Source organism: Acipenser ruthenus, chromosome 1, assembly GCF_902713425.1.
Source record: "Acipenser ruthenus chromosome 1, fAciRut3.2 maternal haplotype, whole genome shotgun sequence".
NCBI classification, from domain to species: Eukaryota; Metazoa; Chordata; class Actinopteri; order Acipenseriformes; family Acipenseridae; genus Acipenser; species Acipenser ruthenus.
Genome location: NC_081189.1, coordinates 42,879,505 through 43,156,826, shown reverse-complemented (window position 1 = coordinate 43,156,826; position 277,322 = coordinate 42,879,505). Strand labels below are relative to the sequence as shown.

General features: G+C 38.1%; 4 protein-coding genes, 1 long non-coding RNA gene and 1 pseudogene across 6 annotated transcripts; 5 read left to right on the top strand and 1 right to left on the bottom strand.

Annotated features, from left to right (window-relative positions):
• Positions 1-15,322: 15,322 nt before the first annotated feature.
• On the top strand, positions 15,323-17,173 carry foxb2 (forkhead box B2). The gene has a single exon (XM_034033809.3). The coding sequence runs from the start codon at positions 16,030-16,032 to the stop codon at positions 16,960-16,962; it is 933 nt and encodes a 310-aa protein (XP_033889700.1). The 5' UTR covers positions 15,323-16,029; the 3' UTR covers positions 16,963-17,173.
• A 1,581-nt stretch (positions 17,174-18,754) lies between these two features.
• LOC117421575 (U2 spliceosomal RNA) lies at positions 18,755-18,926 on the top strand (annotated as a pseudogene).
• Positions 18,927-38,766: 19,840 nt separating this feature from the next.
• LOC131737296 (uncharacterized) lies at positions 38,767-57,221 on the top strand. The gene is made up of 3 exons (XR_009328903.1): positions 38,767-38,971; positions 55,495-55,573; positions 56,216-57,221. It is a non-coding gene; the product is annotated as an uncharacterized LOC131737296 (long non-coding RNA).
• Positions 57,222-95,090: 37,869 nt separating this feature from the next.
• On the top strand, positions 95,091-99,221 carry LOC117420509 (C2 calcium-dependent domain-containing protein 4C-like). The gene is made up of 2 exons (XM_034033958.3): positions 95,091-95,154; positions 97,706-99,221. The coding sequence occupies exon 2, from the start codon at positions 97,757-97,759 to the stop codon at positions 99,095-99,097; it is 1,341 nt and encodes a 446-aa protein (XP_033889849.1). The 5' UTR covers positions 95,091-95,154; positions 97,706-97,756; the 3' UTR covers positions 99,098-99,221.
• A 10,716-nt stretch (positions 99,222-109,937) lies between these two features.
• Positions 109,938-214,429, top strand: vps13a (vacuolar protein sorting 13 homolog A). Of its 2 annotated transcripts, XM_034034577.3 has the most exons (72): positions 109,939-110,180; positions 126,187-126,230; positions 128,082-128,124; positions 130,747-130,842; positions 131,455-131,556; positions 132,072-132,181; positions 132,293-132,352; positions 135,656-135,715; positions 135,884-135,964; positions 140,820-140,877; positions 142,653-142,780; positions 143,296-143,402; positions 143,541-143,712; positions 144,002-144,064; positions 144,152-144,281; positions 144,553-144,647; positions 151,053-151,195; positions 151,392-151,593; positions 152,726-152,840; positions 154,951-155,087; positions 155,293-155,425; positions 155,579-155,696; positions 156,031-156,175; positions 156,757-156,847; positions 157,145-157,305; positions 157,586-157,742; positions 163,561-163,640; positions 166,335-166,394; positions 166,919-167,084; positions 167,270-167,386; positions 167,845-167,948; positions 168,055-168,222; positions 168,591-168,898; positions 169,551-169,698; positions 169,811-169,961; positions 170,191-170,315; positions 170,761-170,930; positions 171,440-171,663; positions 173,693-173,925; positions 175,052-175,144; positions 175,473-175,826; positions 176,091-176,192; positions 176,690-176,842; positions 179,965-180,226; positions 180,875-181,035; positions 181,732-181,835; positions 181,975-182,254; positions 182,754-183,149; positions 183,573-183,677; positions 184,066-184,212; positions 184,502-184,630; positions 185,628-185,758; positions 186,620-186,746; positions 186,907-187,139; positions 187,798-187,951; positions 188,062-188,208; positions 190,191-190,272; positions 191,096-191,165; positions 193,208-193,322; positions 193,518-193,631; positions 194,604-194,749; positions 195,259-195,340; positions 195,424-195,537; positions 197,531-197,606; positions 197,798-197,961; positions 200,014-200,059; positions 201,823-201,946; positions 202,168-202,282; positions 207,404-207,489; positions 207,669-207,792; positions 209,871-209,945; positions 210,648-214,429. In XM_034034577.3, the coding sequence occupies exons 1-72, from the start codon at positions 110,081-110,083 to the stop codon at positions 210,696-210,698; spliced, it is 9,567 nt and encodes a 3,188-aa protein (XP_033890468.3). In that variant the 5' UTR covers positions 109,939-110,080; the 3' UTR covers positions 210,699-214,429. The 2 variants fall into 2 exon arrangements, with proteins under 2 accessions (XP_058881432.1, XP_033890468.3); XM_059025449.1 differs by lacking the exons at positions 207,404-207,489; positions 207,669-207,792; positions 209,871-209,945; positions 210,648-214,429 and adding an exon at positions 202,902-205,184 and having other exon boundaries at positions 109,938-110,180.
• An 857-nt stretch (positions 214,430-215,286) lies between these two features.
• Positions 215,287-256,348, bottom strand: LOC117421425 (guanine nucleotide-binding protein subunit alpha-14). The gene is made up of 7 exons (XM_034035845.3): positions 255,770-256,348; positions 233,999-234,183; positions 223,416-223,570; positions 221,801-221,929; positions 221,027-221,156; positions 220,380-220,533; positions 215,287-218,798 (listed from the first exon to the last, which is right to left on the bottom strand). The coding sequence occupies exons 1-7, from the start codon at positions 255,888-255,890 to the stop codon at positions 218,608-218,610; spliced, it is 1,065 nt and encodes a 354-aa protein (XP_033891736.1). The 5' UTR covers positions 255,891-256,348; the 3' UTR covers positions 215,287-218,607.
• Between the last annotated feature and the right edge of the window lie 20,974 nt (positions 256,349-277,322).

Sequence of the window (277,322 nt, the reverse complement as noted above, 5' to 3'; positions counted from 1 at the left end):
AATTCAATATAGCATCAGCAGTTAATTTTAAACCTACCTATACTATAAATAGATGCATACTGCAAAATATTTGACAGTGGTGGAATGTAAATAGATCCATCATTATGATATCTGCAAAAGTTAAATGTAAAAAGTGGCTGGATAAGACTGAGAGTTGGATCATTTATGGTGTAATAATTTGTTTCACACAGATACTATATAAAAGCCACTGCCTGGTCAGGATATTTGGCATCAAAACATTAGTTCGTACAGAACACTGGACATCACACATTATTATTAGCACATCGATGGACTGAACTAATTTGGTTTTAGGTAAAACCATATCATTCACTGCACCATTTGTGCAGCCCCTTTTTATCCCTCGCTAGGAATGCATTTCCTCAGTAACAAGGAAATAGTATAGGCGTCTTCTTATATAATTGTGATAAACTTGGGAAGGTCATTATTTGGCACAGTTTATTGAGAGTATCAGAACTTGGCCGGGTTCCTGTCATACAAAACAGTTCTTCAGTGACTTTTGATAATACTGAAAAGGGCTTCCCATCCTTTAAAAGGATATATGGCTTGGATAGTGCTGAATTTTATTGGCTGGCTATTTTAGATGATTATTCCTATTTCATCAAAGAAATCTGAAGCTGCAGTTACAGTTCTTTGACAGTTAGGCTACAGGGCTTCCGTGACTGCTGGCTGTTGGAGCTCAATGCTAATTTGCTGGTAAGCCCACATTACTTCATATAAAAATGAACCAAATGATTCTATTCAAACACCTGATATGATCATCTATAGAAATAATTACTTAGGATAGATGGTGCAGTGAGTAATACACTCACTTTTCCTCCCAGATGTCTGGGTTACAATCAGACTGAGGTTTCTGGTAAAATAAGATTGGTGGCCTCAATTTAGCACCCAGTTTTAGTAAACAGTCATAAAATGGGAAGCCAGTCATTGGGTGGACTTGGATCCTGAATTGTTCCCTCACCCCTAGAAGGGTTTTTCTTTTTCGTGGCAAGTTTGAGGCTTGCCCATGTGTAGAATGTTTCTACATTGATAAAAGACAACTTCAGTTTTTTTGTGGGACAAAAAAACTGAAATTAAATGCCTTAAAATGGAGTGAGGCATGACTGAGGCCTGCCCCTGTAAAATAGGGTTTGGTGGGATTTGTTTGATTTCTAAATACAATTGTTTAATTTCTAAAAACTAAGTGTGACTAGATATGGCAGGGCTGGGAGATTAGACTTCCCTCCATACCCAATTGAAATGTCATGTGCAGCAGGTGGCCAGGTGGCAATTTAATAATTGATAATCAATTAACCTTGGTCACCTGCCTTTAAAATGCTGCTGGAAAGCCAGCTCTTTGTTCTTCATTTGTTTTCCATGTCCACTGTGCTTTGTTACCAGTGGAAAGGCTCATGACTGTGTGTTTGAACCAGGGTGAGTGAACCAGGGTGAGTGAGCCAAAGCGAGTGAACCAAAGCTGAGGACTACCGTGTGTGTTAAACAGGATCCTTGGAACCACCAGAACATCCACTGGGGTTCTAAAAAATGGAAATCCCTCATGACTGTGTGTAAAACCAGGGTGAGCTAATAGTTATCTGTGTGTAGACCGGAATAACTGCAACATTTAGGTAGGGATTAATTTTGAGGATTTTTAATCCTACCAAAGTTTATTTAGTTTCTGTTAGGAAGAAGGTTCCTGGTGCAGGACCTCCCTGTGCAGCAGAAGTAACGCACAGCCCGAGCTTGGCTACCTTTTATTTTCTAGCTGTTTTTGTACAGTGTTTTGTTTTGCATTTTTGTATTCATGTACATTGTACTCCTGCACTAGGGCTACCATTGCTAGTACCCTAGTGGCAGCCACCAATTACTGCAACTGCCTGTACTGTATGGTAATCAGCTTGATATTTTTTGATAATCCAAATGATTACCACCTGTAATTTCAGATTTTCATTACAGGAGAGTAGCAGTTATCTACTTCATGTTAATATTGGACTTGGCTTTCGCCAAGATAAAATGAGATAGTAGTGATGGGGACCAACCAGGACGTAGCTTTGCTTTAATATACGTGCCTTCATTGTTTTCCCTCCACCAGTTAACGTGGATTTCCTATTGGCCTGGTGTTGATAGCTGAAGTGTAATTCTACCTCCAAGGAACAGCTTATTTGCAGTCTCCCTTCTGCATTAGCACACACAACAGAGGCGATGTTGGCTCCAGGGATCAGCCAAAGTGCGGCCTCCTTAGTGCTTCAGCATGGCAACCATTTGCAATGGCAGAGTGGGGAACTTCACAGGGGTCATCGAGTGGGTACCGCCCATCTTTGGTGTTTCGTCAACTAGCCCACGACACCTCACGAAGGCTTGATAGTCCCAGAACCACTCCCCTCCATCCACCAACCAACCTAGCCCAGTTTACATACTTTAGTCATCCATTCCTTTTTATTGATGTTAACTTCCTCCATCACTTGCCTTAGCCATCCATTCCTTTTCAATGATGTTGACTTTATCCATCACCTCTCTTTTGAGGTTCCCAATCTGCCTCTTTCCTCCTCAAGTCTAGTCAATTGCTACTTCTCTCTGCATCCTTGGATAGAACCTTTACTATACGTCACAATTTCTATCCACTGAATCCAATATCCCTGAAAAGCCGGGTCATGGAGTGTGTGACGAATTCTCGACAACCCACCTATACCGGATAAACCCAGACTCTCCACCCGGCACAACAGTATATATAGATGCACATTTTACTCACTCGGGTTTGGGTGTTCGATGAGTAGTGAATGGGAGAAAGAGAGGAGGATAAATATAGTTAAAAGATTAACAATTGCTATTGTGTGCTGGTAGGACCAGCACGATACTTGTTTGTTTATTTTTACTCACCGTGTTTGTTTGTCTGTTAGTCCATCGTTTGTTTAAGTGTTTGTCCATTTTGTTTGTCTATTTATTTTGGCGTAAAGTGTCGTGTCTTGTCTTCTGTTTTGTTCAACCTTTTTATTTTCTGTGTGTTAATAAAACACTGAGCGCAGCAGCGTCTCAGATTCACCACCAAATACTGTCTGTCTGTGTTCTCCTTTCTGGTCTGACGTAACCACTAAAGCCAGCTTGTCACAGTGCCCATCTGATGTTATCTTCTAATTTGCCAAGTAACCAATTGGTGTAGGCTACCGTTGTAGTTATTGGAATAGTTTACATGTGTGTTTACTCTTACTTGAGACATTTCTGTCTGCATTTCCATCGGGGAGATATTTAAATTAGCCACGTGTAAGGCCCAGTTCGATACTCATGCAGTTTAGCAGGAAACTCCCAAAAATATTGTTTCCATATGTATAGAAGGTTACACAAGAGACTCTACAGAGGAAATTCATGTAACATCGTGTTTGATGTAAATGGTTAATTGTGACAGGGAGCGAATGAATCCTAGTCAACAATCTCCCTCCTGACCTGTGATGGTGCTGTATAACAGGAACAGTGTGACCCAGACTGGATGGTTTGACAGTTAATTCCAGGGTCAGTTGGAAGTCGGCCATCCAAAAAGGGGGCGGAGTCACAATACCAGCAGTCATCGTCTTAATGTTGTAGGCGATGTGTCAGTCATAGATTGGAGGATACATCATTGCACTCGCCACCAAAGGGCACGTGAGTGAGGGTATATTAGCTGATGTGGCTAAGCAATCTGTTCCTTTTTATGGTTACAAAAGGATCTGTAAAGAAGTACAGAGAGAATAGAACCTTGAGTGTTTTGTGTTGTTTAGTATTGTCTAATAACTGTTATGTTTGTCATTTGTAGAAGGCTAACTAATCCGGGAGCTGTCGCTAAAAGCCAACACCCACCCCAGACCACTCTACACCATTGTTGTTACCATTAACTGTATTGAATCACCACTTGCATTAGGAGCACCTACTATAGGACGTGTGAGCGTGTGTGTATAAAGTGTGTGTGGACAGGTACTATTATTTAAGGTTGCCAAACAAGCAACCCCACTGATTAAAGAGCTGTTTTGGACCGTGAACTGTATTAGTGTCTATCATTCCTGAGCACCGCAAACCACTTTGCCACATTAATTTGCTGATGGATCGTGCCTGCTTTTTTAATACTTTGTTTTAGAGTTGTCGCCCACACTGTTTTTCACACATCATCTGTGGGGGGGGGGGGGGGGTATATCTTTATTAATAATAAACTGGGCCAAATCCGAGTGGCGTCTGAGCTACTGAAAGGGAGGTGGAAGTGAACCACGAGTTTGTGTCACGATTGGGGTGACCAAGGGTAACAACAAGTAAATAAATGATTTGAATAGTACCAACTACGCCACCTTGAGTTTGAAAAGGGCAAGGACCTTTATGACCGAGTAGTAATAACCTTCCCGGAACTTTTTTTTTTTTTTTTTGATCCCCAGGGGTCCACCACACACACTAAGGGAAACCCAGGTAGGTTAAAACAAATGTTATTGTTTCTTAAAAGAGTAAAAAATGCTCTTTAAAATCCACACACAAACTTGCAACAAAACGAAACAGTTAAAAATGAGGGATAACCTAAAAAAATAAACTGAGGAATCCCCTCCTGTTGGTAAAAGTCTCTAAAAATATATAAAAATAATGTTCGAGCTCAGCTGCCACCCAAAGAGTCCAGTAAAAGTATTGGAAGTCCAATTAAGCTGCCCACTCATCCCGACGTCCACTATCCCACGTATCAAACCGCCAATGGACCTCACTGCAACGATACGCCGACGCACTGAAAAAGATGAAGATGGAAATCCCGAGAAACCTGAGAGGGGGAAGGGGGGGCAAAGAAGGAGGCCGTCAGAAATGTATACAACAGTAAGTAAAGCTTTCTCATACACTCCTGTATTCCAGCTGGTTACTTCCCATTAGCTTATCTCTGACTCTCGCGTATCTCCCTCTGTCTCCTCGGTTCTGGAACCCGACTATTGTACCCTGGACTGGACCACTCGGCTTCGACCCCCAACGGTGGACAAGTAACTATCTCTCTGGAATGGACCCCTGGACCTCGATCTCAGCCGTTGAACCGGTAAGTATCACCATGGTGGGCTTCAGATGTACCCTACAGAACACAGAGCCGACTCAGGGTGGATAAATATAAGTTAAGGATATACAGTTTGTAATATATCAGTCTCCAAAATAGAAGCAAATAATAATGAACGTCACTTCCCTTCTCTCTCTTCACCGGTCACAGGACTCCTGTCACCGTCTGCTCAAACCTGGACAGCCCCTGCAATGTAGCCCGGCCAAACACAATGTAGCACGACCGAAAAAAAATTAAAAAGATGTATACAGCTCTAAAAAACATCTTTCTAAAACCCGAATGTGTTTCGCAGTGTCTGGTAGCTTTCAATATGACCGGATATGAAAAGCAGTCACAAAAAGTTGGTGCGGTACAAAAAAATAAACAGAAAAATTGTAGCACAATCCTGAAACAACAAAAATCCCAAAACAGCAAAACAAAGGAATCCAAATCTGTTATTTACCCTACAGCTAGAATCCTTCTTTCAGGGTAGCCAAGACTCTCTTACTTTTTCCTTCTCTTCCGTCCATTTAACAATTCCAGCAACCAGTTTTCCTTCAGCAGCCTGTGGCAGGATGGCTTGGTGTGGTGAGGTGTGATGACATCACGGACCAGGAAGTAACTGAAACCAAAACAATGGATGGGCGGGTGAAGCTGAATGCTACTGCACTCAGCGTGTTTAATAAATCAAATCAAAAACAAAAGATTTAAACAATCAACCAAACACAAAACAAAAAGGCACAAGGGCCAAACGAATAAACAAATACTGTTTAGCAGTCGTTTTTAAATGTCGTTATTTCTCCTCTCTCTCTCCGCTCCCCGTACTCTCCTCTGTACACTCCACCCTCCAGCACGGACAGCTGCAGGTTCTTATACTCTGGCCGAGGGGTTAACTAGTTGTTAATTATCTTATTACCCCTCGGCCACAGTCTGCACGCATTTGGTAAGGATGCGTGACTGTCAGCTAGTTAAATTATCAGTAGCTGATCAGTCATGCATCCTCACAGGGTTTTTAAATATAAATAATAAAAAACGCGGCGCTTTTAACTGCGCCGCAAACAAAAATACAAATAATAATAAATAGGGGCGGGACACTCCACCACACAGCCACAACCAGACTGCTCCCCTCCTCCTTCCTGTCCTTCATCTTTTATATCCCCCTGGATACTCTCATTTGCTTGACTGGGTGTGGGGCAGGACATCCTACTAATGTAGGGAAAGTGCTCATGCAGATGGTAAAATAATGTGCACACAAAAATAAACAGTGATTTAAATGTGCAAATTCCAAAGTGCAACAACAAAAGAAAATAATAAAGAAAAACAAATCAGGTAAGGGTACTGAAGAACAGCTACCTCAGCCACCAGCAAGAATTGCACAACAGCGATATGAAGAGGGTCCTGCTATTAGAATTGCACGGCTATCTTTATTTTTGTAACCCGACAGTGTACTTTTATTTTTTTATCACATTTTTGTTTCATTAGCTTATTTTGTATCTTTTAAACCAAATATAGCATCCTCATGTGTGCTATACTTGTATGACTGCTTCTGCAAAATAAAGAATTGGAATATTGAGTAGTATTGTTGATTCCCAAGAAAAATTCCACACCACATTTTATTTTGAGAGTGGGTTAAACAATTTTCGTGTTGTGCATCAAGCTGCCTCATCATATCCTCTTCCCTTATTATGGATATTAACACCCGAGTCTCTTCATCGCTCCAACGGACGTAAGTAGAGGGTGGACACGGGTTTTGCTTAGACATAACTAGGAGAAATTGCATGGGAGTAAAGTTATACAAATTTAAACATAGTACTTGGTAATACTACAATAAAGTCATTGTTTGGAAAGCTATTTGCAAGTGTATTCTGAAGTTGTAACCACTTGAATTCACAAGCTCACGATGCAGTTTATCAAACATTTTTAGAAATAGTTTTAAACAGAAACTTGGTAATTATAATCTGTATGATACTTTACAAACACATTTAGATCCATGCATGATTAGCATTAAGCAAAGTTTTAGGGAAGATGGAGAAAAAAGTGAGGGTATTATCTGCAACATCAATCTGATAAGGGAAATACTGCAAACAAAAAATATACTTCCCTGCTGCCATCTTTGGATCATGGTAACTTACGTATTTCCATGTGACATTTATAGTGGCTTTAGCTAAGGCACTTGAACTAGCTAATGAACATTTTCATGAGAAACTTGTGTTTTCATATGTAAGTGGGCATTGATTTCATTGATTTTCGGGGCAGCAGTGTGGAGTAGTGGTTAGGGCTCTGGACTCTTGACCAGAGGGTTGTGGGTTCAATCCCCAGTGGGGGACACTGCTGTTGTACCCTTGAGCAAGGTACTTTACCTAGATTGCTCCAGTAAAAAACCCAACTGTATAAATGGGTAATTGTATGTAAAAATAATGTGATATCTGTATAATGTGAAATAATGTATAAAGTGATATCTTGTAACAATTGTAAGTCGCCCTGGATAAAGGCGTCTGCTAAGAAATAAATAATAATAATGAGAATTTCTTTGATTCGCATCGGTAAATGAGACTTTCCCGTTAGAGCACTTTCACAGGTTTTTTTCCCAACATGCATGCCTTCATGTGAAAAAACCACACATGTAAACTGGCCCATTGTGGCCATGTCATCCATGTATGCTCTTAAGTGGTGGCAGCCGCATGTCAGAAGCCAGCCTTTCTCCTCCCACTACCCATTTTGAGGCCTAGTAATGACGTCCATTGCCATGGTAAAGGCCAGTGAAGAAATAGTGCAACCATGCAATTCCTGTTCACAGAGGTATATTGACAGTATTTTACATTAGTTCAATTAATCTAAAGCATCGCCATGGTGCATTAAAGTTTGTGGAAGTAATATTTTATTCATGAAACCAGCCTCTTTTATCTACATGTTTAAACTAGAAAGACTATAATGTTGGGTGTTTCCCCTCTGCAAGCCTGTATTTCAGGTTTAGTCTTTAGGAATAACCTAGATGCAAAATGCAGTTGAATACTTCTTTATTTATGGCAGCTATTGGACCAACTATTGGAAATAGTTATACTATAGTTCTTACATGTTTTCATGACCAGTAGAGAGCCATTTATCCAATGGTGAGGAAACTTGCTAAGGGCTTTTTTTAGTGAGTTATTGTGGGTATCATAAAACTTTAACTCTAAAGAAATTTGATCTGGACATTTAGCTTTGAAGATATCAGAATCTAGGTGTATATAAAGTCATCCGTACGTCTGTCTGTTTGTCTGTCTGCACAATTTTGCATATGCAGCAGCATATCAGTCATGGTGATGCACTTATAGATGTCTCTAATTTGGAATTCACAGCCATGGTGGAGGATGATTGTATGCTTGGTATGCAGATATATTAACATCATTGCGCTGTTTATTGAATCATTAACCTTTTTAATTGTGCCACCCAATTGCCATCTAATAAATATATACATAATGCATTTATATGCTGTGCAATTTGCACAAATTAACCACATTTAGACATGTAGATCAAATCAATAAAGTAAAATACAGACACAAAAAATACAAAAAACATTTTTTTTATAATGTAAGTCAGCTGAAACGGTTAGAATATTGGAATATGGCATATTTTATTTTTCTGTTATACAAGTATAATGTAGCATTTACATTTATCAGTTAAGCTTAGATATATGCATACATCAGTCCCCTGTGGTGTAAGCACATACTGTATACAAAACACATTCAACATGTTGTGGCATCATGTTTGTGAGATGTCGGTAGGTCTCAGTAGGGGACATAATTCCTCTCTTCCATCAGAGCACTTCATAAATCTGTAAAAGTGGCATGTTTTGAATTTTGTGTGTTAAATTGTTGTTGCAATTCAATCTGTAAATATCCCCGAATAGATAATTGACCCATCTTCAAATTAATCTATTGTTTTTTTAACGATTTTATACCAGTGGTACCCCCTCATTAAAATATTTGTATTTGAAGATGGTTTTCTATTCAGGTATACTAAAATATTTAATGAGCAACAGCTATAAGTGGGGTAAATAGGCAACAAACGCATCACCCATAGGCAATCTGCATCGTTGTAGTTGTGGCAGGTGTTTATATCAATGATCATTCATTTACGTAGACATATATGTATATACAAATATCTTAGAAAATACCCAAACTAACATATGCTTGTTATTTTTACTATTGCACTCCAGATCCTATGGTTACCCATGTAAAAATGTCAAGAGCATTCTAAAAGATATGTACTTGCTCTATCCTTTTTCTATGGTAGTCAATTCCAGGTTCTCAATGCCAAGACTTTCCCTTCCCAATTATACATTATCATCTTGTTTGTTTTGATATGCCCTACTGAACATTTGTATATTCCTTTGTTGATTGTGACTGTCTGAAAGGAGGAATTTGGACAGACATCAAATCAGAGAGAATGGCTGAAGGCTCACTGTGGGGAAAAAAAATATATATAATGTGATATCTGTATAATGTGAAATAATGTATAATGTGATATCTTGTAACAATTGTAAGTCGCCCTGGATAAGGGCGTCTGCTAATAAATAAATAATTATATATATATATATATATATATATATATATATATATATATATATATATATATATATATATATATTAGCTCAAAGAGCCAGCTACCCAACGTTTCGATATGTTGTACATATCTTTCTCAAGGATATATATATAGTGTTTAATAAATACTGTAGGTGTGATCCCTATGGTCAGCATACTTGTAGTCTCAGACTTCCTGAACAAACAACCACTGTCCACAGGGAGTAGTATAATATAATCAATTCTTGCAAGAGAGAGAATTCCAGCCAAAAGAGAAGACATTGGGAGCCTGGCCAATCCATTAGTAATGAAATAATATGCAGTACAGAGACCACCTGCATATTGATATAGAGGTAGCCTTGCAGTTTCCATAAGTGCACAGAAATAATTAAAAAATAAGACAGAAGAGAATATGGAATTACTTTCAGGGTATTTACAGACTATATATTATAGAATGACTTGAACAAACTGAGTGATCTGATTGGCTGCAACTTGTAAAAATGGGCAAGTCCCACCCCAACCACACTTTCTGGATCTCCTGACACCTTTTCCATTTGTACTGGCTTTTTGGGCATTTGTGTAACAGTCTAGCAAGTACAAGTACATGACAAGATACGATTCAATAACGGAGCAGATAACAGTGTCAGTGATAGTTACATCAGGATATAATTAAATACAAAATACTACAGATTAAATGACACTTGTGACAGATTACAGTACTCTAAAGTACAGGATTAAATGCAGTAAAATAGGGGGCAGATAAGAGCAAGTAAAGCGCATTTAAGGAAGAGTGATAAATGTCCAGAGGGAAAAAAGAGGCGTTCTACAGGTGCTGTCTGAAGAGGTGTGTCTTGAGGAGGCGGTCAGGGACTGGGCAGTCCTGACATCTGTAGGAAGGTCATTCCACCAATTCTGTTGCTTCTAACCTTCTAATCTATGGACACTTTTATTTAAGACTGTGGATCATTTCACATTATTCTATTTCCCGTTTCCTATAATCATGTCAGATTTTGAAAACCTGTAATGCCTGTCAGAAGACAAGTTTATTCTCTGTAACACACTTCTCAAGAAAAGTCAACAGTGTTTGCTGCCCTCTAGTGTTCTCAGCACTACAGTATCTGCCTCTGAACAATACTGTTTGCCTTGTACTGTAGTTAAGAATGCATTTATTTATTTTTACTGATCATTTGAATTTTGTAGAATGTCGTGAAATGTTGAATTAAAATACTGTAACAAAATAATGAAAACTACATCACAGAACTGTCATAGTATTATCATTAAAATGTCACATTTCAAACGACACATTTATACAATCACGATTGTTAATATACCTTCTGTTGGACACCCAATACTTCTCCTAGTGAGTAGGCTGCAACAGTTATTTTACTTGTTATTTTTTAATAATTCCCAATGAGGGTAAGTGTGCTTTACGTAACCTCCTGTGATTTGATACAAACTGGTACAAACGTTACAAATCACTAGACCCACTCACTACTGTCAATAGGCAAAATGGTGCAGCAAGCCTATTGATATATGAATTGTTGTAGGTATGTATCTGTTTTATTATTTCTAACCATCATAAATGCTTTATAACCTACATGTGATACCATCATAGATTACTCAACTACACATGCCAAAACCCAGCTAAAAGTTAACAGTTTAGCCCAGGTGTTACATTATTCCTGCAAGGTAGGCTACAGCCTTATAGGATAAATAATAAAAAGGAATTTAGTGGATTAGAATTGACAGGTATTTCTATAAAAGTTGTGGGGTATTAAAAACAATTCGAAAATATAATTTGGGGCAGACAGAATAATTTAGTTGTAAGCACCCTGCTGTTTTAAGAAATAAACCACACTATTCAGTCAAGCATTTAATGCAGATGCTAAATCATTTATGATTACTACTGTCTTAGTGCTTTGTCATTGCCAAACCCTCATTTTCCATCAGAACAATTGTAATTGATTTAAATGGTCTGTTCAGCCTTGCTGCATGCATGATCACGTCGTAAGTGGTCTTTAGGACAATTATAATTGCCAGGATTGTTTATTTATTTATTTATTTATTTTGGTAAGAAAACCTCTTTGCCCAGAGCTGAACAAATTATTATTGCTATCTACAAACACACAAATAATGTTTCCCACCCTTTCTGAATGTTTGTTTCGCTAGCTTTTTTTTTTTTTTGGAATTTATGCAAAATTAATTGATATATCTTGTATAATTGATGTGCTGTACAATTAATGAGTAATTTATGTAATTGGTCAATTAAGGATAATTCAAGCATATGTTCAATATGCCCAGAAGGTGTACTTTACAAGTAGTTATTTGTCCAGGAGTCTGATGCTGAGAAAACTACCTAATTAATTTTTTATGCATATCAGCTCAGTATCTATTTAACAGCTCCCTTTGTGAGAGCAGATTTAATATTTATCTTTCTAACCTGGATGAGCCTCACGGTGCCTTAAACGGGGGGTGTGTGGTGAGGTGGAAAGTTTCTGCACAGACATTTATTGACTGTTTTTAAAGCCGGTAAGCCCGTTGAAAGGTTATAAATAGCCATCATTAGAAAAAATTTATGAGAGATATAAAGATCGTTCTTAGGACTCTCTTTAATATTCCTTTCTGAGCAACCGATGACCCTAAAAGTGTCTTTTGAAGGACTCAAGTGCTTAATGAGGTAGATCTGTTGGCTAATTAATTGACACGGTTTTGAATATTCATAACAAATATAGCCAGTTCGCTCTTAATTACATTGTTGGACTTCTCTCCAAGGATGCTAAATCACCAAAGACTTAATTAATGTAATGTATTCCAGAACTGGCTGGCTGAAGGGGAAGACAGTGGCTGTCAGGAGCTGTACCATGACACCTGGCTACCGATGAACACACTCTTCTTTTGTTACTCATTCTTAACAACCAGGAGATATTGAAAGTTTTTTTTTTTTTGTTATCCTTAAAGGAATCACTAGCTTTTAAACAGACAGCAGCTTGTCTGTAATTAGCCCTTTTCCAGCAATTAGTTTAACGAATTATGTGTGAAAAATAGCACAGCCAGCATAATAAGATTGTTTAAAACAATCACGTATAGCAAATCAATCCATAACCACAATAACTATGTTTTATTTATGATAGCCTATTAGAGAATCGATATATATTTTTTAAACTTTTTGTTCTTTTTTTAATATATATGGCAATGTAATTTTAGGCATTTTGTATGTGCATGGAATGGTATGCAGTTAAATAATATAAATTTTAGATTTTAAATACAAATATTATACTGATATCTTGTTATACCCAAACGTATCTCTCTAGACATACATGGAGTTTTTTTTTTTTTTTTCTTCGTAGCATTATACTGTGTATCACAGTGTGCTGCAGTTGCAAATATGTGTTTCGGGCAGTATAAGCAAATGTGGCCTGGTGTCCGCTGGTAACATTTGGACTGCAGCACTGCCTAATTAATTAAATCCATGATGATGCTAATGTAAAGTCAAAAGTTCAGCTTTATTTATCACAGTTTTAGATATTCAGAAAAAAAAAGTATTTACACTGTATATAAACTACTACTCAACAGATATTTAATTGTAAAAGGTACTGAAAACTATGTACTTTTTTAAACATAGAGAAATCACACATAGTAGGCTATACAGTATGTAGCCCATTGGCTTACAGGAAATTGTAAAGTTGTGTGAAATAATACGCTAGACTTCCATTGCGGAATAAAAAATGGGCAAAACATTTGGGCTATATTAGACACGGATAACAACCAATTCAACACAATAACCAAGATGATTATATTATTCACAAGGTACATTACAGTTTAGCATGCATATCCAAAAAAACCCTCTATATATATATATATATATATATATATATATATATATATATATATATATATATATATATATATATATATTAGTTAGCTATGAATATATGGCTTGAGGATGAGTAATGGAACGCAGGTTGTTTGGAAAATGTGGCAGGCATGTCTGTATAAACATTACCATTAGGCACAGTTTTTATTTTTAATTTTTTTTGTATTCTCAGTTAATTTTTTACTTAGTATTTCATGAGTTAATGTAAGCTGTTCTGTTATTTACTTTAAAAATGACACGCTAACTACTACGTAGGCTAGAAATTGCTGGCAAACTGAATATCCTACAATATATATCTATTGTGATACTAATAACAGACTGGTATTTATCGGGTAGGCCTATGTATTTCACGCTGTATTTGATTATTTCGTCGTTATGCTTATCATAAAATGAAACATGATTTAAATCTGGCAAACAGACTGTAATACAAAGACGTAGTGGTGGAAAGAATGTACACAGATTCCACAGCAATTGAGTACTCTTGAAAAATAAATACAAACCATGAATTACTTTGCGTGTGTTGAAAGTCGAATAAGTGTGCCTCCAAGCACATATCGAAAAATGTGGGCAAGGCATATCGACATTCAAATGCATTTTTTCAACAGGTAACTAATTGTTTTTCAAAAAGTATTACTTTCAAATAAAATAATACACTATTTATAACAAGAGCTCTGTAAACATTGTATGGAAACAATAGGCTAATGACACAGTTACTAGCTCGGCGCAGGGTTTCCTCACATATGCCTCTCTCTAAAGATTAAACAAAATCATTTTAATTTCAAATAGCAACTACAAAACGCACCAAAGTAAAGGTGTTTCAGGTCACGATAGATTAGTAGCGATCAAAACAGCTTTTAATTCAGTCTTTAATTGTTGCCTATGCAAGACTGTTATCCATATTTGATCTATTGCACATAATATTTCCCAAGAGCATAATAAATAAAAATTATGTTTCAACACGTGGATTTCAACAAAAACAACGAATACAATGACTGCAGGCAATACATGTTTAGCTGCATGCACATGTTGCATTTATTTATTTATTTATTTATTTATTTACCAGAACTAATCAAGCCAGAATTATACGGAACCCTACGCCAACTAGTATGTTGAAGTTATCATAAAATAAAATAAACGTATACTTTCATATACTCAGAACTAGTGTTTATTGCAAGTCATCAAACGTTGGATTTTTTTTTATCTGTTAAATGTCATGGTCCTAAAAATCACAAAACATTAACACCAGAAAGGTGAAACAACTTGGCCATTGGACGTAAACATTTTTTTTTTTCTTGGGGAATCAGATAAAACTATATTAACAATAGAGACATATCTAAAATAAATAAATAAATAAATAAATAAATAAATAAACATTGCACAACGTTTTTCAATAGTTATTTGTATTCGTTTCTATTTGTGTTTTTGTTTAAGAGCACATTTAAACTGGCAGCTGGTCTATGAAACGCATAAAAAAGTGTCTCATATAGGACAACACATTTCCAGAAGTCATTAAAGAATGAAAAGGGTTATTATATTCTGAAATGAAATATAAATCTAAAATAAAACACTCCGACCAAATTAAGTTGTTGAGTTAGGACATAGTTTTATACAAACTTACAAAAACCCTCATCTTTTTTTTATTATTATTTAATAGAGACAAGTAGATTACATTGTTAAAAGTAAACCATGTAATTACCTTGTATTCTTTATTTCATTAAATATAAATCTATACAAATAAATAATATTTCATAAATAAGTGTATGATATTATTTACACAACCGAACACACTTTTATAAAAACGCAAAGTGTAACAGACAGGAATAATAACTGTATTGTGATAAACTGCATACCTCCACATAACGTCCATCTATCGAAAATGATACCATTAGATCTGAGTGCGACCCCACACTGCGTTCAAAATCCCGTCTCATTTCCTATTGGTCTGCCTGTTTCCAAAGTAGATGTAAATGAAACCAGATTAGAGTCGTAGTCGTCCCCATTCTTTCTGGACTTGTCCCAAAGCGATTGTCATGTGATAATAAAGGGACCTGCATGGGGTCTCAGCATCTCTGAGATCATAACAAAACCAGGCTGGAGACGAGAGAGAGCGCGCACATGAAACACACACACAAGTACGAAACACTGCCGACCTTCTCCAGGCAAGCAGCAGCCAGTTAACCTGCGCCTTCCCTAAATAGATGATTTAAAATTAAATCAAGGGACACCTTTCTTCAGTACTGCACTTGGATTGTAGCTGCTTTCTGGGATTTTTTTAAATTTTTTTTAATTTTTTTATCTTCTCTGGGAGTCCTTTCTGTGAGCAGCAGTGGAACTTTACATTATCAGTTTGTTATTGCACATTTGACACGGACAATACACACGTGTACAGTACAGAATACGGGACATTCTTCTTTTTAAAGTGGGAGTATTGCTCAAAGATTTACTTTGATCGTGAATAGATTCGTTTATAGATCTGTACTTAAAAAAAACGTTCGTGTTTTTTCTAATGCTAAGACATTGTTTTTTTTTTTATAGACGCACGAATAAGTGATTATACTTGCTCTTTAACAAGTTAAAAAATGCCTCGACCGGGGAAAAATTCTTACAGTGACCAGAAACCTCCTTATTCTTACATATCCCTTACTGCCATGGCTATCCAAAGCTCCCAAGAAAAGATGCTACCGTTGAGTGACATTTATAAATTTATAATGGACAGGTTTCCTTATTACAGGGAAAATACGCAGAGATGGCAAAACTCCTTGAGGCACAACCTATCATTTAACGATTGTTTCATCAAGATCCCAAGAAGGCCAGATCAGCCCGGTAAGGGGAGTTTCTGGGCTCTGCACCCAGACTGCGGGGACATGTTTGAGAACGGCAGTTTCTTGAGAAGACGAAAGAGGTTCAAACTTCTCAGAGCTGAGCACCTGGCGTCCAAAAACTCTCAGATGCTCCACTATTTCCACCATCACCACCACCAGAACAAACTGGGCATCGGGCCACCTGAGGCTGCTGCAGGTGTTGGGAGACTGCCCCAGTTCCAAACTTACAGCATTAACGGAGGACAGTCGACTGGATTTAAACATCCCTTTGCTATTGAAAACATCATAGGAAGGGACTACAAAGGTATGATGGCTAGTGGACTTCCTATATCGTCAGTGATGCATCACCTTGGGTACCCAGTCCCCAGTCAAATAAGCAACATGGTGAATTCAATGTGGCCTCACGTTGGCATGCTAGAGTCTATGGCACCGATGCCAATCTCTCCAGATTATGGACCCTTTGGGGTACCCATGAAGACACTCTGCCACCCAGCCAGCCAAACGATGCCAGCTGTCCCGGTTCCAATAAAGCCGACCCCTTCTCTGGCAGCGGTCTCTGCAATATCTAATCTCGCTAGGAGTCCGACACAACTCTGCTCATCATCAACTTCTTCCCTGCTTGGTCAAACTCTTTCAGACTCCACAGAAGGAAAAAACAACTTTTTGCACCCAGCTGTCGTCCATTCTTAAGAACGAACTGGGGCTGATTCCAAATAGTATCACTTACAGACTAACACATTCAAAGTATATGCTTTTGGAACAGACAATTAAAAACGTTCAGTGTTGAAAGGTAAACTGCAGAGCTGCATAATTTTGTATCTCAAACTGCAGGTAAGGTATTTTGTTATGGCAGTGCGATGCTTAATTTGATGTAATTTAAAAACAATAACAAATGTATTGTCCCCAAATATAAATACATTTCTACTTTTAATTTATATATATATATATATATATATATATATATATATATATATATATATATATATATATATATATATATATATATGCTCATTTTGGGTTACCTTGTATCCAATATAGACGCTCTGTTGTATTATCTATTAACAATACAGGAAATGCGAAGTTGATTTTATGGCTATTTATTGGACTTAGAGCTGCCATATTCATGTTTATATCTATGTATTGTTTTCTAAGAGTTTTAAAATAAACAGTCTAGGTTACAGAAACATAATAAAGCACGTATTACTTCATATAAGGGAGTAGTTTCCGCATCTTACCAAGAAAGTTTAATTGTTTAGGATATTTATATTGGCGTTTAGTGGATTTTACATCATTAAATTGTACTTGAAATGTGTCACATTTTTGTAAATGTATTTTCGCCATAACTAATATACTTTGTAAAACTGCAATTTTATAACAAATGTGACAAGTTTTTTTTTTTTTTTTTATAAGATGTTTATTAAATTAAGATGTTTCGCTCTTAAGCAACTATTAAACATGAAGAAACTATTTTGTTGTTAGTACCTGAACGAAGGAAAATTAAATCCAAGTTGTATTATAATCGCCTAAATAAATAAGTTTACTATTGAGAGATTTAAAAAAAGCACTTTAATGTCATGCCAGTCTCAATTGTATTTTTTCAAAAAAAAAAAAAAAAAGGTATAATTACATTTTATGGCAAATGTTACTGATTGTTATAATTCAGCCGTGTTTGCTAAGGCCCACTATCTGTGAAAACAATTAAGCCTTTTGTGTGTATTATATTGGAAATCGGTACTTTTTATTAAAATGTACAAAATGTTGTACTGTTTTAAAGTGTGTCTATGTATTAAACAAATCCATGTCAAGTTTAGATGAACGTGATGCGCAATTATATGACGCTTTCAACACAGACATATATTGTGTTTCGCTTAAATTGTTCAAAGTTGATGTTTTATTTTCAGAAAATATCTAATTATGAATTATTCCGATTTAGTTTGTATTAGGCTAAACATCAAGGCTGCCAAATATTATTTAATTTAACGCAAACACTTGTTGCATTAGAAAAAAAAAAAACAACTTTCAAGCCTTGCTGAATTGTTGTAGCCTACAAATGTAATTTTCAATTTACGTTATACATATCAATTTACATACATTTCAAAGGTATGTAAGTCTATTACAAACATTTTCAGTATGTAAAAAATAAACGCATACATTTAGCGGACGACACTTTGAGGTCAACATTTTGCTAATGTGATTGTTGTTGCTCATAGTAAGTTGCGCATCGTGAGTCTTATTCTTTGTCAGTATAGGAGAGGATACCCACTTGTACCCTATACCTCTCTATTAAAACAAACAAACAATAAACCGATTACATTTTGCAGTTGTACAGTAAACTTATCTTGTATAACAATTGTTTTTGAGCAATATTAGTAGTAAAAGAAAAACGTTAAACGTTGTATTACGGTACATTTGTATTTAGATCAAAGGCATAATGACGATCGGGGCGCTGGTCGCGTAGGCTTATAATACTACGACTACTACGACTACTACCAAGTGTAGTATCTGTTCTTATCAGTTTAATATCTGATACGTCCCCTATCTGGGGACCATATATTAAATTGATTTTTGGAACTGGGAGATGGAAGAGGGGCTTGCTCCGTCCACTCCACGCATCGACCTGATATTGCAGTACCTCCAGGAACGGTGCACAAAACAAAACAAAACAAAACAAACCAAAAAAAAAAACTACTACGACTACTACTACTATTACTACTACTACTACTACTACTAATAATAATAATAATAATAATAATAATAATAATAATAATAATAATAATAATAATGAACACCCGACTAAGCACCTTTCATATGCACTATAAAACTAACATTGCTAAGGGGGCTAAACCAATTCCAAAATGTTTTACCATTATTATAACAGCAAGAGAACATTCAAAGAGGAGGTTAAATGTCTAAGAGACACAAATGGCAAAATAATAGACGAAGAAAAAAAATAGCAAATATATTAAATGATTACTTTTCACATGTTTTTACAAAGGAGGATATGGACAACATGCCCCACATGTCGACCTGTTCCTATCCAGTCTTAAATAACTTTAGCATATACAGAGGCAGAAGTGTTAAAGGGTCTAGGAGCTCTTAAAATAAACAAATCCCCTGGGCCAGATGAGATCCTCCCAATAGTACTCAAGGAAATGAAAGAAGTTATTTACAAACCGCTAACCAAGATCATGCAACAATCTCTTGACACAGGGGGTTGTAGAATTGCAAATGTAATACCAATCCACAAAAAGGAAGACAAAATAAAACCAGGTAACTACAGACCAATAAGCCTGACTTCTATTATATGTAAACTTATGGAAACTATAATAAGATTCAAAATGGAAAATTACCTATATGGAAACAGTATCCTGGGAGACAGTCAGCAAGATTTTAAGAAAGGGAGATCCTGTCTAATTAACCTGCTTGATTTTTTTGAGGATGCAATATCTACAATGGATAATTGCAAAGCATATGACATGGTTTATTTAGATTTCCAGAAAGCTTTTGACAAAGTCCCGCATAGAAGATTAATCCTCAAACTGAATGCAGTAGGGATTCAACTAAATGCATGCACATGGATTAGGGAGTGGTTAACATGTAGAAAACAGAAAGTACTGATTAGAGGAGAAACCTCAAAATGGAGCGAGGTAACCAGTGGTGTACCACAGGGATCAGTATTAGGTCCTCTGCTATTCCCAATCTACATTAATGATTTAGATTCTGGTATAGTAAGCAAACTTGTTAAATTTGCAATTGACACAAAAATAGGAGGAGTAGCAAACACTGTTGCAGCAGCAAAGGTCATTCAAAATGATCTAGACAGCATTCAGAACTGGGCAGACACATGGCAAATGACATTTAATGGAGAAAAGTGTAAGGTACTGCACGCAGGCATTAAAAATGTGCATTATAAATATCATATGGGAGATACTGAAATTGAAGAAGGAATCTATGAAAAAGACCTAGGAGTTTATGTTAACTCAGAAATGTCTTCATCTAGGCAATGTGAGGAAGCTATATAAAAAGGCCAACAAGATGCTCGGCTATATAGTGAAAAGTGTTGAATTTAAATCAAGGGAAGTAATGTTAAAACTTTACAATGCATATGTAAGACCATCTAGAATATTGTGTTCAGTTCTCATCACCTCGTTACAAAAAGGATATTGCTGCTCTAGAAAGAGTGCAAAGAAGAGCGACCAGACATGTTGTATGCAGACAGGCTAATAGAATTGAATCTATTCCGTCTTGAATAAAGAAGACTATGCGGTGATCTGATTCAAGCATTAGAATTCTAAAAGGTATTGACAATGTCGACCCAGGGGACTTTTTCGACCTAAAAAAAGAAACAAGGACAGGGGTCACAAATGGAGATTAGATAAAGGGGCATTCAGAACAGAAAAGCACTTTTTTACAGAGAGAATTGTGAGAGCCTGGAACCAACTCCCCAGTAATATTGTTGAAGCTGACACCCTAGGATCCTTCAGGAAGCTGCTTGATGAGATTCTGGGATCAATAAGCTACTATCAACCAAACGAGCAAGATGGGCCGAATGACCACCTCTCGTTTGTAAACTTTCTTATGTTCTTATGTTCTTATGTTTAGTTTAGTATATGGATCGCTATAGTTGATTTTTTCTTTTAAAATCCTATTTAGTAAGTATCAAATGAAGGGGGTTATAATACAGTTAGTACAATTATCAAACAGAAACTTGGCAGATTTAAAGACATGGATGTTTACTGGCATTACAGTCCTCATTTTGAGTTTATAGGTCATTATAGGAATGTGTAATAGCCTATTCATCAACCAGCTAAACACAAAACACCACTGACATAAACAATATTGTTGTTTTTATAATTTAATTTAAAATGTTTATCTCCAGGATAAATCTATGCAGTACAAGAGGTTGAAGTCAATTTTAATAATCCAAACCACAGCAAATGTTAATGCCACCATGTCTTTAACGCTATATAAATCCTGCTGGTTATGTATTGAATCCCAAAAGAAGGTTGATGAGTTTTTTGCATTATTCAGATCCACTAGGGGTTAGATCATTTACATAGGTTGTCCCATAGGCAGCATGTGTTTCAATAAAGTAGTATACAACCATTAATCGCCCTTTAAATAAACTAATTATGTCTCTAACAATTCTGTTTTCTATCCTAAAACCATAGGTACGTGATTTGTTCATAGTATGTAACATCAGTGTGATCCAGGTCAGTGGTAGACAGCCAGCACACTACCAGTCCTGGAGCTCGTTTCTGTATTGCGAGATCGTAAATTAAAGTACGACTGGTGTTTCGACCATTTATCACCTGCTAATTCGACCGGTTATCACCAGTTTCCATAATCCACTCGAATTGGTGTCGGTGTTGTGTTTCTCAGCGACAGGTCAGTTAGCAATGACGCATTATCTCCAAATTGCTTAATCACGCAGCACAACTATAGCATGTATTTTGAATGGTATAGAAAGTATGTTTTACTCATGTAAGATAAAAAAAAAAAAAAAAAAAACTACATTTTTAAATCTCCTACTACCACATTTTCCATGTACGCGGTGTTTAAGTAGGTTACTATCCCCGTGTACGTTACTATTACCTGTGTGACGGCACCAGAAAACAGTACTGCATTGCCGTGACTCATTTTTAATAATATAATTGTAATTATAACATTATCAGAACACATGCGACAGATTAGAAGTCACACTATAAAAACCACCATTAACAAGGGAAGTTGTGAGAATGGTTTCTCAAACAGTCAGCAAAAGAAAACATTGCAGCCGGGTTAGCTTATAGGTACTTCTAGAAGAAGTAGAAACTAATAAAGCTGTTTTATTTGCAAAATTAAATAACCGCATAGCAAATATATACAAAAAGAAGAAATGGACCGAAATCGCTAATAGAATGAGTTCTGTGAGTGAAGGAAGAACAATAACTTTGTTCCGGAAAAAAAAAAAAAAAAAAAAAAATAGTAATGTGCTGATTGTAGCAGTTTGACCCGTAAAAAATATCGGCAGTGGAAGCGTAACGGAGAGAGAACCGGCGGAGGCCAGTTACCCGCATACCCACTCTCCGCTGATGGAGAGGGCGATTAACTTATTGGGGACGTCTTTCACTTGGAGTGTTTTGGGGGGATGTGACACATTAATATCTCAAGCCCCAGCAGAAAGCAGCCCAGTGGAGGATATCGACAGGGATTCAGGTAAAATTATTAATATGCATTCATTAAAGTATGCAATGAGTGTATTTGGTGTTTCTATTTCAAATCTTGTGATGGACGAGATAATGTTTAAGAGTGTGTGTGTGTGTGTGTTTTCTTCCTGTCTGGTGTGTGCCTGTAAGAAATATATATTGCAACACAAAATAATTGTATTCAATGGTACATCTATTACAAAAAAAAATGTTCCTTTCTTACAGGAGAAGTGGATTCCCAACAACCCTGTACCTATCTGTTAATTCTGCACCCCCTGCCCCGCTTCCCCTCTAGACGTCAATTTGCATTCAACTGCAGTGCCAAAATAATTAACAGACAAAGCACGACTTGAACTAGAAAATAAATTAGGAATTATAGAACAGAGGCTGGTATTAAAAGGAGGAGCTACAAATTCAAAAGGAGAATTGCAGGTTTTAAAGAAAATCGCTAACACTGTTGAGAAACAAGTGTTAGCTACACAGACTCTAATGTTAATGCTCCTTAGCTCAAACCCTTCTCTGCCAGCAACTATGGGAGCTCTGCCTCTGCCCTCTGAACTAGCTGGTGAAAGTGAGTTTATAAATATATTTGTTTTAAATTATTTTAGACATAATGTATTGTTTCCCTTTTCTAATATATGCACATCTATGGAATTGTTTCCCAAATGTATTCTCTCAAGGTGAAGACAACTAATAACTGTGCACTACTTTCTTTCCTCATTTTTTGTTTAAAGTTTTTCCAAATGTGGGGAAAAAAAGTTACTTGGAAACAGCTTTTTTTTTTTTTTTTTGTGGGAGGGAGGGGGTTGTCCCTTACAAATATAACATATTTTGAAGCCATTTAAAAAGTGTAACGCTCCTTAATTAATCTATTACAAACTCGGCACCCTGCAGCACTTTGTGGCTCTTGTTCTGTGGCTGCAGGCTGGTCATCTTCAGGATGATCCTCTGCCACTTCAAATGGTGTAGTACCCTGCTGGGCAATATTATGAAGAACACATGCAGCTATTGCTATCTTCACACACTTTTCCTGGGAATATTGTAGAGCACCTCCAGAATTGTGTAGTGCATTTTGAGGCGACCTATGCACCATTCAATGACTTGCCTGGTTTTCCAGTGGTCAGTGTATTTCTCTTCTGCTGTAGAAGTAGATGTGATTACCGGTGTTATAATAATAATAATAATCTTTATGTAATAAAGCGCCTAAATGCACGCATCTCAGAGAACTGTACAAACACAAAAAAACAGAGAACCATATATACATATAGCATATTAAGAGTATACGTAATATAAAAAGAAATTACACAAATCAAAAACCAAATCATGATAAATGCCTGAACGTAAAAGTGTGTCTTTAACTGTTTTTTAAAAGCATCAACAGTCTTACCATCCCTGATAGATTGTGGAAAGTTGTTCCAAAGTTTGGGCGCATAGTGGCAAAAAGCCCTATTGTCCATGGAGTGAAGCTTAGTTTTGGGTATTGCCAATAAACCAGAGGATAAAGAAAGTAGATTACGTACGAGTGTGTAACGTGTAAGCAATTCAGCAATGTAACATGGGGCTAAACCGTTCAGAGTCTTGTAGGTTAACAACAGTATTTTAAAATCAATCCTACTCTAACTCGGCAACAAGTGCAAGGAAGCAAGAACCGGTATAACATGGGCACCCAGTTTAGTGCCAGTTAAAATGCGAGCAGCAGATTTCGAAATATATTGTAGCCTGCTAATAGCAGCCTTGGAGACACCTGCAAACAGCGCGTTGCAATAATCGAGCCAGGAAGAAACAAAGGCATGAACTAGCCTTTCTGCATCAGGCGTAGACGAGCAATGTTATGAAGGTGAAAAAAGGATACCTTTGTGACATTGTGGATATGTGACTCGAAAGTAAGGATATGGTCAAAGTCCACACCAAGATCCCTAACTACAGAGCTAGAATGACAAGCAATTAATTTAGAACAATTTGTGGATTTTATTTTTCACTTTGACATTATGGACTTTTTTGTGTTGATCAGTGGCAAAAACTCCTAATTAAATCCATTTTGATTCCATGTTGTAACACAATAAAATGTGGAAAAGTCCAAGGGGGGTGAATACTTTTGAGAGCCACTGTAGTTCAATGTGTGACATTAACACACACTGCATGCACTGGAAGCGCGTACTTTCAGTGGAATCTTTGAAACAGAACTCAATCAGAACACAATAAAACAAAATACGATTGTTTCTGGAAATGAGAAACAAAATATCTGGAGTATACCTTGATAATACTGTACTGGATCTTGAAAGTGGTTACAGTAAAAAAAAAAAAAGTGCAGCAGAGTAGTTCACTAGCCTGTTTGATAGTCTTACATTTGATCACATCACAAAACCAATACACATTTCAGAACACTTTGCATTTTAATCTTGAGAGACGTCCAGCACTGAATGGAAGATAGTGTTCACAGCTAAGGATTGTGGTGAGCCCTCGGAGCTCTGATCAAATCTCTGTACCCAGTGTTTTTTTTTTTTTTTTTTTTTACTACACCAGTACTACTGAATACTTTACCATAGATTGGATTTAAAAAAAAAAAAAGTTGTAGGTCATTCCTAAATTACAAGGGAGGAGCAATGCTAGTGTTTGGTTCGCAAATAGAATGTGGTAGTTGGCCAGACACCCCCCTCAAGCAGGTGAGGCCCACAGCGACTGAGCCCACAAAGCAGGATGGTGAGAGTTACCAGCCCCCAGAGAGAGAGTATTGTTGCTGTGGTGAAGAAGGAGATCAAGGAAACACAGACAATGTTTTGTTTTTTGGCACAGTAAAAAGTCAGTGGATCTAAATACCACAGTGCCTTTATCTCTATATGAATCTGTGACAGGCTAGCTGTAGGGATGACGTCAGGCCAGAAAGAATCACGCAGACAGACAGTACTGGGGTTGAAACTGAAAACGCAATGGCTGCGCTCAGTAGGTTTAATAAACAAGTTTTAAACAGAAAACAGGACACGGGCCAAAATAAATAGACAAACAAAACGGATTAACACTAAACAACAAGTGGACGGGCAGACAAACAAACACGGTGAGTCTAAACACTTATTATTATTTTAGTTTATTTTACCTCCTCTCCACACCCGTTCTCCACTCACCGAACACACAACCCCAAGTGAGTAAAACGTGCATCTATATATACACTGTTGTGCTGGGATTCAATTACTAATTAATTATTCACTTGAATCCCAGCATGTGAACTAATTATGTGCAACCCCGTGCTCACATTTTAAATACTTTAAATGCATGTGCAATCCCCGTGTCTAAATACAATTATACATTTTAAACACTCGTGCTCATTACCCACATTATATCCCGTGTACCAACTAAAATACACCAACATTTACACACTACATGCAACATATAACACACAAATGCACACAGGGGTGGGGCACATAATCCTACTGGGGATTAATTGGCTTCCAAATGAGCAGATTTATGATTTTGTTTTTGCATTATTCCGATACATCAGACCCCAATAGTTTCAAAGGGTGTCCCATAGGCACACGTGTCCCAATAAAATATTATATACTGGGCATCAAAATAAACATATCACTTATATTTGAGCATCAAAAGAAATATATTGCGTATATTTGAGTATCAAAAGAAACTCATCACTTATTTGGATAAAATTCACTAAATGTGATCGAAAAATGACAAACTGTTTTAGAGCAGGTGCAGTGACTTTTTATTGTGCTGATAACAATTGACATCATGAAGATGCTGCAGAATGATCTGTCGATCTTGGACAGGTGTTGTGACTCTTGGTCTTCCAGTTTGTGACCTGTCATTGACAGAGCGTGTCTGGTTATACCGTCTCACCAGGTTTGAAATTGCTGGCTGTGAGCACCCAAGGTGGTGATACACAGTACGCTGCCCTAGTCCAGCCTCCAACATGCCGATTGCAGGAAGGCGCTGCTCTCTTGACAGACGTGGCATATTGTTTGTTTTTTTTTTCTGTGATTTTCTTTATTGCTTTTAATCAAGCTTGCAATTCAAGAACTGAAATCACTCCATATCCAGTGTCCAATCAACTGCCTCACTAATTAGGTGATTAAGTGCATATGCTTCAGTCATAGTCACTCAAGCGTGTCATGGTCAAGGATGAATGAACGAGTGATTAAAAAGAAACCAAAAACATTTTGTCAATGTCCATCATTTATATACCTTATTTTGCTCGAAAATAAATGTGTTATATTACTGATAAGTTTCTTTTGATACTCAGTATATTACCATTAAAAATGCCTCCCTATTAAAATAATAGTATTCATTATAATCCTACTATTATCTTTACTATTGGGTCCCAAATATGAAGCATTGAAACCCCTGTGGGTAACCCCTACTGTCCACAAGAACCTTTTTTTCTAAGTTTCTTTAAATAGAATTATCTGCTTTGTGCGTGAGTTTGTTATATACAGATGTGCTCAAATTTGTTGGTACCCCTCCACAAAAAACAAAGAATGCACAGTTTTCTCTGAAATAACGTGAAACTGACAAAAGTAATTGGCATCCACCATTGTTTATTCCATATTTAATAGAAATCAGACTTTTGATTTTTTATTCAACATAATATTGTAAGCAATAAAACAAATGAAAATGGCGTGGACAAAAATGATGGGACCGCTAATCTAATATTTTGTTGCACAACCTTTAGAGGCAATCGCTGCAATCAAACGTTTTCTGTAGCTCTCAATGAGACTTCTGCACCTGTTAACAGGTAGTTTGGCCCACTCTTCCTGAGCAAACTGCTCCAGCTGTCTCAGGTTTGATGGGTGCCTTCTCCAGACTGCAAGTTTCAGCTCTTTCCATAGATGTTCGATAGGATTCAGATCAGGACTCATAGAAGGCCACTTCAGAATAGTCCAATGTTTTGTTCTTCTCCATTCTTGGGTGCTTTTAGCTGTGTGTTTTGGGTCATTATCCTGTTGGAGGACCCATGACCTGCAACTGAGGCAGAGCTTTCTGACACTGGGCAGTACGTTTTGCTCCAGAATGCCTTGATAGTCTTGAGATTTCATTGTGCCCTGCACAGATTCAAGGCACCCTGTGCCAGGCGCAGCAAAGCAGCCCCAAAACATAACCGAGCCTCCTCCATGTTTCACTGTAGGTATGGTGTTCTTTTCTTTGAAAGCTTCATTTTTTCGTCTGTGAACATAGAGCTGATGTGACTTGCCAAAAAGCTCCAGTTTTGACTCATCTGTCCAAAGGACATTCTCCCAGAAGGATTGTGGCTTGTCAATATGCATTTTAGCAAATTCCAGTCTGTTTTTTTATGTTTTTCTTTCAAAAGTGGAGTCCTCCTGGGTCTTCTTCCATGGAGCCCACTTTCGCTCAAAAACCACGTGCACTAAAGCCTGGACACTAGAGACTATGGCTTTACCCAACCATTACCTATGATGTAGCCAAGATATTTGGTCTCTTTCTTGCCAAATGCACACTTGCCTAAATTAGCCGTCAGCCTTGCTTCCGTCAAAGGCTGTAGGATGGCCGAAAGTCTAATTGTTAGAAAGTCTTTGATTTACGGTTAAATGCTGCCCTCTAGTGTTCATGAATGTTATATTGTTCTCTTTATACACGTCATCTTAGTGAGACAGTTTCCTTATGAGTCAGCTTAGAAAGTCGTTTTTTCTGTATTGTCATAGATGGCTGAGAGTCAGCAAGCCCTTTCTTACACGAATAATTCATCTATCTGTGCGTCAGTGCCGAAATGTAAGTAATAATCTTAGTTATAAGTATTTCATCATCATTTCTGTTTAAGTTGATATCAGTACTTATACGTAAGATTTAAGTTTAATGATTGTAAACATAGCATAGTAAGCTCATGCATATTCACTCTGCCAACCGCAATGTTTCCTTAGTTTACTTAATCCCTTGTTTATTGGAACAAGCAGGGTTTATAGAAATTGTTGTTTCTTGTTTATTACAGACCACAGATACTAGCATTACACAGATACTAGTATAACACAGATACTAGTATAACACGGATAATATTATCTCCTCATTGGTGATTATAAACACGGATTGTTTACTTGATGCACGTTCTGAATAAACCCACACGTTCTGGAATTACCTGTCTCCCCGTGTCTACTCATCTGACCGTGAGCCTATCCTTAGGCATCTGTTCAACTTCACCAAAAGAACTAGTCTAGCCTGAAGAGGTCCCTGTCCTCTGTTACATGGTCCTTCGAGCCGGAGCTTACTGAACAGACTGACCTAAGGATAAAATGGATAACAAGCAAAACGCTGATGGACCTAATCCTGTCACCCACGGCGCCAGTGCAGACAGCATGGATATCTCCAGTGCTGTGAACCCAGTTAACCCATTAACTACCAGCCTACCTTATCCTGCTGTTGCCACCACCACCGTAGTGGACACCCCGACTGTCTGTACAGTGACAATATCCCAACCACTGGGCCCAACCATCAGTACAGGCAGCCAACCATCAGTGCGTGCCCGTATCCACCGGGAGAGACAAATTCCGCAATACCTTTCAGACTATGACATGGGATACCACCCGTCACGGGCACCCTCCATCACACAACATGCCCAAGCACCACAGAGCGAGTAAAGCACCCAAAGCAGATCACGCTCATGCCAGAGCAGAAAGTTTGATATCGCATCTCAGCGAAGCAGCCGTATCACACAGCTCAGCTCACGCACCGCACGCAGCCATGCCTCAAGCACATCACTCAGGGATTCACAGTCAGCCATTCTCCGGGAAGAACAAAAACGAGCCGAACTGGAAGAGCTGAAACGTCAGATAGCTGAGGACAACAGGGCTGATGAACAATACAGACAACTAGATTATCAAGCCCGTGAGGCCCTCCGACAGAGAGAAATGATTACACAACAACTGTTGAGACAACGGCGCCTCAGGAAGGTAGAAAGACAACTAGAAGAAGCTCAGATGATTACATCATTCATCAAAGAAAATGAACAAAGTGAGGGCATCACGTCACTTTCAGGTGATGCCTGTGCAGAACAGCTTACCATTACTTCAGTGAGCAACACTGCAATGCCTCCTACAGGCCACCAGCAGACCAAGACTGGTTCTAATGCCCAACAGAGCACTCTGAATGCTGAGGCAACGCCTTACCCTCCAGCCAGTCAGCCCAAGGCTGTAGGCCTATCACTGCAATGGGACTGCACCACAGACAGTTCTGCGGTCGCCCAGCCTTCCCAACCTATCCAAAGTCCAATATGGCAAGCACCCACCACCACAGGGACTGACCCGGGCCACAATGTGCTACCTACGGGATCAGTACCTATTTACCTAGTCAATCAGGCTTCTCCAGCCAACTTACCACCTGCTGTCCATGACACAGTCTCATCGTTTATACCTGGAGCAGCTAACCTACAACAGCCTCACCCTGTCAATACGCCTCTTCACCCCTCAGTAGGAGAAACACCCTGTTCATCGGTAGCCTACCAGGCATTACCAGCAGCATCACCATACATGCAACCTATGTATCCACCTGGGGTACTTCCTGCACCAAACCTGATGGACCTGCTAATTGCCTCCTCACATGGTATACCAAAGCCTACCCTTCCCTACTTCGAGAATGGTAAAGAGAGTGACTTTGCCCTCCTCAAGATGGCACTAGACAGCCTTATGAACAACCATAGTCACCTCACCGAGCAGTACAAGTACCAAGTGCTGTTAGGTCGCCTAAAACTCCCCAGTGCATACAAGTTAGCCAAGGCTTATATGCACGACCCCAAGCCATACACTGCTGCACTCCAGGCCCTGAAGGATAAATATGGGCAGCCACGTCAACTTGTTCAGTGTGAGATAGGTACCATCATGAATGCTCCACCAATTAAGTTTGGAGACGCTGAAGACTTTGATGACTTCGCTCTAGCGGTGCACTACCTGGTTGGCATGCTGAAATCTCTTGAAGGAGAGAATGGATATGAACTAAAGTGCGGCTCACACGTCGACCGACTCATGAGCAAGCTACCTGCAAGCTACCGTGATGGATTCGTGGAGTACTGCATCAACCGTGGCATACTGAGAGCTGATGCAGACCAAACTTACACTCTCTGTGACTTGTCCGCCTGGCTGCAGACCAAGTCACGCGCTAAACGAATCTCTAACCGGGCAGCCGTCCTCTATAAGGGAGAGACCCAAAAGCCAGATAAGAAGGAGCAATGCTGTACATTCAAGAAGAAACAGCAACCAACATCAGTGTACTACAATACAGAGTCCATGCCAGCCATTCCAACGTCACGCTCCTCAACCAGTCCGATATCATCTACAAAGAGAAAAGACAAGCCGAAACAATACTGCCCCCGTTGCGATAATAGTGAACACTATCTCAATGCATGCGCAGAGTTCAAGAAACTCTCCACGGAACAGATTATCAAGTGGATTACAGAGAAAGAACGCTGTTGGAGATGTGGACGATCACACTCTCCAGAGTTTTGCACCCTCAAGAAGCCTTGCAACACATGTAAGGAGCTGCACCTTACTGTCCTGCATGATGCTGTTCAGAAAGGATGCAAGAACATTCTTATGACTGGCATCGAGCCTGAAACTATCTACTTCGACCGGCCAAACCGCCCTCACAATGTGATGCTGAAGGTGGTGAAAGTGCTTCTACACCATGCAGGCCAAACCGTCAAAACTTATGCTGTACAGGATGATGGATCCGAGAGGACAGTCGTCTTGACTCCAGCAGTCCAACAGCTCAAGTTAAAAAAAACAACCAGAAACGATGACACTCCGAACAGTGCGACAGGACATTGTACAAGTTCGTGGTGTTTCAGTCACGTTTGACATATCCCCTGCTGATGATCCCAGCACAAAGTACAAGATACATCATGCCTTCACAGCGGATACTCTCTGTCTTTCAGAGTATTCTTACCCAACTAATGTCCTACAGAAGCGCTACCCTCATCTTCGTGGGCTCCCATTACCCCAGATAGACAAGGCTCATCCGATGGTCCTAATTGGTTCAGACTTCCCACATCTGGTAATACCCATAAAGCCAGTGAATTTAGGCCCGCCTGGGGCTCCAGTTGCAGTTTGTACCAACCTAGGCTGGGCGCTACAGGGTCCTGCTAGTTTTCTCAAGCAACAAACCAGTGAACAGCAATGTTTGCTGACGGCTATTATGCCTTCAACATCTGATCTGCTGAAGAATGTTGAGAGACTCTGGCAGGTGGACACCCTACCATTCATTAATGAGAAACATGCAACCCGATCAAACCAAGATCAGCAGGCTATAGAACTACTGGAGGCAAAGACCGTCAGAGTGGACGAAAAAGGAGTACAGCGCTACGCCACACCATTACTTCGAGTCCAAGACAGCCCCCACTTCCAAGCAACGAAGGAGGCGGTACTCCCCAACCTTCGACGCACGGAGCGACGCCTTGCAAAGGATCCACAACTTGCTCAAGTTCATAACCAACTAATCCAACAGCTAGTAGATGCAGGGTATGTAAAGATACTGAGTCAAGAAGAAGTTGAAGCTTCAGAAGAATCTTGGTATTTCCCGCATCACGTAGTGCAGCACAATGGCAAGAACCGACTGGTGTTCAACTGCTCCTACCAACATGATGGTCTAGTGCTGAATAATCATCTGCTCCCGGGACCTACCCTCGGTCCATCCCTGCTAGGAGTACTACTCAGATTCAGACAACACAAAGTCGCAATCTGTGGTGACATAAAAGCTATGTTTCACCAGGTACGCCTCCTGCCTGCAGACAAGCCGCTGCTCAGATTCATTTGGAGAGGCATGGAACGGGACAAACCCCCAAATGTCTACGAATGGCAAGTCTTGCCCTTTGGCACTACCTGCAGCCCCTGCTGTGCCACTTTCGCCTTACGTAAGCACGCACATGACAACAGTGATGGAAATGAAGATGTCCTAGACTCCATCGACAAGGCCTTCTATGTCGACAACTGCTTACAAAGTTTGACTATGGCAGCTGCCGCTAAACAGCTCATCGACAAGATGCGCGATCAACTGTCATCCGGCGGCTTTGAAATCAGACAGTGGGCCAGCAACTTGCCCTCTGTAGTCGAACACCTACCTCCCGAAGCGAGATCTGAAAGCTGTGAATTGTGGCTCTCTCAGAGCAGTGGGGACCCCCAAGAACCTACTCTTGGGCTACGCTGGAACTGCAGTACAGATGAGATAGGCTATAAACACCGCCCAGTAGAGTACCCAGAGCCAACCATGAGGAATATTTATAAGGTTCTCGCCAGTCAATATGACCCCCTTGGTTATATCACTCCATATACAGCCAGAGCCAAGGTACTCGTCCAAGATCTATGGAAGACAGAAAGAGGTTGGGATGATCCTATCAAACCTCAGAGTCTGCTGGAGCGATGGCTTACCTGGGAGAGTGAGCTCAGTGACCTACCGAGAGTTACAATGCCAAGGTGCTACACCCCACCTTGTGCCAACGTATCAACCTCAAAGAGGGATCTTCATATCTTCTGTGATGCTGCTGAGCGCATATATGGCTCAGTCGCTTACCTTCGCACGGAAGACAATTATGGCCACATCCACGTCAGCTTCGTCATGGCTAGATCCCGTGTAGCTCCCAAACGCCAGCTTTCCATGCCACGCCTCGAACTCTGCACAGCGCTCACCGGAGCCCAGCTCGCCCAAATGCTCTGCACAGAACTGACTCTGCCTATCACACAGGTGCTTTTATGGAGCGACTCCACAACTGTCCTCACCTGGCTGAAATCCGACTCCTGCAGGTACAAGGTATTTGTAGGCACCCGAGTGTCAGAGATTCAGAATCTCAGCGATGTCAGAAAATGGCGTTACGTGGACACGGCCAATAATCTGGCAGACGACATAACACGAGGTAAATCCCTGCGAGAACTAGGTCAGCACAACTGCTGGAGACATGGTCCTCCCTTTCTGTCTCAGCCACCAGAGAAATGGCCGTCAATACCATCCGCGGAGTATGGAGAGGATCCCGCTGAATTGAAGAAAGCAGTGTTCTGTGGAAATGTCTCCATACAACAGTCTATCAACCTTCCCAATCCTAGTCAGTTCAGCACCTGGAATGACCTGATCGTAGCCACACAGCAGTCCCTTGATGGGGCGGCCAGCAGCGATACAAGTTCCACACAGACAGCTGAACGCCGGATGGCGGCCGAGATCCTCCTCTTACAGCAAGTTCAGGCAGATAGCTTTTCAGGGGAGTTGAATGCCCTTGAGACAGGCAAAGATATACCAGCAAATAGCCGTCTATGGACTCTTTCACCCGAGTATGACCAGTGCCTCAGACTCATTAGAGTAGGGGGTAGGCTACGCCGAGCTGAGGGCCTGGATCCAGATTCAATCCATCCCATTGTGTTGGACCCGAGCCATCCAATAACAAAGCTCCTCATACAAGACTACGATGAAAGGCTTCTCCATCCTGGACCAGAACGAGTCCTTGCTGAAATCAGGCGTAAGTATTGGATACTACGCGGCCGAGAGGCCATCCGCCGACACCAATACACCTGCCAACAATGCCGTAGGTGGCGCGCCAACCCTGAAGTGCCGAAGATGGCAGACTTGCCTCCTGCACGCTTACGCCTTTATAAGCCCCCTTTCTGGTCTACAGGAGTAGACTGCTTCGGTCCTTTCACCATCAAAATTGGTCGGAGAACAGAGAAACGCTGGGGCATTATATTCAAGTGCCTAACGACCCGTTGCGTCCACCTTGACCTCTTGGAGAACCTCGACACGGATGCCTTCCTGATGGCATTCCGACGCTTCGTCTCTCGACGGGGCAAGCCCTTTGAAATCCTTTCTGATCGAGGCACCAACTTTCGTGGTGGAGATAATGAACTACAAGAGGCTATCGCCAGCATGGAGCCTTCACTTAAACAGCAGCTTGCCGATCAGAAAGTGACCTTCCGATTCAACCCGCCAAACGCTCCGCACTTCGGTGGAACCTGGGAACGTGAGATTAAGTCGGTGAAGAATGCTCTGCGCGTGGTGCTTGGTGACCGTACTGTGACTGAGCCTGTTCTATGCACCGTCCTCATCGAAGTTGAAGGGATTCTGAATTCTAAGCCCCTTGGCTACGTGTCTTCAGATGTAGCTGATCCGGATCCAATTACTCTCAATGTGCTTCTAATGGGACGTCGGGACGCATCCCTTCCTCAGGTGATATACCCATCAAACGATCTGTTAGGCCGACGCCGTTGGCGCCACAGCCAGATTCTTGCAGACCACTTTTGGGCCAACTTTGTAAGACTTTATCTCCCAGATCTTCAGGTACGCCAGAAGTGGCACAAGGACTGCAAAGACTTGACAGTTGATCAGGTTGTCATGATCGTTGACCCCCAGCTACCTCGTGCTCTGTGGCCGACCGGCAAGGTTACAGAGACCCACCGAGGACCAGATGGTCGCATCCGAACAGCCAAAGTCCAGGTCCGGGACCGGGCCTACATCCGTCCAGTAGCCAGACTGATCCGGCTTCCCTTTCTCAAGGAAGAGGATGAGGATATCCAGACCAACTGAACAGCCAGAGACTTTCCTCCTGACTTGCAAATTTTCTATACAAATTTGGGGGCGGCTGTGTTAGAAAGTCTTTGATTTACGGTTAAATGCTGCCCTCTAGTGTTCATGAATGTTATATTGTTCTCTTTATACACGTCATCTTAGTGAGACAGTTTCCTTATGAGTCAGCTTAGAAAATCGTTTTTTCTGTATTGTCATAGATGGCTGAGAGTCAGCAAGCCCTTTCTTACACGAATAATTCATCTATCTGTGCGTCAGTGCCGAAATGTAAGTAATAATCTTAGTTATAAGTATTTCATCATCATTTCTGTTTGATTTCCATTACACGAGAGTAGATGTTAAAACTTCATGCTGATTTGAACTCGGCTCTCGCCAAGATAAGCACCAACTAAGACGTAGCTTTACAGTAAACTAATGTGATCCATATGCGTCTCCATCCATTTACGTTTCCTTCCATATGATGATGTAGATATCCTTCTGTCTGGTGTTAATGGCTGAAGTGTAATGCTGGCTCCAGGGATCAGCTTATTTTGCCTCCCTGGCGCATCAGCACACACAACGGCTGCGATGCTGGCTCTGGGGATCAACCAAAGTGCGGCCTCCCCAGCGCATCAGCATGACAACCGTCTGGATTGAGCTAAGTAGGGTACATCTCTGGGGTTTTCAAGTGGGCACCTTCCATCCTCAGTGTTTCGTCGACTAGCCCACGACACCTCAAGAGGGCTCGACGGTGATTCTGGCGTCCCAGCATCACCCCCCTCCGTCCCCCACTCAACTCAGCCCAGTTTACTTACCTGTCCCCAGCCAGAATCTTTCCGTCTCAACCACAGCCAGTTGCTGCTCCTCTCTGCTGCTTCAGATAAGTTCTTCACTGTGCGACGCAACTCTTGGCCACTGAATCCGACGTCTCTGAGAAACCGGGTTGTAGAGTGTGCCACAAATCCTCGACAACCCACTTCCACTGGGTAAACCCGAACTCTCCATCCTCGCTGTTCCGCTTCAGTGGCTAGTTGAGCATACCGCAGTTTCTTCCTCTCATACGCCTCATCTACAGCGTCCTCCCATGGCACTGTTAACTCTACCAGGTGAACAAGGCGTGCTGATCCAGACCACAAGACAATATCTGGTCGAAGGTTAGTGGTGGCAATCTCAGGTGGAAAAATAAGCCGTTGACCAACATCTGCCAGCATATTCCAGTCTCTAGCAGCTTCCAGTTGTCCTGGGCGAGGATTGGTTTAACACCTTTTCTTGGTGGTTGCTCTCCTGGGCGGAGGAATGTTGTCTTTTGTGTGTAATGTTTTGATGGAACAGGTGGCAACTTATTGGTCATGTTACGCTTGTCTTCCAATGCTAAGGCCAAACATCGCAGCACCTGGTCATGGCGCCAAGTAAACCGTCCTTTAAGTTGATATCAGTACTTATACGTAAGATTTAAGTTTAATGATTGTAAACATAGCATAGTAAGCTCATGCATATTCACTCTGCCAACCGCAATGTTTCCTTAGTTTACTTAATCCCTTGTTTATTGGAACAAGCAGGGTTTATAGAAACTGTTGTTTCTTGTTTATTACAGACCACGGATACTAGCATTACACAGATACTAGTATAACACAGATACTAGTATAACACGGATAATATTATCTCCTCATTGGTGATTATAAACACGGATTGTTTACTTGATGCACGTTCTGAATAAACCCACACGTTCTGGAATTACCTGTCTCCCCGTGTCTACTCATCTGACCGTGAGCCTATCCTTAGGCATCTGTTCAACTTCACCAAAAGAACTAGTCTAGCCTGAAGAGGTCCCTGTCCTCTGTTACACTAATACTATCATCTCTCTGGGTAGAGCTAAAAACCACCACATCATCAATATAGGTGACTTTATATGTCCGATGGGGGTATAAGACCTTGTCCATCAGTCTCTGGAAAGTCGCTGGGGCTCCATGCAGTCAAACGGCATGGTCTGTAAATGGAAGGCCATCTGGGGTAGAGAAAGCAGTTTTCTCTTGCAAGCTATGAGTCAGCTGGATCTGCCAGTATCCCTTCATCAGATCCAAAGTCGAGAAAAACCATGCCTTCCCCAGTCTATCAAGGAGTTCGTCCACTCGGGGCATAGGGTATGCATTGAACTTGGAGATCACATTCACCTTATGAAAATCCACACAGAAACCATCACTATTGGACTGCACCACTCGTTCTGGAAGGCTGAATGACTCCCAAATCAAGCATAGCACCCACCTCCTTTGCAGACTGCATCCCGGCGACTTTCTGAAATCAGGTAGGTCTCTCCCTGACCTTGACACCTAGTGGAGTAACAACAGCATGTTCAATAACATTAGTTCTACCAGGCACATCAGAAAAACATAACCAAACCTTTTCACCAACTCTTGTAGCTCCTGCTTCTGATCAAGAAGTAACTGTTCCCCATCGGAATGTTAATGATTTTAAGTGGATTGCCATCAGGACCAAAATTCTCTTTCATGTTGATATTAGCTATAAACAGGGCTCCCTTTCTTTCAAGGGTGTTAACAAGTTTGTTAGCGATCGGTGTGCATAAGATGTTGTATAGTACCAAGTGATGACCAGAGGAGTTTTTGTTGCACCAAGGTGGCTTTATTTTATTGTCCAAACAGAGGTGAGGAACACAGGAACAGAACTGAACTTTGTACAACTGTGGCCAAGACCACACCACAAACACAAGACCACACCACAAAATAAATACTTGACTGTAAAAGGAGGCAATATTCTGAAAATCAGCTCTTTACACAGCACCAACCTGTTTAGCAAACAAACCCATCTGAGTGTGGAGCTTGACACAGGCTATTTTTAACCAAACTTAGCCCCTCTCTTTGAAACATACCAAGTAAGTAAATATAATATGTATATGTTACTTTAAATTAGGCAATATGTAAAAATGACATCTCTTTTAACTAGTGTGACAGAGTCCAGGGAAAGATTATAGAGAGTAGAGATATAGGACCACAAATAACATGTAGCTTGTACCCTCTATGACAAGTACAGAGGAAAATATGTAGTCCTATGAGTTTTAAAGTAGGTAGCAGGACTACAGTCCCCAGAATGCCCAGAGGTTGGTAAACATGACTAACCAGAAAGAAACAGAGTTTCTTAATCAGGTGCACCTGTCAATAATTAAATACATAGTTGTATATAAATAGGGCAATGTGGCAGTTTTCTGTGGGAAGGTTATGTCCTGTGTATAGATGTATAGACCTGAGGAAACCCCAACTTTTTTGGACTTGTTTTGGTACACCTTTTTATAGATCGAGAAATGGCTTAGCCCCCCGATATTTAGTTAAAAAGAACAAAAGTTTAGTTAGCACTCCAAAGTGGAGTTAGGACTTTGTTGGTTTGTTTTGTTTTTTTGTGTTACTGCAGCGCTCCCCTGTTAAAAAAAAAAAAAAAAAAAAAAAAAAAAAAAAAAAGGATGCCATGACAATAAATATACAGGCACTGCCTCGTTTAAATACATTTATTATTGTGAGCTGTGTTTATTTACACCAGAAGACAGTGAAAAAGCTTAACCCACCTTATCACACTATTCATAAATACTTAAACCATTTTTCTTCCTTTTGATACTTTCCTCCCCATAGACTTGCATTATGCTTGTCCCCTATTATTTTCAAAAAGCACACCTCAATCATGCGTGCTCCCTTTGTACACACAGATAGACAGGCAACCACACATTCGTAAGTTTTACTTTCATCTTTCCAAAGTCTTAGTTAAATAAATTATGCTAACTTCCCGGTTAGAGCTTTCTTTATTATTTTAAGTGCAAATCCACTGTAAAACTCAGCTGGATTAAAGTTAGTATTAATTTATTTACTTTCTTAACAGAGACGCTGCAATTTCACTGAGCGTAGGCCTCCATTCAATGAACTCCGCCCCCTGCCGTTCAGATACAAAGAAGCTTTTTTTTTCTTTTCTTTCAGGAACCTGATCATCTCCTCCTCCCCCCAGACCCAGGATCCCAACACCCCACATTGGTAACTACACTCTCGTTTCACATTTTACCATTTAGTTTACAGTTATTAAACCGGCAGATAAAGAAAAATAATACAATGTTTACAGGAAGTTCTTATTGCGGTGCTTTCTATGTTATAAACAATGTCTTAAAGTTCCCATTCTTCAGTAATGGTGAATTCAGTCTGTTTATTATTATTATTATTATTTATTTCTTAGCAGACGCCCTTATCCAGGGCGACTTACAATTGTTACAAGATATTGCATTATTTTTACATACAATTACCCATTTATACAGTTGGGTTTTTACTGGAGCAATCTAGGTAAAGTACCTTGCTCAAGGGTACAGCAGCAGTGTCCCCAATCTGGGATTGAACCCACGACCCTCCGGTCAAGAGTCCAGAGCCCTAACCACTACTCCACACCTACCCAAATTTCAAACTTCAAATTTAATATGGTAAATTTGAAGTTCATTTCGATGACAGGTTTGTCTCATTTCATAGTTTACTTACCAATTGCCCGAGTCACCTCATAAGGTCCCTGCCACTTAGCAAACAATTTTGATTCCAATGTGGGAAGTAGCAACAGTACCTTGTCTCCAGGCCTAAAGGTCCCAATTCTTGCTTGTTTGTTGTACTGTTGCTAATTTGGTCTTCCCATCCTCTCTTATAAGATCAAGGATACCTCGGGGTCTCCCATACAGCAACTCAAAGGGAACCAACCCTGTTGATCTCTGCGGCACCTCTCTCACTGAAAGAATGAGTTAGGGAAGAAGTCTGACAGTATTTCTGCTCTTGGTTGACAAACTCAGCATCTGTTTCAAGGTCTGAGGATGAGGATGGAGGTCCTAATAGAATGGATCTTTAACAATTTGTACACTTCATTCAAACAATTAGACATTAATTTAGTTCCTTAATCAGTTTTTTGGGAGATCCCTACTCTCGACATTATCGGTACTAGGGAAAGGGTTTTAACCCCATCCCCACCGACTACACATTATTAGACCGGTTTTCCGACAGTCTCAAACAGTAAATAAGCCGGACGGCTTTGTCTGCCTGCACAAAAATACAATATAATAATAATACAAAACATATACATAAATAAATAAAGGGGTGGGCACTTTGCCACACATCTTGAATGTGGAAAATATGCAATAACAGACAATTCATTATATTACATTTATTTTAAACTGTCAGCACTAATTAGCACAAAATCCCACCTGAATTAAGTGCTCACCAATTTTCACAGCAGGTGATGTCACGGCAGAAGCAGGAAGGAAGAACTCTGACACCAGGCACTGCAGTTTAAAGTAAATGATGCGGCGCGCCATTTTATTTTCAAATAACAAAAATAAATCAAAGGTTTAAACAAAAAGACTGTGCTCACAGAGCAAAAATAAAGCAGTAAACAAAAATAATCATGAACACAAACTAAATATAAAACAACATAGGTCAGGCTGGGCAGATTGCCTTCACTGTTCCTATGTCTTTTAATTTTCGTTTCGTTTTGTTTCTCTCCACTCTCTACGCTCCTCTCGTACACCCACACCACGAGCTGGAGAGCTGCAGGCTTTTTATACCGTGGCCGAGGGGTTTAACTAGCTAGCAATTATTCTCTTACCCCTCGGCCACAATCTGCACAAGTTTATTAATTATTCCTGGTAGAGGACGAGCACCCACTCTCGCCTCTGCCAGAACACACTTTAAATAAAACAATAAACAAGCCCTGTGGCGCTTCGCCGTCATATTTACAATAAATAAATCATAAACAAATTCAAAATAACACAGGGGCAGAGGGGGAGACCCCATTCTAAAAATGTCTAAAACATTGTACAACATTGTACTGTACTAAATATTTTGACTGGATAATTTGTATATCATTAACCTAAAGTGCTGGTATTTTAGCTCCATTCATAGTCTATGAGGATCAGATTTGCTGAAGCTATGGTTCTGTAGGAAAACTTGTTTATTATATACGTACGTGTGTCACAGGCCGAAAGAATAAATATTATAATTATGTGACACCAATATAAAATTGTTTAACCTGGGATATACGAGGGCACTTGAACCACTGTAGCATAAACCCAACAGAGCAACACCAGACCAATAAATACAAAAAAAAGACATTTTACTTTTTCCATTCAAGCAACAAATACATTTAAAAAAGAAACTCCAATACTTTATACAACACATAAAATCTTCAGTTTACACAAGAAAAAAATCTGCAGAAGACATTAAAGCATCACTTCACAATCCAGTTTTCAAATCTACTTAATAAAATAAATAATCCCGGGTGGCTCCCGAGTGGTGCGCAGGATGCGCCCTATAGCCTGGAGATCACAGGTTTGAATCCAGGCTAGGGAGGGTTTAGGTTCGGCAGGGGAATCCACGGTTCACCACGCACCAGCAACCCCTGTGGCTGATAGGGCACCTGCGGTTTTGCAGTGTGGCCATTAGGTCAGGTCATGTTCAGATCGGCATAGGAACTGTAGTCTGTAGGCACAAACATCCGTTAACGCAGGCATATGCTCTCACACAGGGCTATACTCTCACACACAGGGCTATGCGTTCCAGAGCTCGCTCTTACACAGGGCTATGCGTTCCAGAGCTTGCTCTCACACAGGGCTATGCGTTCCAGAGCTCGCTCTCATACAGGGCTATGCGTTCCAGAGCTCGCTCTTACACAGGGCTACGCGTTCCAGAGCTTGCTCTCACACAGGACTCACTCTCACACAGGACTATGTTCCAGGGCTCAATCTCACACAGGGCTATGCGTTCCAGGGCTACGCTCTCACACAGGGCTACGCGTTCCAGAGCTCGCTCTCACACAGGGCTACGCGTTCCAGAGCTCGCTCTCACACAGGGCTACGCGTTCCAGAGCTCGCTCTCACACAGGGCTACGCGTTCCAGAGCTCGCTCTCACACAGGGCTACGCGTTCCAGAGCTCGCTCTCACACAGGGCTACGCGTTCCAGAGCTCGCTCTCACACAGGGCTACGCGTTCCAGAGCTCGCTCTCACACAGGGCTACGCGTTCCAGAGCTCGCTCTCACACAGGGCTACGCGTTCCAGAGCTTGCTCTCACACAGGGCTCACTCTCACACAGGGCTACGTGTTTCAGAGCTTGTTCTCACACAGGGCTATGCGTTCCAGGGCTACGCTCTCACACAGGACTATGTTCCAGGGCTACTCTCTCACACAGAGCTATGCGTTCCAGGGCTACGCTCTCACACAGGGCTATGCGTTCCAGGGCTACGCTCTCACACAGGGCTATGCGTTCCAGGGCTACTCTCTCACACAGAGCTATGCGTTCCAGGGCTACGCTCTCACACAGGACTCGCTCTTACACAGGGGTATGCGTTCCAGGGCTACGCTCTCACAAAAGGCTATGCGTTCCAGGGCTACGCTCTCACACAGGGCTATGCGTTCCAGGGCTACGCTCTCACACAGAGCTATGCGTTCCAGGGCTACGCTCTCACACAGGGCTATGCGTTCCAGGGCTACGCTCTCACACAGGACTATGTTCCAGGGCTACTCTCTCACACAGAGCTATGCGTTCCAGGGCTACGCTCTCACACAGGGCTATGCGTTCCAGGGCTACGCTCTCACACAGGGCTATGCGTTCCAGGGCTACTCTCTCACACAGAGCTATGCGTTCCAGGGCTACGCTCTCACACAGGACTCGCTCTTACACAGGGCTATGCGTTCCAGGGCTACGCTCTCACAAAAGGCTATGCGTTCCAGGGCTACGCTCTCACACAGGGCTATGCGTTCCAGGGCTACGCTCTCACACAGAGCTATGCGTTCCAGGGCTACGCTCTCACACAGGGCTATGCGTTCCAGGGCTACGCTCTCACACAGGGCTATGCGTTCCAGAGCTCGCTCTCACACAGGGCTATGCGTTCCAGGGCTACGCTCTCACACAGAGCTATGCGTTCCAGGGCTACGCTCTCACACAGGGTTATGCGTTCCAGGGCTACTCTCTCACACAGAGCTATGCGTTCCAGGGCTATGCTCTCACACAGGACTCGCTCTTACACAGGGCTATGCTTTCCAGGACTCGCTCTCACACAGGGCTCGCTCTCGCACAGGGCTACGCATTTCAGAGCTTGCTCTCACACACAGGGTTATGCATTTCAGAGCTCGCTTTCACACAGGGCTACACTCTCACACAGGGCTCGCTCTCACACAGGGCTACGCGTTCCAGAGCTCGCTCTCACACAGGGCTACACTCTCACACAGGGCTCGCTCTCACACAGGGCTATGCGTTCCAGAGCTCGCTACGCGTTCCAGAGCTCTCACACAGGGTTATGCATTCCAGGGCTACTCTCTCACACAGGGCTATGCGTTCCAGGGCTACGCTCTCACACAGAGCTATGCGTTCCAGGGCTACGCTCTCACACAGGGCTATGCGTTCCAGGGCTACTCTCTCACACAGGGTTATGCATTCCAGGGCTACTCTCTCACACAGAGCTATGCGTTCCAGGGCTACGCTCTCACACAGGGTTATGCATTCCAGGGCTACTCTCTCACACAGAGCTATGCGTTCCAGGGCTACGCTCTCACACAGGGTTATGTGTTCCAGGGCTACGCTCTCACACAGGACTCGCTCTTACACAGGGCTATGCTTTCCAGGACTCGCTCTCACACAGGGCTTGCTCTCGCACAGGGCTACGCATTTCAGAGCTTGCTCTCACACACAGGGTTATGCATTTCAGAGCTCGCTTTCACACAGGGCTACACTCTCACACAGGGCTCGCTCTCACACAGGGCTATGCGTTCCAGAGTTCCCTCTCACACAGGGCTACGCGTTCCAGAGCTCGCTCTCACACAGGGCTACACTCTCACACAGGGCTCGCTCTCACACAGGGCTATACGTTCCAGAGCTCGCTCTCACACAGGGCTACACTGTCACACAGGGCTCGGTGCCAAGAAGGTGTTCTTTTAAGTGAAGTTCCTGTTCCTTAAACTAGAGCATTTACAATGGAGAAAAATCTGTTTCGCCACAAGGGTGTTCTCGTAATGTATTCCTATACGCGGAGACTACTGTATTTCTTGGTATCACAATATTCATTCAGATAGTCTTACAGTAATCCACAATTTTAAATAATATACAGTAGTGCTGTATGCACCACTCAAGGAATAGTCCACATACTGTATGGTGCTAATTTAGCTTTTGTGCATCTTATCATATGTTCTATAAGTTTTTAAAATCCATACACCTGTCTCTCGATACATTTAGTATTGTAAACTTGAATTTGTAATGTTTTGGGGATTAGGGCTCACTGAAGCACAAGAGGGTGAACTGTTTTCCTCCATAACCTAGCAGGAGTGCAATGTTCAATGCAGTGTGATACTTTATATTAATTTATCTTATGATAATAAAAAAAAGTTTTTATCTATATTTTATGTTATAATCCATAGTTACAGTAGGACAGTTAGGGACTGTCAAGGGAGGAATTATTGCAGTACTTGCAAAGACATATTTAATGGAGTCATATTCAGTTCAGCCTTAACTCATACGTGTAGTGCTGTAGTATTCCATGACTGTGAGGTTTGGGATAGTAACTGTATGCTTCAAGTGCCTCACCAGAACACAGTAGTGAGTGTGGGTGAGTGCATGTATCTGTGTGTGAAAGGGAACTAGGATGGGGAACTCATTAATACCTTGTCCACTGGGAAAGCCTATTGTACCTTAATCGTTTTTCTGATTTCCATAGTCATTGCAGAACTAAGCATCCTATTAAGGAGAACAGCTTGCAATTGAAACAGTTTCTTTTTTAATATATTGATACCAAATCATTCTTAAGCAAAATGGTAGAAAACGTCAATAAAAGACCACTGTAGTACCTTCTTTCAAGTTACTCAGAATATGATTGTTTCCTAAGTCTATAAATCCAATGCCAATATCCTCCCAACACTTGGAACGCAGTGTACATTACTTGGACAAAAAAATATTGAAACCACCTGCATATTGTAGATGTACATTACATCACTCGATGTTAAGAGAGTACAAATGTGAGTATGCTGGATATTATGTCATAAGTGAAAACTACATTTGTGAGAGAATGCTAACCTATCAGAGTTTGGGTGTGTGAAAATTTGAGATTGTTATCCCTTACTCAGATGTATACCATTGATCACACAATTCTTCTTGATCGTCATGAGAAAACTATTGGTATTACTGGCACAGTATTCTCCTGGCTGCGGTCCTACTTAACCTTTCAACATCAATTTGAGTCCTTTGGAGGATCAGCATCGGCTAATTCTCTTGTTGTTTCTGGGGTTCACAGGGCTCTGTTCTTGGTCCTTTACTTTTTAATTTGTATATGCTACTGCTGGGCAATGTGATCAGACAACATGGTTTTAATTTCCACTCTTATGCCGACAACACTCAGATTTATTTTAAAATGAGTTCAGATGATGTAAACGTAAACTCCAGCTATCAACTTGCCTTGACAAAATAGGGGCTTGGATGTCATTTTTTTTGTTTTATTTTGCAGTTAAATGCAAATAAAGCTGAATTTCTTTTAATTGGCTCTAAAACAGCATTAAATAAACTCCCACAACCAATGACCTTTGGCAGCCCCCCCAATAGCTCTTTGCAAGCTGTGAAGTCTTGGAGTCTTATTTGATTCTACTCTTAGTTTTCAGCATCACATTTCAACTGTAGTGAAGTCTGCTTATTATCATTTGCAGAATATATCTCAAGTCCATTTGTATCTTGCAGAATCTGACACAGAAATTTTAATTCATGCGTTTGTTTCATCCCGTCTGGACTACTGTAACACCCTATTGGCTGGTCTACCTTGTAAACTTATCAATCGCTTACACCAGGTTCAGAATACAGCTGCACGAATTCTGACAGGTACAAAAAGATTTGAACATATTACACCTGTTCTTGCCCGCTTGCATTGGCTCCCAGTGAAGTAGAGTTATTTTTAAAATTTTATTAATGACATTTAAGGCTTTCTCTGGAAATGGCCCTGCTTACATTAATGATATGCTTTTACCTTGTGTCCCTGGACGCCAGATGAGATCTGCTGATGCTGGGCTTCTGGTGACTACAATGATAAAACATAGCTCTTGTGGTGGAAGAGCCTTTAGTCATTATGTTCCTGTATTATGGAACAATCTTCCCATTGAAATCCGTAAAGCTGACTCCAATAAATGCATTTAAATCAAAGTTTAAAACACATCTTTATGCAGAGGCCTTTTTGTAGATTGGGATGACCTATTTTAGAATTTTGTTAATATGTATTTTATTTATTTTATTTATTTTTTCCCATTTGTCTTTTGATGTTTTTTGTTATTTTATTGTATATTATATTATATTATTGTATAGTATATTTATTTGTAATGTGAAGCGCTTTGGGATGCCTTGGCATGAAAGGCGCTATACAAAATAAATTTGATTTGACTGATTGTATATGGTGGACATGCCTGTTATCTGTGTACTTTACTCTTGATTGCTTGAGCCAATGAAGCCTAGTTCATTGGGGGCAAGAATCAGCAATCCTTCCGTGTGATAGAGAGAGAAAGGATCGATGCTGTAAATCTCCCTCCAAATTAGAAAGGGCGCTGTGTAAGGGGGAAGGTAAGCTGCCTCCTAGATCTGCCACCTCGGTGGTAGGTGGAAACCGAAAGGTAACCATATTAGGAGGGGCGCGTAGCTGCAAGCAACTACATCCGAATTTCTGGATCATAGGATAGTTGACCGCGGAGATACGTCTGTCACCCTTAAATCCTGGGATCTCAGACTGCTTAAAAATCTTACACTAGCTGAATTAATTCTTGCGTTTTCTGTTTTGAGTACCCCAAAGCATTTTCTGCCAAAGCAGCATCCCGGCTCGCTTTAGATAACACCCTCATAGACTGGTCCCAACCTGATCCTGACCTCTTCAATAGGTTTTTCAGTGGCTTCTGTGCAACCGCCTGTGGTGTATGTACTTCCACTGCCCACTCCACTCCTCTCTGCCCCAAAGCCGCCTTCTCATGGGCTTCATCTCACCCCGCCCCTGCTCTCAACTCCCCTCCCTTCAGGAACCGCCTCCCAGCAGTTACACCTCTCCATTCTTCAGCCCTACCTAATTCCTCAGCTCTCAAATATTCACATGACAGACACATAAAATTCTCCAGTGGCAGACTGTTGTGCAACAATTTTAACTCTTCAATTTGCTCATCCAAACTGCCATTTTCTCCATATGTGCAGTCTCTGTGGCGACGCCCATTCCCTTTCCATCTGCCCACTTCACCGTAAATGACAATCAACCCTCCTCATGGCATCTACCCCCATCAGCATCCCTGTTTTATCTGAGACTCTCCAGAACCATCCTGACCAAAATTTTGTTAACTATCTTATTTTTTGGGCTTTGCAATGGATTCTCCCCTGGATTAAAATTCATCCCATCATTCTCCCTATATTCTAAAAACCTACAATCTGCACTAAAGGAACCCGAAGTCGTCGACTCTCTCTTTGCTTCAGAGACATCGAAAGGGTTCATGTAGGGCCCCTTTTCCAACCCCCCCCCCCAAAACTCATCTTTGACCTCTCTGCCCCTCATGGTTCTTCCAGCAGCAGCATCAATTCTCTCATTCCTTCGGACCAGTTTTTCTTTTCACTACATCATCATCTCTGACGCTATCTATTCTATTAAATCATCTGGATGGGGATCCTCGATAGCCAAAGCAAACATTTCCGATGCTTTCAAAGTTATGCATGTACTCCCTTCCCTCCATCATTTCTTCGGTGTCCATTGGCGGGGGCAGTTTAACTTCGCAACTCAACTAACTTTTGGATGTCGCAGGAGCCTCAAGATCTTTGATTCCAAAGCCCTCTGCTGGATTCTTCTCAACATTCATATCACATCTCTTATCTGCTGCACTTACTGGAAGATTTTCTCCTTATCTCCCCTCCCTCAGACCCCCAGCAGCACTCACGAAACTCAGGTCCCTCTTCTCCATAGCCGCCATCCCTCTGTCAGAGGAGAAAACCATCGGTCCAGTCCACTCCCATGAATTCCTCTGAAAAACTTTGGACACTCTCAATTTTGAAGCTCACCTTCCTCCCAACAAACTGGAACAAGTACTGCGCACTCTTTCTATCCTTCCAAATCGACCACACTATTTCAAAACGGGACCTTCTTTCGCTCCTGGGACATTTTAATTTCACCATTCGCATCATTCCTCAAGGCAGGACCTTCATATCCCATCTCCTTGCTCTCTCCACGACAGTACAAATCTCAACAGCCACATCAATATATCATGTAAAGCTTGAAAAGACATCAGGATGTGGTCCTCCCTCCTGCAGCATTGGAACAGCCTTTCCCTCTTTTACAACAACTTCATTTCTGCCCCCCATGACCTCTCGCTTCATCGGCTTTGGCAGCGTTTTTCTCAGTCAATAGTTCTCCCGTGCTTGGCCTCTGGAACTCCAATCTCTATCCCCTCAGAATAAATCCACAGCCCTCCTCGAACTATCTCTGTAGTCAGCGCAGCCTATCTTTGGGGTCCAATATGGCACAAAAAAGCCCTTATTCTTCTACGATAATCAATCTACCGTGCACATTATTAATAAAGGACGTTCTCCCCCCCAATTATGCAACTCCTGCGTCGCCTCGTCTGGATTTCAGTTACCAATAATTTCAATAATTAGTTATACAGTGCTCCCTCGCTATAAGGCTCCTGTTTATGACGCGCCTCAGATATAACGCTCCTACAGCATGTCCCCAAATTCCCTATACTAGTGATTCATGCAATATTTCTACAGTAAATACAATACCGGTGTTGTTCAATCTGTAAACAACTTCTCAGTTTAACTTCTGTTTCTGTCTCTCCCTTTTGATACAGTATCTGAACTGAAGAAAAGCTGCGCTGGTACTTTATAACACAGACATCTTATTCTGCATTTGTTTTATAACTAAATAAATATGAGTCCTATTATGTGGTTATCTTTCCTAAATTATTTCCTTTTTTATTATCTGTTGTGTTGAATTTTAGTTAAAAAAAAAAAAAAAGATATAAAATATCCTTCTTGAATTCCCTAAGACAGCTGCTAATTATAAAAAAAGTCTATCGGGGAATTCCTCTATCTTTGAATCATGAAGAAAATTTCACAGATTGAAAAATTACTCTCGTGGCAAGACTACTTGCAAATTCAGTGGCAATTTGTGTATTGGATATAACTGTGAACAAAAAAATGGTGCTCTGTGGCCCACTTAATTGTATCCAGACAAGATGCCTAACTCCCACACCAAAAAAAACCCCAGGGATTCTGGCAAAACACACATTTGCTCATGCCAACTTAAACTTGAAGGCTGGACCATTGCATCATATAATGTATTTATTTGTTTATATACTTTTGTACCTATCATTACTACAAGTCAAGCATTACAGTTCCTAACACTTCCCCAGTGCTTTGTGCTTAAGTACAGGTTCACAGTGATGCTTGAAAACCAAATCTTGATTATTTAATTGAATAGTAAATACGTTGACTACTAAGAAAGGGAAAAATAGATACAGAAAGGAAACTTGCCAGTATTTTTTTTTTTTGAAGAGAGGAAACCCCAATCAGTCTCACACTGTGAAAGACACTGGATGAATGTCTTATTGCAGTGCAAATGGCCACATCGCTATAATCCCCACTTTAGCACAACAAATGACTGAGCCCCAGTGACATTATTGTGATGCAGACACTTTTTACCACTTAATGCAGGTGTCCTCACTTTCTATTTCCTCTTATTCCATAAAACATGACTGTACATGTTTTATGTATAAATGTATAAGTATATAATGTATAAGCAATCTTTTAGACAATCACTTTCAAGTGTCATATTAAGGGCTTCGTCAACAAAATTAAGATCTTGCACTTCTCATCTGAAATACATTTGTGACCATGGTGTTAAATTACTCATTTTTTTAAGTAGCAATTTCTTTACAGATTTCTCATTTATTTTCTATGGGTGTGTTATACGTTTCCACTTGAAGGTCCCCAAAGACTGAAGCACAGCAACGAGACCTGTATAAATATTGTGAACAATTAAAGATGGAATTTAAAAAAGCCAGCTTGAATCCACAGGTTTTGATTTTGTTGCTTTATATAACCGATACAAATGTCCTACATCTGATTGGCAGGTGTATTTTAATTAAATGTAAAATAAATATTTGAACAAATATAAACACACAGAGCAAATTAAGTAGTGAAACAAAAAAAAAAAAAAAATCACGAACACAAAAGAACACTAAGGTCAAGCTGACAATTGCCTTCACTGATCCTTATCTTTAGTTCACTTTGTTTCAGACTCTCGCTCTCGCTCTCTCCACTACTCTCCACCCAGAGCACAGGAAACTGCAGGCTTTTTATACAGATGACCATCTCCCGATTAGCAACAATTAATAAATGAATTAACTCGGGAGATGGTCACCTTCTGCACGAGGTTTTTATGATGGGGCTTTAAACCCCATACATGCTGCCAAACAAGATCAAAACATATGCGGCTATTCGCCGTCATTTATAAAAAATAAATCATCATAATAATACAAAATATACATTTTACAGCAGGGCTTTGCCCTCCCCCTTTTATAAGCAATGGGTCAAGGGTGGTGGCCACGGTGGGAGGTCCTCCTCCAATGCAACCATCGGCAGCGGCCAGGCTGACCGTGCACAGCTGAACGGCTGCTTGGGGGGTGGTCTCCTTCACGACCAGCAGCTCCCTAGCTGACAGCGGAAAGGCTGTCAACTTACCGGCTGCCAGCAGAGCCATTAATGGCTTCCGGGCTGGCTCCCCCAGCCCCAGCACATCTCCAGAGGTCAGCAACAAACCACCTCCAGGCGACGGCGAGCAGGTGACCCCAGGCGAAGCAGAGCCAACAGCGACCCCTGGGAAAGCAGTGCTGGCAGCGACCCCAGGCGAAGCAGAGCCGACAGCGACCCCAGGCGAAGCAGAGCCGGCAGCAACCCTAGGAGAAGCAAAAGAGACAGCTTGCCCAGGCGAAGCAGCACAGCAGGCATCCCTGGGAAGTGTCTTGGAGGCATCCCCGGGCTGTGACGTGCAGGTGTACCCGGGTGGTGTCTTGGAGGCATCCCCAGGCGGTGACTTGCAGGCATCCCCGGGCGGTGAAGCCAGGAGGGGAGCCTCTGGCCCAGACGGCGGCAGTTGGCCCTTGGGAGGCGACGCTGGAAGGGGTGCCTCCACCCAAGAAGGTGGCAACGGGAGCTCCACTTCTCCCTCTGCTGGTGGAGGTGAGAGCGGCAGGCATTCTCCCTCTGCTGGTGGAGGTGGGCACAACAACCAATCCTCCCAGGGTGATGGAAGCTGAAACAGCAGGCATTCTCCCTTTGCTGGCTGAGGCGGGAACAGCAGGCCCTCTTCCTCTGCTGTTCTGGACCTGTGGGGTTCCCCTTCTTGGGCTGTGGACGCTTGGCCTCCTCCCACTTGAGCTGTGGACGTGGACACAACAGTCGGACTCACGTCCAGCCCATTGTCTCCCTCGTGTGGCGGTGCGGCTTCGGCATCCCTGGGCAATACATCTTCAGTCCATGGGGGGTCTCCTTCAATCGGACTCCAGACAGGCCCATGAATTCTCTCTGGTGGTGGAAGGAGAGGCGGCTCTTCCTGATCTCCCTCTGGCGGTGGAAGGAGAGGCAGCGCCTGCTGCTCTCCCTCTGGCAGTGGAAACAGAAGCAGCTCTTGCAGCTCTCCTTCTGGTGGTTGAAACAGAGGCACCTTGTGAGGTGACGGCAGGAGGGTAGTCCCTGGTGATGAAGGTGGGAACAGGCAGCCCTTCCATGGAGGTGACGATAGGAGTAGCAAGCAATCCTCCTCCAGCTTAGGAAGGTGCAGGTGGTCGTCCAGTTGAGGATGGAATGGCCCCTCGCCTCAATATCTCCGCTAGGCGAAGTATTCATCCCAGCGGCCCTTCCTGGGCCCCGGAACGCTGGGGAGGTTGCTGCTGCTGCCGCCTTCTGCCGTGTTTTCCCTTTTTTTCTCCCATAAAAACGCTTTTCAAAAATAAATAAAAAATGCAGTCCTTCCCTAGTCTGACTCGGAGGCTGTGGTTTATTCCACGCAGGACACCATATGAAAACATGAATTAAGTTGGGAGATGGTCACCTTCTGCACAAGGTTTTTATGACACACACAGCTATTCACCATCATTTATAAACAATAAATCATAATAATACAAAATATACATTTTATAGCAGGGCATTGCCCTTCCCTCTTTTATAATGTGCAGGGTCTTTCCTACTGACCTGGCACAGTACAGTATTTATTTTATATCCTACTAAACTTATTATAGACTCTCTTTACTGTTCCACCATTAAATTATTATTATTATGCGGCCAAATTTCAGACAGCTCTCTTGCAATTCTTATTTCCCTTAGAAAATACAAAGCTATTGAAATAAAAAGCTTTGTTTTTTCATCTGAATACCTGTTGGGACTATTCAAATAATGTAATGTCAAGTGGCTAATTGCATGGAAACAAGCCTACAGGCTACCAAATAAAAAAGGATGCAAAAGGAACAAGTCATTTTTAGTACTGGCATCAAATCCCTTGTCTGTATAATCTGTATAAATACAATTATTAGTATTAGACAAAAAAATCTAAAAATGCACAATGACTAAAAAACCTGGAACAGATGGAAAACAAAACGTTATTTGTTTAAGCTAAATAATGTGTTAAATATAAATAGAGAAGACATTATATATACAGTATATATATATATATATATATATATACACACACATATATAATTAATATTATTTTTCAAAATCACTTTGAGCAAACAAGTTAAAATAATAACTATTGAAACAATTAAAATAACATAGATGTTGAATTCCTAATAGGTTATTTAAGCTTGTATACAATCCAGAACTTGTTTGGTGTCTGAAAGCAAATAATTTCACTTATCCATTTTTAAATATCTTTAGGATTTCCATTGTAAGAACTGTTAATTACAATTGGCAAGTTCCATTAAAATTAAGCGTAAAGGCATATACTAAGAATATTGATATAATGCTTTGTTATTCCAATAAATTTCAATATATATATATATATATATATATATATATATATATATATATAATATGTAGTAGGTGTGTATATAATCAGTACAACCATGAGAGTTAATAACGTATTTTTTGTTTAACCTCAATGTACTTAAAACATTTAGTAAACAAGCTTAGCTCTTAACTACATGCATAATAATGTTTTCAACTTTTATACACTGACTTGACAAACTGATTTGCAGAACAAAGCAGGCAAGCCTGCTACTGGTCTTTTACACTTTTTGGGGGGAGATTACTTGTGTCTTAATATACTAATCTTGGTTTCCTGCACCTGGGTTTGAGCTCTTTTTTTGTTGTAGTACAAGTAGGGAGGGCTATTCTGCGTGGGAGAGGAACATTTCATGACTTCAAACGAAGACATCAAGTTTTTCTCTTTTTTACATAATCCTGTCTTTGATGTCAGCAAGCTGAAGCCTCTTGGAATAGAAAAGGAAAGCTGTATAAAGAGGCCCGGTTAATTGATAAATGTATAAGTGTTCTAATTCGCCCATATAGCATTTGCACTGTCTTCTGTTTTGCATGCTAAAGGCAGGCTTATACCAGGCAATTATAATAGATCCTCTGAACAAATAATTGAAATGCACAAGTTGTGGGGTATGGAGGTGTAAGGTCATACATATTCTTAATATCATTATTTAGGGGAGAGGGGTCTCTCTCTCACTCCTCCTCTGCTGTTCTGGTTGGGAAGTACCTGCATTACATTTACTTCAGTTTAGCTGAAGGAAATCAGGTAACTGTTCTAGACTTGGGAAACATGAGTTCCAGGCCTGTGCCAGTTTGGTACGATTAGCATTGTTTCATGATTAAAAATGTATCAAATTCAAGGGACAAACTGAAGAATTGTCATCTTACTGAGACAGAAGTACACCTCCTTATCTCCTGAAATCCTGTTGCAAATATCTTGTTAAGAAATACTTATCGCACGACTTCATAAAAAATAAAGCAGAGCCAATGAAACTCAGAAAAGTGCTTTCACTTCTCTGAATAAATCTCAAAACATGTTAATCTGGTTTTTTTTTATTGTATATTTTTCTATAAATATAAATTACAAATATAGTATAGTGGAGATATACACACCTCTAGACTACTATTGATAAAACCACGGAAATGTGCAGCTCAGTCAATACAGCTTTAACTTCAGGTTCTAAAGCTCTTAGTATCAACATTCTTCTCTTATAATAATTATAGTAGTTATAGCCTTTCTTTTGAAAATGAATTGATTTGGAGTTAATTGTTTTACCAGACACATTTTGTTTTATAAAGTTCATATTACCGTGTAGTTATAACGATGGCCGCATTGCCGAGTAACCATAAAACAAAGCACATATTAATAGTACTTCGTTAAAAAAAAATAAGCTTCTCCTCCTGATCTCAGGAATCACCTGGAATTCCATATTTAATATTGGCTCTACTAAAACTGTGGCTTACATGAATATCCATTACCAATGAAATGTCATGTTTTGCTTGCTTAATATGATACTGATAACCACCACTACTCAGTATGTAAGAACCTTTTAAGTTTCCAAGTGACTAGGCAGCAAGGGCAATCATGTTCGTTAAAAGTGAATCATAGAAGTTGTACTATGTAGATCAGGGTTTGATTATGAAAGGATCATTAGCAACTTTTAATGGTTTTATTCTGTTGTTCATATACCAGGACTAGTGTTTCTACTTTACCTTTATATTAATTGTTTTTATTACCTGTGACTAAAATTATATACACTGTGACATACAACCTTGCTCCTGTGACATCAAAGTAGAAAACAATTATGACTCCATATTTAGCTATGTATATCTAAGTATATACATTTAAAATATTACAAACACTTACCATAACACTGTGAATAGTTTGTAGGGCCACCACTGGTAGCCAGGATGATTTGGTGTGATTGGTCTGTAAAGTGTTTAAATTGCTCTGGGGGATTTCACTACAGTTTCCTTCTGTGTCTCTGGTTAAAACTGTGATCTGTTCTCCATAATTGCCATACGGAGTTATCCCTTATACGACTGCTCCTTATGAAGTCTGTACTTTGTGATGTATGAGAATCTACGCTATTTATAGCCTTTCTATCTATCTATCTATCTATCTATCTATCTATCTATCTATCTCAGGGATGTCATTCGCATAAAAAAAACAGACAAAAGTATTAGTAGCATACTGTAATGCATGTGTTTATTTTGCAGGCATTCATTTTGGTCTAACCCCAGAATATGGTGTCGCAGAACATTTGGTTACTTAAGTTGTTTAGACCTAATATAAGAATGATGCTTTGTTAACGTGTTAATGTAATTAAAACAACACACAACAACACACAACTGCTGCAAATGTGTAAACACAGAGAGACTTCAAATGGTGTTGATAAACTTACAAGCTCGGCAAAACTGAGCCTTATTAGATAAAGTAAAAGCCTCTGGAAATCATGTAGGCAAATCCCTGACAGCATAAAGCTGTGCTTTAATGAAAAATATGTTTTTCAGAAGTGACATCCTTCTTCTATCACAGCCCTCCCAGATGTCAGCCATGATGGATGACGCTGTCAATGTGGGTCTGGCTAAGGTATAATGATAGTGCACAATTAAACCTCTTTTACATTTATACCTCACATTAACATATTTATAATTACCTCTCAAGCTCACAGCTTCAAACTTGTACAGGTACATTCTGTGTTAATGCAATCCATAATGTATTTGCTTCAATGAAAAGAACATGTTAATTGCCCCAGTTATAAGTGCTGTTTTCCCTGATGTACTATAAATTACAATTATCATTTTTTTTAACTTTTTTTCTATAACGAGTGGGATCAATCCAATAAAAGAGAATACTGTTTGCGTAAGTTTAGGGGAAATTACATTTGGTGACTTTGACTTTTGTACTTTTTATTTAATTTTGTCTACAAGTTCTGTAATGATAAAATACAGAAAGAGGCAGATGTTATGGGTCAATAAGTGTGTATTAACTTTGAGATCACAGTATAAATGGACAGCATAGCTTTCAAATGTCTAGCTTAGAGTATACAATTAGGCTCCAAATCAACTCATTTTTTTATTAAATGAGATAAGCAATTGAATGGAGTTAAGGATGTGCTTCACACATAATACAAGGAGTTTAATGCTTTTATTTTATGGGGAACCGGCTATCAGCTAATTACATTGATAAATGAATGATTTGTTAGCACTCAAGGGAGTTTTTCTCTTCCAGATTAGCATACACTTGGCATGTGTTGGACCACTTACTATAAATTCCTGATGTTCTTGCTGTTGAAGCATTCATCATCAGCCCTGCAAATACATGAAGCATGGCTGGCATCAGGGACTCTCCGTCATTTCCCTGCAGAAGACATCGACCCAAAGGAATCTCGGAGTTGGAGAAACGTGTTTGATAAATTATCTGTTTGCTGCTTTTTCGATTGTCTCTTTTTACAAATACTGATTGCCTTGATTTTCATAATAGCAGAGGTGAAACTAAAGGTTGAGACATGTTCAGCAAACACATGAAGCAGCTGAAAGTAGGCCATTAGTTTACTATTTAAAAGTCATTTTAAGACAATCCTTCACTCACAAGCAATGCTCATATCATTATTCAAATGTGCTGAGCTTGTGTGGGTAGGCTTTCCAACATCTGTAAAAAACAATGCAATGTAAATGGCTACAGTATACTTTACTGGAATAATGAACAGTTTAAGTCTCTGTGTGTATATTTTAAATTGTATCAGAGCAGTAGGAAAATCCTTACATCTTATATTTTTTTGTTTCATGTATATCTACAGAAATATAGATCTAAATTTGGTTACCACACCTTATATACAGACGTGCTCAAATTTGTTGGTACCCTTACAGCTCATTGAAATAATACTTCATTCCTGCTGAAAAGTGATGAAATTTAAAGCTATTTTATCATGTATACTTGCATGCCTTTGGTATGTCATAGAATAAAGCAAAGAAGCTGTGAAAAGAGATGAATTATTGCTTATTCTACAAAGATATTCTAAAATGGCCTGGACACATTTGTTGGTACCCCTTAGAAAAGATAATAAATAATTGGATTATAGTGATATTTCAAACTAATTAGTTTCTTTAATTAGTATCACACATGTCTCCAATCTTGTAATCAGTCATTCAGCCTATTTAAATGGAGAAAAGTAGTCACTGTGCTGTTTGGTATCATTGTGTGCACCACACTGAACGTGGACCAGAGAAAGCAAAGGAGAGAGTTATCTGAGGAGATCAGAAAGAAAATAATAGACAAGCATGGTAAAGGTAAAGGCTACAAGACCATCTCCAAGCAGCTTGATGTTCCTGTGACAACAGTTGCAAATATTATTACGAAGTTTAAGGTCCATGGAACTGTAGCCAACCTCCCTGGGCGCGGCCGCAAGAGGAAAATCGACCCCAGATTGAACAGAAGGATAGTGTGAATGGTAGAAAAAGAACCAAGGATAACTGCCAAAGAGATACAAGCTGAACTCCAAGGTGAAGGTACGTCAGTTTCTGATTGCACCATCCGTCGCTTTTTGAGCGAAAGTGGGCTCCATGGAAGAAGACCCAGGAGGACTCCACTTTTGACAGAAAAACATAAAAAAGCCAGACTGGAATTTGCTCAAATGCATATTGACAAGCCACAATCCTTCTGGGAGAATGTCCTTTATTTACAATATTATGTTGACTAAAAAATCAAAAGCAAAGTCTGATTTCTATTAAACATGGAATAAACAATGGTGGATGCCAATTACTTTTGTCAGTTTCAAGTTATTTCAGAGATAATTGTGCATTCTTCGTTTTTTGTGGAGGGGTACCAACAAATTTGAGCACGTCTGTATGTATATATATATATATATATATATATATATATATATATATATATATATATATACACAGTACATCCTCGCTATAAATCCCTTCATTATAACAAACCTGGCCCCTGGACCCCCCCCCCCCCCCCCAAAAAAGATAATATAAACACACACTGTCAACATCCCGGTCTGTACGCACAGGATGCCACCTCCGTAGTGAAGTCAACTCTTTTGTCTAAATAAATAATACATGCTGTGTAACTATGCCTCTGAAACGAAAATTATTTTATGTTGCAACAAAGCTGGAAACTACATAGATCATTTGAAAAAAGGAGTAACACAGTGTGGCAGAGAGCGAATGAATCCTAGTCAACAATCTCCCTCCGGACCTGTGAGGGCATTGTGTAACAGGAACAGTATGCCCCATACTGGATGGTTCGACAGTTCATTCCAGGGTCAGTTGGAAGTCAGCCATCCAAAAAGGGGGTGAAACCACAATACTAGAAGTCAGCGTGTAACAGGGTAGCCGGGGCGGTAACGTCAGACCAGCAACAGATACAACGCACACAGGAAAAACGCACCGTGGCGCTGTTTTTATTGAAACTAAAATAAATTAAATATTTAAACAAAAAACACTAATCACAGAGCTGTCATATTCAAGTCTTATAAAGGTAAAACACAGGAGGGAACAGTACTCCTAGTGGTTCATTTTCATGAACTGGGCCCGAGTGAAATGAACACATTGAATCCACTAAACTTTATGAGAAACAAAAAGAGACACGATACTTGTATTAGGATAACAGTCTCCTTCAGAGAGACTATGTTTAATCAAGAACAACAATGATAATATTACAATGTTTTTAACAATGTTTTATCCAAAAACATTCCTAATTAGGAATATTACCGCAACAATAATGCAAGTTTTTTTTTGTTTCTTTGGATATTGGTGTTTTTTTGGGATTTTGTTTTATTATCACCCGCCACTGTTGGACTGTGTTCAAGCTACCCTTTTTTTTTGTGGTAACGGGTTGTTGTAGAGAATTATTGACACTGAAGACATTTTTTGGTTTACAAACAAATAGATTTTTATTTTAGGTAACTGCCTTGCTGGGTCTGATTGGCACTCCTTGGACAATCCATTCCCCAGTAGAGTCAAGGTCATGATCCTGGGAGACGGCCAAGGGTCTGAGGGCGAGAAGAGATAACATTATTTAATTTGCACTTTAATAATTTCCAGAACTGCTCTAACTTTTTAATATTTTTGTACTTTGCACTTACCTACGAGGTCCAGCATCCTGGTCTGGAGATACTTACCAGTCAGCGCGGAGGGTCAAGGTCCAGTGCCGGTCTCCAGCGTGCCACGTCGGGGTTCCAGGAACGGCGGCGAGAGAGAAAGGAGACACGCTGCGTTTAAAGATAGGCTAAGGGGAAGTAACCAGAACCACTGGGTAGAGGTGGTAATTCTACTTACCTGAGTGTACGTTTCCTGATGGCCATTTTCTTTGCCCTGCTCCTTTCCAGGTTCATCAAAGGTGTTGGCCGATCGGTGGTCGGAGGTCCGCGGCAGGTTCAGGCTGCGAGGGAAGCGGACGTCGGGGAGAGCGGTCTCTTGGGACTCCCTGGAGCTATCAGATACTGATTCCTTCTTTTTGGCTTATCCACCATTTTGGACAGTAACCTTTCCTTTTTTTAGAGAACTAGCAACAGGAGGTGACTGCCTGGTGTGTTTTTTATTTTTTGTGGCTTTCTCTATCTTTTGTTTTTTTAAACTTGTTGCTGTGTGGTTTTTAGTATTCTATTTTAACCAAGTTGAGAAACAGTACAAATTGTTTTTACCTATCCAAGCATCCAGTGTGTGTATATTGGAACCCAGGGATAAAAAGAACCTGCATAGGGGAAATTACTATCTACTCGGTCATCAAGGTCCTTGTCCTTGCCAAACCCAAGTTTACTGCGGTTAACCCTGGTCACCCCACCCGTGACATTTTCATGTCAAACCTTTCATGTTGGGTTGATTTGGAATAAAAGATCAGTTTGGGATTCTTGCCTGTTGGATTAAGATTGAAACGATTCATGTCAGATTAATTTTGAATAAAAGTTCAGCTTCAATTCGGCACTTTTGCTTTTTGTACTGCATTGTAATTCTTTAACGAATAGGATAACGCAAAGGCAGAATACTGCATACATGAGACGAACAGGTACATTCATGTTGATTGTCCTTTCGCTATAATGAACCCCTCGATATAACAAACAAAAGGCTTGGACCCCAGCAGATTTCTTATAGCGAGGGTGTACTGTATATTAGGGCTGTCAGTTAATCGCAGTAAACTTCTGTGATTAACGCGCTAATTTCTTTGGAGATAATTCCACTCCTCTCTCTTGACCCTCTTAGTATTCTGTAAAGGTTTTTTAGTATCATTTTGTTGCTTAATATGTCTAGATTCCATTTATGCCTGTTGCCAAGCTGAATTGTCAGTTTAGAGGCAAAACAACCTATTTTGGACCTTCCCTTACTGTGCTTCAGACAGTAAAATGCCGTCATTGCAGATAATCAAACCAACCTCACGTTAACTTGTCGTGCTGCTTAAATATAAATATAATACAGAAAGCTGCATTCAAATATTCTTATTATTTCTTGACATTTACATTTTTCAAACTTATTTTTGTATTAATACACCTGGCTTTTATCAGCATCTAGTTTGTTTGTGAACGGTGCCAATTGCTTCCTGACGTCCCCTGGTAACAGAGGGGCGGGGAAGTGTGTGCATGTGGTCGAGCAGCTGTTGAGTGGCGTGTGTGGTGATGTCACGGACCAGGAAGTACCAGAAACAAAATAATGGATGGGCGGGTGAAGCTGAACGCTACTGCGCTCAGCGTATTTATTAAATAATAAAACAAAACAAAAGATTTAAACAAACAACAAAACCAAAAGGCACGTTATCCAAACAAGTAATCAAACAAATAAGCGTGCTGGTTTTAGCACCAGCACGATACTTAGCAGTTGTTTTTAAATGTGTTTTCTCTCTCCTCGCTCTCTCCGCTCCCCGTACTCTCCTCTGTACACTCTCCTCCCGAGCACGGACAGCTGCAGGTTCTTATATTCTGGCCGAGGGGTTAACTAGCTGTTAATTATTTTATTACCCCTCGGCCACAGTCTGCACGAGTTTAGTAAGGGTGCGTGACTGTCAGCTAGTTAAATAATCAGTAGCTGATCAGCCACGCATTCTCACAAGGTTTTTAAATTATAAAAACAATAACAAATACGCAGCGCTTTGATCTGCACCGCAAACAAAAATACAAATAATAATAAATACATATATAGGGGCGGGACAATCCGCCACAGTGCAGAAAAAAAAACTCCCGTTTTGCAATATCTGTCTCTTTTGTCACCGCTGATGTGAGGCAGTGATATGATGTAACAAAAGAAACATAGCAAACGTAGCATAGCCTGTTTTATACAGAATATTCTTCTCATTAGTGAAATTCAACTGCTATTGCAGCTACTTTATATATATATATATATATATATATATATATATATATATATATATATATATATATATATATACTGGTTTTAACATTAAAACTATGAATGCTCATACCTACGGATTGATATAAAACATTTATGGATTTGTCAAAGAAAGTGCTCTATAATGCCAGCAAGCCAGCACAACAAACTGAAACAAAGAGCAATACCTACGGTCTGTCTGACTACTATCATTTTGTATAAATTATTACTATTATTATAAACAATGATGCATATATATTAAAGGAAACTGATAAAGTATACAGTATAATTTGAAATGCTTTAAGGTGAATAATAAACTGACTCCATTGTGATTTAGCAGTTGGTTTAAACAACTTAACAAACGCTAGCATTTTTCTGTATAATTCTTTGTAAATAAATATAAAACTATAAAGAATGGGCAACAATATTAATCCAGAAATAGGACAACAGTTTTTTTTTTTATGCTGGGTTGTTTTATGGATGATATTACTACTAATAATAATACTAATACAATGACAATACAATACAAGTTTCACTTACATAGCACACTTCATGCAAGATTCCAGGGCGCTTTACAAAATAAATATAAAAAAGCCTGTGTCTAATATATAATCCAGCTACAAATAAACAGACCCAAACAAATATGTTTTCAAACAGGATTTAAAAGATTAAATTGTGCTAGCATTCCTGATATGAATCGGGAGCATGATGAGGGGCATTATAACTAAATAACTGGCTCTCATAGAGTTCAAACAAATTTAAGGGACTGCCAGAAGATTAGCATTTTCTGATCTTGGAACGACCAGGGACATATGGGGTCAGCAGATCTTGAAGATAAAAAGGTCCATGACTATGTAAGGCCTTATAGGTAATAAGATGAACTTTAAAATAATAATAATAATAATAATAATAATAATAATAATAATAATAATAATAATAATAATAATAATAATAGCATCAGTAATGAAATAAACAAATGAGATGGAAGCAGTAATAATATCAATTAAATATGTGATTAAAACCAAGATTAACTAATTGTTTTTAACTAATTGATTGATTTTTTGGGTGTCGGGTCCAATATAAATCTGCTATATATCGGGGGCGTCAGGGTCCAATATAAATCCTCTACGCAACCTGCTTTTTCTCATTTTTTGTATAAAAAGCAGCACACCATTTTAATTTGTACTGCGGAGGGTAATTGCTTCTCATCAATTTAAGTTTTCCTCTCCTTTCTCAAATGCACAAAACCCGCTGCATTGAAAGAACCAATTCCCAACATAGGAGGCTTGTTGCTAGGGAGCTGACGTCACTGCCCTGTGACTTTTGCTAGTGCATTGCTCCCACAAGTGAACGCCTCGTTGGCCGCTTCAGCAAGTAGATATTTAATTTGCTTTGTGTTACTATGCAATGTGTGTGTGTATATGGTAACAGTACAATATTAATGCTTTGTTTTTAATTGTTTTGTATATTTTTGGTGCAGTACGAAATAAAACGAACAGTAATTTTAAGTGAAATTGCCTATGTATACTGGATGACCGAGCAAGAAGGAGACTGGTTAGAGAGACTACCAAGATGCCAACGGCAACATTGCAAGAGCTACAGGCTTTTATGGCCAAGACTGGTCAAAGTGTGCATGTGACAACAATATCCCAAGCACTCTACAAATCTTGCCTGTATGGTAGGTTGGCCATTACTCAAGAAAGCCCACCTAGAATCCAGTTTGAAGTATGCAAAAAAAAACACTCAGGAGATTCTATAGCCATGTGGCAAAAAGTGTTGAGGTCTGACAAAACTAAAATTGAACTTTTTGGCTTAAATGCAAAGCGTTATATTTGGCGCAAACCCAACACAGCACATCACCCAAAGAACACCATACCTACTGTGAAGCATTGCAGCATCATGTTATGGGTTGTTTCTCATCAGCAGGGACTGGGGCACTCGTCAAATGAATGGAGCAAAGTACAGAGAAGTCCTTGAGAAAAACCGGCTGCCCTCTGTAAGAAAGCTGAAACTGGGACAGAAGTTTTGGCACCTCAGCATGACAATGACCCAAAGCACACAGCCAAAGCTACACTGGAGTGGCTAAGGAACAAAATGGTAAATGTCCTTGAGTGGCCCAGTCAGAGCCCTGACCTAAATCCAATCAAAAATTTGTGACATGACTTGAAGACTGCTGTCCATCAACGCTCCCCAAGGAACTTGACAGAGCTTGAACAGTTTTGTAAAGAAGAATGGTCAAATACTGCCAAATCTAGGTGTGCAAAGTTGGTAAAGACATATCCCAACAGACTGACAGCTGTAACTGCTGCCAAAGGTGCTTCCACCAAGTATTAACTCAGGTGGATAAAGACTTATCCAATTATGATCTTTCAGTTTTGTATTTTTAATGTATCATTTTTTTCTCAATAAAATGTTTTTTTCCCCTTAACAGTGTGGAGTATGGTGTGTAGATAAGTAGGAAACAATCCTCATTTAAATGCATGAAACTCTGATGCAGTGACACAACAAAATGTGAAAAAAGTTCAAGAGGGTGTAGACTTTCTATAGGCACTGTATATATATATATATATATAATTTATAATTTATAATTTCTAGACATTTCTCGAAAACAAGTATAATTATAGAAAAAATATTTTGTAACAAAAGTTTTGCTTTTGTGGATGATGAGAAAATGTTACAAGAAATAGATGTCTACAATTATTTATTTTTTTTGCAAAACTCCAAAAATGCTATGTGGCAATGCGCCCCGCCCCTGTGTGCATTTGTGTGTTATGTGTTGTGTGTTGCGTGTGTTAATGTTGGTGTATAGATTGGTACACGGGATATAAACGGGTCTGTGTTTCACGTGTGTTTAAATTGTATATTTGTATTTAGGCACGGGATTGCACATCACGCAAATGCATTTAAAATATAATATGTGAACACGGGGTTTCACGTAATGAATTCACGTGCTGGGATTCAAGTGAGTAATTAATTAGTAATTGAATCCCAGCACAACAGTATATATAGATGCACGTTTCTGTCACTCGGGGTTAGGTGTTCGGTGAGTGGAGAACGGGATTGGAGACGGAGGTGAAGTAAAATAATAATAATAATAGTAAAAGTAATAGTTAACGTGTTTTCACTCACCGTGTTTGTTCGTCTGTCCTGCACCGTCTGTTTAGTGTTTAGTCGTTTTGTATGTCTGTTTATTTTGGCGTCAAGTGCCGTGTCCTGTTTTGTGTACCGTTTAAAACCTTTTTATTTGTTAATAAACGCTGAGTGCAGCCATTGCACTCAGCTCATCATCACCACCGTCTCTGTCTGTGTATTCCTGTCTGGTCTGACGCCACCCACTCTGGCCGTCTTTGTGACACGTGGTGTCCTGCGTGGGATCGACAGCGCCTCCAGGACTCAGGCCAGAGCAGGAACCGCAGTTTGGATTTAAAAAAAGAAAAAAAAAAAAAAAAAAATGGCAGAAGACGCCATCAAAGTGCGGGACTGGATGCTGGAAAATGCTGGGCTGGAGGCCCAGTCTATCCCAGTAGTCGTCCAGTTCCTGTGGTTTATGGACAGAGAGCGATGGGAGGCATATGCGAGGGAACAGACCGTAAGCACCTGGGAGGAAGGTGTGGGGTTGGTCCTCAGCTACCTGGAGGCAGTTATAAGTGGAACAGCAGCCCAGGTAGCAGGTCCACCAGCAGAGAAAGAATGCCTGCTGTCCCCGTCTCCACCAGCAGAGGAAGAATGCCTGCTGGTTTTGCCTCCACAGCCCAAGCGGGAGGAGCCTGAGCGTCCACAGCCCAAGCGGGAGGAGCCCGAACGTCCTACGCCTGAGTGGGAGGAGCCCGAACGTCCTACGCCTGAGTGGGGGGAGCCCGAACGTCCACAGCCCAACAGGGAGGAGTCGGTGCGTCCACAGCCCAACAGGGAGGAGTCGGTGCGTCCACAGCCCAACAGGGAGGAGTCGGTGCGTCCACAGCCCAACAGGGAGGAGTCGGGGCGTCCACAGCCCAAAAGGGAGGAGTCGGTGCGTCCACAGCCCGAAGAGAGGGAAGTCGGGGCTTCCACAGCCCTAGGACCCAAGCTGCCAGCAGAGGGTGAATACCTGCTGGTCCCACCTCCACCAGCAGAGGGTGAATGCCTGCTGGTTCCACCTCCACCGCAGTGGGAGGACTGCTTGCCCCTCCCACCTCCACCAGCAGAGGGTGAATACCTGCTGGTTCCACCTTCACCGCAGTGGGAGCAGAGGAGCTGGAGCTGCCTCTGCCTCCACCACCGCCAGGAGCAGAGGAGCTGGAGCTGCCTCTGCCTCCACCACCGCCAGGAGCAGAGGAGCTGGAGCTACCTCTGCCTCCACCACCGCCAGGAGCAGAGGAGCTGGAGCTGCCTCTGCCTCCGCCACCGCCCGGAGCAGAGGAGCAGGAGCTGCCTCTGCTGCCCGTACCTCCGCAGGGAGTACGGTGGCCGGAGCCCCAGAAAGGGGAGCTGCCGGCCACGAAGAAGGGGGAGGAGGTCTGGAGACCACCAACCCCAGCAGCAGTTTCGCTGCCGGAGATCGTGGGGGAGGTCAGGAGACCTGCTCCCACTGCAGCAGTTTCGCTGCCGGAGATCGTGGGGGAGGTCTGGAGACCTGCTCCCACTGCAGCAGTTTCGCTGCCGGAGATCGTGGGGGAGGTCCGGAGACCTGCTCCCACTGCAGCTTCTTCGCTGCCGTCAGTACTGTGGTCGGAGCCCCACCAAAGGGAGCTACCGGCTACAAAGACAGGGGGAGAGGTCAGGAGACCACTTTCCCCAGCAGCAGTTTCGCTGCAGGAGCAAACCAACAGGCTGTCAGCCGTGCCACTACCGGCAGGGGTGCTGACAGCATGGCCAGCCATGGGCCCACTGAAGCCTCCCTTCCCAGCCCAAGACTTTGTCCTGGACTGCTGGATTTTTAAGGGGGGAGGTGGCCGTTGAGGCCATGTGTGCTGCGCACAAGGGGGGGTATATGTGGCAATGCGCCCCGCCCCTGTGTGCATTTGTGTGTTATGTGTTGTGTGTTGCGTGTGTTAATGTTGGTGTATAGATTGGTACACGGGATATAAACGGGTCTGTGTTTCATGTGTGTTTAAATTGTATATTTGTATTTAGGCACGGGATTGCACATCACGCACGTGCATTTAAAATATAATATGTGAACACGGGGTTTCACGTAATGAATTCACGTGCTGGGATTCAAGTGAGTAATTAATTAGTAATTGAATCCCAGCACAACAGTATATATAGATGCACGTTTCTGTCACTCGGGGTTAGGTGTTCGGTGAGTGGAGAACGGGATTGGAGACGGAGGTGAAGTAAAATAATAATAATAATAGTAAAAGTAATAGTTAACGTGTTTTCACTCACCGTGTTTGTTCGTCTGTCCTGCACCGTCTGTTTAGTGTTTAGTCGTTTTGTATGTCTGTTTATTTTGGCGTCAAGTGCCGTGTCCTGTTTTGTGTACCGTTTAAAACCTTTTTATTTGTTAATAAACGCTGAGTGCAGCCATTGCACTCAGCTCATCATCACCACCGTCTCTGTCTGTGTATTCCTGTCTGGTCTGACGCCACCCACTCTGGCCGTCTTTGTGACACGCTAATTCAAAAGTATTCATACCCTGACAAGGAAAATGAAATTAATATGTAGTTGAGGCACCTTTAGCAATAATAACCTCTTTTAAACAATTAGGATATTTGTCAATTAGCTTTTTGCATGATTCTTTAGTGATTTTTGACCATTCTTCAATGCAAAATTGTTCCAATTCATTCAAATTATTATTATTTATTTCTTAGCGGACGCCCTTATCCAGGGCAACTTACAATTGTTACAAGATATCACATTATTTTTACATACAATTACCCATTTATACAGTTGGGTTTTTACTGGAGCAATCTAGGTAAAGCACCTTGCTCAAGGATACAGCAGCAGTGTCCCCCAGCTGGGATTGAACCCATGACCTTCTGGTCAAGAGTCCAGAGCCCTAACCACTACTCCACACTGCTGTCCCATAATAATAACCTTTGAATATTGTATTTTCCATTGTAATACTTGCAAGTCGCCTTTGATAACAGTGACAGCTAAATTAATAAATAATAATAATAATAATAATAATAATAATAATAATAATAATAATAATAATAATAATAATAATAATAAACATTAATGTCTTCTCATTAATTAAATGTAATTCTGGATATTAATTCATATAAGAACATAAGAAAGTTTGCAAACAAGAGGAGGCCATTCGGCCCATCTTGCTCGTTTGGTTGTTAGTAGCTTATTGATCCCAGAATCTCATCAAGCAGCTTCTTGAAGGATCCCAGGGTGTCGGCTTCAACAACATGACTGGGGAGTTGGTTCCAGACCATCTGAATTCTCTGTGTAAAAAAGTGCCTCCTATTTTCTGTTCTGAATGCCCCTTTATCTGATCTCCATTTGTGACCCCTAGTCCTTGTTTCTTTTTTAAGGTCGAAAAAGTCCCCTGGGTCGACATTGTCAATACCTTTTAGAATTTTGAATGCTTGAATCAGATCACTGCGTAATCTTCTTTGTTCAAGACTGAACAGATTCAATCCTTTGAGCCTGTCTGCATACGACATGCCTTTTAAACCCGGGATAATTCTGGTCGCTCTTCTTTGCACTCTTTCTAGGTGACCAGAACTGAACACAATATTCTAGATGAGGTCTTACTAATGCATTGTAAAGTTTTAACATTACTTCCCTTGATTTAAATTAAACACTTTTCACAATATATCCGAGCATCTTTTTGGCCTTTTTTATAAGCCCCACATTGTCTAGATCAGGGGTGCACAATTCCGGTCCTGGAGGGCCGGATCCCTCCTGGCTTTTGTTCCAACTGTGTTCTAAATTACTTAATTAGACCAATAATTGGTAATAATTAGTCCAATTAAGTAATTTAGGGCAAGGTTGGAACAAAAGCCAGGAGGGACACCGGCCCTCCAGGACCGGAATTGTGCACCCCTGGTCTAGATGAAGACATTTCTGAGTCAACATAAACTTCTAGGTCTTTTTCATAGATTCCTTCTTCAATTTCAGTATCTCCCATATGATATTTATAATGCACATTTTTATTGTCTGCGTGCAGTACCTTACACTTTTCTCTATTAAATGTAATTTGCCATGTGTCTGCCCAGTTCTGAATGCTGTCTAGATCATTTTGAATGATCTTTGCTGCTGCAACAGTGTTTGCTACTCCTCCTATTTTTGTGTTGTCTACAAATATAACAAGATTGTTTTAGTATACCAGAATCTAAATCATTAATGTAGATTAGGAATAGCAGAGGACCTAATGCACCACTGGTTACCTCGCTCCATTTTGAGGTTTCTCCTCTAATCAGTACTTTCTGTTTTCTACATGTTAACCACTCCCTAATCCATGTGCATGCATTTCCTTGAATCCCTACTGTGTTCAGTTTGAGAATTAATCTTCTATGCGGGACTTTGTCAAAAACTTTCTGGAAATCTAAATAAACCATGTCATATGCTTTGCAATTATCCATTGTCGATGTTGCATCCTCAAAAAAATCAAGCAGGTTAGTTAGACACGATCTCCCTTTCCTAAAACCATACTGACTGTCTCCCAGGATACTGTTACCATATAGGTAATTTTCCATTTTGGATCTTATTATAGTTTCCATAAGTTTACATATAATAGAAGTCAGGCTTATTGGTCTGCAGTTACTTGGTTTGGTTTTGTCTCCCTTTTTGTGGATCGGTATTATGTTTGCAATTCTACAGTCTGTCGGTACAACCCCTGTGTCAAGAGACTGTTGTATGATCTTGGTTAGCGGTTTGTAAATAACTTCTTTCATTTCTTTGAGTACTATTGGGAGGATCTCATCCGGTCCAGGGGATTTGTTTATTTTAGTCCCTTATTTTAGTCCCTTTAACACTTCTGCCTCTGTGATACTAAAGTTATTTAAAACTGGTAAGGAACAGGTCGACATGTGGGGCATGTTGTCCATATCCTCCTTTGTAAAAACTTGTGAAATGTAATCATGTAATATATTTGCTATTTTTTTTTCTTCGTCTATGATTTTGCCATTTGTATCTATTAGACATTTAACCTCCTCTTAGAATGTTCTCTTGCTATTATATTATTGGAAAAACATTTTGGAATTGGTTTTAGCCCCCTTAGCAATATTGATTTCTATCTCTCTCTTGGCCTTTCTAACTTCCTTTTTGACTTGTGTTTGCGGTACCAAGTACTCTTTCTGTGTAGTTCGTTTTTGGTCCCTTTTAAATGCTCTGTAAAGTGCCTTTTTTCGCTGAATATTTTTTTAAATTGATCTATTAAACCATTTTGGCCATTTTGTTTTAGATTCAGATTTGTCTGCTTTTGGGATGTAATTGTTTTGCACCTCTAGTACTACATTTTTAAAAAACAGCCATCCTTTTTCTATGGATGTTTTCTCTATTTTACTCCAATCTACTTCTGTTAGTCTCTGTTTCATACCTTCATAGTTTGCTTTTCTAAAATTGTAAACCTTAGCTTTAGTCATTACTTTTTGGGTTTTAAAAATCACTTCAAATGAGTTTGCCAATGGTTCTCTGACCTCTGTTTTAGTTATTCTGTCTTCATTATTTGAAAAGACTAAATCAAGGCATGCCCCCCCTCTAGTCGGTGCCTTGACAAATTGCGTTAGGAAGCAGTCATTTGTCATTTCCACCATTTCAATTTCATCCGTAGTGCTCCCCACCGGGTTTTCCTATTTTATACGGGGGAAGTTGAAATCCCCCATTAGTATGGCTTCTCCTTTGCTACACGCATTTCTAATGTCATTGTATAACAGATTATTTTGCTCAGCGTCTGAATTTGGCGGTGTATAGCGTGCTCCTATTACTAGGCCCTTTGAATTTTTGTCCATTATTCTGACCCATATTTATTCTGCGTTGTTTTCTTTGTCCTGATTTAACACCTGGGCTTCAAGACTATTTCTTATGTATAGCGCTACCCCTCCGCCTCTTCTGCCCTGCCTGTCTTTCCTATACAGTGTGTACCCTAATATTATATTCATCTCCATCACTCTCAGACAACCAAGTTTCTGTAACATATATTTTATTTCCTCTCACCTTTAAAATAGTATTTATACATTTCCGAAAGGTTAATGAACCATGGCAAAATATCTCATTTGTAGGTTTAAAACCTAATCTTATAACAAAAACAGCATAAAGATAAATCACTTTTTTATTTTTCTTTGCTTTCATGAACTACAAAGTAGCAAGATGGCTTACCTTTAGGGAATATAAACAAACTGAATAGCCAACAAGGTCTGTTATCTGACGGTGAAAAGTGTGCAGAATACCTAGTCTAAGGAAGAATGTAGTAAACAGTTACCAACAAAGTAGATTTCAATGTAAACTGAAGCTGAGTGAGGGACTGTGACTTTTTTGTCTGCATCGGCTCATCTGCAGAATGACAGTAGTTACTGTGATTGATTGGGAGGAATGTGGCTGCAAATCAATTTCCAATCAGTCAGTCATCCAACCTACTGTTTAAAAGAGAGGTGATCCTCAATAACAAAGGGCAGCAGGTAGGAACCAGGTACAGAAACGGCTCAGTGTGTTTTGACGGACTTGCAGAAAATAACTTGATTATGGGATTTCACAAACCCAAACTTAGAAAATACTGGGACTGAAAAAATGTCTTGATCAAGAGAATAATTCTTAATCACAACTCAGCTCTTATACTGTGGCTTTTAGAGCTGTTTAAAGTAGCGAAGCTTATTGAGACTGATTGACAAATCCTCAGTTTTATGCATGAGAACCAGCATCATAGTAGCACTTTATAACATAGCAGTAATGTACAGAGGACATTAAAGGGCAGGGGTTCGTTGAGGAAAAAAAAGGTCTCCTTTCAAGCATCACAATATTTGTATGACAGAAACAGGGCCCTTTTAGAGCACAAGTGTAACAGGGTCAATAATGCCCCTGTTATCTTTCACGTATTTATTGGTCACTTGCATGTTTTATTTTTATAGTTGTACATTTAGATTTGATTAGTGCACGTTTTATATATTATTGATTTAAGACTTTGTAATTTATTTATCACTTTTTGGTAGCTTCTCCACCCCGTTCACCTTTTATGCCTTATCGGGTAGCCAATTGACTAATTGAATAATTGACAGTTTTTATGCACCTGAATACAAATAGCCCATGTCTCTTGCAAACTGGATGGCCATCCTGGGGGTTTGTATCTGTATGTCCGTCTTTCATTGTGGTTTTGTTTGTGCAGCCATGGGAACACATGTAGTGTTTGGAACAGAGAGAGGTGAAATTAGCCTGTACATGTACTTTCCTGATGATAAGTATTTGGCTGGCTATAGTATGTTGGTTTAAACAATGAACGTGAATGAATTAAGAGTTTTAGCTTGTCGATAGCTGATTGGAGTATATGGTATCGAAAGTAAAGAGATTGTTTGCTATACAAATATTTTCCCTCGCTCTGAATTTCCCTCCCCTGCATAGACAACGTGTCAAATGTTTTGTCTTTTTTTTTACAATGGTTTGTTTTATCCTGTATCCTGGTTAATAAACAGTATCTTTCTTAAATGCACCAAGCACGTTTTAAAGCGTTTAAATGCACTAAGCACTTTTTTGGCGTTTTGATAAATCTTGATTATGATGGCAAGTCTGTAATTGACCACTTGTATATTTTAACAATGTGTTGTTGCTCCTTTTAACCGTGCTGTCCAATAAAAACGTTCTCATTCTTTTATATGTATCTTTTGATGTGTTTTGTTTTTTTTTGGTGACATTGTTTCCCATATTTTAATTATGTATTCAAATAAAAAGACCCTCGTCATTTATCTAATATTCTGTGCTTTATCGCACTGACCTGGCGTAGACGGATATATATTAAAAATATAACCCTGTGTTTTGTAGCCCTTCTGACCGAGTTGGTGTTACATAAGTGCAGGAAAGCAGGGGCTTAATCCAGTTACTTATTCAATTTACGTTATTGGCCAACTTGCTGTCTGTGTCATGTTTTCTCACTGTTTTTGTATCAAAATCCGTTTTGGGCCGGAATAAATACACATGGGGGATGCAGACGGGTTCTCTCTCTGTGAGAATCAACTTTGAAATACCGGTAAGTGGCCAAGAGCGATTTAACCCCCGAAATACCCCAATTACTTAGTCAATTTGTGTCACGTTTGCGGGAAGCAAATAAGAAGCTGGATGAATAAGAAGCTGGCGAATAAGAAGCCAACTTCAGCATCGTCCCTACGGCCTGTTTTCTCCTCATTCATGATGCTAATTACTGTTTTAAAATGTTATATTGCTTAAATATGCATTTATATGGAAATAAATTATTAGGCAGTGTTATTCAAGAAAATCCGTCGATTTCTTTTTCTAGCATATTTTTGCCGTATGTTGGTATTATTTCGGCAAAAGCATTAAGAGTTACAGGCTGGGCTTTACACATTTGCCGAGATGAAAGCGAGACGCTACCCCTTTTATTTTATTCGTGATTATCTGGATAAACTTTGCTACATATTTCTACTTTCGACATTCACAAAATTGTGCTGCTTATTTAACAGTTTATGTTCATTTGTTTATATTTGATACAAAGTGCCGTGCTTCAGAAATACTTTTTGTATAATTTATTTTAAGAATAAGAACGATGTTGACAAAGTGCAGCACGTTATCTCGTAAACTGGCCCAATTACTGACTGTTTTTTTTTTTTTTCTCATTCATGATGATATTTGGGGCACAGAGTGTTCCATGATGACACAACTTTGCCCCCTCCCCCCCTCCAGGACAGGGGCCAACCTGTCTCTGGGTATTTAGACAGACTGGGCTGTGTCTGCTATGGTTAAGAATGGAGACCTTGACCTATCTTGGTAACATAGGGCTAGGTTGAAGATAACAGTATAGTTTATTTACCAGCACTGAGAGTAACTGAGATTAATCATTTTGATTACAAGTGTGTTATGCAATCACTTCTTTCAATACATTTACACTCATTTTACATAAATTAAAAACATTTATTCAAACTTTGTCAGAACATAAAGTTAGACATTTAAACTACTGCTACTGTTTCTACTTATTGTAAAGGTTACCCAGTTTACTAATTTAAACGCACTGTAAACTACAGCAAAATTAAATTTCTTAGCTGATAATGTTTGAAAAGCAACCATAAACAACCCAGAAGCTTAATTCTAGCACTTCTAAGTGTGCCTAAGTTTATATATATATATATATATATATATATATATATATATATATATATATATATATATATAGTAACCTAGCAGGGAGAGGGTTAAAATCCTCCCTGCGTAAGACATGTGCGCATGCACATTTTTGCTAGTTTGTTTTATTGTTTAATTAGTTTTGTTAATTATTTTATTGGTGATTATCCCCTGCACCTGATGATTATTATTAAATTAGAGCCAGGTGCAGGGTATGAAAGAGAAGCAGTCAGTCTGCTCAGGGCTGCTGAGGAGAAGGAGTTCTCTGCTTTCAAGCAGTCGTGAAAAGAACAGAAAAAGTAAGTTTCTATTTTTAAAGGGTTAAAGAGACAAAGTACTGTGAGTGGTGAAGGTCTTGTTACTATATATATATATATATATATATATATATATATATAGCTAGCTTTATGACACACTAGTAAATGTGTTATTTTATTTTAGAAAATATGGTGGAAATTTAACAGCTTATAAAATCAGCATGTAAGTCTTTGAGAAATGGAAACAAAAAAAGTTTTGATTTCTGAATAAATAAGAATGTGATAATGAATAAAATATGAGGTCATGAACTGATCACAGCATACTCTTGAACTCTGAACAGATAATAAAAGTTGTATTTGCTCCAGAGATGTGAATGAAGACTGAATCGGAGATGAGATATTAATCATAATTAGAATGAGTATGACAAGTCTAGGGTAACAAATTCTATAGGCTTCTTAATGACCAGCAAGAGCACGTCGTCATAATGAACTGCTTAATTCATTAAATCCCCCATTACAGAAAGGTCTACCGTAACAACTTTAATAAGAAAAGTTAGTATAATATTATATTTTATGGCCTGGGTTTATAAATGCAGTCCTGATTGGTAACATTACTGTAAAAATTATCTTAATTGTTTAAAACACATAATTACATTGATATATTAAGTTTAATTCCCTGGGCTGCAGGACTCGTAAGCTTGCATATTACTTAGGCGTGCCCTTGGACTTCATGTTTATTGAGTATTAGCTATTACAAGACAACACAGGGAACCCATGCTTTGTGCTCTTGAACCAGACCTTTGTAAAATGAATGTAGAACAAAATCAATGCATGGTAAATTTAAAAACATATTTAGCACTTTCAATCATTAAAATAATTCCCCAAATGTTTTACAGTTATACCACAGCGAGGAGCCAGTCTACAGCAAATTATACCTGTGGAGCATACTGTTTAGTGAAGTCAATGAAAAAATTATTTTAAGATCCAACTATTTACAAAATGAATACATTTAATTTAACACTAGGGAAGTGGGGAGTTTGATTATTTAAGCCCCCTAAAGCATGACTACAGTCCCATTATTAGGGCAAGGGACCCCTTTGGTAAAAATCCCTAATACCCACACATGTTACATTTACAGAAGCCTTTGTAACAGCATAATTCACATGCTAACTTTATGGTAGTATGTTTATAACAGTTGTTTTCAAATTAATTCTGTACCATAATTAGAAACACTGTAAACAGTGGAAGTTAATATGTTCTCATTTCAGCATCATCCAGATATCTCTTGAACTGTCATCATGTCTTTCTGAATAGAAATATAACATCTAAATGAAACACTGTAGACAATTGTGACAGGGCAGAAGCCCTGAATTTATAAATTGTGTATTTTTGTATCTAAGTTTGGCAGGAATGGGGTTCATTCCATCCCTGTCGAATCCACATGGGAAATGTGGCTGGGTCTTGATTGAATAACTAATCATCAATGAAGTTCCAGCCTAATGGTATAATGAGGGCTCAACATCTTGAAGGAGTTTAGGGTGAGTTGGTGTACTGTGTGTTTGAGCTGTAGTGAAGGCCAATGTCCAGCCAACAGGTATCTTTTTGAACTGTTGGGGTTATTTTGTTTGAACTGTTTATTGTGGCCCCTGTGCCTTGTTAGGGTTAGGATTTCTTTCTTTTTGTTTTGTTGTTGTTTAATAAACATGCACGTCAATGCTTTGACTGCAGCTCTCAGTCTCTCTCCTGCCAGTAACTAGTCTTGGCAGTGACGCTACCCTCTCACACTCGGGTCAGAAGTCGGATAGGACTGCAGTTTAAAAAAAATAAAAAAATAAATAAAGGAAGACTGGCATGACCAGCAATGCAGTCTTGAGGCAGAAGGGGCTCCAAACTGAGACTCCTGCACAGAGTTTGGATACCGGGGAAAGGAGTGCCCATATGAAGACCCCTGCTTTATGGCGGTGTATCATAAAGACGAGGTTGGGTCTCCGGAGGAGTGGCTTCGCCTGGTAGCCCAACAGCAGCCGCCTGCACAGGAGCAGGAGACAAGCCCCTATGCAACTCAAGCTCTGAGGGACAGGAGCTCTGCTGCCTGGATGACCAAGGTTGGTGGCTTGTGTGCAGGTTCAGGCACATGGTGGTATGCTGCCCCCTCGAAGAGGAGGAGCTGCCTGCCCGAAGGCTGGAGAAGACGGAATTGACTGCCTCAAAACGGAACTACGGGAGGAGCAGCCGTTCCCGGAGGCGAGCAAAGGAGAGGGTGCCATCTCCAGTGCCAGTGAAGGAGGTGTTGTCTGAGTGCTAGAGAGGGAGGAGCTGCCTGCCCAAGAGCCAAAAAGGGAGGAGCCACTGCCGTCTCCAGAGCCAAAAGAGGGAGGGGCCACTGCAGTCTCTAGAGTCAAAGGGGGAGGGGCCACAGCCATGCCAACCTGAGAGGTGAGATGGTGTACTGCGTGTTTGAGCTGTAGTGAAGGTCAATGTCCAGCCTACCGACATTTTTATTTTTGAACTGTTGGGGTTATTTTGTTTGAACTGTTTATTTTGGCCCCTGTGCCTTGTTTCTTTTGTTTTTGTTTTTTTTTATTGTTTAATAAACATGAATTTCAATGCTTTGACTGCAGCTCTCTGTGTCTGTCTCTCTCCTGCCAATAACTAGCCTTGCCAGTGATGCTACCCTTTCACAACAATAAATTAAATTTCCCCGGCAATGTATCTGATATTATAATATACCTATAAGATACAAAACTTAAATTAACTCAAATGTAGAATGCACAATAGCAAATTGTATACTAGTGTAGCTTTGTAATGGAAATCAACTGGTATCTAAGGATGTCCACATACTGTATTTAAAAGATAATCACCCAGCTCCTTCAGAAACCTAAACACACACAAAATGAATCTGTCAGGTATTTCCAGTAAATTGGAGATCACTTCAGAAGAGTGGAAGATAATAAATCTAACCCTCAAGCATATTCTCTCCTTACCCAGAGGAGGCTCTTCTTAGATCGTTTATCTCCTGTTCATTATCTTGTCTGGGTTATTATCCACTGGCCTGGTTCATGCTTCTTGTGCTTCAGACAGCTCTGCCCAGCTCACCTTACATTTATTAAGGCAGGAATATAAAAGTGAATAAGATATGGTTAATATATGTCTGTAATAAAACTGTAGACTCTCCATCATCTGCAACAGAAAAATTAAATGCTCATTTTCAGTCACTTTTCTTAGACAAGCATTACTATTGATGATTTAGGCTAAAGCCACAGTAAGGATATGTTGACGCTAGTGACTTTCTCAATAATAATAAAACATACCGCCACAATGTTGAGCTTGGTCTTAGTTGTCTTCTTTTATGATTCTATGGCCGATATGCATAGTAAGTGTTAACGTGATTCATATTATTGGTAATTTATCAGTCTAATCTCCTTGCATAATTTCTGTATGTATTTAAGCCAATAAAAATAATTTTAAAAAATCTACGTTTAATTATCCGGTAATTAGGTAATTTTAAATATTTTATTATTTGTAACACATTCATTAAATTGCACTGTTTACACATCTGAACAAGACCGGCTACTTAGTGGTTGGAACATCTATTCATTAAGTGGAGAAATGGCAGGGTTTGGTGTGCTTGTGTGAGCTGTTCATCAGGAGGAGGGGGATATCTTGTTGGAAGATGATCAGAAGAGTGAGAAGAACCCACAGATTTCATTTTTTACAATCCGACATTCATCTTGCCAGAGCTTCTGGCAGTCTCTCCCTTTTTACAGTAGGCTACCAACCTATTCAGCTGTCTTCTGCCATTAAAATTAAGAACATGATTAAAAGAGGGCATATCAACTCGCACTATACAAAGTTTAAATTAAATGCAATTGAATAGTTGGAAAAGGGCAAGAAGCTTTCAGAAATACAGATGAACTTCAGTGGTTTGAAACGCAACATGCAAAGAAAAGAATGTTTGACTCATACCAGCAGAAAACAAAAGCAGCAGGTAGGCTATGTGTTTTATCTGCAGCCACCTGTACATTGTAAAGTGTTCTATGTATATTTTCAAATGATTTCTTTCTGTAAAGTGTGTGCAGCATATGTAAGGTACTGAATGATATCATTACGTGTTGTCGTGGCTTAGTTACTATATAAAAAAAAAAGTATATTCACCTCAAGTCTGCACCAAAAAGAATTACTTAATAGCCATTTTACCATTCTTTTTATTTATATGCCACAAGCCATAAATAGAAAAAAACAACGTCTAGGGGTTTAAAGCCAGTATGTGCCTCGTAATCATGTAACTCACGATTTAAGTTTAAAATCAACTAATTTCGACATTTCCAAAAATTTTGCTTGCGCGTGCCATCAGTGCTGCAAACTTGAGGGTAATACCAGTGGTGGCAGAAGCTTTTTACGATTGGGGAGAGTAAAGCTTTCTCGTGCTATTTTTAGTCTTCCCACCAAAACACAATTCGTGAGTTAATATTGTGGTCCAGTGGTTAAATGGTTGTAACCAGGAGGTCCCTGGTCCAAATCTCACCTCAGCCACTGACTCAGTGTGACCCTGAACAAGTCACTTAACCTCCTTGTGCTCCGTCTTTTGGGTGAGACATAATTGTAAGTGACTCTGCAGCTGATGCATAGTTCACACGCCCTAGTCTCTGTAAGTCGCCTTGGATAAAGGTATCTGCTAAATAAACAAATAATAATAACTAAAATATACAGCTTGATGCGATCAAAGCATGAAAACTAGCAGAAATTCTAGTGTCTTAAAAAAGACATACAGTGTTTCATTTTTTATTTCATAAAAATACTGGTTGAAATGGCAGAAACGTGAAAAAACTAGCATTATTTTTAATGGCAATTTTATATACGTGTATAAGAAGAAATGTTTTACAGTAAATCGCTCACAAAAAATCATGTCCAGTAAACTTTGTAGACTGACTGGCGCATTTACAAAATTTCATAGTAAATAAAGTTTGAACACAAACGCGAGCCCAGACATACAGTACCTGTATTATTACAGTTTATTGGCATTACATTTCTAACAAAAATGTGCTCGCTGCATTTTTCAGATACTGCCAAGCATGGTCTAGCAGGGGTCCCCATCCGTTTTGAATGGAGGGCCATATTAAAAAACGGACTCACCTTTGGGGGCCATTAGGGCAGGTTGATGTTAGTGTGACCCTTGTGCTTGCATCTCACTGGCCAATTTTCCAATGTCTGGTTGGAGATTAGAAACTCCTATCCTGTGCAATGCATGGAGCTCATTCTTGAATGCAACTTTGATGTTTGCTCACATAAATAAGTGCGAGCAAACTGGGTGGCATTCACAGTATTTGTCTTTGTGTTTTGTCTCATAGTGCCTTGTAACATTGTACTCTTTAAAAATGGCAATGCTCTCTTTGCAAACCAAAGTTAGTATTTTGTCTTTATTCTGAACACAGAAATACTCATCACTCCACCTTTCGTTAAAATTCAGTTTCTTTGAAAAGGGCCATTGTGGATTTTAAGAAATAGAGTTATGGTACGTTTTTCAGAAAACAATTAACGTATAATTATGCAGGCTACGGTCAATGCAAATCTGATTCGTCTTCTCCACAGCTAGTCGCCAATAAACTATTTTAATTTCTTCTCCGCTTAGATTTTGTAGGCATTGAAAGCAAAGTACCATACCCAGTTTAAAACAAAATACTTTGGGCTCAGAGGGCCGGGTCCAGAGGGTGTGTAATAGAACAGAGATTTTCTTTCATCAAACAGAAAAAAGTCTAATGCATAAAATAATACTGTATTTATGTATTTTTCAGGTTAAATCTCTGATCCTTTTTTTAATATACAGATATAATCTTACATGACTTAAAGAGACTCAACGTTTTCATTGGAGAATACATGTATAATTGTCTGACGTGTAGGGCTGCGTTGGAATTAACCTGGAAACAAACTGAAATGAATGCGCTTTCAGCCAATTTATCATCCTCGCCTCTTGCAATGCTCGACTACATCTACACAGAAATTTGCTGGGCTGTCTTAACATCAGTATTGCCTTGCGTCTGCTATTGACTGTGCCTGTTTTTGACAGAGGAAGAATGAATCTTGGTTATAAATCTCTCTCCCAACCTGTGAGGGTGCTGTGCAAAGGGAACAGAGTGCCCGGACTGGATGGCCTGAGAACTCATTCCAAGGGAAAGGTGGAAGTCGGCCATCTAGAAAGGGGGCGGAGTTATGGTACAGTCATCGCCCCAGAAGGGGAGAAACGGTTGTCTCTAGCAACCAACCTACTTGGATTGTGTTTAGCTGTTTGCAGTTGACAGGCAGAAAATAGCAATTTTGGTAAGCACAATTGAATCCTTGTTGCTGATGTAACTACATTAGCTGGTTTGAAGGAATTCATTTTCTAAAGTATTCATAGCTGTGGTTGATTGAAGTGTATTTAGATAGCCTGGAAACTGGACCAGCTCTAGACCTGTAGGACAGTATAAATTGACAATCAGTGTCTTAGAATGCCAGCCATTCTAAGCACCAGCCGTCGAAGGGCCACACGTCCAAGGGAAGTCTGAGCTGTGGCAGTCCGAGCGAGGACAGGTAGAGCGATGACCTTTTCCAAATCTCTCCCAGTGGCTTCTAGAGGCCTCACTCCAACTCATGACATTAGCTATATTTAAGTAACATTATTAAGGTGCTGTTTTAATTAGGTGCTCTTCTGTTGTGAATGTGGTTAAATTGAATAGAGGTTGATTTGCAATTTGTTTCCACACAGCTTTTTGTAGTTGTGTAATCCCATTGAAGCACATTGAAACTATTGTATTGCTGAAGTATTGTCTTTAGCGCAGTTTAGCAGCTGTTAACCAATTCCCTTGCAAAGTGATGGTGCGAGAAAAGGCTGCTGGAGAAAATCCAAACCTAGCAGTGCTCTGGAAGATGTTATGACTGCTATGAATGTCTCTCACATCCCTGTTATTCTGTCCTGTCGTTCCTGTCCTCTGTCCTCTCTCTGCCGCCTGCTCCGCTAACCCTTCTAACCTCATCCTTCTGCCTCTCCCCCCCCTCCACTCTCTCCCCTCCCGCACTCTCTCTGGTGCCCTCTGGAACTGTCACTCCTCTGCTAACAAAGCTGATTTCATCTCTGCCTTTGCCTCCACCTCTTTCTTGATTTCCTTGCTCTCACTGAAACCTGGCGCTCTCCTGATAACACTGTAACTCCTGCTGCCCTGTCCTCTCTCTACGTCCTGTCCCATACTCCGTTTCTCACTGGACGGGGAGGTGGGACTGGTCTTCTGCTCTCTCCCTCCTTACTCTTTTCTGTCCCCTCTGACACTCTCTGTTAACACCTATGAATTTCACACCATCCAACTAACCTCTCCCTGTCAACTCCTGCTAATTGTATTGTACCATCCCCCTGGACCTCTGAACTCACTTTATCAATGAACTCGACTTTCTCCTCTCCTCCCTCCCCTCTCTGTCTACCCCAACTGTCCTGTTGGATGATTTCAATATCCATCTCTCAAACCCAACCCACTCTGCTGGATTCCTTCCTCTCCTTCACTCCATCAACTTCTCTCTCTCTCCATCCCCTCCTACCCACAAAGCTGGACCTCACCTTCTTCAGGGCCTGCTGCCTCTCCACCCTCTCTGTCACCCCTCTGGACCTCTCTGATCACTATTTCATCTCTTTTTCTCTGTCTCTTCCCTCTCTCCCTACTCCACCTACCCCCACTGTCACCTCCCGCCATAACCTCCTCTCTCTCTCCCCTTCTGTCCTTGCCTCCATCTTTCTCTCACCTCCCTCCTATGAACTCCTTCTCCCAACTCTTTATAGACTGCTACCTCCACCCTCTTCTTCTCCCTCACCTCCTCCCTTGACTCCCTCTGTCCCCTCACTAGACCGCACTTACCAGGTAACCTGGCACAGCTCAACTCCTCGTCCAGACCCTGGTACTCTCCCGCCTAGACTACTGCAACTCCCTCCTGGCCAGCCTCCCTGCATCCGCCACCTATCCGCTCCAGCTCATCCAGAGTTCCCGTACTTGTCTGGTGTTCTCTCTGCCTTGCTTCTCCCATGCTACTCCACTGCTCCACTCACTCCACTGGCTCCCGATCACCGCTCGCATCCAGTTCAAGACTCTTGTACTCGCCTACCAACGCCTTGACCAGACTGCACCCAGCTACCTCCAGACCCTCATCTATTCCTACACCCCCACTCGACCTCTCTGCTCCACCTGCACTAGAAGACTGTCTGTATGTCCGCTACGCTCCCCTGCCACCACTATAGCACTATAGCACTCACTCTGGACTTGTGATCATGTGTGTGTCTTGTGTGTGTTCTACTGTGTTTATTCTTTCAAATTGTGTTTATTATTTGGAACTGTAAACCCTTTGTTTGCAACAGTGCAATACACATTGCTGAGTATTACCTGAGCTTATTCTTTGCGGTCGCCAGACCGGGATTATAAAAATAAACGGCATTGGATCGTGAACTTTGTTGTCTGTCTTTTGTTTCATAATCACATCACCTCTACACCTGCGCACTGCAAACCACTTTGCCACACTGTCACAGTAGCATCAGGGGAAATAAGGTTTTCTTGCCTGAATATGAAATTAATCAAAAACATTTTAAGGCAGAATTTCGTGAGGCAAACAGAGTTGAACACGTTTGGATTGTTCGACGTGGAACAGGAACAGGTTTTAGGGATGGGGTAAAAGCCGGAACAAGACGGAACGGCTCGGAACGACACTTAAATAATTCAACTGCATTAAAAAACAGCTGAGAATATTTTAGCAATGAGACTCAATTAATAACACGCTGCCATTGACCAGTTCCTGCTCGGAACCTTTTTTATCACCAAGCTGGTTCTGAAGCTGTAAATCAACAAAAATTATACATATATACAAATAGTTTAGAATAACATAACACTGTTGAAAAAAACCCACCAAACCCACCTTTAATTTTCCATTCCGTGCCCAGAAGCTGCACAGGGGACAAAAAAGATATAGCTGACAATACAGCTATGCGAGTAACTGTGGCAAAGTGGCTGGTAAGGGGAACAGGTGTAGCGGTGATGCGGTGCAGGAGTGACAGGCAGACAACAGTATTCCAGTGGAAAAAGTGCTTTATTTCTTTTCCAGGTCTGGTGACCAAAAAATAAACAAATCCCCGGCGATACACAACAATGTGTAACGCACAGGGATAACAATAAACAGGGCACAGTCCCGAACAAAACAAACAGACGGTCACCAGTCCTGGGTGAGTGCTGTCGTGATGGTGCTTTAGTGCAAACACAGATAGTGCGGTGTGCAGTGGTGCTCCGGACCGTGCTGACCCTTGGCGACAGCTCCGGAGTAGTGCTTTAACTGTCTGGTGGTGAAAAACACAGACAATTGCACAGACAAACACAACAAAACACAACACGTAATTCTTTCCCTTATTTTAACAACGAGAGCTCCTCTCTCGATCCTTCTCTCTCCAAACGCTAACCCAAACGAAGGAAAAGCACAGCGTTACCCTGGCCCCTATATGTAATCCCGCATGATATCTAGGTAAACGGTTGCAGCTGCCTTATTACTTGCAGCTGCCCCTCGTTTACCTGTCAAATCAATACGGTCTTACAACAGAGTCTCGCTTCTTTCCAGGCTGACCCACTTCCCGGTCCCGGAAATGAACACTCAGGCCAGCCCTTCCAGATACTTCTCCTCCCGTTCTTTAGCGCTCTCACAGGTCGGGAGGAATATTTATCACCAGAAATCATTGTATTTCTGTCACAGTAACATAATGACAAAAACTGTCTGAAGTGTTAACCAACCTTTAATTGCCCATTCCCTGCTTGAAATGGGTTAACATTAATTGAACTGCTGCAAATTCAAGAATGGGTTTGAAAATCATGTAAATGATATTTAACCAAGGGGATGTTCATTGATTTTTACTGTCTAGCAGACTTTACACACTTTACACTTTTCAGCCTTGATAGAAACACGTGTAGATGCACTGATCAGTACTTTAATACTGTACTGGGTTGAAACACTACATTTGCATACACATTTAGTGACAACAGAGAATATCATGTTATTGACCAGATCTTGTTTTTACTGATTAAGCACTAGAAGCAAATTTTAACTATTTGTTGTACACTTAAGGTGAAACAAATTTAGCAAAAAAGGTTCTATGTGTTAGATGTGGGGTATTTTATCTGGTGCTGTTTGAAACTACTTGTAAGATTCTGTATTTTTACTTTCTAATAATCAGTTTAATAGTTCATGTGGTATCCTGAGAACTCACTGTACTCATTTCTCCAAAATGTGGTGACTTCTGAAAACTGCTGAATGTGCTTAGCGTTGGCAACCATTCCAGGTTGTGTTGATAAGTTTGTGGTACACTGGATGTTGTTGTAGACTGAATTATGAGAATACAGGGGTTACAGATCAGCTTGCTCCTGTGTTCGCATACACTTCTTCTTGGCCCATGCATCACTAATAGATAAGAATGGTGAGGTATTGGCTAAGATAGATGTAAGAGCGAGAGTTGAGAGTTAAAAAGGTAAATTAGCTAGGTATTCGATGAAGCTTGGGTAACAGGAGGCTTGGTGGTCCAGTGATTAAAGACAAGGGCTTGATACCAGGAGGTGCCCGGTTCAATTTATTTATTTATTATATTTATTTGTTTGTTTGTTTGTTTATTAATTTATTATGTTTATTTTATTTATTTATTAATGAATATGATACACAATGTAAAAATGAATTTCTATTTTTGTAGAAGGGGAAAAGGGGAATTGAATCAAGGTTCCTGTATTAGAAGGCATCCTGCACAATATCAAAATCTGCACTGTTTTGCTCTATTTGCTAATTTTTCATAACATGTTGTAAAATACATAATTGTAAGTATTCATGTATTGTATTTCATACATTTGTTTCAGAAATATATGTAAATATCTGAATATGTTAAATACATTTAAAAACAAAGATTTTTTTGGGTCATTGTAAGAACAAAAATGTTGTGAAACCTTTGCAGCTTTATCGATGTTTTCAGCTGCACAACTTTTGTAGTTAATCTCAGGGATTGCTGTCATACTGACTGACTCGATTTTTTCTCGTTTGCCCAGGCGGTTTTCTTGAAAGGCGCTATCTATATTGTAGCACATTGGGGTCTTGTACAGCCACATGGGGTCCAAGTGAACAGAACCTGGTGACCCCCGTGTAGACTGCCTGATCCAGTGCCAATCCCAGCACCCTGCCGCATGGTGCAAGCAATCAGGTCCCGCAAGTTAACAGTTCCGGAATGCAATACAGCCACAGACCAAGCTGGTCTGCCTGCACCCGCCGCTACAATATGTAAGTTGTAAATACCATTTATATGCCCTCCTGGCCGACCTCCCTCCCTCTGCTATCCGTCCGCTCCAGCTCATCCAAAACTGCTGCTCATCTTGTCTTTTTTTCCCTTCCTCGTTTCTCCACACTATACTGCTGCTCCGCTCTCTGCACTGGCTCCCTATCACAGCTCGCATCCAATTCCAAACTCTTGTACTCGCCTATTGCTGTCTTGACCTTTGTGCTCCCTCCTATCTCCAGACTATCATTTCTCCCTTACACCCCCTCTTGCCCCCTCTGCTCCTCCACCACTGGCAGATTAGCTGTAACCCCCCTCCGCTCCCCCGCCTCCAGAGCTCGCTCCTTTTCCACCCTTGCCCCTCAGTGGTGGAATGACCTACCCACGGATATCAGAACTACTCTGTCCCTGACCACCTTCCAGCGCCTCCTCAAGACACAACTGTTCAGACAGTATCTGTAAACCTCACAACTATTGACTATACTGGACTATACGGCACTCTCAGAATGTGCGTGGTGAAGTGCAGAAAGGGAATGACCACACAAAGTACAGTAAAATAAACGTGCTTTATTATTTTAAAAAGCTATCGGTGAAAATAATAAAGTCGGCCCTGCTACCAACAATGGTATCAGGGGGAAGAAAAAGACAACAGACTCCAAACAAAAAGACAATAATTAATCAGGCACAACGGTGCCACCTTGATCCCTCTATGCACGAAAACTGTGCTCTCAATACCAGGTTGTGGTGTGGTGCTGTGCTGTACTATGCTGTGTAGGGGATTGTGCCCTGGGTCCTCTTGCTGGCTGTATAGCTGCAGCCCCTGTGTCAATCCTCTGCAATGAAACAAAACAAACACAGAGCACTCCGATGTGTCATCAGTCAGCAACGTAAGGTCGATGCTGACGCAGCTGCACCCTTTGTGCTGCCAAACTCCACCCGGTAATCAGCCTGGCGCCCTGCCTTATCCAATCGCTGTGCGGCCCCCAGCTGATCACAATGGATTTGTTTAGCAGCACTGCAGACACATACCATGCCCAAGATGTACGACTTCCGGTTTTGCCGCAACACAGAGTTCGGCCATCTCTGAGACGGCGCAACACTAACCTTACCAAACCTCCTTCCTGGTTGGGAGGCAGACTTACAGCTCGGATTCCTTCTCTCTCCATCACAGGCACCCAATTGTACCAGTACTTGCATCAGTTTGTACTTGCACTGATCTGCTCCATACCTTGCCGTATTTTACTACTGCCCTTAATTATAACTACTTCCTGTATCTTGTATTTGATTTTAGTCTTATAGGTATAGTCATTCTCTTTCACTTGCCGTACTGTATTCAACAATAATCAAAACAATGTTATTTTACAAACTCGTGATTGCACGCCGTACCTGCCTGATACCGTCCCTACTCACATCCCCAGGCTCACTATCCCACAAGTTCCCCTTATATCCTCCTAACTCCACCTACAGAATCAAACAAGAAAAAACAAGACATTTGGAAAGAAATAACCAACTCAGTTAATCAATGCTGCAATGCGTACAGAGGTGTTGATGAAGTGAGGAAAAAGGGGAAGGATCTTTTAGCGAGGGCTAAAAAGGACAGCAGTAGTTGCAAATACCCTGCAACTGCTGGGGGGGCCTTTATCAAAAATATTATTGTATAGCGATACAATCATTGATATATTCGGAGAAGATTCTCCGACGTTCACTGGTTTGGTCAGTGTTGACAGAGGCATGCAAGATAACATACGAGAAAATTGTCTGGATTCTCTTGAAAACAGAGAAAGTGATGACAGTTGAAATGACACAATCAGGTTTGGTATTTACTACATCAACTTGCCATAATAGTTAAAAATGTATTAGTAAGCGTTATCTATTTTAAATAAAACAGATCACATGTAAGTTACTATGGTAACTGTTAACTGTACACGCAAGTGGCCTACTTCATTTTTTTATGACTTAAACTTTAAGTTTAAATTACTGTACAAGTTCATAAATAATTACCTGGCCTAGAAATGTGGTAAACCAGTTCACACTCCTGCGAACGAGAGTCTCTTTATCCTTGCAACTCAGAACTGCAGGGTACTTCCTGTTTGAACTCAATCCCTCCCACTCCATCCCCGTGCCCTTCCCATTTTAAAATGATAAACAGTAATACTCCTTGTAAATTGTGGTTTCTTTAAGGATGCAGGCATCATGTGTTGAAAAATGCTCATGTCTGCATCACAGACAAGTTGGGCATTTAGGGAGTGATAACCATTCCGATTTTATGTACAAATATTCATCCTGGGCTGGGGCTTGAATTCCAAAGTGGGTGACATCGATACAGACAATTATACCTGGGACTCTTGATTTCGCCATAAACTTTTGCTTTATATTGACAATTTTTTTCATGTGGATACGACACATACCTGTGCAGTCGTCACTGTAGTGCCAGCAGAACTCGGCGAGTTGCTCGACAGGCAGTCGTTCGTTGTACATTTACCATGTCTCCAACTGTATTTTGAAATTCCCCGTTGGAATAAAATCTCAGGGCAATAAGAGTTTGCATGGCTGGGGGAAGTGTGCTATTCCTGTCAGACCTGTGCTGTAAATCTGCTGAGAGTTTGTCAATTAATTCCGTTAACTCACATCGGTGAAAACAACACCTTTCAAACTATTCGTTGTCATCATATTTGTCCAAAGAATTACTTTGGTCCCTCAGCACACATTCATACCTCAATGCTCGTTGTTACTGCAATCTATGCACTAAACGTAGCATACTTTTTACTTGTATTTCTTATTTAGATTGCGCCACCACTCATTAGGAGGCCGAACTTCACCAGTATGATCCTTTACCTTGTCAAAGTTCTTAAAAAATGAATGATTGTTCCCTAGCACTTCAACACTCATTCCTTACTGAAACAAAAATGTGCAAACATGTGAAAATTGTTGTCATGTACAGTATAACATTGTTCTTGGTGTTTTCTGCTATTTTTTTGTGTTTTTACAATTTTGTATACGGTACTATGTCAGAGTCAAAGTTGACATCACACATCATTTCTAAAACATGTTTCTCTTTCTAAAAATGTTTGTATTTAAATGTGTTTGATCCTGTTTGAACTGTTGTAATAGATTTGTAACCTTACAAAAAAGGAGTACTCATGAACAATCTTCACGTTGTAGATGCACCTTAATTATATTGTACTGTCATTATATATTGAAATAAAACAGTACAAACGTGTAATAACATAACATTGCATATCTTAATTAAGTGTAATTAAAGACCTTCTGGATGGAATTCAATAGATCTGTTTCGATATCTGTAAGTGTTCCATAGCTCTTAGTTTGTTAGCTCTCTGGCACCATGAGATTTCTAGATCAATTGATGGCCTCAGATCTGTGTTGGCATATGCAATATTAATAATACAATTAGCAAAAGCGTGCCGTCAGCAGTTTAAATACAATATACAGAGGTCAATGGTGCTCAATCACAATACATCAGAACAAGTCCTCGTGGGTAAGCAACTTGTTATATGATCACGATTATGTTTACTTAAGGCTGCAGAATCTTATTTTACTACAGTGTACTTGAGAAGCGATCACCTCGTGAGGGTGCCTAGTTTAACTGCTGTGTGGTGTTACATGTAATGGCATTTGAATTAAAATGACATTACAGTATAATATTTTACTATCAGAACTACCACTGCATTTAAACATCTGTGGCTTGCTTATTTTCTGTTGCAATGCAAATCTCACAGTTTTTCATTAAGCGGAGATGCAAAGCTCTGCACCCCCCCCCCCCCCCACCTTCCTCCTCCTCCTCACAGCGCAGCAATCCCACTCCCTCTACATGCATATCACACATAACACTGCTATACTCAGTATGTATTCAATGAATGTGTATTTTCACTAACAGAGAACCCAAAAAAACATACCTGCACAATGCAGTGGCACAGTCACGTTTAATTACAAACAATGCAGTGTTTCCTTTATCACTGCATTATCCACTCTGCATATGTGCCTAATCACGCGAGATGTGATCAAATTCAAATTCAAAAACAGCTTTATTGGCTGTACACGTCATTGCACTTGATCAAGTACCGTATTACATGTATTCAGTTTGCCCCGAAATGATTCTTATAAGCGTGTTGCTTGATTTTTACAAGCAGAGTATTTTAAATTGGTTAGTATAGGAATGATTTTGTCCCAGTGGTTTTGATCATTATATCAAAACCATTCTTATATCAGTGATTCTTATAAACGGAGTGCACTGTATTATTTTACCCGTTGCATTTAGTTTTTGTTTGTATTGTGCATGTTTTTTTTTTTCCACCTTGCCACTAGGTTTAGGTAGTCACTTTTTTGACTCATTACAGTAAGTCTTTTTATTTTTTACAGCATTTGTAAGCACCTTCTTTAAATAAGCTAAACGCCCAAAACAACCAAATGCACTAGACATACAGAAACCATTGAAAAAAGATAAACTCCACATTGCAATGCAGAGAAACAACATTTAAATATTTCAAAATAGATGTTGCTAAAACAAAAACAGCACATAGCTCAAATATGACTGCCGTTGACAAAACACACACACACACACACGAAGACACTTTAACATTGTGTCAGGCGCCTTCAGAACACGTATTATCCTACATGCTAAGACCGATTTTAAATCAACTGAATAATGTGATTCTATTACATGGAAAACAATACAAAATCATTGTAAAATGTGTTACCTCTTTTAATTTTCTTTACAGACAATAATTGAAATGCTGCAAATGTACATGATCTTTTGTTATGTACAGCAGTCAAAGCACATGCATGCATCACAAAAAAACTTCACTGTGCATCTCGTAGGTGTGAAAGAGACCAGTATTGTATCTTTTTCTCCAGCAATTGTACTTTCAGTAAACATCTTATAAAACACATCTACACAGTAAGCCTTATTGGTGTTAGTAGTTTAGAGTTGAAACATTATCCAAATGGTTTAAATGTGAATGTGAAATACAGATATTGGCCTTAGTATTTATACATCACAGTTGTAACTATTCAGTCTAAGGTTATTTATTTAATGTTCAGTGTTTATGCATAGCCTATTCAATATACACATTAGTGTTGCACACATTAGTATTGTAGTCATTTATTTTAAACTCATTTGAAGTGCTTCTTGTTTTAGGTTAGCTGATTACTTACCAACATTCCAAATATGTTAACGTTTGAACATTTAGGAAATTAAACGGACTCTAACACCCCTAGTAACCATGAGGCCATCTTCTGGTCACTGACAATGTACAGTACTCGTAAAAGCATGACTCAGATTAGCGTACCATGTACACAATGACTGACACAATTACATGATAGGCACAATTACATGACAATAATCACTGGACAACAAATGGTTAAAAAAAAGATGATTTGACTCAAAACAGTACATTTCCTCATCTGAAGATGATACCTGGGGTCTCAACAGTTTTCTAATTCAGCATACCTAATTGTATACTAAAGGCTTTGGCTATTTTCTGGATCAACAAAGCTTAGCTTAATTCTCATCTCAAAGCTTACTTTTAGTGCCCCCTTGTGGTACAATGTTGTACTGTTTACAGTCTTAATAGTAACAGAAAAAAATAATAAGAGGTTTTTCACAGATCATTAAGCAGCCCTTCACTGGATATTCTTGTACTTCACAACTCACTGTGTTGCTGAGAAATACATGGTTTAATTACAAAAGGAATATTGTGTGTCTCTTCTGAAGATAAATATAGTCTAATAAAATATATAATTTTAGTTAGTGGAGAGAGTAGAAATGAGCCAAAAGAACAGCCAATGCTGACCATTGATTAACATTACTGTACCTGATTACCTTGGTTTATTTTCACTGGACTAGACCCACAATGGAACAACAGGTGTGAAAAGGAACTTCAATGAGAAAATATTAAAACACAGCTGTACCAATAACTCTACTAATAAGTCTACTGTCTCTATGCAACAGACACCTAAACATTCACATGACCTTATAATGGCAGCCATATCAGTTCAAAAGTCGATGTCCTGATCACCAACACATTTAGCATTCAGTGTGTATATAACCTCAAATGGTTTCCCTTAACAGGGCACTGGGGTAATCCTGTAATATTACTGCCACAAAAGGGTTCAAATGTATTGTACAAGGAGTTTCCACAAAATATGAAGTCTCAAATGTTTGATAAGATATTAGAAGTTGAAACGGTAGCTGTGGATTTACAAATATATATAATCTTTAGGTGTGAAAAAGTTATTGCCCCCGCTAGTTAACTCAACCCAATTAAAGGGATAATTAGGGTCAGTACTTTGGTTAACAACCAGGCCTGATTTGGGCCAGCCCTGCCCAATATAAATCTGACTACCATTGGCACTTACCATCAGAGTGAAGCTGTCAGCACACAGGTTCCAGAGGCACATCATGCCACGAACAAAAAAGAAATTCCTGAAGACCTCCGGAAAAAAGTTGTTGATGCCTATCAGTCTGGAAAGGGTTACAAAGCCATTTCTAAGGCTCTGAGGCTCCACCGAACCACAGTCAGAGCCATATTGTCCAAATGGAGAAAGTTTGGGACAATAGTGAATTTTCCTAGGAGTGGCCATCCTGCTAAGGTCAGTGTTCATGACTCCATCAGAAAGACACTGGGCAAAAATGGGATTCATGGCAGAGTAGCAAGGCGGAAACTATTGCTCACTAAGAAGAATATGAATGCTCATCTCAAGTTTGCCAAAAAGCACCTGGATGATCCTCAAGTGTTCTGGAACAATGTTCTATGGACAGATGAGTCAAAAGTGGAACTTTTGGGCCGACATGGGCCCCGTTATGTCTGGCAAAAACCAAACACTGCATTCCACAGTAAGAACCTCATACCAACGGTCAAGCATGGTGGTGGTAGTGTCATGGTTTGGGGTGCTTTGCTGCATCAGGACCTGGACGCCTTGCCATCATTGAAGGAACCATGAATTCTGCTCTGTATCAGAGAATTCTACAGGAGAATGTCAGGCCATCCATCCGTGAGCTGAAGCTGAAGCGCAGCTGGGTCATGCAGCAAGACAATGATCCGAAACGCACAAGCAAGTCTACATCAGAATGGCTGAAGAACAAGAAATTTAAAGTTTTAGAATGGCCCAGTCAAAGTCCAGACCTAAACCCCATTGAGATGTTGTGGCAGGACCTGAAACGAGCAGTTCATGCTCGAAAACCCACAAATGTCACTGAGTTGGAGGAGTGGGCCAAAATTCCTCCACGGTGCTGTGAGAGACTAATCAATAACTACAGGAAGCATTTGGGTGCAGTTATTGCTGCTAAAGGTGGCGTAACCAGTTATTGAGTCTAAGGGGGCGATTACTTTTTCACATGGGGGCATTGGGTGTTCCATAACATTCTTTAATAAATAAATGAAATATGTATCAAATATTTGTGTTATTTGTTCACTCAGGGTCACTTTTATCTAATATTAGGTTTTGGTTGAAGATCTGATAACATTCAGTGTCAAAAATATGCAAAAATGCAGAAAATCAGACAGGGGGCAAATACTTTTTCACGGCACTGTATATATATTGCACAACTGTCACCAACCACTAGAGGGAGGCACTGTATATGTTATACGTTTTCATTCTACATCCATAACTTCAAAAACATTGTCATTATAGTTAAAACCTCAAAAACTCAACTCAAGTGGGCAGATGTCGCATTAGCCAAAACCTTGTCTGCATGGCTTAGTTTCTTTTCAGTTGTAAATCATATTTTTTATTCTCTAGAATCAAAGATTTGTATAAAGTGTGTTGATTTTAAGCAGTAATCTAATTGTTTTACTGAAATATGATGTGCCAATAAACTTATCCTTCTGTGCATTGTGCTTTATCAGTGTGCAGCCCAGTTTATTTACATTCCCACATGATAAATTATTATACCCTGAGGCTCCTCTATTTATCAGGTACGTAGACCAGAAATAAAAAAAAGGAAATCACATTTTTCCAATGGTGTGATTGTTATACTGATAACATTTTATAAACTTAACTAGCTGCACATTTTATTCAAAATCTAGCCTTTCAGATTGACCTTTGTGAAGTCTTGAGTTGTGGCCTAGTGGCACAAGATACAAATGTAGAGGTTGCAAATAATAGCTCAGCCACTCCCTTGCTAGTGGAAAACTAAATTAGCCTGTCAACTACAAAAGAATGACATGTTCATAGTTGGTATTGCAATTGTAAGGATGGGTTTTAGGTTTAGACATTAATATTCTTGTTCCTCAGAACAAATCTGGTAAATCCAAAGGGCCAAATGAGGGTTGACTAATAAGCTGGGCTCTCTAGGAGAAACTGACTTTTTTTAAACAAACGCTGCAGTTGCTTTCTTTCAAGGCCTGCCCTTACTATTAACAAAGAATGCAAATCAGTTACCGCTGTCAGTCTGTCTTTGGCTGTCTTGCGAGGCTTGTGTAACACGCTCCAAATGAATGACGTGGCTCAGTTTAAATGTCATGCTTTGTAACAGTTAAAGTGAACAGCCTTCACAAGTCTAGACCTTATTCTGTCTCTTTCTGTTCACTCTTTAAAGTTATAAATATTTGACCTTTTCTTATGTGATGTGCCTCTGAACAGCAGTCAGTCCACATTAGAATTCACTTAAAAGGATCGCTACAGACTAGTGAGGTAACAAGCTGGGGAAGCAGAACATATTTTTGATTTATTCTTGTCAAAGCATGTCAGGTAGCAAGGGAATGTAAGAATTCAGAAAGTCCTGGAGGTAAGAGGGGCCAAGACCTTCTTGTATATTTGATGAAGACAATGTTAAATTTGAATTTTAGACTGTGAATTGAGATTTTGAATTGGCTGAGAAGATTCTGTACTGGCTTACAAATCTCATTCTATATTATATGCTTTGAACTGCTGGTTTCATTGCATGCTCAGTGCTGGCTCTACAGTATCCTCTCTGGATACTCACCTGTACCAACATGTGCTAAAGATTACATCACAGCGACTAATTAAGGTAATAGCTTAGCTTACAGACCAATAGCTTATAAACCAGCCTATACTAGGACCTTCCAATACTGATTAAAAATACCCTAGGTTCAATTACATACATGTATTACACAGACATTCTGAAAATTATTTGCGTGTAATACATTATAGCTGGAGTTTCTGAATTTCATTTTTCACCGATAAATACTAAAAACATATACCCAAAAAAACAAACAAATTAAGTGTTTCTCGTATAAACAACAAAATAACAATGGAGACTACTACTGGCACTTTTTTGTGTTTACTTCCCCCAGTTTATGGGTTTGAAGAGTTTACTCCAGAACAGAACATCTGCCCAACAGCAGAAACAACCTACCACTTTTTGAACCATATAAAAAAAAATAAAAAAAAAACTCCTTAATAAACACCCAATTTTGGCCATTTACAAAAAGCATAAACATTTCTAAAAATAAGCACTGAAAAAGAGAAAAATAAACACAGTTAAACAGAAGCCCTAATTATAATTCTGGAATATTTTAATAATGAAGATAATACGTTATTTAGTACATTATTAAACCTCATATATTTTGAACAGCAGTACAAACTACCCTCTACAAACATATCAGATGTCACAGTAACACTATTTCTTAATACATCCCCAATGGACATTGCAAACCAGCAGGAAATCATGCCAAGTTAAAAACTTTGCTTTTATGGTCAAAAAAGGATAACAGCAAATGTTTTTAAAAAGTAAAAAAAAGTAAGATTATTGTGTGAATTAATTGGGGTAAAATATCGAGTTACTTCCTGTATGCTGTGTATTTTTGGAAAATACGTACAGCTGATTTGCACACTTCATACCAAATGGTAGGATTTTCAGATTTCCAGGAAAGTGTGCATTGTCATTCATTTGCAAAGGGCTTCTCTGTGTGGAATCTGTTATCAGCCTTCTGGTTGGCTCATGAATTGGTCAGATGAGTGACGTGCAGCAGTTAGCAGGTGTATAAAACACATCAGTGCTTAGTGATCCTACACTTACAACAGTGTGATGCTCCACTCACACAATCACATCACCTGCCAGTCACATCTGTTTAGTTGCTACAAAAAGTAAGTACAAGTTTATTTGTTGTTTTTCTACCTTGCTGTAGACTAGATAATCTGAATTTTAATCTATTTTATTTCTGGCATAGATAACTCTTACAAAGGCATTTGACTTAAGAGATTCCTTAAGGTAACATATATATATATATATATATATATATATATATATATATATATATATATATATATATATATATATATTTGTAACAGTAGAAGGTATGTTGAAGTGCATGTATTTTTATATATCTACATAAAAATGTTGCTTTATTTAGATTTTTCCATATAGTACATGGTGCATACATACATTTGCTGTTTATTAAAACTATACAGGTAGTGAGCTTTACAACTGAAAAATCCTATATGGACCATGTATACATGGATTACAAGCAGCAAAAGCTAAGCAATTACATTACTATTAACAATAATGGTTTGAACACAAATAAAGTATATTATCTTTTTATTTTTTTTATTTCAAACAATAATAATACTAATTTTAGAAACAAGGATGGATTATTTTAATAAAGCATTGTTTAATCAAAATGCTGTTTAAAAGTAGATTGCATTTATTTATTTTGTAAATTAATTCATACTTTAACATTTGTATATTACAATGCATTCTTGTAACTTTCACTTAAGATGATTTGCATATTTTGCTTCCATGGCATATTCTAAATGTCAAAGGAATACCTTTGCCTTTGACATTTTGAAACAAGTTTGAATATAATAATAATGCAATCTAATACAATAATCTTAAATTACAGTAGATTCTTACTAATCTGAACTGTGAGGCCAACCTATTCTCCGAATCACATACTATTCATAGTTTCCACACAGGTGAATTTAAACATTACTGCAAACAGTGACATGTATTGTACAGTGCAGGGGTTCATTTGAAAGCAAAAATGCTAAGAGCACATGAATGTTACAAAAACATTACAGTGTCTGTATTATTATTTTTTTCAAAAGGAAAATAAGTTAGAAGAGTATGAAAACATACAGTCGCAGACAAAAGTATATAATAATTCAAACAAAAATGTGTTAAAACACGTGTACATTAACCACCGATTAATATGACCAAAAATACACAGTTCCTTGTAGTTAACGAGCAATATTTATTTAAAAAAAAATAGAAATGTTAAATATTTATTCATGACAAAAGTATTGGCACCTTTACATTAAAAGTCTGAAAACATTGAATAGAACTGCTTTAAAATATATATATTAATTTATTAAAACTATTACACAGTAATTAAGCTGTATAATAAAGTCAATATCCAGAAAATGGGGTAATTATTTCCAACATGTGTTAAGAACATTTTGGCAACACAGCAGGTGATGGTCAAGACAAAGACAAAGAAATATGGAAAACCAACATCAGAGCAACAATCAAGAAGTACCACAGAACAAATTCAACTGAAATGCTTGAAAGAAGTGGACGTTCAAAGAAAATGACAGGTACAGCAGGTAGGAGAATCGTCCGAGCAGCTAAAAAAATCTAAGATTAACAGCCAAGAACTTGGAGAGATTTAGAAGCATCTGGCATAATGGTGCATGAAGAACTATACAAAGGACACAGAACACAGAAGAGTTGTATACATGTAGATCTCACTGCAAACCACTGTCTAAAGTTTGCCAAGAAATACGAGCAGGAATCTGAAGCATTCTTCAACAAAATTCTCTGGCCCAATGAGACTAACAGTTAAACATGAAGGTGGTTTGCTCATGATATTGGGGTGTTTTAGCAGTTCAGGGACTGGAGACATCCATGTGATTGAAGACTGAATGAATGCAGCCACATATCAAACATTCTACAATGATACCAGCACGACATCGACCCGAAGCATATGGCTAAGTCAACTTTGGAATTCTTGTAGGAAATGAAGATAAACGTTCTGAAATGGCGTTCACAATCACCAGATCTCAATCCAATAAAAATGCTTTGGACCCTGTAGCCAAGTATTGTATATCCAATCTGTCTGAGCTGAAGGAAATATGCAAGAGAACATGGGCCCAGATTTCACCAACAAGATTGAACATACTGGTTAAGAATTATCATAAACTTCTGAAAGCTGTAATAAAAGCAAAAGGAGAACACATGAACCACTAAAGCAGGGGTGCCAATACAATTGTTTTTTTAAAAGACTATTTGTTAAATTACTGGAAATGGTGTATTTTCTTTTTTGTTTTATTAAAAAGTGGTTAAAGTTTACTAAATGCTTGTCTTTAATCTGTTACCATGTATTATACTTTTTTTTTTTTAGAGGAGATTGAACTGCAGTACATAAATTATAATGTATATATACATATCACACGCGCCAGACTCATAGTAACATAAGAAAGTTTACAAATGAGAGGAGGCCATCAGACTCCATCATCTGCAACAAATCACAGGGCTGCTGTCTTTATTTGTGTTGTTCTGTAAGTTTTAAAACCAGTAAATAATAATAATAATAATAATAATAATGTACACTTAACACAGTATATCATTTAATGCGGGTAAAGTTCAAAACATTAAAAAACAATAGCTTATTCTCATCCCACTTTTTTTTTTTTACAGGAGTGTTCTGGCTCCTGAAAAGCTAAAGTTTTGAGTGCAAACGTTGTGAATATGTGGTTACTTGAAAGAATTCGAGAAACGGTTGAAAACCACATTCCTTTTGATGGTAACAGACTTTCACCTTGTGAGGACATCACTGCAAAAGCCAGCCTCTCCAACAAACTGCCCAGCAATGTATTGACACCAGACAAAATCCCAGATTTCTTTATCCCGCCAAAACTTTCCAAAGACTCTGGGAATTCGAAAAGGCTTCCAGCAAAATACAAGATAAACCCCTCTGCCTCCGAAAACAACATCCAGCATTGCACAAAGATGCCCCTGCTTCATGTTAGGTCAGGAAGTTTCATCAAAAGCAACGAGAGAAGGGACCTCGTAAAGTTGGCTAATCAGCACATAATACAAATAGAGAGTGTAGAGGATGTCAATGAAGACAACAAAATGAACATACACAGAAATAAACTAGGAGACCATGCCCCTTGTCCTCAGGGAGCCACATACTACGGTCTTTCTGGTTTCTTTGAAAGCCCTAACACCAGGAGGAAAGAGTCCTTGTTTCATGTAGACTTAACAAGCTATACCCTGCGGAAGCAAGGCAGCTTCCCCAGTAAACAGCTACTGTCTCCAACAGGGTCCCCAAGCCTCTTAAACTCTTCTGATATAAGTCTGCCTCCATGTCACCCCTGTAAGGTGCTCTCCAAGCAGGGTATCCTTGACAGTGATACACAATCTTCAAATGAGTCTTCACCTTACAGTTCTCCTTTGCTGCCTCGATCCCTTTCGGGGTCCTCTCTGTTAAAAATATTCGGTCAAGAGAGCTCTTTGGGTGAGTCTTCCAGATCCACCTCCAAGCAATCCCTAGGGGGGAGTAGCTCCTTCTCTACAGATGAATGTAGCTCCGCAGACACCAGTCCCAGTGCCTCAAAGAAGTCTTTTTTCACAGTGTCTGCTCTTGGTTGCTCCCTGGCCCCTCCTGTATTGTTCTCTCTCGACCTGCTTCAGTGCCAGGAGCGTCTCCAGAAAGAGCATCTAATCCAGCTCCACGGCAGGGGAATGGTTCGGTTGTCTGCAGAGTACGACCCAGGCAGCGCCACGCTCCGGGTTCGGGTGGTTTCTGTGGAAGACCTGTACGACAGCTCTTTTGAGGTGAAGTGTGTTAACTGCTGTGTCATCGTGTGTCTGACCCCAGGGAAAATGCAGAGACAGCAGAGTACCATCATAAAAAACAGCAGGAATCCAATTTTTAACGAGGATTTCTTTTTTGATGAGGTCACAGAGGAAGATCTCCAGAGCATGTCCTTGAAACTAAAGGTCTTAAACAAGGCATCTAGCCTCAAACGAGACACAGTGCTGGGTGTTAATGCAATGCCTCTTTTTCAGTTATTGCCTTTGTAAAGGGTATCACAACATGTCAGAAAAGAGATGTGAAATTTAAAAACAAAGAGATGTGAAATTTATTGTACTACTGTAATAAAATTCCAAACACATACCAGAAACTTACTTTCAATAAAATTATACAGACGCCCCAACATGCACCTGAGTTGTTTCTTGTTAGTTCTGTAACATTGGTGAAAATGCTTTGTGAATATGTCCCACAGTGTTTTGAAATGTATTAATTTATGCAATACTATAATTTATGCTAATGTTGTAGTCAAATACATTGGTTTAACACATGGGTATCTACCAACAATGTCAAAACATTACTAACATGTAAAGGACAGTTACTATGTTGACAAATATGTTAAAAACAAGTAAGAAGAATTAATATGCTTATTTAGTTGCAAAACAGTATTGTAAGGAGTAATACCCACCCTTAGTGTCACTTGTATTACTCATATAGTAAGCACCTTTTTCTTCATTTGGATTACATCCAAATTTACAATTGACCATTTTTAATTCCTAAAAAAAACCATCTATTTTGTTATTTTCAATTACAGTTTTACCTTTAGGTCCAAAATCAGGTTTCAGATGCATAGTGCAGCCTTTTAAGATTATTATTTGTTTATTTAGCAGGCACCTTTATCCAAGGCGACTTACAGAGACTAGGGTGTGTGAACTATGCAGCTGCAGAGTAACTTACCGCAACATCTCACCCGAAGACAGAGCACAAGTGACTTGCTCAGGGTCACGCAGTGAGTCAATGAGTGAGCTGGGATTTGAACCAGGGACCTCCTGGTTACAAGCCTTTTTCTTTAACCGCTGGACCACACAATCTCCCCCACTTCATTATTTCCTTTGAAGTGCATGCAGCCCACATAGTTGATGAAAATAAGCATGCTATTCCCTATAATTAATTGCTACTTAGACTTTGTGGGATACCCATTTGAATGTCACCACCATTTATAAACAACATTTTAATGTAATCTCATCGGTAGTTCCCACATATTGGTGTCAACCATATTTATTGTAACTTGTAACAGTACAGTATGTGATTAAGATGTATGGTGCTTCCTCCTGAATCAAATGCTCCAGAGACATCCACTCTTCTAGGAACATCTACACATTAATCAAATCCTACCCTTAAATCACAAATTTAACCTACTTTAAAAGTCAATATAAGATTGCAAAACTGCTTTCCAGTCCCCCAGTGGGCCAATTTAACTGTTATTCTCTTGTTGCTAATGACCCTGCAGCATATAGTACTGGATGAATCAACAACCTGCGTACAGGTATGAGATTCATAATACTGTCAGGTGTATAGTACTGACCAATACAGTATACTGTCTTTTAGTTCATTCTATGATTTCTACATACTGGGAGAGGATTGTTATTCAAATATTGGATACATGTACTGTATCACTTTACCAAAACAATCCTACCTTCCTCCTGTCTGTGATGTTTTTTTTTCGAAAACCATTGTTACACACACACACACACACACACTTGATAACGTTGTAGAAACGTTATGTATCAACTAATACACAATGTTGTGGTAAGGTTGTGGTTGGATTTTGAAAAACACAAGTTGTGACAACGTTAGATAAGAAACTTCATCGGCAAGCTGAGCCGATTATGAAAATAGCCTAATACATGGACAAGCCAAGCTGCAAGAGAAAGTCAATCATTGTAATAGCAATGTATGTATATTTTTCACACATCGATATATATATATATATATATATATATATATATATATATATATATATATGTGTGTGTGTGTGTGTGTGTGTGTGTGTGTGTGTGTGTGTGTGTGTGTGTGTGTGCAATTATACTTTTTTTTTTTTAGAGATTGAACTGCAGTACATAAAATTATAATGTATATATACTGTGACAAAGTGGGGGTGCCTTGCCACAATTCGGGACCTTTTCACTGTTTTCTTGTGTGTAAAAGAAACATTTACTGCACCACAGATGTTATTTAAACAGGACAGGGCCTGTATATTTATTCATAAAAAAAACAAACAAAAGCCTAACTCTTCAAAGGAGTACTAACTATACAGAGTACAGTCAGTGACCGACCATCGGGCAGCTAAACTGCTTACCGATACGAAACTACAACACACAGTTGTTATGGAGAAACACAGTACTTGCTTTACATGACTGTTTGGATGTAGCGCAAACAGCTTTCTGCTCCCTCCAACTCAGCAACCCTGAATTAACAAACTGTGAGTTTAACACACAGTAACAAGTGAGGGCAGCTGGCTCTAATTTACAATGGTCATGCCAACTGCCAAAACAATTAACAAATCATACAATTACAATTAACCAATTCCACCATTTTCATGAACATGGCTGCCTTTTGCAGACACCCTCACCAAGATGGAGTAGATGTTCCCTAAACCCCCAGGGTCCCAAAGCCTCCAAATTAAGATCAGGAACACCTACTCTATTACAATACATATCATATGCACATAGCATAAACATCGGGCCAGACTCCATCGTCTGCAACAAATCACGGGGCTGCTGTCATTATTTGTGTTCATTCAGTCACTCGCATTATCGGGACAGTTTTTTTCAGAATTCTGGCAAAAAAACATTTTTATATTTGTCAGTCGGATAATAATTCTTAATTTCGTATCTGATTTGTACTTGATTTGTACATGCATTAATATAACAAAAAATTGGCTAACAACAATTCAGAAATTAAAGCAAATAAAAGCGAAGAAAGTAGGCTAATCGAGACTGTCATTCTTATTGGTCATTTAAGATGGAAAGCCCGCGAACCGAAAAGCTCGAGATGCAACCCTCTGAACTACATAATGGTTACGATGTGCTTACAACTCACACAGCTGAACTCTCGCCAACCTGCTTAATAATCATGAGATACTGCACCCCCCCAGAAAAGGCATTTTAATAGCTATGAGATACTGCACCCTCTCAGAAAAGGTGTTTTAATAGTAATGAGATACTGCACCCTCTCAGAAAAGGTGTTTTCATAGCTACGAGATACTGCATCCCTTACAAAAGGTGTTTTCATAGTTATGAGATACTGCACCCTCTCAGAAAAGGTGTTTTAATAGTCATGAGATAAAATGCCTTTTCTGAGGGGGTGCAGTATCTCAAAGGCAATGAAGATTGATCAGTGGTGTGGCAGAAAAACTATATTTCGGGCTATGCTGCACCAATAATGCTTTTATGCTAGACATGAAGAAGATAACAACAGTGTTGAACTCAGACTGCACAAAGGAGAGGTTGATTCATACTGGGAGTAAGAAGATGGAACAAGAAGTGGAAAGCCTCCTGTTTAGACATTGTTATAAAATATGTCACCATCTTTTAGATGCCTCAATATGCTGTGGTGGAGTTCATAGAGGACGGTGCTGTTGAAGTCGTCTATAAGTCATGGATTGAAACCACAGATACGGTAATCTTTTTTTTTCTTTTATTAGATAACTGAATGCCAACTGATAAATTATATAAAATATTTAATAACTAAATGGAAAACTGTAATTGGTTAAATTGTTTAATACATGTACTGTATAAATTATATTGCAGTTCTTACAAATGCTGTAAAGACATGTAGAATGTAATGGTAGTTATGTTTGACAGCCTAGTTACTTTATGGTTTCAGATTTTGTACAGCTATTGGCCAAAGTCTGCCACTCAAACAGCCAAGAAAGGCAAGTTATCAGACAAGGAGTACTGGAAAAAGTACAAAATCAGGATATTTTCTTTCACAGGTATAGCAATCAACAAAAAAATATGAATTTTAGAAAAAATCATATTTATTTTTCCTTGTAAACAAAATATTTTTTTTCAGAGAACTATGACAGAGCACTGCACCGTGCCAAGCTGGCAGAAGAAACATCACATCTAGAATCAGAGGAGCAGGGCAAATGAAAGAAGAAAACACCAACACATTTTGAACAGACAGAAAAAGAGAACGGTGATGGCCAGTACCCACAAAAGCAAGTTACATAGAATACATCCATTAAAAGTTAATCATATTTTTAAGGTGTGAAACAACTACATTGTTTTGTAATGCTTTGTAATATATATATACAGACGTGCTCAAATTTGTTGGTACCCCTCCACAAAAAATGAATGCACAATTTTCTCTGAAATAACTTGAAACTGACAAAAGTAATTGGCATTGTCACAAAGACGGCCGGAGTGGGTGGCCTCAGACCAGAAACAGGAACACAAACGACAGAGAGATGTGGTTTGGTATAAGCTGGGCGCGTGATCGCGCTCAGCATTTAATAAACAGAAAATAAAAGGTTTTAAACACAACAAAAACACAGGACACGGCACTACACGCCAAAATAAAAAGACAAACAAAAACGGACTACACAGACAAAACACGGTGAGCAGATTTTACTTCTTCTTCTTCTTCTTCTTCTTCTTCTTCTTCTTCTTCTTCTTCTTCTTCTTCTTCTTCTTCTTCTTCTTCTTCTTCTTCTTCACATTTACCTCCGCTCCAATCCCGTTCTCCACTCACCGAACACCTAACACCAGTGAGTGAAAATGTGTCTCTATATATACTGTTGTGCTGGGATTCAATTACTAATTAATTATTCACTTGAATCCCAGCACGTGAATTAATTCTGTGCAACCCCGTGCTCGCATATTACATTTAACCAGCACGTGAAGTGATTTGTGCTCTCCTCGTGCCTAAATACAAATCTACACTTTTTAAATACACGTGAAACACAGACCCGTTTACATCCCGTGTACCAATCTATACACCAACATTTACACACGCACGCATACACACAAATGCACACAGGGACGGGGCACATTGCCACAGGCATCCACCATTGTTTATTCCATATTTAATAGAAATCAGACTTTGCTTTTGATTTTTTATTCAACATAATATTGTAAATAATAAAACAAATGAAAATGGCATGGACAAAAATGATGGGACCGCTAACCTAATATTTTGTTGCACAACCTTTAGAGGTAATCACTACAATCAAACGTTTTCTGTAGCTCTCAATGAGACTTCTGCACCTGTTAACAGGTAGTTTGGCCCACTCTTCCTGAGCAAACTGCTCCAGCTGTCTCAGGTTTGATGGGTGCCTTCTCCAGACTGCAAGTTTCAGCTCTTTCCATAGATGTTCGATAGGATTCAGATCAGGACTCATAGAAGGCCACTTCAGAATAGTCCAATGTTTTGTTCTCATCCATTCTTGGGTGCTTTTAGCTGTGTGTTTTGGGTCATTATCCTGTTGGAGGAACCATGACCTGCGACTGAGACAGAGCTTTCTGACACTGGGCAGTACGTTTCGCTCCAGAATGCCTTGATAGTCTTGAGATTTCATTGTGCCCTGCACAGATTCAAGGCACCCTGTGCCAGGCGCAGCAAAGCAGCCCCAAAACATAACCGAGCCTCCTCCATGTTTCACTGTAGGTATGGTGTTCTTTTCTTTGAAAGCTTCATTTTTTCGTCTGTGAACATAGAGCTGATGTGACTTGCCAAAAAGCTCCAGTTTTGACTCATCTGTCCAAAGGACATTCTCCCAGAAGGATTGTGGCTTGTCAATATGCATTTTAGCAAATTCCAGTCTGGCTTTTTATGTTTTTCTTTCAAAAGTGGAGTCCTCCTGGGTCTTCTTCCATGGAGCCCACTTTCGCTCAAAAAGCGACGGATGGTGCGATCAGAAACTGACGTACCTTCACCTTGGAGTTCAGCTTGTATCTCTTTGGCAGTTATCCTTGGTTCTTTTTCTACCATTCGCACTATCCTTCTGTTCAATCTGGGGTCGATTTTCCTCTTGCGGCCGCGCCCAGGGAGGTTGGTTACTGTTCCATGGACCTTAAACTTCTTAATAATATTTGCAACTGTTGTCACAGGAACATCAAGCTGCTTGGAGATGGTCTTGTAGCCTTTACCTTTACCATGCTTGTCTATTATTTTCTTTCTGATCTCCTCAGACAACTCTCTCCTTTGCTTTCTCTGGTCCATGTTCAGTGTGGTGCACACAATGATACCAAACAGCACAGTGACTACTTTTCTCCATTTAAATAGGCTGAATGACTGATTTCAAGATTGGAGACATGTGTGATACTAATTAAAGAAACTCATTAGTTTGAAATATCACTGTAATCCAATTATTTATTATCTTTTCTAAGGGGTACCAACAAATGTGTCCAGGCCATTTTAGAATATCTTTGTAGAATAAGCAATAATCTCTTTTCACAGCTTCTTTGCTTTATTCTATGACATACCAAAGGCATGCAAGTATACATGATAAAATAGCTTTTAATTTCATCACTTTTCAGGAGGAATGAAGCATTATTTCAATGAGCTGTAAGGGTACCAACAAATTTGAGCACGTCTGTATATATATTGTAACACAGCAGGGAGGGGGTTAATCCTCCCTGCATGAAGAAAAAACATGTGAGAATGCACATTTGTTTAATTTGTTAATTGGTTTATTGTTAATGATCCCCTGCACCTGGTAGTTATTGTTAAATTAGGACCAGGTGCAGGGTATATGAGAGGTGCAGTCAGTCTGCACAGGGCTGCTGTCTAGAAGGAGGCAGGAAGGTGTGCTCTGCTTCCAAGCAGTCGTCAAGGGTGGAAATACTGAGTTTTGTGTTGTGGGGAAACGGCTTAGCCGTCCCACTGTATAGTCAGGGTGTTCCTGAGGTTTAGTTAGCGCTCCGAAGGAGCTAGGTGTTTGTTTTTGTTTTGTATTTTGTATTTCTGTTTGTATTATTAAAAGTGCGCGGAAGCGCTGAACCCCCAATTTCAGTGTGTTGGGTCTATTTGTAAAGGGGCAACGAACCTAAGTGGGGGCAAGTCATCACAATATATATATATATATATATATATCTCCAATATTGTGCTTTTTAGAATATTTTAATTTTGCCTTTGTCATCTATGTTTTAGATGAAGATGAGGAACCACCAGCAAAGAGAGTATCAATTGAGAATTCAGGTTGTGCCCGACACTTACCAAAGCCTCCAGCGTTGCAGCTGTCTTCATCAACAAGTATTGTCGGTACATATTCAACTTGTTTTAATGTAATATCTTGGAAGTGAACACAGTATTTAATAATATGTGCATCACAGGCAAACATTTTGGAAGAAACACATGATAAAGACAGTGAGACAGAGGCTGTGCATAATATATATATATATATATATATATATATATATATATATATATATATATAACCATTTTAATATGCAGTCTTTAGCAAAAGTAGGGAATCATAATGATGTTTGGATAATATTTTACTCCTTAATTTCATCAGATATTGGACTTGGAAAAAAGAGCTGGGCACCCCCAAAAGACAGACAGAAGACCCCCACAAGCACACAAGACTTTGATGAAAGTTCATTATTTTTCTTTTGAAATTATATATATATATATATATATATATATATATATATATATATATATATATATAAGATATTGATTATTAAATGTTATAACACGTTAAAAAATTGAATATGGTGCCCCAAATAAATATTATAGAATATACATAATTGCGGGTCGGTCCACCTCCAGCCACAATTACAGCTATATTAGCCTTTCATTATTTAGTACAACACACTGCTAATTACTACTAGTAATGTGCCCTTCCTTTGGAGTATACCATTCTCTAATATTTTGTTAAGGCACTGTATATACTGTATATCTAAATGAACATTGCAAACATATGTGTGTGTTAGCATAAAATGTGTGTGTGTGTGTGTGTGTGTGTGTGTGTATATATGTATGTATGTATATATATATATGTATATATATATATATATATATATATATTTCTTAGCAGATGCCCTTATCCAGGGCGACTTACAATAGCAAGCAAATACATTTCAAGTGTTACAATACAAGTAATACAATAAGAGCAAGAAATACAATAATTTATGTTCAAGTGTGACAAACCACAATTCAATAATACAGCAGATAATAGTGATAGTTACATCAGGATATGATTAAATAGTGATAGTTACTTCAGGATATGATTAAGTACAAAATACTACAGGTTAAACACTTGGCAGATTACAATATTCTGAAGTACAGGATTAAATGCAGTAAAATAGGGGGCAGATAAGAGCAAAATAAAGCACATTTAAATGAAGGGTGATAGTGCCCCAGGATACAACAGAGGAGTTCTACAGGTGCTGTTTGAAGAGGTGAGTCTTAAGGAGGCGCCGGAATGTGGTCAGGGACTGGGCAGTCCTGACATCTGTAGGAAGGTCGTTCCACCACTGCGGAGCAAGGGTGGAGAAGGAGCGGGCTCTGGAGGCAGGGGAGCGTAGCGGAGGTAGAGCCAGTCTTCTAGTGCAGGTGGAGCGGAGAGGTCGAGTGGGGGTGTAGGGAGAGATGAGGGTCTGGAGGTAGCTGGGTGCAGTCTGGTCAAGGCATCTGTAGGCTAGTACAAGAGTCTTGAACTGGATGCGAGCGGTGATCGGGAGCCAGTGGAGCGAGCGGAGTAGTGGAGTAGCGTGGGCGAAGCAAGGCAGAGAGAACACCAGGCGGGCAGCAGAGTTCTGGATGAGCTGGAGTGGACGGGTGGCGGACGCAGGGAGGCCAGCCAGGAGGGAGTTGCAGTAGTCTAGGCGGGAGAGTACCAGGGCCTGGACCAGGAGCTGGGTAGCATAGTTGGTGAGGAAGGGTCAGATTCTTTGTATGTTGCTCAGGAAGAATCGGCAAGTGCGTGCCAGAGTGGAGATGTGCTGGGAATAAGAGAGGCAGGGGTCCAGGGTGACTCCAAGGTTCTTAGCGGAGGAAGAGGGAGAGAGTGTGGTAGATTCTAGAGGAACAGAGATAGAGAGATCAGAGGAGGGGGAGGAGGAGGGAAAGAAAAGGAGGTCAGATTTAGAGAGGTTGAGTTTGAGGTGATGCGAGTGCATCCAAGAGGAAATAGCAGACAGACAGGTAGAGATACGGGAGGAGATGGTGGAGTCAGAGGTGGGGAAGGAGAGGAAAATCTGAGCATCATCAGCATAGAAATGGTATGAGAAACCATAGGATGCGATGAGGGGGTCCAGGGAGCGGATGTAGAGAGAGAACAGGAGAGGACCCAAGACTGACTCTTGGGGGACTCCAGTTAAGAGTGGGTGAGGTGTGGAGGTTGCTCCACGCCAGGTTACCTGGTAAGTGCGATTGGAGAGGTAGGAGGAGAACCAGGCCAGAGCAGTGCCAGAGATCCCCAGGTCAGCAAGAGATGATAGTAGAATAGAGTGATCAACAGTGTCAACACATAACCAAACAAAAAATTTAAATACCTTCATGTAAATTCAGGTATAACACATTTTAAAATGTTTTGAGATTATATTTTGTTACAACTAACAACAATGTTTTGAGATTATATCAGGTAATTTATCAGAATCATGAAAAATATATATTTTAACAGATTTTTCAATGTAATATAATTATGAAAATGGACATGATTATTGAAAATCAGAAGGAGCAACTTTCTCTTCTGATGAGTTGATGGGGCAGACTTGGAAGAAGTCATTTCTAACCCATTGGATTCAGTAGAGGCACGAATAGTTTGTATTATATTTTAAATAAATGCAACCTGTTGGTTTTTATCTCAGTAGCGTTTTTATTTTTGTGGCTTGTGATTTCTGAACTATTGGATATTGACACACCTGCCATTTGTTTTTTGTTAGACAGTAAATTAAATTAGTTCATATATAGTTGTCAATTTTTCCATGCAATATAATTATATTTTATTATATAGCACTGCCTCTTAATAATAAAGCAACAATACCAGATAATTAAACCTTAAAGCTTATTTCACGCAGTAAAAAAAAACAAAAACCTGTCTTTTCTTAGAGTGTACAAGGATTATGGGGCCAAGAGTGGCACGGTGGCGTGGTGGTTAGCACTGCTGCCTCACAGCTCCAGGGTCCTGGGTTTGATTTCAGTCTCAGGGGTCTGTCTGTGTGGAGTTTGCATGTTCTCCATGTGTTTGCGTGGGTTTCCTCTCACAGTCCAAAGACATGCTGGCTAGCTGGATTGGCCTCTCTAAATTGTCCCTTAGTTGCCCTGCGATGGACTGGCGTCCTGCCAGGGTGTAGTCCTGCCTTGCGCCTCCTCCCTCCTCCCCCCTCCCCCCTCGGGTTCGGCTCTGGTTCTCCGCATCCCTATAGGATTAAGGGGTTACAGATAATGGATGGATGGATTACGTGGCTAGTTAACACACACATATTATCGGTACTCTTAGATATACTCATAGATAAACATTACCATTATTACTACTACTTCGGTTTGTTATAGCTATTTAAATTGGACAATAAATGTTATATTAAAAAAAACATATAGTTGTATAAATGTTAGGTATTACATAACAACGTTGCTGAAGTGTTACATTTTAAAGTTGTTTAAGTGTTGTAGGTATGTAACATCGCAACGTTACTTCACAACATTGTGACAACGTTAAGAAAACGCCACACATTTTCGTTTTCACTTACCACAACGTTGCAACAACGTTAAATTGTTAGCTGGGTGTTGCACTAACACCAAACAGCGAGATTTCTCTCAGGATTACCAAGTACGCTGGTCAAAAAGTGCAAAATGGAAGCGTACCACAGTACTGCAGAAGCTTCTTTAACATTGTCACTACTTGCAACAAATGTTTGGTAGCAATACATGTGTGTGTATAATTATCTCGCTGAACAGCTCAGTAGTACACGTTTTTGCTATATTCTAAGTGTGGTAATTAAAGTAGCTACAGTACTAGTAAAACTTTAAACTTTGCAACATTTATTAAGTAATAGAAATAGCAAGCAACATACTCATTTAAATAATGAGCAAGCACGGTGATTCTTTAACACGTGATACAACACTGCGAACGCTCTCGCAGGTCACGTGCGAGCTATCCCGTCACGTCACTGTCAAGCGTGCGCGCGACAGGCAGTATCTTCACGTTAGTTCCGGTGGTGTGTTTATTTCAGGAAATACGAGGGGTGTCCAGGCGTGCTGTCTGTAGTGTACATGGTGACTCGGGAGTAAAGACAGCAAACATGGTGTTCGAGTCCGTGGTGGTAGACGTGCTAAACAGGTTCCTAGGAGACTACGTGGTGAACCTGGACAGCTCGCAGCTCAAACTTGGGATATGGGGAGGTAAAGCAAACCACGTTAACACGTTGTGTTATTATTTATGTAACTGATTTTATTTATTTATTTATTTTGGACGCAGCTGTCATCAATCATTAAGTAAGACAGATGGTGTACAGTATACTGTGCCGTACATGGAAGTAAGGGGTATTAACGGGCTAATTGACTTCCAGTGGCGTTTCCATATTAATTGCACACATAAAAGGTAAATACGAAACTCATCCTGATTCCCAAGTAGGTTTATCGGGTATAAACAGCTTAATTCACACATGCCATGGATATTGGCCATGGACTCGCCTTAGCTTAGGGCTTCTTGAGTACCCTTCATTACGAAACAGAAACTATCCATGTCGACGCGTATCAGTTATACAGAGCTTACTTATAGCAGTAAACATAAACCACTTTTTGATGATATTCAGACGGACTGTAGACTTAAGGGGAGTTCATCTGAGTTGTAAGTAAAATAAATGCACAAGACGTGGTATGCAGCCACCCAGGGGTAGAACAGACCTATCCCACTGCTGCAGTAGTACAGTAGGTCAGACCTGTTTCGCTAAGCATTTGTGCATTTCATCACATCTGATTGAGTTGTTGTTTGCCATTTGCACAGTAAAACTGTTTGATTTGAATTTTAATTCTTACTGTTTTCAGTTAACTGTCTCAGTGTCTTGTTTATCATATCTGCAAACAGCAGATGATATACTGTAAACTGGCATCATTTTCCCCTACCCATTACTGTAAGGCATAAGAACATTAGGACATTTGTGAAAGCAGGCCCATTTAATATCGTCTAGGTCCTTGTAGCTGATTGATCTCAGAACTTTGCCAAGTTGGATCTTAATGATCTAAGTGATTCTGCCTCAACCACATGACTAGGTGGTCAATTCCTTACCCTCACTACTCTGTGTGAAGAAGTGTCTGGCTAGGGTTAACAATGTCAGCTTTTATCATTTATTATTATTATTATTATTATTATTATTATTATTATTATTATTATTATTATTATTTATTTCTTAGCAGACGCCCTTATCCAGGGCGACTTACAATCGTAAGCAAATACATTTCAAGTGTTACAATACAAGTAATACAATAAGAGCAAAAAATACAATAACTTTTGTTCAAGTGTGACAAACCACAATTCAATAATACAGCAGATAAGTGATAGTTACATCAGGATATGATTAAATAGTGATAGTTACTTCAGGATATGATTAAATATAAAATACTACAGGTTAAACACTTGGCAGATTACAGTATTCTGAAGTACAGGATTAAATGCAGTAAAATAGGGGGCAGATAAGAGCAAAATAAAGCACATTTAAATGAAGGGTGATAGTGTCCCAGGATACAAACAGAGGAGTTCTACAAGTGCTGTTTGAAGAGGCGAGTCTTAAGGAGGCACCGGAATGTGGTCAGGGACAGTTGTTCGCTAACAAACCACTTATCAAAACTTCACTTTTATCCCAATTAGCACAGAACAGCAACTTTTTATATAGGTCTGCAGACATATACTAATTTTCTGTAAAATAACAGGAAGCTGGTGTAATTACTAGTGTAGGGCCCTATGAAATACGTTTTATTATTTTGAATTTTCGGATTTATTTTTTCCTGACTTCGGATTTTTGCGGTTTTAAAAATATGTAATTTGTTTGTTAGTTTGTTTTTTATAACCACAAGTGTTTGTACGTTATATAGAACAATATTCATGTTTTTATAATTTAAATAAAAATGCACGTTGTTTAGTTACATGTAATTGAGCCTGCTTGCCATATAACTAGTAAGCATTGCACCTGCACCAACTGCAGCGTACAACGCTTCAAGTCACCGTTCCAAGCAAGTTATCAGTCACATTTTACTACTTCTAAAAATATGAAGAAGAAGAAGAAGAAGAAGAAGAAGAAGAAGAAGAAGAAGAACTTACGCTTGTCAAGTGAACCCAGAGATTGGTTATGCCTCCATGATGATACGAGTCGCGTGCAGTTTGCATTCAGTTTTTTTTTGGGTCGTCTTGGCATTTAACAAAAAAAAAAAAAAAAAATCCCAAACAGCAGAGGGGCTTCGAGACATTTTTCAATACAGTTTACGCATTACACACGCTACAACGTTTTGCTGTCGAGAAGGCCAGTGAAGAAGTTTGCTTCTGGATAACACGAGCTGGGGCAGACGGTGCTCAGTTTTCAAAATTAAAATTATTAGTGTTAGCGTATATTTTGTATATTTCAAACATATTCTACCATAGCACTTCTCTTACACTGCCTTGACAGTAGGTATTCAGTACATGTTTTACTGAAGCAATACAGCCTAGAGGTACGAGCCCACTGCTTTGGATACTTTAATACCTTGTTCCATACACTGCAGCGGCGCCATGTAGAGTTGTTACGTAACGATTTGGTAGCGGATTTTAATAACTTTTGTTTACGTAATATGCATTATACAAATCAAAAGATCGAATTTTGCATTTGACATTTAATGTGTGATTTATAGTATTCACACATTGTCAAACAGGTGTGTGAACCCGTATGACGAACCTTCGAAGGTTTTAAACAATCTTTGAATCTTTGAATCCCTATTAGTGCATGTGAGGAGCAGGGAATGGATAGCAATAGAAATGTTTTTTTTTCATTTTCCTGTAGTTTTGATACAGTTTTACCATTGTTTTGGTGCATGTACAGACTATGCAATGTCTTCTAAATTCTAAGGAGATGATTGAAAGGCCTTTTAATATATTGGATTTGATACATTGAAGTATACCTGTGGTGGTGCCATAAACTGTGAATTAATCCTTGTGCAGTAAAAAGCACCTCATACTTTTTTAAAATCCGTCATGCACTATATAATTGTTTTGTCCTGAAAGTGTTCAGGTTAAATAATGAGTTTCTCTTAAGCAAGAACCAATATCAGTCACGTTATGCTACACATAACTGTGACTTTTGTGTGGGTCTACTGCTCTAGCAAACAGTGCTGTGATTGCACCCTGTGTCCTCGGTTGAAGTGCAGCCTAGTCACTGAAATCAGATCAGACTACAGTGCCCTAAAGCCTAGATGTTTGTCAGCCTGACATGCATTTATAGGCCACTGCTATCAAGTAATTGATTTAATACTTATTCTGCTGAAAAGTAATTCTGGTATAAATACTACAAATGCATACGTACTAGGTTTGCAGCTGTAACTGGCAGTGTTGTGTGATACACTGCCATTACGGATTCTGTCTAATTTACTAAACGTTTACACAATTATACGTTACATCAACGTCCCACAGGCTAAAAATAATGCTTACATCAGTAGCGACAGGTGAATTCTGAGACATGTTAATATAAAAACTAAAATATATAATTTTCAAAGCTACATGCATACTGTAACTACAGATTGGGGGGGGGGGGGGGGGGTCACGAAGAATACAAAAAAAGATTTGAAGTAACACGATAAAGTTTCTCTCACACCCACACACACATTATATATCACAATTCACATTATACAATCAGGAATTTTAATACAGCACAATATGTAACTGACAAGTATCATCTTATATCTTAAATCAAATTGTACTCGCTCACTTATACAGGAACTATGCTCTGCGGTCCTTAAGGGCAGCAAATTTCTCAAGGGTTCACTTGTTGAATTCCGGTTCTCCTCGACCAGCAGTTTCTCAGTCGACAGCATAGCCCATGCGTTGGATTGATCCGGACACATTGTGTTTCTTAATGTTTTAATTCTCTTCAACGTGGAGAAACATCTTTTGGATTCTGCAGTTGTCACTGGTGTTGCGATCAGGATACACAGCAATGTCACAGTTTCAGAAAATGTGTCCTGTAGGTTATTTTCCATGAATAAACTGAAGAGTGCCACAGCAGCACCAGCAGAACGAAATTCTAGTTTAAAATGACAGAAAGTTCAGTTTGCTATTTTCCTCTGTCCAGCATTGATATGCCTGTACTGTCGGTCAATGCTTCCGCTGAAAAACATTTACTATGCCCAGTCTTTCCATTTTCATTGAATGTAGGAAGCTAGAAATCCTAAGTAGAAGGCAAGTAGAGTGTAGGTGGCAACGCCCCCCACAGAAAACTAATTTCAGGGTTTTGCAGGAGTGTAAAACTGCATATCCTGGGCCTAAATATGAATACAGAAAAGCTAAGTCATAAGCTGTATTTTGGTTTCTGTTTTTTCATGTATTCCATTTTTTCTTTTGCATTTTATACAAAAAAACAAAACAAAAGCAAGACACATTTTAAAATATTGGAACCAACCAATCCTTACATTTATTTTTAGTCTTCCAAGATTCTGAATATAAATACCTTCCCATGTCGCCTTTTCTCATAAACTACCGAGTCCGAGAATGCACAAGTGCATTAATAAATACATAAATATATTTTTAAAAATGTGCTTGCGAGAACTGCGATTTCGAACACTGTTGATTTTACAGTTTTCAGAAGTTGCGTTTTCTGTAAACATTAATGTGATTTCTACAGTGTTGTATTTCTTTTGTTTTTAATGTTTTTTTTTAATTCTGTTAATTGTTTTTTTTAATTCTGTTAACTGTTTCTTGATTAAAATAAATACAAACGACAAAAATGTATTGGCATTTACTTGAATAATGTAGCTTGCAAGTATGAAATGGAAAAACATGGAAACTACTTCAAATGGAAAAGAGTAATGTTGAAACGGAAAATCACTTTGGTGTACAAATTACATTCACAGATGGGTTTTGGATATTTAGAGGGGCTTGCGAAACAAGAGTCCCCACTTTAAATCTTCGTCTTCGTCTTCGTCTTCTTCCTACACCGTTTAAACTAGAAACACCGTTCAAACTTTAAAACGTGTAGACCGGTCTGGAATAGTGTGCTTGTATACAACTTTTTGATATATTTAATACTTTTTAAAATATTAAGCTTTTTGTCCTTTTTTGTCCATCTTCCTCTACTTCTCTGCTATTCAAATCTGAAATCAAAATAGAAATAACTTTTACCAATCAAGAGGTACACCTGTTTTACTAACCGCACCAACTAAATTTTCTCTAACTTTTTATAAACAACTGAAATTTTGACCACTTTCCCTAAAGCATACCCTCACTCCCCCGGCTGTTGCTCTTGCCTAATATACAAAGAAAATAAGCCTGTTTTGGGAAGACATGGAAAGTGTGAAGTCAACAGAAGAGGAAGAGAGTCGAGATTCGTACTGTACATAGGTCTGAACATGCATTTCCATTAGACTTGAACTTCTTAAAGGAAATTTAGATAGTCTTCTAAAAATAACAAACCTTTGTCTTTAGTCATCTTAAGTAGCTTGCCTATTTAAACATAGACAGATAATCACAGTACGTGTTTATGCATATTTATACATGCGTGTTTGTGTTTGTGTGTACTTTTTATCTGCATTTTGTTTGTAAACTGTCAATAATATTACTTGACCTCAGTTTTACAGCAACTGATTATGCAGCAAAAGATCTGACTGGTACATCTTGTAGCTCGTGATATTTTAAGTTTAATAAAGACAATCCGCAAAACAAAGCACATAATCAATAGTCATATTCATTAATTGCGCAATATGAATATCATTTCCTGAATTAATTGTATATGCTAGGTTTCAGATCGATCTTTTAAGTCAATGCATAAGACATTTTACAATGCTATAAGATATACTCGCTGTATTTCGTACACTTGGAGTTAAAAAGGCGATCCTACATAGAAAACGTAGGTTGTTTGTTTTTAATGGACTCAGGTACAGTATATGATTGTACATAGAGGTGTGCTGAGCGATTATTTAAATAATCGACATGAATACGATTAATAATTTCGATTCATCGATTAATCTGTTAATTTCTATTGTTTTATTTTTTCATTCAATAATGCAGGAAAGGCACCCCCACTATATAGTAGATGATATTCTGTAACATTATCTCAAGTACTGGTTTAGTTGTCTTACTCTGTTGATGGTCTCTTTCTAAAATAGCAAGTCTCATTCGGACAACACAACTTTTTTTTTTTTTTTTTTACAGTTTTATTAATCAGAAAATGCTTTCTCACATAACTACAGTACAAAATTTGCTCCTGAATTTTTGGAAAGCAATTGTAAAACTTAATAATTCTTGTCACTTCAACCACAACCTACTTGGAATTTTTGCTGTTTGCTGAACAAGTGGAGCAAAATTCTTATAAAGTCAACTCATTAACCTTTAAAGAAGTCAATAACTTATTTGCAATAGTTAACAGACACTAGTCACTTAAAACAAAAGTCTGTAGTACTGTGGGTCTTTTTTAGCATTACAAAAATACTGAACCTTTTCTTAAGTTGTTTCCTGAAAACTGTGCTCATTATTTAATTGTGTTGTCACATGAACACATTTTAACATGACATAGCATGTTGAAAAACAAACACATTATGCAAGGTTGCTATGTAAAAAAACCAGCATATCAACGTGGCTAGGGCTAAGGCTGGCACATTTTCTTGTCACAATAGCACCAGCTGCTGAAAAAAGCCTTTTCAGATGGAGCAGAGGTAGCAGGGATACTGAGAAACCATTTAACTAGTTTGGCCAGGCGAGGAAGGCGATGCATATTGTTCTTCCACCACTGCAAAGGCTCAGTATCTTTGAAGCAATTTAATTAATTTTGAAAGACATTTAAAAATGGCAGATTTAGATATTTTTATAATTAACGTGTTTTTTTTAGCTTTTAAAAACATATAATAAAAGTATAATTAAGACTCCATACGGGTAATAAGACACTAACTGTCCAGAATCAAGCTTAAAAAAAAAAAGAAATAATAATCTGGAGTAAAATTGTAAATAGTGTTTATTATGCCATTAACTAATAGTGCTGTGTGTGTTTTTTTTTTTTTTTAAAACACAAAACAAAAAAACTCATCTTCATTTTTTTCTACGTAGGCCTAAGTTTTTTTGTCATCTTTTACTAATCGCCTTCACTCTCTCAACCAAATCAGTAATAGCGATGTGTTCCTGCCTAGATCAGACCGAGTGAACAGCTGATCGGAATTATTATTTGAGAACACACCTTGCGTGAATGTAGCTGCTAATGTACCGTATGCATATATTTAGGCGATTACTCGAATACCAAAAAGATCGTCGAGTATTAAAATAATCGCCATGACTCGAGTAACTCGATTAATTATCCCAACTCTAATTGTACAGTTCAGCCTTCATCACCAACATTGCTTGTAAACTCGAAACTGATTGGTCCATCGCGATTCACGGTGTCCATGGAAACATAAACCCGGAAATGAAATGCCCTCAGAGAAGGAATGTTTTACTCGACTTGTATATGTAATGAATTGTGGAAATTGCCGCTATTTTATTGGAAGAAAATAAACAGTTTCAATACTATTCACTGGAACATACAAACATTTTTTTTGCTTTTCTTTTTTAAATAACTATTTTAGGCTGCTCATCTGGCAAAGTAGACGGCAATTTAGCTGGCCACCAGCTGGAAATGAAAAGGCATACAGCCTTCTCAAATAATTCACTTTGCAGCAACTTGGCACTCGCAAGATGTTTCCAGGCATTGACGATTATTATGTCACGCACTTCAAGCTATTCTCTTGTTTTTCCTCATGTCGGCGCTTCGCTGAGACAACTCAGATAGTGGAGGCAGTTTAGAACTGAGATTACTGACTGAGTCCTGCACTTTGCCAATGCTGCTGACAAACTTCATGGTAACTTTTTAACATATACTGTGTCAATATCTCCCTTCTGGAGCTGAGTCTACAACTCGTCAACGTGTGGCATTATTTCATGAAACAAAAAGAAAGAAAAGGTACTCCTTGTCTTCTAGCATTCTTGTGAATCCTCTTGTTTCACGAGTAGCGATGGACTCAAAAGGTCTCGAACGTTTTAAGACACTAGGCAAGGTCTTTGTACTCGTATTACGTTCACGGTTCGAGTGTTGAAATTCCACCGTGTTGCTGCCCCTCTCGGAAGCCTCCTTCCCACTATGGCATCCAGAACTGCAGTCCTTTTGGGGAAATGTGAAAAGAAAGCGGGAAAACCAGACAAATCTAAAAAGAAAATCCTCACTCATCAGATTTTCGATACAGCTTGCTGCATTATTAGATTGAGCTGATGGGCATAGCAGTGGATGTAGTGCTCATTTTGGTATCTGTCCTGCACTTTTCTTCAGACCCCCAGTTTCACCCCGCATCGCACTGACTGTCATAGTTTTGAACAATCATCTTTTCCTTGTCAGATATTTCGGGAAAACCTCATCCAGTTGTTCAAGCAGTGCAGAAGCAATTGATTATGCACATGAGTGTTGTAGCTGACTGAAACCATAAAACCTTTCCATGACTTTACCACTTCCATCAGTATACTGGTACACCAGTACTGACTGGCACATGGTTGACAGATCAGTGGTATCATCAGCTTGTATAGCCACAAATGCAGTGCTTCTCAACTGCTGCACAATGAACTCCCTGGTTACATCAAGCATACAGTCCAACAGTTTGTTTTACACTGTTTTCGAAGTGCCTTTAAACACAGTTGCAGTTTTCAAATGCTCCTCCATTGCATTGTCTATATTAGACACAAAATCCACCAGGCCCCGAAACACTCCCAGGTCCAAAGGTGATTCGGCGTCATTGTGTCCACTAAATGCCAATTCAAAACACCACAAAATCACACGCAGTCAATCAACTTCGACAGGATGTATCTCTTTTTATCGACTTCAGCATTGTGTTTTGTTTTTTTTTATCCGGCACGGTAGCTTTCATCTAATTGTGTAGCTAAATTTACACTCCCCAACATGGCAAGTTTAATCACACTGTCCAAGTGACATTTACATGCTTCATATTTGTTAATCCTTTCGGAAAGATGCTTCAAGTCATTCCTATTTTAGTCCAAGCAAAGTCCCCTCCAAACAGCAAGCATGGGAAGCAGAACAGTGAATTTATAGTAGTGCTGCCACACAGCCACTTCTTTTTCTTGTAGCACGATTTTGCAAGCTTTTGAACATACTCCTTACTCCTGTCATTTGCAGATTGCTGAAACATCAGATCAGGCTGATGGGGTCCTAATATTTTCACTTTCAGCATCTCCTGGAAACTCATTCCTAAGAATGGATTCGCCAGTAAGCTGTCAACACTATTTATCTCTGCCATTTTTGCAATGCAGCAGTCTCCTCGGATTGGGTATATGCGAGGGTTGGCATTCAACGCAGAGCTCAGGAATCACTGCTGCACGTGTGCTACAGGGAAACCGTCCAAGATCCTTACTGCACATGCTCATGCTCATTTGCGGAGGTAGCAGTAGGCAATCAATTACCATAATGATTTCCATAATGTTGTTACTAGCGGCCGTCGACAAAATAGCGAATTATTATTGAATTCAAACTGGTGGGGCGGTGCCCCAACGGCCCTTGTACGCCAGACACGCCTGGCCTGCTTAATACCAAAATTTAAAGTAATATGTAAAAAAAAAAAAAAAAAAAAACATTTGGCAATGCTTCAATAAGTAGCTATTTTTATTAACAGGAAGTGTTCCCATGGGTTCCCATGTGTCCTGGAAAATTAGACTAGTCTTCCAGGCCTGGAAAACACATGGAAAATGAGAAAAAAAAATAGTGTCCTGGAAAAATCATATAAGATTACAGATGCCATAGTAACTCGAACGAATAAGCAGTTGCAGCAATTCAGAACGTGTTTGGGCATACTGTAGCTTGTATTAGCGTGCGGCAGCAACATCATAGTCCAGGGAAGGTCAATTCAGTTTAGGTTGAAAGCCTCAATAACTGCGCCGCTTGACCACACTCTCGGTTCAACTCGTTGAGGACAGAAACTGCGATGTGGTGAGAAGTAAGACAATTTGTTTCGCTAACATTATGCATTGAGACTGGTTGTTATGTTTAATTGCAATTACTTTGTTGTATGTTATAATCTAGCTGCAAATGCAAAATGGTGCACTGCTCCACAGTGTGACCAGCTCCTTTCAGAGTACAAACACTTCCTCTCACAGATGATCCAGCATAACAAGGCTGAATTTCTGGATTTTGTCCACAAAGGTGATTCCTGCAGGGTTGTTGAATTCCTTTGTAAGTGGCAGAGTAGAGTATGAGAATCAATGGGATTTGCTAAAGTGCCTTTTCAGTCTCTCACATGGGCAAGCAGCAGTTGAAAGAGGATACTCTTGTTAACAAAGACATGCTGGTTGAGAACCTAAAGGAGAGGACTCTTATTTCACTCCGCTTGGTCCAGGATTCTCTGGCTGGACGTCCCATGGAAGATGCCATTCCAAAGGCCCTTGTTCAACATGCCAAGGCAGCAAGGATGAGATGTGTACAGTAACTAGAGAATGAGAAGAAGAAAAAAGTTGCAACAGAGAAATACAGGAAAAGAAAGGAGCTATTGTCTGACATAGCACACCAGACACACGAAGAGGCAGAAAATTATCAACAGCATTGAAGTAATGCAGAGAGAGGAGGATGAAATGGCAGAAAAGACAGAGAAGCAAGATTTCACACTCCTCTCAAAGTCAAACGCCTACTGGAAGAGTGTCACAGAGAAGAAGTCAGAGGTGACATCTCTGGACCAGTCTTGCACAGTTAAGAGAAAGTGAAACAATTGAAGTAAAGAGACTTAAAGGTGTTGTGTTTTTGACAGATAAACAGCTGTGTAAATATGTTATATTGAGTGACTGAAAGTGAATAAAGTATTCCATATTTGTCCTAAAGTACTTATGTTGGTTGTTTCATTTTATTTCAGTTCAAGTTATGACATTGGAATTTTAAAAACATGAAGAACACAAGCCTATTAGTAAATCTTTAGAGATTAAAGTAGTAAAGGGAGGGTCAATATTGCTGTTTGAAAATGGGTTAATTGATATGTTTAGAGATAGATTAGCATCAACTTGGTGCTGGTGTGTGAGTGTAGGGACAGTCCATAGCCTGGAGCTGTTCCCTTAGTTGCCCTGTAGGCAAGCACCAGGGTCTTGAATCTGATGCACCATGCCATCGGAGGCCAGTGGAGAGTGAGAGGAGAGGTGTGACATGAGTGTTTTTACACATGAGGTACAGGTACTGAGGCTGTGTGGCAGCCAATCATTGATAGTAATTGCGTGTTTTGCCACTCAGTGAGTAATGTCTCCCTATTATTTATCGTAAAATGTCTTGGAAAATTATTTCTTAAACAGTGGGAACCCTGTAACAAGTACAGTATGCATAAAGCCCAACTTATGCATAATTTCCAAACAGCAATTAAAGGTAACATAACACCCAGGTTATAATTAGGGGTCTACCTAAATCGCTATTTTGCGGAAATTGAGAGGTCACCGCAAAATTCACCTCTTTTAGGGGGCCAATGCATACCAGACTAGTACGGAGTGGGAAAAAAAGAAACCTCATTTAAATGAACTACTGCACAATGCAAGTGACGCAAACTATTTATCTTCCTTCTGTAGATGGGCTTTTTTTTTATTCTTTCGCCATCCTGTGTGCATTGCACTTAGCCAAAAAAATAAATAAAACGTCCTTAGACAAATGACATTTAAAAAAAAAAAAATACTCAAGCGGTTAACTTTCTTGTTTACTGTTCAAATGACAGCAATGTTTTAATCGGACTATCATTGTGTCTGTACTGGCTTTTCTGTGACCTGTACTGTACAGATTGTAGGAGGTGGGACAAAGTCAGTGCTGCATTGTTTTGATTTAGGTTGCTAAAATTGTCAGCGTTGGCAAAATACCAAAAATGGACAACAAAGCAAAGTATGGGGCTCCCAAATGGCACATCCAGTAAAGGCACTCTGTTTGGACCTCAGGATCCGCCCTACAGCTGGAGGTCACCGGTTCGAGTCCATGCTATTCCGTGGACGACCGCTCCCAAGAGGCGGCGCACAATTGGCCGAAGGTCACCTGGATGGGGGGGGGCTTAGGTCGGCCAGGGTGTCCTTGGCTCACCACGCACCAGCGACCCCTGTAGACTGTCCGGGCGCCTGCGGGCTTGCCTGTTAGCTGCCCAGAGCTGCGTTGTCCTCCGAAAAAAGCGGTTGGCTGACGGCACACGTTTCAGAGGACAGCGTGTGTTCGTCTTTGCCACTCCCGAGTCAGCACGGAGGTGGTAGCAGTGAGCTGAGCCTAAAAATAGATTGGTTATTTCAAATTGGGAGAAAAACCAGGTAAAATGGAGGTAATTGTTTTGCACATCTTGTAATGTAACTTTGGAGAAAATACGATCGATTTGCTATTTTAGCTTCAGAATCACACATTAAACGAAAAGCTACTACAGAGGATGCTAAACGGAACGTAAAAAAAACAGCAGCTTTCAGAAAACAAGTATTCCTGTCGGTTGTAGCCAAGTTAAATCAGCACTACAGGTACGATCTAGCACAGCCACCTCAGTTCAAACAACCTGCTGGTGCATACTTTTTAAACGCAGTTAGAATTTTAGACCCGAATTGGCACGTTTTCTTTGTTTTGACTCTGTATTAATAAAATAAATTCCTGAATATATTGCCTTTATTAAAGAATGCCAGATGCCCTTGGGTAACCTAGTTTTGGGACTGTTTCTAATCAATTTCCACATCTGTATAACCTGGCAAAGCTTTGCCTTATACTTCCAACCAATCGGTGGATGCAGACGTGCAGTCTCAATGTATGGGCAAGTCCACACCAGACGGAGAATGTCGGCAGCAACTGCTGGGGGATGTTGCATGCTTGCCTTTACAAATGACAGCACTCTGTTTTAGTAAGGAAGCAAGTACCGCTATTTTTAGGCTTTTATAGTGCTCTGAAGTATTATCTACTTAGGTTTATTTAATGTTTAAACAGATCCGCGAAATGTCAGTGAAATCCAAATTTTGATTCCATAACCTACCTGTGATAAATATGTAAATTTACCGCGATTTAAGTAGACCCCTAGTTTATAATGAATCAATAAATTATGTATTTATTGGACAACTGTAAAATATAAATAAATGTTTACATTAAGTAACATATCATATTAAATACAGTATGTACCTCCTGGTATACATTCTGCTACATGACGTTAAGTCGTTGAATGTCATTAACTAAAAGTTAAAACTACAAAATGTTTACATTACATTTATTTATTTAACCCTGTCCTTCAACAGTGCTAATAGTCAATGTATCTTTAGCGACCATTTCAACCATTGGGTCGTTGTGATTTTATCAGAACTTCTGCTCTTGTGTAAAGCATACTCTGTTTAGCAGTCAACAGAGCCAGAGGTTTGCGGCTGTCCATGTAGCCAAGTCTGTTATTGCATAGTGTCCCTAAACAAAATTATTATTATTTATTATTATTATTATTATTATTATTATTATATATTTTTTCAAATCCGATTAGAAGTTTATTGGGTGCAATCTCGTTCATCTTCCATTTGGCATCAGGATGCTTTATTAATTTTAGCCACAGCGGTTTAAGTATAAATAATTATACCATGACTGCCGACAATTGTATATTCTTCTCTTTTTGTAAAATAACTATTTTGTAGTCCTCTTCTATTAATTCAGTTGAATAATTAAGTATAATTAATAGATGCAATGGTGCATTCAAACCACCTCTGTTACCCATAGTTACAGTATTGGTAATCACCCTGCACCTTTTAAGAATGCCTGTTTTGAGTAATTTAGTGGCATAGAAATAAATTATTTATTTAATATTTATTTGTACTACATTGGGCTGCAGCGGCAGTCTTTGTTACTGTAAAAACTGTTGTATTAGTCGATTTTCTAGGTATTTTTGGGGGGCCATAAAAAGGGCTAGTGACCTAATACACCGGTGCAATGTATTCGCCGGTGTGGCTAATATTAAACTACTGTACCAGTGCCACAATGGGAGTGCTACAGCCACTGTTATGGCTCTCACAAACTTAACTGTCAACAACCCGATTTATTTTTTCAGGCTCTACGGCATTCAGGTCATGTTGCTAGGTAGATGTACAAAATCACTGTTCTAATTAAAAGTTTTAATTTAGTTCTCAATACCCTTAGTCATTTTGAATGTTAAACGCAAGCTTTCAGACTCTTGACTGACCTCCTCTCGACCCAGACGCATGTAAGTGGAGAAAAAAAATATCTGCTGTTAACACAATAGCTGCCCATTTCTACGAATTTCCTTATTCCCACCCTCCAGAACCATTGATTTAAGCAGTTACAATGAACTGATTGTTATAATGCAGGTGACTTTGAGACTGGATAAAGTAGGACAGTCAGACAAAAAACAAAAATGCTACACAACAAGTTTGAAATTGCGAGTTGTTGAATTTGCCGAAAAGCATGGCAATCACAGTGCTGAAAAGAGTATGTGACGAGACGAAACAAAGACCGATTTTTAAATATGGCGAAACAAAACAGATTAATGCAGGTGTGATGTAGGATGTGTAACTTGATTTTACTTGCTGGTGCACTGTTAATTATTACTTTTTAAATCCATTCAAGTACCATTTGTCAGTGGTTTACACTGTTACTACTGGAATTGACAGTAGTAGTGTTATATCTAGCAAACAAATGTGCGCCCAGACATCTGCATAATGCTATGCCACACTGCTATGTCCAAAATCACTATTCTCGAGCATCTCTTCTGAGCCAAAAAACATGACTTCTGCATGTACCCTCACATGTGCTCTGAAACGTACCAGTGCATGCCCAATGAATCGTTGTGTAAGCTGTATTACCTCCATGTGGAAACACACTAGTCAGTGTGACAAACATGGTCCATCTAATTTTCCATAAATCACACATTAAATGGCACTCGCATGCAAAATTCTATCTTTTGATTTGTATAATGCATATTACATAAACAAAAGTTGTTGCATTAAAATCTGCTACCAAATCGTTATACATAGCAACTCTATATGGTGCCGCTGACGTGTATGGAGCAGGGTATAGTATCCAAAGCACTGGGTGTGGTACGGTTGCAGTGCTTCAGTAAAATATATACTGAATATCTTCTGTACAAAACAGTGTAAGAGAAGTGCTATGGTAGAATATGATTGAAACATACAAAAATATATGATAACACTAATAATTTTAATTTTGAAAACTGAGAACTGTCCGTCCCTCTCCCTCCAGCTCGTGTTATCGAGAAGCAAACCTTTAATTTCTTCATTCTCCACCTCAACAGCAAAGTGTTGTATAGCGTAAGCTGTATTGAAAGAAATGTCTCAGAACCTCTCTGCTGTTTGGGATTTTTTTGTCAAATGCCCATACGACCAAAAAAAAAGTTGAATGCAAACTGTGCAAGCGACTCGTATCACCATGGAGGCATAACCAATCTCTGGGGTCACTTGACAAGTGTAAGAATTATTATTATTATTATTATTATTATTATTATTATTATTATTATTATTATTATTATTAACATTTTTAGTAGTAGTAAAATGTGACTGATAAACTGCTTGGAATGGTGACTGTTAAATAAAGCTTTGTTTTGCCTAAGTCCGCTGCAGTTGTGCAAGCTTACTGTATGTATCGCAAACATCTTCAATTATGTGTAAATAAACAATGTGTTTTTATTTTTTAAATTATAAAAACATGATTACTGTTCTATATAATGTATTTATATATAAACTACATGTGAATGTTTTATTCCATTTAAGTGGATTTTCAATCAAATATAAACAAGTAGCTATGGTGACGTCACCAGTAAATTATGCAAATGAGTATCATCGAAGGTTCAAACCTTCCTTCAGTAATGTGTTCCGAACCTTCAAAGGTCAAAATGAACTTTGTTGCAGCCCTAGATTTATTTGATTAGCTACAATGACCTTAAATGTGCAAGATGTTTTGAACAACCTCAACAGATCTGTCATATCACAAAATTAATCTATGTAAATCTGTCTGTTTTTTAAAGTTGAGTATAAGCTCTGGTATGTGCCTACTGTTATGTTGGCATTTGTATTAAGCAGTTATCTAATTTGGGATTAACTGGAAATCCTCAATGTTGGTACCATACAGATAAAACGGAATTTATGATTAGGCCAAAATTCTCACGTTCAATTCAGTTGACCCTATAACATGATTAATGAAATTAATTAAAAATAAATGTTTGTTTCTAGGTGATGCAGTGCTTAGAAATCTTGATATCAAAGAAAATGCATTGGTAAGTGAGATTGAGATTAATAAGAAATAATAGCAAGCCTATATGTCCTAGATTTGATATTGTGTGCATTCAATAATACTTGATTCAATGATTCATAAGTCTCCTTATTCCAAACCATTTACATACCAAACCAGTCCAATTGCTGTTATCCTGCCATGAGTATTCAACTCCCTTTACAGTGCCTATAGTAAGTATTCACATCCCTTGGATGTTTTCACAGTTTCTTGTGTTACAACCTGAAAATGGGATTTTGTTTTTTCCTTTTTATTTACACAACCTACTCAACACTTTGAAGAGGCAAGAGAAATTTTATTGTGAAACAGTTAATGAAAAAAAAAAAAACAAAAAAAACTGAAATGTCTTGGTTAGATAAGTATTCACCCCCCTGAGTCAATACTTGGTAGCACCACCTTTGGCAGCAATTACAGCTGTGAGTCTTTTGGGGCAAGTCTCTACCAGGTTTGCACATCTGGATTGTGCAATATTCGCCTGTTCTTCTTGGCAAAATTGTTCAAGCTCTGTCAAGTTAGATGGGGATCGTTGGTGGACAGCAATCTTTAAGTCTTGCCACAGATTCTCAATCGGATTCAAGTCCGGGCTTTGACTGGGTCACTAGGACATTCACTTTCTTGTTTTTAAGCCACTCCAGTGTCGCTTTGGCTGTGTGCTTGGGGTCATTGTCCTGCTGAAAGGTGAATCTCCGTCCCAGTCTTAGGTCTTTTGCAAACTGAAGCAGGTTTTCCTCAAGGATTTGCCTGTGTTTAGCTCCATCCATTTTGCCCTCTAACCTGAAAAGCTTCCCAGTCCCTGCCAATGAAAAGCATCCCCATAGCATGATGCTGCCACCACCATGCTTCACAGTAGGGATGGTGTTATCTGGGTGATGTGCCGTGTTGGGTTTGTGCCAGACATAACGCTTTGCGTTTAGGCCAAATAATCTCCCACATGCCTTTTTGCAAATTCCAAGCAGGATTTTACATGGGCTTTTTTCCAGAAATGGCTTCCTTCTTGACACTCTTCCATACAGGCCAGATTTGTGGAGTACCTGAGCTATTGTTGACACATGGACAGTTTCTTCCATCTCAGCCATGGAACGTTGTAGGTCTTTCAAAGTTGTCATTGGCCCCTTCCTGGCTTCTCTGACCAATGCCCTTCTTACCCGGCTGCTCGGTTTGGGAGGACGGCCTGCTCTAAGCAGATTCTGGGTGGTGCCGTATACCTTCCACTTCTTGATGATCGACTTGACTGTGCTCCTAGGGATATTCAATGCCTTTGAAATCGTTTTATAGTCCTCCCCTGATCTGTGCTTTTCCACAACTTTATCCCAGAGTTGTTTTGAAAGCTCCTTGGTCTTCATGGTAGTATCATTGCTTTGAATGCACTACCCAACTGTGGGATCTTACAGAGACAGGTGTATTTAATCTGAAATCATGTGAACCACTTTTACTGCACACAGATGGACTCCATTTAACTTATTGTGTGAATTCTGAAGGCAATTTGGTTGCACCTGAGCTTATTTTGGAGTGTCATAGCAAAGGGGGTGAATACTTATCTAATGGAGACTTTTTTCAGGTTTTTATTTTTAATTGATTTGTCGTCCCCCCCCCCCCCCCCCCCATTTTTTCACACATTGAAAGTGTTGAGTAGGTTGTATAAATCAAAGGAAAAAAAAATCCCATTTAAATGCATCAAACTGAAAACGTCCAAGGGGGGTGAATACTTACTATAGGCACTGTATATGATGCATACTGTGGAATGTGTGTGTGGTAATAAAATACTTAAATTGAAAATGATAGACAGGTACACTAAATGTGCATATATGACTAATTATTGAAACCTGTTTTGTTGTAGAGCCAATTGGATATTCCATTTAAAGTAAGATCAGGACACATAGGTAAGTTGTGTTTTGTGGGGGTTTTCTGCATGTTAATGTAAAATCATAAATTGGTCCATAACAATAAAGTTATGTGACATAGACAAACATTTTGGCGGTATTCAAGTAGATGATGCATTTAAATATACAGAACTGAGGGGCTTGCATGTCCACCTGAGGAGTAGTGTGGCACACAAGCTGACGGGTACATCTCTGCTCATTAGTGTCCAGGCCTGTACTTTACCTGTATTGTATGCATTGCCCCAATATATTTTTAAACCTAATTGTGATTTTTCAGATGGTTTTTGATTCCAAAAAGTAGTTGTAATGTTTTAAAATGATTAATTTACACCTAATTTAGTATTCACAGTAGGTTGTCCTAGGTATTTGTAAGTTAAAGAAATACTCCATTTATCACTAAGAAAATGTTAGTATTTTATGGAGATTTTGAACAGCCTAACAAGTAGACCAAATACATTTAATTAAGTGCTTTTAATAGCACAATCATCCAACTAAGCTGGAATAGCTACTGGTAAGCAACTACAGTTAAATAACACAAGGAAAATGTATCTTTTAATTTAATGATTGCCTGCAAAGGAATGTAATGAGCCACAGGGTTTGTAGCTCTGCCAGATGTACTTGCAGCCCAAACAGTTTGGCTAGGAAGGCATAGATTTTGTCCTTTTATACCAGCTGGTAATTATAAGAGGGAGGTTGATCTGCATAAAACAAGGGATTAATATTGTCAGTAGCACTAATAATCTGAGGTTATTTGTCATAATTACTGTAATAATATGTTTTCAGATTTTTATTTTTATCATTTAATAATGCTCCAATTCATACACCGTGGATAAAAAGGCGTATTTTATACTACGTACTGTATATATTTAAATAATTTTCACATAACGATTAACTAAAGTATGTAATTGGTGCTGCTTGAGGCCTACAGTGTGTGTGTTTGTTATTGAAAACAGAATCTCCTTTCTTGTCTCGGTACCTGCATCAAGCCCTGACAGTTTTTGCTTCCAGTTATGAACTTGGACAAACGTACGACACCTCTGGAATTTTAAGTAGGATACATTTCAGGAAAATGATAATTAGTAGATACTCCTTCCATTTAAGTACGTAAATAGCTAATTATAAAGCTAACCTATTGCAAGGAATCATCGCAGCACGATGAGTTGTTTACCTAAAATGTTTTGATACATGCTCTGTAAATATCAATTCCTTACAAATATTCCAGTTTGAAAACAATACTCATGGTACAAAATCTTGCACCATGAGTCGTAAATCAGCAGGGAATACATTTCTCAATGTTTACTCGGGGAGCTACATTGCTGGTACTGGTTCAAATGAATGGTGTATTGTGGAAATGGTAAGCAGTGTTACAGGATGCACTGGAGTAAAATATGAACATGTATTCCACTAGTGATTTATGAGCCATGATATGTCAATAAAAATATCAAAACAATTCAGATTATGTTTAAAAATACTGATGAAATAAGGACAACGCAGCATAAACCAAAGGTTAAGTGATGTGTTTTTGTAAACACTGCAGGGTGCTCTGTAGCACTTTTAATATTTAATTCAAAAGCCTACAGCTTGAGAGAGGAAACTTTGTCTTTACTACTTTTCAAACATTACTGCAGTGTTTAACACAACATTAGCAAATTGCACAGTCAGCAACATATGAATTACTATAATTCAGACAAACTAAGATTCAGCATACTACAAAAGAGCAGTGAAAAGGTAGTGATTATTTCTGATTCAATGTTACTGTAGTTTGTTAGTCAATTTGCCAAAAATTGGCAAACATTTGTCTGTTTAACTTAATTTGTTATATAACACTTCAGTTGGAATTCTGATGTAGCCTTAAGAGATTCAAGGCGGAGGGTGATTGGAAAGCTGCCAGATATTAAAGTGCAACAATAAAATGAATGCACTGTCTTTCAAATGTTTTAGTCATCATGTTTGTTTTTAAATCAATTTACATTCTTCTTTTAGTTTTTATACGTTATACAAAAAGGGAAATTTATCAGTATTGTTTTGAATGCATATTACAATTTTCCCTTTTTTATGTTTATCAATTTTTCATCAAATATCCTATGCAAACAGAAAGATCACCTATCGCAAAACACATTTAGATTTCTATTTTTTGTAACAGTTGCATTTTGCCCCAACAGTTTACAGTGTGACTGTTATATTCACACGTAGAGAAAGCATGATCTAAGGAAAGTAATTCTCAGAATTCAGCTATTTTAATTTAGCTTTGAACTTACTTTTTTCCCCATAAATTGTACTTGTTATATAAAAGTATATATACTCCATGAGAATAAAGCCCATGATGCACTATGCACAGACTTAAAATAGAAGAGGAGGTGTATGACCTGAAGCAGGAAATCACTGGAGGAATGCATTCTTGCTTTGTTTGTTCTTGACTGTTTTAAAACACAACAGTGTTTTTATTAAGATTGTGTGATTTAGTAGTACAGTACTACTGGGTTATTTTGTGTGTGTTTTACTCGCATACCAGAACTTCTGGCTTGTGCATGAGCGTTAGCTACATGCTGTGAATGCAGCCTCAATATACTGGTTTGTTTCTTGGCATTGATACCACTTCTGATTTTTTTTTATTCTTTATAGAAAAGCTTGAATTGAAGATCCCTTGGAAAAATCTGTACAATCAGTCTGTAGAAGCTACATTAGCCGGAGTGTACCTTCTCATTGTTCCCACTGCCAGTAAGAAGAAATTACAGTTGCTACAGTATTTGAAATGCATGGACTACATCCCCTGGTGTTATTGTTCAGCGATTGCAGCTAACAACATATTTCAATAAATATTCACCCCTATATAGGCTATATAGTGCACTTAGTACTCAAATGTGTAGTTTTGAAAAAAGTCTGTATTTTAGCAAACATATTTTCATTTTAATATAAGATATCTGGAAATACACGAGGTTAAATTAATCTCTGTTTGCAGGCCTTGCTTTCAGTTAGTGTTGCACTTTCTACATGGAGAGTGAAATTGTACCCACCCCTTCAGGGCCTTGTTTTCTGTCCATAGCCAACCAAATGCTTCCCCAAATGATTGACATGCTTTGCTGCCAGTAAGATACTCGAGCTAGGAGGTGTAAATGTAACAGAAGGCAAGGAAATTGAAAACCTGTTATTTTATCTAGTACCAGATTAAGTTTTAAAAAGAAAATGCAGATTTGTGGTAATGTTCCTCTCGAAACTGCACATTTTGAGATTGAATGGCAGGTAAGATGTGTCTATTTTGTTAACTAGAACCACTTTAACAGAAAGGAATGCTGCTGTTTTGTTTGGTGTTTCATTTGTTTTTGTGTTCAGGTATAAAGTATGATGCAGAAAAGGAAGAAAAGCAACTACAAGAAGCCAGACAAAAAGAACTACAGAGGATTGAAGAAACCAAGTTGAAAGCTGAAGAAAGAGGTAAAGGGCGGGGCACAGCCCTTGTGTGTTTTCTGTCTTTGCACTCCACTTTTTTAGTGAAATACAGTACCTGTTTGTAGTAGATTTTTAAAAAAAAAATAAGATTTTTCAGGAATGGGATATTTATTCAATTCTAAGTTAGCACATGGTATTGTCAACACTCTTATAATATCGGGCATGATGCAAAAGTCATGTTGTTCAACAGGATGAATGTCCACAGCCCTTTCATTTTCATTTTGAAGTGCATCAATCTTTTTAAACCAAGCCTAAGAAATGTTGAGTAGCAATTATTAACTCTCGCCTCAGTGCCCCTTGTACCTCATCTGACTCTCCATTTGAAGCAGTAATGAGGTCATGAACCTTGTAAATGTGAATAACTATACAATACAATAAAGATATGTCCCAGTCTTGTAGCTCTGTCTCCCTCTACTGTGTGTGATATTGGAAAGGGGTTTTAGACTGCCCCGTTAATAGCTTGATTGTACTTTAACAGGAACCCTTTCTTTTATACACAGAAAAACCTAAAGAAGAAAAACAAGACACCTTTATTGAAAAGTTAATCACTCAGGTCATTAAAAACCTGCAGGTTAAAATTTCAAATATCCACATTCGATATGAAGATGACGTAAGTATTCACTTTTATGTATTGTAGCTAAATATGTATAGGGTTGCATAACTTCAGAGTTTTGTCATAATGATAGCTCAGTAATCAATTACATTTTATTTATTTATTTAGATCACTAATCCTAAAAGCCCGTTGTCATTTGGTGTGTCTCTTCAAAATCTCAGTCTTCAGGTACTGTATTTCCATATTACCCAATTCTTTACGTAGCAGTTGTTTTATACTGTTTTTGAGCATGTTATTAGCATATCAATACATCTGGTCATATCAATGATAGATATATATATATATTTCACATACTGGGGTAGATGTAAGTGTAGATGCAGTGCAAATAATTGCAGATGCAAAATTCAAATTGCATTGCGGCCAGGCAATTATTTTTCACTGTGCCCTATGTAAGCTTAAAGGGGAAGGGAAATGGTGGGACTTTGTGCGTTAAAATTAATCATCAAGTGCTAAAGATAACATTTCTCACTCAAAACACCCTTGTATTTATCGTATAACACAATAAAAAGACTTAAAACTACGACATTCAGCACTTAAATTTTCATGTGTTCCGCCATATTGACGTCACTGGTTGGAGCGCTCGACCGGCAGGTATGTAAACAAAGATGACAAATCTTACAGAGGACAGTTCTTTATCAGATTTTGAAGAGCTCAAATCAATTGGTAAAAATGTTACAGTGCCGTATGAATTTCAGCCAATCATAGACTGTCAAATAGGCCCTATTGAAACTAAGAAAGGATTCAGATTCCTGGGAATCTGATCCAGACAGTAAGAGAAATCCGGATCCTGACAGAACAGCACACAGTTTCTGTTGCAGCTGCTGTAACTGCATAGTGATGCCGACCCGTGAGGAATGTATTTTGTTGTTTTGAAATTCCTCGCATACAGCACAGAATTCCTGAATAATTGGCCAAGGTCCACCCTGCATCTTGCAAAATGCCAGCTTTAAAATTGTGTGCCTGTCTTCTCATGAAACGACACTGCTAAAGCCACCTCTTGTCCACCAAACTGAACAGCTCATGTAAAAGCTAAATGTAAATCGTATATAAATTACTCTGTTATAATGATATTGTACAAAATCATCAGTTAGTCACAATTACAAAACTCTGAATCTCATGTTAAAATGTGACATTTTCCAAATAATTTGCATGAGAGAAATCACTTACTTCACGTACTTCTTCCGCTGCCTTCTCCAACCAGTGATGTCACAGGAGTGATTTTCAGCAAAGGTGCTTTAGTTTGATAGACCACTTCATTTGACATATACTGATCAAAAACAATCAAAACAAACCAGAGATTACATTGCTTTCACATCGATTTTGTCATTTACAAACAAACCAAAAAGTGTTTCCTATCACCTTTTTAAGAGCAATACAAGTTACTCAGCACACACAAATAATGATCCGCTATTATGATAATGAGTAGGGGTCTACCTAAATCGCGATTTCGCGGAAATCGTGAAATTGAGTGGTCACCGCGAAATTCACCTCTTAGGGGCCAATGCATACAAACAAGTACAGAGAGGGAAAAAAAAAGAAACCTTGTTTAAATGAACTACTGCACAACGCAAGCGACGTAAACACGTGTCTTCCTTCTGTAGATAGCCCTTTTTTATTACTTCGCCGTCCTGTGTGCATTGCACTTAAGCAAAAAACAAACAAAAAAAGTCCACAAATAACATTTACACAAAAAAAATCTCCACAGCTGTTAACGTTCTTGTTTACTATTCAAATGACAATGTTTTAATCAGCCTATCAGTGCGTCTTTACTACTTTTATGTGCTCTGTACTGTACAGTAGGGGGTGGAACAAAGTTGGTGCTGCATTGTTTTGATTTAGGTTGCTAAAATCTAGTTTTCAGCATTGGAGGTAAAATAGTAGAAATGGACGACAAAAAAAGCAAAGTATATTTCGGCTGAGGATCATTTCAAGATATTTCACAAAGAAACTGTACATACAGACTGAGGTAATTGTTTTGCATATCTTAATGTGTCTTTGGAGAAAATACGATCGATCACTTTTTAGCTTCAGAATCACACATAAAAAAAGGCTACTACAGAGGATGCTGAACAGTATGTAAAATAAACACTTTCAGAAAACAAACTGGAAAGTCAGCGCAGACAAAAAGTATTCCTGTCTGAAACATAAATCAGTACTAAAACGATCAAGCACAGCCACCTCGCTTCAACTTGCTGCTTACTTTTTCACAGTTGGAATTTTAGACCCGAATAGCCACGTTCTCTATGTTTTGACTAGGTACAAATAAAATAAATTATTGGATGGGACAACTAATATGACAACGAATGCATACATTGCCTTTATTAAAGTATGCCAGATGCCCTTGTGTAACCGTGTTTTTGGGCTGTTTCTAATCGATTTCTGTATAACTTGGAAAAGCTTTGCCTTAACTTCCAATTAATTCAGTGTGTGCAGAACGTGCAGTCTCAATGTATTGGCAAGTCAACTGCTGGGGGATGCTGCATGCTTGCCTTTAACAAATGACAGCACTCTGTTTTAGTAAGGAAGCAAGTACCACTATTTTTAGGCTTTATACTGAAATACTGTCTACTTAAGTTTATTTAATGTTTAAACAGGGCCACGAAATATCAGCAAAATCCTAATTTTATTCTGCAACATACCTGTGAAAAATACATAAATTTACCGCCATTTAAGTAGACCCCTAATAATGAGGGTCTAATGAGCGCATTGGTCTATTTAGCGGCCACACTTGCAGAGTTAGGAGTACAGAGAGCAGTAGTCGCTGTATGACATTTATGGCGCACGAAACTACAAACCAAAAGAAGTGTCAGAGGAAGGGCAGCAAAGTCCTCTTGGCATTGACGCTGGGCTCTAGCATCCCTCAATTCAGCTATTAGGTCTAGGATAAGCTGCGGAGTGAGACGATATTGCTTTAGTATCGCAAACAAAGTGACTATGAGATTGCATATGCGGGTCTTCATCTTGTCCTTCTCCTCCAAACGTATTCCCGCCTCTCCTAAACAAGAGCCAAGTGTTGCTGCATCAGGAAGTGTACCACAGCAGCCATCCTGAAGCCAATGACTGCAGGTGTGTGCTTTTATACAGCTCTTAATTACTCACTTCTACAATGGTTTGCACCTTGTAAGAAGAGGTGTAAAGTTTTTGGAGGGTCAGCAAGTGCCCGCTTAGTATCCAGATCCCGCCCAATTCCATGCTCTTTTCTTCATTTGAAAGCATTTCAATATAATTAATGGATTAATGATGGCAAATTGCAAATTTAATAGTGAGTGCAGAACGCCAGGTGAAAACTTTTTTTTTTTTTTTTAGCGGCTGGTAAAATCAGACTTTTGCATGTATCCTTACATCTACCCTACTGTATCTATTTTAGTTCATGTTTACAAACCATTACATAATAGATGCCATTCCTGTAAGAGTATCCAGGGATGCTTAGTCCTTTTTAGTTTTGAGTCAAATTGTATGTGTGTTTTACAGACTGCAGATCGAAATTGGAACCCATGTCTTCCAGATGAAACTAGCAAGTTGTTCTTTAAGGTACAGTAGTTCTAGGGTTTAACTTTAAAATACAATAGTTATCTTTCAAACATAATGCGAGCTGATGCATCCAGCTTAAACTCATTTTTTGGAGGATGCCGAGGGGTTATATTATTTTAGGCTTCATTATTGGTTTTAAAATACTTTCATAATGTTCTTATTTTTCAGCTTGTACGGCTGGATAATCTATTTGCTTACTGGAACGTAAATTCAGAACTCTATTCTAATGACTGCTCTGAGGAAGCCCTGGTAAGCTATCAGTTACATAATATGCATTAATTACTTTTACATGAAAAGGTTTTGTTTGTTTGTTTGTTTGTTTGTCGTGTCCTAATAAAAATTAATTCACAACCAAAATAGTTAATACTTTGAGCACTGAAACAGTTGATATTGACTGGACATCATCTGTAGTGGAACCTTTATTGTAGAATCATAGAATACTGTGTACCAAACTGCATACCAACTATAAAGACCCCATGTCAAAGCGTCTGGTCTGCATTATTGTGATTGACAGAGATTTATGCAAAGAGGCAGTAAATTGAATCCATTTGTAATGGACATCACTGGTAATAGAACTTAACAAGTTTAACCCATTTAGTCCATTTATTAAGTGCACGTCAGGCGCGTCAGGTCCAATTTATTTTCACACTCGCAGTTAATTTTAGACGCACTGTTTAAAAGTATTTTTTTTTTTCACAGTCAAACGGGTTTAAAAGGCCCTGCATATCAACAAAACACTCACTAGGCATCTCCAGCCCCGCCCCACCCTTTCGTTCGCTATAGCTTTCACATATGCTAAGAAATAATAATAATAATAATAATAATAATAATAATAATAATAATAATCTGACATTGGACCGCAAAGGGTTAATACTTGGTGGAAGTACCTTTGGCAGTAATTACAGCTGTGAGTCTGTTGGGATAGGTCTCTGCCAACTTTGCACACCTAGATTTGGCAGCATTTGACCATTCTTCTTTACAAAACTGTTCAAGCTCTGTCAAGTTCCTTGGGGAGCATTGATGGACAGCAATCTTCAAGTCCATGCCACAAATTTTTGATTGGATTTAGGTCGGGGCTCTGACTGGGCCACTCAAGGACATTTACCTTCTTGTTCCTTAGCCACTCCAGTGTAGCTTTGACTGTGTGCTATGGGTCGTTGTCATGCTGAAAGGTGAACTTCCGTCCCAGTTTCAGCTTACTTGCAGAGGGCAGCAGGTTTTCCTCAAGGACTTCTCTGTACTTTGCTCCATTCATTTTCTCTTCTATCCTGACAAGTGCCCCAGCCCCTGCCGATGAGAAACATCCCCATAACATGATGCTGCCACCACCGTGCTTCACAGTAGGGATGGTGTTCTTTGGGTGATGCGCTATGTGTTGGGTTTGCGCCAAATAGAACACTTTGCATTTAGGCCAAAAAGTTCAATTTTAGTTTCGTCAGACCACAAATATGTTTTGCCACATGGCTACAGAATCTCCTGAGTGTTTTTTTGCATACTTCAAATGGGATTCAAGGTGGGCTTTCTTGAGTAATGGCTTCCTTCTTGCCACACTACCATACGGGCCAGATTTTTGGAGTGCTTGGGATATTGTTGTCACATGCACACTTTGACCAGTCTTGGTCATAAAAGCCTTTAGCTCTTGCAAAGTTGCCATTGGCCTCTTGGTAGCCTGTCTGATCAGTCTCCTTCTTGCTCGGTCATCCAGTTTGGAGGGACGGCCTGATCTAGGCAGGGTCTTGGTGGTGTCATACACCTTCCACTTCTTAATAGTCGCTCCAAGGGATATTCAAGGGGATATTCAAGGCCTTTTGATATTTTTTTTATACCCATCCCCTGATCTGTGCCTTTCAACAACTTTGTCCCGGAGTTCTTTTGAAAGCGCCTTGGTGCTTATTATTATTATTATTATTATTATTATTATTATATTTATTTAGCAGACGCCTTTATCCAAGGCGACTTACAGAGACTAGGGTGTGTGAACTATGCATCAGCTGCAGAGTCACTTACAATTACCCGAAAGACGGAGCACAAGGAGTGACTTGCTCAGGGTCACACAATGAGTCAGTGGCTGAGGTGGGATTTGAACCGTGGACCTCCTGGTTACAAGCCGTGGACTTGTTTTGAAATGCACTACCCAACAGAGAACCTACAGGAACTGCTGAGTTTGTCCTGAAATCATGTGAATCACTACAACTTAACACAGGTGGAGGCCACTTAACTTGAGTGTGTGATTTTGAAGGTGATTGGTTACACCTGGTTACAATCCTAATTTAGGATTGCTATTGCAAGGGGGGTGGACACTTATCCAACCAAGCTATTTCAGTTTTTATTTAATTAATTTTCTACAAATTTCTAGAATATTTTTTTCACTTGGAAGTTGTGGGGTAGGATGTGTAGATAAATTTTATATATATATATATATATATATATATATATATATAATATATATATATATATATATATATTTATATATATATATATATATTTATATATATATATATATTTATATTTAAATGCATTTTAATTCCAGGCTATAAGGCAACAAAATGTGAAAATCTTGAAAGGCCGTGTAGACTTTCTATAGGCATTGTGTGTATAAAAGTTTATATACCACAATGGAAATTTTATCCTTTCTAGAAATTTCTGAAACGAAGAATTTTAGGAGAAAGTTTTGCTTTTGTGGATGAGCAAAAAATAGAAATGGTGCAAAGAAATAGATGTCTACAATTATTTATTTCAGCAATTTTTTTTTTGAGCCAATCTCAAAAAATGCTAATTCAAAAGTATTCATACCCTTTGATAATATGATAGTATTGTCTACAAGGAGCTACAATTTTCAATATGATAATGCAGAACCTAATTCTAGAATAGTCTAGAAAATGCTGGTGAATGTTCTTAAGAGAGTATGAAAGGGTTAGGCATAGGAAGAGTGCTGTCATTACCAATAAGTCAATATAGGAAAAAGTAAAGAGCATAAAGCTGGAGAAGGATATAAGAAGATTTCCAAACATTTGAGTATCCCAATTTCAACTATTGTTTGTAATATCACGAAGTACAAGACTCATGGTACTGTCGCAACGCTCCCTCGGGCTGGAAGAAAGAAGGTTCTTTCACAAAGAACAAGTAGAAGAATTGTGCGGCTTAATAACAATCTGAGATTAACTGCCAAAGATATTCAAAGTGAATTGGCTGCAAGTGGGACTGGGGTTTCCATTTCAACCATAGGTCGAGTATTGCATGGTGACAGTCTGGTTGAAGGCCATGGAAAAAGTCACTCTTATGAAAATGTCACCAGGACAATCGCTTAAAGTTTGCAAAACGGCATTTGAATGATGGATATGAGTTCTAGTCAAAGGTTTTGTGGAGTGATGAAATAAAAATCAAACTATTTGGTCACACTGATAGTCGTTACTTTTGGAGAAAGTCTGGTGAGGCGTACAAAGCTAAGAACACCATACCTACTGTCAAGCATGGAGGTGGTAATATCCTTCTATGGGGCTATTTTTCCTCTAATGGCACAAGGACAATAGAAAGCAGGTTGGCCCTCTGTTCTATGGACCTTTCTGCATCTCTGACACCGGTGCAACATCCAGACTTGCCCCATTTGTTTCAAGCACCATTGCCTGACCCAGAACCAGCGCAGGGCACCCTGTCCCTTGCTGCATCTGACGACATGGAGGCCCAAGAATTATTCTTCCCGTCTGAGGACGCGAAATCTGATATCTTGGCTCTCACAGTAAGCCCCTCCCTGTCAGAGGAGCTTACCTACCTTATGAGACATGCTACTACGGTGTTGCAGGTGCCTTGGCCCAAGGAAGATGTGCCAGAACGCTCTATCTTTTGAAAGGGTTTCTGCTGCTATACGTCATGGTGTTTAAATGCTAAGGTTACTCCGTGTAACCTTGCAGCATATACACAGCATGAGGGCCCTCCCTCGCTGTACTGTGGACCATATGCCATGGACCCTCAATTGGTCTTCAGCCAGAATGCTAAAGGCAGTTTATCTTCATTTTAAGCACATCTGCTGGTGCTGCAAGTCCTTCACTTGTGACAGCATGGGTATTGTATCCCATTCGGTAATGGTTACATTTTGTACTTAAAAGGGTTCCCTGAAATAGAAATGTAACCATTACCCTTCAGGGTCGCTCCATTCACTCCAATGCAGCAGGCCTGAAAAGAAAATGGTGCTGATCCCTGTTCGATAGTCGTTGCTATCTCTCCTGGGGGTGGAGACGCCTGACACAGATGGGACTCTTTAAAGGAGCAGCTTTGATAGAAGTGCTCAGGTAATTCTGACTATCGGAGCTGTATCCCATTCGGTAATGGTTACATTTCTATTTCAGGGAACCAGAGTAATGATAATAACCTAACGATACTGTACACGCCAAAATTTGTTGTATAGCTGTTATATTTACTGTAAAGTTTGCTGTAATCCACATTTGTAATGTCCTTAAATCAGTCAAACCCTCTTAATATCACTTCTAAGGGACTGAGCATAAATTGTGACAATAAGTGGAGTTGACATTATCAGTTCATCAATAACCTAACAAACCAAACGACCATGTACAAATGTAAACCAATTTAAGTTCTCTTCTAAGTCCTTGTACTTTCCTGTACGCATTTTTTTAGTAGTAGAAGTCACTTGAGAATTGCGATAGGTACTCAAAATTGCATTCCTCTTTTCAAGAATCAGATCGTTGACGGGTGCAAAGAAAATTTGGAAGCCAGTTGTTGTTTTTTCTTTTCTCTCCGTTCTCGGATACAGCAATTCTTTGTTTTCGTGGCTCTCTTTACATATTTTCGTTTGAGACTTTTTCATTTTAATATGCAATGGTCAAAAAAACACTGAACACACACTTCTGATCTCTGAGTCAAGCTGGGTGGTCATGTGACCACAAGGCTGTCGTGTACAGTACAGTTGATTCAGGCATTTTGAAGTGATATGAAGTGGGGTGGAAATCAGTTGTATGACTGATATATTTCCTTGCTATTAAGTAGAGTGTGACATTAACCAAAGTGATATCTGTATTTTCAAATCCTTCCAGTCATTTTCTGCAGATACTGTGACATTTAACTATTTTTTGTTTTCATTTCTAATGTTTAGGGCAACTTGAAGAATGGTGTTGCAATGCACAACTTGATTCCAGAGGGTTATGATTTCAGTAAGTATCAAGCTGGGAGTTTTGCTTTATATATATATATATATATAAAAATTAAAAATATTTATACTTTATTTTTAGTGTTTTGCACTATACTCATTTTTACTGTTTCAACAAAGCTGTTTTTATATACCCTGTTAATGGTGCAGTTGTTTGTGTAAGAAATGTGTTTTTTAAAATGTGTTAAATGCAAAATTGTAAAATTCCTTGCATTGGAAATAGTAGATTTGTAACAACAATTGTTGGTGTTTAAAATAAATACATCTTTTTAAAACAACAGTCATTATTTTTTAGAAAATGTTCAAACAGTTTGTGTCAACTCTGGGGTTCGAGTAGTTACCCTGCAAAAACTGCCACAAAGTGTGGTTTTAATTGCTTAATCACACCTGCAGGCTTTGATCGATTAAAAAAAATAATTAGATTGATCGATTTTTGTAGCAGGGTTACGAAAAATATAGCGTCCCCCTTCCTACAACTGTTTAAATAACGGACCTGTAATTTTTCTTCATCATTGTTAACATCCTGACAACTTTTTACAGTTATAACTTTAAACTCTATTTCAACGCTCTTTTCAGACTGTCTGCTCTAGTGCACTGATAGTGTAAGGATTATCACCCACATTGTCAAAAAGGTAACACCGTAATAACGATCCATGATGTGGTACAAAACAGAAAAGCCAGAGCATGCTGGAGTATCACGATGCCGCTTTGGTGAACAGCTATTAGCATCACCATTGCGAAGGCTGTTAGTTTATTCTGACAAGCAAGCTTCCCTCAGTCTCGTGTTGGTACTGACTGAGTGGTTTTGCCATTGGGTTTTACTGTACATTGCCACTCGCGGTAATTGCTGCTTCTGTTCATGACCTGGTACCGTACTTTAGCACCAGGTTGGAACCGGTACCGAACCGACCAGGATCCAAACCAGTACTGAACCAGTTCTGAACCAGTACCGACCCGGTGCCGAGGTCACCGGTCCCGCTTGGGTCTTGTGAGGGAACAACTGTACATTGCATTGCTTGTTCCTTGCATCATGCCTGGGTATCATCCCTGTGAGATCTGTCAAAGACATTTGCATTGCAGTGATGTGGGCTACTCCCGATACCTTTACTAGGTTCTACAGATTGAATGTCGTGGATCCACAAAACCCTGGCTTTGGAACTAGAGTATTAACTAGCTACTTGTTACTGGGGTTCCTAATGGTAACGCACAAGGTAGCCTTCGGCATAGCCTTGTAGTATTCCAGTCGTTCTACAATCTTCCCTTGTGATGGCTTTGGTACTCTCACCCATGAAGTAATGGTTACATTTCGTACTTGAAAGGGAACATAAGGTTATTATCATAACCCTGGTTCCCTGAAATAAATGTAACCATTAACCTTCAAGGTCGCTGCGTCCATGATTGCAGTAGGCTTGAAGGAAAAATAACACTCAGATCTGTGCATGCAGGCCTTTATGCCCTCGCGGGCTGGCATGACTGCGTCACAGGCTCGGCGGGGCAGCTTTGAAAGATCTTATTTGGGTTTCAGGGTGTTTAGGAGGTAAACGCCTATTAGGTAATGGCTACATTTCTATTTCAGGGAACCAGGGCTATGATGAAAACCTAACTACAGATCGGCAGGCTACAAAAGTATTATGTTAATACTTTGCATTACTTGTAATTGTCTTTCAATACAATTGCATATCACTAGTAAACAGGTGTGATTTAATCGATGTAATTGTTTGGAGATATATAAAATTCACAAGCAGAATGACTTCATATTTTGTATGTTTATTTTTTCAGTATTTCGTCCAATCTCTGCCAAAGCCAAACTTCGCATGAACCCTCGTTCAGATGTTGACTTTTCTTCTCCAAAAATGGACTTGGACGTGAACCTGCAAGAGGTCGCCATAGAGCTTAACAGACCACAAGTAAAATATACTCAGTTGTACATTTTGAGTGAGAATTATTTAGCTTCTTTGTGAATGTTTGTACATTGTAATCTCCACTTCTGTTAGCATTAATGCTAATTCCAATTACTTAATGTAATTGTTCTAAAACTTGTAAAATAAAATAATACCAGAAAGTTTAGCGTAGCCCTTTTGGGAGTATTGCCTTTCTTTATCATTCCGGTGTGTATGAACAAGCCAAATGTCTGGAAAAGAGGCATGAAGATGTATTAATGTACATATTTTTAAACTGTTGACATAAACTGCCAAACAAAATTATAACACCTGATTGAGTCAGTGGTATCTAAGATATAGCCTTTAGATGTATCTGCCACATTTGTTTAGACCTTTACATGGGCTACACCACTTTGAATTAATTATCTTTGTTCACTTTTAACATGCAGCGGGCTAAAGGTTCTGTTACAGTATTGTAATACTACACTCTCTAATTATTAATTCCTTATTTTTTTATTATTCATATAATGTTTTATTTCCAGTACCTCAGCATCTTGGAGCTTCTTGGATCTGTAGATATGATGTCTCGAAATTTGCCATACAGAAAGTTCCGACCAGAAGTTCCTGTCCACTCAAATGCAAAGCTGTGGTAAGCCATATTTCTCTGTAGTTTTACACTTTTATACTTTATTGTATTGGATACTACTTTTTTCAAATATTTTGTTCAGAATGTGTACAATAATCATGTGTGCTTTGCTTTTTTTTATTTATTTGTTTTTGGGACCAGGTGGAAGTATGTCACAACATGCATTTTTGAAGTGAATGTTAAACCTAGACATGAGATGTGGTCATGGAAGCACATTAGAAGACACAGACAAAAAGTAAGGACGTACAAAGAATTATATAAAATGAAGATAACAACCAAGAAGCCTTCTGAGGAACTTCTTAAGCTTCTCCAGGTTTGTAAATATGTGTTTATGTATTGTAATATGTTGACTCGTTGTTGTTGTTATGCAGCATTATTATGCAGCATTATTATAATGTTATTATGTTGAATATATAATCCCCCAAAATTAGTTGCAAACTAACTAATGTAAGACATTTTAGAGGTGTAATGGCCTGTATAGTTTACATATTTAGAAGGCTTCTAAGCCCATAATGAAAGTCTTGACTCAATAAATGTTTCCTGAAAACTATTGAACGACACTGCTGGTTTTTTTTTTATTCTTATCTAACATTTATTTTTAGGAACCAGAAAAGACATTGGATATATTTAATATCACACTAGCACGACAGCAAGCAGAAATGGAGGTACTTATGCATTAATATAACATTGTGTGTACTTTTGTGCCTTTTTTGTTTTTTAAATAATATATATTCCATTTTCTTGATTTACAGGCTTCAAAGGCAGGTTTAAAAATCTACAGACCAGGGGTGAAAGTTGAAGAGGAGGAATCAGGAGGCTGGCTTGGATGGATGTGGAGCTGGTCAGGAGAGAAGCAGGAGGATAAAGAAACCAAATCTGGAGGTGATGTTTGATCTTGGACATGAAATTGAATGAGTGCACGAGAGGACACTTTTATTCTTTTACATGTCCTATAAAATAAATTGTTTAGCAGATGTCCAGTAATAGTTTAACAGTGCTTCTTGGTCTCTTTCTTTGCATACAGTATACATATTGTTTTAAGTTTATATTTCAGTTGTTGCGCAGTGCAGTGTTTTTAGTTTTTCCAGGACAAGGGGGGTTGTCTTGTGTGATTGTATGTTACTAATATATGCACTTTCTAACCATGTTTCAGGATTTGATGAATTGATGACCCCTGCAGAGAAAGCAAAATTGTGTAAGGCCATTGGATACAGTGAAACTGCTGTTGATCCCACCTTGCCAAAAGATGTAAGGAATCCTAATTTATTTAATATGTATTTTATAATTTACAGATTCAAATATATGAACTGCTACTTGAACTTTTACCTGGGATTTGAAATCATGCAAGCATAAGTTCTTCATGTGTGCACTTCTTTTCAATGCTACAGTATTTGTGGTTTTTAATCTAAGTAAAGCAGGATACTCCACAGACCCTGCCATACCTCAAAATGAATATTAATGTTTGTTAACAAAATGTGTGTATGACTTGTCACACAAAACTCTGACTATATAGGCACTGATATTTCTGTGCAAGGATCGTTGGCACCCACCCAAACGTCACTATACTAAGAATCATAATTTATTTTTAAAGTGCTATATCCAAGAAAAAGACTGAAGCAGATATTGCTGCCTTCAGTTTCAAAAGCATATCACTGGTTTTATAATCAAGCATATATGACTGAAAATAAAATAATTGATTACATTCATGTTGTGTTACATATAGTATAGTATGTTACAAACCGTATGGCAGGAATCAGTGTAACCGCTAATAACAGTAAGTAAGGTGTGTTCTTGAATACTGTATGGTGGGTTCCGTGGAAAACTTCCACCGCACTATGACAAATCCTGTGGCGGAGCTTGAAGTGAAAATCAATACTTACTTTTCCAGCAGCGCGTGCCAGAGAGCTTTTAGGAATTCTCCTTAGGATTTGTTTAATACTTCCATCCTTTTTTGAGTACTGTAGTAATAAAAGTAAGCTACTGTATTTTTTAAATTAATTTGTACATAGACAACGAGACGACTATTAATCTATATTTAAAAAACCTTTCCACTGCCTATATTAATTGCTATTTTAATTTAACTGTTCAGTGTTTTTGTTATATACATATTCTAGAAATGGGACTGGGTGTAAGTTTAAAAAAAATAACTAAATAAAAAAATAAAACTCTGAACAACATTTCAGTTTAAATAGCATTTAATACAGGCAGGTGAAACCTGTTTTTTTTTTTTTTTTTCTTTTCTTTTAGTTGTCTTGTCAGTCAACATATTCAGTAATAAGTACAGCAGAGGTACTCGTTCCTACATTTCTTATATATCCCATGATTTTGGCGGCCAGTACAAGGGGGTATTTCATGTGCCTGTTTTTACATTAGCATTTACTGTTTTTCAGTTAAGCATTTAAATATTTAGGAACATTTGTTGTATAATAATGCTAGAGAAAATGAAATTTTGAATGTGCCAATGTTTGTTATTTTCACACGCGCAGTTAATTTTAGGCGCGCTGTTTAAAAGTATTTTTTTTCAGTCAAACGGGTTTAAAAGGCCCTGCATATCAACAAAGCACTCACTAGGCATCTCCAGCCCCGCCCCACCCTTTTGTTCGCTATTGCTTTCACATATGCCAAGAAATAAATAATAATAATAATAATAATAATAATAATAGTCGTACATACCGATCAATCATCTCCTGATCACTCGTTTTATCACCAAACTCCTCAATAATGCAATCCAAGTCATTATTTTATTACTATAACATCTCAAAAAAGCTCTGTAAATGTCCGTGATAGTCTCTGTGCGCTGATACAGTAACAGCCAGCTTGTTTCCTTATGACCGCCCATATGGGATGCCAATGGCAAGTATGACTAATCATGATATACGTCTTTTATTTTATTTTATTTTATTTTATTTTTTTTATTGGCTTGTCTCGGCTCCTGTCGCTCCCACTCGGCCATTGAATGGTTTTCTCGGCTTTTTCCAGAGAAAAAACGACTAGAAACCCGTTTTTTGCGTTTTTTTGATGATGTCGGACAGGGTCCGACAATGGACCGGATAGGAATAATTGCAATGTCGGACCAGGTCCGACAATGGACCGCAAAGGGTTAATTGTGAAATAAGCAATTTTTTACAGTGAAAAAATACAGCTCTAACAATCAAACATATATATTTGCCTTTTAGTTATACAGCTCTATGTGTTTTATAATTCTTTTTTTTTTTTGTGAAGAAGTTAAATCACTTGAAATGTGTACCAATCCATGTTTTGCGACCCCTTCTGTGTCACTTTCCTTCTGGAAAACCAGGGATAAACATTATTGTCTCAATTAATCAATCGTATCTCTCTTAAATTTTTGTAGCTGATCTCTGATTTTTTTCATCAATATCCCGAAAGGGTGATTTTCACTTCTAATAGAAGACAGTTCATTGTTCACATTTTCAACCACCAAAGAGCAACGATTAAGAATTTCACACCATCTTTGACAGAAGTCTGCGTTCTCACGGCCGATAAGGGTTCCTTTTTTTATTCGTAAACCCCTTGGGATCCTTTTGTACTTGTAATATTCACTTAATGTTATTTCATGAGACTCATACCTTACTTCTCTCTTCTTCAGATTTAAAATCTTGTTGCCATAATCAAGTGTATCAGCCTTTGCAAAGTCCATCAAGGTTTCTTTTGAATAGTATCCGTTTATGTATTGGCTCTAGCCAATTTACTGATTTTTCGGTAAACGTTTTTTGATCAAACAAAGGATTACTTGTATTGCATCTAACACAGTTGTACTGAATATAATATGTTATTGATTGTAAAATTATTAACGTCTCTACTAATTGAGTAATTATACATACTTTAAAAGGTCCCAGTATCATAGGTACCTGTGAACACTGATGAAGCCTATGGGTGAAACATGTTCGTGACTGAGAACTGCACATTTAAAAAAAAAAAAAAAATGTTTTTCATTTATTTATAGTTTGTTTTGGTCTGCGCAAGATTATTTAGCTGTTTTTGAGAAATGGAAGAAGAAAAATAGTTTGCAGCTCCCTGCGTTGTTGTAGTGTGTTTTGAAAAAAAAAAAAAAGGCAAAGTTTGGGCAATAAATTGGCTACTTCATCACGAAAAACATGGGTGCTGTAACATATTCATAAAAGAGTTTGCCACAGAAGACATGGCTGGCTTCAAATCAAAAGAATAAACTTGTATACAAATTTCTATTGTGTAATTACTAAAGCAGTAGTTTTTAACCCCCATCATTTCTATTCCTGTATTCAAGTCCCCCACCCCAGTCTGGGCAGGTAAAATGAAGTGATTTCACTTCCCCACTCTTGCTTTGAAAACTATTGTTATGGAACTAATTGATGTTCCTCCCCTTTCTTGCGATTTCTGCATTGCTCTTTCCCAGTAAAATTTACCTGTGCTGGTAAATTAGGACAAATTTGAAAAGTTTTAGTTGCATAGTTGCACTATTTCTATATTATTTTAAATTAATGGCTTTGCATTTATTTTAAATTGCTAAAAACAACTGTGGCTCTTATTCAAGGGCGGCAGTAATTAGAAGTACTGTGGTTTTCGAAAGGTATTTTGAGGGAGGCGTATATTGAAGTTTATTTCTGCAAATACAACTTGGATCAGGATGGTCAAGAACTCCTGCAACTTTAAACTAAAATACTATACATAACTTAAATTAAAAGCTGTTGGGCTCACAGATCAGATCAGTGTTTGGCCAGGTGAGGCCACATACCAGTGTAGAGTGGAGAGGGAAACAGAGATAAATGTTAATTCAACGCATAGGTTGAGTATTGCATGGTGAAGGTCTCAATGGTCGCCGGCCAAGGAAAAAGGTATTTTAGGAAAACGTTACAAGAATAATTGCTTAAATTTTGCAAAACGGCATTTAAATGATATGGATATGAGTTCTAGTCAAAGGTTTTAAGGAGTAATGAAACAAAAATCAAGCTATTTGGTTGCGCTGATAGTCGTTACTTTTGGAGGAAGTCTGGTGATGCATGCAAAGAAAAGAACACCATACCTACTGTCAAGCATGGAGGTGGTAATATCCTTCTATGTGGCTGTTTTTCCTCTAATGGCACAGGAAACTTAGTTCTAGTACATAGTATAATGGATTGGCCAATCATCTGAAACCCTCTGCTACAAAACTTGATTTAAAGCGCAACTGGCTGTTTCAACATGACAACGATCCAAAGCACACATCAAAATCTACTACAGAATGGTAGAAGAAGAATAAAATCAAGGTCCTGGAAGATCTAAATTGGATTGAGAATCTTTGGTATGAGTTTAAGAATGCTGTGCACTAGAGAACTCCTTGGAATTTGAATGAACTAGAACAATTTTTTTGTTGAAAAAATCAGTAAGGAATCATGCCAAAAACTCACTGACAAATATCCTAATTGTTTAAAAGAGGTTATTATTGTGCCTCACCTAGCTGTTAATTTAATTTTCCTTTTCAGGGTATGAATACTTATGAATTAGCATATTTGGAGTTTTGCAAAAAAAATTGTGAAATACAGAATTGTAGACAGATATTTCTTAACTTTTTTTTCCTCACCCACAAAAGCAAATCTTGCTACAACAGATTTTTCATAGAATTATTTGTTTGAGAAGTTTCTACAAATTTTAAATTTCCATTGGGGTATGTAAACTTTTGACTACAACTGTGTGTGTGTGTGTGTGTGTGTGTGTGTGTGTGTTTATTTATATTATATTTTATACAGTGGTTTACAGAGGTATTCACTCCCCTGCAAAGTTTTCACATTTTGTTGGCACCTGAGCGTACTCCACGACGCTTTCAAATTAGACTTCACATGTAGAATCTACACAAACTACTCCAAACTAAGAATGCATATAGAATATAAATAAGTAAGATTTACAGATTTATCCCTCTCAGCACAGTGAAGTCCATCATTAAGAAGTGGAAGATGCATCATACCACCCAGACACTACCCAGATCAGGTGCCCCTCCCAAACTGAGCAGCTGAGCAAGCAGGAAACTGGTTCGGGATGTCATTCTGAAGCTAACAATGACCTTGAGAGATCTGCAAAGTTCTGTGTCTGAGATGGGAGTCAGTTTTCACACATCAACAATAAGCCGGTCCCTACACAAAGCTGGCCTGTATGGACGGGTGGCAAGAAGCCATACTCAAAAAGCCTCAGCTTAAAGCACGTATGGAGTTCACAGAAAAGCATGTAATTGATACTGCAGACATGTGGGAAAAGGTTTTGTGGTCAGATGAGACACAGATTTTATTTTTCAGTCTAAATTCCAAGCGTTACGTCTGGTGCAAGCCCAGCACTGCACATCACCCGGTCAACACCATCCCAACTGTCAAGCTTGGTGGTGGCAACATCATGTTATGGGGATGCTTCTCTTCAGCAGGGACTGGGAAGCTTGTCAGGATAGAGGGGAGAATGGACGGTGCAAAGTACAGGCGAATCCTTGAGAAAAACCTGTTTGAGTCAGCCAAGACTCAAAACTGGGGAGGAAATTCACATTTCAACAGGACAATGACCCGAAACACAAAGCCAAAGCCAAAGCTACACTGGAGTGGTTGAACAAGAAGAGAAGAAGTGGCCAAGTCAAAGTCCTGACTTGAATCCAATCGAAAATTTATGGCGAGACTTGAAGATTGCAGTCCATCGACGATCCCCAACAAACTTCTCAGAACTGGAGCAATTTTCCCGTGAAGAATGGGCATAATACTTATGCAATCAGTAAATTTAATTTTGTACATTTTATTTGCAAGTTTTGCTGACATTTAACCTCCTCCTCTTATAACAGTGTTCAGTTTTCTACCCGGAACGGGTAGAAAATCTGGAACCGGGTACTCGGATCTTTAAAAAAAAAAATAATAATAATAATAAAAAATCGCATATATTAATGTTTAAAGTGCATGCTACATATTTAAATACTATATAGTACACATACATTTAGTCCCTTCAGACAAGTCTACAGATCTTTAGTCCCTTCAGATCTGTAGACTTGTGTAACCTTTAATAATAATAGTAAACATCTCTGTTTTTAAATACAGCTATTAATGTTAAATGCGCATCATGCTGATGGATTATTTGCGACATATATTGGCCATATTCTGCTGTTGTTGTTAACATGGCTGTTATGTTCATTTTTAAAACTAATGCAGTAGTACAGCACTTCTATTACGTTATGGACTGTCGTACTAGCTACCGTAAATCGTGTGTGTTTTCAGATAGATAGGTAGATAGATAAATCTAATTTTATTTTTCTGAGTGTGCTTCAGTTACTGTTTTAAACCGTGATGCAGGGCCACGTGATTTGAAAGAACACCATATGATGTCCAGCCAGGGTATTTTAAGTTTTAAAGAAACGTGGCATCTGATGTTCTTTGGGGGACTTTTCACTAATGTAGTTTGACACATAATTTTAAAAAGTGTCCACAGCCACTGACCTGCAACCCACTGTGCGCCCCAGCATGATGCACCGTGCCAACCGCAGCAAGGTGGAAGCTTTCCACGAAACCCAATGTATATACTATTTGGTTACACTTTATGGGAAGTTACGGCAATAGCAATTGATTCCTATTCCTAAAGCATCTTGACATATCTGCATTCGATTCTTACCCTGGCCTTGCTTGTGAATATTGTCTGTTTGTTTTATTACTTTTTCAGTTTGAAGCCATGAAGCTCTCCTTCCAGCTGTTAAGCATGTCTTTTTCAATTAAAGAAGACTATGGCAAGCCAGAAATTATAAAAGTTTCTATTCTTGATTTAAGTACAATGCTGACTCAGAGACCAGGAGCACAAGCAGTCAAGTAAGGCGGAAACGTATTATGTCTCTTTTATTATGGGTTATATTACCTAATACTAATTAAAAATGTGATGAAAAAAATCTGGGATTTTTTTTTTTTTAACACAATGATATTAGTAATTTTTAAAATGTAGGCATCGGCTCTGAATTGCAAATACAATTATTTTGTTTTAACTATTGCATACTATTTAACTTTTTAGACTATCTGCTAAAATAAGCACATTTGAAGTTACTGGACTGCCGCAGAATCTGTCAACCCCAATTCTGCTGACCTCAAGAAGTGTTAAAGTTGAAAATAAGAATCCTCTCCTCAGCCTCCAGTTTGAAACAAATCCTCTTGATGGATCTGCAGACCAGAGGTTAAGAGTTGAAGCACAGCCTTTGGAAATTGTGTATGATGCAGTAAGTAAATCCAGCAGATTACTTGAATAATACAGACTTTTGTATACTGAACAAAAATATAAATGCAACATGCAACAATTTCAAAGATTTTACTGAGTTACAGTTCATGTAAGGAAATCAGTCAATTGAAATAAATTCATTAGGCCCTAATCTATGGATTTCACATGACTGGGAATACAGATATGCATCTGTTGGTCACAGATACCTTAAAAAAAAAAAAAAAAAAAAGGTAGGGGCGTGGATCAGAAAACTAGTCAGTATCTGGTGTGACCACCATTTGCCTCATGCAGCGACACATCTCCTTCGCATAGAGTTGATCAGGCTGTTGATTGTGGCCTGTGGAATGTTGTCCCACTCCTCTTCAATGGCTGTGCAAAGTTGCTGGATATTGGCGGGAACTGGAACACGCTGTCATACATCGATCCAGAGCATCCCAAACATGCTCAATGGGTGACATGTCTGGTGAGTATGCAGGCCATGGAAGAACTGGGACATTTTCAGCTTCCAGGAATTGTGTACAGATCCTTGCGACATGGGACCATTTTGCATGCCAATTGCATGCTCCTTCAAAACTTGAGACATCTGTGGCATTGTGTTGTGTGACAAAACTGCACATTTTTTAGTGGCCTTTTATTGTCCCCAGCACAAGGTGCACCTGTGTAATGATCATGCTGTTTAATCAGCTTCTTGATATGCCACACCTGTCAGGTGGATGGATTATCTTGGCAAAGGAGAAATGCTCACTAACAGGGATGTAAACAAATTTGTGCACAAAATTTGAGAGAAATAAGCTTTTCGTGTGTGTGGAAAATTTCTGGGATCTTTCATTTCAGCTCATGAAACATGGGACCAACACTTTACATGTTGCGTTTATATTTTTGTTCAGTGTATATACTTTTGGACATTCTGAGGTAGATTGAATGCACTAATACTTTAAAGTATTTTGGACTGAAATCACTGATTGACTGGAAAATGGAAGCAAATTCCACTTTTTGTAGTTTTTCATTGAGATTTAATAACAATAATAACTTTCTATGAGAGTTATTGTACCAGACAAACCTGTTTGGCAATGGTACATTCTAAATCCAGTACAATATCATTTTACATATTTTTATATTCTTTCTTTTTTAAGGTAACTGTGAACAGTTTATCTGAATTTTTCATGCCTCCCCAAGATTTGCAGCTGGAAGAGTTGACTTCTGCCACTTTGATGAAGCTTGAAGAATTTCGAGACAGGACATCAACAGGTAAAAAAATAAGAAGAAGAAAAAAAGGGGGGGGGGGGACGGACATATTTAAGCTAAATAGATTCCTGATTCTGGGGAAGGGGCAAGTGCTTTCAGCCCAAATTCCAGAAAAAAGGAGGATTACATGAGTCTGTTGTAAAGATCTAAATAGTGGTGGTTCTAAAAAAAAAAACACCAGCAGACTTTAATATACAGCATAGTAAAAGAGTGTTGCTATTAAGATTAAAATAATAATTAGAATAATATGGATTACTACTGTTTCTGTGTCCACCACCTGCAAATTAATTGCTTATATGTCTTGGAATATTGGTTTCACTAGCTTTAAACACTGCAGGTGTAATATACACCGTTGGGGAACTTATTGGATGCCCTTTTAGATTTTTTTGTGCTGTCAAAACAGCTGGATTAAATTTTTCAAACTGCAGTAAGAAATGACTGTACCCTTGATAGGGAGGTACCCTTGAATTGAAGGGGTGGTAATAGATAAACAATGTACTACTAATGGCTGTAACACAGACGCATCAGTATCATGATCAAGATCACCTACTATACAATTACAGTCGGCGCGGCTTTATCGGGACGCCTCGGGAGAAGGAAAAATAAACGGCTGTCTCAATGGCAGTTGAGACAACCTTAGTCACACTTAGTCAATGAAATCACATCACATTATGATTAAATACATCATTTAAAATAAGTCAATGTTTTTTTTTATTCCTAAACAAAATCAATCGCACCTGTGATGTTGACACGCCAACTTTCTTTGCAACGGCAGCCTGAGAAACCACGGGAGACTCCTCTTCCATCAAGAGTTCATCGTGGTTTGCGCAATTTGCGCAAGTCACTGTGTAATCGTGTACTAACTGCACTGTGCTACACAACCTGTCTTGCTCTGAAAAGCGATCTCCATTCATAATTTGAAAATACCGTGTCCCAATTAAACAAAGTGACATCCCATTTAAGCAGCAATCCTGATTATCAGTATCCCGATTAGGCGGCTTCTGTCTGTATATCCCCAGATTCTGATACAGCAGTTTACTTAAAATTTGATGCGCAGGTCTGTAGATGCAATGCTTCCTCATTATTTCACTATCTGACTTGCACTTCAAATAATTGTCAAGTATTGAAAGTATAAATTAGTGACGTAGTACAATTTATTGACCTAACTGTGGATTAACTGAGATTTGGAATTGTAAATTAAAACACAATCTAGATAATTGTTTGTTTACCATAAACTAGATCTGAGGATATGTAATATAATTTGTCTACCCATAGTTCTACATCATGTTATACTTGTACATTATTTGCAGTCGTGTTAGGATGGATTTGACGTAAGCTTCTTATAAATACTGCTATGAGGGTATTTTGAGTGACCTTATGTGTTACGCTGTTTTGAAGTGCAAAGGCTTTGAAGGGTAAAGTGTAACAAGGGACACAGCTATAGGAGACTGATCAATAAATTGATGGAACACTGCTGGAGTCCTTTTGAAGCAATATGAGAAAAAAAGATTGAAGTTCATCCACTGACGTCAAACAGGATGTGCTTAGTTGAGTTAAGAGTTTGACTGCATGTTTGTGCAGTCATTGCACCGTACTTCCTTTAGTTATTCTGTATTTTTAGTACTGTATTATCGCCCAACATTTGACAAGAATTAAAAAATTAATTACTACTTTTTTGTGCCACGCTCCATATAGAGCCCTGCTCAGCAAGACTAGTATTTGTCAGTCCATGTATTGGTTGTAATATAAGGATTTCACTGCTTGAATGTACCATAACTTCATGAATAGATAATATTTCAGTTGCAATAAACTCCACTCAATCAGATACAAGTGAGGCTAATGATGGTAATTTACAAATATTATTATACAACGTTGTTAGCTTATTTCTGTACACTTTTATATTTGTGTGTGTTCCATTTTAATACCCACAGGTAATTTATGCACCTGTATGTATTATTGAGTAGTATCTTGAGAAATTGCCACTGATCATCTTAGAAAATGGATTCCTTGGCACAAAATCTTGAGACTAGTCATGGTGACCTACCTTTTCATGAACATGGGCTGAAGGCAGCAATATCATCAGACCTTGTATATCCTCTTTTTATTTTTGCAGGATTGATGTATGTTATAGAGACCCAAAAAATCCTGGATCTGAAAATTAACCTCATGGCTTCCTACATAATTGTTCCTCAGACTGGCTTCTATACTTCCTCTGAGAATCTACTTGTCCTGGACCTTGGTCATCTCAAGGTAATTACTGTTAATTTATTCGCGGAATGCTTTATTTCCCTTGAATGGTTAGGAAAGGTTAAAATGTTTGACATGAGGTTTAACTAATATCAACCAGTTGATCATCTTCATTTTTTTATTTTTTGTTTTCTTAACTATATATTGTTATGTGAAGTTGCATTGGTTTTAAACATTTAGTAACTTTTATTTTTCTTTCTTTGTAAAGGTAACCAGTAAAAGTCGTAAAGGTCTGCCACAGTTAACAGTAGGACAGAGCTGCATTGAGGATATAATGTCCAGGGCGTATGACAGTTTTGATGTGGAGTTGAGCAGTTTGCAGCTGCTCTATAGCAAACCAGGTTGGTGTCTGAGAAACTGCTTCGTTTTTTAAAAAGTTGTATGATATTAAAGTAGAAAAAACATTCTTAACTTCATGTTTTTTGCAGCATATCATTTTTACTTTTTATTTATGTATTGGACCCAGAACCACTGTCCTAATGTTTTTGTTACAGAGCAAGACTGGAAGAATGCTCGAAAGTCTAAGCAGTCCTCCCTACATATATTGGAGCCTGTGGATTTGAGAGTAGACTTTAGCAGAGCTATGGTTGTAAGTGATCCAAGAATGCCAAAGTAAGTTGAAACAAAACAATATCATTCCCCTTCCGTTTGTGACCTGTGGATGCTTTATTTTTGTGTGAGGGATAAACCTTTCTAGTTTACTTTCTTTTGCCAAATGCAGTCAGTGCCAGTTTTCTTCCTAAAGGTAGTAATAAATTGGTTACAATTCCTAGGTAAGCTGTATAGCAAAAATAGAGAAGGGAATGTTAAAGAAATTAAGTAGTGACAGGTGCTATATACACACATATACATTTGCTCTTCCGCATGTTCAGTAGATGTAGACACATGTTCAGTGTGTATATGAAGGTACTCAGACCAGTATTGGATTTTTCTCTCCTTCAAACAGATTCAAAATTTTTGGTCAGTTGCCTTTGCTTTCTGTTCGCATTTCGGATGAAAAGGTCAGACACGTTCTGGCACTGATTGATAGCATTCCATTGCCAAAAGGCCCGCCTGCCCCATCTGCCTCAAATACTCAGAGTACTCCACAGGTAAATCAATACCAGTTGTTAACCATGTCTAATTTTACAGAACATTGTAGTCTTTTGCTGATCAGAAATATGCCCCCTGCTTGTTTACATTCCCCAAGGGTAGTTTTACCTTTCAATGGTGTGAACTTTAAAGCCACAAAGTCACATAGTGGGACAAATTTGCTCTTGCAGCTTCATTCAATTTTTTTTTGGTTTGTTTAATTTCTGTTGGCAGCATAATACCTCTTTTATATTTTTATTGAATATAAAATGTCCTGAGAAATGTGTCAATTTTTGAAAAATTATGTACGTTATTTCCAGAGTATGTTTTGTAATTTTAAATGGATATTTTTGAATAAATCTTTTTGTTATTAATTAATTTTTTTTTTGTTTTTGTTTAAATTTTCGATAAGAAAACCTGGGAACTTTCAATATTAAAAAAAAAAAATAAGCGTATGAAGCAAAAGAGAAATGTAAATGGGGATTGTCTGAACCACATTTGTGACACTACTGACTTTTTGGATTAACAGTACATGTTCTATTTTTGTCTATGTAATTTGTAAAAAAAATTAATTCTGTTTGGGTGTTTCTCTGTATCACAGCACCCTAAGTACCCTGTTGTCATGACACCACAGTTGACCCCAAGGAACCAATCCTTGCCTAACCTTAGATCTTCTATTGTGTTTGAGTCAGGTAAGGTTTGAAATTGTGATTCAGTATTTGCACTTTTGTATACAAGAGCATGAATGTATTATACATTTGGATTTTTCACTTATTGTATGTTTGTAAAATTCAAAGATTTCCATTTTCCTCCGCAGTTATTTTTGTATCTTGTCTTCTTTTGTTAAAGTGACTGAAGCACTAGTATGATTTTTTGTAGATGGATCAATGGATGCTGTCTGTGTACCTAGAAGCTCCTTGGGTGTGATTTGTAAAATTCTGAATGCACAGATTTGTCAGTTTGAAAGAAATGTTTATAATTCTCTACAGAATCAGAAGAAGAATTTTATGATGCTCCAAGCTCTCCAGTGGAAGATTTACCATTTTTTGAAGCACAAAGCAATTCTTTAAAAAGAAAAAGAAATCCTTTAAAAAAGCAAGAGTCTGTGAAAAACATGACTAATTTTCAACTGAGGTTTGAAATAAGTGAGGTACGCATGCTTTATTATTGAGACAGTACCAACTGATTAACCACCAATTTTATTTTTGAATATATAACTGAATAAGTTATTTAATCTAGACATGTTCTGACTATACCTGTAACCTGTTTAAAAAAAAAAAAAAGTGCATGTTTTTTTAAGCTTTTTATATACATAAGTAAGATTGGTTTGGTTTAGAAGAGTTTTTATGGTGCTTCAAAATGAAAATCAAGCATTGTTAATCTGTTTGGTTTACCCCTAGTTTTAACATTTAAATATATGGTTTCCGTAGGTGTCAATTCAGTTATGTCGTCTTTCTGAAAATGTTGAACTGACAGTGTTACATCTGTACATTGAGGGACTAGGCACAGAGCTGAACTTGCGATCATTTGATATGTCATCCAGTACTTTCCTGAAAGAAATCTGCTTGAAATGTCCAGAATACTTGGGTAAGTAGGTAAAAGTTATTGTTGTTATATCAATATTTTGATATGCTATCGATTTAATAATTTCCATATCGTGGGATTACAAAACATTTGTGTGCTCACAGAAAAAATACAAACGCAGTATAATCAAGTTTATTTTATATTAATATACAACAAACCCTATACATACCAATTCTGCTCAGTCTAGTATTATTTATTTATTTATTTATTTATTTATTTATTAGCAGACGCCCTTATCCAGGGCGACTTACAATTGTGGCAAACACCACACACAAGTATTATTAAACCATTGTATACGCTGCTTGCACCAAGTGACGTCACATTTCAGGATCCCGGTATTTCAGTTTCTGGCGAATGAGCGGTTTAGTTGAAATTCTGTTTACATCTTGCTTTGCTGTATTGAATGGTTTTAAAATATATATTTAACGCGTTTGTATATTTTTCGGAGAGAAAAAGGACGAGTTGTAGTTCAGGCACAATTACAGAAGCATTTAAATGTAAAAATGTAATTTTGCACACAGCCTGTTGCTTGTTAATTTCCGCAGCGGCCTTGTGTCCCGCATGAAGCTGACGGCTTCTGTCGCCCCTTCCCAGAGATCAAGCAGCTTGAGTCAGCTGACTTGTGCTCTCCTTAAAGGCTGCTTAGCTTAGGTGCGGCTGGAGTTAAAAATAAACCTTTTTTTTTTCTGTGTACGAGTTTATTGTTATTTTGAACTGTTATATTGTGATTTACTGTTTTTTGTGAGTTTCTTTCTCTGGTGTGTTTTTTATTTATTTATTTATTTATTTATTTATTTATTTATTTGCAGGAACATGATAACATCTGCCAGGTTTAGCAGCTCTGCGTTGACAGAGATACATGCATCTCTGTCACAGTATCTTGCTGCCCACTGGTGTCTGCTTGCAGCACCATTACGAAGGCTTTTAGGCTCTAAAAGCAGGCTTCCATCAGTCTTGTTTGTGTGTGGACTGTTTGGGTTTGCCAGAAGCTATACAGATGGTCATCCCTGTATGCTGCTTATTGCGGTCACGCAAACCGAGTAGTAGACCTACAGGTCACCGACCACTCCGTTCCCGACCCGATACCTGCCGAACAGGGATCAAGGTTACCACAAAGGTACCGTACCGACCCAGTGCAAGTCACCGCACATGTACCGTACCGAGGGCAAGGGTACCGTACCGACCCGGTGCAAGTCACCGCACATGTACCGTACCAAGAGTACTGTATCGAACCGGTGCAAGTCACCGCACGTGTACCATACCGAGGGCACCATACTATGGGTACTGTACCGACTCGGTGCAAGTCACCGCATGTGTACCGTACTGAGGGCAAGGGTACCGTACAGACTTGGTGCAAGATACCGCACGTGTACCATACCGAGGGTACCGTATTGTACCGAGGCAGACTTGGTGTAAAGTCACCGACACAGTTCTAACCATCCCTGGTCCAGTGCCAGAGATCTTGGTTCTGGTCTTGAACTGCACCATTTCAGTTTTTACAGTACATTGCACCTGCCCCATTACGTTACTGTACAGCACTGTTGCTGCTTGAGCAGACGTGTCCAGCCTGGGCAGGCACTGTGTAGAATGGCGCACTACTGTACCTACCTGGTGCTACAGGCACCGAACCGGTACCATTGCAGTACCGTCTCAGTTCCGACCTGCTACCGATAGGTGTTTATATCCCCAGTCTGGTACCAAGCAGGCCTTGTCGGCAGCCAAGTTGCTGTCTTTAGCACGCTGAGGCAGCAACTTTTCATTCTTACTGTACTTTGCCTGCTATTTACATAGTGCCTAGGTTTATCCCTGTCACATGCAAGGCCAGCCTGCCTGTGGACAAGCAGATGCTCTTCCTGCCTGAGGCTACAGAGTGCTCTGCGTCCTCACTCCTGCACAATGCTTTACACCATTACCTTCTCGTAGAGAGCTGGCTGTGTTCTCGCCCCATGGTTCTGTGCCAGTGGAGAGCCACACCCCAGGAAATGGAGAAGCTCTGGGCAGCAGTTTCCCACCAAGAAACTGTCCTCGTACAGTTGCTGCATGAACGTTCGGGACCGCCGACCCAGTCTGTCCCCTTGGGGTCCCAGGGGGCTATGAGTGCATATTGGCAGCAGGAGGCCACACTCTCCATCGTCGCCACTGAGGAGGTGGGCGAATAGGAGCTGGCGTTCTCGTCTGAGGACGTGGAGTCAGATAGCACATCCCCTGCGGTTAAGCTCTCCCTGCAACAGCAAAGTTTATGCCATTGATCAAGAGGGCCACTGCAATCTTGCAGGTACCCTGGTCTACATAGCATCCCTCCTGTTGCATTACTGTTCAGCAGCATCGCTGCTTGAGCAGACGCCCCCCTTGGGTGCAGCAGCCGATACCAAACAGACCCCGTACCGGTCCGGTTCTGACCTGCTATCAACTGGGGTTACATCCCCAGTGTGGTACCAAGCAGGCCTTGTTGACTGTCCTGTTGCTGTCTCTGAGGCAGGAACTGTACATTATTACTGTACATTCCTTGCTATTTGCATAATGCCTGGGTTTTATCCCTGTGCCAGCAGCCTCAGGGACCGGTACAGCCAGCTACGCCTGCGGCCAGAGGCAGAACCGACCCACAGCCATTTGCCGCAGAGGCTATAATATATTCCGCTGCTCAGCAAAGAAACAAGAGCCTCAGGCCTTGGCCCCCTTTTTGGTGAGCCATCTGGAGTATTGGCATCTGTGCACCACAGACATCTGGGTGCTATACTGCTGTTCAGACCAGCTACTTGTTGCAGTTCAAGCATGGTACCCCTCCCTTTTGGGGTGTGACTGCAGCATCAGTCACGGACTCACAGGACGCCGCTATGGTGTCTCGGGAGGTATCAGCTGTGCTGCAAAAATTGGCTATTCGTATGGTACACCCACTCCAGCTGGAGGACGGGTTCTACTCCATGCCCAAGTGGGATGGTGGCCTCAGACCAATCCTTGACTTCAGACAGGTCAACCTGTATCTGAGCTGAAGGAGGTTCAAAATGTTGACAATGCAACAGCTGTAGTAATCAATCAGGCCAGGTGACTGGTTCGCCACGGTGGACGTCTTTTCCGGGTCTTGCTGTTTGTCCTATCTCTAGCTTCCTGTGCCTTTTCGAAGTGTAGGGAAGCTATACTGGCCCCATTGCAACTCAAATGTATCAGAGTACTCTTATTTGGATTACTGGTTTGTTGTGCCCAGTCTCCATCTCAGGCAGGTGCTCACATGTAACTGGTCACTGGCCACCTTCAACGTTGGGTCTTACAGTGAATCATGCAAAGAGCCAGCTCACGTCTTCTAAGACTCCTCCTATCTAGGAGTGTGCATGGACTCTGGTTCCATGCTGCCACTCTGTTGGACGGCAGAGTGCAGAGAATAGCCGCTGGTATAGAGCTATTCAGCTCAAAAGAACGATAATGGTAATGACGTTCCAGAACTTCTGGGATTCATGGCAGCAGCTTCTCAGATCCTACCTTTGGCATTGAACCACGACAGCCTATTGACAATGATCACTGTTTAACGGCACTCTCTTGGTGCAAACATCTTGCCCATCTGTGCCAGAAGGGAGGTCGTCGCCACGGATGCATCCAGTTTCTGCTGGGGTGCTGTGTGGAATGGCAGGGGGTCATGGAACCTCCCCTTGGCAGGGTCTCCATATAAATATTTTGAAGCTGCATGCAATTTTTCTGGCCTCGCAGAATTTTTTGCAGGAGGTTGAAGGGAGACATGTGCTTGTCCAGACAACACTAACATGGTGGCTTATATAAACTCTGTGTCCCAGTCTCCATTGTGTGGCCCGCAGCTTTTGCTCTGGGCACACAAGAACCTCTCGCTGCGGACAGTACACCTACCCGGGGTGATAAACTGGGTGGCAGACCTCTTTTCAAGGAGAGTTCCCAACGCCTCAGAGTGGAGGCTTCACCCCGTGGTGATGAGCCTCATTTGGGAGAGCAGAGTGAGATCTCTTTGCCTTCTTGGAATTGACCAACTGTCCCCTTGGTTCTCTATAACAGGAGCCGGGGACCCACTGGCGATTTTAAATGGCATGACACAACAGTGGCTGAGGCAACTGTTGTATGCCTTCCCACCGCTCGCCATGCTCCCGCTGTGTCTGGAGAAAATAAAGCAGGACCGGGCCAGGGTGCTATTAGTAGCCCCTTACTGACCCAGGAGACACTGGTTTTCAGCTCTGTTGCAGCTCCTGAGCGGCCAGCCTTGGAGCCTGCCCAAACCCCAGATGGCTCAATGCAGCCGTTCAGTGGCCAGATCCAGAGCTGTAGGCTCGATGGATCGGAATGCGACCTGCTCAGTAAGGCGTGGGGGACATTGGCATCAAGCCTACAGCTCTGGATCTGGCCCCTGAACGGCTGCATTGAGCTGTCTGGGGATTTCTAATCGGGTCATGGATACCCTGCAAAATGCCAGAGTAGCATCCACGCATTCCAAGTGGTGATTTTTTCAGACGTGTTGCCTGCCTTGGGATTTTGACCCCACAACCTGTCCCATGACAGTTATACTGCAATTTTTGCAGGACCTGTTTGATGAGGGGAAATCCCCCTCTACATTAAAGGTCCATCTGGCAGTTACTTCAGCTTGCCATGTCAAAATTGACTTGGTCTCCCCAGGAGCTCACTTCCTGGTAGGGCGACTTATGAAGGATATTGTTCCTTGCTGGAGGCATAACATGGCACTTGATACACTCATGAAGCCTCCATTCGATCCCTTGCATTCAGCTGGGCTGAAATTTGTATCACTCAAAGCGACTTTCTTGCTTGCAATCACATTCGCTAAGCGGGTGAGTGAGATGCAAGCGTTTTCAATTGCGAAAGCCTGTTTAATCTTTGCAGAAGCCAGGGCAAAGGTTACGCTTCGTACCAATCCTGTTTTTGCCAAAAACTTATATTGTCAGTTCATGTCAACCAGTCTGTGGAACTGGAGGCTTCCATTTGCCTCCTTTCCAGTCTGACAGGGAATGACCGCTCCATACACTTTGCTCTGTATGGGCACTAGGATATTTTGTTGACAGGACACAGAGTTGGAGGCAGTCTGAACAATTTGTCTTATGGGGCGAAGTCCCATGGTCAAGCCCTGTCTAAGCAGAGGCTATCTAAATGGATAATTGACAGTCAGGACTGCCTATGAGCTGGCCAACTTGCCCCCTCCAGAAAGCTCACTGCCCATTCCTTCAGGAGCATGGCAACTTTGTGGGCTTTATTCCAGACTGCATCTGTCAAGGACATTTGCAGTGTGGGCTACTCCCCATACCTTCACTAGGTTCTACAGACTTAGATTGTGTATCCACAAAACCCTGGCTTTGGAACTAGTATTGAGGGTGGCATCAGGGTCGACCCTTACAACATAACATAGAGACGAGTTCCTCCCTCAATTTTTTAGCCCTAGCTACTTTGTTACTGCGGTTCCAAATGGTAACGCACAAGGCATCCTCGGCTTACCCTTGTAGCATTCCAGTCGTTCTGCAATATTCCCTTGCAACTTTTGTACACTTACCCATACGGTAATGGTTATATTTCATACTTGATCGGGAACATTATCATAACCTTGGTTCCCTGAAATAGAAATGTAACCATTAACTTTCAAAGTTACTGCGTCCATGATTGCAGCGTGCTTGAAGGCAAAATGATGTTGGTAGCTGTGTCAGACACTGCCACGCAGCTTTGGTATATCTATTTAGGTTTTGGGGTCTTTGCAGGTAAATACCCATTAGGTAATGGTTACATTTTTATTTCAGGGAACCAGGGTTATGGTAACGTTCTCTCTCTCTCTCAGGCATGCTACCTTTTTTCTTTCTTTTTTTTTTAGATTCGAAAGACAAACCAGTTTATATCATTACAACTCAGGACAATTCAGAGACTGATCTTCTTACCTTGGATTACATTAAGGTATCCTCTATATACCAACGTATCTCATAAAATATTATTTTTTATATATACAGTTGTAGTGTAAAGTTTACATACCCCAATGGATATTTTATAATTTCTAGAAATCTCTTTTTTTTAGCAAAAGATTTACTTTTGTGGATGAGGAAAACAAGTTACAAGAAATAGATGTCTACAATTATTTCAGCATTTCATTTTTTTTTTTTTTTTTTTTTTTTTTGCAAAACTGAAAATGCTAATTCTAAAGTATTCATACCCTTTGATGCTATGATAGTATTGTCTACAAGGTGTTAGAAATTTCAATATGAACGCAGAACCTAATTCTAGAAAAGTCTAGAAAATGCTGGATTGTAGGTGAACATCCTTAGAGAGTATAAAAGGGTTAGGGCTAGGATGATTGCTATCATTACCAATAAGTCAATATGGGGAAAAAGTGAAGAGCGATCTGAAGGCCAGAGGCAGAATTATTAATTGTCATAAAGCTGGAGAAGGATTCAAGAAACTGTTGCTTCTATTGTCAAGAAGTACAAGACTCATGGTACAGTCACAACGCTCCCCCGGTCTGGAAGAAAGAAGGTTCTTTCACCAAGAACAAGTAGAATTGTGAGGAAGGTTAATAACAATCAGAGATTGACTGCAAAAGATATTTAAAGTGAATTGGCTGCAAGTGGGACTGGGGTTTCCATTTCAGCTGTAGTGAAACAAGTAAGCTGCCAAATGGTTTTGATTCAGAAACACTTTATATACCAAAAAGGTATACCTCCAATACAATCATAGAAGCACGAGTTCCAAACTGACTTTGGACAAGGCCTCAGTACAACTCAGTGCATATGTTTGTATCAGAAAGCACGGATATCCATGGAGTCATTTCGAAAGAGATGAAAAGACTGACACAACTTTACAATATTTGATATTTCCCCTTCAACCCGACTGGTTTCTGTCCAATAATCGAAGTAATCGAAGCTGGGCTGAGTTGAGTGGGGGACGGAGGGGGGTGATGCTGGGACGCCAGAATCACCGTCGAGCCCTCTTGAGGTGTCATGGGCTAGTTGACGGAACACTGAGGATGGAAAGTGCCCACTTGAAGACCTCAGAGATGTACCCTACTTAGCTCAATCCAGACGGTTGTCATGCTGATGCGCTGGGGAGACCGCACTGTGGTTGATCACCGGAGCCAGCATCGCAGCCGTTGTGTGTGCTGATGCGCTAGGGAGGCAAAATAAGCTGATCCCTGGAGCCAGCATTACACTTCAGCCATTAACACCAGACAGAAGGATATCTACATCATCATGTGGAAGGAAACGTAAATGGATGGAGACACATATGGATCACATTAGTTTACTTTAAAGCTACGTCTTAGTTGGTGCTTATCTTGGCGAGAGCCGAGTTCAATCAGCATGAAGTTTTAACATCTACTCTCGTGTAATGGAAATCATTATTACACACGACGAGTCTACCACATACTTCCTGTGTGGGAAAGGGGTCAGTACCCTCTGACCTTATGGTCCGCCATTCTAAACTTGGACAATACTGCATTAAAACGACTATACAAACACATTCACACACAGTTTAAACATCATTATTAAAAACAACAACGATAAAAGACACGCACATACATATAATGTAAAACTTACAATTAATAACATAATTAGTACCTCATGCAGAAAGCCATTACTACACAACCACTGGTCAAGTATTGCATGGTGATGGTCTCAATGGTCGCAAGCCAAGGAAAAAGCCACTCTTAGGAAAACATCACAAGGACAATCGTTTAAAGTTTGCAAAACGGCATTTGTATGATGGATATGAGTTCTGGTCAAAGGTTTTGTGGAGTGATGAAACACAAATCGAGCTATTTGGTCACGCTAATAGTTGTTACATTTGGAGAAAGTCTGGTGAGGCGTATGAAGAAAAGAACACCATACCTACCGTCAAGCGTGGAGGTGGTAATATCCTTCTATGGGGCTGTTTTTCCTCTAATGGCACAGGAAACTTAGTTCCAATACATGGTAAAATGGATTCCATAGCATACCAAAAGATATTGGCCAGTCATCTGAAATCCTCCGCTACAAAACTTGGTTTAAAGCGCAACTGGACGTTCCAACACGACAATGATCCAAAGCACACATCAAAATCTACTTCAGAATGGTTGATCTAAATCTGATTGAGAATCTTTGGTATGAGTTGAAGAAGGCTGTCCACAAGAGAAGTCCTTAGAATTTGAATGAACTGGAACAATTTTGCATTGAAGAATGGTCAAAAATCACTAAAGAATCATGCAAAAAGCTAATTGACAAATATCCTAATTGTTTAAAATAGGTTATTATTGCTAAATGTGCCTCAACTAGCTATTAATTTCGTTTTCTTTGTCGGTATGAAATACTTTCGAATTTAGCATTTTTGGAGTTTTGCAAAAAAATTGCTGAAATAAATAATTGTAGACATCTATTTCTTGTACTTTTTTTTTCCTCATCCACAAAAGCAAAACTTTTGCTACAAAAGATTTTAGTGTGTGTGTGTGTGTGTACTGATAGATATAAAACTTTTTTTTCTTGCATATTTTAAGTAAATGTATAAATACCTTAGATCTTCGATAGGAATATGTAATATTTTAATTTTGGTATTGTTTGACAGTTCATCATTTACTTCAAGCTGTTTTGGCAAATCCAATTCCTAAATTAACAACTTATTTTATAGGCGGAGAAGAATGGGCCAGAATTCAAAACGCTTTATAACAATACAGAACAGCTTATAAAGGTAATAATACTCTATTTATTTGTTTATTTAGTTGAAAGGGTTTTATTAATTTGCAAATATGCTTCCAGTGTCAGGGCCTCACACATGTATCTCAGAAACCCATTAAGGTAGTGACTTTTGTATTTGCAGATTTGAACTCTCTGTGATTAATGTGTTTGTGACCCATGACATTTACCTCCATTTAATATGGCTGCCATGTTGAGGTCATGTGACCTAAGTATAGTCTATATAGAGACAGCACACTTTTTGAGTTATTGTCTAATTTTTGGTATACAATTGCATTCTTTGATTTTCTTAGTTAAGTCCCATTACCAGTGTTGTACAGTAGATATTAACTGTTTCGAACTGTTGTCACATAGTCTTTACCTCTGGACATATTTCACACATCTATTTTTATGTAAATGGCAGTATTTACATGAAATACTGGATCTAATATGACAGTGCTTTTTTATTATGACCCCAGGGATTCTTTGTTCATAACCATTTCTAGTTTCCTAATTTCCTTATAATTCTAACAATTATAGGTAAACTTTAGCTCCCTGGATGTCCACTTACATATAGAAGCACTATTGAATGCCATGAACTTTTTAAATAACCTCATCCCACCGTCAGAAAAAGACACATCTGAAGAATCTGCCCCTACAGTCGGAGAGGAGAAAAAAGAAGAGACGACTGTAGCCAAGAAATCAAGTATGACTTTATCCTTATTATACCATAATTCTACTGTCTACAACTGCGTTCACTATGTATGAATGTACATTTTAACTTTATAAGAAACAATATTTTAAGTGCAACACCGCTTTTGAGGTTGCTATCTTGTTATGCTGAATGTGTAAAAAATAATTTTATATATATTTTTGTTTTATTTTGTACAGCTCCCAAGAAGTCTAAATTTGAAGATGTTATCGGCCTACATGTCCTTGCAGACTTGTCATGCCTGAAAATATACCTTCGAAGACAGAAGGGACACATTTCAGAGATAAGCATTGAAGGTACAGTACATGGCACTTAAGTTGTGCTTTTATAAAATGTAGTTTTTATTACTTGCTATCTAACCATATTGTGATAATGTATATTACATCTTTTGGTCAACTCTTTACCATTGATCAGTATAAGGCTCCAAAATCATAATGACACAAGTAACTGTATACAATTTAATTCCTCCCAACGCCTAGTAATTTTAAATGTTATTTCAGCACACAGTTAAGTAGTGCCATCTTGTGGTAGTTAGTCATATTTTCTTTGCTTTTGAGGTTTTGAATAGTGTCAACAAGTTGAGAAACCACACAGCAATATTAAAATCTGCAGGAGACATGTTATAAAATGTTATGTTAAAAATGAAAAGCCTGCTTTTAACAAATTAAAAAAAAAAAAAAAAAAAATCCTGTTTTCTGTAGACTGTATATAATACAGTATATTCATATAATTGTGTTATCAATGTTTTTTACAGGTCTTGTCTCCCAAGTAATCATGAGAAAGAATGCAACCGAAATACTGGCAAAATTGAAGAACATTGTTATTTTAGATTGTGATGAGGAAGCTCTTTATAAAAAGGTATGTTGTGATTATCTGAATTAGAAATCTCAGGGGAAAAGTGTACTTTTAGCTCAGTGACTATTTAGTTGATAAGATATTTGTTTTTTTTTTGTTTTGTTTTTAGGCTGTATCTATTGCTGGGAAAGAGGTCTTCAGTTTTAAAATGATCTCTCATGTTGATGCCACAGAAGGCAATGCCTACACAGATATGAATATTGTTGACAGTTGTGTTACCCTTACTGTTGGTTGCATTCAAGTCATCTTTGTAAACAAGTTTGTCTCTTCAATACTGGTAAGATTTTAATATTTTTGCATTTGTGAAAGTTTGATTTCATAATTCAATAAAAAGTCAGTTTAAAAGGGAAGAAACAGTCTGATATCCATTAGACAGATTCATTATTCAGAAAATTGTGACTGTCCATCCATGGCCAAAAAATAACCCTTTCACGACAGTATATTTTAAGTTATGCTGCTGTGTAAAAGCCTCATCTTCGAAACTATTTTGAGGTAGTAATTTCATATTTGCAGGTTTTTATAAACACATACTAAATTTGTTGTTTGTTAACAAACTTTTGTATCTGATATGAAATCCTATATAGATTATTTCCCTAGGGATGCTTTTTAAATTTTTGTTCACATGTGATTTATCTTTTTATTCAGGACTTTATAAATCATTTCCAAACTGCTAAGGAGGCTTTAACAGAGGCCACTGTTCAAGCAGCAGGAATGGCTGCCACAGGTGTCATGGAACTTGCTGAACGGAGCACCCGAATGGCACTTGACATTCATGTGAAGGCCCCAGTTGTTGTTGTACCACAGTCTGCCGTGTCAAAGACTGTGATTGTGGCTGATTTTGGTCTCATCACTGTTAAGAATCACTTCTCAATTGTTCAATCAAAAACTCACATTAAGATTCCTCCAGTCATTGATGCCATGAAAGTTGAACTCAGTGACCTTAAATTATATCGGTAGGAAATTGATACTTTCATAAGCTTTTGTTTTGACTGAACAAACATTTATTATTATTATTATTATTGTTATTTATTATTATTTATTTCTTGGCAGATGCCCTTATCCAGGGCGACTTACAATTGTTACAAGATATCACATTATTTTTACATACAGTGACCCATTTATACAGTTGGGTTTTTATTGGAGCAATCTAGGTAAAGTACCTTGCTCAAGGGTACAGCAGCAGTGTCCCTTACCAGGGATTGAACCCACGACCCTCCAGTCAAGAGTCCAGAGCCCTAACCACTACTCCACACTGCTGCCCTTATAACATTTATAACATTACCTGCAAAGGGCACTATAAATCAAGACTGTTGGTGAAGAACTTCTCTTTTGCCACTGCTTGTGCTTTGGGTAACGCATGCAAACTCTAGATTGTCTTTTTCCATTAGTTTGTCTGCTTTGCCCTGTCTGCTTCAAATCTGTTACAGGGTAAATCCTAGAAGTGATCACCAGTAGCAGTCTTTTTGTAAAACATTACAACATGACATTTGTACTTGTAGAAGCTGATATCTTTCATGTTCTTGATAGTTCTAATTTTGTACTAACACCTGCGGCAGAGGATGTTTGTAACTTATGTTTGTGTTTTTTGTTTTTTTTAATAAACAGAACAACCATAGAGAATAACACGTTCCAGTCTGAAATTCAGTTACTGCAGCCTGTAAACCTAGGTTTGGTAATTGAACGTAATTTATCTGCAGCCTGGTTCAACGAAATCCCAGACATTAAAATAATTGGGCAACTCAAACCAATGAATGTAAGTGCATTTTTTTTTTTTAGGTATGTTTGACAAATGGTCTCCATACTGTAACATACAGTTCCAGTTCCTGGTATAGGTAACCATTGTACAATCCATTTTTTTTTTACAGCTTGTACTCAGCCAGGAAGACCTGACTGTTGTGTTAAGGACTTTAAATGAAAATATAGGAGATAGTTCAGGTGCACCTGCTGCTCCTGCCACAGTGGATAAATCAGACAATGTTTCTACAAAGGGTTCCCAGACATCTGAACAGAATGGAGGTACAGATTGGGCATTATACAAACTTAAATATTGTTTGTTTCAGTAGTGAATTTTACTTTTTTGAGAAATCTCAGATTGTATTTTTACAGTATTCTAATTTTAGCACAGTTTGTTTAGAATATATTTTAAGTACTGCTTGACAAGTTTCAGCTCTGCATTATGCTGTAATTAGCTTGCATTATTGCTACTGAAAACCAAAAGATACCATAATCCCATAATTTCTTACAGGAACGACTGTGATCACAGCTGCTGTTGTGGAAACACAAAACATTACAAAGCTAAAAACAACTCTGAAACTTGATTTCCGGTTTGAATCATTGACTTTGGAGTTGTACAGTCCAAATGGAACACAGGTATGTATACATTTCTCCTAAAATGTTTCCACAATGATCTTAAAAAAACAGTACTTCATTGATTAGTAAAATAATTCTAATAAAGAAGTATATAATCTGAGTCTGTCATAATGTTGTATTCCACATGAACGTGGAAGTGCAATGTAGGGAAAAGAAAGTATGTTTGAATGTATGTTTTTCTTTGGTCAAGCTCCTTACTGCTTAGCAAGGTGCCGTAATAATCATTGTCACTGGATTTGAATGAACGTAAAATACATTCCAAATTGATATATATAAAGTATTTTATATTTATACAACAAGTATTGAATAAGAAAAAAAGTAATTCAACACTAGTACTCTAAACACTTGTTGTATAAACTTTATTATTTATTATTACTGTCCTTGTTGTGATGTGAAAACTTCAAGTGGAAAATAGAAATGTGTTTGTTTGTTAATATTAATATAGGTTCAGGAGCTGGAATCAAGAGATGAGCAGTTAAAACTTGCAGAATTCAAGTTGGGATTGATTTCAACTGCTGTCACAATGTTATCAGATAGCTCCATGAAAGCCTCAGTCAAACTTGCAAACTGTTTGCTGGATGATAAACGTCAAAGAATACAGAAAGCTACTCCAAGGTACAGATTTACAGTTGGAATACACATTCATTGTAGAGGCTGATTTTAATGATGCCAACTTGTTCACAGTTTTTTTTTTTCACAAATGTTAAATAGGTTTAAAGGCTTAAAAAAAAGTTTCCCAAGATCAATCTTTCTTGCATTTATATAGCACCCTTCATGTGTTCACATCACTGAGCGCTTCACATAAAAAGAACAAGGGACAGTTCTAACAGTTAAAGGCAGCTCTGAACAGGTGGGTTTTCAGTAGCCAACCAAAAGAAAAAGTTGAGACTGCATGTCGGATTTTCTCTGGGAGGGCATTCCAGGCTTTTGGGCCATAACAGCAGAAAGCTCTTGAGCTGAATGTTTTGAGATTAGCTCTAGGGATCTGTAGCATTCCAGCGCTAGACAATTGCAAAGTCCACTTTGGAGCAGGAGGGGCAATTAGGTCAGACAGATAGGTTGGGATCAGATCATGCAATGATTTATACACCAGTAGAATTTACAATTTAATTTTGTTTCAATAGAATGGTGGAAATGAAACCAGGCTTGGAAAAAAATTGGATGGTGGACATCAGCTACAGACAAGGAAGGGACGGCACTGTCCTTGATACAGTCGTCCGTGACCTAATCCTTTGCGCTAGCATGGAGTTCTTGCTAACTGTAGCAGATGTCTTTGTCAAGGCCAGTCAACTTAGTTCTGCAGCAGATCAGAAAAAGAAGCTTGTGACAACAGCAACAAAAGAGCAAGGTTAGTATTTTGTAATTATTTGCTAGCAGTGAATCCAACCACAATTTTATACTGTATTTGTGTGTTCCATTTCTTAGCCAATAACATGGTCTATTTAGAAATTAGTGTTTAAAAAACAACTTCAGTCCATTTACCGTAATTGTTAAAATGTGTTTTATTTTATGATATAAATATTTGTATTATGCAATGTTTAGACATTAAGTCCTATGTTGGCCGCCTTGGATCAACAAACTTGTAGATTTAGTACGGAGCTGCGTACTAAGTTGCATCATCCCCAGCTGTGTACTAACTTACTACCAATTGCAACGATAAAAGATGGGGACTAGCTGATCCTCAGCTTTAGTACAAAGCTCAGGATTAAGCTCTTTATTGTAGTGTGCTACCAAACATGAACTGAAGGGGTGGCTCAAAATCTCTGTGATTGGTTCCAGGTAATTATATTTTAAGTGTTATTTTTCACTACAAGATCGAAAAAATTATACAATGGAGTAAAAAACTTTATTTCATAGAGTGTATAAAATATTTTATTGAAATTGTGGACGATGGTTGAAAGCAATTCCACAGCAATTCTGCAGCACACCACTGCACTGAATACACTTGTAAGCAGATTTACAGAGAGGCAGCCAGGTACAGCAGCAAATTAAAAAAAATAAATCTGTGCAAGAGGCTGAAAGTAGAGACACTGGTAAGTCATACTGGAATTATTAGGCTTCCAAGCCCATGGCTGAGAAGCGTTGGTGGTGTTGTTGTTGTTGTTAATAAGATTATTATTATTATTATTATTGTTATTGTTATTATTATTAATAATAATAATAATAATAATAATAATAATAATATTTCTTTCCGCCAACAAAACCTTAATGTGCATAAAATGAAAACCGCTGCACGAAAACTCTTGAAATTTCACTGAGTTGTCAACGCCAATGAACGTGATTGGTCACATGGTTTGGCAGCCATATTGGAATTTACAACAATTTTTGGGCAATTTACAAACATCTTGTTGGAAACCATTTATCGCAGGGATGCACGGTGTTCGAAATGAAGCTGATTGGTTCAGTGGTGTGGCGGCCATGTTGGATAACCTAATTAACACACAAATGTCTTCTCCAAAACCACTAATCTGATCGAAGCAAAACTTGGCAGACATGATCCAAGTGTGGTTTTCTTTAAAGTTTACCCAAATGAAGTTGCTACAGTAAAAAACATGGCTGCCATGGGCCAATCAAATTTCAGCATTGCCCTAGTTGCATATATTGCACATAAAATGAACACCGTTGAACAAAAACTCGTCACAGAATCAAAATGCTTACATTTCACAAGGACTCCTTGGAAGCCATAAAGTTGCTTGCAACTTGATGTTGTTTTATAAAATAGGTCTACGTTAAGTTGAATAAGGATGAAACTGGTTAAGTTGCAAACATTTTGACAGGTGTTTTTGTTTTTTGCCCCAGAATATTAAATCATTTAATATAATTTTTGGTTATGAATGGTTCAGGTCCATACAAGTTGACAATGCATTTTGGGATTTTTCATATTTGTTCCAGTTAGCATGATACCACAAGTCTTTAAATCTCAAGTCACAAATCACAAGTCTCCTAAATAAACAAGTCTTTAGTCTACAGAAATTACTCGACAAACTTAGTAACGTGTTTTAGTATCCTCTGTCTAGAAGGTAACAGCAGTTACTTTGGGTTCGTTGCAATTGAGAAAAAATGTAATACACAGCTGGAGACTATCTTGAGCTGCTTAGTTCATTACAATTGGTATTAACTTGCGTACTAGTTTTTGTACCGCCCTCCGTACTAACCACAGGGTCATCCCCAGTTAGTACATTTCTTTTAGTTAATTGCAATTGACCCCTTATGTTTAAACAAAGTGTTCTGGAGTTGGTGTCAGTTTATTTTCATCTAAAATGTTCTTGTTTATGTTGTATATCATTATGTGACCTTTTATATTTCTGAATTAGCTTCCTTAGTTTAACTAATCTTTTATTTTGCTGTACTGAAATGTCCCTTTTTAAATGTTATAGCTCCCTTAAAACCAGTGGCCAAAATGGAAATGAATGTGGTTGTGAAAAATCCAGAGATAGTTTTTGTAGCAGATTTAACCAGAGCAGATGCCCCGGCACTAGTGGTTACAACTCAGTGTGAAGTCTGCATTAAAAATGACCCAGAAACTCAACAGATGACTGCTGCCATTAAGGATCTCAAGGTTGTTGCATGCCCATTCCTGAGAGAAATGAGGAAAAATAACATCACTACGGTAGGTTTTAAGTAAACCAAAGAAGCAGAAACATGTTATAACTTCAGGCTCAAATATACATTTTAGCAATACTGCATACAGAAGAGGTAGTGAGTGGGCGGACCTTGGACCAAATCCAGAACACCAGAACATTTATAAACAGACCGTCTTCGTATGTCCATTTTTTTAGTTTTCGCATTCATGTTCTATAAAGGTCTGCAGTTATGAGATGCACGTGGCCCACTGTATTATGAAGGGAAACTGCTGTGTTTTCAATTTAATGTCTTTAGCTTAATTTTATTGTATATAAACTATATAGAGTTCTGCTAATACTCCAATACCTGCTATTGTTTCTCCTTCTATTCTTGATCCTTCAGTAATTGTGTTGGGTATTGCACCATTTGTTTAGTTAAGAAAACACACACTAAGCTCTTGTGTCACCCTCCATTACAAAGAGGAAGACATTTTATTATGGCTTGTTTCACAAAACCTGATTTTAGCACTAATCCTAAAGTAACTTTAGGTTTTATAAAGCCTGATAGTGGAGCCTAATGTCATGACAGATATCAGGAGGTTCATTAGCAGTATTCTGTTATTTATTATATGAGGTTTTGAAATAAATATAATGGTTTAAAAGCTGTTTTGTGTGTATATATGTTTGTTGCAAGTACTGTGTTAGGTGGTTCGGACATAGACCTTAACTGGAAGCAAGTAATTACCATTGATATAACGTAATTTGCTACCCCTGTTATAGAAAATTCAGACTATTCTCAATGGACAGTTACATTCTGCAATTAAGATTACAAATAAAAAATATGTGTTTGTTCATTTTGGATGTGTTTTTGTTAAAGTATATAATGGGAGTTAAAGTATAATTTAAGCCAAACTGAAAATGTCCCCTGTCATGCATGTAAATAGAAGAGCTGTCAATACAACAAAGTACTTATAGGAATTGTAAATAAAATGTTTGATACACATAAGGGATCCTCCCAATATATCTCTTTTGGGGATGGAAAATGTTGCATTGATGTTTTCGCTAAATAAGAAATATGGGAATTACTGTTTCTGATCATAGATACTGTAGACTAAGATATTCTGCACCTAAATACGGTTTAAGCAGATGATGATATTAAAATTCTCCTTGCAGGTTCTCCAGCCTTGTGATGTGTTTTTCCAAAGTTCACAGACCTCTTCAACTCCACAGAAAATAGAACTTGTCATAAAATGCCTTACACTAAAGGTAAGAATGTATTTGCAGTGTGAAGATGATATGTTTATGGAGAATGAATACTTGAAACAGTGGAAACTGTTTGAGGCAGAAGTAAAGACTAAATGGATGATCTTTACTATGCCAGCAGTCCTTGGGAAATAATATACCAGTGGTAACACTCCACCACCAACACCCTTACATCTTAAATTGTTTGGCTTTGTTTTCAAAGGCTATTAAACTATCCCGGTTAAGTTAGTGGTTTGGCATTCTTTTGTAATGTGTTCAGCTCAAACAAGGGGCCATGTAGTTGGTAAGACAGTTATGAAGTCTTTTTACTTGTCTCTTTTTTATTATTTAGGTTTCACCAATTATCATCAACACAGTAATAACAATTACGTCAGCACTATCTCCTGCTGCAGAGACTCCACAAGAGCTGGAAAGTCCAGTCCCACTTAATCTGTGGGATATGAAACAAGTTAAGGATTTAAAACTTTGGTTCCTGGAGGAGGACAATGAAAATAAAAACAGCACTGTCTCTCCACTGGTTCCACAAGGAGAATCCCTGAAAATGACAATTGAATCAATATTCCTTACACTGGAGGCCGGTGTTGGACACAGAACTGTTCCCATGCTTCTTGCAAAGTCTGCTTTTTCATGCGATGTTAAAAACTGGAGCACTCTCATTAACCTCCAGAGTCTTCTTAATTTAGAGGTATGTGGCATTTTTTCTTGTAGTAAATCAAGTTCTTCATTTTGTACTTGCAGGCAGAGCATACACATTCTATCTGACAATCTGTCTGGCTGTTGGTCTACCCTTATTGGCATTGTGGATGGAAGCCAGTCATATCATGACAATTGCCATTTTATCATGTGGGAATAGGAGTTTAGAAGAAAATGATGATAAATAAAAAAGATTTTAGAAATTCTGAGAACTTGTTAAATAGTGTGTGTATTTTTATTAAATATCTGTTTTTAGGTACACTATTACAATGAGGTTATGGGTGTTTGGGAACCTCTTCTGGAACCTTTGGATGAAGAAACCAGTGATAATTTCAGGCCGTGGACCTTAGGAATAAAGGTAACTTGTTTATAATTAATTATCTTAATTCTCTGTTTAAGGTATTGCTTTCAGGCTTACTAGTATCCAGTAAATACATTGTTTTGTAGGGTCTGCATGGTTATTTATTTATTTATTTATTAATTAATTAATTAATTAATTAATTAATTAATTAATTAATTAGTAGACACCCTTATCCAGGGTGACTTACAGTTGTTACAAAATATCACATTACAGATAAAAGCAGTTCAGATACAATAAAGTCAGTAGTAAATGGGACCAAATTCAAATAAGAGAAAATAAAAATAAATACAGTAAATTACGTTTGAGAGCCCTGTAATGCATTTGATTCTTTATCTGTTTATGCCTCTCCTAATTGTATTGATTTCCAGGACTAGATAATTTTAATTTATTCATGGCAATTTTTTTTTTTCATTTTTCACTTAAATTTTTACAGAAGAGGGAGAGTTATCTTTGCAGGTTTGTTGTTGTTAATTTTTTTTTTTTGTTTGTTTTAGATGAAAAAGAAGCCTGTAAGGTACACTGCAGAGTTCGATGAAGTGGACTACAATGTCCCTGATTACAAGACTGTTATCAACATCTCTTCAAAAGATCAGCTCAATATAACTCTGTCAAAGTGTGCATTGGTAATGCTTGGCAATCTAGGCACGGTAAGATTTATTATTATTATTATTATTATTATTATTATTATTATTATTATTATTATTATTATTATTATTACAGTGTGTGTTTATATGCTTCATTCATGACAAAGTAACTAACTTGGTGATTATTAGCACAATCTCTCTGTCAACAAATACGGTTGATTGATTTTACTGTGATACCGCCTCAATGTGTGTGTGTGTATATGTAATATATATATATATATATATATATATAGATCTAGATCTAGATCTAGATCTATATATATAGATCTAGATCTAGATCTAGATATATATATATATATATATTATACACAGTGCCTTGAAAAAGTCTTCACACCCTTGAACATTTTTCACATTCTGCTGCCTCATCTACACTTTCAACAGATTATACAAATTATAGAAATATTCAAAAAGTAATTAAAAATAAAAAAACAAAATCTTGATTGCAGAAGTCTTCACACCCTTTGTCATAGCAAACCCAAATTAGCTCAGGTACAACAAATTGCCTTAACAAGGCACATAATAAGTTAAATGTAGCCCACCTGTGTCTAGTCACAGTAGTTCAAATGATTCGAATACTCCTGGATGAAGAATCAAGCTGTTTCTGTTGTATGAAGTGAATTTGAAGCAAATGGCAAAACATGCCGAACAAGGAGTTGTCAAAAGAACTCTGGGATAAAGTTATTGAAAGGTACAGATTGCGGGAAGGCTATAAGAAACTTTCAATGTCTTTGAATATCCCTTGGGGCACTGTCGGGTCCATCGTTGTAAAGTGGAAACAGTTTAGCACCACCAAGACACTGCCTCGATCAGGCCATCCCTCCAAAGTCAGTAGCTGTGGCTTAAGGAAACTGCAGAGGGAGGTCACTGTGGGGCCTAAGATTACTTTAAAAGAACTACATAGGTCTCTGGCTGAGACTGTTGAACAGTCAACATTTTTCCCCAATTTCAAGAGTACTCCACAAACATGACCTGTATGGGAGGGTGGCAAGAAGGAAGCCACTGCTGAAAAAAAAGCCAAAGTGATGTGCCGCATAGCTTTTGCAAAGAAACACTTAGGGGACACTGCACGCATGTGGGAGAAGGTTTTGTGGTCTGATGAGACCAAAGTGGAACTTTTTGGTCTCAAGGCTAAGCGATATGTGTGGCGTAAACCAAGCACTGCACATCACGCTGCTAACACCATCCCTACAGTAAAGCATGGTGGTGGCAGCATTATGGTTTGGGGATGCTTTGCAGCAGTGGGGACAGGGAGGCTTGTGAAGATCGAGGGAAAGATGTATGGTGCAAAGTACCGGCAGATCCTGGAGGAAAACCTGTTAGTCTGCCAGAGACCTGGGCCTGGTGAGAAGATTCACCTTTCAGCAGGACAATGATCCTAAGCACAAAGCAAAAGCAACAATGGAGTGGCTCAGCAAGAAGAAAGTGAATGTCCTCAAGTGGCCTAGTCAAAGCCCAGACCTGAATCCTATAGAACATCTGTGGCAAGACTTGAAGACTGCAGTCCACAGACGATCCCCAGCCAACTTGAAAGAGCTTGAGCTATTCTGCCAAGAAGAATGGGCAAAAACTGCACCATCCCACTGTACTAAGTTGGTAGACGCTTATCCAAAGCGACTCATGGCTGTTATTGCTGCAAAAGGGGCTTGCACCAAGTATTGACTCGGGGTGTGAAGACTTATGCAATCAAGACTTTTTTATTTAATTACTTTTTGAATATTTCTATAATTGTTCTTTCATGTGGAAAGTGTAGATGATGTTGTGTAGATCAGTGAAACAAACTCCTACTTTGTTAGATGTGTTATCTGCATAGAGCTGTATGTTCATCTTAACTGATGATGACTGTCTGTGGTTGCTTGTGTTGCCTTGCCCCTTCCATTGCTATTAAGGCGGTGGGAGAGAATGCAGATTTAGAGTTAACCCTAACATCGCATTTCCCTACTTTGTCATTTTAATATCAACCCTTACTGATGCATTAACAAAGTTTTTTGCAAAGAATATATATATATATATATATATATATATAATATACCATCCATCGTTCATCCATCCATTTATCTATTATATATATATATATATATATATATATATATATATATATATATATATATATATATATATAGATAAATGGATGGATGAACGATGGATGGTTAGATAGATACAGTAATTCATTGTGTATCCACCCATCACATATCCACCCTAACCGTTTATCCGTCATGATCAAGCTCTTCAGCACAGTGTGAGGGAGTGAGAGAACCAGGGTTGGATACCAAAGAGTGAATAAGCAAGCTGAAACCACGACAGCCAGGCGAGTAGCCAGAGTTAGTTTTATTATTGAACAGAGAAGATTAGTTCAGAGATCCCACCAAAGTTTTCGTGTTGTATGTACTCTGTGCGCTACTGGTAGTGTCACGTGAGCTGTTCATTGTATTGATATGTAAATAAATCCTGTTCGCCTGCGGGGCGTATCAGCTTCAACCTCCGTCTTGTTCTCCTGCCTGTCACTCAGCAGTGAATGCGCGCACCTGCAGGGCAGACGCCTACCCTGTCACAGGCATTAATACTCTGTATCTTTCTAAACAAGGGATTTAGGGGAACTCCCTAATGAAAGCTGAATCTCAAAACAATAATTGTGTGAAATATAGTAATTGTTACAACTGTGTGTAATGGTTTCCGCCCTTACTCTGGTCCCACCGCAATTGGATACACGATGGACTACTATAGATAGATAGATACCTCTATCTGTATCCAAACTAATATATACAGCTATGGCCAAAGCTTTTGCATTCCAAAAAAAAAATATTTGTGTGTTTTTCGTTAAGTATATGAAAAACTATAAAGTGGTATGTTATTCAATATGTTAACATTATTCAGCAGGTTTCATTCAACCGTTATGAAGCAAAATTTGTTAATTTTATACAGTGATGCATAGCTGTAGATAGATAGATATATTTATTTGATTATAAATTGTGAGAAATGGAAGTAAACATTGTTATACTGTTAGCAGGAAAGTGTACATTTGTAACCGTTTCTGTTTATATTAAGTGATTTACATTTAAACTAATATGGACAACTGTTTGAAATAGCAATGTATGAAATTATCAAAGATTATAATTTTCTTTTTCTAGGCATTTGCTGAAGCAGCTAGTCAAACCTCAGAATGTTTCCAGAAAGACCAAGCCCCTTTTGTGATCAAGAATTGCTTGGGGATTCCAGTGGTGGTTTCTCACAGTGATACATTCAGTGTAATTGATTTGGATTTAGGAAAGAAAGATTATGAGCTGCAGGATGGAGAGTGTCTAAGTATGGATTACCAGAGAACGATGAGTGAGAAGGACCAGTTTGTGGCCATGACCAGCATGAGTGGCAAGAGATATTACATACAGCCTAGTAAGGACAATATTTCACTACTCCAATATTCATTATATGATTTTAGGGTTATTTTGTTGAATATAAAAATAGATTCATATTTATAGTACTGTTTTATACCATTGTTGGTATTTAACAACAATCCTGAAGACAGACTTTAAAAAAGTCTAACTTATTCAGTATTGTATGATCTTCCTTTCAGAATACAGGATTAATCTACAGCAGGGAAAGACAGCTGAACATTGTTATGAGAGTAAACTCAGATTTTAGAGTACAAATTATAAAATTACCAATTAGTATTTCTTCATTTGTGTAGCATGCTAAAATGATATTTTTAATTGAATAGTAGTGTAAAACATACATTGTTTTTAACAGTATAAAGATAATTCACTTTTTTAAATGATTTAGGGAAAGAACAAATAAATACATATTTGTTGGTAAAATCAGTATTAAATTCCTTTTTTGGGGGGTGGGGGGGTTGTCTGCAGATGTTTAAGATGTATTTAAGAATGTTGTTAGTTCTTTGTGAAATCTGTCTATTCAGAGTAATTTTTAAAGAGTCTTAAAGGGTTTGAAATTAATGTGACACGGAAGTATTTCACATGTTGCAATGTGCTGCAAAGTTGTCTGTAAATTAATTTTTTTCCCTTAAACATACTTAATTTACAGCTCCATTTGACCATACTTCCGCTAATCGAATTCCACTGACGAAAGTGGGCCGTGGTTTATATAGTGTCATACACAAGGATTCCGGAGTAACAAGGTTCATTGTTTGTCAGATTCACACAGTGGAAGGGAGCAAGGTGATAACGATACGCTCTCCTTTTCAGGTAAATACCTGTCATTTAAAACTACAGTACCAATATTCATTTTCAAGAATTCTAAATGTCACTAGAGTAATATACACTACTGTATATGTAATAAGTTGACATTTTGTTCATTTATTTATCTGGTAGTCAATTGTTGCACAATTTTTATATTACATTAGTATAGTGTAATATTGTGTCTTAAATCAATAAATATTAATATACCGGTATTTGTTTATATCATTGTTATGGCTACATTTTCATGAGTTTGTGACTGGATATTTTTTGTAATAATAACTACTATGTTGTTGTTGTTGTTTTAACATACTGCAACACAAATTTATTATATTGCTAAGCACACATCATTTTAAACCAACACTGTTTACAAAATGTTGATATTATAATATATTTTAGGATTAAAATAAAAAAATATATATCTTCATGTTTACTTGATGAGGATATTTTAATAGAATAATTTCAAGAAGACTACTGAACACTGGATAAAAAGAATGCACGTCTACACGCAGCATAAGGGTAACAAACTCTCCTACAGGCTTGTTTCTCAAATTCTTCGTGATATAGCTTCAATTTTTCTTTAAAAGTTGTGTTCGATATTTCCCTTTTCAATTTAACAGCTGTATTCTAATTAACCCATACTGTGTACGTACCGTATTTCTGTATCCTCAAATAAAAATAACAATTTATCTTTTTTTTTTTAAGATTAAGAATCATTTCTCAATACCATTCAAGGTTTATGAAGATGAAAAGCTTATTGGAATAGCTTCGCCCCAGGAAGAATTCTGCATCCCTTTACCTTTCTACAGGTACTTTTAATAGTTTATACCATGTAATTTTAGGGCTTTTTCTTTTGGAACTGGAATAACATGCAAATTCTTAATACATCTCTAACTAATACAAATTAATATTCATATTGTAATTTAAAATGTCTATTGTCTTTTTCAGATCAGTTCTTAGCTTGCAGCCAGTAACTGAAGACAACAAAGTCTATGAGAAATCTGAAGTATTTACCTATGAACTAATCTCGGATCAATCTGGAGAATGCCTACAGCGGAAATGTCATAGATCCAGTGACCAATCCCTGATTATCAATGTAGTACCAGTTAAAGATGATTTAACGTGCAACAGCACAGAAGAAAAAATGGATCACCCTTATATTGCTCATTTGTGGCCTACTGTTCTTCTACGAAACTTGTTACCTTATCCTATCAGCTATTCTCTAGAGGTATTTTGAGTTGTAGTTTTTCTATTTTTAAAATGTATGGAGTGGCTCTAACTGCTTTCCAAAACAATGACTACTTTTTGATTACTTTTATAAAAGGCATACCTCATTAGTCAATTGAACATGTCTTACCATTGGGTAATGCATGCAGCAATACATTAGTACAATTATTTGTAATGATACATTACTACATATCATATAGAATTGTTCTAATAAAACACCTGTGCTTTTATTTTTTTGTCTTCCCTATAATTACACATGCTCTGCTGTCGAAACAGCTACAATTGTTACCAATTAAAGATGTATAACACGTACTACACAGTTTAGAAGGAAACTAGATCTTTTTTGATTTTTTTTTTTTTAACTCAATTTGTTTCTGCAATGCTCCAGTACTGGGAATACAAGATATGTTACCTGCTTGTCTGTTTCACAGTGGGAGAAATCACAGAGGAATTGCTTTCATTTGTATTTAACAATTCTGAAATGTGTTTGTGTTTTTAAGGAGAATGCAAACCTCACTGCCATTCTGAAGGAAGGACATTCTGCTCAGATTCACACGGCTGTACTAGACCAGTCCAGACTGGAGTTATGTGTACTAGACTACCTTAACCAAAACTGGAAGGGACAGTACCACATTAGAAGCAACCAGCCAGAAATTGACTTCATTCAGTTTACGTCTCTCAGTGAGGATGACAGGACAGAGCTAGATATTGCGATCCATGTGACATACAACACTGGCCAGACAGTTGTGGCAGTGCATTCCCCATACTGGATGGTAAATAAAACAGGACGGTTACTCCAGTACAAAGCTGATGATGTTCATCGTAAGCACCCTCTAGATTACGAGATGCCACTCCTTTTTTCTTTTAAACCAAAGAATTTTTTTCAGAACAACAAGGTAAGTTCATATTTATAAGTCACAAGCAGTACTTGTTTAATGCTGCTGCTACAACCTAATATGAAATCATGGTGTGCTGTAGCTTAGTTGTACTCCGACAGTGCCCTCAGACCAGGGTGTTTTTTTTTTTTTTTTTGTTTTTTTTTTAATATATAGAGTATATACCTGTACAGCATTTTACTTGAAAAATCTGTATATCCCAAATTAAGGTTTAGAAAGCAAAAAATGATTTTGAACACAAGAAATGGGCCAGGGGGTTGTTGTGCTAAATACTAATAGGGAAGACGATTGTAAAATCGTTGTTGGTACTTTTAAGTATTTTCATTTTTTTTTTCCGTTACATAGGTGGTATTTATAGATGTTATTAATATTCATTGTATGTATTAGTTGCATTTTAGATCAGATATTTTTTTTTTCTCTTAGGTGCAACTTATGGTGTCAGATAGTGAACTTTCAGATGAATTCTCCCTTGATACTGTTGGCAGCTATGGTGATGTAAAATGCAAAGCCCGGAATAAAGATTATCTGGTAAGTTACAGCGGTGCCCATAAGGATTGACGCCTTTAATAATGCATTTAATAATTTTATCAAAGATAAAATTGTGTCTGTGTCTGTTTTTTGTAATCATAAATTCCATATAATGTTTACAAATACTTAGTCACAATGGCAGTTTGTGACGATTTACTCTTCATATGAAGTGTGCCGATTTTTAGATTTTGGTGAACATCTACTCAAGGGTGGCTGACACCGGGCCATGTATAGTCTTTAAAGTGGTGCTCCAGTACGGTATGTGAAGACAGTGCCACGTAGAATGGTTGGTTGGTTGGTTGGTTGGTTGGTTGTTTTTTGTTGTTGTTCACATAAACATTGATCTCTAGCTACAGTTTAAATCTTTTATCATTGTTCTGTTTCACAGGTTGGTGTGAAAATAGACGCCAGCAGCTTTAGTCTGACGAGAATTGTTACATTCATTCCATTTTACATGCTGGTCAACAGAACAAATCATCAGATTGAAGTGTCAGAAGAAGACAAAGACAAATGGACAGTTACTGATTCAAATCAAGTAAGGGCACAGTGAAGGCTTTCTAATGGGTGATTACAGTTTTCATGATAGTGATAACTACTGTAATTACAGTTGGGGGGGGGGGGGGGGGGGGGATTTTTTCCTGACATTTTCTGATGCAGTGAAGTAGTCATTTTCATGCATGTGCTACAGTTTATCCTCCAGAATATTATCTACAGTAAATAGTGTGTTAGTCTCAGATTATGGGATTAATATTTATAAATACACAGATTATTTTCCAACAGCAGCATAGGATTTTCTTAACATTTGTACTGTTTTCTTTTTACAGTCTGTTCCCTTTTGGCCCGAGAAAGGTTATGCAAAACTCTTAATCAAAGTTCAAGGTTGTCAGACACCACCACAAGCAATACACTTCAACAGGCAAGAAAATTGTAATTTGCTGCATTTGGACTACAAGGTAAAAAAAAAAAGAAATATTTTGGGAAAAAAAGTTTTAACTAGTAACAAATAACTAATACGTGTTTTTTTTTTAAATATTTTTTTACTAATAGTCTGCAGTGTTTTAACCATCCAGCTGCCCATTTATTTTGTCAATTTCCATGTTAAATATGGTGATTTTTTTTTTTTTTTTTTTTTGACAGTTTTGCTATATTTTTAAAAACACACTTTTTTTATTATTATGAAAAACGGAAATATATTATTTCAGTAGAAGTTAAATAACAGTGTGTTTTACAATTGTAGCATTATAACAATATTAATCACAACATAACATTATTTTTTTCCAGTGGCAGCATTATATAAGTATTTATTTATTTATTTATTTATATATTTTTACAATTGCAGCATTATAATAACAGTGTGCAAAGACTCATTGTGCAGTCATATCACTTTTTAATATACTGTATCTTCCACTTTTAGGAACAGGTGTGTATCGCTGTTATATGCATTATTCCTGTAAAGTGTAGGTACAGTAAATAAATAAATCGGTCGTTTTGACCAGTACCAATCCTGACAAGGTTTCTTTATAACCCCCTGTAACACCAACAAAGAAATAAAACCGTCATCTCATTCTCCTGAAGCAGCAGACATCCATTTTTTTATTCCCAGCTATGCTATCTAAGGATGGTCCGGTCTGTCAAGCACATGTCTTGGGGACTGCTGCGATCTGCCAGTGAAAAACAAAACTGCAGACTATAGGAGTGTACATAATGCTTATTCATTTAGTCTAGCATGCCAAAAATGATAGACTTTACAAATGCACAGAGAACCCCTGCACGCTATTCTCACAGGAGTGACAAATTTGGACTCTCTTGCGCTCCACGAGGAAATCGTGGGATAAGCAGCTGGGTGGTTAAGTGTTTAATCCTAGCAAATAAAAAAATAGTGACAAACTAAAATAAATGTGTTTTCTAGCTTGTTTTAACAGTGAGGAATGCTGTTAATTTTGCTTACAGTTTGGAGGTATTGTTGTGGATGTCAACCTGACTGAACATTCAACAATAATCAGATTCTCTGATTACCATGAAGGCTCAGCTCCATTCTTAATTATTAATCACACCAAAGAAACCTTGGAATATCATCAGAGGTGAGATTTTAAAACAGATATGTAGTCTTAAGCATTATTTAGGTAACCCATTTACCCAACAGTTAAAAAGAACTGCTAAACTGAATATACAGTTTACAGTAAAAAAAAAAGGTTTATTTATGAATCTAACATAATGGTTATCAGTATGGAAAGTGACAAAGCATGCCCTTTTATATACACCCATGTCATTTAAAATGTGTGGGGTGGACAGTAATTTATATGTAAATTATCCAGTTATGCTGAGATATGCATATAGTATATGGACACTGCAGATTTTCTGTAAAGGGCCCAAGAAGTGTCCTAAATATCTGCATAACAGGACCTCAGAAATGTGTAATAGAATGGCTAAATGTATACAAGATTGTTGGACTTTTCTATTCAAATGTATACAGTAAGTGTTAGTAAATCCGTAAGTGACTGCACTTTCCAACTCAAACCATTTGAGATGCAAACTTCATGTTTGCAAAATAACATCAGTCTCCAAATGACCTTGACCTGTGACCTGTGACCTAATAGGACTGCTATTGTGGTTTCTGACTTGTATAGATCAAACCACTTGGTACGAATTTTATCCTGTGTTTTTATTGTGTTTTATTATTATTGTTTAATAAAAATCAATTTTTTGGCTGCGGAAATCATTGTTTCTGGAGACCAAACATTTAAGTGTTTTTTTTTTTTTACACAGCTGTATGCTATGATTATCTCTTTCTACATACTGTAGGAAAAAAAAACGTAAATATGGGGTTTAAAAAATGGGGTGCTTGTTAGCACAAACGGTTAATGCACTGCACTGATCATATGTTCACAAAAACACAAATGCATTTTGAACTGCATTCATTTTTTGTAATGTCTGCTTTTCAGCTACGCAAAGGAAAAAGATGAGCTACAGCCAAGTAAAGCAATGTACTACACATGGGTAGACCCAACTGGTTCAAGACTGTTAAGCTGGACCTGTGGAAAACACACAGGGGAACTGAGCCCTGTACAGGTGTGCATTGTTTAATTATTATTTCTCTACCTTTTGGTTTTTGTATTTATAGGGAGCAATTTTATATGATGATTTCTGCTGGGGCAGAAGAGTAATAGCATTACAGTCCAGCTTTTTACACTATTTATTGTTTTTGTGTGTTATGTTTTATCTTTTTTAGGATAAATTCCTGGAGATCAATAGTGATGATCCAAAGTTATACTTGGCATCATTTTACGAAGGCCTTCAGAGGGTTGCATTGTTTACTGAAGATGAGAGCGTGTACAAACTTTTGTGTGAAAGTGAAAAGGCAGAGCTTGCAGAACAAGAAATTATACTATCTTTGCAGAATATGGGAATCTCATTGGTTAATAATTGTTCCAATCAAGAAGTGTCCTTCATTGGAATAACAAGGTATGTTATTGTTTATTGCTTTTTAAACTCGCACATGGTAATATAAAGAGAAGAAATTCCACCCAATCTAGGGGAGTGGATTCTGCACACCACCAAGTTCTTATTTTACAGTATTCAACTTTTTTTTTTTTTTTCTTAAAACGTTACTAAAATGATCGGCTCATGCTAAATCCTGCTATTTTATTGTAGTTCGATATTTTCCTGCATCATTTTAACTAATCGGTTCTAGGCCTGAGAAGAGCTATTACAGGTTGGATACTGTAATAACTGTAGTTATCAATAACCTGATTGCTAAGTCACAGACTGGAACCTGTTCATTACAGTTTAACTTCTCAACAACGTAGGTCTAATAACCAGGACAAGTAGAATTTCTTACACCCACGATGTGTTGGTACTGGCACAAAGTTTCTGTAGATATGGCTTCCATATTCAGGTCATGTGACTAGGTTTCTGTAGGATGTAAACACCAACTATGATTCTCTGGTTGTTGATATCCATCCATGTTAAGGAAAATGTTAATGATACATACTTCATACATATTTGTTGCTTTAACTTTACTACTACTTTTATTTATTGTATACAAAACATAAGATAAGAGTTGCCATTAGTTTCTTCAGCCATTTAAAAAAAAAAAAAAAATCATTTTACTATTAAACAGTTCTGACGTTGTATGGGAAGCCAAACCAAAGCACAAGTCTCGATGGAAACCAATGCGTGTCAATCAGACAGATTTGTTGGAGTCAGCCTTTCGAGAATATATTGATTCTGGTCCTGTGGATAACCTAATTGTGAATCTTGAACCAAACTTTCAGGTCAGTTTTTTTTATTTGCTCATAATTGCATACAATTCTTTGCTGTTTTTTTTTTTTTATCACGATGAATCTCTACATATTCTGTAACTCTTTGTTTTTTTTATTTGAAGGTGTGTCTGACACCTACTGCTACTGATATGAAAATGTTGCTCCCCCATGAAGCAGCAATCAGGAGAAATTTCTTACCAGCTGTAAAAGTGGAACACAACATCTCAGCACGTCAGAAATCATACAGAGTACAGATCTACAGGATACAGGTACAGAACATCAGGTCCACCATTTTGTAACTGAAATATCACTACTTAAAAAAATATATATATATATATATATAAGAATGCTTTTGCTGAACCATATCTTGTGTATTGTGGCAAACAAAAGATATTGCAAATGCTATTTTACGACCAAAGTATCCTTGGGGGGGAAAAAACGCAGCTGCAAAACACTTTTGGAAACCCATGAATAAAGTATGAAAAACTAAATTACTATATATATATATATATATATATATAATATAGTACTGTGCAAAAGTTTTAGGCAGGTGTGAAAAAATGCTGTAAAGTAAGAATGCTTTCAAAAATAGACATGTTAATAGTTTATATTTATCAATTAACAAAATGCAAAGTGAGTGAACAGAAGAAAAATCTACATCAAATCAATATTTGGTGTGACCACCCTTTGCCTTCAAAACAGCATCAATTCTTCTAGGTACACTTGCACACAGTTTTTGAAGGAACTCAGCAGATAGGTTGGCCTAAACATCTTGGAGAACTAACCACAGTTCTTCTGTGGATTTAGGCAGCCTCAGTTGCTTCTCTCTCTTCATGTAATCCCAGACAGACTCGATGATGTTGAGATCAAGGCTCTGTGGGGGCCATACCATCACTTCCAGGACTCCTTGTTCTTCATTACGCTGAAGATGGTTCTTAATGACTTTCGCTGTATGTTTGGGGTCGTTGTCATGCTGCAGAATAAATTTGGGGCCAATCAAATGCCTCCCTGATGGTATTGCATGATGGATAAGTATCTGCCTATACTTCTCAGCATTGAGGAGACCATTAATTCTGACCAAATCCCCAACTCCATTTGCAGAAATGCAGCCCCAAACTTGCAAGGAACCTCCACCATGCTTCGGCGAACAAACTGCCTTCTGCTACAGCCAAATATTTCAAATTTTGACTCATCAGTCCAGAGCACCTGCTGCCATTTTTCTGCACCCCAGTTCCTGTGTTTTCGTGCATAGTTGAGTCGCTTGGCCTTGTTTCCACATCGGAGGTATGGCTTTTTGTCTTCCATGAAGGCCACTTCTGACCAGACTTCTCCGGACAGTAGATGGGTGTACCAGGGTCCCACTGTTTTCTGCCAATTCTGAGCTGATGGCACTGCTGGATATCTTCCGATTGTGAAGGGAAGTAAGCATGATGTGTCTTTCATCTGCTGCAGTAAGTTTCCTTGGCCGACCACTGCGTCTACGGTCCTCAACGTTGCCCGTTTCTTTGTGCTTCTTCAAAAGAGCTTGGACAGCACATCTGGAAACCCCTGTCTGCCTTGAAATTTCTGCCTGGGAGAGACCTTGCTGATGCAGTATAACTACCTTGTGTCTTGTTGCTGTGCTCAGTCTTGCCATGGTGTATGACTTTTGACAGTAAACTGTCTTCAGCAACCTCACCTTGTTAGCTGAGTTTGGCTGTTCCTCACCCAGTTTTATTCCTCCTACACAGCTGTTTCTGTTTCAGTTAATGACTGTGTTTAAACCTACATATTGAATTGATGATCATTAGCACCTGTTTGGTATAATTGTTTAATCATACACCTGACTATATGCCTACAAAATCCCTGACTTTGTGCAAGTGTACCTGGAAGAATTGATGCTGTTTTGAAGGCAAAGGGTGGTCACACCAAATATGGATTTGATTTAGATTTGTCTTCAGTTCACTCACTTTGCATTTAGTTAATTGATAAATATAATCTATTAACATGTCTCTTTTTGAAAGCATTCTTACTTTACAGCATTTTTTCACACCTGCCTAAAACTTTTGCACAGTACTGTGTGTGTGTGTGTAATTATATATATATATATAAATGGGAATTGATTTGTTTCTAATATAAGGATGGTAAAACGCGACGTTTGTTTGTTTGTTTGTTTGTTTGTTTGTTTGTTTATTACATTGTTTTCCATTCCTTAAGCATTTTAATTGGTAATCAGTAGCTTAACTTTTTTCATTAACCTGTGACTTCCTAGATACAAAACCAGCTTCCTGGAGCCATCTTTCCCTTTGTGTTTTATCCCATAAAACCTCCAAAGTCTGTCACAATGGATTCAGGTTTGTAAATGTTTCAGCTAATTCACTTCTAATTCAATTACAGTCGTGCATATGTGTTTTCAGACTGAACATCTTAAGGTTTAACAGTCCATGTGTCCATAATATAGGTCCATGTTATCTTGTACCTCCTTAGTGACATATGCTTTTTGATTTATTATTAACACTTATCAATGGCATATTAAACAGTGCTTGTTGCTGCTTTAGGATATCATCTAAGAATGTTAACAATGTTTTAAAAAATATATATATATTATTTTTTACATACCCCTTCATAGTGCACAAATCACAAATATACTACTATTTAATTACTTTAATGCTTCATGCATCAGAATACATATATAAATATATATTTTTGTTCCCAAACTCGGACTATTGGGGGGGGGGGCGAAATGAGTTGTAGTGCTGTGACAGTAATTAACTTTTGACCATTAAAATTAGTTTCAAGAAATAGTTTTTATTTTGTTTGTCCCATCATTAAAACCTGTTCATCATAAGGGGATTGTCTCTAACTTGTGTGAAGGGAGGTGGTAGGTTTCAAACTCAGCACAGCAATCAGAGAAATACAGCTCTTTAGTGTTTTACCAAACAAATGGAAATCTTAAAACAAAAACACACAGGCAGGCACAAGTAATCTCCTTTTGCAGGGCTTTGACTCCAAGACTAAAATTACTTGAGTCGGGGCGCCTGCTACAGCTCCAGGCACTGACCAATTCAGCAGAATTAAAGAGAAACAATTGTCTATCAAATTGTTGTTAACCTTCAGTAAACTAATCTGCTTGCTACATTTTCTAAACAACCTGCATTGGCTGTGTTTTTTATGCAGAACCCAAACCGCTGGCTGATGTTAGCATTGTGACGAGGTCTGCAGGACATTCAGACATATCGCGTATCAAGTAAGTTGGGTTCTACAGTTTAAATGTACCAGACCACTGACCTAATATGGCTGCCATATTGAGGATCTGTGAGCTTTGCTGAACAGTGGCAGATAGTGTACCATCTTGATGTTTGGTACACAGCTGTGATTTCTCAGTTAAGTTTTTTCCATTCAAAAGTGTGACTTCACTGCCACATTTGTTTAATAACGGTCTATATTAATATTACAGACCAAAAGCTTTGGCATAATTCATTTTAGTTTGTCACAGCCTTATCAGGTGAATAAACATTGTCCTTGTTTTACTGTCACAAAAACTCACATTTGTTGTTTCTTTGGTTTTGTTATGAGGGCTATGTTGAAACCACTAAACTCAAATCCGCTTCAAACCTGTTTTAAGGTGTTTGTCGGAAATTAAAATGTAATTTACAAGGATCCCCGGAAGAACTAAAGACAAGGGTCTCTATGTACTAATATTACTTACGTGTTCAGAAAAACTGTGAGTTCGTAGCCTCTGTCCTTCATAGAATTTTTGCGTGCCATGTACTAAACAACTCTTTTTCATGAACAACTACCGTAATATCACCGCAAGTTTATGAACAGCATAAATGACTGCTCATTATACAGGAGAGATTGGAATTTGCATCTCATTATAAATACATTAGCAACACTGAAAGTGAAGATAAATGAGTGGTACAGTGAACATTAAGGTAGTAGGCAAATATAATGGGATTGAGCTACGACTTCTGCAGACTCCGACCTTGATGTAACTATGGCATCGGCCAAAAAGAAAAGGAAAACAAATTTCCATAAAGACAAAATTGACCTGTTAGTGAAATGGAAAAATAATTGAAATATTATTTAACACGTCACGGGGCCAAAAAACATTAAGAAAGATGGAAAGAAATAACTAACAAAACAAATTCTCTGCAACAGTGTAAGCAACACACACTTGACATAATAAAAATGACATGAAAGCAGCAGAATCTATAAAACAAACAGGACAAACTGAATGTGCTGTGGTAAATGTAGCGCAGACCCTGGGCTCAGCGAAAACAAACCGTCCCCAAAAACGGAAAGCTTAAATAAAACTAAGCTTGTTTCTATATATGGAAGTTTACCATGGTAAATTTGCACAGTAATTCTGCAGTTTACCATGTTTGTACTCGTCTGTACCCTAACCATTCTTCCCTGTGCCTTCAGTGCTTTAAGAATACTGCAGAAGGCTTTTGTTTGTCTACTGTATATTTTAGTTGTGTAAAGGAAAAAAATGTACAGTACATACAGTAGGCTACGCAAGTAAATACTTTTTGTCGTATTTCAGTTGTCTATGCACTACATAATTCATTATTGAGAAGAAAAGATTTCAGTTTGTGTTTAAAGAACTCTACAGTGATTTGTTTTCATGTTTCCCTTCCATTATTAATGTGGTTTAAAATAAAGCACCTTGCAATTGTTATTTAATGGACTATTAATAATTTTTTTTTTGTTTGTTTTATTTTATATTTTACGGTGCTTTATTTTAAAGTAACCTAAAATCCTGTAAACGTTTACAGGAAGTTTCACAGCTAGTTGAATCTATGCCAGTGAGAGGCATGCATAAAATTAACAGGCACAAACCGAAGTCGTAAATTATGAAAAAAATGATACTACATCAAGGGTAAGAGTGAAACTTCGATATTATAATGAGATTCATACGAAAGTAGTTTGAAACGAACAGTCATAACTAAACTACTGCAGCAGGGATGAAACTAAGTTACAGGAGTGAAAATGACTTTAATACATTGCGGGTAGGTCTACGAAATCACAAAAACCTACAAAAAGTCAAGCTATGAAAGAAAAATCAGTGATGCTTAGAGCCCAAGGTCACGTATGTATGTATGTATGTATGTATGTATGTATGTATGAATTAAATAGGAAGTCGGTCACCTGCGTTAGCCTCTGAATGTTTAGAATTTGTTTGGGGCTGATCTTTCTTGGGTTGTCTTGAATTTTTTAAACTTTGACAGTTATTACATGAAATTAAATACATTATAAGTGTTAAATAACATTTTAATTTACTAGGTACTTTAAGGTTCTAATTCAAGAGATGGGCTTAAAGTTGGACCTGGGATTCTTGTATGCCTTGTCTGAGCTCTTTACACAAGACAATGCTAGTGAAGCTTCAACTGAACAAAAGGTACAATAGGAACAAACTCTAGATGTAATACTTTGTCATATAAATTTGTAATATGATCTCATGTGATGTTTTATAATGTGCGTTATTCTTTTTCTGTGTAATGTAACTAACAATTGTCAAGTCTGTGTTTTTTTTTTTTAATTTTACCTTTTTATGCTTAATGTCAACAACATCTAATATAATTATATTACTCAGGTTCAACTTTTTGAAAAGGATATTGAATATCTTAAGATGGAGCTGAACACTGTATCTACCACAGATACCTCTGCAATTGGTCTTTATGAATATTTCCACATCTCTCCTATCAAGGTAAGTTTATTGTGCGTTTTTTTGTTTTTGATACTGTATGATTTGATATTCCCAAAGCACCTGTTGTTCATACAGTATGACAAATTCAATATTTGTTCCAATTACCAACTCTTGCTGGTCAGTTGTTCACCAGCAGTTAATGACATTTCGGGCTATAAAATGTCTCGAGTATCCACCTGTAATTATGCATATCCCTGGCTCAGTGGATTTCCTTCAAATATTAGAGATTTGAGTGATTCTGCTTGATATCCAAAGGCTGCAAATTAGTTAATTGCAGATGAGCAGACAAAGGGCCTCTAACCCTTCACCATTGTAATATTTTAGCACATGATACCACCCTGACTTACCATAAAGCATTTATAATCATGTTATAAACTGTTTGATTAGGTAATTACACAGAGAGACTAGTCCTAACCAAAATAATTGGTAAAAATAATGACATAGGCTTTAAAACTGGATAACTTACTGTTTCTCCAGGCTCCGTCAATGTTTTGGTTGCTCATTTCCTTATTAATTGTACAGACCACTCGCTTTTAGACAGTGGGAACTATTTAAGTGATCTCAATGGTGTCGGATGTAATTTCCGAATTCGTTCAATCATAAAAGGGGACTAGCGGGTGCCCAGACTCAAGTAATTTAGTCTTGTAGTCCGAGCCCTTTAAAAGGGGTGTACATCCCTAACAGTGTGTGTGTGGATCTCTTCCACCGCATGAGTGGTGTGTGGAACAGTGGTTCTATTTAGTTGTGCCACTATTTTAGATCAATTGAATAGGCACAATAGCATCTTTATATTCTTGGCCTATAATAGTTTTGCTTTGATCATAAGAAATATTTTCCAACAGATTTACAAAATAATCAATTTATTCGAAGTTCTACTAATCTAGTCTTATGACTTGACTACTGTAAGTGTTTATAATGACATACATTTTCATATGGGTAACTGCAGCTTTAATATTATATTTTTCTTTGTAGCTGCATTTAAGTTTATCGCTAAGTACTGGAGGTGAAGATGGAAATAAGGAAAGACGACAGACAGAAGTCATTCCTGTTCAGTCCCTGAACCTACTGCTCAAGAGTATTGGTGCCACTCTAACAGATGCACAAGATGTAGTGTTTAAGTATGAAATTGTATACCTATTTTCTGTCTTGTCATTTCATCCTTCACAGCTATTTTATGCTTTACTAACATTTAATGATGATTTACTACACATAACAATTGGTAAAATACCCTCACATTTAATATTACTTGCAATACCCATCACATCTTTATTACAAGGATTTGTCAGTGCAAACCAAATTTGTGTTTATTTTTGCTGTGAAGTGTCTAGATGTATTTGACGGGGTATTTTGGTTGCCCTGCCACATTGTCTAATCATGATCCCTAGAGCATTTTTTTACGTTTACACCAATTTCAAATTGAAAATATATCTTTTACTGCTTTATCAATAAGGAGTGCTGTTTTTATATAAATGGTGATGCACAACATGGGCCTTACAGACTAGTTGTAAAATGTATATTAACAGGAAATAAACATTAATGAAACTATTTTGATAAAACGATATATGGGAGCATGTACTGTATATCAACAATAAATCACATTAATTTTTTTACTTTTTATATTTTACAGACTTGCTTTCTTCGAGTTGACCTACCAGTTCTGTACAACTCAGCAACTTCAGTGGGAGGTCATCAGGCATTACTCTAAACAGGTTGGTAGAATTAGTTGCACTATATCATTAATACAAAGTTGTCTGCTCAGGTTATAAAAATGTATGCTAATTATTTGTTTTAGGCCATCAAGCAAATGTATGTCCTTGTTCTTGGACTGGATGTCTTGGGCAACCCATTTGGATTAATCAGAGGCTTGTCTGAAGGATTTGAAGCTTTCTTCTATGAACCCTATCAGGTTAGTTTTCTTTTTTCAGTAAAAAATGTAAATAAAAAAAATAACTACCAACGGTCACCAAAATGGTAAATGTAGCATTTCAGCTATTTCAGCATTTTAAAAAATGTTTATATTCAAGCATTACTATAACCCTTTATCTGCTATAGCAGTGGTTCCCAACCTGTGGTCCCATCGGATGGGGTCAGCGGGAAAACAAAATAAAAATAACCTTCTCGCACCAAGTCCCCAGTTTCACGACGCAAATCATCTTCAGCAGAACGTAGCAGCTGCCGCTGTATTACACTTCGCATACATTGTATAAAGTGTGGCTGAATGTGCGGCGAGTTGCAGCGTGTGATGTGTTTAGCCTGCTCACTAAATCGTCACATGCTGCAACTCGCAACATGTTAGAAGCAACCCCATGTGGTTCGCCTCGCCAGTGGGAAGCATCAGCAATGGATCACTGGATAAAAACAGGCTCTTGGAAGAGGAGAAAGCGAGTAAAAATGAAGCAAGTGGAGTACAGAGACGGCTCGTCAGCTGAGGCAAATGAGGCATGACCTCACCAAGAATTCCCAAAGGCTAAAAAAAAAAAAACACATTTTGCATATTTTTTTATGTAATTGAGAAATATAAACACATTTAAGCACAGTTAAGCATGTATTTATTTAATAAATGCAAGTCCACAGAAGCGCTAGTGACATTATTTAAAAGTCAAAACTGTCTTTCACCAGTAGCAAAAGGGCTACGCCAGAATGCTGGAACAATGTAGTGCTGCCGCACTGCTGCGTGAGGCAGAAACCTTGAGCGCCTCAGAAAGCTGCTTGTTACCATGGCAACTCACCATGCTGGGGTCCCTTGCTGAAGGCGTTGCTCTGGTAACCACAGTTTTTGGTGAAGCACCTACTGGATTTGGAGCAGTTCGAATTTGTGCAATTTTTACAGTAAGATCCCAAGAAAAGAGACGTTCAATTGTTAAGAGCGGCAGAGTAACACTAGCACTGGAGATTCTGAAGAAAGACGGTAAACGAATGTGGCAAGTAGTCCATAAAATGGCAGGCAGTGCTGTGAACAAACAAACTTCTTTCAACTGAATAAAGCAAGGTTTTAATCGACGTAAAACTGTCAGTTTCTTGCCAAACCATGACAAGCAGCCTTGTTTGTTTTGAATTAATGATTATGTGTTGATGTTTTTTTTTTTTTTTTTTACATAGTGACTGCAGTCTATTATTTGAATGCATTAAACGCTCCCAACTGAGATATATATTAAATCAGCTGAACAAAGTCAATTTAGTACATTAGCCATTGGGTGAGGGGTGGTAATAACTATTTTGTGATTTGTGCCTCACCTGTCAGTCACAAGCATCTACTGGTGGAGTATCAAGTGAAACCCTGCAACAGGGACAGACTAAAGGCAAAATGCAGAAGTACAACGATGCATACTTGGAAATGGGATTTACTTGGACCGGTAGCAAAGAGGAGCCTCAACCACTGTGTGTTGTATGGTACGAAGTGTTGTCGAACGAAAGTTTGAAGCCAGCAAATTTTTGGCAACACTTAGAAGCGAAACACAGAGACCCCGACTACAAAATGAGTGGATTAGAAACCTGTTTGTGAACGTTGACAGTGAAATGTAAACAAACTTGACATCAAAGGAGGAAGACAGCTTATGTGACGGCTCATAGTTAGTCTTCTCAGAAAGAAATCTGACTGACATCCGGTTACACGTTCAATCTGAGTACCCAGAACTGTCCCACAAGGCAGTGAAGTACCTGATGCAGTTTGCCACCACATACTCTTGTGAAAGTGGATTTTCTGAAATCAGAGGTTAGGAACCACTGTGCTATATGGCACTCAGATGTGAAGGAATGTCCATGATGTTAATCGCATATTTATATTTGGGAAAAATATCACACAGTGAAAGAAATTAATTCTACAATTCGCTTTTCAAACAAAGACTGACTCCATATTGTATTTTAATCTAACTAATATATAATTGGATTTTCTTTATCAGGGAGCCATTCAGGGACCAGAGGAGTTTGCAGAAGGAATGGCACTTGGTGTAAAAGCTCTGGTTGGAGGTGCTGTTGGTAAGTGTTGTTGAAGTTCAAGTACCCTTTGTTTTAAAGGTTGATAGGGAAATTGCACAACTAACTGATCAGTTTGTTTCAGTTTCCTAATTGCACTGTCATAAGAAAGTATTGGCAGTGATGATGAGCTATAATTGATCTGTGTTTTAATTCTTAAAAAAAAAAAAAAGAAAAATAATAAATGTTTTCAGGTGGCTTAGCTGGTGCTGCTTCCAGAATCACTGGTGCCATGGCAAAAGGGATTGCAGCCATGACCTTGGATGAAGAGTACCAACAAAAACGTAGAGAAGAGATGAATACACAGCCAAGTGGTCTAAGGGAAGGCATTACTCGGGGAGGCAAAGGTTTAGTGTCGGTAGGTAGTGTTTGACTAAATCTGTGAGTGTTAAAAGGTTAAGAACAGTGTTCTGATTAAATTGTATGTTAAGTTTAAAAATGCATTGGCTCATGTAATTTTAAAATGATAGTACTTTGTGAATGCATGGTGATAACAGAGTCATAACTGTTCTCTCTAAAACCTTATCTGCATAACAAAATTAGGGCTACTGATTTTCCATGATTTGCGGAATTAGGCATAGGGAACAGAATTAGGCATTTGGGAATGGAATTTTGCAATGTTGTCTCTCGCTTCGCAACTCCAGTTTTTTGAATTTTGCATAAATACGTAGAGAACAAGAAAAGACAGCAACAAAAAATGGCAAAGCACTACATTCATCTATGCTGAAAAACTTAGACCTAAGGTACGGCATTCAAGGCAGGGCTTTCCCAAAGTAAGTAAGCTAAATGAATTGCATATTTTACTTGTTTAGTTTAATTCTTTCCACTCTACCTGCATTTAATAAAGCTATAATTAGCAATGTTAAACCAAGACCGTTTCTTAATTTAATTGTATTGAAGAAACAAGCTCAAAGTATTAAGTTCCTTAAAGGAAATTGATCGCTTTACTGTAAAGAATATAGTCGCTACACACCGTTTGTTTCATAAAAACATTCAATCTGGACTCAGAGATGCACCTCTTGTTAAACTTTGCCAGTAACAAGACAGAATTAGCAAAGAAACAATTGGGAGGATTCATTATGCGTTTTCACATCACGCAGCTGCTGAATGCAAACAGCACATTCACATCACACTTTTCAATAATATATAGTAACGGCAAACTGTTGTAGACTTTTGTGCTTTGTTGCTTTGTCTGTCAAACGTGTTCTAGAGATCATACTGAGATAAAAAAAAAAATAATAATAATCATTGCACAGAAATATGTATTTTTTTATAACTTTACAACTGTCAGATGTGCAAGACGTTGTTGAACAATATGCTTTAGTAAATTAAATTACGTTATTGTAATGTGCCAATACAAGTTGAACCATTTGGGAACTGCTGTGTTTTATTAAAATATTTTGAAAACTATTTCGTAGCCTATTTTTATATGTGTTACACACACGGTGCATTTAAATCAACGTGGGTTTTATTTCGCAGGGCGATTCAGGTCACCTGATCACGGTAATTTTTTCCTCATAGCTTTCAGATCAGGTGACACAGGTTGAAATGTCATTAAAGAAAATAGAGGGTTAGGCAAAGATGCAGCTGTCCTTTCTTGTAAAGGTAAAATAAACGGTTCTGTATTTTGACGTTTCTGTTGTGGGGGAGGGGGCTAGCGGTAAATTGTGTAAGTTTCAAACTGAAATTGTATTCAGGGATATATTTCCATTCGGTAATAAAAATACAATTAACTAAAAGGCTCAAAACTATAGATTTGTGCGCGTCCCTTGTAAGTAGCTGCCAGTCTGTTTTTCATTCAACAGTTTCCTTCAATTTTCTTGATAGTTTTTGTAGATTTGGTATTTGGTTCGGTATTCGGCAGAATCTTTTGAGATGGATTCGGTATTCAGCCTAATCCCCAAAACTTTGGTGCATCCCTATTTTATATAGCACCTTTCACAAAGCGCTTTACAAGATAGTGAGAAACAATACATAATACATTAAACAGTGAAAACAATGCTGCAATCCATTAAATACAATGAAATACAAGACATAGTACAATAAATATAAGGCTAGGATGTGAGTTCTAAACATTGTGGATGCATGTGTCATACAGAATCATAACAAATGGTTGGAATATTTATTAATGTACTTATTTTAACTATCAACATTATATTTATGTTCAAATGCCATGTTTATCAATAAATTGATAAAAAGTGTGGAAAAAACGTAATTGGTCATTTTTGAAAAACGCAATTTGCTATTCAGAAGTGGAAAATCAGTAGCCCTGTAAACTGCATTTAGATTTTAGATTTCTATCATACTTTGAGCAATGTGTATTTATTATTATTATTATTATTATTATTATTATTATTATTATTATTATTATTATTATTATTATTAATTATTTATTTTTTTTGTTTTACAGGGATTTGTCAGTGGTATTACAGGAATTGTAACAAAACCTATAAAAGGTAAGCATTTAGGGGGTCATTTTCGTACAGGTCTAGTTTTATTCTAAGTGCAGACGCAACACAGTCTGCGCTGCGACTGACTTACAACCAGTTCTTAAAATGCAATTTTCAATAGGCGACTCTGCAGAGTAAATGAGCATTTAAATGGTCTCAGTAAGTACAAACACGGCCACTCGCCGAGGGTTGTGCTGGAAAAGTTTGAAAGACAAACAATAGCTCAAACGGGTTGCCCTAAAAAAAGAAAAGCAAACTTCACAGAGGAAGAGACGAGAAGAAGTAATCCAGAATGAATCGGCTTTATTTGGAAAAGGCCTTCGTACAAAACATTGTAATGCAGAAAAAAAGAAGGCATGGCAAACAATAGTTAATAAAGTTAATGCTGTGTCGAAGGCTTCAAGAAATATTGCAGACATAAGAAAAAGGTATTATGATGTTAAAGCCTGTGCTAAAGACAAGTGATCAAACAAAACAAAAAAAAAAACCCCGAGGGGCACTGGAGGGGGGCTTACATACAATCCACCAGTGCTGAAGAACGGGTGACCTTTTAATCCACATCTGATCAGGGGAGTCTGTGGCCATGATATTTTACTCAATGACGTGGAGTCTAATGTTCCGCAGCCAGGAACATCTGCAGGTTACATTTGCATTTCAGCTGAGCCCCAGCTGGCAGTGTTGCTTGCAGGGGACAAACAATGTATTTATTTGCTCTCTTAACCAAAGCAGCCATTATCTGGCTGATTCATTTAGACATTGAAGACTGGCAGATACCAGAAATGTCCCTAGCTGGTATTTGGAGTGAGACGGCTACATAAAAGGTAAAGGCAGCAATAACCCTGATATGCACTGGTATGACACAGCTCCTGGCAGTAGCACTCTGTAGATTGTCCTTTAACTCTGAACACAGATCTACTATAGCCTGTTTATCTATCAAGCTGGTATCTCTGTAAGACATTCATTTGACTGCTCGATAAGTCACTCGGGTCCCATATACTCTAGTTGCAGGGTATCTCCTCCTCCTCCTCCTTCTCCTTCTTTCCTCAAGCATTCTAAACTGTAGAAGACGTAACGCCATGTTTGTTTCACAATTCCAAATAGCTCTAGCTGTGCTTAAGTTTGTGTTTAAGTACAGATTGGGTCAAAGTAACATATGCTGTCATTAATTACAAATTTAGAACAATTGCATTACCCCATTAACACATTTCACACAAACCTGGCTATTCTTAATAAAACGGCTCATTGCAACAACTGCAACTCATTTAGAACAACTCAAAGAGACGCAACACGGCAAGATGCGATCATTCTACTGATAGAAAATTGCAGGTAAACTGGGAGGTGAGTCAAAAACTGCAGGGAATGCCCTGAAATGCCCACAAAGTTCTGACAAAACCTTATACTGACACAAGGATAGTTTTTCAGTGCAACTGATATTAAAAATCGACACAGCTGCGACTCTGTCCTTGCACCCAAAAAATATCATGCAAATCCTGATGTGTCGTCGCATCTCTTGAAAATGGGACCCTTAGTTTTTAGTGGTTTTTTTGTCATTGGTATGTTTTATAAATATGTTCTGGCTTAATGTGGTTTTAAAATTATCAGCAAAGTTGAATTTAGATAAGTAGTTAATATAGTATTGAATATGTAATAGGTAGAGAATAACGTGAATATGTACTAAGTATATATGAATAAATATGGTTGGTATTCTCCAACACGGGTGTTTTGAAAATTTTGTTTTCTGTTTATTGCATTGTAACTTCCAATTGCAGGTGCCCAAAAAGAGGGAGCAGCTGGATTCTTTAAAGGAGTTGGTAAAGGATTAGTGGGAGCAGTGACACGGCCTACTGGAGGTATCATCGATATGGCCAGCAGCACTTTCCAGGGTATTAAAAGGTATAGTGATCTTGACCATTTCTTTTTTCTTTATCCACAAAAAGGTTTTCAATCTAGAAGGCTTGCACTGGACAGTCTCCTGAGGGAACTAGGTACCGGGTAACAATGTATTCATTTTATTAAAAACCGTGATTACTGCACACGGCCTAAAACCAAATTTTGGTTTGTGCAAAATGCACATGCAATCGAATTAAGCTATTTGTTCTGATAACATTTTTCAGGGCAACAGAATCCTCAGAGGGTGTGGAGAGCCTACGACCTCCCCGCTTTATTCATGAAGACGGAGTCATTAGACCATACAGGGAAAGAGAAGGTGTTGGCAGCCAAATGCTACAGGTAACTAATTAAATTTAAGTGTGATCAAGAAAAAGGTAGGAAGTGTTACATTTACTACGCATGATCGATCTGGTGTTCATGACAAACTGTGACAGCTTCTCAGAAAAAAAAAAAAAGCTCAAAAAGAGCGGCATTCTGACTTTCAAAAAGAAAATACCCATGTATGTTGGACTTTTAACTTTCTATCTATTTCAATAGAGGTTAAAAAATGTTGTCTGAGGATTTAAAAAAAAAAAGAAAACAACAAACCAATTATTGGATTACAAATGGAAATAAGTCTAGATTGCACATGAGAAACAAATTCATAAAGTGTGTTATTGGCACAAAAGAGCAAACTATGGAATATTTTTTTTCTTTGTTTTTTTTAACAAATATTTTGTTTCTATCAAAAAAAGTACATGTTTTATTTATAAAGACAAGTAGCCTACAAATTGTTGTTGTGTGTGTTTTTGTTTTTTTTCTTTCAAGAGCACATAAAAATAAGTAAAAGTTGTCAAGAATTAAAAAAATGACTTTTAATCTAATGGGTTTTTTTTGTGCCAACTAGCCTGACATAACTGGACAGTGCATGTAAAACTTATATCGGCTATTTTTTTTTCTCCTCTTATCATGCTTGCAGAAAAGAATGGCCTACACTGAATGGATTAGGACTGACAGTGATGATGATGATGATGACAGCTAGAATAATATTGCTAAGTGCTATTAATGCATGCATTTATGGTAGCTGTTAGTCATACAGTATAACCAGTATGTGTATTTCATTAGCCCTCATGCAGTGTATGTTTTAAGTTCCAGCAGGCTATAAAGAATCAGGTGTTATACAAGGGTTTTCTTTAAACATTAAGTACAGTAGTCTTTGTAAGCAAAAGTGATGTTGTTTTTATAAATTCTATTAACCAATTTTGTACCTGTTTACTGACTGCAGCAACAGGAAATTATAATTAAGGCTGGGGCGATGCCTACTTTTTCACCATCGATATCGTTTTCCAAAAAAGCTGACTCATCGATATTATGAAAGGGTAAAAAATAAATTACTGCAGTTATACACGTGGAGCTGTATATTACTGTGCAACATTGCTAGTAAAGGTTTAAAAACTATTATGCTAATTAAATTACACCAGTTTGTGCATATATTAATAACAATTTAAAAAAAATAATAATTGTTTAAATCCAGAACAAGCGGTTTAACAACCAATCCAGGGAACATCATAACTAATTTACAAAAAGTTAACAGTTCAGTAACAGTATTGTCCATGGCTTATGTATTATTTTTGTTAAGGAACACAATAGTGTCCACATTTTTTGCTTTCAGTGAAAACCGTAGCTTGCTTGCAATCTGTCCAGCCTTACTGAATACACACTCGCTGGGGACCAACGTTGCCGGAATGCTTAAGATACTTCTGGCCAAGAGTGCAACTTTTGGAAAGCGATTTTGATGGTTTTTTCCACCATAGAAGCAGAACTTAATTTATACTTAAGGGGAGTTCAGATGAATAAATGGTGATCTCCCATGTGATGTCACATTCCTTAGCGCTGCCGGGCTCATGTGACGTGTGTTTGCGTCCACAACTCAAAAGCCATCTCCTGTTTTTGACTTCTTTTTAAGTGGCAAATCCTCATTGTTTTCACATGTGCTACCTCCACTTTTTTCACCAGCAAGGTTAGTTTCAGAAAACTCTGAAATTCGACACTGCACAGCTTCTCTTAAACTAGCTTTGGCCTCTTCTGTTAGGAAGTGTAAGTTGCGGAAATGTGGATCAACAAAAGAAGCTGTTAACAGTGGCATAACTTTTTTGTTTGGCTCATTCAGTTGACTAAGGTTGAAACGCTGTGACAAATTGCACAAAAGTACCTTCCGTACATTCTCATCATCTTTACTTCATGGTGTAGCTGGACTATTAATGTCAGTGTCTGGTTCCTTCCTCAGCCGATTTTGTATCCCTGTTACGAAGGGGAACACGCAGCCTGCAGTGTTGCTTTTCTCTGAACTTAAAAGCACAGTAGCGAGTTCAAATGGCTGTAGCAATGGGAGCACTTCAGACATTAATTTCCACTGCTCAGTGGTCATGTCTAAGGTAGCTGCATCTGATCTTTTTGTCGCCTCTGAGTTTGACAAAACAGCTACTACAGGCCACCTCAAGTGCGAAAGTCGCTCAAACATGTAGTATACAGTGTTACATCTTGTTGGGACATCCTGCACTAGTTTCCGTGAAGCTTTTTCTACAGCTAACATTTCATTTCGTTTCTTCTTTAAAGCACTGGTTGCTAGCTCACTTTTTCTAAAATGGCCAACCAGTCGCCTTGCCGCTGACACCAGAGTACTGACTGCTTGAACCTCCTCCAAACTATTTTGTATGTACAGGTTAATACTGTGCCCTGCACAGCTCACACTAATTACACCACAATTAGGCCCCCCAGCATTGTCACTAACTAGCAACAAAGGCATTGCCCGGCAAGTATTTGATGCATTGTTGTGTGCACATGCAATTCTTTTTGAACTCATCCCAAACTCAGTTTTGATTTGGTTGATCTCCTCAGCTAAATGAATAGTGGTGTGTCTGTCGTTTTAGTTTTCTTGTTGCTAAAACGTGTGTTTTCAGTTCCCAGTCTGACATGATATAATGGCAGGTAACTGCGAGATATGCTTCCTGAGCCATGCTTAGCCACGCAGCTGTACTGATTTGACAGCGAGTCACACTGGTCAGAAAAATGGTTTTGAATTCTCTCATTCAGACGTTCATGTTTTAAAGTTATCAACGTGGACGTCTTTCAGCAAGGCATTTAATAGCCTGGTGCAAGATTTGTAACAAGTTGTCGAAATGCAGCTCCCTCAACAATATTTACAGGCCTTCCATCTTGCGTCACTACATCCTCGGATCTATCTTTTTTTTTTTTTTTTTTTTTTCAAAAAAAGAAGCAACTGATGGTAAATGCTTATTTTCGGATTGTGGGGAGAAGGTGAGCTCAATCGCACGCAGATTCAGTGAGTCAGAACTGAGGGGCGGGGGAAGCGCTGCGCTAAAATCCAATAAATGATTGCAGTTTACAAAAAAAAAAAACACATCCCTGCTTTAAACAAACTGCACACAGGCTTGACTATCGATTGTGTTCAAACGCCTCAGCCTTAATTTAATTGTAATTTGATATCTTTGCATTAAAAGTAATAATAATAATCCTACTACTGTAGATAGCAGTTTATGTTGACAGTCCATTTATTTGTTGCCTCGGTTTTAAATGTGCTTTTTGCATTTTGTTCATTCATTCTCATATCCAAGCGTTTGTGTTGTTCATGTGACTATCCATACTTATGCTTGCTATGTAAAAATTGTTATTTTCATGCAAAAATCCATCTGTGTACAAGAAGCTAATAAAATGTTTCTTAAAATACAATGTTAGAATTATTTTTTGCTCAGATGAAAATGGTAAAGCAATGATTTGCACAAATTAATTTCTAGAAAAAAAATAAATCGCATCAGCAATTTGTTCTTGTTTTTTATCTGTTTCGTGCCGCTGCACTGTATTGCTCTTGAAAATGAAACACTGAAAGTTAAACTTTTCATCTCATTTAACAGTATTGTATTACAAGGCAGTGTTCTAGTTTCATAATATTAACCATATTTTCATTAAATAGTCAAATAAATGAAAACGGTACTGTGAACACTTTATATAACTGATACTGGATATAGTTTCAGAATTTTTACTATTTTAATGTTTTAATTTTTAAAAATGCATTACTACTAATAATAGTAATAATAATAAAACATCTACCAATGAGGATCACCATAATCTAACACTGGTAGTAATGTCATTTTAACCAATCCATGATTGGTTTGAGCTGGTAAAACATGCTTACAGTATTACAGTTCAAAAAGTCAATTATTTTAATTGTGTTTTATGGCATTTGACTGAGGCAGTATACAGTAGGGTCAAATAGTCAAGCAATGTGACTAGGTGTTTACATTTTATACATAATAAATTATTATGAAGTACTGCACCTGAAATACACAATTGTGTAATTTCTGCAAAGATTAGTCGGTAAAAACTGACAGCTAAACAATGGTAAAGAGAACCATTTCGAGGAAGCCAATTTTGTAATCATTAGAAATCTTAAGCATATGTCCTATAAATACAGTAAATATAATGTGCCACAATATACAGTTTAAAAAAAAAAAAAATATATATATATATATATATATATATATATATATATATATATATATATATATATATAGGGAGGGTAAAATATGAATTAAAAAAACATAGTAAGTCTGTGGTAACTCATCAACCGACTGACCTTTTTTTGTTGCTCTACATTTAGGTAGTCTATCGCTCTTCTAGAATATATATATATATATATATATAATATAATATAAAATTGTATATTGTTTAATGTAGTAACTGTGGTGACTGGTAAATGCAGATACAGTACACCCTCGCTATAATTAACCTGTTGGGGTCCAAGCCTTTTGTTCGTTATAGCGAAAGGACAATCAAAATGAACGATAAACTGTTGGAGTAAGTTAATGAGATGAGATTGTGACTACGAGTAGAATTTCACGTACCTGTTCGTCTCATGTAGCAATATACCTATATTCACAACAGAGACATACCCGCGTTACTCCTTTTTTCAAACGATCAATATAGTTTCCAGCTTTGTTGCAACATAAAATTTATTTTCGTTTCGGGGGCATAGTTACACAGCGCGCGTTTTTTATTAAGACAAAAGAGTTGACTTCACTGCGGAGGTGACATGCCGTGCATACAGACCGGGATGTTGACAGTGTGTGTGTTTTATATGATTATTCTTTTTTTATTTGGGGTCCAGATGCCAGGTTCATTTTAATGAAGGGAGTTATAGCGAGGGTGTACTGTACTTTTATTTTGTAATTAACTTTAAATGCTTTCCTTTTAAAAGATATTGACTGTAAATTGAACTTCCATTAATGTATCAAGTTTGAGGTTGTCTGAACATTCAGATTAATTAGTTTTCTCTGGCAAATGGATTTTATTTCACTGTGTCACTAAACTTGTTCTGAGCATAAACATTTCTATAGTCATGCCTTAAACATGAACTTATGTCAATATGCAAAGGGTTCATGGAATTATCTTTTATTTCTTTAGAAAATTGAAAATGGAAGGTTTGCCAAATACAAATACTTTGCCCATGCCAAGGTGAACGAAACAGACTTTTTCATGATCACAAAAAGGTAATGCATTTACTTTAAATTTTCTGGAAGTAGATATGGACATTTTATTATTTTTAGTATAACATACAGTATTAGATTTTTACATTTTTTAAAAACTTATAAGGGGTAACATTTTATACATTTCATGCTTTTTTTAATTAAAGTTTTTTTTTTCTTAATGTCTTTTCTTATTATTTTAGTGGCATATTCTTTGTTACAAAAGGAACATTCGGACAGCTTACTTGTGAATGGCAATACTGTTACGATGAGTTCACCAAAGAGCCACTTGTAGTTGAAGGCAGACGCTTACGCATTGAAGCAAAGGTATGTGATATATATATATATATATATATATATATATATATATATATATATATATATATATATATATATATATATATATATATATGTGTATATATATATATATATATATGTATATATATGTTTTGTTTTTTTTTTAAATGGACAAGGATTCTCTCTCTCTCTCTCTCTCTCTCTCTCTCTCTCTCTCTCTCTGTCTTTTACATACACATCTGGAGGATGGGTACCCAAATGCTGCACAAGAGCTTTCGCTTCCAGAAAGCTCGGGTTCATTCTCCTAGAAAGTTTCATTTCAGTTTGGGAAAATGATAACCGATTTGTAACCCTAATTGTTTCTTATTTAGCGTATTCATGTTTTGTGTCTACGTTTTCCACGTTGCACCAATTTATTTGCAATGCACTAGCTTCACCATCTAGTCAAGAGTCTCTTTTTAGCAGAGCTTAGGCTTATTGCCAAACTCTCCTTTGATTTCTGTTTCCCTGTCTCTTGGGCTGCTGGCAGGGTCATGGGTGCCGCTGTGTTTCGATAGTGGCATGTTTGATTGTCCAAGACTAGATCCACGGACCAGTTGAAATCTCGTGTTTTTGGATGCCCCTGTCTCTCAAGGACATGTTCTCGGGTAGCTATTTCGGGTTTCCTACATAAGCCCTTGCCTAAGACCTCCCACAGGGGCCAGGCTTTCTGTCCCGGTTACAGTTGCAGTTTTCCATATTTGCACCCAATCATGGCAGGACAACCATTCCTACACAAGCTCAGAGGAAGGAGTGGAAGTAGCCGCCAGCTGCAGATGCTGGAGTGCCGCCCTAGGCTCAGGCCCATTGAGACCATCAACACTCCCTTTCTCACGGAAGCCCCCCCCCCCTCATCATTTCCATCAGTGGCAGGTTCTCCACAGACAGCTGGGTCCTTACTATTGTGAGAAGAGGTTATGCCTTGGTCAAGAGCAGATCTTAAGGGATGAAGTCAGGAATCTTTAACAGTAAAACGGCATCTCTCCACTGGAAGATGTTCACAGAGGTTCCTATTCTCTCTACTTCCTGGTGTCGAAGAAGGAAGGATCCCTGCGTCCAATTTTGGACCTCGGGGCCCTCAATGTTTTCCGTTTTAGGCATTGCTTCAAGTTTCAAATTATCCCCCAAATCCTGTTTTCTGTCCACAAGGGAGATTGGTACACGTCCATAGACCTGAAGGATCCTTACGTTCGGTGGGCATTCGTCCAGCCCATCGTAAGTTCCTCAGCTTCACGATAGATGGTTCTGCATACCAGTACAACGTTCTTCCCTTTGCTGTCACTGTCTCCCAGAACCTTCTCCAATGTATGGCAGAAACAGTCGCCCCCTTAAGAGTGCAGGGAATCAAGATATTCCCTTATCTCAACTCAGCCTAACTGGTGTTGGAAAGAACTCAGTTTGTTTTTACCCACCTACAAAGTTTGTGCTTGAGGGTCATCTGGGAGAAATTGAAACTGACACCCACCACAAATATATATTTTTGGGGTTTAACTTGTAACCGTGGTTCTCTAAAAGTCGTCAAACAAGGAATTTGTAAGGGTTGGCTACTTGGGCACTTCCACTTATAGACGTGTCATTGGAGTGGCTTGTGCAGCCAACCCAGTCAAAGCTTTGGTATATAACTTTTCAAGGTAAGGTAACCCAACTTTTTTTTTATTCTAGTCAGTGAATAATAATCTAGCTTTAGTGTGAGGAATTAGTGTGCACTGGATTCAAAGAAAATGCATTGGAAAAACCATAATGACTGAAGACGCATAGACACTTTTTGATATAATTGATGAATTGTTACTTTCGTCTTATAATGGCTACCACTTAATTGCAGTGGTTATTTATATATTATAAATAAGTAAAATTAAAAGGAAAAATTGGACAATTGTAAGTGACTAACAATTATACTGACTCCACAAAATGTTAGTACCTCAATCATGTAATATTTTACAGGAAATATAATAGAATCCCATTATGCATTGTTCTGGTATTTTAATTAAGATTTGTCACTGTTGTAAAAAAATGTATCTTCAATATCATGGAATTACATCGGTCTATTTTTTATTGATTTTGTTATTTAGGAGAGAGTAAAGTCTGTGTTCCACGCCAAAGAGTTTGGGAAGATAATAAACTTCAAAAGTCCTGAAATTGCCAAGGTATGTATACAATATAATGTATGTGTACGTGCATATAGGACTGAAAGAGTAGTACAGAAAAAAAAAAGATATTTTAAAACATGATTTTAGGAACCCTGGTCACATGTGCCTTCCATTGGGCTTCAATGCATTTTAAAGACAATTTTAAACAAGCTTTTAAAAAACTAAGTGTAAATATTTGTTCGATGATTTTCTCAAACTATTAATGTCCAAATTAAAGGTTTCATGTGTTTCTGATTGAAATTGCAAGATCTGACTGGTTTTGTAATGAAGGGTCTCATAATTGAGTCAGCTGTATTATATGATTACCTCATTAAAGTTAATTGCAGGTTTTCACTACCACAGTTTTAACCTCTGACCATACCAGTTATAGAACACTTTTGAGAGATTGTCTTCACATTTGGTACAGCTGTCATTGATTCTAATGGTCGAATTCCATTAGAGGTGTTTTTTTTTTATTGTATTTTACTTCTAGCCATAGTTTTTAATACAGACCACATGCTATGAGATAGTCTCTTCACATTGGTACACTGCTGTATAGTATAATTCTCTCACTCATCTTTTGATTATTTGTATTGCTCAATAAAACATTACGATTACATGGGCATATTTGTTTGAACCCCCTGCCATACTAATTCCACATTTGTTTCTATTATCCATTTTCCTTTATGAAATATTAACCATGTTCTTTTTTTCTTACAGTGGGTTCTTGCCAAATTAGAAGATGCAAGAGATATCCTGCCAAAATACTGAAAACCCATAATCAAGGCTTCTCTGATGAAAAAGAACATCAAATACACAACTCCCATTCAGTGCCTTTTGATGTTTCTGAAATGCAAGAGAATACCATACTATGATAAAAAAAAATATGCATACATGTTTCATGTTACATGTATTTAATTCAGTTTATAAGTACAGTTGATTTTTTTTATCTATATTAATACACATTTTAGCAGGTTGTGCCTAAGTTTTAAAAATACATATTTGTTTGAAAAATAGGCAGTTGATTGCTATTCAAATAAATGGCAATGATGTTCATAGCTTCTAAAGTTCACCATTTGTTTTTAGATCATAATAGTTATTATTCTATCAGACACTACCACTTAATAAAGGGCCACATAATATATACAAAAGTGCAATTTTTCACTCATACCTATTGTTTTTATTTAAATGGGTTGGCAGTCTTGGCTATAACAATATCTTATCAAACTTGACAGTCAGGTTTACAGTGAAGGTGTTTTGCTAGTGAATGTGACTCACTTTTCACACAATTACAGAAAGCTGTGGACAACAAAAGTCATATCAATCCAATAAACCTTAATGAAATTGAAAATGATCGTCTTTGCATGGCAATGCTATTTGGAGAACTTCAATATTTATTCCTTAGATGCATAATTTCAGTATATACCGTATTACTTCAATTTGGCGCCACAGCGTTTATTTTAAATTGATCAAAATGACTGCGGCCCTTAAACGAGGGCGGCCTTTATTAATAATACTATGCTTTACAAACGCTGCAATATTTCAATATTTTCTTGCTCTTATTGTATTACTTGTATTGTAACACTTGAAATGTATTTGCTTACGATTGTAAGTCGCCCTGGATAAGGGCGTTTGCTAAGAAATAAATAATAATAATAATAATAATAATAATAATAATAATAAAAATAATAATAATAATAAATGATTTAAGGCATTTTAGAAACGGCGCCATTAGAGGCTCCAATCTGCAGCACTATAATCTTAGGTGTGTTTTTGGGGCTTGAAACACATTTACATTTACTGACAGTTAACGAGAGCCTATTAGGTGGCAGTTGGGAGGTCAGGAGTGTGTATTGGTTGCTATGGGGCGGGACAAGAAGAGGAGACAGAACGGTATTTGAGTGTAATGCAGTTGTTTTTCTTAACGAAAATGATTACCTCTGAATATCGGTTTGATTTCTGTTAAAACTAAAATATATCTAAATATATATATCTTCAGCCAGCTTTCGGATAGCGCTTAGAGTGACCGGCAAAGCTCTAAGTTACTCTGAATTTAAGTTTTCACCATCCAATCTGACGACGAGGTAAACAGACAGCCCTTGTTTTATCCCCTGCTGTGTTGGCACTGAACTCTGCTGGGAAAAAAAAGCGACGTGAAGGACTGCTGTGCTGTAAGTAGTTAATCTTGGGTTGTCTGTTGGGACTGTACTATAAAATAACATTTGCTTACTAAGGTGGGTGTACATTAGTTTGTATTACATGCTGGATTGAGGTTGCAGTTTCTTCGGGGGTGTCATGTACACAGGCAGAGTTGCGCGTTTATTTTTTGAGCAGGGGTAGAAAAAAAATAACTTTTACATTTCTTTATTGAGAGCGACGTCTATTAAAAAGCTGATCACTGAGTGAGGTGTTAATTCGAGGACAGCGTTAATTTGAAGTAATACGGTATTTTTATCTGGTGAGGAATACTGTATTATGGGAAGTATAGACATTACTTGCATTAAATTACTATTGCATGTAAATTTGTTGAACAATTTTTTGGCAAAGTTAATTTAACTTGTAAATCACTGGTGATGGTTAATGTTTTATACAACATATTACTTATATGAACTCATGGTTTATGTTACTTGCTGAGGACACGGCAACTTTTGATGCATGAGCTTCTCTTTTATTTTTTATTTATTTATTTATTTTTAATAATTTAGTCATTGCCAATTAGTTTTTTTGATTATTTTCTCCCCAATTTGAAATGCCCAATTATTTTTTAGGCTCAGCTCACCGCTATCACCCCTGCGCTGACTCGGGAGGGGCGAAGATGAACACACGCTGTCCTCCGAAGCGTGTGCCGTCAGCCGCCGGCTTCTTTACACACTGCGAACTCACCGTGCAGCCGCCTCAGAGCTACAGCGTCGGAGGACAGCGCAGCTCTGGGCAGCTTACAGGCAAGCCCGCAGGCGCCTGGCCAGACTACAGGGGTCGCTGCTGCACGGTGAGCCAAGGACGCCCTGGCGGACCTAACCCTCCCTCCCCCCGAGCGACGCTCGGCCAATTGAGCGCCGCCCTCTGGGAGCTCCCATCCACAGTCGGCTGTGGAATAGTCTGGACTCGAACCGGCGATGTCCAGGCTATAGAGCGCATCCTGCACTCTAGCGAGTGCTTTTACTGGATGCGCCACTCGGGAGCCCCCATGAGCTTCTCTTTTGAAGATGATTTTGTTCATAGTTTTCGTCGTCGGCGAATCCTGCGAGACCACATACATCCTCTTGATAATTATAGGACATCCTTTTAAATCATATTAGATTCTAAAGTTTCTTTATAGGATAATATACATCTTGTAGGAATAATTTTAAAGTTCCTATATAATCTGATGGGATCTTTCACGAATGTCTTGTCAGCTTGTTTGTTGTAACACACTAACACACACACACACACACACACACATACATATATAGTTAATCTGGATTTTTAACAAAGGGAAGTGTGAAGACTTAAGATATGAAGTACGAATAAAAAAGTTTGCCCTCTCAGCATCCCGATTCACAAAAAGGTACTGATTTAATTTTAATCAATGAATCTCTAAAACGAAAACAGTCTTAATAATATTCCCATTAAATTATATGTTTATTTTTGGTAGTTTTAAAGGTCCTGTCCACATGCGTTTCTTCAGTGGGAGTTTCTATCTGTATCACTGACCAAGCCCTCTGAAATATCCTCCCTTCTAATTGGCTACCGAGCAGTGATGACATCACTGACTTAGTATGAACTGCTCTTAGTGATAAACTAACAAAGAATTATCATAAGTATGTGTGGTGCAACTGAAATAAGAGAGTGCTTAGTTATAAACTAACTAGTAACAATTTAGGACTTTACGTTCTAACTTAGAAATGAACTTACTCATAGCTGGTGCAACCCAGCCCTGGTTATTGTTGTTGCTTAATTTTCAAATACAACTGTTGAAGGTTCTGTAGCAGTACACAGTACTTGTACTGAAACATTTTGAGAGTTATTTGAGGCTGGTCAGGTATTTTCCCAGGTATGTATTGGAGAAGTCATCACTGCCAGGTTTTAGAAGTAATTTTTTCAGGTGTGCCTCTCTAACAACTCCTGATATCTGACAATCTCCAACCTGATACTATATTCCCAGGAAAATTGGTGCTGGCAGTGTGTTGATACAGAAGCTAAAAAAACACAACATCCAAACTGTTTTTATTTAAAAACAAAACAGCAATAACATAGCAGGATGTAATGCAGTGACACTTTCACACAGATGCATGTCGCATACCAACATGACAGTGTAGACCTTTCCTTTGGTTTTATTGTTTCATGTTATTCAAACATCCCTGCCTGTTTTTGGTATATGTTTAAGATATCATTCACATTTTTTGTTGTTGTCAGTGGCCTTTTTCTTTGATTTTTATTTTTCTCTGTAGTATTGTTTTTGGATGTTATGCAAGGTATGTGGAACAGTTCTTACCTTTAATAAAAGACATTTTGCTTTTGGAGATGGAACATTACAGGACCATAATTAGGTTAATATGAGTTGAGAAATGATATATGCCCTGTATGTTCAATTGGGTTCAGAGAGAAAACTAAACAACCTGAAATAAATATTGTACCAGGTACTTGTAATGTTTGCTGTCACCACAAAGACAAGAGCATTCCATATGGGGGAGTGTAGTAAGCATGTTCAGTTAAACTATTAGGTTTGGAAAGGAGAAGAACCATGGCTACATTTTAAGTGGTATATGTTTCTCAAATCGGACTCCATAGTCGGTAATTTTATTTTTATTTTTAAATCACTCTTCCATCTGTGAATTCCAGTTTAGGAGTAGCAAGGGTAGTAGTGCAGGCCGGCTGTCAAAGGTCAGCAATTATATTACTTTCTAACGAGGCATGAGCCCAAACATCCTTCCAGTTCAGATGCATCACAACAGATAAAGCAAAAAAAAAAAAACTATGCACAAGGCCACTAGGTAAAACCGTCTTTTTAATTATAAAAAGTGCCTGGTAGTAGGCTGATACAGCTTTTGTACTCTATATATATATATATATATATATATATAATTTATTTTTTTTATTATTATTCTTTTTTAATTAAGATGTAACTTGAGAGACTTCATGGTACGGGAGTCAAACTTTTTGTTTGATCTCATCAGTCTTCCGGTCGTTTTTTTTTTTCATTTGTTGTTTTTTTGTTTATTTTTAGTTTTTCATTTATAAATGAAGGAATAACACAATGTCCTTTATACTGATGTTTCATAAGGCAAACCCATAATTTCACTGAAGTATTTCCTGTTAACCATCCGCAAAATGTATCGGCAGTTATTTATATATATATATAACACCAGTACAAGTCAGTTCTAATTTTGAGTTTTATTGAGGTTGCATAACAGCATCACCGTTTTCTGAAATAACAATGTAAACTGCAATACTACTTATAATCTAAACATAAATACCCCCCCCCCCCACACACACACCCATTCAGTATGGGCAAATTATTAATGCATTAATGCTCTGTGTTTACAAACCTTTTTATAAAACAATTCAGTTATAGCATGTTCACTGTTATACACAAGGCAAAAGAGTGGGTTTCAACCTGCTTTTTAGAGTTTAAATATAAAAAAGAGCAGGTCTAAGTTGAAATGTTGATATCACAGTTCTATAGACCAACCATGCTGACATTAAAGTCCATTTCAATGTTAGTGTAGATTCTGATGTACGCATTGAGTATAGGAACTAGCTTGTGATATGCTGTGTTCCAGTACATGCAACTGTATGGGTACATTTAAAAAAATAAAAATGTTTGTAAAAAGTTTAGTTTGTTAGATTCTATAATCACATTCTATATCATGGGGGGGAGGGGGGAGTGGTTTACCTATAAATCATTGTTAAATTGTTGGTTTCTGTCAACAACAATAAGTGCTTAAGAGCCCTTGTGCATGTCCATCCTGACAGAGTGATGGGAGTGTTAACTTATTGCATTAGATGTCCCTGGCTGAATGTCTTTGCATCTGTATTTTGTACTGTAAGTATGTGTGTGGAGCAGATTTTTGTGGTTTATACTGAGGAAAAAGGCTAGCAGCTGGAAGGCATTGGTTGTGGGGGAGAACTTACAGTAACTATTCAGAAATTACAGCAATGGTCAAAAGTTTACCTAGCATCACCTAGAATTTTAGGCTTTGAGACATTAATTTAAAAAATAAATAAATAAATAAATAAAATACAAAATTATATTGCAAAAGTCTACTGGAAGCCATAACAGTAGTACAGTATTTAATGTTAGATTTCAAAATGTCACATTATGCAGTACGTAATTCAATCTGTTAACGTAACATTATTAGTCAGGTTTCATTGCACTTTATGAAGCAAAAATCAGTTAATTCTATAGGGTGATGCAAAACATTTGGCCATAGCTGTAGGTCAGGGGTGTCCAATCCTTGTCCTGGAGGGCCGGTGTCCCTCCTGGTTTTTGTTCCAACTGTACCCTAAATTACTTAATTGGACCAATTAAGTGGTCCAGGCTGTGTGGTCCAGTGGTTAAAGAAAAAGGCTTGTAACCAGAAGGTCCCCGGTTCAAATCCCACCTCAGCCACTGACTCATTGTGTGACCCTGAGCAAGTCACTTAACCTCCTTGTGCTCCGTCTTTCGGGTGAGATGTAATTGTCTGTGACTCTGCAGCTGATGCATAGTTCACACACCCTAGTCTCTGTAAGTCGCCTTGGATAAAGGCGTCTGCTAAATAAACAAATAATGATAATAATTATTAGAAGCTTAATTGGCCCAATTAATTAATTTAGGGTACAGTGGGAACATAAACCAGGAGGACCGGCCCTCAAGGAACCAGGATTGGACACCCCTGCTGTAGGTCTTCAAGATGTAGTCTCTCTTTTGCTGCATTACCTATTTTATAGAGAACCCTGTATACTGGTACATACATATTGTACATCAAACCTACTGTATAAGAACTATTTATTTTGTTATAACTATAATCCTATAGAAAATATGATTAAAAATAGGAACATACTATCTATTTCTGGAGTGTATAGACTAAACGTAAGACTTATCTAATTAAATAAAATAATTATAACTTGTGCCATAAAGGTGCAAATTTGGCAAGATCCATAGTATATATGTGCATCTAAAGGTACGGTTTACAAAACAAACTTTAAATAAATCTAAAAATTACAATAATTGTAAATGTACAGCATAACAAGCAAATATTTATCTCACATGGGGCCGGTCCTATTTGTTATAGCTTTCTAGTGCAGTATTTTTTATAAATAATGTCAAACCCCTATTTTCTTTGGTAATGCTAAGTGGAGACCACTTTAGCAAATGCAAACTTCTGAAACGGGGTGAGGTTACATCATATTTAGCAGTTCATCCAAATCCATTATATATATATATATATAAACACAACTTGAAACTGTTGACATACAAGAACTAATATTCATGTCAGTAGATTTAAAATACCACTATACACAATAAACATTTCACAGGATCAGCAGGAAAAAAAAAAAGTTTTTACAAATGATTTGTAAAAGTGTTTTGTGTGCCTAGCTGTTTCTTGTGAACTAATGTACATTTCAGTTTTAGTAAATGATGAACTGCATCAAAGTGCAATTTACCAATGTACAGTGCAGTTCTGTATTCATACTAACAAAGTACCATATTCACATTCTTTTAATTTACTTCCTAGTCTTTGTTACTTTAATGTTAAATAGCGGCAAAATATTCCGCTTTTATTTGGTTTATCTGTTTCTGACAGTTTTTGTTGTTCATTGAGATGTGTCCATACAAAATCAATTTATTTATTTATCCAGTGTTAACAAGTGTCACTATTTAAAATAAATACATAAACCCAGATAACTACCCCGTTTATGGCAATTCACCCATGGAAAGACGCTTACCAAAAAAGTACAGTCTACCCAAAATCATATAAAAATAGTAAAATGTATTTAGGTATCTTTTTGATATCCACCATCCATCTTCACTTTGCTGTTTTAAAAGGCACTTTGGTTACAGCAGGGGTGTCTTCTGGCTTTCATTCACCCGAGCTCTCAGTTACTTAATTGGTCTAATTATTTGATTAACTGGACACATTTAACGCTTCTTCTCAGACATCAATGTTTTATAGGTAATCTACATTGAATCAAGTGCATTTTTAAAATCATCAACTGTAAAATACCTTAAATATTACATGTCCAATTGAACAAATAATTAGGTAAATTTAAGTTTAATTGAGTGCTTAAGTTGGAATGAAAACCAGAAAACCCTCCGGCCCTCGAGGACTGGAGTTTGACACCCCTGGGTTACAGTCTACTGTATTTGATTCCAGTTGGTTATCAAATAATACAATAAAAAGGATACACATGCAATCTTGTTTGCATTTGAGTCAGTGCACAGTTATTTAAAATTCAGTTTCACTTAGAGTTCACTTTAAAACTTGCCTACTTTGGTGAAAAATATGGCTTTATAAAATTAACAAATGTCATAAACGTAAACCTTAATAAATCCATCACAAAGGCCCTGATTTGATTGCTTCCCAGCAGTCTTCACATTTTTGGGGTAAATATAAGAACTCTGGTTACATAACAAGAACATATTGGAGAGGCCTAAATGAGAAATTGCATTAGTTGCATCAATTGCACTTATTCTATATTTACTTGACCAAGGCTTTTACACCAGGTTGAACTCCTTGAGGTTCAGCTGGAGGACGGTGTCCTTGACAGCAGCAAAGACAAACCTGATGTTTTCTGTGTCTGTGGCACATGTAATGTGAGAGTAAATGACTTTATCTTTATCTGGATTCATCTCCTGATACATTTTCAAAATGAATTCTCTGGCAGACTTGGAGTCCTGTTTGGGTCCTAAGAAATAACAAAAAAAAGATGGTGAGACCCAGTTGATAGACATGCTTTGGAAGCAGCCCATGCTCTTTTTACTGTATCCATGAGTAATGGGCTTAACAAGCAGATAGATGTTACACTACTATTTACTTCTATGTGCGTTTCCCCTCAGTAATATAAACATATTAGCAATGCATTACAGAAAATAAACCAGGTTTTACTTTAGGTCCTGTCAGTCATAGCAGTTACAGTAATTCAATTAAAAAGTTGATGCCCTTTTTTGTTTTGATCAAAGTAAAATATTTTTGATTTATGGAAACAACAATGTCCAGCAAGAAAATGTCCACACAGTTTGCATTATATTTGCAATTGACAGTTTTTGCTTTACAGCCAGTTTGGATTTGTTACTGTGCCTCTGGTGAAAGGTCTCCTCGTTTTACTCTCCTAATGCACCAATGATTAGAGGTCTTACTGTAAATATATTGTTAAAATTATAAGTGTTTGTGGTCACTTGGGGCCCCATTTTCATACGTGACTGAAGTTATTTATTTATTTATTTATTTATTTATTTATTTATTTAGGCAGGTAGTCCTGATTTTTGTAAATGACTAGGTGTTTAATTAGGGGTTTAAGCATCTAAATCACTTATGCTCGTCTAGATCAGTGGTTCCCAACCCCGGTCCTGGGGACCCACTCTGTCTGCTGGTTTTCATTCCAACTGAGCTCTCAATTACTTAACTAGACCTTTTAATTAAACTGATAATTTGCTTAATTAGACCTTTTTAATTGTTTTCAACTAAGAGCTCAAGTTACTTTTAAAATGTTATAGCTAACTTGAAATCTGCATATTCGGTATATTCAGTTGAAGACAAAAGTATTTGCACCCTATACTTAATACATGATGATTCAAGAAAACATGTTAAATATAAGCATTAGTCACCAATTAATATGACAAAGACCAAAATACATAGTTTCTGGTAGTTTAACAATCAATATTTTTATTTAAAAAAAAAAAAATCACAATTTCAAATATTTGTCTTGACAATGTATTGGCACCTTTACATTTAAGTCTTAATTTTATAGAACAAATTAAAAAATATATATTAATTGATTTAAAACCATTACACATTAACTAAGCTGCATTAAAAAGTCAATAGCCAGAAAAAGTGCTAATTATTTCCAACATCTGTTGGCAACACAGCAGATGATGGGCAAGACCAAAGGACTTGGATTCCCGTTTGAGAAAAGCACTCGTAGCAAGCTACAACAGGAAATGGCTAAAGAACAGTATGAAAGAAATATGGAATACCAAAATCCACAATCAGTGTCATAATCAAAAAGTGGTTAAAGTTTACTAAATTATTGTCCTTAATCTGTTACCTTGAATTACGGTATAATAAGTATAGGGTGCCAATACTTTTGTCTGTGACACTACATACTGTACCACACACAGGTTTTCTTGTTTTCAGTGAATACTTGCATTCAGATAGAGCTTTTACAGTTCAGTGAAGACAAGAGAATCATTCATTTTACAATTTGTATTTTTATGCTGCAATAGTCTTGTAAGGGACTAAGCATTACAAAAACAAGGACTAGACTCACCATCAAATTCAGGAAAGTAGTCAACTAAATGAGAATGTGCAATCTTCTCTTCTAGAATGTCCTTTTTGTTCAAGAAAAGAATGACAGATGAATTCTGAAACCAGGGGTATGTGATGATCGTTTTAAATAGAGCTTTGCTCTCTTCCATTCGATTCTAGGAACAAAAGCAAACACGTTCCATCATCAGTCCAATTTGAAACATTTTTGTGGAAGGTGTATATCCTGGTGTGTAAAAGTCTGAACAGCACTTTCTTTAAATAAATTATATATTTGTTTATGCTAGATTGAAATGGCATCAATCTGGTTTGTACAGAATATGGTGTACTATCCTGCCTACTAATGGACAAACATTTTGACATTCCATTAATTTATGGAAGGATGGTATTTATAAATAATCTTCTGATATGGCAGATATAAAATAGCCCAATACAAAAAGGGCTTACCTGTATCCATGAATCACCACAATGAATTCATTAAAATAATTGAGACTGGTGTGTGTGTGTGTTTTAACATGGAAAGTCATGAATTTGCAGCAGAAAATATTTAGCAATTCTTACTCTGTATATTGATTTGGAACCTGTTGTGTTTTTGTTTTTTTTGTTGTTTTTTTTGTTTTGTTTTTTTAAAAGAGAGGGTAAAAAACTCACCTCATCATCACACTCAGCGAGGACCTGATCATATTCACTTAGTGCAACTAGGAAAATGATGGAGGTAACATTCTCAAAACAGTGAATCCACTTCCTTCTTTCAGATCGCTGACCGCCTACATCTACCATTCTGCAACAGACAAAACCCAGAAAATGGGGGATCTAATGAATGGCACATACCCACAAACTGTATTGGATATATTTGAAAGTGCTAAATGAACACTGACTAGTATATAGGGCCTGCATGCAGCCTGGATTACATCGATTCAACATCACACAGAGTTTAAATTATCTTGGATGACTATATGACCATTACTCAGTGGTTACCACTTACAATTGCTTTAGGGAAGTTAATGCCCTATAGAGTCATAACTTTTGAGATGGTTTCTCTTGAAACTTAAGATGCACAGTTTCGGAAACAGGAGCATTTGACAACTGTGCCACTACTGCACTTTCATCCCTCTCAAAGTTTATTATATTTCTGCCCTTGTTACTGAAACTGAACTGCCACAGATAACTTTTATCTACAGAATTAATGTCAGGGATGCAATTTTCAGAACACAATCATGGGAGACAGCAATAAGAGTTTGCTACTCCTGTATATTTTTGCACTATACCATTTGCTGTTGTGGTTTGACCATATTCAATAAATATTCAATACAAAGTTAAAATAAATAAATAAATAAATGGCGTAAAATTGGTCTTGTTTCATAATAAAGCAAAACACTTTGTTACGATTGGTTATACTTTGATGGACTCAGATAACAAGAATACCTGAAGATGGCGTTTTGTAGGTCAAAAGGATATTCAATGATTCCAGTTGTGGGCACTCTGACTCGAAGGACATCTTGCTCAGTTGGTACGTATGATGGAACTGCAATGCGTTCTAGGTCATCAAGGTAACTGGAAGATAAAATTGCATAGACATCCATTTCATGTTTATTAATCACTTCAAACCACTCACAATTAACCTGCAAAATACTGCAATAGTCAACATGTAGTGAGGAACTAAATTACTGTATTCCTTTTGAATTTAAGTCACAGCCCAAATTTCCCACCCTCAATTTGAGGAAAAAATAAAACATCAAATAAATATGCATTTACAAAGAGAAACAATCTCAATTACGCATATGGAGGCTGTTTGCGGTCACCTGCTGTCACACAGAGCATTACAGTTATGTGCCGCTTCTCATTTCAAGTCGTGATTTCTCACACTTGTTTTTCTCCCAATTTGTGAACCATGGTATTGCTTGGCATGTCAAAAAATATGGGGTTCTGATCTGTCCAAGCTGGTACTGTTTGTTAGAAACGCTGAAATTGTAAAAATTTCTCTTCGAATTCCTCAGGAAGCTAATGACGCTTCTTTGAAAATGGCTGCCTGTATGTCATGGATAATTAGAGATTGGGAAGTAAAGTTTTGGTTCGTCTTTTCTCAGTAGTAAGTCACGTTACTGTTTGTGTACTCGGCTAGTCACGCCTTTTGTTGGTGATTTTAATACATGCATCACTATACTGTACTCGAATTTATGAAGCAGGCTATTTATGAGAAAAAAAAATGGTTCAGAAAGTGCATCTTAAATTCATATTCTGGTATCTGCAGCAATTGTGTTACACAGACATCAGCATCAGAGAAAAAAGACCTACTGTACTTGTTTTCCTGAAAATGTATATGAACCAAGTTCATAAGTGTATTTGTGTAAAATGTGAAAACTCAGAAAGGGCCTTTTTATGGGTGTCATGAACCATTTTGTTTTTTAAGGAGCAAAGTTTGTAACTACGCAGTTAAAGTGTTTATCACTTCTACTACACTTTGTTTAACTGGGATACATAATTTCAAATGATGAACAATTCATTTAGTTTAGGAATAAATAAAAACAATTGACTTGTATTTCAAACAATGCATTTAACCTTTATTCATAATGTGATGTGATTTCATCCTTTTTATTTTAATTTAGAAATGAAAAACAGTAAAACTACTTTCCCTCTCTTGTCCTTGTCATAAATTATAATTAGAATTATGAAGTGAGTAAGGTCCTCTCAAATGCCTCTCGTTTAATTAGAACAGCCGCTAATTCCAGATATTTTTACATCTCTGAGGTGTCCAAGAACTACAGTGTGCAGGATATTATATGGGATTTTAAAACAAGTTGTTTATTGGAAAGGAGGGGCTCTTGTGATTAAGAAGTACAGTAAGCAGACATTTGGAATTGCTGATATTTTGACTATTGCCAGCGGATGTTTAGACTACTGACTGCTTGTTGTACATGAGGCTACTATCCTCTTACGTAATTCAGCAAAAAATATTTTACTTATTTCTCACCAATCACATTTTGTAAAAATATAGTATAAATAATAAAACCTCAATATATTAAGAAAGCTGTTTACTTACTATTTTGCAGAATCAGTCAACTGATATTCTCGCCGTCTGTCATAACACTCCTGAATCCCAGGATCACTCCATAAACTCTTCATTGCTTCGGACTGATTTGTCTCTAATGTCATGACTTTGTCCACCTCCATGTCCTTAACCAAATCAGCATTTTCCTAAAGGTAAAGAAGAGAAATGTTGTGTTTGCTTGGATACTGCTGTGGGACCTCACAAAACAAGATTTTAAAAAAGCATTAATCATATCTGTACCATCTCAGTCTGTGTGGAAGAAAAAAAAACAATGGCAAAAGTGTATAATAACTCTTTTGCAAAAGCAATGCAACAGACATATAAAGCCAGACAGACAGATTATATCATATATAAGTGTATAAACAATACCAAAAAAAAACCAACAATGGCAAAAGTATATAATAAGCCTTATTATTTCTCATCATATTCTATATTTGTCCCATGTGCATCTGAGGTCTGTTGATTGCAAATGTGCTAAAGCTCCCTATTTATAGGCATTCCCAAAATGCAGGCGCTTTCCTACCTATAGTCTCTGCCTTTCCTGCCTTGCGCAGTGTCTATACTGTTTCATAACTGCCAGTTTGTTCACTCTATCCAATATGACTTTCTCAGCTATCCCAGTCCTCCTGTCCTCTCACACTCGCAAAATCTCTCAGCAGCACCACTCTAACCCTTCCAACCTGATCTCTCTACCCCTGCCCCCATCTTCTACTCCTTCCTCCTGTTCTGTCTCTACTGCCTTCTGGAACTGCCAGTCAGCCTGCAACAAGGCTGATTTCATCTCTGCCTATGCCTCTCATCTCTCTCTCGACTTTCTGGCCCTTACAGAAAGATGGATCACCCATGAGAATAATGATCTAATATCTTTATTTTTATATAGCGCCTTTCATAGTGGACCACCATCACAAAGCGCTTTACAGAGGTAGGCTGTGAACTGTGCATTATATGCAGAGTCACTTACAATGGGACATTGATGTAACATCTCATCTGCAGGTTGGAGCACAAGGAGGTTAAGGGTCACACAGTGAGTCGGTCAGTGGCAGATGTGGGATTTCATCCGGTGACCACTGCTACCCCAGCCGCTCTCTCCTCTCTCTATGTCCTCTCCAACTCTCCCTGCTCCTTAGGACGAGGTGGGGGAACTGGATTCCTACTTTACCCATCCTGGAACTTATCAATATCCTCTGCTCTCTCTTCCATCTCTGTCAGCACTTTTGAGTTTCACGCCGTCAAATGTAATTCTGTCTGCTTCTTATTGTTCTTTATCACCCCCCTGGTCCCCCTGCTCACTTCCTTGACAAGCAAGACTTCTTCCTCTCTTCTATCACCACATTCATCTCTCCAATTCTACTCCTGCTGGCTTCCTCCAACACTCTCCCTCACCTCCTAGTCAGTTGGCCGCCAGCTGGACCTGATTTTCTGCAGAAATCCTTCCCCTACTATCACCCCCCCCCCCCCCTCCTTCTTGGACCACTTCATCTCCTCTTCTCTAATCCCTCTCCCATCCACCTCTACCACATCTATCACATCTCCTCCCACATCTCAGAATGTCTCTCGGCTATCTCAACTTGGATGTGTTCTCACCACCTCAAACTCAACCTCTCTAAATCTGACCTCCTCTACTTTTCTTCTGCTTCCTCTTCCTCCTCTGACCTCTCCATCTCAGTATCCCTTCACTCTATCACTCTCTCTCTCTCTTCTGCTAAAACCCAGGTGTTACTCTTGACCCCTCCCTCTCCTTCTCTCAACACATCTCTTCCCCTGACACACACTTGCCGCTTCTTTCTTGGCAAACTACAGCTCTTGTACTCTCCAGATTGGACTACTGTAACACTCTCCTTGCTGGTCTTCCTCTGCTTCAGCTATCTGCCCCCGCTAGTTCGTTCAAAATTCTGCAGCTCATCTTATCTCATGTCTCCCTACAACCCCTCTCGCCCTCTCTGCTCCTCCTCTACTGGCCGATTGGTCATGCCTTCCCGCCACTCTTCAGCCTCTGATGACTGGTCCTTCTCTTCCCTAGCCCCTCTGTGGTGGAACCAGCTACCAGAGAACTTCAGGACTGTTCCTGCCTTCCGCCGCCTCCTTAAGACCCACCTGTTAAGACTACACTTGTAGATTTCTTGATCTACCCCTTCTACTAATGCAACTGGACTTAACTGGCCAAAGCACCACATTACTGGATCCTTAGCTAAAGCACCACCCTTGCGCTATTGCTCTACTAATATGTCTGTAAATATAACTTGCTGTAATCCTTACTTGTTGCACACTAGTTCACATTGTACTTTACTGTAAACTATAACGTGGTGTTCCACATTTCTGGTTTATTCAGAATTTTACCAAAGAATTACAGGATTTTATTTATTTATTTATTTATTTTTTTACTGAGTTTCTTGTCTACTATTCAATATTTTCCCAGTATTATTTTCTAGGAAATACACTATTTTGATTAAAATGCTATTTTATTTTGACTCCAACATTGTAATAAGCAGCCTTATATTGCATCCTAATATACAGCAGGTATGTTTAGACATCAGAGGATCAAATGATATTCAAAAGCTAAGTAGCAGAAGTGGGTCAGATGAGGCAGAGGATGCATTGCGTTGCAAATACTGCTGCATTGAGGTACATGTTCACGCTGACAGAATAAAATAACATACTGAAAGTAAACTAAAACAAGAAAGTGAACTGAGAGGCAAGCAATCCATTTCTGCAGCTTTTACACACGCTTTAATAAAAAAGAGCACGCAGAATGATTGTTAACAAGTTTGTCAGAGCGCTGTGCTTTGCTGGATAGCCACTGTTTATTGCAGAGAGGTATGTATTGGTGACTTCGTGCAACAGTACTGTCTGTCCATCAGCTAAAACACTGCCTAAATATTTGACAGAAAATGATGATGCTTTAGTTATGGAACAAATTGATGGAAATGTCCAGTGTGATTTTTGGCACATCTATTGGCGGCTTGGACCATCCAGTTCAGTCAATTTTCTTTTATTTTCTTTTTATGATTTAAAGGTGAAAACCTGGCTTGTTTTGTGCTGTGCAGAAATCAGAACTGCTATGCATCATATTCCACATATTAAGTGTGTATACTGAGTTTTTTTTTTTTGTTTTTTTTTCCCCCGATTTTTCTTGATGTTTCAATTAAAAGCACTTTTATTACCAATGTTTTTTTTAAAGATAAAAACCTAAAATGCGGAACACTAATTATACTGTATTTAAATATTAATCTTGAATTGTAATACAGTACTGCCCTGTAACAAATGTAAATCGCCTTGGCCAAAGGCATCTGCCAAATAAATAAATAATATGTTTATAATTACTTATAATGGATCCCTGAACTAAAGTGCTCCCAAAGAGTGCATATTTTCCTAGAAGTGTGGTTTTATTTGACATGATTGGAATTTGTAGCTCAATGCTACATTTATGGTGCTGTCACCGCTGGGCTCCAGCTGTGCTGCACACCGATTAGTGACCGAATCACTCATTAGCATTTACAAGCACGCTTTCACATGGTGTGAGGTGCCCAAAGAATTTGAACGCAATGCAAGAATGGTACATTGTAATTGTAGCTAAAAGGTAACACTCTTCTTTGTTGCACAGGAGGACATTTGGGGTTAAGCAAGACCAGGTTATTTGCAAATACTGATGTCTTTTTACAGCCCACATACTGTACTTGTTCTGTTATTCAAACATAATGCATGCCTTTGCTTCTCCTCTATCCATCCATATTAAGCTACACAGCAATGCCATCTTGTAAAAGACACTTGTCTTCTGACCAAAGGTAAGTGCCTTTTTGTTTCATGATTGTTTGGTATTTTTGAAAACTGCCACAGAGGAAGATATATGTAAATTGTATAAAAGCAGGGTTTATTCTTTAAAAAAATGATTTATTTCTATGCTGGTGTAAACACAGTATGTGCTTTATATGATACACAGCAGGCTCATGTAGCACATTTTAGTCTACCTTCTGCAAGAAGCAATGGATGCTAAAAGTTTGTTTTCCAAGGTGGATGTTGGGTTATAGGTTTACAGGTTTAAAGCAGACACAAATTCAAAACATGATTCGTTTTAAGTGAAAAGGCGATTTTAAGGTTTTTATGTATTGTATATCCACACTTAAATAACTGTTGTTTTGAAAGGTACCTTAAGCGGTTTTGAATAGTTGATTTATGGAGCCAAAACCTTTGTAAAATCTATATGGCTATACATTTTACCTTGAGAAACACAAATAAAAAACTAATGTTTTACCCCCAAGTACTGCATGAACATAGGTCATACAGCACAGTATAGTAAAAACACTTGCTGATTTTACAACCTGTATGCTATCATTATAACTCAATTATGTTTTATTATCGAGAAGAGTATCTATACCATTGTATCTTGAATGTTTCAAACGATAGATGTATTTTTTTAAATATAATGCAGTTCTACTGTTATTTGTTTTACCTAACACACAGTGCCAGCAAGTGAGCAAATATTGTAATTGGACCAAGAGTTTTCTGTGCATGAACACACTGCTCAAAACCTGCTGCTATGGAGATGTTATCGGTTGGTTCATCTGTTTTCATATTAGCATCCTTTAGCAGTGCTGATTCAGCCAGCCTACGCGTGTTTATCCTACACAGCTAACTCCATTGTTCGCTGGGAAGTATATGTTAATACATATTTTTTAATGTTAAAACTACACCACACAAAGAGCCATGTTTACTAGCACAGCCCCCTGTAACTAAACAATGCTTTACTGAAAATAATGATCCAGAAGCTTTTTACTCGAAATTGTTATTTGCATTTTTTTTTCTGATATGAAGAGACACTAATTGCAATTTTAAAACAAATATAATAAGAAACAACTTATCATAGTCTGTAGATGTCACATTTACACAGCCCCTCTGTTAGTGATGTTTAAACAGCTCTTTATACTGTGTATGATGGGGATTAGATAATACAGTAAGTAACTGGTTTGGAAAAGTAGCAGCAGGTAACAATGTACAGTACAGCTGCATTCACTAAAAATGAACAAATCACCGGGGGCATAATGTAAGGGGAATGGCACCTCTGTTTGTAAGCATAAAGTGAAATGGATAGGTGAAAGGAAGTCTGTATTCTTGATATAGCCAGAGGTTAAAACAAGAAGCGTTTTATTGATACTGTATATATGAAGTTGGCATCTGAAATGCTTTATGAAGTTGCGGTGGCAGCAGAATTGCTTAAAAACTCCCCTAACAGGGATGCTTAATTAGGCTGGTTTTAAAGGGTATAAAAGGCTTCAATAAACAAAGTCCTATTTAAAGACTGCAACACATCAGTGCCTCACTCAAAAAACATTACCTTCAACCATCCATATCTTCAACAGTCAGCAGTGTTGTCATACAAGTACTTGTACCTCAAAACCTTAGCTCCTTGTTGAGTAAAACATGTTTCAGACTAGTACATGCTGTAAGACAGCAGGGAGGGGGGTTAAAATCCTCCCTGCGCAGGCACCTTTTTGTTCATTTCTTTTGTTGTTTGATTGTTTTGCTTTATTGTTTAATTTTAATTGGTGAATTGTTTTATTGCTTAATTATCCCCTGCACCTGGTGATTATTATTAAATTAGAGCCAGGTGCAGGGTATTAAAGGAGAGCAGTTAGTTTGCTCGTGGCTGCGGAGGAGAAGAAGGCAGAAGAAGTGCTCTGCTTCCAAGCAGTCGTTGAGAAGTAAGTTGAAGAGTTTTGATGTTTGTAGCAGGTAAACGGCTTAGCCATCCTGCGGGTTAGTTAGGTTCCTGTGTGTTTAGTCAGTGCTCTAAAAGGAGCTAGGTGTTTGTTTTGTTTATTTTGTGTTTTTGTTTGTATTATTAAAAGTGCGCGGAAGCGCTGAACCTCCAATTTCTGTGTCTGGGTCAATTTTTAAAGGGGCAAGAACCGTGAGTGGTGCCGGCCGGTTCACAATACATTAACATGCTTAGTTTGGGTAAGATTCTGCTACAGAAAGTATATCTGTTATTCACTTTACTGGATGTGGCATATGTATCTGTTAGGGACCCAAACCAAAATAAGATCCCATTAGAATCGCATCAGCGTGGGGTTAATTGCCATTTCTAGAACCTAAATCATCTTTTTGTGTTTGGCTTTAGGTTGTCTTGCGTATGACCCCATCGTGATGCAAAAAAATAACTTTACCCGAAGCCGATCTGAAGAAGATGATCCGATACCAGAAGACCCGACCATCCCTTCATGTTAAAGTGAGATTACTTTGAATTACCGATCTGAGTTTTCATCCCTTCATGTCAAAGTGAGACTAGTTTTTATTATTCTCGGGGTAGCCCCATATGTGTCAAACTAGGCTGCGAAGTAAAAAAAAAAAAAAAAAAAAAAAAAAAAAAAAAACATTACTGTGGTAATAAATACATTGCAGGCCTATGCTTTTAAATAAAATGATCAAACCATCTGATGTATTTATTTATTCAGTAATAGTGTATGAAACATACTCTATTGTATTTAGCATATGCTCATCTACAGCAATTATAAATCTTATATTAAAATAAAACTATATTAAAAACAACTGTGTACAATTCTACCCATACACCATTTTTATTTAGCTTACATCCCTTCATGTAGAAGTGAGACTAGTTGGAATTATTCTCCAGGGTGGCCCCAATTGTCAAATGTTACGCTTTTGGCTTATTTCATTTGCTGTTAATATAAGAAACTGACACCCGAAATTCTGGGTAGTCACATATTCTTATCTTCTGAACACATACATACAAGTTTCCAGGGCTGGATAGTAACCACTGGTATTCATTGCAAACTCATCTATTGATAGGATTTTTGTATAAAACAAAGTCTGCTTGATCACCACAGCAGTATCAAGATGCCTTAATGCAGGCTTAAGAAAGCAATACAAAAAAAAAAAATATATAAAAATTATTTTAGTATTGTTTAATATATTCCCCTAACGAACAGAAACCTCTGCAGTAAATTACCTGTTTTTAAACTTTTCAGCGAAATGGCTCCTATGAAATGAAACAGATATGCTTCAGAGACCTGATTTTCATGTAGCTCCTCCGCAAGATCATTTCATGTTTTTTTTGTTCACACACTTAAGATTCATACACTCGTCAAGTAATTATCAAGAAAACTGGATGTTAATTTCACAATCTGCACTGTACAGTAGAAGAGCAAGCCTTGAGAAATGATTTTTTTGATACTGAAACCCGAGTTTAAATCCAGCTGCGGACTGCTGTCTTGGTATTACCATTTTCTACAGTTACATAAAAGGACTCATCTAATCAAGAAAGATGCAGTCAAATGTTTAGATTCTTTTTTTGTGAGAGGCCTTTCAATGATTTGAAAAGAATATTATTTTATTTGTTCGTGTTTTATCATCATCAGATCTGGTCCTACTAGGGAGGCAAAGAAAGTGGACATTGACAAAGATCCAAACACGTGCGCAGTTAATCTTAAAGTGGAAGTGAAAGGAATTTGTATTTGGTGTAATTAACTGAAATATCATCAAGGACTCGCAGTACTTTAGGGGGACAGTAACAGAAAATGTGTTTATTAACATAATCTACCTGAGTCTTAACTGTATGAAACCTTGTGCTCAGTCAACCTACAATTGCATTTCATGTGTTTTTCTGTCTGAGTAGTTCACAGTAAAGGTTTATGTACTGTTTCTAGTTTTTCGAATAGCACTGGCTGAAAACAGACCATCAAAATGGAGTGTTTTAAGCCTTTTTATTCATGTATGTATTTATTTAAAAAAATATCTGCATATGTTTAACAAAGTTTACTTTATCTGTTTTAACAAAACATTTTCCGCCAGCAGACTCAACCAGAAGACATTAGGAGTAAAAAAAGATAAATCAGACCAAAGCCAGTCTGTGATCTTAACTTCTCTTTTTAAAACAAGGTTAACATATTATCACGTACGTCAGTATCGCATATTCACGTATGATTCAAACATCTCTAATCTACTCCCATCAAGTTTACTGCGATTTGAGAAATGACAAATTGATAAAGATTGGATATTTTAGCTGTTACACTTTAAACTCTGCTACTTATACATATAGTATACACGTACATATATAATATATACAATGTTTCCTACAGAAGGGTAGCTTCAGCAATTCTGATCCTTATGGTAAACTCCTGCACTTCAGGTTGATGATATAAAAAGGGCTTTGTTATTTATATATTTACTTATTTATTTATTTATTGCAAAGGGCTTCATGTTTTTATTTTGTAGTAGCTTTAGTATTTTTTAAAACCTTGTTTATAAAACAATTAAACTATAAAGCACTATCATTTTATGAGTTGCCTGCATATTAAATGAATAAATGGTGTCACATCAAAAAACAAATTCTGAATGAAGAGGTCTCAAAGCTCGTACCGTATGCTTCTTTTTGGTCAAAGAAGCTTGCCAGTATTACTTCCAGCAGATTTCACTTGTTAATAAAGAATTGCTCGGTACAGCAGAAAGTTGTGTAAGGTTACATCACAAACGGGATCTTCACTGCTGAAGTCTCATGAACATAAAGTACGGCTTTCTGATTTGTTTCCATGCAAAAAAAAAATGTAGTTTTTGGTCAATTTGCGTGCTTTTTAGTGTGAGAAGGTGATTTACCCACCCTTTTAAGTTGCACTATGTTTTGTCCATGCACTTCCTATAGCGTGAGGGGAATATGTGTTGTATCTACGTGCTGCGTCACATTCTCACGACAATGGAGATGGAATTCGGAGTTCCTGCATGTGACTCAATGGAAACCATACCTTTGTCTCCATTGGCTTTTACACCTGTCACTTTGCATATTTGAATCTGATCATGTAAATAGGTATGCATCCCAGAGATCAAGTCAGTGGTTTTGTAGCTTAACACAAACTAGTTAATCTACAATTATTTTAGGAAATATTAAACTGAACTCTCAAACATATGAAACTGTTGAGCTTGTATTATGCAAAAACCTCCTGTGTGGTCCAGTGGTTAAAGAAACGGGCTTGTAACCAGGAGGTCCCCGGTTCAAATCCCACCTCAGCCACTGACTCATTGTATGACCCTGAGCAAGTCACTTAACCTCCTTGTGCTCCGTCTTTCGGGTGAGGCGTATTTGTCAGTGACTCTGCAGCTGATGCATAGTTCACACACCTTAGTCTCTGTAAGTCGCCTTGGATAAAGGCGTCTGCTAAATAAAAACAAATAGCAGCAGCAACACTGCATTTTAGTTTTGTATGGCTATTGGTACCCTTCCAGGCTAAAAGGTAGACAGATCAGAAGTTTAAATATGATACAAGAACATTAATACTCGCACAACTTGAATTAATACAACACAATATGCATGCATTCATAATTAAAACTATAAATGTAAAATTCATCACACAAATCATACTTGCTTCATTACGTATGTACATTATGTGTGAAGTCATTGCTAGTAACAGTTTCTGCATGCATGAAACATACATCTGCACATACAGTGCATACTGTACAAATAAGATCAAATAAATACGAGTTCTTAAAACATAACCCTTTTCCTGCATTGCACTGTTGTACCAATGAATGAGTGAGCCATACAGGATTAACATTTAATTATTATTATTATTATTATTTGAATTTATTGCATTTATAATCCAGGTCAAACAGTAGTTTTAAAAAGAAATAAGGAGAAATCATTTTTAAGGCCAATTTTTTTTTTTTTTTTTTTTTTTTTTTTGTATTAAATATCCTTACACCCATAAATCAACAAAAATGCATCCTGTTCAGCCAGAAGGGGGACAGTTTTAAAAATAGTTGAAAACCTCTGCAGTAGGCGAAAACATTACCATGCAGCTAATAAGCAGTTTAATGGGTTTACCTGTAATCCAACCCCTCGCCTCCCCCCCTCCCTTCTGTTCGGTACCACTTTCCAGCGTGGATATGTACACAATATCAGGGACTCCCTGGCACGCCTACCAAACCAACAAGGTCCCCAATCCCAATCATTAAAGGTTTGAAATGAAGGCAGATAATGAATACAAAAAGGAGGACAACAGTATTATTTAACCTGCAGGCTTAATTTGCAGGCTGCTTAGTTCGTTTAACATAAAAACAGCTGCTAGAGCAATCACTCATTGAAAAACAACTGTGTGCTGTATGTGTTGTCATTATCAGGGGAAAGCCAGCTGCCCTGATACATTTGTCAACTACTACTCCTAGATTTATTTTTTTTTGAATGAGTGCTTAAATTCAACTCGCAAACTGGCCATTTAAAAAAAAAAAATCACTTTTATTTAAATAAAGAAGACTACCATGACAGTAAAGGTAAAAACCCAATACAGCAAATACATATAGCTGCTTGTTCTGGCATTTACGTTCCAAGTTACCTTTTTTTTTTTTTTTTTTTACTTAGTTTGCTGCAGTGTTACACTCTTGTAATGGCTTGGCTGCTTTCACTACATTATTTAGCTTTGCTGTGTTTGGTTGGGATTAATATATATTTTTACCAGTCTTCTACAGACGTGAATGTCTCAAAAGACTGATTCATTAATTAACTGTGTGAAACAAAAAGAAACAAGACCAAGCACAGCCAATATATATGTAATATAAAGAAGCCCTCTTACCTTGTTCTGCTCATCCTTGTATTGGATACTCAAGCTATCCATGGCCCAGACCAATGATTGCATGGCACTGACTGTGTTCTGATAGACCAGTTTAATGAATCCCTTCTTGTCATCATCTGTATATCCGGAGCCATGAATGATTCTCATCTGTTTGATGAATGTACTTTTGCCACTCTCTCCAGTTCCTATTAAAAAAAAAAAAAAAAAACGAAGAACATTGTTCAAATACATGTATTTTCAAAACTTGGTAAGCAGCTTTATGTTAACCCTTCTTCAGCAGCAAGGGTTACAAATGCACCTCAGCATGTTTACAATAAACACATCTCAAGTTCATTTTAAACATGCTAGGATATCCTTACATGTGATCAAACTTTAATTGATTACCTTCATTTTGATACCTTAATACCTTATCCAGCTCGGGGAAACAGGATTAATCCTTCTTCAAGGTGCACATAGTAAATAACATTACTAATTAGGTACTGTGAGACGGTGGTACTGTTGAGCAGGCATGCTGCCTTTGTATTTTAATATCATATCTGCTATTCGCAGCTGTGTTGCTGCTTCTATTTTATGTATTATGTTACAATCATGTATTATGTACTTTCCACTGTATTTAATGTATTATGCATTTCTCTATTTAAAGTATTCTGGATTTTCTTGTTGTTACTGCATCTTGTAAAGCACTTTGATGGTCATCCACTATGAAAGGTGCTATATAAAATACAATTTGATTGATTGATTGATTGATACACACTAAGGTTTCCACTGCAGGTGGTGAACTGATGTGCAGAATTATTATTTTTGACATGATTTCAGATGGCAAAAGGAAGGAGCGCTGAATATATTCAGTATAATTTAAAAAATGGCATATACAGTGATCATAGTAAATGTATAGTACTTGAGTATTAAATAGTTTATTCATAAAAAAAAAAACACCCTAGAAGAAAACTGGATTACAAAATGCAAATACTGAGCTGCTTTAAAGAAAAAACAAACCTCAACTTAATTTACAATAATGATCATATCGGCATGTTAATGTTTTAAATCTAAGCCTCTGCAGCAGTTGAATCAATTATACCTTATGAAGCACATACTGTTAGGTTTACAAAACATCAAATGAAAGAAAAAAAACAGTGCAAATGACTTCTGTTGGCTCGCAGCTTCGTCAGATTTAACTAAAGTAACGATAAGCCCCTTTCACAGTGGCACTCCTACCCGGGTCCGGACCTGGGTCCTGGCTACCCGGGTCACAATCCTGCGTAGTGTGGAACCACATACCTGGGTCTGCTTCCGGGGCATTGGCACGCGCATTGTTTACTTGCATCTATCACACAGGTCAACCCTGCTTTATCAAAAGCAGTGTGGAATCATGTACCCGACCCGCATGACACCAGGTCCTGACCCAGGTAGGTTCTGACCCAGGTAGATCATGCCAGTGTGAAAGGGGCTATACAGTCACTCGCAGCTCCAGTATGGTGGTTCAGTTCTCCTTTTTAGTCTGCATTACCTGTTTGTAAAGGGTGGTAAGGAATCAGTGAAACAGAGGATTTGTTAGCCTTGATAACATTCCTTGGAAAACTGGGTAGAGTGGTAGTGCAGGGGAGAGAGAGGTTTCTAATGATTGACGCACTGGTTCTATTTATAGAGGGGTCGACCGGAAACGTGTAGATATTCTTTTGCCATTTTAATTATTTGTACAGGTAAGATGCAGCATCTGTTTTCAGTGGGTTCCTTCTTTTGCCCAGTTTTGCAGCTGGGTTCGCCTACAGTGTGACTTATAAATTAGTTTCTGGGCTATGATAATGCATATGCAAAGGTACAGTACCATTTTAAGTTGCATTAATTACACTGTAATTTCAAGTGTAATGCATAGTAAAGCATTTTAATTTATGTTTATTTCATGTGTAAATGCTATGTAATTAAGAACACTGTTGTAGCTAGGTGGTTAAGTTTGGTTGTTTTGCACAGGAAATTGAATTGACTGAAGACATTTAAATGCTCAGTACAGTGCATTTTGTTGCAAGATCTGAATTTAAAAGTATGTTAGAATTATTACTGTACAGCTATGGCCAAAAGTTTTGCATCACCTAGGTCAGCAGTAGTGGTTAGGGCTCTGGACTCTTGACCGGAGGGTCGTGGGTTCAATCCCAGGTGGGGGACACTGCTGTTGTACCCTTGAGCAAGGTACTTTACATAGATTGCTCCAGTAAAAACCCAACTGTATAAATGGGTAATTCTGTGTAAAAATAATGTGATATCTTGTAACAATTGTAAGTCGCCCTGGATAAGGGCGTCTGCTAAGAAATAAATAATAATAATAATAATAATAATAATAATCACCTAGAATTTTAGGATTGAGACATCGAAAAAATTACAAAATGATATTGCAAAAGTCTACTGGAACCCATAATAGTAGTATAGAAATGTCACATTTTTGTCAGCTTTTCATTAAGTATAGGGAAAACTAGAAAGCGAGATGCAATTAAATATGTTAACGTAACATTATTCAGCAGGTTTTATTCGACTTTATAAAGCAGAGTTTGTTAATTCTATAGGGTGGTACAAAACTTTTGGCCATAGCTGTACTTTGGTAGCCAGAATAAACTGTGCGGTGCATTTACCATCATATATCACAATATGAACTTTTGCAATTATAAGGGTGTTTACAACACTTAAGCGAAAAGGAAACATTCTAACAGAAGAATGCGATCATCGTTTATACACTGTACACCTCCTTTCATGAGGTGGTGGACAGAGTCAGCTTGGTTACATTCATCAAATATCATTGAAAAAGAAGACAAAGATCATCTTAGAGTTTGAGTTCTTTAAAAATGGCAAAGTCCTTCAACTACTTCTATATTTTAACGAGTTATTAACAAATGGACACTAGAATATTTTATAAAGTTTTGTGGCCATTTTTGTCCCAAATAGGGTCTGAAAAACTAGTTTTGTGAGGGAGAAAAAAAAATGGTAAAGGCAGCTTGATTTAGTTTTATAACTGCCTGGCAGCTATATAATAGAACTTTTATCTCTGAATTTTCATTACCTTTTTTTTTTGCCAGCACAAATGATATCAAACAGCCCTGCATTATGAGATCTAATCCTGAAATAATGAATTCAGGCGCCAAACATTAGATAGTGACCAAGCTCCAAACTTTATCGACCACACGGTACCTAGTAATAAAAGTCTGGCAACTAGCTTATTTTTGTAGTTGTTTACTTTATTCTTTGGTAGATAATTACCATATATTGTAAGGACTATAGAAAAAGTTACTGCATTGACAAAGAATCATGCAGTCATCAGTACATGCAGTATTCCCTGTCCAGGCCAAAGAGGCAATCCTCATGTTAAAATGTCACGGTCTCTGTAAATGAGAGCCAGTGTTTTCTCTGGGATGGGGGAGTGGGGATGTGAGCTTTTAAAGATAACCTTATACCTTGTTTCTAACAACAAAATTGTTGGAAGTAAACAATCACTGTAATTTAGGTGAGCATACAGTAGGATCCAAAGCCTGAGAGAAATGTGTCAACTCATTTGGAAAGGTAATAATCTTCCATTGAAGTGAATGCCAAAAAAAAAAGCCAACGTGGTGTTAGAACAAGTTCTTCAGATTCTGAGTAAAGTAATACCTGCATCCTGAAAAACAGGAAACATTGCCTGTAGATTACTTATGTACGTATTAACTTGTCTTCACAAACTCAGCTCAAGTCTGAACATTTCACCCTAAAAACAGTTTTCCAAAATATTAAATAGTTTCTGTTAGAAACACTCAATGGTAGAATATGTTACTAAAAGAAACATTTTTATATTATTACAGCTTCTGTGAGATGTGAACCAAAGTAATTTTGCTTCCCAACCACCAAGATAAGATACAAGAGCTGTTCTCCAATGACAGTTTGAGCGGTGGGCGATGAAACTGCTGAAACCACCCTCTCTTAGTTATTGAACAATAATGGACAATATGTGGACAATAATATCAGCTATTGTAGGACATGTACACAATATGTCAACAGGCTTTTTCTGTGGTGTTCTCTAAATGTGGTCTTCAAACTTGTTCATATATTTGTTTATACCTGATCTGGACTTTCTCCATGTTAACTGGCCACAGAGCAACTGGACGTTACACAAAAATGTGGAAATAAGTACTCTGTACAGTACAATGCATCCCTGGCAGCCCGTCCAGTAATTTGCATACACCGGATTGTGGTGGCAGTGGGTGAGCAGGAAAGAAAGCCATAGGGTTGCTTATTTGTTTATTGGTTCATTTTAGTTTTGTTTACTTCTGACTTCAGTTAGTATCTTTGCTTCAGTATCTGTTTGTTAGGTACAATTGTACAGTTAACACTCAAACATAGGGGCAGCAGTGTGGAGTAGTGGTTAGGGCTCTGGACTCTTGACCGGAGGGTCGTGGGTTCAATCCCCGGTGGGGACACTGCTGCTGTACCCTTGAGCAAGGTACTTTACCTAGATTGCTCCAGTAAAAACCCAACTGTATAAATTGGTAATTGTATGTAAAAATGATGTGATATCTTGTAACAATTGTAAGTCACCCTGGATAAGGGCGTCAGCTAAGAAATAAATAATGTGTGTCATTTAAGAAGCAATTACATGCATATATTGTGATAAACAAATTGATGCTCTTCCTGCCTTTATTGCATGTAGCTTTGTAGCTTATCATTATCCTTCTGACATCTGTAGCTCCAACTTCAAGGTTCTATTCTTGGTTTCCAGCTCGTCACATACCGTAGCATTGCCTTTTGTCGCAGTATTGTTTTATTTTGTTTTTAAAAAAGAGGAATCTAATTAAACCATCAGCTGTGCAACTTGGTTGCGTGCAACTGAATCGCTTAAGCAGGGGACACACTGCCCGATGTGATCAATAGCGATGCAATTTTTCAGTCGCATCGGGTAGTGTGTTACACTTTGCGATGCGATTTAACAGGATCAGACGATCAATTTCAATCGATCGCAAAGTTTGAACATGTTTAATATTTTGCAATGCGATTCCCTTGCATCGGGCAGTGTGTCACACCCACTCGCAAAGTCAGCAACCAATGAGTTCACCGCGTTCAGTCATATGACTGGAGACGGACACGCATGTATTGTCTCTCTATTAATACACACACACACACACACACACATAAGGTATTCCATTGGTTTTTACATGATGTATACTGTGATTTTAACTATTAGATTAAATATTTAAATATAAAACATGGGTCAGAATTATTGGCACCCCTAAAGATTCTTATAAATAAAATCAAACAAAATTAAATCTGCATTAACATTCTACTTCTTTAAGTTCATTGTGGCCTTCCATGGCTTCCTGTTTCACTGGGGTATTAAAATGAGGTAACACACATATGAAAACCATTTGTCATCCATCACCATGGGGAAAGGCAAAGAACTCACAAATGAAAAGAGACAAATGGTTGTTGACCTTCATAAATCAGGCAATGGGTACAAAACAATAGCTAAAAAAACTAAATATACCACTTACCACTATTAGGGCAATAATTAAGAAGTTCAAAACCACTGGAACAGTGGTAAACTTGCCTGGCAGAGGACGCAAGTGTATCTTGCCCCCACACACAGTGAGGCAGATGGTTCGGGAGGCAAAGGGAAATCCAAGGGCCACAGTCACCAAGTCTCCAAATCTACAATTAGATGCCACCTCCATGCCAATAGGCTATTTGGAAGGGTTACCAGAAAAAAGCCTTTATTGAGAGCAACCAACAAACGCAAGCGCCTGGAGTTTGCTAAACAGCATTGGCACTTCGATTGGAAGTGCTATGGTCAGATAATACGAAAACAGAGCTCTTTGGCCACGCACACCAGCGGTGGGTTTGGCATTGAAAGAAGGATGCGTGTGCAGAAAAGAACCTCATACCTACTGTAAAATATGGTAGTGGATCTTTGATGTTATGGGGCTGTTTTGCTTCCACAGGTCCTGGGGCCCTTGTTAAGGTCAACGGCATCATGAACTACCCAGTACCAGGACATTTTAGCCAAAAACCTGGTTGCCTCTGCCAGGAGGCTGAAACTTGGCCACAAGTGGATCTTCCAGCAAGACAATGACCCCAAGCACACATCAAAATCCACAAAGAAATGGTTAATTGACCACAAAATCAACATTTTGCAATGGCCATCTCAGACTTCAACCCCATTGAAAACCTGTGGTTTCAATTGAAGAGGGCAGTCCATACGGGCAGACCGAAGGATATCAAGGATCTGGAAAGATTCTGTATGGAGGAATGGTCTAAGATCCCTCCCAATGTGTTCTCCAATCTCATTAAACATTATAGAAAAAGACTCAGTGCTGTTATCCTTGCAAAGGGAGGGTGCACAAAGTACTAAAAACAAGGGTGCCAATAATTGTGACAATTTTTTTTGGAAATAAATGTATAGTTTGAGAAATGTGTAATTTTGGTTGATTCCATTGAATCATTAATAAAGTCAAATACAGACATGCTCAAATTTGTTGGTACCCCTCCACAAAAAACGAAGAATGCACAATTTTCTCTGAAATAACTTGAAACTGACAAAAGTAATTGGCATCCACCATTGTTTATTCCATATTTAATAGAAATCAGACTTTGCTTTTGATTTTTTATTCAACATAATATTGTAAATAAGAAATGAAAGAAATGAAAATAGCATGGACAAAAATGATGGGACTGCTAACCTAATATTTTGTTGCACAACCTTTAGTGGCAATCACTGCAATCAAACGTTTTCTGTAGCTCTCAATGAGACTTCTGCACCTGTTAACAGGTAGTTTGGCCCACTCTTCCTGAGCAAACTGCTCCAGCTGTCTCAGGTTTGATGGGTGCCTTCTCCAGACTGCAAGTTTCAGCTCTTTCCATAGATGTTCGATAGGATTCAGATCAGGACTCACAGAAGGCCACTTCAGAATAGTCCAATGTTTTGTTCTTATCCATTCTTGGGTGCTTTTAGCTGTGTGTTTTGGGTCATTATCCTGTTGGAGGACCCATGACCTGCGACTGAGACAGAGCTTTCTGACACTGGGCAGTACGTTTCGCTCCAGAATGCCTTGATAGTCTTGAGATTTCATTGTGCCCTGCACAGATTCAAGGCACCCTGTGCCAGGCGCAGCAAAGCAGCCCCAAAACATAACCGAGCCTCCTCCATGTTTCACTGTAGGTATGGTGTTCTTTTCTTTGAAAGCTTCATTTTTTCGTCTGTGAACATAGAGCTGATGTGACTTGCCAAAAAGCTCCAGTTTTGACTCATCTGTCCAAAGGACATTCTCCCAGAAGGATTGTGGCTTGTCAATATGCATTTTAGCAAATTCCAGTCTGGCTTTTTTATGTTTTTCTGTCAAAAGTGGAGTCCTCCTGGGTCGTCTTCCATGGAGCCCACTTTCGCTCAAAAAAGCGACGGATGGTGCGATCAGAAACTGACGTACCTTCACCTTGGAGTTCAGCTTGTATCTCTTTGGCAGTTATCCTTGGTTCTTTTTCTACCATTCGCACTATCCTTCTGTTCACTCTGGGGTCGATTTTCCTCTTGCAGCTGCGCCCAGGGAGGTTGGCTACAGTTCCATGGACCTTAAACTTCTTAATAATATTTGCAACTGTTGTCACAGGAACATCAAGCTGCTTGGAGATGGTCTTGTAGCCTTTACCTTTACCATGCTTGTCTATTCTTTTCTTTCTGATCTCCTCAGACAACTCTCTCCTTTGCTTTCTCTGGTCCATGTTCAGTGTGGTGCACACAATGATACCAAACAGCACAGTGACTACTTTTCTCCATTTAAATAGGCTGAATGACTGATTACAAGATTGGAGACATGTGTGATACTAATTAAAGAAACTAATTAGTTTGAAATATCACTATAATCCAATTATTTATTATCTTTTCTAAGGGGTACCAACAAATGTGTCCAGGTCATTTTAGAATATCTTTGTAGAATAAGCAATAATTCATCTCTTTTCACAGCTTCTTTGCTTTATTCTATGACATACCAAAGGCATGCAAGTATACATGATAAAATAGCTTTTAATTTCATCACTTTTCAGGAGGAATGAAGCATTATTTCAATGAGCTGTAAGGGTATCAACAAATTTGAGCACGTCTGTATATTCCACATGTTGTAAAATTACAATATAGCTCAGTACTGGTATTACTTATTTTAATAGTCTTTTTTTGCTCATCTTTATCAACGGTGCCAATAATTCTGGAGGTGACTGTGTGTGTGTGTGTGTGTGTGTGTATATATACACTACCGGTCAAAAGTTTTAGAACACCCCCATTTTTCCAGATTTTATTGAAATTTAAGCAGTTCAAGTCCAGTGAATAACCTGAAATGGTACAAAGGTAAGCGGTAAACTGCCAGAGATTAAAAAAAAAAGTTTAGGTTACCAAAAACTGAAAAATAATGTACATTTCAGAGTTATACAAAAAGGCCTTTTTCAGGGAACAAGTAATGGGTTAACAACTTACAGCTGTTCTGCAGCAATGGAAGTAAATTAAGCCTTGAAAGTTGATGCTAACAATTCCTACAGGTGTCCCAACTTTTGTTGATTACTTACAAACCCTCTGTCTGTATAAAAGCAGTGTTGGAACAGACTGTGTTACTACACCCTCTTAAGCATTATTTGGACAGTATTGTACTGCAGGAAGTAGTATATTGCTCTCATAATGGTGAGAAAAAGGCAATTAACAAAGGAAGACAGACAAACCATTATAACCCTTAAAAGTGTAGGTCTTTCCTTTAGAGAAATTGCAAAGAAAGCCAAGGTGTCAGTGAGTACAGTTTCCTACACCATCAAAAGGCACTTGGAAACTGGAGGAAACTCTGACAGGAAGAGGTCTGGCAGACCCAAAGCCACAACAGAATCAGAAGACAAGTTTCTGAGAGTCAACAGCTTGCGTGATAGGCGGCTCACAGGACAACAGCTTCAAGCACAGCTTAACACTGGTCGAAGTAAGCAAGTCTCAGTTTCAACTGTGAAGAGAAGACTTCGAGCTACAGATTTGACAGGTCGAGTGGCAGTAAGAAAGCCATTGCTAAGATGGCAAAATAAGAAAAAGAGGCTTGCCTGGGCCATGAAGCACCGCCAGTGGACTACTGAAGACTGGAAGAAGGTCTTATGGACAGATGAATCAAAATTTGAAATCTTCGGTTCATCACGCAGGGGTTTTGTACGCCGTCGAGTAGGCAAAAGGATGGTTCCTCGGTGTGTGACACCAACTGTCAAACATGGAGGATATATATATATATGAAGGAGGAAGCGTGATGGTCTGGGGCTCTTTTGCTGGGTCCAGAGTCGGCGACTTGCACAGAGTGAGTGGCACCCTGAACCAAAACTGCTACCACAGCATTTTGCAGCGCCATGCAATACCCTCTGGTATACGCCTAGTTGGTCAGGGGTTCATCCTACAGCAAGATAATGACCCAAAACATACCTCCAGGCTATGTCAGAACTACCTTAGAAGAAAAGAACAAGACGGTAGGCTTCAAATCATGGAATGGCAAGCACAGACTTAAACCCCATCGAGCTGGTTTGGGATGAACTGGACAGAAGGGTGAAAGCAAAGCAACCTACAAGTGCAACACATTTGTGGGAACTTCTGCAACAGTGTTGGGAAGAACTTTCCGAACAATATTTGATTTCCATTGTAGAAAGAATGCCACGAGTGTGTTCGGCTGTTATATCTGCAAAAGGTGGCTACTTTGATGAGTCAAAAATTTAGATTAAATTTTGTTAAACAAAATGATTCCATGACTTCTTTTTTATCTCCAATTGTTTATTTGTTCTATGCTTTAATTTCAGTACATTGAGACATTAAACTGTGTAAATTTCAATAAAAACTGGAAAAATTGAGGTGTTCTAAAACTTTTGACCGGTAGTGTATGTATGTGTGTGTATATGTATGTATATATATATATATATATATATATATATATATATATATATATATACACACACACATACATACACACAGTATGTTCTGTTCCTGTGCTTGTTTTCAAAGTCGTATTGGCTATGGTCAATAAAGTGAATACAAATAGCTGTTGTCTTTGATTTTATTTTAATACAAAGTAACATTGCAGTTAAAATTGAAGGCCATTTTTTAATGTCTACCCCATTACCATTAAATATTGTACAGTATTTATGACTTCAAGGTAATTTTGCAAATAGATTTTACTCTCTCAGTGTTAAAATTAGAGGGTAAGTTACTCCCAGACCCAAAACCTTATCTGGAGCGCTGGTTTCACTTATTCAAGGATTCAGAAACAAGTAGATATATGTTTTTTATAAATCCTTAACTATCACTGTTTTTTAGTTAGTTACAGGGTGTATGGTTGAACTTATGGTAAAATGTTATGCTATTTTAGTACAAAAAAGACGGTTCAGAAAGTCCCGCACAATATCCATATATATTGAGCCTCCTCAGCCTGAGCTACAGTACCCAGTGATGTCAAATGAGTGGATTTTACCAGGTTGCCACTTACTCCCATTGAAACCACTGGTGGTGTTTAACCTTTTTAAACTGTTAAGTTTTTGAAGAACTGAATAAAAAAATATATTACCAGAATTGTTGCAAAGTTTAACTACAGTTCTTAAACAACTACAGTTTTTCCTATGTATTGGTCATTTTACTATTGCTGCATTCATTGTTTCTCGATGTCCTTGTTCTGAATGGTGTGCCTCTGTATTGTCACTGTATTTCTGGTGTGCTTACTTATTTAAGTTGGCTAGGAGCAACTGTATCTACAAAGAGCTTTTGTCCTTTGTATGAAAATAATTATATTGATGATGTTGTACACTAGAATTACAAAGAAGTGATCTAACGAATACAGCATATTCTACTAAATGGAGTCCAGACAGTTTCTTGTAAAAAATATATATTTTTAAAAATGTTTATCTTTTACTTTTCTTAAATATACCTAATTACAGTTACCAACCGTGCACAAAGTATAAAGCATATCACACAGCATTGAAAACAAAAAGAAAGGCAAACTACAATAAACAGTTTTTATTTGATGTATTATTAATGACAGTGAATAGGAACAAGACTTGTTTAAATGAATTTACTTAAATCTAATCTGTAATGAAATATTTCATAACATAATTGAGATAAAACATAGTAAATTAATTACGCTGAAATGGCAGCTGAAGAGATGCATTGAGGAAGGCAGTGAAAACACGATTGCTTTATTTTCAGTTTATTGGAACGGGGTTAACACTAAGCAATACAAATACCACAGCAAGTAAGGTGCGGTATCGGTAGATAAGGCTTTTTTAAATATCAAAATACATTTATGGCACAAATGAAAACAACTTTAATGTAGCTGATATTTACATCTGTGGTAGTGTGGTACTGATCAGCTGATTTCCCTCAACCAGGTGGTGTAAACAGCATGCAGGCTCAGATTCATTCAAATACTTGAGCTACCAAGGATTCGCCTTATGGAAACAAAAAAGCACAAGCATGACATGAAAAATAGGCTGCTTAAAAGGTCATATGCAGAGCCATTACAGCCAGAGTATCGAGTGCACAGAGGTTGAAGGAATTTCAAACGATTTATTGCAAATTTGCACATACTGTATTTGGAAAACAGCCTGAATTTGGTGACTGAATGTTTGGTCACTAAAGTACTGAATGTTAACAAACACCAGTTTGTTAATATGCTTTACCATACTGTACCTCCCTAGGCTTTACAATTCTTTCCTATGCTTTACCACACTATGTTTTATTACACTTTTTTTTTTTAAGGTGTCATAAACCATACCCTCAAACACAAGCATTAGAATAGCCCTTACCAGGTTTTGAAAAGTTTATTTTTACTAAAACTACAAGATTGGTTTACATCAACAGAATGAAAACCTATGTAACCACAAAGTAATTCCTTAAATCCTGCCTGCTTTGCACTTCTATTAGCTACATACAGTAGGTCTTAAATGTGCACTTTACAAAGAAACATGTTGTAGCAAATGTAGTTTTATTTTAAAGCATCTGTCTTAAATAAGCAAATAAATATGAAAAGGAATCAAACATTTTTCAACAAAATTCTCTTGTCCGTTGGGTCTAAAATAGAATTTTCATAGTATGTTTGGAGAAAAAAGGGGAAAGTCTTCAATGAAGAAAACCTTCCGTTTACATACAGTTAAACATAGAGGTGGTTTGGTCATAATATGGGGGTGTTTTAGCAGTTTGGGGACTGAAGACATTGATGTGATTGAAGATTGAATGAATGCAGCCATGTATCAAAACATTCTACAAAATACAATGATACCATCTACTCGTTGGCTGATTATCTTCCAGCATGACATCGACCCAAAGCATACGGCTGAGTCAACTCTGGAATTCTTGAAGAAAACTAAGATTAAAGTTCTGGAATGGCCTTGCAATCACCAGATCTCAATCCAATAGAAATACTTAGGACTGTTCCGAAAAAAGCTGTAGCCAAGAATTGTGCATCCAATCTGTCTGAGCTGAAGGAAATATGCAAGACAGAATGGGCCCAGATAGCTTATTTCACCAATAAGATGCAACATACTGGTTAAGAATTATCATTAATGTCTGAAAGCTGCAATAAAAGCAAAAAGAGGTAACACAAAATCTGAAAGTCAATGTTATCATGAAAAAATATTTGAAATTGCTTTTATTTTTTTTATCTACACTGTTTGTTAAACTAGCAGAAATTGTGTATGTTGATCTTTGTCATAGTAAATGCTTGTATTTCACATTTTTTCTTGAATTATCTTCTATTCAGTTTAGGCTGCCAATACTTTTTGTCTGCGACTGTACATGTCTCTTAAAATGCAACATTTGTTTATACAAAAATGTAGTTTCCTATTTGAATTTTAAATCATAAAAGTTCAACTTATTCCAAGAAGAAACATATGCTGCTCAGCAAAGTGATTTGCTAAGCAAATCTGAGAAATGGAGCTTAAAGTAACAAGTGATCAGCAAATTCATTTACATAAAGGGGCTGTTGAAAGTGCAAAAAAAAATTCAAATTGTCTTGCGGCCAGGAAATTATTTTGCACTGTGGCTTATGTAAGCTTAAGAGCAATGCAAGTCACTCAACACAAACAAATAATGAAATGCAATCATGATTATATATATATATATATATATATATATATATATATATTATATACAGACGTGCTCAAATTTGTTGGTACCCTTACAACTCATTGAAATAATGCTTCATTCCTCCTGAAAAGTGATGAAATTAAAAGCTATTTTATCATGTATACTTGCATGCCTTTGGTATGTCATAGAATAAAGCAAAGAAGCTGTGAAAAGAGATGAATTATTGCTTATTCTACAAAGATATTCTAAAATGGCCTGGACACATTTGTTGGTACCCCTTAGAAAAGATAATAAATAATTGGATTATAGTGATATTTCAAACTAATTAGTTTCTTTAATTAGTATCACACATGTCTCCAATCTTGTAATCAGTCAGTCAGCCTATTTAAATGGAGAAAAGAAGTCACTGTGCTGTTTGGTATCATTGTGTGCACCACAATGAACATGGACCAGAGAAAGCAAAGGAGAGAGTTGTCTGAGGAGATCAGAAAGAAAATAATAGACAAGCATGGTAAAGGTAAAGGCTACAAGACCATCTCCAAGCAGCTTGATGTTCCTGTGACAACAGTTGCAAATATTATTAAGGAGTTTAAGGTCCATGGAACTGTAGCCAACCTCCCTGGGCGCGGCCGCAAGAGGAAAATCGACCCCAGAGTGAACAGAAGGATAGTGCGAATGGTAGAAAAAGAACCAAGGATAACTGCCAAAGAGAAACAAGCTGAACTCCAAGGTGAAGGTACGTCAGTTTCTGATCGCACCATCCGTCGCTTTTTGAGCGAAAGTGGGCTCCATGGAAGAAGACCCAGGAGGACTCCACTTTTGAAAGAAAAACATAAAAAAGCCAGACTGGAATTTGCTAAAATGCATATTGACAAGCCACAATCCTTCACAGACAGATGAGTCAAAACTGGAGCTTTTTGGCAAGTCACATCAGCTCTATGTTCACAGACAAAAAAATGAAGATTTCAAAGAAAAGAACACCATACCTACAGTGAAACATGGAGGAGGCTCGGTTATGTTTTGGGGCTGCTTTGTTGCGCCTAGCACAGGGTGCCTTGAATCTGTGCAGGGCACAATGAAATCTCAAGACTATCAAGGCATTCTGGAGTGAAATGTACTGCCCAGTGTCAGAAAGCTCTGTCTCAGTCACAGGTCATGGGTCCTCCAACAGGATAATGACCCAAAACACACAGCTAAAAGCACCCAAGAATGGATAAGAACAAAACATTGGACTATTCTGAAGTGGCCTTCTATGAGTCCTGATCTGAATCCTATCGAACATCTATGGAAAGAGCTGAAACTTGCAGTCTGGAGAAGGCACCCATCAAACCTGAGACAGTTGGAGCAGTTTGCTCAGGAAGAGTGGGCCAAACTACCTGTTAACAGGTGCAGAAGTCTCATTGAGAGCTACAGAAAACGTTTGATTGCAGTGATTGCCTCTAAAGGTTGTGCAACAAAATATTAGGTTAGCGGTCCCATCATTTTTGTCCATGCCATTTTCATTTGTTTTCTTATTTACAATATTATGTTGAATAAAAAATCAAAAGCAAAGTCTGATTTCTATTAAATATGGAATAAACAATGTTGGATGCCAATTACTTTTGTCAGTTTCAAGTTATTTCAGAGAAGATTGTGCATTCTTCGTTTTTTGTGGAGGGGTACCAACAAATTTGAGCACGTCTGTATATAAGTTGCCTAAATTGTGTTATCATTGATAGTTCATCAAGAACATCACCCAAAAACCAAGACTGAAACTTTTTATAACATTTAGCCTAGTTACTGAGTCAGCTCTTTAAAACTGTAACAATCTTGAAAACTTCTGCTGGAAAAAAGTCGTCTGTGTTGGCTGCAAAAAAAGTAAGCAGACAAAATAGATTTTTTAAAAACAACCTTGACTAACACATTCAGCAACAGTTTTGAGTTTTGTAAACCTTTAAAACTTGCATTGACACATTAATTAAAATGAGCATGTACTTCCCATAGACTATTTTGCTGCCTCTAATCCCAAAATATTAAACACAAGAGAAATGTTAACTGCTAACCTAAAATGACAAAATTGAAGCTTTTGTGTTTTTCTTTATACACACTGTACATTTCTAGTAGTATGTAGAAATGTCATTGTACAGTCTTCTCCATCTTGCTCTTCTCTGAAGGTTTTCCTGCCTGTCCTCAACAAGAGCCAAGCATCGCCGCATCAGTAAGTGTACCACAGCAGCCATCCTGAGGCCAATTACAGCTCTTAATTACTCACTTCTGCAATGGCTTGCACCCTGTCAGAGGAGGTGTAACGTTTTTGGAGGGTCAACGTGCAAGGCAAAATCCTTGCATCTCATTATAATGTTTGCACCCGCTTAGTATTCCAGATCACCGTCCAATTCCATACTCATTTGGATACATTTCAATGTCATTTAAATGGATTAATGATGGCAAAGTGCTAATTTGACAGCTTGTGCAGAACAGCAGATGAAAAACATTCTTTACATACGCCACATTTTAGTGAGCGCTAAAGTCCCACTTTACGCCAGCTAAACATGTTTTTTGGCAGCAATACGAGTGTTTTGCAGCCTCAGATCACTTTGCACGCAGTGCTGTAGTGGTAAATAAAAAAGTGAGTAAACTCCGCTGTTTGGTGGAGTTGAACAGATAGATTGTTATCAACCCTCAGCCAATCAGAACCCCCACATCCAGTTATTTCCCCTCTGTCAAAGACCCAACAGTGCGCTTCAACTGAACAGTGAGGGTCCTTTTGCGGTCTAGGTTGAAAGCTACCAAGGTCGCCAACTATTTTTATACCAATCAGGATCTTAAGTTGTGACATCACAATCACCTCTGATGTAACAAACAGCAACCACATTATTTGCAATTGCAACTTTTTTGTGCTTAATTACCAGAGATCCTAGGAACCTGTTTGCTGCGGACAAACACAGATTTTCTATGCTTTCGGAGAATTTTTATTTTTACACATGCAAAACATGCAAGGCTTTTTTTGGTTGTTTGGCAACCAAATCAATACACTTCTCATATATAATCATAGGCACAGGCAATTTTGCTTTAAATTTAGTAAACATACTTGTTCAATAAAACTGCTTCTGGTGAACGAGGCACACTGTCAGTGTCACATTCATGCTGAAACGTAGCTGGAGTTTAAACAAGCTGTTTAAAGATGCAGAAAACTGTAGAAATCACACCTAAATATCGGGTCAATGAGTTTGGCAATATCCATCCAAGTGATAAAGACTAACTCAAGATAAACTAATATAAATACTATTTTTTGGTTTGTATTATTAGTACACAGACGTATTTGTAATGTGTAAAGTAAAATGGTAGGCCTACGTTTGTTTATTATTGATTGATGGCACTCTGGTGAGTTTGTGGAACTTCCTTCGAATTTGAAAGTGTACCATTAATGCTTCCTGCAAAAACAAACTGTTATTCAATAGTACTGTTTGCGTGTCTTATAATGTGACGCAGGGGGCACTCAATTTCAGTCTTTTATTTTAATTGTAGAACAACGCTGATACGAATCATACGAATCAATCATTCCTTTTCTTTAATCAATAAAACCCTTGAGAACAAATTCTCATTTGCAATAACGCCTGTTACCAGACTGTGCCTTTTAGAAAGTGCTATGTTTGTAGCCCCAAGTAAAAAATGAAATGTATGTCATATGACAGATATTGATGTGCGTTATTGTTACAATGTTTCGCAACAGTGATGTAAACACTAAGGGTGATGTATCATATAGCTTAATATTTTGCTTAAAGATATTGTAAATATTTTAAAACTATTCAAAATATATCCAAATGTAATACCCGCACAAATGCCCAAAACTAGCCAAAAAAATAGGCACCCGTCCAAAGCCATTTTTTCACACACAATACAAAAAAATACAAGCCCAATTGTGTGTGAACCTGTCCAATCTGGTGTCACTGAAGGCTACGAGCACCACCCTACAGGTCCAGTGTGCCTAATAGAACATTAACAGAACATAAACAACCAATCACAGAACACACACACACACACACACACACACACACACACAAAGAACACGCAGTCCAGTGGCCACGCCCCTCTGCTCGTGCCACAGTTATGACTGAGAGCTCTCAGCTGTCAGTTTAACTCGCAGCAACACAGCACAGCTGCTCACTGTTAAATTATCTTGTCTTTAACCCAGGATTTGCAAATCACAGGAGTAGAAATGAGTAAACTCTGTATACCTTACACGAGAAGTGGGTAAACGCTATATTGCCAAAATTAAAAGTGGGTAAATGTCATTTACCTGTGTATACCCTCGACTATACCACAGTTTGCACGTATCCTTACCTTGGCCCCAAAGAACCGAAGGAATGACAGAGGTGTGGTGGGTTTTATGTTGCATTCGCCCAGTGCATGGGCAATGCCATTTTCTTGCCCACATAGTTGTTCTCAGCAAACAAAATTCAACAACCTACCACAACTCTTACTCTTCCCAGCAGGGGTTACTGTTGAGCACTGAGAAATAATTGGATAATTAGTGTTGCAATCACTTTAATCCATGTTATGGCTGCAGATTTTATTACAGTAGTAGAGCTGTTGATGTCAAAAGATTTCCCTGTGATGTTTTCAGGCAAGGCAACAATAAAAAGAGTCAGTAGCCAGATCAGGAGGATATACTGTTTTTTCTCTGAATACCTCAAGAGAACTGTTAACATTATATTGATGTATGCAATTTATTTGTATCAGATAGTTTGTAACAAATTCAAATAATGTCATGTGAAGAAGATTCTATTCTGCAGATAATTGTTAGGTGATACCTGCTCTGATCTTGTGGGGTGGAAATCGTTATATATACAGTATATAACTATATATATTGTCTAACAGATACCAAGCCTATTTCCTGACTCTTTCCTGCTACCAAATATTAAGAGTTCTCAGAACAAAACATAAAAGGCATGTTACAGTACTGAAAAGTAAAATAAAAAATATTTAAGTTGCATGAAAGCAACATTTGGCGATATATTAGAATATTATTCTGGATTACAGTACCCAATACTAAAGTGAGAATGAAACAGAAGTATTTTTTTGTATTTATGCCTTCATGGAAATGCAATAGTGGGATACATTTATGAAACAATGGAACATCCGCTCCTTTATTAAATTAGCAAAAGGTTATCTTAATTTGATTTAATCTTTCCCCACAACAGGTTATTTATATTTAATTAACAACTGGCTTCCCGGTTCCTGCTTCAGCTGCCCTTACTGGCACAAATACAGTCAAATAACAGCACACATGGACAACAGGCATGCCATTTTATTTGAACATCAACACATTTTATTAAATGTTTAATGCCAAGTACTGTAAGTACCAATTCACTACTCATGCTTTTCAAACTGGATTCAGGCTTCAGCAATAGCAGACTTTCTAAAACTGTAGAGTCTCCCAGCTGTCTCATCAAAGCAACAGTATATTTTAGGCATGAGAATATAATCTGGCCAACCAACCAAACATTTGAAACTTTTGATCTGAAAACTGTCATGCTCACCATCAACACTACTGTACATGATGTAAATCACTCACTAACACATTTCAGTGAACAGGCTCCCCCTGAAACCGTTCATGCGGAAACAAGTCTTGCTTTAATTGACTGACTGCTGCAAGTCATTTTGTACCTGCTATATCTCAGATCCTTCTGCTTGCTGTGTTACCTTTTGAGGTTTGGAATTTTGTACCCTGCTATAGCTCGGATTTTTCTCAATTTTTTTTGTTACACAAGATCATTTGACATAAATCTTTACAATTTTTCAACAGTATTTAAAATATAAAGAAGCGTCTGACTTACAAATCTAAAAATGAACAAAACAGCAAAGTACAAATACATAAATAAATCAATCAACACAATTGGGTGGTTTACTGCAGTGTGCTTTGTGTATTGTGTGATTTCCTCAAAAACTGCAAAATGTTATCACAATGGGCTAAGCACAAAATGCCTTAAAAGAAAACAGTGAACGTCTTCAATTTTCAGTATTAAGTTTGATGTAAAAGACTGAACTTCTCCTTTCAGGTTCACAATTAGGGAGGGTCGACCAGTAATAACAATTGATCTGCGTCCCTGTGTTAGCTTATGTACAGATCAAAAGACCCACATTTAAACTGAGTATTATGCTGTGAGGTTGAGCTCAATGGCAACACAAACATGTTAACTAGATCAGAAGTGTACCCAAGGGAAACACTGGCTAATTGTGCTTCAGTTAGAATCTTTAATGCTGCACTTAAGATAAACTGGCCCAGTACGCAGCAACCACACAGAGACTGGAATGGGTGACTTTGCACTCAGCATATTGCATTTAAATAAATACTTTAAGATGCAGTGACTGCATGGGGTGAACACACCAGTCATAATACAGCAGATAGTGCAACATCCCATTTACAGTACATTCCTGCAGTTTTTCAGCATTCACTCAAAATGTAACTTCCCTACAGGCACATGGAACATGTATCAAAGGAACCTTTTATGAACACTTAAAATATCAATCTAAAACATCAAGTTAGATGGGACTTCCATACAAATCAGGATTTCAAGGCCTGAACTAGCTACTGTACTTTAAATTCAATTGTAGATCATCAGTCATAAGTTGTGTTTAATAGATTTATTGTATGATTCCCTTTGCATGATAAGAGACTAGACTTAACCACTGTACAGTATACAATAGTCAAATCTGTGACTAGCGTGATCATTTAGGTAAAGAAGCCACTGACTGCATGCAAATTGGAGTTTCACCCCGTAATAATGATTACTGTATGGCTGATATGCTGGTGTACATCTCAATAATAGCACCTCTTATTTCTGCAGCATGTTTTCTTTTAATTCTAAAACATTGTACACTTACAGAAAAGTAGTTATGCGCTGAACTGCAATCGCAGGCACCTCGCAGATTAAAATGGGAGTTTCATAAAACTTTTGCAGGGCTGCGACATCGCCAATTTTCATTGAAACTTGCAACAGCCAGACAGCATCCGCAAGCAGCAGTTGTTATTGCAAATGTTTGGACATAGCATGGCGCTATTACTACTAGCTGGCCGTCGACATGTCAGAGAAATCAGAAGGGAAAGAGTATTTAGGGACCTGTCAAATCCTCTTGATGCGTATCCAGATTCAAGAATAATATCAAAGTACAGATTACCAAGAAGGGAGTTAACTGTGTGATTTATTAGATCAAGAACTTAGCCATTGATGGCTCTCAAATACCAATGTTGTCCCTGCTGTAAATGAGCACCTGTACATATATGCAGGAAGGGTTTTCATTCCATTAATATTCAAGCCTTCTCAGATGCCAAAAATGTCGGTGTTAGATGCTGTCATTCGATAACCTGGGAGTACAAATGGCAGTTTTATTTGGGCAAATTATGAAATCAGCGATTGCTTTGCTAGTGGCAATATTGCTGATGGCTGGCTTTTGGGAGACATAAGATAATAATAATAATAATAATAATAATAATAATAATAATAATAATAATAATGCATTTTATTAACAAGCTGTGTAATTTATCTATTTTCATTATTGCTTACTTAGGTGGATAACAAAAGGCGTGTTTACTTACGTTGGATTAAAGGCAGCAGGAAGAGCTTCACTATCTGCTTTTCTTTTTTGGCTTATAAACCAATCCTCTCAATACCAACAGCTGCTTCACGAATTACATCTAGGACTATTTTTCCTACTTAATGAGGTCTTTTTGATCTCCCTTCTTTTCCCTTCTTTTAATTTTGATGCAACTCCCTTTGTATTTCTGACCACATCTTTTATTATAAAGGGGGACTCCATCACAGAAACAAAAGATAAGGTTTGAACTATGAAAATGCTCCTCTTTGCTACAAACAAAACTGTAACATGACTGTAACTACACCTGCAACACACTACTATTGTATACTCTCTTGATCACAAATGTAAGGACAGCCTCCCTTAAATAAGACTACTGCCTGGTACAGTCAGGTACAGTCAGGTCCTAAAGCATAAAAACAGGCTCTTGTATGACAGAAAAGAAGCCTGTATGCCCCCAAACTATACAAAAACCAAACAACCACCTAAAACAACCCTTAGAAAACAACGAAACTGGGTCCCACAACATACTGCAGCACCACGCCCATCCAGTTAGTGGAGTGTGTCTTTTAAACGTATATAGAATGTAAGCTTGGTCATGTGACCGAAAGCAAGCAATTCTTGAAAGGATGGCACGCAATAAACACACAATTTTACCGTAACAAAACGGCATTCTTTCACTAACTGTCACTGGGAGAATGTGAATCTGATAGCTCATTTCAAATACAATACAAAATGGATACAACTTATATTCGTTGCGAGTTACGTGCCGGGGGTCTGTAGTGTCACTGCTTCTACTGCGCCTCCTCGTGTAGTGTCTGTATGGCTATGTGCAGCGAACCTACTAACACACACGCAGCCTTCCCGGGCCTGTCTGGCTATAAACAAATAAATATATTTCTGTCTGAGACAAGTAATTAGGTTTATACAGTAAATAAAATATATATTTTAATTAATAGGAAAGATGTGGAAACACACAATGCAGTAGGTGCGCTTTGCCTACAAACTGGCACTCAGTTTCAGTTCAGAAGAAAGTAAAATAAATTTGGCGTTGGTAAAAAAAAAAAAAAAAAAATTAAAAAAAAGTTTTTAATTACAATTATTTGACAACTGCAACTCACCCAACAAAAGCAATTTAAACTCCCTGCGAGCATCCTTCTTGTCTTTGCGCAGCTGTCTTTCAATTTCTTGATTTATCCTTTGGCATTCCTTGTCTTCAGCAGACAGGCAGCACCCAGCCATGATAAATAAATAAATTTAAAAAAAAAAAAAAGGTTTTAAATACAAATACAAATAGTTGAATTGAATCAAGTTATAATGACGTCTATGTTTTTTTTTGTTTGTTTGTTTGTTTGTTTGTTTGTTTTTTTTTTTAAACAAAAAGCCGGGGTACAAAATGAAAATATGTTCTGTAAATCACTCCTCTTGGACTGCCAGCTCCGCTTTACTTCAAACTTTCAATGTCAGTAGTTCTGCCACAACATGGATGGCTACAGTTGGAGTAACTTGTCTCTGCAAAATGAACAATAGAAGAAAACGTAAGGAAAAAAGCAATATCCCTTTTTACAGATGAATCCTGGAGGAACACACTGTTATGGTTTAGTCCTTTGGTTTGTGTGTGATTGACGCTGATGCAGTGACAGGTTGTGGAGCTTAATGTCAAAGCAACCTGAGCACTTGACCAAATGGCAGTGAATGAAGTGGAGAGTGTTGGCAGATTACTTAAGTGCATTTTTTCCGCTGTTGGAGTTACAAAGAGGCGGGGCTTTTTTTTTTTTTTTGATTTCCCACTTCTTGGGATGGGCAGGGCAGTCAGGGCAATGGCGCCTGTTTTTAAAGCAGTGTTCCTTTTCGAAGATTGTAATGTATGCACACACTTACAATTTATTTTATATTGGTAATGTTACCTGGTCGTAAAATTAAAGGTAGATTATCTTTTTACTGTACTACTTGTTCCTAAACTAGGACAGCTCTCCTATTATTATTATTATTATTATTATTATTATTATTATTATTATTATTATTATTATTATTATTATTATTATTATTATCTTGTTTTCAATTTAAGTTGTATATGTTTTGTTGGACATTTTTATATTGCCGGTATTTTTCTTTGCTTACGTTTTAGGAGTGCTGGCATTTTTACGGAAGCTCATTAACGTCGCAAAGAAAAAATATTTATTGATTTATTACAAGTTCATATTGCGTTATTTAGCAATAAATATGGTGTTACGAGATAGTTTTCATCAGAGATAAAGATATCATGGTGTAGCAGCAGTTAAGTGTAGCTGACAGTAGAGAAACTGAAGTATCTCTATTGTAGATAGCTCAGTTTGTGTAAGTCTGAATGCCTGGTTTTGTTGAAAGTGTCTTGCCTATACAATACATATTTTGTACTAGTTTATCATTAATACAACAATGCAAATCATTTTAAAGCCATGGCATGAGTGGTGTGAATTAGCAAGACTATTGCAAAATAATACAATATTGTTGTGTAATAACAACAATAACTGAGGCAGCAGTGTGGAATAGTGGTTAGGGCTCTAGACTCTTGACCGGAGGGTCGTGGGTTTAATCCCAGATGGGGGACATTGCTGCTGTACCCTTGAGCAAGGTACTTTACCTAGATTGCTCCAGAAAAAACCCAACTGTATAAATGGGTAATTGTATCTAAAAAATAATGTAATTGTATGTAAAAATAATGTGATATCTTGTAACAATTGTAAGTCGCCCTGGGTGTCTGTTAAGAAATAAATAATAATAACAATAACACAATAATTATTGCGAAAACCGCAATATTATCTCGTAATAACATAATAATTATTGCAAAATAACTCAATATTATCTCATAATTAAGTAATATTTTTTTCTTTGTGGCGCTAATGAGCTTCTGTAATTGTTCATGTGTTTATTTTTAAAAACTAATTCAACACTCCACAATATTTAATTTATAGAAACAGGATACATGTAAATTATCTTATTTTCACATTCACCTGTATTAAAAATGACAGAGAATTGATTTGCCTAATATTTAAAGCTGAAAAAAGGAGCTGTGGAACACCATGTAAAGTACTTCATGGTACGTGCAAGGTGATTTTCCACTTTGCACTGCTGTTGTGTAAAAACTATACACCAGATGATGTGCAACACAACTCACAACATATATACATAAAATCTATCTATCTATCTATCTATCTATCTATCTATCTATCTATCTATCATATATATATTATCACATGTAATTACAGTGAAAAAAAACTGCAGAATGTTATGTAGTGTTTATGTGTATTGTTTTTAATGGGATATTTGTTAATAAAGTATACCGGTATTTAAAAAACAAAAGTTTAACTGTCTATCTTTCTATTTGCTTTTAGATGTGTATCCCTTTAAGAAAGACATCTTCAAATAAATCATATACTATCACCTGTCGAGCCATGGCAGAAAAAATTGACGACTTATAACCAGTCTTAGACTTAAGTCAGCTTTGTGAATACGGCCCCAGATGCATTTTCATTGTCCGCACAACAGTCTCTAGATTCAGAGGAATAGTGGCATCCATTTTGTCAATGTCTTCCTCTGGTATGTAGAATAGCTTCACAGACGACTGCAGTTAGCACAGTTCATCAAACAATGCTCTGGCACTTGGAAGATCTTTTCCCTTTACAAAAAGATTATCAGCAGTTCTTTTTACAGCCGCACCTATTCCAGCAGCAGTTATTTTTCCATGTCCTGCTTCCAGAAAATTCGAGGTGATTTCTTGGAAACTCATGTCAAAGGGTACTGTGCAAAGACCGAAGAAATTCTTCTTTGATCTGTACTATGTGTTAGGCACCATTGCTAACAACATGCAAGACTTTGGCAGATGGAACCTTCTGAAGCAAATAAGATATTACTTCACTAAGGTGGGCCCAGATGCTAGCAGGATCATGGCGCATTGATGGAGAGATTGAAAAGAATGAATATTTGGCCATGCTAGTGTAAGCGACTCCTGTATGTAACGTAGCCTGCCTGTGGGAGTCACCAAAATGCACTGCTTGGATTTCTTTTGCATATTTGCATAGGTAGTTTTCTGAAAAGTCGACGTGAAGCACAATTTCATTTTCTTCTAAGTTTTCTTTCAGCTCTTTTAATGCAGAGTATTGATGCCAGATGTTAAAGACATGCTTGCCTAACTTTTGCTATAGCACTGACTTAAAGTCTTCTGCAAGGCTCCCCAGAGTACCATATACTTTTTCTTTGACTGTAGATGGACTGTGATTTTTTAAAATCTTTTTCTTCAGCTTTACTCTTCCATTCATACCACCAAGTCTGAATATCAGTATGACATGCAGAGATAGGGAGGTCTTTTTCCTGGCAGAGAGAGCATTCTCTGTACATGCAGGCTATCTTAGTGGACTCACAGCACACCATCCTCAGCAAGTCTTCAATGTTGTTGGTATTTATCACTATGGTGATGACGTTTATCAGCCTTAAATTGGATGTTTCCACGAGTTTTGCACAAACACATGTCCATCACAGTTGGTTTAACAACCCAGAAAGGACGCCTTTTGCAAAACTCAGAATATGACACCCTGCAATTTGGATTCTCAGCAGAAAACTTTCCAAATCTTTTTTTCTGGTTTTGGTTCTACTGTTGTCACCACGCTCAAAGAATCTTCTCATTTCTTTGTCCTCTTCTTGACAAATAGCATTTGAGTGTTTCTTTTGGTTGCAATGTAGACTTTGTGGCCTTCTTGCATTTGCTTTTCTTTGTCAAGCGTAAAATCCAAATGCTATTTTTGCTTCTTTCATTAGCTTGTACTTCTTCAGGATCTTCACACTAATGATCTTTGAAGCGACTTGCCTTTGTTTTTTTTATTTAGTTTGACCATGTTTTTCGCACAACTCAGCAACAAAGGCATTGTGGAAAAGAAGAACTTTCCTGACCTTATCAGGATTAGATCTGAACTGCTGGGTAGCTTTTGTTTTTGGAGAAGATGTATTTTGAAATCTTGCTGCCATTCTCTGACATCTTTTCTTATATTTTTCCACCTTTGTGCATCATGTCGCATCTTCCTGGTTTTATAAAGCTCCTTATATACTTTTGCTCGATCCCTTTTAACTTTTTTCTGTCCTCTGATATATGCATTTTCATTTCGCCTAGCTTCTTGATGGGTAGGCAGATCATCCTGTGGTGACAGTGGTGGAGTGTTCACAGTCATTCAGTCTTGTACTTTTTTGTTTTGCGTGGAGTCGGCATCTTGTTTTCTAGATTTTTTTCCATTGGTCTTTTGTATTTTTGTTCCCTTTCTGATAACTGTTTAATATTCTTTAACTTTCCACTTTGTTTTCTTTTTAGTTATCTTTCTTTTTTCTTTTTTAAGATGCTCCTGATATTTCACAGGATCAGACTTAATTTGTTCTCTGTATCTCTGTATTTGGTCAAATTTTCCTTTAAAATAAATAGATACATTAAAATAAGAAATATAACATATATTAAACTAGTGTATTTTAAAATTAGGACACAAATTGTATTTAGCATAATTCACAAGCATCTTTTAAAAGTATATAATACTAGTTAATCATATTACTGTTATTACCAGCATGCTGGTGTCATTACCATCAAAGTCTAATGTGTGATGGTAATGACATGTTGAGGTAATGACATTTAAAACACATTTTGGCCTAAAAAGTAGGATCTTAGGCCTACTATCTAAAATGGCCCAAATATCACTTGGTAAACTTACATTTTATCAAAATATAATAACAAATTCTGACACATTTTAAACAAGTTACGACATGAATGGTAAGGACTCATAATAAATATAACTCCTTAATTGAAAATATTTACATTAAGTTTTCTTCATGGTAAAGACATCAAGAGATCAAGCTCCCTCCATCAGCTCCATGTGCTTCCTTACTGGTCTCTCATTTGCATGTGACCAAAGCCAGTTTTTTGACAAAAAATAAATAAATAACTCATATAGTCCAAACAATTCATACAACAATGTTAAATATGTTATTAACTGTAAACACAAACACATAGAAAACTTTCATTAATGCTACATTTTCACAGAAAATGTACAAAACCAAAAACAAAAAATCAGAGAAGGGACAAGCACAAACCTATGAAATGTACATACAAAGCATATAAATATAATATTAATCATCATATTACTTGGCCTAGATCCACAAAACATTATTATTTTATTTAGCAAACCAACAATTTATAAATAATAATAATAACCTTAAGGGATGTCCTTTACTTTCCTTTTAACCGATTCCTCATACTTACTGCACTTGTATCATGCCACTCTGCATGTCACTGGCAATTTGGTGATGAAACAAATATTCATTCAGAATATATTACAAGCAGAACATTAAGGGCTACATGTGTTTACACTGAAGTTTCAAACACATTTTATGATAATAAAACTGCCACTCTTACAAAGATACCTTTACTTAAATTGTCTGTTACTGTTTTGGATGGATTAATATTCATATATATGGAATCTAAGTGATATAAAAAAATAATAATAATAAACTATGGTAAAGACTTGATATTTTTTAAGTATTCAATCACTTCATAATTTTTAATAAGTCATATTTCCCCTAGAACAGTAGTTATTCTCTAGAATACCTTTTTTTCCATTTTATTCTTACAATTGTAGAAACAATGTATTAACTCATAAGAAAAACGAGTTATCAGACATTTTTATCATGTAAAATGTTATCCTTTTTCTGCATAATACCTGTACATGGTTTCAATAATTAATATTAACTGGTGGTTTTAACTGCTGCAGCCTTATACAGACAAGGCATAGAAACAACAGACAGGCTATCTTGTGTTGCATTGGACAATCCGGAATGCACACTCTTTAAGTGACATCACACAAGGGTAAATATCCTGAAACTGTCACTTTTAAAAACCACAACTAGTTGTGTCTGAAGGAGATATGCATAATAATAACTAGCATATAGATATGTTTGCTTATTCACTGTTCAGAAACAATGTTTGTTTTAAAAAACATTTTTCTTGATATTGTTTATGAATACATAGCCCTTTTACAAAATGCATGATTTCCCTGTTCTGTGCACAACTTACATAAAAGTACATGGTTTGAACACACCAGTTATAGAAAAAATGCAAAATGAATAAACATTAATTTCAAACATGTGCATTACACTGCTATATGTAGTCCACCAAATGGTACTTCAGTGTAGAATACATGTCATTCATAGCTGGTATGACTACATGTCCAGCTCATCATTAGACAGAGTTCCACATGGGACTAGATTCTCAAAGCTCTATACTCCATATCATCATTGGCAAGTTTGTTTTTTGTTTTTTTTTTGTTTGTTTTTAAATTTGTGTTTATTCCTTTCAACAATCAATGATTTGGAGTACACAGCTTTGAGAATCTAGCCCATAGTATCCAACTTCCTTTGCAAGAGGCACGTCTTGCTTGTGTGGGTACCCAGGATGTTGATACTAGAACAGATGGCGAGTTCTGGTTTGTTAGAAGATGTTCAGTCAATCATGCTACACTACCTACCTCAGTCAAAACTTAGTGGAACATAAGAAGAATGTAAGATGATGTAAGAACGAGACTCATCCGGATGGTTCCTTGTAGTTGATTGATCTCAGAACTTTGTCGAGCTAAAGAAGCCAAGTGATTCTGTCTCAACAAGACTAGGTAACCCATTCCATTCCCTCACCACTCCCTGTGTGAATAAGTGTTTCCTTACCGCTGTCTTAAGTGGATCTCCACTTCATTTCCAACTGTGTCCTCTGTTTCTGGTTTGTGTACTGCACTTAAAGTATTCATTTGGGTTAACTATGCAATTTCCATGGAAAAAGAAAAATAAGTCTCACCCTTTTCTCACTCTGTTTTGGAAGTACTTTCATGTTGTGTGTGTTTCCATGTAGTTTTTTTTTTAGCCAGAGAAATTCTCCTTCCATGCGCAAATAACCTGATTAATATTAAAATACGGGATTTAAATGTTTCTGTCTGACTTCCAATTTGGCCTTGCGTGACTACTGATATCATACAGCTTTGTTAAACTGGATTTCTACCAAGCACAGAGAAAAAAAACAAACAGACACAGCATTACACAAATAATAATTAAAAAAGACAACATTCCATAAGAAAGCGCTGTGTATTATCCTTGTATTATTTGCTAAACATTTTTGACTATATAATTATTATTATTATTATTATTATTATTAATTAGTCACAGACGCTTTTATCCAAAGTGACAGAGACTAGGGGTGAACTATGCATCAACAACTGCTGCTGCAGAGTCACACGTCTCATCAGTAGGATATATACACACAAGTACATATATAATATACAAGTTTTCCTACAGAAACGTAGCTTCAGCAAATCTGTTCCATATAGTCTAGGTACAGAGCTAAAATACCAGCACTTTAGGTTAATGATATAAAAATGATCCAGTCAATATGTTTGGTATAGTACATTTTTAAAATATTTGTAGTAAATCAGGTTACCCTACTCGCCAGCGTTTCATACTACATATTATTCTTATAATAATAATAATAATAATAATAATAATAATAATAACTGAATCCGAATCCCACAGTGACAGTGCAAGACTCTCACCAGTAGAATGAGGAACAATGCAGTTTAATAGGCAGCTAATAGAAGTTGGCACTATCAGCTCTTCCCCACCCCGGAGACCACTACTCTGGCTCTCAAGGTGGCATTCACACAACCAAAAACAACACAGGAAGGGTTCAACAGCGAAATACAACAACAATAATAACATTTTCCCCCACAAATATTCCCATGCGTCCTCTGCTGCTAATTAGCATGTTGTGAAGGAGGCCAACTTCAGCCACGGCACCCAATCCGCCAATAGGCGGCGACGGCGGGTCAGTCCAGCCATGCCCGTTATACACACTGAGTGTACAAAACATTAGGAACACCTTCCTAATATTGAGTTGCACCCCCTTTTGCCCTCAGAACAGCCTCAATTCGTCAGGGCATGGACTCTACAAGGTGTCGAAAGCGTTCCACAGGGATGCTGGCCCATGTTGACTCCAATGCTTCCCACAGTTGTGTCAAGTTGGCTGGTAGTGGATCTCTACTCCGAATAGCCCGTTTCATCTCATCCCACAGATGCTCAATTGGATTGATATCTGGTGACTGGGCAGGCCACTGCAGTAAGCTGAATTCACTGTCATGTTCGTGGAACCATTCCTGGACAATCCTAGCCTTGTGGCATGGGGCATTATCCTGCTGAAAAAATCCATTAGCAGATGGATACATTGCTGCCATGAAGGAATGCACCTGATTGGCAATGATGTTCAGATATCCTTTGGCATTCAAACGTTGCTCCACTTTTATCAAGGGGCCCAATGTGAGCCATGAAAACACACCCCACACCATCACACCACCACCACCAGCCTGCAATGTTGACATGCAGCATGATGGATGCATGTACTCATTTGGTTTTCTCCATACCCTAGTCCTCCCATCAGCGTGAAACAGCAGGAACCGGGATTCATCAGACCAGTCAATGTTTTTCCAATCCTCCAGTGTCCAGTGTTTTTGTTCCTTAGCCCACTGCAACCACAGTTTCTTGTGTTTTGCTGAAAGAAGTGGAGAAGGATACAAGAAGATTTCCAAGCATTTGAGTATCCCAATTTCAACTATTGCTTCTATTAATTAAGAAGTACAAGACTCGTGGTACTGCCACAACGCTCCCTCGGTCTGGATGAAAGAAGGTTCTTTCACCAAGAACAAGTAGAAGAATTGTAAGGAAGGTTAATAACAATCCAAGATTGACTGCCAAAGATATTCAAAGTGAATTGGCTGCAAGTGGGACTGGGGTTTCCATTTCAACCATAGGTCGAGTATTGCATGGTGAAGGTCTCAATGGTCGCAGGCCAAGGAAAAAGTCACTCCTAGGAAAACGTCACAAGGACAATCGCTTAAATTTTGAAAAAAGGCATTTGAATGATGGATATGAGTTCTGGTCAAAGGTTTTGTGGAGTGATGCAACAGAAAAATCGAGCTATTTAGTCATGCTGATAGTTGTTACGTTTGGAGAAAGTCTGGTGAGGTGTACAAATAAAAGAACACCATACCTACTGTCAAGCAATGAGGTGGTAATATCCTTTTATAGGGCTGTTTTTCCTCTAATGGCACAGGAAATCTAGTTCTAATACATAGTAAAATGGATTCCATAGCATACCAAAATATACTGGCCAATCATCTGAAATCCTCTGCTACAAAACTTGATTTAAAGTGCAACTGGACATTCCAACATGACAACAATCCAAAGCACACAAAAAATCTACTTCAGAATGGTTAAATAACAATAAAATCAAGGTTCTGTAATGGCCAAGTCAAAGTCCTGATCTAAATCTGATTGAGAATCTTTGGTATGAGTTGAAGAAGGCTGTGCACAAGAGAAGTCCTCGGAATTTGAATGAAATGGAACAATTATGCATTGAAGAATGGTCAGAAATCATTAAAGAATCATGCCAAAAGCTCTAACAAATATCCTAATCGTTTAAAAGAGGTTATTATTGCTAAAGGTGCCTCAATTAGCTATTCATTTAATTTTCATTGTCAGGGTATGAATACTTTAGAATTAGTGTTTTTGGAGTTTTGCCAAAAAATTGCTGAAATTGTAGACATCCATGTCTTGTAACTGTATTTCCTCATCCACAAAAGCAAAACTTCTGCTACAAAAGATTTTTCCTACAATTCTTTGTTTTTGAGAAATTTCTAGAAATTATAAATTTCCATTGGGGTATGTAAACCTTTGACTATATTATTATTTATTTCTTAGCAGACCCCCTTATCCAGGACGACTTACAATTGTTACAAGATATCACATTATTTTTACATATAATTACATTATTTTTTTATACACAATTACCTATTTATACAGTTGGGTTTTTACTGGAGCAATCTAGGTAAAGTACCTTGCTCAAGGGTACAGCAGCAGTGTCCCCCACCTGGGATTGAACCCACGACCCTCCGGTCAAGAGTCCAGAGCCCTAACCACTACTCCACACAGTATATATAGGAAATATATTGACAAATTAATTAATAAATTATTAGATGAATTAACACATAAGTTTATGAATTACTGTATGAATTGACACATTTATGAATGAATTGCTGGACAAATGGACCAATTCATGAATTGACAAACAAACTGACAAATGAATTGACAAATAAATTGCTGGATAGTTTTGGCACAAATGGCGCTCCATAAAAGGACAAACCCTTGCGGGTTTGGGTCGGGTTGCAGGTCTTATTAAAGAGGGTCGCGGGTAAGAAGACAGTGTTGCAGCGGGTTGCGGTTTCGGGTCGGGTCCTGTAGTAGCGGGTCCGGGTAGGAAGCGGGTCATAAAAATTGGAACCCGCACAGTACTAAACAGCACTACTGCTTGCAAAGCAACACTGATAATGGGACCAATTCGTATTTCCTTGCGATGTACAGAAGTTCTGAGTTATCTTAAAATAAGTTATAGGAATTCTGGATGCCACACTCACTAGTATTGCTTTTCTGGTCAACTGTCTGAATGGGTCCATGTCTATAATGCTCTCGAATGAGGTGATCTTTTGGCACTGGATCACATTAAAAAAAAATTCTAAACATGCATATTTAACCTCATCCAATATATAAATAATGAACGAAAAAACAAGGGGGGGGGGGAATATATAGTTTGACCCCCACCCCCCCTCCCACTCATATTCAAAGTGGAGGGGCACGTGCCCCTTCTGCCCCATGGGTTAGGCGCCTATGCACACTCCATCTTCATTGTTATTTATCTTAAACAGTAGCCTGTTTTATTTCTCACCAGTACTTTTAATGTTTAATGTTCCCGACGCATATTTTCCTTGTACTGTGTTTTTAAAAGAATGTTATCACATAACATGTGTTGATTCATTTATGACATTTCTAAAATAAACTAAGTAAAAATTAGTACAATAGCTGACCCTGTTTCCTTCCAAAACTGACAAACTAAACACTATCCCACAACGAGATGAAAAACAGCACACAACAGGCATACTGAACTCCCTCATGATCCTGTGTTCCTAGCAAGACCTCTCGATTTGCTAAAAATAATTAATGACTACTTATAATACAAAGCGAAAGTTGTTTAATATCATATCAGCGTTTACAAATACACAACACACCTGTTTTTATTAGGCTATAATATAAAGCCTTCTGTTTATTTTATTGCATACATTTTGTCGTGTTCATTTTTTATTTGTGACCTGCTGTGTCTGATTTTAATGTATTTTATTTATTTCTTTTTTAATTGTATGCATTGTATTGCATACAGTGTATTTCTTATTTCTGTGATCTGTGATGTCTGTATGGTCTTTCTATGTTTTATTGTAAAAGAGCTTTGGGATACTATATTGTATGTAAAAAGGGCACAAGTGTTAGGCTACTATTGTCCAGTTTTTTATGCTTTCGCTTTTATTTGCGCCCTTCAGTTTAATGGTCTTTTTTTACGGCTTAATATGCAGCAATCATATTTATTCGATTGGACGTTTGCTATTAGTGTGTGGGCTATATTGTGGTAATTTTGAGGACTTGTGGTATTGTGACTGACTGTGCTGTGTCAAAGGGTAATGTCATTTCGAGAGAGGTCCCGCAGTGTTGATACCAAGCTTTTTCTATTTTGCGGATGGAATATCCTCCAGTTTTAAATAATCATTGTCTAATCCTAAATATTTTAAAACCAGACATTTAGTGAATGTAAAACAGCTGTTTTTTTTTTTTTTTTTTAATGCTTAAACATTTTTTGGGAGACCAGTTAGGAGTGAATAGTCAGATTGTTGTCCAAATGGTTTCATGTGGGTACATCCGGTATTAACATTTTTATAAATCCAGGGGGGGGGGGGGGGGGCGTGCGCGCTAAAGAGAGACAGTCCGCTGCCACGTGTGTTGCCTACTTTAAATTACTTTACGATTTCAGCTTGAGTGCCTTTTTAAGTAAGATGACACTGGCTGTCGTTCTTTTATACACAAACGTCTTGAATGATACAAGCAACTTCTTACACTGCTTGGTTTGATTCAATTAGTACACAACAAAATATGAAAGCTCACCATTAATTTCAACAAAGAACAAAGACAACTTTTTAATGAAAAAAATATATTGTAGCCTACTTCAATAGGAACATTAGCCTGCTATATTGTATTGAACCAAAACAATAAAAAATAATAATGATCTGGTTCTCTCTTGACTTTTTCAATGAATGTAATTTAATTAATAGAGAATAAAAACATACTAAGATAACATCTACCTAGCCTAAGTTTAATTAATCTTTTTTGTAATCTACCAGCAGCTTCTGTTGCATACACATCGTTTTTAATAGTGCAGACCTTGGGTCAAACCAATGTTCATGTTGGGGTGCTTTTTTTATTTTAATCAATGTTGTCTTTCTGGAGTCCTCGGAATGCCTCTTAATTTGTTTGTTTTTTAAACCATTTAACTGCAAAACCATTTGTATACAGGCTTTTTTATTTATTTATTTTTTTGTCCTGCGGTTGCCTTAATTCATTTTTCTGCTGTTACTACTACTTTTGTATATGATGTAGAATACGTGAATGTAAACATCTAACACAAGTACGTACAATACTCTTTCAAATAAATGTGTTATGATTTTGAATGTGCGCTTCTTACGGACAGTATTACCGGGACCTCTTTCTTTACAAATTAAGCACTGCCTTTTATAATAAATACAAATAAATAAAACCTGTGACTAAAGGCCTTTGCACACTGGATCCGTTCAGTCATTTAGAATCCGTCATCCAAACTTGTTTCGATTCCAAAATTGACGCATCACCGTCGTACGACAATTACAGATTAAGGACACCGGATCCGATAACCCATCCGAATTTAACGTGCGTCTAAACAAGAAAAAAAGATGATGAGCATTCGCTATTGCACCTTGCACACTGAGTCCAGAATTGTCGTACGACGATGATGCGTCAATTTTGGAATCGAAGCAAGTTCAATTTGATCTGATTTGACGTGCGTTAAAAATGACATTGACCAATGAAAAACGACTGGGAAGACACGTGGGTTCTTCCAGTACCCTGAACAAAATGGAAAATCTAAATGTGTGTGCCGCCAACAAAAATTACTTTATGATAAATCCAACAAGGATTACAAAGACTTTGAAAAAAAAGAACACATATGGAAAGACATTGCCGTGGACTTGGGCATTAATGTTATGTATTATAAAACATGAAATTATGAACTGATAGCATACATAAATACGCAGATTGTGTGCAGTATAGGTTATTACAAGCATATACTTTTTATTTCAATTGTAGTCGAGAAAGTAAAGAAACAATGGCCTAACCTGGAGACACATCAGAGAAAGAAGCGTGACCGGGCAAGAACAATTATGGCTTAACAGTCAGAAAAGAGGGGCAGTACATGAAAGTGATGGAATTTCTGGCTCCTTACACAGAGAGTAGAAGGTTATAATGGTAAAGTATTTTCGGTAGCTCATTGCTAGCTTCACAACTTTAGATATATTTATTACAGGAGCGAGTAAATATTGGTCATATGGTTTCTGATGCTGTGACAACTGTGTTGTGTAATATCATGTTGTTTTTTTAAATGTTTTTATTGCATAACAACATTATTGTAGATCTAGTAGAAACGTAATAATTAGCAAACGTTATAACTTCCATCAGCGTTTGCTGATCATTAAGTTTATACTAAATTTAACATTTTTTGTGTTCAAAGTTATGTAAGAATTACACCGTGTACTAATTTTTTTTTTTTTTTTTTTGGTTCCTGGGTAGTAAGTGTTATTTCCTAATTGCTTATGCCTCAAAAGTATAGAAAATGGCTATTATTCCCCACAAACTTTGCTTTTGTGACCAGGACAGTGATATCTTGAAATTTACCTATTTTCCAGAACATTCCAGATAGATTCAGTGCTGAGTAAACTTGGAGTAACTTCTAGAACTTTCTAGAACTTTCTAGTAATATAAATAGTAGTATAAATACAGGGGCCTTAAGCCCACCAGTTCAGTTTAGTTCCAGCTGCCTAAGTGGATACATATCTGCATTTTTCTGAGATGGCATCAAGAGGCTGCAAGCATCCGGCAGATGCATTTTGCTATGTCTGCGGCCAATTTATCAAGACAAGAGTGAAAAAGTACTCCGTGGAAGCATCTGCTAAGATGTGTGAGGCCTACAAGGCATATTTCGGCATGCCTGTCGGGGATCAAGACAAACCCTGGGCACCTCATTTCACCTGTGAGCACTGCAAAAAAACTCTGGAAGGTAAGATGGACAATTGTTATAAAATTTGTTAACATTTTTAAAATTGTAAAAGTTTTTAATTTTAAAATGTTTTACAATTTTCAATGTTATTGAAAAAATATATCATATATGAAAAATGTTGCGAGAATCTCTTACACATTAGTCATGGGTGAAATAAATGTATTTTTGTAGGATGGTACAGAGGGGAAAAGAGAGCCATGAAGTTCGCTATCCCAAAAATTTGGCGGGAACCCACTGACCACTCAAGCAACTGCTACTTCTGCATGGTGGACCCTTCCAAATGTCGGACTGGCAAGAATGCACCTGCTATCACGTATCCGGACCTTCCTTCATCCATTGCCCCGGTGCCACACTGCCATGAGCTCCCCGTACCCACTCCTCCGGAGAGAGAGCAGCCGTCTTTAGAAGAGAGCAGCAAGTCAGAGAGCGAGGAAGACATTGTAGATCCAGATAACAATTTCAGAGGTGGAGCTGAGGAGAGAAACCCATACTACCCCAACCAAAAAGACCTCAACGACTTGATTAGAGATCTTGGTCTCACCAAGTCCAATGCCGAGCTTTTGACGTCTAGGCTCAAGCAGTGGAACTTGTTGGATGAAAGTGTGCAAGTCGCAGATCAGAGGAAGCGTCACCAACCTTTTTCCAGCTTCTTCACCCGTCAAGATGGGCTCTGCTTCTGCCACAATGTGACCAGTCTGTTCGAGGCAATCGGAATCGCCTGTAACCAGAATGAGTGGCGCCTCTTCATTGACAGCTCATCCATGAGCCTCAAAGCCGTGCTGCTCCATAATGGTAACAAGTACCCGTCTCTTCCCCTGGCTCACTCGGTGCACCTCTAAGAGGATTACAACAGCATCAAGACCTTGCTGGACACCTTGAATTATGATGAGTATGGCTGGGAGGTCATAGGAGACTTCAAAATGGTGGCATTCCTGATGGGTCTCCAAGGCGGTTTTACCAAGTTTCCTGCTATCTTTGCTTTTGGGACAGCAGGGACACCAAGGCGCACTACCACAGGCGGGACTGGCCACAGCGGACCGAGTTCTCTGTGGGGAGCAACAACGTCAAGTGGGAGCCACTGGTGGACCCCCGGAAGGTGCTGATGCCACCACTGCACATCAAATTGGGCCTTATGAAACAATTTGTCAGAGCTCTAGATAAGGAGTCGACAGCCTTCAAGTTCCTTCAAGACTTCTTCCCTAAGCTGTCTGAGGCAAAGGTCAAAGCCGATGTCTTCGTCGGACCACAGATAAAGAAGATCTTGGAGTGCAATGAATTCCCCAAGAAGCTCACTAGTAAGGAGAAAGCAGCTTGGAACAGCTTTGTCGCAGTGGTTCGGGGCTTCCTGGGCAATCACAAGGCCGAAAACTATGTGGAGCTGGTTGAGACTCTGGTGAAGAACTACGGCACAATGGGCTGTAGGATGTCCCTCAAAGTCCATATCCTTGATGCTCATCTTGATAAATTCAAGGAGAACATGGGAGCGTACTCGGAGGAGCAAGGCGAGCGCTTCCACCAGGATATACTGGACTTTGAACGCCGCTACCAAGGACAGTGTAACGAGAACATGATGGGAGACTACATTTGGGGGCTGATTCGTGAAAGTGATTTACAGTATAATCGTAAATCTCGAAAAACTACTCACTTCTAAATCTTTTGTAGTCATTTTTGTATTACTTTAGTATAAATACATGTTAATTTGGATTCATATGTTGTTTTTGTCTGACTTTATGTGAACAAAAAGACACAAATTCACTCGTTTTCTCACTGGAAATAGGTAAATTTCAAAATATCACTGTCCTGGTCACAAAAGCAAAGTTTGTGTGGAATAATAGCCATTTTCTATACTTTTGAGGCATAAGCAATTAGGAAATAACTCTTACTACCCAGGAACAAAAATTGTGTTACATAGTGTTATTTTTTATTAAAATACTGAAACTAGGTATATTTACTACAAAGCCTTTAAAGACATTAACGCATCTAGTGTGCAATATATTGACGCACGACTTTTTCGGATGACGGATGATAAATGACGGAACGGATCCAGTGTGTAATTGCCTGACTGACTAAAGGTCGTGTACAACGGGGTACTTTCAGTTACTTTTTCTGCTTGTTTTTCTTGTTCACACGGATGTTGGGACAAAACGATTTTATGCATCCTCTCACAAATGATTCACATTTGCCAATTTTTAAATCACGAACAACATCCAGTTGTTTAACCCCACTTTTGACTTGATCAATAGCTTTTAACTTTTCTAAGACTTTTTTTTTATGCAGTAATGATGTACTGAGCAGTAACCATAGTGTTGAGCTGGAAAGAAAATTCAACCACCAAATCTAATAAGGCTAATCATATTAGTGCTATTTTATTTTTCGTTATATTATATTTAAACTAGAAACGTACCGTGTTTTTTTCTAAATTGGAAAACATTGGTATCACCTACATACATAGTTTTAATTGGTTGTATTTTGTCAGCTAGCCTTTGTATGTGTGGTTTTCATTGGTCGCATTTGGGCAGCTGTGTAAATGGTTTCATTGGGTGGAAGGGAAGTGCTTCCTACAGTACATGTATACGACTGTATCATGAATTTGTAGTCAGTAATAATACAAGATAATACAAGATATTTTTATATTTTTATTTGCTGACTGCAAGTTCTGGGTGGGAGGGCGTTGGATTTATATCTCGCACTGTGTGCCATCAATGATCGGTACAGCCCTGGTCTGTACTGTACTGGAATAAAATAGAGAAAACATCCATGAAAAAGGATGGCTGTTTTATAAAAATGTAGTGCTAGAGGCGCAACACAATTACATTCCAAAAGTAGACAAATCTAAATCTAAAACAAAATTGCCAAAATGGTTTAATAGATCAATTTAAAAAAATGTTCAGAGAAAAAAGGCACTTTACAGAGCATTTAAAAGGGACCAAGAACAAAGTACACAGAAAGAGTACTTGGAACTGCAAACACAAGTCAAAAATGAAGTTAGAAAGGTCAAGAGAGAGATAGAAATCAATATTGCTAAGGGGGCTAAAACGAATTCCAAAATGTTTTTCCAATATTATAACAGCAAGAGAACATTCAAAGAAGAGGTAAAATGTCTAAGAGATACAAATGGCAAAATCGTAGATAAAGAGAAAAAAATAACAAATATATTAAATGATTACTTTTCACAAGTTTTTAAAAAGGAGGATACGGGTAACATGCCCCACATGTCGACCTGTTCCTATCCTGTTTTTTTTTTTTTTTAATTTAGTCGTTGCCAATTATTTTTATTATTTTCTCCCAATTTTTTTAAGCTCAGCTCACCGCTAACACCCCTGCATTGACTCAGGAGGGCAAAGACAAACACACGCTGTCCTCCGAAGTGTGTGCCGTCAACTGACCACTTTTTTTCACACTGCGGACTCACCATGCAGCCACCCAAGAGCTACAGCGTCGGAGGACAACGCAGCTCTCAGGCAGCTTACAGGCAAGCCCGCAGGTGCCCGGCCAGACTACAGGGGTCGCTGGGGTCAAAAGGCATGTGGGAGACACAGCAAACATGTGGAAAAAGGTTCTCTGGTCTGATGAGACCAAAACTGAACTTTTTGGCCTTAGCGCAAAACACTATGTGTTGCGCAAAGTCAACATCATCCCCACGGTGAAGCACGGTGGTGGCAGCATCATGTTATGGGGATGCTTTTCATCGGCAGGGACTGGGAAACTGGTCAGGATTGAGAGCAAGATGGATGGAGCCAAATACAGGGAGATTCTAGAGGAAAACCTGTTTCAGTCTGCAAGAGACCTGGGACTGGGGCAGAGGTTCACCTTCCAGCAGGACAATGACCCTAAACACACAGCCAAAGCTACACTGGAGTGGTTTAAAAACAAGAACCTGAATGTCTTAGAATGGCCCAGTCAATAGCCAGATGTGCAAAGCTGGTAGAGACTTACCCAAAAAGACTCACAGCTGTAATTGCTGCCAAAGGTGCTTCTACCAAGTATTGACTCAGGGGGGTGAATACTTATGCAACCAACAAATGTCTTTTTTTTTTTGTTTAATTAACTTTTGTGTCACAATAAAAACATATTTTGCACCTTCAAAGTGTTAAGTATGTTGTGTAAATCAAATGGTAAAAATCCCAATTAAATCCATTTTAATTCCAGGTTGTAACACTACAAAATGTGGAAAGGTCCAAGGGGAGTGAATACTTATGCAAGGCACTGTATATATTAGTGCTGGGACAAACACAGGATTTTCATGTTCGGATATTTGCTCATAATTTAAATATTCGTTTGGATATTTGTTCGTTTTCAAAAAGTAATAAAAGTCATTATATTGCTCAGAGACAGGCAGAGACAGCACAGCAGCAGGTGCAGGGGGGCATGGCCGTGGCACCTGTGTGTGTGTGTCTTTATTTTACAGCAAGACCTTACAATATGTAACACGTTAAAATTGAAAAATATCCCTGGGGTAAAGAATAAGTTGTGTAGGTCTTACTTCACCCCACTGAATTAACTACAAAACAAAGGATGCCAAATAGCAGTTCAAGTTCAATGTTGTTTTGTTTATTCCCGAAATAAATAGTACATAAAGTTGACACCACATTTTATTTATTATTTACTTTTTTTTCATTCGTTGCAATTGCCGTTTCTTCGCAGTAAACAGTGGTCATAGACACATCTTCATAAAGTAATAAGATGAGGTTTACTTTTGCTTTTTTGTAGCTGAAAAAGCAAACGCAAACTGAAATTTAACCTTTAAACACTTCAAATAAAACAAATGTGGAAATGGCTTTGTAAAATGAAGGGGAAACAACCTCACTGTTTTGGTTCTCGTTTATTACATTCCACATAACAGAAAGTTGCAACAAAAATATATAATATATACAATCTGTATAAAAATCACTACACAACATTTCCAGCAAGTTGGGTACTGTTTAAGCAAGGCATTTCAGAATGACTTGTCTTTTTTCTGTTCCATGAGATTCTGACTTGCTCTAAAGTAGCACAATGCGTTTTTGACCCAGATGGCCTCCACAGATATCACTATGCATGCGTGCGCATAATCTGGTTTGTTTACTTCTTGCTATCTAAAACTTTTAAATAGAGAGAGCTGCTGTGTTGTTCCTGTTTTTTTTATATATGTATTAATCTCACATATCACACAGAGCTCTGTTTCATTTACCATTTTTAAACTGTCATGCAATTTCTGGTGAGGTGGTATTCACATAACTCCAGGGGGATTTGGTATTGTCATTTCTAGCGAGCATGAACATCAGATTTTTGTATCCAAATACATGTTAAAAAACATTTGTTCAAATTTCCAGATATTTGTCCCAGCACTATATAGGACGCTGTGTGGTCTAGTGGTTAAAGAAATCGGCTTGTAACCAGGAGGTCCTCGGTTCAAATCCCACCTCAGCTACTGACTCATTGTGTGACTCTGAGGAAGTCACTTAACCTCCTTGTGCTCTGTCTTTCGGGTGAGACGCAGTTGTAAGTGACTCTGCAGCTGATGCATAGTTCACACACCCTAGTGTCTGTAAGTTGCCTTGGATAAAGGTGTCTGCTAAATAAACAAATAATATATAGAATTGTAGACATCATACGCTCACTCAGTCCATTGCACTGCGGGTGGAAACTTGTAGTGTGTGTATTTTTGACATTTAGAAGCTTGCATGTTTCTCTGACTATGGCTGAAAGAAAATGTGTACCTCTGAATGTCTGAATGCAGAAATGCTGGCATGCCATGTCTACAGATAACGCAATGAAAAAAGGCATCAGCAACTGTAGATCCTTGCATGTCCTTCTTTGTTACTAGTTCAATGTACTTGGTAAGATAGTCCACAAACACAACAACGTAACGACTTTCAGTGTCTCTACATTTAGGCAATGGGCCCAGAATATCAGTGCTGACCCACTGAAAAGCTTCAGTAGCTACCGGCATAGGAACTACATTGGCTTTTGTAGGTTTCACTGGTGACTTTCTTTGAGTGCAGGTCTCACATGATTTTACAAACTGAATAATGACCTTGTTCATATGTGGCCAGTAAAAAGCACTGTGGATGCCCATGTCTCCACCAAACAATGGAGAATCATGTGTTGAGTGAAGGACCTCATAAACAAGGTCACTTGAACATGTGTTCTGTCAGTGCGATGGCGCTTACCTTCTTTAGTGTAGATGTGAAACAGCACACCCTCATTGAGAAAGTACTGTGGAGTAAGTGTAAGGATGTCTGCTTTGCTTTTGTTGAGGCAGGGTACCAGATTCTAGGTAAGCAATAACATCAGTGTACTGTAAATCCCTTCTCTGGTCATCTCGCAAGGTGTCCCATGAAAGCACAGAATGTGCTGAATGCATAAGTCTGGCTGCATTACACACAAGGTTTGGTTTTGGGTTAAGTGGGTATTTTGGGTATTGGTGCCCTGAGCAGCTTGAGAGGCATGAACAAGGGGTTTGTCAGCAGTAGAGTTCAGTGTGGGTATGTCAGCAGAGTAGAAAGGTAGAACATCTAAACAGTGTTCCTGTGCATTGTCAGCTGTAGGATATTGATGTCGACTTACTCCATCAGCATTGGAATTATCTCTACCTGGTCTGTACTGGATCTAGAAGCTGAAGGCTTCTAGATCCAAGTTATGACAGTTGAAAATATTTGTAAACTTGGGAAAGTACACAATAAATAACTTGTCTCACTCCAGATGTGTTAATATTCCAACTATTCTAATTAGCTTTTTTAATTCACATATAATTCTATGACAACATGAAAACAACCATGATTGTTCAGCACAGAGACTCCACAATGAATGAATGGCAAAGAATGATGAGGATTTTAATTGCAGATGATTTATGAACTGTGAAGGGCGCTCAGGGCCCGATGACTGTGGTGGTCTCTCAGGGCCCGAGTGAATAATAAATTTGGCTGGAAAAACATGAACAGTTACATGCATCCCAGTGCCACAGATAGGAAGTGGCTATGGGCCACCTCGCCCCCAGGACGAGGCACGCTGCGAGGTGGTGGCTGGGGAGGATAGAGGCCGAAACAAAAAGAAGCGACATGAAAGAATAACACACAGAGCTTTTATGCGCTTGCTGATGACGTATTGGTTAGGGGCAGATTCTACTTTCCAGAAAAGCAACCAACTTTACAATTCAGTATGGAGAATCTGCAATGACTGAATGGCAATGATTGAATGATGATGATTGCAATTGAAGATGATTTATGAACTATGAAGGGTACTCGGGGCCCGATGACTGTGGTGGGCTCTCAGGGCCCGAGTGAAAGATAAATTTGGCCGGAGGCCTCGTCTGTGGTTGCCCGACGGCTACCTGCGCGAGGCCGGCTGGAAAAACATGAAGTTACATGCATCCCAGTGCTGCAGATAGGAAGTGGCTGTGGCTTCCT

Bases quoted from the DNA above. Each gene is read 5' to 3' on its own strand.
- foxb2 (XM_034033809.3), top strand. From the start codon at position 16,030: ATGCCTCGACCGGGGAAAAATTCTTACAGTGACCAGAAACCTCCTTAT.
- LOC117420509 (XM_034033958.3), top strand. From the start codon at position 97,757: ATGTGGTTACTTGAAAGAATTCGAGAAACGGTTGAAAACCACATTCCT.
- vps13a (XM_034034577.3), top strand. From the start codon at position 110,081: ATGGTGTTCGAGTCCGTGGTGGTAGACGTGCTAAACAGGTTCCTAGGA. The intron at 142,781-143,295 runs GTAAAATATACT...TTTTATTTCCAG, and splicing joins TAGAGCTTAACAGACCACAA to TACCTCAGCATCTTGGAGCT. The intron at 168,899-169,550 runs GTAGGAAATTGA...TTTAATAAACAG, and splicing joins AGTGACCTTAAATTATATCG to AACAACCATAGAGAATAACA.
- LOC117421425 (XM_034035845.3), bottom strand. From the start codon at position 255,890: ATGGCTGGGTGCTGCCTGTCTGCTGAAGACAAGGAATGCCAAAGGATA. The intron at 223,571-233,998 runs GTAAGAGGGCTT...CTTTACCTTTAG, and splicing joins ACAAGGATGAGCAGAACAAG to GAAAATGCTGATTTGGTTAA. The intron at 220,534-221,026 runs GTGAGTTTTTTA...TTTTGTTCCTAG, and splicing joins TCGCTGAGTGTGATGATGAG to AATCGAATGGAAGAGAGCAA.